This window comes from Rhinoderma darwinii, chromosome 4 (genome assembly GCF_050947455.1).
Source record: "Rhinoderma darwinii isolate aRhiDar2 chromosome 4, aRhiDar2.hap1, whole genome shotgun sequence".
In the NCBI taxonomy this organism is placed as follows: Eukaryota; Metazoa; Chordata; class Amphibia; order Anura; family Rhinodermatidae; genus Rhinoderma; species Rhinoderma darwinii.
Window position 1 is genome coordinate 120,985,572 of NC_134690.1, and position 288,358 is coordinate 121,273,929.

At 42.6% G+C, this 288,358-nt stretch overlaps 2 protein-coding genes across 2 annotated transcripts; one reads left to right on the forward strand and one right to left on the reverse strand.

The window, feature by feature from the left end:
* Positions 1–26,023: 26,023 nt before the first annotated feature.
* ARHGEF26 (Rho guanine nucleotide exchange factor 26) lies at positions 26,024–184,868 on the forward strand. Its single transcript, XM_075861522.1, has 15 exons — positions 26,024–26,382; positions 31,136–32,281; positions 35,465–35,504; positions 40,422–40,564; positions 62,760–62,816; positions 63,698–63,858; positions 96,383–96,535; positions 96,883–97,012; positions 98,453–98,527; positions 104,402–104,491; positions 123,060–123,214; positions 155,582–155,788; positions 169,994–170,061; positions 178,229–178,333; positions 184,107–184,868. The coding sequence occupies exons 2-15, from the start codon at positions 31,211–31,213 to the stop codon at positions 184,247–184,249; spliced, it is 2,598 nt and encodes an 865-aa protein (XP_075717637.1). The 5' UTR covers positions 26,024–26,382; positions 31,136–31,210; the 3' UTR covers positions 184,250–184,868.
* A 3,653-nt stretch (positions 184,869–188,521) lies between these two features.
* DHX36 (DEAH-box helicase 36) lies at positions 188,522–241,064 on the reverse strand. Its single transcript, XM_075861523.1, is given in 26 exon segments — positions 188,522–190,310; positions 190,312–190,470; positions 192,053–192,205; positions 193,987–194,107; positions 199,969–200,059; positions 200,137–200,236; positions 200,340–200,423; positions 202,041–202,127; positions 204,306–204,479; positions 208,920–209,018; positions 209,095–209,212; positions 210,481–210,624; positions 212,124–212,188; positions 214,356–214,411; positions 214,493–214,580; positions 217,167–217,269; positions 219,531–219,671; positions 220,212–220,293; positions 222,515–222,681; positions 222,756–222,830; positions 223,777–223,856; positions 226,142–226,312; positions 234,440–234,478; positions 236,019–236,205; positions 238,714–238,847; positions 240,348–241,064. Coding segments are annotated over 26 exon segments (3,147 nt in total). The 5' UTR covers positions 240,750–241,064; the 3' UTR covers positions 188,522–190,283.
* Positions 241,065–288,358: the final 47,294 nt, after the last annotated feature.

Genomic DNA, 288,358 nt, shown 5'->3' on the forward strand with positions numbered 1-288,358 from the left:
GCTATTGCTGGATTGTTTTTCAAAAGTGAACAACCACTTTAATCTAAAAATATATATTTTCAAAAAAATCTAAGTTCATGTGTCACATAAAATAAGTCTTCTCTACTCGTTCTTTCAGTGTAAAATTGTATTTAGTCCCCCTTGACTACAGTGTTTTCTGACTTTCATCAACAGGTTGCTTCCTCCCTCATTTTCTAGCCTCCTACTCTTAAACAGGTTGAAAGCCTCTACATACCATCATGGGTAATCTAAATCCTGGACATTTCACTACCCAGATGTTCTTAAGCGTCTTGATAAGGTATCATTTTCGAAGAGCAGGATACGCATTTTAATCGCTCACTTAATTCATCTTTACTGATAATGGTTGCTGGAAAATGTTCGAGAGAAATGAGGATTTCCCCCTACAGTATTATCCTACTGCAAGTATCTGGAATATTTCAAACATCTCCATAGATTCTTCATTGCCTGTCCCAGATCACAGGAAACAGATGTTTCTTTCACGTTAGTTCTCTTATTACTGAACTTGTAACATACGAGACTGAATGAAACATACCTGTCTGTGGTAAAAGTTACTATTATGACAGTGTGCTATGGCGGGAATGTCTGTTTTGCTATGTTTTAATTTGCAAGTACCAATAGAAGGTGCCATAACACTAAAATGATTATTTCACATAAAAAGTAGCCTCTTAGGGACCTGTAAGGGCGGCAAAAACCACGGCAAAAAACTCTGTGTGAAAGTGTTATTATTGTTAAAGAGGCTCTGTCTCCAGATTTTCAAACCCCTATCTCCTATTGCAGCAGATCGGCGCTGAAATGTAATCTACATTTTGTTTTTCAAAAACGAGCATTTTTGGCCAAGCTATGAGCTATTTTATATATATATGCAAATGAGCCTTTCTTAAGTACAACTGGGCGTGTTTAAAGTTATGTCCAAGTGGGCGTGTATTGGGTGTGTACATCTGGGCGTTTTTACTTGTTTTACTAGCTGGGTGTTGTGAATAGGAGTGTATGATGCTGACGAATCAGCATCATCCACTTCTCTTCGTTACCACCCAGCTTCTGGCAGTGCACAGACACACAGCGTGTCTTTCGCGAGATCACGCTGTGACGTCACTCACTTCCTCCCACAGGAACTTCATCGCGTCAGATGAGCGAGGACACGCTGTGTGTCTGAACTGCCAGGAGCTGGGTGGTAACGAAGAGAAGTGGATGATGCTGATTCGTCAGCATCATACACTTCGATTCACAACGCCCAGCTAGTAAAACAAGTAAAAACGCCCAGATACACACAATACACGCCCACTTGGACATAACTTTAAACACGCCCAGTTGTACTTAAGAAAGGCTCATTTGCATAAATATAAAAATGGTCATAACTTGGCCAAAAATGCTCGTTTTTAAAAAAAAAAAAAAAACTTTACTGTAATCTACATTGCAGCGCCGATCTGCTGCAATAGGAGATAGGGATTGAAAATCTGGTGACAGAGCCTCTTTAAAGAGGCTCTGTCACCAGATTTTGCAACCCCTATCTGCTATTGCAGCAGATAGGCGCTGCAATGTAGATTACAGTAACGTTTATATTTTTAAAAAACGAGCATTTTTGGCCAAGTTATGACCATTTTTGTAGTTATGCAAATGAGGCTTGCAAAAGTCCAAGTGGGTGTGTTTAAAAGTAAAAGTCCAAGTGGGCGTGTATTATGTGCGTACATCGGGGCGTGTTTACAACTTTTACTAGCTGGGCTTTCTGACGAGAAGTATCAGCCACTTCTCTTCAGAACGCCCAGCTTCTGGCAGTGCAGATCTGTGACGTCACTCACAGGTCCTGCATCGTGTCGGCACCAGAGGCTACAGTTGATTCTGCAGCAGCATCAGCGTTTGCAGGTAAGTAGCTACATCGACTTACCTGCAAACGCCGATGCTGCTGCAGAATCATCTGTAGCCTCTGGTGCCGATGTGTCCTCGCTCGTCTGACACGATGCAAGACCTGTGAGTGACGTCACAGCGTGATCTCTCGAGAACACGCTGTGTCTGCACTGCCAGAAGCTGGGCGTTGTGAAGAGAAGTGGATGATACTTCTATACACAACGCCCAGCTTGTAAAAGTAGTAAACACGCCCCGATGTACGCACATAATACACGCCCAGTTGTACTTTTACTTTTCAACACGCCCAGTTGTACTTTTGCAAGCCTCATTTGCATAAATACGAAAATGGTCATAACTTGGCCAAAAATGCTCGTTTTTTAAAAATAAAAACGTTACTGTAATCTACATTGCAGCGCCTATCTGCTGCAATAGCAGATAGGGGTTGCAAAATCTGGTGACAGAGCCTCTTTAAGTAGAAGCATCTAGGAGTAACAATAGCCTAGCTATAAAGCAGTAGACCATGCAAAATCACAGAGCGGGGCTGTCTCCAATAGGCATCCATGCGGTATACGTTTGATTTTTTTGCAGGAATCTGTCATGATGGAGAAGCGTAGTCGTCTAGCTCTACTCAGCCCCGTGAGCCTGCTCCACACTTCTCCTTCTCCGCTATGGCATAGCCCTACGCTAAGGATTTGTTCGCTTTGGTTTATTCTAATGGTTCCGTGGCAAGGGAACTGATAGGACCCCTATTGATTAGCTGTAATGGTAGTGAAAACCAGGTAATACGTGTTCATTATGTCCTCAGTACCGTCAGAGTGGAAATGAAGCATTACACTGTATCCATTTAAATAATTTTTAGCACGGGACAGTTTTCCCGCAGCGAGGCAGGGACTCCTGTCATCGTACATAACTATGATGCTAGTAGCGTTCCCCTCTGCACTGTGTTCGGTCCGGGAAATACTGCCGACATACAGTCCAAATATCACGGACCGAACACGCTCGTGTCTTCCATACAAGAGGTTTCTATTTCAAATATGTGGTGAGGGATAATCTGGACTGTACACCTCAGGGGCTAATAATTCCAGGAAAATGCAGTGTAGTATTCGATCTAACTAGTTATAAAATGTCTGATGTTTTGTTTGTCTGATGATCCAAGAATGTATACCATACCCGGCCTGACACAGACAAGGTTTTTATCTCACTGTAGAAAAACACTGAAAAACTGGTTCATGTCATAGTTATATTACTAATAACACGGTTTCCAATAATATCAGTTATATAATATTCATTTCCTGGCAGAGTTATGCGTTCTATAAAAAACAGACATCTCATGACTTATAGCCACGTGGCTCCGTGTGAATTTAAATGTCCATATCATTAAAATCATTGAAGTCATTACTGAATATTACACTGCAATGACAATGTGTTAGTGTTAAGTGTTTGGGAATTTATGCAATGTGTTAAAGACTGAAGCTTATAAAGAGTCACGTGTCTTTTTATAACTTCTAGTATCCAGGTAGCAACAACAGAGATATACTCGTCTTTATCAATTCTGCATTTTCTTATACCATTAACCCCTTCAGGACCAAGCTCATTTTGGCCTTCAGGACCAGACCTATTTTTTCAAATCTGACATATTTCACTTTATGTGGTAATAACTCCGGAACGCTTTTACCTATCAAAGCGATTCTGAGATTGTTTTCTCGTGACACATTGAACTTTATGATAGTGGAAAAATGTGGTCGATATATTCAATATTTACCAGTGAAAAACACCAAAATTTGGTGAAAAATTGCAAAAATGTGCATTTTTCTAAATGTAAATGTATCTGCTTGTAAGACAGGCAGTTATACCACTCAAAATTGTTGCTAATTAACATCCCCCATATGTCTACTTTAGATTGGCATCGTTTTTTGAACATCCATTTATTTTTCTAGGACGTTACAAGGCTTAGAACTTTAGCAGCAATTTCTCACATTTTCAAGAAAATTTTGCAGGCTATTTTTACAGGGGCCAGTTCAGTTGTGAAGCGGCTTTTAGTGCCTTATATATTAGAAACTGCCAAAAAGTCACCCAATTTTAAAATCTTCACCCCTCAAAGTATTCAAAACAGCATTTAGAAAGTTTCTTAACCCTTTAAACGTTTCACAGGAATTAAAGCAACGTAGAGGTGAAATTTTCAAATTTCATTTTTTTTTGCAGAAATTCATTTTTATTCTATTTTTTTTGTAACACAGAAGTTTTTACCAGAGAAACGCAACTCAATATTTATTGCCCAGATTCTGCAGTTTTTAGAAATACCCCACATGTGGCCCTAGTGTGATAATGGACTGAAGCACAGGCCTCAGAAGCAAAGGAGCACCCAGAGGATTTTGGGCCTCCTTTTTATTAGAAAATATTTTAGGCACCATGTCAGGTTTCAAGGGCTCTTTCGGTGCCAAAACAGTGGAAATCCACCAAAAGTGACCCCATTTTGGAAACTACACCCCTTGAGGAAATTATCTAGGGGTATAGTGAGCATTTTGACTCCGCAGGTTTTTTGCAGAAATTATTGGAAGTAGGCCGTGAAAATAAAAATCGTCATTCTTTCAAAGATTATGTAGGTTTAGCTCATTTTTTCTAATTTCCACGAGGACTAAAGGAGAAAAAGCACCACAACATTTGTAAAGCAATTTCTCCCGAGTAAAACAATACCCCACATGTGGTTATAAATGGATGTTTGGACACACGGCGGAGCTTAGAAGGGAAAGAGCGCCATTTGGCTTTTGGAGCTCAAATTTAGCAGGAATGGTTTGCGCAGGCCATGTCGCATTTGCAAAGCCCCTGAGGGACCAAAACAGTGAAAACGCCCAACAAGTGACTCCATTGAGAAAACTACACCCCTTGAGGAATCCATCTAGGGGTGTAGTGAGCATTTTGCCCCCACAGGTGTTTCATAGATTTTATTAGAATTGGGCAGTGAAAAGAAAAAAAATCCTTTTTCTTCAATAAGACGTAGCTTTAGCTCCAAATTTTTAATTTTCTCAACAAATAAAGGAAAAAAAGAACCCCAACGCTTGTAAAGCAACTTCTCTGGAGTACGGCAATACCCCACACGTGGTCGTAAAATGCTGTTTGGGCACACGGCAGGGCTCAGAAGGGAAGGACCGCCATTTGCTTTTGGTGTACAGATTTTGCTGCATTTGGTTTCTGGTCGCTATGTTGCATTTGCAAAGTCCCTGTGGGACCAAAACAGTGGATCCCCCCCAGAAGTGACCCCATTTTGGAAACAACACCCTCAAGGTATTCACCTAGGGGTGTAGTGAGCATGTTAACCCCACAGGTGTTTTGCAGAAATTCGTGTGCACACGATGTGGGAGAATGAAAATGGGAATTTTTCCATAGATACGCCAATATGTGGTGCCCAGCTTGTGCCACCATAACAAGACAGCTCTCAATTATTATGCGGTGTTTCCCTGTTTTAGAATCACCCGACATGTGGCCCTAATCTTTTGCCTGGACATTCGACAGGGCTCAGGAGTGAAAGAGTACCATGTAAAATTGAGGCCTAATTTGGCGACTTATAAAGTATTGGTTCACAATTGCAGAGGCTTTGATGTGAAATAATAAAAGAAACCCCTGAGAAGTGACCCCATTTTGGAAACTGCACCCCTCAAGGCATTTATTAAGAGGTGTAGTGAGCATTTTCACCCCACGTGTCTTTTCCATAAATGATTGCGCTGCGGAAGGTACAAATTAAAATGTTTCCCTAGATATGCCAATTCAGTGTCAAATATGTCATGACCAGCTTGTGCCGCTTTTTTTTTATATACACCGTTCACCGTACGTTATAAACTACATGTTACCTTTATTCTGCGGGTCAGTACGATTCCGGCGATACCAAATTTATAGAACTTTTTTATAACTTTTTGCACAATAAAATTACTTTTGGAAAGAGAATGTATTTTTTCTGTCGCCATGTTGTGAGAGCCATAACTTTTACATTTTTTCATCGATGGAGCTGTGTGAGGGCTTGTTTTTTTGCGAGACGAGGTATAGATTTTATCGGTACCATTTTTGGATACGTGCGACTTTTTGATCACTTTTTATTTCAATTTTTGGAAGACAGTGACCAAAAAAACAGTAATTATGGCAGTGTTTTTGAGGTTTTTGTTTACGGCGTTCACTGCGCTGGATAAATAACATAATATTTTTATAGTTCAGGTCGTTACGGTCGCTGCGATACCAAATATGTATGGCTTTATTATTTTTTTCAATAATAAATGACTTGATAAGGGAAAAAGGGCGATTGTGTTTTGTGTTATTATTTGAAACTTTTATTGAATGTTTTCCAACTTTTATTTTTACTTTTTTTACACTTTTCTTTAGTCCCACTAGGGGACTTGAATGTCCAACTGTTTGTTTGATGTTCTAATACATTGCACTACCTATGTAGTGCAATGTATTGGAACTGTCAGTTGTTCACTGACAGCAAGCCGATCAGGCTCCGCCTCTGGGCGGGGCCTAATCAGCTTACGTAATGGCAGACAGCAGTCCATTGTTAGGGCTCCTGTTGCCATGGTAGCAGTCGCCAGCCTTGCCATCGCATGGCAAGGCTGCCGATTTTCTACAAACCTCTAGGATGCAGCGATCACAATGGATCGCTGCATCGAAGGGGTTAATGCCAGGAATCAGAGCTAGCTCCGGTTCCTGGCGATAGATCGGGGTGTCCGCTGTAACATACAGCGGACACCCACTGCTGATGACGCCGGCTCAGCTTCTGAGCCGGAAGCTGAGCCGGCGCCATCTTGCCGATGTTACCGGAAGCCTCCTAGGCCCCGCCGACGACGGGGCATAGGAGGATTCCGTTACAGGCTGATCGGGAGGTAAGCATTAGCCCTCCGATCGCCTTTGCAGCCACCGGCAACCCAGCGATCACGTTGCTGGGGTGCCGGTGGCTATAAACTCCTCACATGCTGCGATCTCTATTGAACGCAGCATGTGAGGGGTTAATCGGTCGGATCGGAGGCTAGCTCCGGTCCTGGCCGATACCTTAGGGTGCCAGCTGTAACATACAGCTGTCACCCGGTGGTGATGTCGCTGGCTCAGCTCCTGAGCCAGCTTCATCTCCTTGACGTACATTTACGTGAAAAGGCGGTAAGCCACCGATTTTAATGACGTTTATATACGTGATCCGGCGGGAAGGGGTTAAGAAGAATCAAATCCCTTTTTTGTAATGCTCCACATTGGTGCTACTTACGTCAGAGTATTGAGTTAACAGCAATTCCCTAATAAATATCTATTACCAGAATCGCTGCCTTTATGAATGGTAGAAATCCAATTACAAGATCAGGGCTGTGATCCTGTCCTCCTGGTGCTAACAACTCAATGTAGGCATCATTTACAATGCTTCTCTATATGGAATGAATGGTGGACGTCATTTACAATGCTTCTCTATATGGAATCAATGGTGGGCATCTTTTACAATGCTTGTGTATACGGTATGAATGGTGGGCATCATTTACAATGCTTCTCTATATGGAATGAATGGTGGACGTCATTTACAATGCTTCTCTATATGGAATGAATAGTGGGCATCATTTACAATACTTCTCAATATGGAATGAATGGTGGACATCATTTACAATGTGTCACGTTGGGTTTGTGGACCCACTGGGCCGTACCACCTTGGCGGTATGGCAGCTGGCCAACAGGGCGCAGGTAACAGTCTATAGTTTGTATAGGGTACCTGTGGCAGCTCGGACAGTAGCAAGGCAGGCTCGGCTGGGACTAGGCAGCAGCCAGACGTCAGGCGTGGTGTAGCAGGACAGGCGTGGTATGCAGCACAGCACAACTACAGCTCAACACGGCACTTGACCAGGATAGCACGGGATACAGGTACGGTAAACACTGGGAACTGGAAGACACTAGGAGACCATTTGCAAAGACAAACTTCAGGTACGACAACAACGCTCAGGCATGGGAGGAAGGGGCTGGGCCCTTCTTATAGCCCAGGGTGCTCTGGGAGCAAACAGCTCAATCTCCTACCTGCGTGCGCTTTGGCTTCTTAAGTCTGGACTGAGCTTGTGAGTGCATCCTGGTGGTCACTGTGGAACAGGATGGGCGTATGTGCAGACATCTCTGGAGAGAAGGGTGTTGACTGGATGGAAGGAGTTCGTGGTCAGCGACCACAGACGTTACACAATGCTTCTCTATATGGAATGAATGGAGAACATCATTTACAATGCTTCTCTATATGAAATTAATGGTGGGCATCATTTACAATGCTTCTCTATATGGAATGAATGGTGGACATCATTTACAATGCTTCTCTATGTGGAATAAATGGTGGACATAATTTACAATGCTTCTCTATATGGAATGAATGGTGAACATAATTTACAATGCTTCTCCATATGGAATGTATGGCGGGCATCATTTACAATGCTTCTCTATATGGAATGAATGGTGGGCATCATTTACAATGCTTCTCTATATGGAATGAATGGTGGGTGTTAGGGATCTGCCAGGTACTTCATCTAGGTATACTCCTGGGATTAATCAATCCACACCTGAGGCCAGACCTGTTCGACTGACACCATCTCCCACCAACCAGGGTGGCAGGCTCAGGAGTGGGAGAGCCTATCGCGGCCTGGTCTGTCGGAGTTAGCTCCGCCCCCTGTCCTTTATTACCTGCCCTGTTCACTCCCTCAGCGCTTGTAATTCTTTTGGATTCCTGGCCCCACTGCTGCTTGCTCCAGCCTGCTTCTGCCGTGCTTCTGCCTTGCTGCAGTTCTGCTTGACCTGCTTTGCTTTGCCCCTGGCTTGCTTCTGTCTCCGTGCCCGCTCGGGTGTACTCACTTCGTCCTGGTCCTGACTGTTCGTTCGCCGCTCCGTTTCCTCGTGGCGTTCCGTGGCTACTGCCCCTTCCCTTGCGTGTTCCCTGTTTGTTTTCCTGTGCACTTAGACAGCGTAGGGACCGCCGCCCAGTTGTACCTCGTCGCCTAGGGCGGGTCGTTGCAAGTAGGCAGGGACAGGGCGGTGGGTAGATTAGGGCTCACTTTCCCTTCACCTCCTTCCTGCCATTACATAATTACAAGCCCTTACCTAGTCTACCATTTCTCCTACGCTGACGCTATCATGGACCCCCTTGAGACCCTGACCCAGCAGATGCAGGGCCTCTCCCTACAGGTCCAGGCCCTGGCCCAAAGGGTCAATCAGGGTGACGCTGCTTTAGTAGTACCCCTCACCTCACCTCTAGAACCCGACCTCAAGTTACCTGACCGGTTCTCAGGGGACCGTAAGACGTTTCTCTCCTTCCGGGAGAGTTTCAGACTGTATTTCCGCCTAAAGCCCCACTCCTCAGGTTCCGAGAACCAGCGGGTGGGTATCATCATATCCCGACTCCAGGAAGGGCCCCAAGAGTGGGCCTTCTCCTTGGCTCCTGACGCCCCTGAACTTTCCTCTGTTGATCGTTTTTTCTCTGCCCTCGGACTCATTTACGACGAGACTGACAGGACTGCTTTAGCTGAGAGTCAGCTGGTGACCTTACGTCAGGGTAGGAGACCGGTTGAGGAATACTGTTCTGATTTTAGGAAGTGGTGCGTAGCTTCTCAGTGGAACGATCCGGCCCTAAGGTGCCAGTTTAGGTTAGGATTATCTGACGCCCTGAAGGATCTGCTGGTTAGCTACCCCTCGTCTGACTCCCTTGACCAGGTTATGGCCCTAGCAGTACGACTTGACCGACGTCTCAGGGAACGTCAGCTAGAACGCTTCAGTGTGCTCCCCTCTGACTTTTCTGCGATCCCCCCCGAGGTCCCGTCTCCTCGCCCCTCCACGGAGGACTCGGAGGTACCTATGCAACTCGGGGCCTCCATGTCCCCTCGACAACGTAGGGAGTTTCGCAGAATGAATGGTCTCTGCTTCTACTGTGGGGACGACAAGCATCTACTGAACACCTGTCCCAGGCGCAAGAATAAGAAGCCGGAAAACTTCCGCGCCTAAGTGATCATCGGGGAGGTCACTTGGGCGCACAGGTATCTCCCGTTAATGTGAAACGCAATAAAATTTTGCTTCCCTTTCAGGTCTCGTTTGCTGGCCGGTCTGCCACGGGCAGTGCTTTCGTGGATTCTGGCTCATCTGCTAATATCATGTCTGTGGAATTTGCTATGTCTCTAAAGATGCCTTGTATTGATTTACCTTATCCTATCCCTGTAGTAGGAATCGACTCAACTCCCCTTGCTAATGGTTATTTTACTCAGAATACTCCTGTTTTTGAACTCCTGGTTGGCTCCATGCATGTGGAGCAGTGCTCTGTACTGGTGATGCAGGGATTATCGTCTGATCTGGTTTTAGGCCTTCCCTGGTTGCAGTTGCATAATCCCACGTTTGATTGGAATACTGGGGATCTCACCAAATGGGGTAATGAATGTCTTATGTCATGTCTTTCTGTTAACTCTATTTCTCCCCGGGAGGAGGTAAACACGCTTCCTGAGTTTGTTCAGGACTTCGCCGATGTGTTTTCTAAGGAGGCCTCCGAGGTGTTGCCCCCCCATAGAGATTACGATTGCGCTATCGATTTGGTGCCTGGTGCCAAGCTTCCTAAGGGTAGGATATTTAATCTTTCATGTCCTGAACGTGAAGCTATGAGGGTGTATATCCAAGAATGCCTGGCCAAGGGTTTCATTCGCCCCTCGACTTCTCCTGTAGGTGCTGGCTTCTTCTTCGTGGGGAAGAAGGATGGTGGTCTTAGGCCGTGCATTGATTATCGTAACCTGAATAAGGTCACCGTAAGGAACCAGTACCCACTTCCTTTGATTCCGGATCTTTTTAATCAGGTTCAGGGAGCCCAATGGTTTTCTAAGTTCGATCTACGGGGGGCATATAACCTTATCCGCATCAAAGAGGGGGATGAGTGGAAAACTGCGTTCAACACACCCGAGGGTCATTTCGAATACCTGGTCATGCCCTTTGGGTTGTGTAATGCCCCTGCTGTCTTCCAGAATTTTATTAATGAAATCCTGAGAGAGTACCTGGGTAATTTTCTTGTTGTGTACCTTGATGACATACTGGTGTTTTCCAAGGACTGGTCCTCCCACGTGGAGCATGTCAGGAAGGTGCTCCAGGTCCTTCGGGAGAATAATCTGTTTGCTAAGACTGAAAAATGTGTCTTTGGGGTACAGGAGATACCATTTTTAGGGCAAATCCTCACTCCTCATGAATTCCGCATGGACCCTGCCAAGGTTCAGGCTGTGGCGGAATGGGTCCAACCGGCCTCCCTTAAGGCGTTACAGTGTTTTTTAGGGTTCGCCAACTATTACAGGAGATTTATTGCCAACTTCTCGGTCGTCGCTAAGCCTCTTACGGACCTTACCCGCAAGGGTGCTGATGTCCTCCATTGGCCCCCTGAGGCCGTCCAGGCCTTTGAGACTCTCAAGAAGTGCTTTATCTCGGCCCCCGTGCTGATTCAGCCCAACCAAGAGGAGCCATTTATTGTGGAGGTTGACGCTTCCGAGGTGGGAGTGGGGGCCGTCTTGTCCCAGGGTACCAGCTCCCTCACCCATCTCCGCCCCTGTGCTTACTTCTCTAGGAAGTTTTCGCCCACGGAGAGTAACTATGATATTGGCAACCGCGAACTTCTAGCCATTAAATGGGCTTTTGAGGAGTGGCGGCACTTCCTGGAGGGGGCCAGACACCAGGTAACGGTCCTTACGGATCACAAGAATCTGGTTTTCCTAGAATCGGCCCGGAGGCTTAATCCTAGACAAGCTCGGTGGGCACTATTCTTTACCAGATTTAATTTCTTGGTTACCTATAGGGCTGGGTCCAAGAATATTAAGGCTGATGCTCTGTCACGTAGTTTCATGGCCAATCCTCCTTCCGAGAAGGATCCTGCTTGTATTTTACCCCCTGGTATAATCGTCTCTGCCACGGATTCTGATTTAGCTTCTGATATCGCGGCTGATCAGGGTGCAGCCCCCGGGAACGTCCCTGGGGACAAACTGTTTGTTCCCCTGCAATACCGGCTGAGGGTACTCAGGGAAAACCATGACTCCGCTCTATCTGGTCATCCTGGCATCTTGGGCACTAAACACCTCATTACCAGAAACTATTGGTGGCCTGGGTTGCCTAAAGACGTTAGGGCTTACGTCGCCGCTTGTGAGGTTTGCGCTAGGTCCAAAACCCCTAGGTCCCGACCTGCGGGCCTACTACGTTCCTTGCCCATTCCCCAGAGACCTTGGACCCATATCTCCATGGATTTTATCACCGATTTGCCTCCATCTCAGGGCAAGTCGGTGGTGTGGGTGGTAGTCGACCGCTTCAGCAAGATGTGCCACTTTGTGCCCCTTAAGAAGCTACCTAACGCCAAGACGTTAGCTTCTTTGTTTGTGAAACACATCCTGCGTCTCCATGGGGCCCCAGTCAATATCGTTTCTGACAGAGGGGTACAATTTGTTTCCTTATTTTGGAGAGCTTTTTGTAAAAAGTTGGAGATTGATCTGTCCTTCTCCTCCGCCTTCCATCCCGAAACTAATGGCCAAACGGAAAGGACCAACCAATCCCTGGAACAATATTTAAGGTGTTTCATCTCTGACTGTCAATTCGATTGGGTCTCATTCCTTCCCCTTGCTGAATTTTCCCTGAATAACCGGGTCAGTAACTCGTCAGGGGTCTCCCCGTTTTTCTGTAATTTCGGGTTTAACCCAAGGTTCTCCTCCGTCTCCCCTGGTTGTTCCAATAATCCTGAGGTAGAGGATGTTCATCGGGAACTGTGCACTGTCTGGGCCCAGGTTCAGAAGAACCTAGAGGCGTCCCAGAGCGCACAAAAGATTCAGGCGGATAGTAGACGTTCTGCTAACCCCCGGTTTGTTGTCGGGGATTTGGTCTGGTTGTCGTCCAGGAACTTGCGCCTTAAGGTCCCGTCCAGGAAGTTTGCTCCCCGATTTATTGGACCTTATAAGATCATTGAAGTCCTCAACCCTGTATCCTTCCGTCTGGAGCTCCCCCCATCCTTTCGCATACATGACGTCTTCCATGCCTCCCTCCTTAAACGCTGCTCCCCGTCCTGGTCCCCCTCGAGGATACCTCCTGTTCCCGTTCTCACCCCTGAGGGGGTGGAATTAGAGGTGGCCAAGATTATGGACAGTAGGATGGTCCAGGGCTCCCTCCAGTACCTGGTCCATTGGAGAGGATACGGGCCGGAGGAGAGGACTTGGGTACCTGCCCGTGATGTTCACGCTGGGGTATTGATCAGGAGGTTCCACCTTCTCTTCCCCACTAAACCGGGTCCCCTTAGTAAGGGTCCGGTGGCCCCTCATAAAAGGGGGAGTACTGTTAGGGATCTGCCAGGTACTTCATCTAGGTATACTCCTGGGATTAATCAATCCACACCTGAGGCCAGACCTGTTCGACTGACACCATCTCCCACCAACCAGGGTGGCAGGCTCAGGAGTGGGAGAGCCTATCGCGGCCTGGTCTGTCGGAGTTAGCTCCGCCCCCTGTCCTTTATTACCTGCCCTGTTCTCTCCCTCAGTGCTTGTAATTCTTTTGGATTCCTGGCCCCACTGCTGCTTGCTCCAGCCTGCTTCTGCCGTGCTTCTGCCTTGCTGCAGTTCTGCTTGACCTGCTTTGCTTTACCCCTGGCTTGCTTCTGTCTCCGTGCCCGCTCGGGTGTACTCACTTCGTCCTGGTCCTGACTGTTCGTTCGCCGCTCCGTTTCCTCGTGGCGTTCCGTGGCTACTGCCCCTTCCCTTGCGTGTTCCCTGTTTGTTTTCCTGTGCACTTAGACAGCGTAGGGACCGCCGCCCAGTTGTACCTCGTCGCCTAGGGCGGGTCGTTGCAAGTAGGCAGGGACAGGGCGGTGGGTAGATTAGGGCTCACTTTCCCTTCACCTCCTTCCTGCCATTACAGGTGGGCATCACTTACAATGCTTCTCTATATGGAATGAATGGTGGACATAATTTACAATGCTTCTCTATATGGAATGAATGGTGGGCATCACTTACAATGCTTCTCTATATGGAATGAATGGTGGGCATCACTTACAATGCTTCTCTATATGGAATGAATGGTGGGCATCTACTCACTAATTGAGCCATAAAAACTGCATACACGTTTTTAAAGTCTAATGTAGTATTCTTTTTACACATATCTGTCGAACTTGTTATTTTTGTTTTAGCTGTGCAGTCCACTGATAAATATTGCCAAGCAAATAAAAAAGTTGGCGTTTCCTCAAAACTGCAATGTATGAATAAGGCCTTAAAAAGAACCTGTCAGCAGTTTTGATGCCCCAAAACTGCTGACAGAGCAATATAGGAAGGGGGGAGACATTTGAGACTTAATTTTTCTCCAACCTTTGAATTCACCTGTGCGGCGGTCCCAAGTGCCACTCTCTGCTCTGAGTGACGGCTCTAGCGACCACTCAGGAGACCGTTAGAGCTGTCTCTCAGAGCAGAAGGACGGGGCTTGCAGCGTGCAGTGCAGGAGCTCTTGCACATCAAGTGCAATTGGCGCACCACGGGAATTAAATATTGTTTTCTCGGTCTTGCCTTACAGAGACAAATGGTATGTTTAACATACTCTTCCCCTCCCCTATATCGCCCTGTCAGCGGTTTTGAGGCATAAAAAACTGTTGACAGGTTCCATTTAAGAACCATTCTGACCACTATGATTCCCATGATCCCAAAAAAGATGGGTGCTTGGACCACATCTTAAGCTGATCAATGCCTGCCAAAAAGACGTTTGGTCATTTTGGATATTTCACTGATTGAAACTACCATTGTATGGCATGATCGGCCAATATCGATCAATCGCCACTTTGCTCAAAGAGACTGCCATTTCAGTCTGGAGTAAACAATCTGAGGTATGGTTGATTGGCAGAATAGTGGCTGATCCTAATCTAATGTATATAGCAAGCTTTAGTCAAGAGGTGCAAGGTCTTTTCAATTAATGGGGAATATAGTTAGGTGCTCTGACATGCCATAAAAGTATTAGCAGAAAACCCCTCTAAGTATAAGGCTGGGTTCACACGACCTATTTTCAGGCGTAAACGAGGCGTATTATGCCTCGATTTACGCCTGAAAATACGGCTCATATACGTCGGCAAACATCTGCCCATTCATTTGAATGGGTTTGCCGACGTACTGTGCCGACGACCTGTAATTTACGCGTCGTCGTTTGACAGCTGTCAAACGACGACGCATAAAATGACTGCCTCATCAAAGAAGTGCAGGACACTTCTTTGGACGTTTTTGGAGCCGTTTTCTCATAGACTCCAATGAAAACAGCTCCAAAAACGGACGTAAAAAACGCCGCGAAAAACGCGAGTTGCTCAAAAAACGTCTGAAAATCAGGGGCTGTTTTTCCTTGAAAACAGCTCCGTATTTTCAGACGTTTTTGGTCACTACGTTTGCACATACCCTAACAATCTTACCATTAACATCAATAGATGCAAGTCCTCACTGGTTCAAACAGCCCTACAAGATAAATCCTATGACCCAAGAATATATTCATTCCTGTGTGCTTAATATCAACAGCTTTTGTTTTTATTCCAAGGTTGGTGTTTTTTTTAATCATGGCTGCTTCAGTTTTAATATTAGAATATGTGATTTCTTTGTTTCCAGTTTAGGTGTGTGCCCGTTTGGCTCAGAGTTTAATTATTTTAAATCAATTAACCATTTTAGACTTTGTTACGTCTCAAGCATTGACATGTTTACTGAATACTTACAAAGTTTTCATTGTACACTAGGAATGTGATTGCTTAATGCAAAGTTTAAAATCCTACACTAAAGGATAATAAGTGAGGCAGGTATTTTATTTTTTCTATACGGTAAAATTGTGCAGCTCTTGCCTCATTAGTCGAATAATCTATAGACTAAGGACAGTTTTCCACAGCAGTAATGAAGTCGTATTTTTGCATCCTTTTTTGCAGCTGCAAAATACAAACTTTCAGAACGTTATAAATTTAGCTAATCATTGAAGTAGAACGCTTGGGGTTCAGGTGTTGTGGCTGTAGTAGGGACCTTTAAATGCGACCATATTACAACCGCGTTGAACGGGCTTATTGATGTGTTTACATACCTGGACAAACCTATGGTAACCTAAGTTTGAATTGAGTATACCCGCATCACAGTAATCACGGTGACAGTATGGTCACATCATGATCTCAATGCAAGGATGGTGCACAGTGATGTCACAATACAAAAATAATAGACATTGTGACGTCATAGGAAAGGGTTATTGCGCAAAGTGATATTAGAGTATGGGAATAAAGATCACAGTGATGTCACAGAACAGGCATAATAAACATTGTGATGTCAAAGAACAGGGATAACAAACCCAGCATCATACTAGGTTAACCCCTACCCGCTCCTTGACGGAATAGTAAGTCGCGGGAGGAACGGCCATTTCGGCCTTCCTCCTGGCACATACAGGAGCTGTGAGACCTGCTGTCTCATACAGCAGTTGCCGCAGCTCCTTCAGCGGGGACCAATCAAGGTGTCCCCACTGATTAACACCTTAGGTGCCGCGTTCAATAGCGATCGCGGCTTCTTTAAGGTAAAACCCCCTACATGAAAGCGGGCAGCGATGGTTGCTGTGGCAACCGGAGACTTACTAATGGCCTCCGGCTATGCCATCTACGGAAGCCTAGTGGGTCCTGACAAAGTCAGAACCCACTATGCTTGCTGTCAGCGAGTAGCTGACACCTCTAATATGCTGCACTACGCATGTAGTGCAGTGCATTAGAATTGCGTAGTAAAAAAGTTAAAAAAAGTTGTGAAAAAAAGTTGTAAAAGTAATAAAAAGTTAAAATCTCACTATTTCCCTAATCAGTCCTTTATTATTAATAAAAATAAACAAACTATACATAATTGGTATCGCCGCATCTGTAACGGCCTTAACTACAAACGTGTTTTGTTATCTATCCAACGCGGTGAACGCCATAAAATAAAGTAATAATAAACCATACCAGAATCACAATTTTTTGGTCACTTCACCTCCCCAAAAAAATGGAATAAAAAGAGATGAAAAAGTAGCATGTACCTAAAAATGGTCCTGATCAAAACTACAGTTTGTTACGCAAAAAAACAAGACCTCACACGGATTTCTTGATGGAAAAATAAAAAAGTTATGGCTCTTAGAATAAGGCAATACAAAAAGTAAATTATTTTTTTATAAAAAGTATTTTATTGTGCAAACGCCAGAAGACATAAAAAACACTATAAACATATGGTATCGCCGTAATCGTATCGCCCCGCGGAATGAAGTGAATATGTCATTTATAGCACAAGGTGAACGCTGTAAATAAATAAAAAGAAAGAACAATAGTAGAATTGCTGTTTTTTAGTCACCACGCCTCTTAAAAATATAATAAAAACTGATCAAAAAGTCGCATGCACCCCATGAAAACTACAATGAATTCCTCAAGTGGTCTAGTTTCCAAAATGGGGTCACTTTTAAGGGGTTTCCCCTGTACTGGCACCTCAGAAGCTCTGCAAATGCGACATGGCGCCCAGAAACCAATCCAGCAGAATCTACATGCCAAATAGCGCTCCTGACATTCTGAGCTCTGCCGTTTGTCCAACCAGCAGTTTATAACCACATGTGGGGTATTGCTGTAATTGGGAGAAATTGCTTTACAAATGTTGGGGTGCTTTTTCTCCATTATTTCTTGTCAAAATTTAAAATTCTTACCTTTTATCGGAAAAATTAGATTTTCAATTGCACATCCTAATACCACAAAATGCAGCAAACAACCTGTGGGGTCTAAATGGCCATTATACCCCTCGACAAGTTCCTTGAGGGGTGTAGTTTGCCAAATAGGGTCACTTTTGTGGGGTTTCCACTGTTTTGGCTCCACCTCTTCAAACCGGACATGGTGCCTAATAAAAAGGAGGCCTCAAAATCCACTAGGTGCTCCTTTGCTTCGGAGGCCGGTGCTTCAGTCTACTAGGGCCAGATGTAGGATATTTCTCAAAACAGAAGAATCTGGGCAATAAGTATTGAGTTGCGTTTCTCTGGTAAACCCTCCTGTTTTACAGAAAAAAATGGAATAAAAAGGATTTTCTGACAAAAAAATTAAATTTGTAAATTTCACTTCTACTTTGCTTTAAATTCCTGTGAAACACCTAAAGGGTTAATAAACTTTCTAAATGCTGTTTTGAATACTTTGAGGGGTCTAGTTTCTAAAATGGGGTGTTTGAAGGGGGTTTCTAATATATAGGCCCCTCAAAGCCACTTCAGAACTGAACTGGTACCTAAAAAAAGAGACTTTTGAAATTTTATTCAAAATTTGAGATTTTGCTGCTTATGTTCTAAGTCTTGTAACGTCCTAGAAAAAAAAAATGTTCAAAAAATAAGGCCAACATATAGGGATATGGGATATGTGAAATAGAAGCAGATACTTTAAATTTAGAAAAATACTATTTTTTTCAAATTTTCCCTAAATTTTGCTATTTTTCACAAATAAACACTTAATATATCGACCAAATTTTACCACTAACATAAAGCCCAATGTCTCACGAGAAAACAATCTCAGAATCGCATAGGTTTGAGCATTCCGAAGTTATCACCACATAAAGTGAAATATGTCAGATTTGAAAAATGGGCTCTGAGCCTTAAGGCCAAAACAAGGCTGCGTCTTTAAGGCTGGGTTCACACGACCTATTTTCAGGCGTAAACGAGGAGTATTCTGCCTCGATTTACGCCTGAAAATACGGCTCCAAAACGTCGGCAAACATCTGCCCATTCATTTGAATGGGTTTGCCAACGTACTGTGCCGACGACCTGTAATTTACACGTCGTCGTTTGACAGCTGTCAAACGACGATGCGTAAAATGTGTCAAAGAAGTGCAGGACACTTCTTTGGACGTAATTTGAGCCGTTTTTCATTGAATTCAATGAAGAACAGCTCTAAATTACGGCCGTCAATGACGCCTCGCAAAATGCGAGTACGAGCAATTACGTCTGAAATTACGGAGCTGTTTTCTCCTGAAAACAGCTCCGTCATTTCAGACGTAAATGCAGTTTACGTGTGCACATACCCTAAGGGGTTAAGGTACAGATGTAATAAGCACTGGTATTCCCTGATGCGGCAAAGTGGCCTCTGGATCCCTTCAGGCAATAGGGCCCAGGTGCGACTGCAACCTATGCCCACCGCCCTAGTTATGCCCCTGTCCCTCATCAATAGTTGCGAGACCAACTTCCACCGACTATGAACACTGACTGGCGGAATGAAGTGGCGCAGAAACGCTGTACATTATCACCTTGTTATAGCGCGACAAAGGAAACAAAATGGCATCCAGGCCGTACATCACAGTGCCTTTTAGATACAAGCCAGCCAAACATCGCCACTTTCCTGCAAACCAATAATAAACATTATATTGCAACATAATACACAGCCCAGACATAAGTGCCACATAACATAAGTACAGTATCCATACATTGGTTCGACAGATCCCTCCGTCTTCTGGAACACTCCCTATGGAGAAAATCAGCCAGTACCACATTGTTAAAAGCACATTGCATATCAATAAGCAAAATATGGGGACTGTAACATATTTACAATGCCACGATCGGCCAAAAATACAATAACTCCCCTTATAAGTGTTGGGGTACTCTCCCCACATATTATAAGCCAAACCCAAAGTAGGACAAACACAGATGCAAGTATAATGGACAGATTTACATGTTTTGGGCCCACTCCTGATTTTGTCTTAAAAATACTTACGCAAAGTACTGCGGTGTGACAGTGGCCCCAGAGAACCCGTACATCAATAGCTAGTAAACAATAGGAAAGAACACATTGCCCACATTACAGAACAGCTGGGGACGAACTGAGACATTGGTGGTAATTCAGGTTGAAAGCAGCTCAGTCCTTGTAGAATGAGGTGTTATGTTTTTTCTCTTTGAAGGCAGAAGAAATTAGTTTGACACCTCTGATAGCAGCTGCTTGGATCTTGAGATCGCTTTGATTTTAGAAATCACATTACACATATGCTGTGCAAGGACACATCTACGATGAGACGATCGTTCATTTCAATGTACAATTTGCTGTTTATACTATAGAAGAAATCCCATTGCCTGTATAATCACAATGAAATGCAGCGTATTACAACAATGTTTACTTTGGCTAATTGTCTATTTCCTTTTAGTTAGCTGGTGACAGACGAGATGTGAATGGCTGTAATGACTCCCTACATGCCTGAGCTTTTAGTGGCCCTGCGATGTGGCACAGGCCCATTCCAATTTGTCACCATCATTTTCCAGTAACGGTGCTTTACCGAAGCGCCCATTATAAACTGATGTGGTACGACCCTGTCTGCCAGCTACACTGTATGGACATGGGTTGTATGTGTCAGGAGTTAAATCTATAGTTTCTTCAATTGAAAATCAGATAGTCCAGAAATCTGTTACAGGATTCCTAGTCATTTAGATAATTCCTCTTGACTGCCAGAGCACATAACACAAACACAATGATGATGTTGTAATGTATTGTGCAATCACTTGAGTGTGTGTCATATTAAAGAACTGCCATGGGATGTTTGTTTCTAGAAAAAGATTCAGGGAAACGTAAAATTCCCCCGGAGGAGAATGAATGTCAAATTGCTCCTTCTCCATAGACTTGTCTGGATGTTTCAGCATTTTTATTTTAGGCCTCCTTCACACGCAGATTGTTTTTGGCCAATTTAAACTGCATCAAAAAACGCTTCTAAAAATGCCAGCGTTATTAAATTGTGACATGCCTTTTTTCAGGCTTTTTAAGTGGCATTATAGGTGGTGTTTTTCATTTGGTGTAATTTTGTACATGCTCTTTTTTGTGGAGTTTTCAAAGTCCTAAATAGAAGTCTTTTTGGAAAAACGCCTGAAAAAAACGCCATACCCAGAGCATGCTGTGTTTGGAAAAAAACGCCACTGTCTACAAAATTACAAACTAAAACACAGTTGTTGTGCATTTTATATTTTACTATAGACTTTAATGTTGAATGTGGCTGCACTAGAAATTTCATGAAAATACTGAGTTAAAAATTTTATGAAAAATGCCACGAAAAACGCACAAAAACTCAGCAAAACGCTGTGCCTAAGGGCACAAAAAACAGGGCGGATATGCTGCGTAAAGGTACACAGCGTATCTGTCCTGGAAGCCACAGGGAATTCCGGCTGAAAAACCCCACCAAATTGTAGTGCAGTTTTTCGGGCAGCATGTCCGATGCAGAAATTAAAAAAAAAGTTTATACCACCCACACACTGTTATGACGACCCGTCCCACTGTTCTGCGTGCAGTCCGGCCTTTTCGGATGACGCTGTAGTCCATGTGACTGGCTGCAGCCGTCACATCAGATGAAACGTCATCCCAGGAGGCCAGACTGCACTCAGAACACAGGATCGCATTGCTATGACTACTGCCGGGGGTAAGTATAAGCTTTTTTTTATTAATTTGACTTCCAAAAAACTTTTTCCTCATTTGTGATTTTTGGGGCAGAACCGCAGCGTTTCCGCTGCAAAAGTCGCAGCACATAGCTCTTTGAATTCAATGGGGAAGAGCTGTAACAGAAGAGCAGCTATTCTACAGAATAAATGTACATGCTGCGGCTTAAAAAAAAACGCACCACAGATCAATAAATGTTTTTTTGTTCAAATCTCAGCCACACTGCTGCTACTGTACTACACTGCAGATTTTCTGCAATTAAATCCATTGCAGAAATCCCGCAGTGTAAACGCCTAGTGTGCTCCTACCCTAAATCTTCATTAACTTTAGTTTGTGAAAATTATTTTGGCAGTTTGTTGTTAAAAGTTTCAACAAGAAAATGCTGTAAATAAATGCACAAAGACACAATTGTTTTCTGGTAATATCATAACACATGTGCTAGTCAGGACTTTTGCTGAAAATATTGGAAAATGTCTTGAATGGCAACAGGAGTATTGAGTGTTATTGTCAGAATATATCGCTTTAGAAGAAGGAGTGCTAACAAATACATATGCAAAGCTGCAGAGAATTATTATTTCCTATGGAGTTCTTGCCAGCCTGTAAGGGTGAGGGCCCAGGATGGTGCTCGGCCCTTGCAGGTTTGTCGCAGAAATGTTGGAATGGAGACCAGGAGCTCGTGGCAACCAAAACTTTACTAGGCCAGTGATAAATTCTATGTAAACCTTTGAAAGCAATCTTATTTTTAATAAAAAGGCCAATCAGTGTCTTTTGTGCAACTTTATACTTAAGTTTTTCATTAAAAATTATTTTTCAATTTTGAGATACAGCTGCTTTGTATTCTGTATACAGAGCAGCTGTATCTTGGGCTGAATCCTGTACCCGTCAGTTCCACGGGACTGACAGGCTCAGTGTAAGCGGGTCCTGCGTGTACCTGTTAGGCTTCGTTCATATCTGCGTCAGGGCTCCGTTCCGACTGAGCTTTTCGTCGGAACGGAGCCCTGACTGACAGAAACAAAAACCATAGGTTTCCGTTTCCATCACCATTGATTTCAATGATGACGAATCCAATGGTTTCAGTTTGTCTCCATTGTGCAAGGGTTCCGTCGTTTTGACGGGATGAATAGCGTAGTCGACTAAAAACGACGGAATACTTGCACAACGGAGACAAACTGAAATTATTGGCACCGGATCCGTCACCATTGAAATCAATTGAGATGGAAACGGAAACCTATGGTTTCAGTTTGTGTCAGTCAGGGCTCCGTTCCGACGGAAAGCTCAGACGGAATGTCAGAACGGAGCCCTGACGCAGATGTCAACATAGCCATATCATCACATCTAAGTTCATCTAAGAACAGAAGAAAGCATTGCTATGACAACAGCCGGGTGGTAAGTATAAGCTTTTTATTCCTTTTAAACCAAAAAAAGCTTCTTTTTTTCTGAGTTGTGATTTTTGCCGCGCAATTGCAGCGTCTTTGGCGCAAAAGTCGCAATACTTGGCTACTTGTTGCGTGTTGAACAGAAAAGCAATGAAAACGCAGAATAAATTGACGTGATGCGGATTTAAAAATCTGCACCGCAGGTCAATTTATGAAAGTTTTCGCAGCGTTTTTTCCCGCAGCGTGGGTGTGAGATTTTTGAAATCTCATTCACTTTGCTGCTACTGGAAATCCCGCAGCGTTTACACTATGTGGGAACCCGGCCTTAGGGTATGATCCCACAGGCAGGATATGCTGCAGATTTTCTGCAATAGAAAATCAACCTCAGAATCTCAAAAATAACGCAGGTAAATTAGTCACAGAAATCCACAGCAAAAATAGTGAGTATTTTTACCTGTAGATTTAGTGTCAAGCATTGATTATAGCAAACTTTATGAGCACCTGCGGATTTCCAGCGGTTTTTACAGCATTTCCGCTGCATAAACCCTGTACAAACCACAATGAAATTCAACTTGCGTATTTGAGCGCAGAATTTATGCTGGCCATTCATCTTCACGCAGAGTATGCAGCATAAATTGACATGCCGCACAGCAGAACTCATTCTGCAGGACTTTTCTGTATTTTTTTTCCGCATTGTGTGGCTGAAATTTACAGACATTTTATCCACTTTGCTGCTACTGTAAATGCTGCAGAATTTCCGCACAGAATTATTTTTCAGAAATTCTGTTGTGTTTACTCTGTGTGGGAATAAAGCCTAAAAGGGAACTCTGTGTTGCCTTATTGTAGAGTGTGTATATTTTGTATAAATACCAATATATGGGCTACTTATTTATGCACTGTACATTTGAGGTGTGCTATTTCTGCTGTGTTTTATTCCCCCTAGGTGGCAGGGGAGGAGTGGCCAGTATTTGTATAGTAATGTTACGCTACTAATGCTCATTGCGTTGTAACGTTATGGCTGTTTCTTTTACAGGCGTTTGATGGTTGGCTCCCTGGCTTGGTCTAAATTGCTTTGTGCTGGGTTGTACGGCCCAGGCACCATCTCTGATAAATTCCTGCTGTGCCACAAGGCCCTGTTCACATGGAAAAATCTGCCTCAAAATTCCTCCATTGAGCACCGCAGCCAAACAACGCTGCAAAAAACACTTTTTCTGCCTCCATTGATTTTAATGGGAGGTCAGAGGCGGAACTGCGGCAAGAAAGGGCAAGCCGCTTTTTTTCCCCCACGCAAGCTGCTAAAATCCGCCCGGGAGAAAATACACCTCCACCTCCCATTGAAATCAATGGGAGGCAGTTTCAGCCGTTTCTTGGTGCTGATTCCAACGCGGTTTCCGAGTCAAAATCAGCGCCAAAAAACTCAGTGTGAACTGGGCTTAACAGCGCCAGGACTTTGCAGCTTGGCTACACGGCGTCCTGGCACAGAAATGGCGGTGTTTATTCTCTAAACCGGCTGTGTTCAGGTGGAAGAGGAGGAACCTGGCTGTGTCAGAAAGAGAGAGAGCGAGCTGATGGGGAGAGCTGCTGCTAAGAGAAGCTGTGGAGCCATGAGGAATTCCTGAGAGGAGCTGTGGAAGCAACGGCACTTACATTGGGACTGAGTCTGTGGGTCCTGGAACGTGTTAAAGAGACAGGCAGGAGCCTCCCTGTGTGTAAAGTCGTGTGAGAAGTGGTCGGTTGTGGGCAGCAGCCTTTCTATGTGTGTCAGCTGAGGCAAGTGGAAGTCAATGCAGCCATTTGCAGTCTAGTAGGCCAAAATTGCCGGACCAACCCCTGTATCCGGCAGATGCGCCCTTGGCTTTGTCTGCGACAAAGTGTGAGCTAGCCATCATCCGCCTGCCTGAGCCGTGTCTTCGAACTGTGCCTCCAATATTAAGGGCTCATTCAGACGAGCGTAACACTCGTCTGTGTGCTTGAAATAAGTCATGGCACACAGACCCATTGATTTCAAAGGGGCTATTCACACATGCGTGAGTTTTCACGCAGCGAGTGTCATTTGCGTGAAACTCACTGCATGTCCTATATTGGTGCGTTTTTGCGCACCTAGTCGCCCTTTGAAGTCTATGGGTGTGTAAAAACCACGGACAGCACACGGACAACATCCGTTTGCTGTCCGTATTTCACGCATCAGTTACGTAGAAAAGCAGTGAAATAAATAGAAAAATAAGTACTTGCACGGACGTGAAAACCGTATGCCACACACAAAGCACACTGATGCCAATACGCAACGCATACGGACATAAAATGTAGAAAAAATGCTGCGTTTTTTACGCCCAAAAATTGGACACGCTCGTCTGAAGGTAGCCTGAGAAGTGTTGTTGTATTTCATGCTGTGGCTGGTTGTGAGTGTACACTGGCCTAGTAAAGTTGACTTGTCATAAGTCTCATGTCTATGTACTATCTGATGCAGGGGATGTCCGGTTAAGTCAGGCCTACTAGGCTACAACTGGCTGCACTGCTTGACTGTCTCATGTGGGAAGGCTCCTGCCTGTCACCCACCGACCGCAGCCTTCAAATCACAACACACGGGAAGGACCTTGCCCTTCACCCGCAATCAACTCCAGGACCCACAGACCGCGGTCCACCAGCTTGTGTTGTCGTACACTTGCAGTCTCAGCAGCTTTCTCAGCGCTCAGCAGTACAACAGAAGTATAGCAGACTGGGTAGGCTGGTCCCTCATCCTGTAGAACGCCACCTATGGGATGAAAACCACATAAAAAGCACACATGAAAGACACTGCACAATATTAGCCACCATCACTGGCCGCATAAACTATCAATAAAGCAAAGTCCCTTTGTACATGTAATATGTGTATTTCAGCAACAGTGAGATAGATGATAGAAAGATAAGATGGATAGGTAGGTAGATAGAGATACATACATTGATTGTGCTTGTGTTTTTTTAGGCTTATTATTTATTGGCATTTGATATATGCCTAATTATTTTTTATTAACAAATGATGTTTATCTGTTTTTCATTTTTTATGTTATACTAAGCATTAGCTAAGGTATTGTACATATATTAGCTACTTAACATTTTCCCTAGCCATATGCAATCTCGTCAGATAAAACCAGGGTCCCCTTTTCTCCCTTTTTACTACCTGTCCTAGGATCCCCCCTGCTGCGGGACATACTGGAAGACGCTGGGGTTGCACTTTATCCTTCATCAGTCGGAGTGTAAAAATCACCGCTAGGTGGCGCATTATAATAATAACGGTGGAGTAGTTTTCCTTTGTGCGTTTCCTCTGAGCCAGTTTCTTCCAGTACCACTAGGTGGCGCATGGTAGGAATGACTGAGGTGTTGTAGTGCCGGAGTTTATAGTAGAGTCCCGCAGACTGTAGCTTCGCTCCTGACACTGCTCACCTATCTACGTGTATTATTTATCCGTCTTTATATCTCCCACAGACACTGGACTCTGAGCCTGCCCCTCCCAGAGACACAGACAACGTTCCCTCCACCCTGTGCAGGTGGAGCTGTGCCTGGTAGTACTGACGGGACGAGCGGAACCAAGCAACGGGACACTTTACTTGTATCTCCCAGCCTTCTGCTTGTAGTTTTCAGCATGTCCTGTCTGGATGTACGCCGGTGGTGACTGCAGGGCGGCCTGGGGTTGTCAGAAGCTTGTACAGCGCGGGACGATGCTGTAATCCTGGAGAAGAAGAGGAGTCACCCGGGTCACAGGTGGGCAGCCTACAGATCGTACCCCGACTGCTCTACAGGTCCCAGCGCACCCCGACTGCACTACATGGTCCCAGCGCACCCCGACTGCACTACTCGTCCCAGCGCACCCCGACTGCACTACATGGTCCCAGCGCACCCCGACTGCACTACACGTCCCAGCGCACCCCGACTGCACTACATGGTCCCAGCGCACCCCGACTGCACTACTCGTCCCAGCGCACCCCGACTGCACTACATGGTCCCAGCGCACCCCGACTGCACTACACGTCCCAGCGCACCCCGACTGCACTACATGGTCCCAGCGCACCCCGACTGCACTACACGTCCCAGCGCACCCCGACTGCACTACACGTCCCAGCGCACCCCGACTGCACTACACGTCCCAGCGCACCCCGACTGCACTACATGGTCCCAGCGCACCCCGACTGCACTACACGTCCCAGCGCACCCCGACTGCACTACACGTCCCAGCGCACCCCGACTGCACTACATTGTCCCTTCGCACCCCGACTGCACTACATGGTCCCAGCGCACCCTGACTGCACTACACGTCCCAGCGCGCCCCGACTGCGCTACGTGGTCCCAGCGCACCCTGACTTCACTACCCGTCCCAGCGCACCCCGACTGCGCTACACGTCCCAGCGCACCCCGACTGCGCTACACGTCCCAGCGCGCCCCGACTGCGCTACACGTCCCAGCGCGCCCCGACTGCGCTACACGTCCCAGCGCGCCCCGACTGCGCTACACGTCCCAGCGCGCCCCGACTGCGCTACACGTCCCAGCGCGCCCCGACTGCGCTACACGTCCCAGCGCGCCCCGACTGCGCTACACGTCCCAGCGCGCCCCGACTGCGCTACACGTCCCAGCGCGCCCCGACTGCGCTACACGTCCCAGCGCGCCCCGACTGCGCTACACGTCCCAGCGCGCCCCGACTGCGCTACACGTCCCAGCGCGCCCCGACTGCGCTACACGTCCCAGCGCGCCCCGACTGCGCTACACGGTCCCAGCGCGCCCCGACTGCGCTACACGGTCCCAACGCGCCCCGACTGCGCTACAAGGTCCCAGCGCGCCCGACTGCGCTACACGGTCCCAGCGCGCCCCGACTGCGCTACACGGTCCCAGCGCGCCCCGACTGCGCTACACGGTCCCAGCGCGCCCCGGCTGCGCTACACGGTCCCAGCGCGCCCCGGCTGCGCTACACGTTCCCAGCGCGCCCCGGCTGCGCTACACGGTCCCAGCGCGCCCCGGCTGCGCTACACGGTCCCAGCGCGCCCCGGCTGCGCTACACGGTCCCAGCGCGCCCCGGCTGCGCTACACGGTCCCAGCGCGCCCCGGCTGCGCTACACGGTCCCAGCGCGCCCCGGCTGCGCTACACGGTCCCAGCGCGCCCCGGCTGCGCTACACGGTCCCAGCGCGCCCCGGCTGCGCTACACGGTCCCAGCGCGCCCCGGCTGCGCTACACGGTCCCAGCGCGCCCCGGCTGCGATACACTTTCCAGCATACGCTCACAGCACTGTGCTCTGTACTACAAATCCAGTTTACCCTGAAAGCCCTTATACATTGGTTCTGCGCTCTGTACTACAAATCCCAGTATTTACTCAGGCCTTTACCCAGTGGAGTCATACACTACTTTACAAATATTATAGCCTTTACTAGTCACTTTATTCACTACAAATCCCAGCTTCTCCTCACAGCCCTTTAGTGGTTCTATGTTACTCCCAGCACAGCCCTTACATAGTGGTACCGTGCACTGTACTACAAATCCCAGCATAACCGGACAGCCTTTACACAATGTTTCCATACATAATACGATAGATTCCAGCATATCTTCCCATCCCATGCACTACACGTCCCAGCATATGGCACTACAAGCTCCAGCTTACTTATACAGCCTTTCTATACTGCGTCTGTGCTCCGCACTACAAGTGTCAGTATTCTGATCCTCAGGCACTATTATTTTAAGGTTATATCGGACCTGACATTATCAGATTCCATGTGTGGGCGGCTTTCCCCTTTGTGGCAGGTGGGGTGTAAGGTGTCCCTGCAGGTGAGTGAATTTTCATTTCCACCTTCATTTCCACCTTCATGTCCGATCAGGATCTTTTATGGGTTTATGGCCTTAGGTTACTGATGATGTCTGACTACAGATGGGCTCATATGTCACTTCTGCCACCTCCCCAGCCTGGCAGACACCACCACATGTACTTTTCCCACTTTCATCTGTCACCCAGAAGGGATTGCCTTTCTTTCTTTTTATTGTTTTTAACACAGGCCTGAGAACAAACTTTCCTTTAAAGACAGATTGGTTTTCCTCGATCACACAGTGAGGAGGGATTAGATTGTGAAGAAAACGTCGGGAAACCACTGGTTTATAAAAAGCATTTCATGGGAGCTCTGCTGCCAGGGTGTACTTATTATCCTGGGTATCCTCATGGAGGGTTTAACCCCTTTATTCTGTCGCATTGTGTGACATTTCCTCTCCCTAATGGCTGTAATTGTGGTTATTTGAGCTGTCAATTACATAAAAGTGCTGCGGCTTTGTTGTGAAATAAGGTTTACACTCCGGGATTCAATCCAACTGAAAATGACAGATTTAGGGATGATTGTGATTTATAATCCGATGGGATCTGATCATTATCCTCCCTGCCGTTTTTTTTAATGCCATTACAGTAATCTCTATGATCATAGGGTGCAAACATTGATCATAATGCTAAGTTACCATTAGGTCATGTTCACATGTGTAGGTTTGCAGCGTTTGTTGTAAAAACACATTGACAATGCCTCAGAAAACTGGCTTTTTGTTTTTAAATATTAAGTCGTGACATGGGATGGACTCGCTTCAGATTTGGTACCTATAATATAGTGCATGAGAATGAGGTTTTACAAAACTCCATACGCATGGTTCAGGAAAATGGATGCAGAGTTGCAGCATGCCAAAGGCTGGGTTCACATGGTGCGTTTTTAGTTTTTTTTTGTTTTGGTAGATAAACTCCCACGTCTCTCAATGGGAGTTCATCAACCAAAAAAAAAAACTGCATAGTAAAAACGCACCATGTGAACCCAGCCTAAGACTGGGTTTACATCTGCACTAAGTTTTTCAATTCCATCGTAGAAACAGAAGAATGAAAAAAATGGAAGTGCCAGAGCCATTGCATCACCCACACTAACTGCGCCTGACTAAGGCTTTATTCACACGAACGTGTCCATTTTGCACGTGCAAAAAACGCTGCGTTTTGCGCTTGCAAAAGTTCAGTGTGACGTGTATATGGTGCGTGGCTGTGTGATTTTCGCGCAGCCGGCATCATTATGACACTCCCTTTTTATGTGACGACACAGTAAAGAAGGAGGGGATTTTATGTTTCCCTTCTCTCCTTTACCAGGTGTAGCGCGAATCACGCGCGTCACCCGGAAGTGCTTCCGTGTGCCGTGCGCCATTTGCACGCACCCATTGACTTCAATGGGTGCGTGCTGCGCGAAACACGGGCAAGTATAGGACGTGTCGTGAGTTTTACACAGCGCACATACGCTGCGTGAAAATCACTGACAGTCTGAACGGCCCCATTCACTAACAGGTCCGTGCGTATAACACGTTCGTGTGAATAAGGCCTAAGGGTATGTTCACACGCTTAGCAAAAAAACGTCTGAAAATACAAAGCTGGTTTCAAGAGAAAACCGCTCCTGATTTTCATCCGTTTTTTTAGCAACTCGTGTTTTTCGCTGCGTTTTTGGAGCTGTTTTTTTATAGAGTCAATGAAAAATGGCTCAAGAAGGGACATGCACTTCTTTTTCGCGGGTGTTTCGTTGATGTTTTGCCATTGAAAACGGACGAAAATAAGCCGTGTGAACATACCCTAAACCTATTGACTGTAATGGGTTCCGTCGTTATACCAGAAGAAACACCGTAGCATGCTGCGCTATTTCTTACGGCATTTTTCACAGGAACTACGACGGAGGCCCCTAACAGAGCCACCGATGCTGATCTGAACAGAGCCTTATCTGTCGCAGATTGACATCGGAGAGGGTAGTTGTGCCTAATTTATTAAAAGACCCACGCTTCTTAAAAAATCGGGTGCGTTTGTAACTTCTTGACTATTTGAATATCTTTTTACTCTTGCTACGAGCAGCCGTACGTTTGCGTGACTAATTTGCGCTTTTTTTCGGGATTTTGCCTCTGATAAACGAGTCTAAACGTAAGTTTACGGCTTGAGCATGGAAGCAAATTTAGATGCATTATTAACCTGTGCAAAAATAAGACCTGAACTCAATCATAAATGTGAGCCACGGACTTCAATGGTCAGAACGCATCAGTGAAAACCACATAAGAACTGCAGTCGTTCTGTGCCATTCTCCATACAAGCAGTCCTAGGAGGAACAAAAAGTGACCATGATAAGACAAAACCGAAAATATTTTGCCTTGGGTTTCCTTTTTTAGTGGTTCAGCTTTTTACCATTGATAAATGGGCGGTTGAGTTTGTTCCTACTATGAATTATCAGGCTCTCGATCTGCTCATTGGATAAGAACATCAGACTTTCTAGATTTGTTTCAATTATTACCAGATGCAGGAAACTTTACGTACAGTTTGAAATAGAAATGTCTTTGAAGTTCTAATTTGTGATAGCTGAAGTGGTTAATTCTGTGTCGTCTGATGTGGGTAGCATTATCGTTATCTTTAAAAGAAGTGATCTGGATGGACGTGTTCGGAATAGGATGTAATGTTTTTTAATCCAGTACCTGACGTTAACTCTTTTCTAGGAATGGCAGCGCGTTGGAGGTTTCATGACCTTCATTAGGATTTTGGTGGCTTTTGAAGAATGAACAAACGTTGCCATGGAGGCAGAAAGTGAGGTGGAGATTCCCAGTGATGTTAAGTTTGTTCCATTGTGGAGGAAAGCTAATTCTCATGTTCCGCACGGAGAGGCACTGTACTACAGCCCCAAACCAAGACCACAGTCTTATCAGAGCCCGAATGGATTGCTTATTACTGATTTCCCAGTGGAGGACAAGCTGAGTTTTACAGTGACTCAACCTGCTGAAAGGATTACAAGTTCTCCCGAGAACAGGATAAATCACCAAGAAGGAGCTTCCTTGCACCGTCCTAATGGGATATTGCACCCATCATCATCCCTATCATCTCTGGAATACAGGTCATTGTCCCCAAGCCACAAGCGTTCATCTCAGGTCTTAAAAGTGGTTTCTAATAATTCTATTACTTTTACTAACGGTGAAAATCGTTCTTCTCCAAGTCCTAAACCAATGCTTTCAAGGAGGACACACAACAGTCTTACACTTACGCCTGACCGGGAGAAGATTGTGTTTGGATCCAGTGCTGGATTGGTATCTAATGGGATGGTTACCGCTAGTAACTGCAGTCAATCTCCGCTAACACAGAACACAGATATTTTTATTTCAAATTCTTTACCTAATTCTCCAAAATCTCCTTCTTTAGAAGAAAAACATCCTCTACAAAGAGTCTCATCTAATCCAGAAAGACAGTCCATCATCCTGAGTACAAATAGTGCAGTGTCTCATAAAGTAGGGGAGCGACAAATCATTCCTAAAGACTTAGCCTCGGAAATAAAGGTGATGACCGCTAAAAATAGTGCACAGAACAATCAAAATATGGAGCCCAGCAAAAGGTTGCTTAAGACTCGTAGCATGGTGGAGACCAGTGCCGGTGGCCGGGTGGCCACTCCAGAAGATGGGGATGTAGAGGCAGAGACAGAAAGCCCAGGCACACTACGTAGAGGGCTTAGGTCCACCTCGTATCGAAGGGCGGTAGTGAGTGGTGTTGACTTCAACCATTCAGCGGATAGAAAAAAGAATAATAGAATGTCCCAACCAATCCTCAAAGCTGTTGTAGAAGACAAAGAACGCTTTTCTAGCCTAGGAAGGATAAGGGTAAGTGTTTTACCAATGTAGTAACTGGTGTTTGACTTCTGTTAATCAATAACTAATCTAATAAAAAACTGTAACCAATGTTTCATCCAGATAATCTTTATCCATTAATGAACTTCGGCTTCAGATCTGAACATTTGTAATTGTTGTTCTGAGTAATATTGCTGACGTTAGTTTTCTGTGTTGGTTAACTTTGTTATTGTAACCACTTTTCCCAAAAATGTTTCACTGTTCAAGTTGCTCACTGCAAACATAGTTTAAAGATAGATGAGAGCTAGATATTTCCTGGATGTGTGATAGACAATGCATCGAAACCGTTACATACGGTCCATCTGAATGTCATTCCTTTTGGGGAGGCAAAGTGTATGTATGTATGTATACGTATGTGTGTGTGTGTATATATATATATATATATATATATATATATATATATATATTTACTAAACCTGGAAAAAGAAAGGCTCTGCTTTTTTTTGCTTTTTTTCTAGCAACTGCAGCAATACTAGATACAGATGAGCTGCATCGCTAGGCACACCACATGGATTAGAGTGGTTCTGCTTCTGGAAAAGAGCACAACTGTTTTTCTTATCTTGGACAACCAGTTTAAAAAGTAACTGTCGGTTCCTAAAACTTTTGACATATCGGAAGTTTTGATCGGTGGGGGTCCAGGTGCTGAGCCCCCCACTGATTGCTACAATGAAGGGGCAGAAGCGATCAGCCAAGCGTAGCGCCCCATCGGCTGTAATAAGATCACTACGGCTCTTCACAAAGGCAGGGTTACCAGAAGACAGGCTCATTGCGCTCGGCTGAGCGCTTCTCTCTCTTCGTTTCAGCCATCCGTGGGGGACTCCGCACTCAGACCCCCCTCTGATCAAAACTTCTGTCATGTCACTATGACACGTCATAGGTTTTATGAAACAACAGTTACTCTTTATTATTGTGATCCATCAGTATTTGTCCATTTCTGATACAGATCAGTTTGTTTCTATGGGCTATACGGTTGTGTTGATTGTATGCTATTGTTGTTCTTTATTAGCAATCCCCTAGGTTTCCCATTCATTTTATAGTATTAATATGACGTTGTCAAGTACATTCCACCATAAAAATAAGTGTGTAATCATCTTGAAATATATTTTCTGGACGTCCCTTCCATCTATCTCAGTTGTTTCCATCCTTAAAGGTAACATGTCAGTAGAATTGGTGTCATTCTTAGGCCTCATGCACATGACCACATTGGCTTCACGGTCCGCAAATTCATGGGTCCATAGCGGTCCATCGGACCACAAAAAACCTTTGTTGTGCATCAGTAAGTCATCTGGACTCATGAATCCGCAACAATTCAGCAGTATTGGTGAGTCCGCAATAGCGGATCGTAAAATGACTTGTCCTGAGTTTTTGCCGTCGACAATTGCGGCCCCTGCACCGATCCGATCCGATCGTGTGCATGGGGCCATAGAAAAGAATGGATCAGCAAAAATACAATTGTGTGTATGAGGCCTTATTACTCATGCGCATGACAGTGTGCGCCGACCGGGTCCAGTCAGTGATCTGTGGAAAGATAGGACATGACCTATCTTTCCACAGATCGGAGAATCGGGTCAGTTTTCATGGGTCCGAGTCACCCGCTAAAGTGAATGGGTCCTTGGAAACTATCGGGTGCCACTCAAATGTCGTGAAAAACTTCCCGAGTGGCACTCGGTCGTGTTCAACTGGACTTCCAGTTTTTGTGCAGTAAGTACCAGCTCTAGGTGTTTCTCCTGACACACATAATTACTATGTATTGTAGAAACCTTTATACATCCCCTTCCATTAACCTCTATAGAACTCCAGAAAGCTTCTGGTAGAGGTAAACCTTATTTTCATTATTCAACAATTCCATTTACAGCTAGTAGGAATATTCAGAACAGGGTAATAAGGACCAGATTAACAAATCGGTGTTTTCCTCTACTTTTGGAAGACCGGAAACTGATAATAGCAGGAAAAACCAGACCACAAGTAAAATCTAAAAATACAGCTACAATATATTAAAAAAAGATTACAGCCCTCAGACGAGTTTCCAAGTATATCAAAATTGCTATATCCAGGATTTGTAGTTGGCGTCAACTGTGAATTATGTGAATTCGGAAGGTAGTGGAGGCCCCTAGATAGATCCTTGTCAAGGAAAGGTTGTCTTAAAGAGAGAACTAGTAACAGAAGGAGGCCCATTGCGATATTCTTGCGTGGCCTCTGTTCTGTATACACTCCTGTTCTTAAGAAACCCTTTTAATGGGGATGTGTTTAAAATGTACTTCTAGTTCTAGAAAACTCTCTATGACATCAGAAGTTTTCATCGTGGCTAGGGAGAAATGGATTCAGGACTACACTATTCTGTCAAAAAGCAACTGAAGCCTGATGGAAAGGTGTGAACAGAACCTTATACCTAAAATGCCCTTAATCTGTGCGTTACATTTTTGAATTATACAATATTACAAAAGAGATCATTTGACAGATATAAAGTTACATAAAACTCTACTTAGTTCACATCTTCATTGGGGTCTCCGTCGCAGATCCTGACGTTCTGGAGCGGAACTGACGCTTCAGTTTTTTCCGTTGTTCTGCTACTTTGACAGAGCAGAACAGAAAGCCGATGTGAACGAGGCCTTACTTACCCCTACTTTCACATGGGTTTATGTTTACCGTATTCCAATCATGTGTTTTTTGTATAGAAATAAGCTCGCCTTGCAATATCGATTTACCAAGAAGAGTGTGAGAGGTGCTGCATGTCCGTTTTCCCACTATCCCTGCCCTGTACATCTTTCTCAGCCTGAATTTCCACCATTCACTTACCCTACATCAGTAGTCTCCAAACTGCTGCTCTGCCACGGTTGCAAAACTATAACCTCCACCATACCCTGACAGCGACAGCTGTCCGGTCATGCTGGGAGTTGTAGTCTTGCAACAGCTGGAGAGCCACGGGTTTGAAGCCCACCGCTCCACAGTATATTGTGTCTTTAGTCCACAATGTCCTCATGCACGGTGACTGGAGGCCGGTGTAGCTCTTCCTGTAAAACATTCATGCAGCCTGGTGTTTACTTAGATATATAAATAGCACTTTATCTCTCAGTTTTCCATAGTTCGTTTTATACTACTATAAAACTCGCATTAATCGCTAGCTAATCAGTTGTTGTTTTTTCTTGTTTTCTGAAGCGCAAAATTCTACGAGGACAAGGAACATTCGATGGGGAAGGTATGTTGAAGGGATCAATTTAAGTAAAATTAGTAACTTGTATCATAAAATACCCTAATTTATTTTCATTCAAATGCAGATTTAATGTCCAGCTGGCTGGTGGTTCTCCATGTTCGGATAATAAATATTTCAGAACATTTCTTTTATGGTGGTATTTTCTTGTATTTCACAATAATATCTGACCTCAAACGTTTGCGTATGGCTGTGAAATGTTTTATCCATTTACTTTTTCTATGACTTTTTGATTAAATCTAGCGATTTTATTTTTGATTTACAAGAGATGATGGTCACTCATGGTAGAATCTATCGCAGCCTGTGATACCCAATGCTTGATTCTTGATCAGACTGCAGGGTATATACAACCTCTTTTTTTCCCCCAAACTCTAAGCCAGGTCCCCATTTATTATTTGAATGGGTGTGGGTCGAACCCCATTAACATCTGTGAATTGTTAAATAAAATCTAGAAGAAAACCACTGTCCTATGCCAGTAGCCTGGTTTCCCAATTCCTCTATTTCAGACATCTCCACCATCAGCTGTGGTGGAACTCAATTTTGCAAAAATAACCAGGGGCGGGATGCCAGAGGGAAAAAAAAACAGCCCACAAGGGGGGGTTACCTATAACGGGGAGAAGCCATCTGACCCCACCCCAGTCAATGATGCATGGGCCTCCTCTCTCCCGCTGATTAACCCCTGACTGCCTGTTCCCTCCTATACTGCATGAGCCCATCAGATTAAGTGAGGTGATCAAATGTGACTGCTGTTTGCCAGTAAGTGTTCCCATACACATTAGAGGGTCATCAGGATTAGACAGTTGGGTGTATGAACCGCTTTAACCTGACTCCTCATTGATCTGTGCCCAGATTACAAGGTGTGCTCATGTCATTATTATCTCACGAGTGCTTTCTTATCAGTCTGCTATAATAATGAGCAAACCCTGTGCAATATCTCTATCACACTACTAGAAAAGTGAACCCAAGCGAGTTCTCTGTTATATGCGCACATAAGAGAAGAGAATATAAAATGACTTTACGGTCCTGTCTGAATGCATCAGAATGTTTTCCTAGACTCCTGACTTCATGAGACTAGCGGGCATCTTTCTCTACTCGCTATGGTGGCAACACACAACTCCTACAGGCTGTTGGGTAAAAATGCCTGTCTCCACAGGAATAAAAAAATCGCTTGTTCAATAAAAATCCAATATTTGGAATAAAGTAATTTTGAAAAATCAATATTGAAATGTGTTCTTTGAGTGCTCAAGGTTTTTCTATGAATTCCACAGGAATAAGGACTCTGGTGTGGTCACCGGCTTCATTCAGCACCTGTTACCAGGCAACAGCCCAAACCTATTCAGGGGCGGCCTCACAAGCAGAAAATGTTTATTAGGGAATCCAAAGGAATCCTAACTGAATAGTTTAAATGGGAAACATTTTATTGGGGTTTCCATTTTATCGTGGTGGCAAAAGTTACTAAATTTATAGTATTTCATAGTGAAAAATATTTGCAGTTCGTGTTATTTCTTTGTTGGACTAGTTCATCCACCGGCAGTTCTACATGGAGAGAGCATGGGAGGCGTTCCTCCTTTAGTTTTGTTTTAGCTGAAGTCCATATTGTGTGAGAGCTTGGTTTACTATTAGAGACAGTGGCGCTGTGCCTGATCATGTCCAGTGCCCTAGCTGATACATGAATGTGAAACCACCTGGCAGACAATGGCGAAACTCACATAGACAAAGCAATGTCCTGGTTTACCGCTCCTTTTTCTGTATTCTGCATGTAAGAAAGGGATAAAGTCCCTTTTTTCAATGCCCAGACAGCTGTATACATGGCGCCAAACATGATTTGATCAACAGGATAGGGCCATATTTCCCATAAAATCCATCCAGAATTATCTGGCCTAACCAAAACTGGGAATGTGTAGCCGGCCAACTGGACAGTTGCAGCTGGTCTTGCGGCAAGCTTTGTCAGTGCGGCAGGCTGTCCAGACTGGCAACTAGACAGGCAATATCTCACTAACTTGCATATCAAAATTACAATTTTTTACACTTCACATTTTGTATTGCGCAGATAAAAAACATACCTGGAAATATAAGCCCATCAATTTTGCACTGTGCAAATTCTTTCAACATTCTGTCCAGCTTTTTCTGAGTTAAATACTCCGGTTTCTCCTACATTTGTAACAGATGCTGAGTGACAACCACCAAAGGCAGCCATTGCAAAATGCCCCCATATGGGTTTCCATTCTGCTTTCTGCATACCCGTAATGTCAGACTCTTTACATAAGTGTTGTAAGACTCCGTCCATTTCTGCTTTTGACGGCAAAAATAGCGAGTATTTCAGCGCTATTTTTGCGGACGGAACCCTAACTATTATATTTCGCCAATGAGATCTGTCATTTACCACTCGGATCCTTCATGTGACGGATCCAACACCGCATTGTGGCTTCCTTTTATAAGCCATTTTTCAGAGCAATATTTCCATTTCTACTTCTTTGAACAGTATCCCTGCAGCAACACAATATCCTAAAACAACACCACTGCAATCAGTCTAGAGGAAATGATACTGCCCCTTTAAGAGATCATAATCAATCTTTTTGTGTTGTAGATGTTGTTACTGTTTGCAGGTATGTTTATCTCTGCTTATTGTAGCGTTGCTCATGACATGATATAGTTCTCTTTACAGTTTGAGAAAAATGGCAAAAACCAAAATAGCATTCACCTACATAATACAGTGCTGCCTGCAATAGGTTTTTTTTCCGAGTGCAATTGAAGTGGTTGCTAAGCTATGACTGCTCCCATACAAACACTGCTGTGAATGTATGCCGTCGCCTAGATATTGGACGCTCGCCCAAAGTGTAAAGTACAAAAAAAGTGACAGTACAATTTGTCACAATGGTTTTGTTTCTGTTCAGTGTACATGTAGTGTCTGTGCGTTGTGTTCTTCTAGAATTACATTACACTGATTTGATGTATTAATGCAGTTGCTTAGTTATATGAAGATTCTCGCGTATCAAAACTGTTTAAGACAAAAAGTGGTGTTTTTACCCACAGCGACCAACCAGAAGTCATGATACGTTTTCCAGTACGGTTGAAGTCCGGTTGCTCTAGGAAACAAAAAAGCTTCGTCCAGAGTTTTTTTTGTTACATGAGGCCCTCTGTTTTCATTGTGTAACTAAGAGTATAGTCAAAAAATGCTTCTCCAGTAATTTCCTGTGACCTTGGGTGATGTTTAATAACCAGAAAAAATTTTAATTAAGAAAAAGTATATTTCCAGAAAACCCGTTTAAGGGTATGTTCACACAAGCTCAAAAATTAGACGCTGAATCTCCCTCCAAATTCAGCACGTTTTCCAGGCTGATTTTGAAACTGCAAGTTGATTGTGACGCAGATTTTCAGCGTTTTTTTAAAAAAGAACAACCCACTGGAAGTTTTGACTCTGAACATTAAAATCAGCGTGCTGTTTTGGCCGCTTTAGCCACACGAAAATCGTACAGAAAGCATTCGGTGATGTTTTCTCTGCTTCCCATTGATTTTAGTGGGAAGTTTCAGGCAGATTCTGCTCCTATATACAGTAGATCAGCAGGAAGTTTTTTTAACCCGGTTGATTTAGATTCAGGACGCTGGAAAATCGGCACCGTATGAACTACTGCACTGAGTCCAAGTGAAAACAATGGGAGGCAAAATTTAGCTGTTTTCAATTATGATTCTGAAACCGCGTCTAAATCCGCTTACAAAAAAGCTGTGTGAACCGAACCTTAAAATTCTCTTTACACATTAAAGTTCTTCTCTCATCACGATAACCCATTTTTGAAGTGACGCCTGCCCGATAAATAGCTTATCTCCATGGGTTCCAGCTTCTGAAACCCCCAGCAATATCAGCTGTTCTGCAACTGCACAAGGAATATCGTATTACATGCCAGCCATTGAAATAAATGCCTGACTATAGAATACAGTACATGGGTGTCTGAGTCCATCATAGTGGGAGCCGATCTTTGTTGGTGGTCTCTGTTCTGACTAATAGACCCATCTCTACGACGTCCATATATCCTAGTAAGGCAAGAGGTTGTCATCGTGAGACAACCTCTTTAAGGTACAAAGCCACGCGTTTCGTTCTTGCCAATTGTGTGGCAGAAAAGCTTCATACATACCACGGTTATGGTTTTTCAAAGTAGTTGCAGCGTGGTAGTGGTACCTGGAATAGCTACTGTTTGTATTTTCTTCCTGTGTTTTTGGAGGTTTGGGGCAGATTTATGGATTTGTGTCATGGAAAAGAAAAATTGGGCATGTTGGATGTCAAGATATTTATTTCCGAAGGAAATAAGGACTGCCTGAGTTGTATGACAGCGACTTCTACCCCTTTTGGGATCTGAACTTATATGGGGGATTCAATAAAGACTATTTATAGCGTATAGAGCATGTTCACACGTGCGTTTGCTCAACTAATTGGCATGTTCTGGGCAATATGTATGTGGGACATAAAGGGTTATAATAGTCATTAAATATTTTAGAAATAAATGTACAGTTAATCCCTTTAAAATTGACTCCCTTTTATTTCTGAAGATTTACCCACCATTAAATGGCAGACTATGCCTTCTGTGCCTGGTGTGTGCAGTTTCACCAATGGTGGATCTTGCGGCATAGACTGAAGTCCCGTCCCCCCCCCCCCACCAAAACTATATGTTAGACAATGTCCCTGCAATTATATCCGTTTATACAAACATAGGCACGGCATGCTATTTTTATCTTGGCATTGAGCCAGTGAAGTTTCCATAAAGGCTACAATATTGATACAGAAGGATATACAAAACATATGGTACATGCTGTCGATTTCCCAGTTTTTCCAGTATTGATGATGTTTGTACATTGTGATTCCATAATAGATCTTTGCCACTTATTAATATATGTTCCTCCATTTATATTCAGAAACGGCTGTCCTGTATCAAAACTACAAGGAGAAGGCTCTAGATATTGACTCAGATGAAGAAGCCGAATGCAAAGAGCCAAAAGAAGATCGGATTGTTGTTTTGTATAAACCTCCGAGGTCTACATGGAGTCAGTTGTCCGTGGTAAGACAATTTCAGATACACCAATGCTGTATTAGGTGATTCCACATTATGTGTCCATATTGCGCATTTTTTTAATATTAAACCATATAAATATCTTTTCTTTTATATTCATTAGACAACACCTTTAAAGGGAAAGCTTATCTTTGGTGAACCAAAATCGCTGTAGTAGTAATTTACTTATATTGTGCTATTATTGGATTTGCTCCCCATAAGGCCGAAACAACAGCCGTCACACGGACTCGTGTATTTCAATGGGGCCGTTCATATGACCGTTGTTTCAACGGAGCGTGTGAAGGGTCCGTGAAAAAATAAAACATGTCTTATTTTTTTACTTTACTCACCCCCCCCCCCCCCAGAGACTATAGTCTATGGGAGATGCGTGATGATGCGTCTCGTACGGGTGCACCTCGGACTTGAAAACCTGCCGTTTTTCACGTCAGAGGTTGGTCACGTTCATGTGAATGTAGCCTAACAGTCAGAGCACACTCCTTCAGCATTGCCGCCATGTGTACGGGCACCCTAACACTAATAACCTAATGGGTTAAAGAGAACTGGACTGGACCAGTCAGCAGACGTGAGTTTGTAGTGCAAAAGTTTGGGTATGCCAAATTAAATAAATACATCACTGGACAACCCCTTCTCTGAAGCAAGTCGCTCAAGCTGAAACCTGTGCAATAAACTGTCATTGCCAGGGGAAGTTCCATGCGGCTTCTGCAGGGGAAATGTAGGAGTAAGGGCCAGTTCACATCAGCGTTGGCTTTCTGTTCCGGGGTTCCGTCTGAGGTTTCCGTCTGGTGAACCCCACAACGGAAAGTTAAAGTGAAACCACAGCTTCCGTTTCCGTCACCATTGATATCAATGGTGATGGAAACATTGCTAATGGTTTCCATTCGTCATTATTCCGGTTTTAACTACGGAATCAATAGCGGAGTCGACTGCGCTGTTGATTCCGTCGGAAAACCGGAAACCTGCCGGAATGGTGACGAACGGAAACCATTAGCAATGTTTCCGTCACCATTGATATCAATGGTGACGGAAACGGAAGCTGTGGTTTCCGTTGCGGTGTTCACCCGACGGAAATCTCCGACGGAACCCCGGAACGGAAAGTGTACGCTGATGTGAACAGGCCCTTAATGAGCGTCCATATAATACAGGGTTGTGCTGAATGTGCCAGAGGATTTGGTGATCTTTGTATTAAATCTCTGTTCTGGCTAAAAGAGAAAAGTTCTACACAGGGGATCCTCTATAATATTCATATGCGCTGGCATAGATCCTTTAATTATTTTTATGACTCCTACCTAATCCACGCCATAGTACGCAAATTTCAATCAGTCACATTTGTTCCTGTCTCCATTGGGGCACATAGATGCTAGGAAGCTGTTTGACCTGTTAGTATGTTTTGGAGTGTGGGAAGAAACTAGAGTAAGTATCTATATAGTATTATTGGACTGCTCCATTAGCCAAGAGATACAACCTGTATTCTATTTTTCTGCGTTGTGTGAGTAATACATAGCATAGCACGTGGATTTCAACTACTTCTCCTTCTTATCATCTTTCCTATGTCCTCAGGATACACAGATTTCTTTTAACTGAACCTGTATTATCTCTGTGTTATCTTGTCTCCCAATATAGTGCGGCATCAATGCGCTCCTTCAGCTGGACAGGGAGAATATTTACATTAAAGTCAAGTGCATTATACATCTGCAGAGTTATATTTGTAACCATAAGCGGTTACCTAATATATACATATAGGAATTGTGTTTTGGTGTTACAAATTGTAGCAGTCCAACAATAGTCCCTGTTGGTTTACAAACCTATCGACAAAATACACATTTCTATTTAAGGCAGTCAATATTCTGCTTGTGGAGCATCAGACATTGGTTATCATAAAATAGCCCCTGCCTTCTGATAGGGTGACAGGGAAGCCACAAGGAATTCGGGTTCTTGCTTTATTATGACATCGTCAGAAGATAACCATATATTGGGAAATTTTTGTTTATGCAATTCTCTAATCTATTTCAATATATTGTATAAAAATATTGATGCCATAACTGTTAAATTCAGACAGAAGGCAAAAAAAAAATGGAAACACTTATATTACATTACTTTAATAAACTAACAAGCATGTGGCTTGTGGTCTGCAGTTCTACTTCAATAACTAGACTGGCGTTTCATACATCCGTCTTAAAAATGACCACCACGAGGCGCACACTTCTTAATAAATTTGTCAGTCTCTTTGACTTTCTCTGTACCAGAAAGGGAAATCTATGGCAGCTACGTGCTGGCATAGATTTCTGCTTTAATTTATGCAAGTTTATAGCTTAAACTATATTAAGTGTGTCGGGCCGCCGCTGGCTCTTCTGCTGAGCCCCATCTACTTTTTAAAAAGTGTCAGAGACCGTGGAAATAGCAGAAAGTCAACAAATTTTTGCGCAAAGACTTGGGACTATTCTGCGTCCGAAAACTGGCATAGATTGCTTAAAATATTCCCTCAATGAATTCTAGTGGATGACAGAGATTTAGAAAGTTTTAACCACTAGTGGAGCAGCATTTCAGCCTGAAACACTTGTCCCATAGTTGAATCAATAGGTTTGCACTAAGTTGAATGGCACCCATCCTTTGTCCCTCAGTACACCACAAAGTGAGTCTTTGTGGATAGAGGGGAGGGTGCAGCTACATGCTGGGGAGTGAAGCGAGAAACCTTGGGAAGTTCTGCGGTAGCAGAGAGAAGTTCTCGTGTACACCGCTCAGCGTGTGTGATGGTTTTTGTTAACGGGTTATTGAAATGCTGAGACCATTGGAAGAGGCTTGTGTTTTAGTTGAGATGGAGCCAGTGTTTTTATTCTGTGTGCTGGACATGGGAGGCAGGAGAACAGCAGCTACAGATGTGAGGCATATGTATCGTTCATTTCTTGTGTCCCTCATGTAATCCTCAATTATGTCATATGCTGTATAGTAGAGTATGATTTATTAATTTAGGTACAGCTTTAGATTTAGATATTAATAAAATAGAAATATATGTAGCAAACTTTTTTTTTTCCCTTGCTAGGGTTGGGTTTGGACCTCTGGGCCCTAAATCAGTCTTGTAACATTTGTAACCTAAGATGTTAATTTACAGGCTACGGTCAGTACTTTGGGGGCGGGTTATCCAAGTCGTGGTGGGACATGTCTGTGACCGATGACCTCAACAGCTACACTGGCAAGCCAAGCATAAACTAACTAAAGTGATAGTGGAGATAGTGTGCAATGCTGGTTATATTAAACATCAAGTCCTTTGCCTAATCATAATTATTGTTTTGGATGTATGTACCCTACAATTAGAAATTTACTAGTAAATAATTACATTACTGAAGAATAAAATAATCCTTTACGCGTCTTTTAACCCCTTCAGGACTGAGCCTGTTTTGGCCTTCAGGACGAAGCCGATTTTTCAAATCTGACATGTCATTTTATGTGGTAATAACTCCGTAATGCTTTTACCTATCCAAGTGATACTGAGACTGTTTTCTCGTGACCTATTGTACTTTATGTTAGGAAAAAAATTTGGTCAATAAATTCAATATTTATTTGTAAAAAACACCAGGATTTTGAGAAAATTAGCAAAAAATTGCATTTTTCTAAATTTAAATTTATCTACTTGTAAAACAGATAGCAATACCACACAAAATACTTACTATTTTATATTTCCCATATGTCTACTTTATGTTTGCATCGTTTTTTGAACATTCTTTTATTTTTCTAGGACGTTACAAGGCTTAGAACTTTAGCAGCAATTTCTTATATTTTCAAGAAAATGTCAAAAGCCTATTTTTTTCAGGGACCAGTTCAGTTCTGAAGTGGCTTTGAGGGCCTTGTATATTAGAAAGTCCCCATAAATCATTTTGAAAACTGCACCCCTCAAAGTATTCAAAACAACATTCAAAGTGTTTTAACCCTTTAGGCGTTTCACAGGAATTAAAGCAAAGTGGAGGTGAAATTTACAAATTTCATTTTTTTTTTGCGAAAATTCATTTGTAATACATTCTTTCTGTACCACAGAAGGTTTTACCCAAGAAATGCAATTCAATATTTATTGCCCAGATTCTGCAGTTTTTAGAAATATCCCACATGTGGTCCTAGTGCGTAATGGACTGAAACACAGGCCTCAGAAGCAAAGGAGCACCCAGTGGATTTTGGGGCCTCCTTTTTTTTAGAATATATTTTAGGCACCATGTTAGGTTTGAATAGGCCTTGTGGTACCAAAACAGTAAAGACCCCCCAAAAGTGACCCCATTTTGGAAACTACACCCCTTAAGGAATTTATCTATGGGTATAGTTAGCATTTTGAACCCACAGTTTTTTGATAAATTTATTTGAATTAGTATGTGAAGATGAAAATCTGCTTTTTTTGTGAAAAAAAAACATAAATGTTAAATTTTTACAACGAATAAAGTAGAAAAAACACCCCAACATATGTAAAGCAATTTCTTCCGATTATAGCAATACCCCATATGTAGTAATAAACTGCTGTTTGGACCCACAGCAGGGCTCAGAAGAGAAGGAGCACCATTTGGATTTTGGCTTTCTGATTTTGCTGGAATAGTTTTCAGTGCCGTGTCGCGTTTGCAATGCACTGGAGGGATGAAAATAGTGGAAACCCCTCAAAAGTGACCCCATTTTGGAAACTACACCCCTCAAAGAATTATTCTAGGGGTAAAGTTAGCATTTTGACTCCACCGTTGTTTTGCTGAATTCATTGGAATTAGTCTGTAAAGTTAAAAATCTACTCTTTTTCTGTAAAACCGTAGACCTTTTTAATTTTTACAAGGAATAAAGGAGAAAAAGCACCCCAACATTTGTCAAACAATTTCTCCCGATTACGTAAATACCCCATATGTGGTAATAAAGCGCTGTTTGGACTCACACCGGGGCTTAGAAGGAAAGGAGCGCTATTTGGATTTTGGAGCTCAAATTTAGCTGGAATAGTTTTTGGGTCTCATGTCGAATTTGCAAAGCCACTGAGAGACCGAAACAGTGGAAGCCCCCCAAAAGTGACCCCATTTTGGAAACTACACCACTTAAAGAGGCTCTGTCACCACATTATAAGTGCCCTATCTCCTACATAAGGATATCGGCGCTATAATGTAGGTGACAGTAATGCTTTTTATTTAAAATAAAAACGATCTATTTTTACCACTTTATTAGCGATTTTAGATTTATGCTAATGAGTTGCTTAATGCCCAAGTGGGCGTATTTTTACTTTAGACCAAGTGGGCGTTCTACAGGGGAGTGTATGACGCTGACCAATCAGCCTCATGCACTCCTCTCCATTCATTTACTCAGCGCATAGGGATCCTGCTAGATCCTTATGTGCTGTCTTATACTAATACATTAACAATACTGAAGTGTTTAGACAGTGAATAGACATTCCACGGGATGTCTATTCACGATCTCTGCACTTCGTTGCTTTGTCTGTGGTAGTTACAGCAGAGGACGCGTAATCTCGCAAGATCTCGCTGTAAATGACAGGTTACAACGAGATCACGCTTCCTCTGCTGTAACTACCATAGAAACGGTAACGAAGTGCAGAGATTGTGAATAGACCTCCCATGGAATGTCTATTCACTGTCTAAACACTTCAGTATTGTTAATGTGTTAGTATAAGAAAGCACATAAGTATCTAGAAGGATCCCTATGCGCTGAGTAAATTAATGGAGAGGAGTGCATGAGGCTGATTGGTCAGCGTCATACACTCCCCTGTACAACGCCCACTTGGTCTAAAGTAAAAATACGCCCACTTGGGGGCATTAAGCAACTCATTAGCATAAATCTAAAATTGCTAATAAAGTGGTAAAAATAGATCGTTTTTTTAAATAAAAAGAACTGCTGTCACCTACATTATAGCACCGATCTCCTTATGTAGGAGATAGGGCACTTATAATGTAGTGACAGAGCCTCTTTAAGGAATCTATCTAGGGGTATAGTGAGCATTTAGACCCCACACGTGTTTTTGGAGAATTTCTTAGAATTAGGCCGTGAAAATTAATATCAACATTATTTCCACTAAAAAGTTGCATTTTTTCAATTTCACAAAGGATAAAGGAGAAAATGCACCCCAACATTTGTAAAGCAATTTCTGCCGAGTACGGCTATACCCCACATGTGGTCATAAATGTTTTTTCATCAGAAAGTAATTAACCCTTTCCGAGCTGATCCATGTTTTGCTTTTTCTTTTTCGTTTTTGCTCCCCGCTTTCCGAGAGCCACAACTTTTTTATTTTTCCATCAATAGAGTGGTGGGAGGGCTTATTTTTTGCGGGACGAGCTGTAGTTTGTATTCGCACCATTTTTTGGTACATACGACTTTTTGAGCACTTTTTATTACATTTTTGGTAGAGCCAAGGTGACCAAAAAACAGCAATTTTGCAGTTTAAAATTCTTTATTTTTCACGGCGTTCACCGTGCGAGTTCAATAATGGTATATTGTAATAGTTTGGACTTTTACGGACGCATGGGATACCAATTTTGTGTATTTTTTAAAAAAAAAAAATTTACATTACTTTAGAGAAAAATTGTGAAAAGGGTTTCTTTTTGGACTTTAAATATTTTATTATTTTTTTTCCACTAATAATAACTATTTACTTTTGTGTTTACATATTTTATTAGTCCCCCTAGGAGACTTGAACCAGCAATCGTTAGATCACTGGTAGAATACATTGCAATACTAATGTATTGCAGTATATTGTGATTTTTACAGGCTCCTGTAACAGCGCGATCGCTGTTTCTGTCCGTTAGTCCCGGGTATCAGCTGTAATACACAGCTGACACCCGCAGCATATGGCGCGGGCTCAGCGCGTGAAACGCTCCATATATCACCCCCCACACACCACGACATGCTATTAAGTCATGGTGCGCGAAGTGTTTAATGCGCAGCGGATGGTGCAGAGTGAAAATTACAATTTTCCACTGATGTGCCATTTTAGTGCACTATATGTTGTGCCCAGTTTGTGCCACAATACCTCATAAAATATTAACCGGGTTCTCCCGGGTATGGCGATGCCATATCTGTGGACGTAAACTGCTGTTTGGGCACGCTGTAGGGCTCAGAAGGGAGGGAGCGCCATTTGGCTTTTGTAGCGCAGATTTTGCTTGGTAGTAGCTCTGGCGTTTTGCTGGTATTTCAGTTTATAATGTGGGGGCATATGTAGGCTGGGCAGAGTACATCAGGGGCATAATAAGAGGGTATAATAATGGGGTAAATAAATAATAATCCGCAGATATGTGGCCAGTGTCGCACTTGTAAATGGTGCCCGATCTTATCTGCTTTTGGAACACTGCACGTTTTGCATCGCCATAATCAGGGAGCCGGAACTTTTTTTTTTTCACCACCGGAGCTGCGTGAGGGCTTATTTGTTGCGGGACAATCTGTAGTTTTCATTGGTACCATTTTGGGGTACATGCGATTTTTGTTGATCACTTTTTATTCCATTTTTCGGCAAGCAAGGTGACCAAAAACCATCAATTCTGAGAATTATTATTATTTTTTTTTTTACGGCATTCACACTGGGCTATAAATGTCCATTATATTTGATTCTGCGGGTCGGTACGATTACGGCGATACCATATGTATATAGTTTTTTTTATGTTTTGCAGCGTTTGCGCAATAAAATCACTTATTTAGGAAATAAATTATTTTTTGTGTCACCATATTCTGAGAGCCATAACTTTTTTATTTTTCAGTCAAAAAAGCTGTGTAAGGGCTTGTTTTTTTGCGGGACGGGTTGTAGTTTGTATTGGTACTATTTTGGCGTACATACAACTTTTTGATCACTTTTTATTGTATATTTTGAGAGGGGTGGTGACCAAAAAATTGTGATTCTGGCATTGTTTTTAGTTTATTTTTTTGCAGTGTTCATCGTGCGGGAAAAATAATATTTTAGTTTTATAGTTGGGGTCGTTACGAACGCGGTGATACCAAATATGTGTACTTTTATTTTTACGTGTTCATTTTTTCCCTATAATAAAAGACTTACTATAGGAAAAAAAGCAGTTCTTGTTTATGTCACTTATAACTTTTATTTTTACACTTTTTTTAAAAACGTTTTTATTCTTTTTTTTTTTTTTTTTTTACTTTCTTGTTTCACTAGAGAACATTTAGACTTGCAGCTCTGATCGCTGCTGGAATACTTTACACTACCTACGTAGTGTAATGCATTCCAACTGTCATTGTGATGTGACAGTCACACTAACAGGAAGCCTACGACGACCACCCTCCGGCTGGTCCTAATAGGCTTCTGTACATGGCAGCCCGGACGCCATTGTCTGGCGTCCGGTTGCCATGGGTACCATCGCCAGCCCCCGTGATTTCACGTGGGGGCTGCCGATCTGCGCTAAACAACTTAAATGTGGCGATCAAAATCGAACGCCACAATTAAGGGGTTAACTGCCGACATCAGCGGTGATGGGCCGCTGATCGGCAACGGGGAATGCATGGCAGACACCCTGCCCAGTTAACCGCCGCTGCGGTGTAGCGCCGCGTGGCGGTTAACTGTCAAAGCACTGACGTAACAGCACGTCGAGGTGCGCGAAGTTACTGCACACATCGACGTGCAGTTACGTCAAGGTGCGGGAAGGGTTAAGATGTTCGGCATAAACATTTGGACACTGCCACCAATCATATAACATATGCCCAAGACGTATATAACTGAATGCCTATACAGTTGCATAACTCTGACAATGACTGTTGGTATACCAACTTATGCCAGCCAAATGTTTCCAAAAGTAAATTTTTGCCTTATATCTGGCCGTGGATTGTTTATGCGCACATTAGACATAAGCGTCCGTAGCGTTTACTGGTGTATTAGTCTAAAGTAGAGCCCAAACATGATGTGCATTGAGCCTTAGATCGAGTCTGATTTGACTTTGATAAAAAAACACATTTAAAAGAAATAAACAAACAATGTATATATTTAGTTACGACAGATGTTTCCATTATTAGCCGTATGGCCACCTGTGGGGCCCGAATGAAAGTTAACACTTGCAGGAAGACCTATGAGGTTTTTATTAAGTTGTATTAATAAATCTCTTGTTGTGTCGGTTTGATCTTTACTCATTTATAACTATTAAAACCTCAGTTGAAATAATAATAATAATTGCGGAACTCACTGAATGAATTGAGATGGTTTCCCAGCTCTGTGGAAGGCAATGTGGATGTGAGCCAAGACCTGGATTTCAGTATTCCGTTCACAAATCCAAGTTTGCATTCATCAGCATTACTGGCAAAGAGAGGGAGACCCGGCCCTAGGAATCTTGTCTATGAAGTTAGCCTGGTGTGCTGGATAAAAATGTTCAGAAGACATTTGCTTATGAGGTATAAAGAATCTTTGGACTATGATTATTTTTGTTGTGCATCTCATCTGTAGCTGTTATGAAGCCTCCAAACGTATCCATTTTTAACGAATTAACTTATTTAGTAGTAACTCCCCTTTGTTTTGTCGTACGTCCTCGTGCAATTATGGACAATCAAGGGGGTTTTGTTTCTTGGCTTGAGGAAACCTGAATAGTGATAGTTTCAGTAGGGATAACGCAATATATGCGGCTAGAACTGAAGTACGGATTCACTTACAGACGTTTTAAGACGTGCATCTCGGTGTGTAATTTCAACATTTCTAATCTAGCATTAAAAAAAAAATGACTGCTCTATTTGTTTAAAAAAAAAAAAAAAAAAAAATTGTTTTGTCGCCGTATTCTGAGACCCATAACTTTTTATTATTTTGTTGATGATGCTTTGTGAGAATTTTTTTTGTGAGGCAAGCTGTAGTATTTATTGGTATAAATAGGGTACATACGACTTTATGAACACTTTTTATTCCACTTTTTTGGGCGGCAGGGTGATGAAAAAACAGCAATCTGTGGTTAGAGATGATCTGTCACTAGTCTATTGAATCCCTATCTCCTAACTAATCTATAGTGTGTTTTTTTTATTTTTTTTTTCCAAAAACTTTTATTATCTGCAAAGTTATGAGCATTTTTCTAAATATGCTAATGTGGCTCTAATAGCCAAGTAGGAGGTGACTCTTTTCACTCTGGGCGGTGTAATGTTTCCTGTATGACGCTGTCCAATCAGCATATAGCTTCTCCCCCTCAGCGTGATCTTATAGTATACAGCTTCTATTCCCGACTGTGTTTTCAACTTGTGATACCTCCAGTTGTGTCACAGCTAGTACTGCGATCCTGGTCCACAGCCGGAGATATGGCTATTTGAAGTGATCTCCCTTCCCTCCAGCCTCAGTCTCTCACACTGTGTGAAGCAGCTTCATGCTGATAGGGCAGCGTCAGAGCCTGTCAGGTAGCTCCACCTCAGGAGAATTGCTGGTGTTCACACCCACTTGTCTGGTATAGCCTCATTTGCATATTTAGAAAAAACTCATAACTTTTAAAATAATAAACGTTTTGGGACACAAGCATTATCAGTGTGACAGCGCCTATTAGATTAGCTAGGAGATAGGACATTACTAAAAAAGTGACAGATCCTCTTTAAACGGCCAGGATCATATTTATCTCAAAACCCGGCCATTAGTTGTATATTAAAGCTGACACCTCACTCTGACACATGCTCTGTCTGCAGCAGGCACATCTTGTGAGCCTGTTCCATACCCCCCACCCCCAACTATGATGTACATGTACATTAAATGTCGGGAAGGGATAACTAATAGAACACTGAATGTAGAAAATGCATTGCAATCAAACCCATAAGAAATTATATGAGGACCTGCAGAAAATCCTTCAGACTGACAGACCCTGTGAGAAACTATTTCAAGATTTATTCTTCCTTGAAGACTCCTTTCCAGTTGTACTGAGGATAAGTCCAGAACCTCCCCTGACTCCCGCCATGATTGTTGTTGGCATGTAGCTTTAATAAAGTTGTGGCCAGAGGCATACCTAGGGGTCAGAGGACCCTATAGCAAAAGATAGTACTGGACCCCCATTATGGTGCCAAGGTTTGCTACGTTGGACAAAAGGAACCTGGTGTCTGTATTCTCCTCCACCCCCATGACACTTCGGGCAATTCCCCACCCATTTGTTTGCTAATAACACGCTTCTATGATATAGAGGAGTCCTGTACAGGTTCTCACAACCCAATAGAAATGAGATGGAGCCAACCAGGGTTTGGCCCCCTCTTTCCAAAGATCCCATAGCAGCCGCAATTCTCCCTTTTTAGGTACGCATGCCATTGGTTGTGACCTTTTAATATCCAAAATAAGTTCAATTCCATGTTTACTAGGACACTTGGCTTTTGGATATGGGATGGAGTCTTATTCCCAATTAAAGTCATATCCATTTATTCCCTACATTCCATAACAAGCTAACAATTCATGAAGTTTCCAAGAATATGAGGATGATGAGATTCCACATATAAACAGCTGTTTCATTGTAAGTGTCTGCTTTATGTGTATTGTGAATTTCTCATTGGCGTTTGGACTCTGGTACCATCTGAAGCAGATAAGAACATATTGGAATATCTCCAGGACTGTAGAGCTATTAAGAGAATGCAACTATGTTATGAGTTGGAAGCAAAATGAGACTGTCACTTGTGTTTATGTGACTGTTTTATCTTGCTTGCCCTTTAAATATTTTGACCTTATGTTTCAACTTGTTTTAAAGGAGCTACATCTTCTGTTATTTCTTCAATCCCTTGGGCCTTGAGAATACAGTGCTTTTTTTTTATATCACTTTTTTTATTTTTCTGTTGATGTAGGTGTATGGAGGCTTGTTTTTTATGGACAAGATGTATTTTTAATGGCACCATTGTGGGGGTACCTATAGCTCATTGAAAAACTTTTATACGTTATTCTGGGGGGGGGGGGGGGGTGAATGAAAACAAAACAGCAATTCTGGCATATGTTCTCATTTTCCCTGATTTAAACCACTAAAGAGCTAGTTGAATTCTTCATCTTATTGTTGGCATACAGTAGTTATACCATTATTTGTTCAAGCACATCAGTCATCATACTTCAATGCTCTGTTTAAGGACAACATTATATGGAGACAGGTCCATTGCACTATTGTCTCAAATGGCACAAAAAAGAATTGTGCCGTGTGTGGCTACTAGCAGCTAGCAAAGATTACAGCAGACTTCTAGTTATGACTGCGCTGTATTCAGCCTCCTCCACCCCCCTCTCCAGTGACTGATAGGCTGCCGTGTATCTGGCTGTGTACACCGCAACCATCACTGCTGATCCTCTCATGAATACAGCGGACTCCTAATTATGAGTCCGCTGTATTTATTGCTAGTATGTTTTTGTGCCGTTTTGGACTTTTAGTGCTGCGGACCTGTCTCCATAATATGCCGGCCTTAAACTGCGCACCGTAGTTTGACAGATCCACTTTAAAGAGGCTCTGTCACCAGATTTTGCAACCCCTATCTGCTATTGCAGCAGATAGGCGCTGCAATGTAGATTACAGTAACGTTTTTATTTTTAAAAAACGAGCATTTTTGGCCAAGTTATGACCATTTTTGTAGTTATGCAAATGAGGCTTGCAAAAGTCCAAGTGGGTGTGTTTAAAAGTAAAAGTCCAAGTGGGCGTGTATTATGTGCGTACATCGGGGCGTGTTTACTACTTTTACTAGCTGGGCGTTCTGATGAGAAGTATCATCCACTTCTCTTCAGAACGCCCAGCTTCTGGCAGTGCAGACACAGCCGTGTTCTCGAGAGATCACGCTGTGTCGTCACTCACAGGTCCTGCATCGTGTCAGACGAGTGAGGACACCGGCACCAGAGGCTACAGTTGATTCTGCAGCAGCATCGGCGTTTGCAGGTAAGATCGACTTACCTGCAAACGCTGATGCTGCTGCAGAATCAACTGTAGCCTCTGGTGCCGATGTGGCCGTCACGATGCAGGACCTGTGAGTGACGTCACAGATCTGCACTGCCAGAAGCTGGGCGTTCTGAAGAGAAGTGGATGATACTTCTCTTCAGAGCGCCCAGCTAGTAAAAGTATTAAAAACGCCCCGATGTACGCACATAATACACGCCCACTTGGACTTTTACTTTTAAACACACCCACTTGGACTTTTGCAAGCCTCATTTGCATAACTACAAAAATGGTCATAACTTGGCCAAAAATGCTTGTTTTTTAAAAATAAAAACGTTACTGTAATCTACATTGCAGCGCCGATCTGCTGCAATAGCAGATAGGGGTTGCAAAATCTGGTGACAGAGCCTCTTTAACAATATCAACAAATGTCGATTTGACATATTCTATATACATGTATTCATTTTCATTGGCAAGTAAAATGACTTTGCGTGTATATTGGGAAACGGATTACTGGCCACAAAACAATTAATATTTACTGTAACCATAGGCTTTCTAAAAATGCTGCATGATCGATTTAATATGAAGTGTTTCATGTCTTTGAGTGCAAACTGCGCACCAGGGACTCTTCAGGTATTTGGTTAAACAAGTTGAACAGGTGTATTGTATAGTATGACTTCCTTTTAGTTTCTACAATATACCAGATTGAGCTTTCTGTTTTCGAAAGAAAGCAAAAATAAGAAGGTGGTTAGTATGCGAAGATATTGTAACTTGAAATTAGTGGTAAAGTGACGGCATCTTTATAGTGTGAGTTACTTTATCAACTATAATGATCCTGATAGTTCTATTGGAGCCGCTGTCAGACACTGCACCTGCGATTCTGTATGTGATGAGAGGGACCCGTTGTCACACACAGAGCCACTTTCAGCAGATCGCGGTCTCCAACTGGGCGCCTACCGCTTTTTCTTTAGTCTTTGTAGCCTAGAAGAGTTTGGTTTGTGTGTGACAGGGGATGTGCCGAGAGCTATTAGGAGCTGGTCTTATAGTACAGAGATAGTTGTACTGCCAATATCCCATAGATCAAGAGCAGGCATTTTAATGTAAAGTAGCACGCACTATAAACATGAAATAAAAGGCGGAGAATTTAATATGTTTTTAAAGCGCTGGCGGGGGGCTGGAAGTCTAGTTACACAGTCTTCCTTCATGGCCACCCGACTCTTCGTCATGTTACCAGCCCCGCTGTACTCTATGTACAAGGAGTAGCAGTAGTTACTTCCGGTCCCCACCAGCGCTATAAAAAATCTATTCAAATCTCATAATCAGCGCGACGGGGGACCGGAATGTATATTAGCGAGTGTACTGACATACCCCAGTGAGCATACTTCTAAGGCTGTGTTCACACTGAGTTTTTTGACGCAGAAAAAACTCCTCAAAAACCGCCCGAAAATGCCTCCCATTGATTTCAATGGGAGTTGGACGAGTTTTTTACCGCGAGTAAAAAAAACGCATCGCGGTAAAAAAAAAACGTCATGACCCATCTTGAGGCGGTTTCCGCCTCCAAAACCCCATTTCAATCAGTCAGAAAGAGGAAAAAAAAAACCTCGACGAGTGTTTTGACAAGTTTTTGTCAAACCACTGAGCAAAAACCTACTGGAGCAGTTTATGCAGGAGGAATTTTCCTCCTGCAAAAAACTCAGTGTGAACACAGCCTTATACTTTTCGCAGATGAATTACTCTAGGGGTGTAGTTTCCCAAATGGAGTCACTTTTGGGGGGTTTCCTTTGTTTTTGCACCTCAAGACCTCTTCTAACCTGACATGATGCCTAAAATATAATTTCAGAAAAGGAAGGCTGAAAAATCTACTAGGTGCTCCTTTGCTACTGGGGCCTTTGTTTCAGGCCCGTAGCTCACTAGGGCCCCATGTGGGATATTTCTAAAAACTGCAGAATCGGCAATAAATATTCAGTTGTGTTTCTCTTGTAAAAACCTTCAGTATTACAGGAAAAATGGATTAAAATGGAATTTCTTCAAAAAAAAATGAAATTTGCAAATTTCCCTTCCACTTTGCTTTAATTCCTGTGAAACGCATAAAGGGTTAAGAAACTCTGAATGCTGTTTTGAATACGTTAAGGGGTGCAGTTTTTAAATTGGGGTGATTTGTAGGGGTTCCTAATATATAAGGCCCTCAAAGCTACTTCAGATCTGAACTGTTCCCTAAAAAATAGCCTTTTAAAATTTTCTTGAAAATATGAGAAATTGCTGCTAAACTTATAAGCCTTGTAACGTCCTAGAAAAATAAAAGGATGTTCAAAAAATTATGCAAACATAAAGTAGACATATGGGGGATGTTAACTAGTCACTATTTTGTGTGGTATTACTATCTGTTTTACAAGCAGATACATTTGAATTTAGAAAAATGCACATTTTTGCAAAGTTTCTCTAAATTTTTGGTGTTTTTCAAAAATAAATATTGAATTTATCGACCAAATTTTTTCACTAACATGAAGTACAATATGTCATGAGAAAACAATCTCCGAATCGCTTGGATAGGTAAAAGCATTCCGGAGTTATTACCACATAAAGTGACTCATGTCAGATTTAAAAAATGAGGCTGTCATATGGCCCAAAAGTGGCGGCATCCTTAAGGGGTTAAAGGTACATATTTCTTCTTTGGAAAGTCCTGCCATCTTGAGACTAGGGGGCACTTACGGCAATGGAATCGATTCCCACAGCTCGTGTCCACCTGTACCTCTGTTTTCTAATTTGTTCCCATTTTAGATCTCCAGATGGCTCAAGTACAGTGTAGTGCTCCTATATCTTTGCTGCCCGTATATGATATTAGTATGTCTGTTCTATAATAATGGCCAATGTATGGCCAGATAGCATTTGTAAACACACGATGATGGCCATTGGAACTTATGGAGACTAAATAATTATTTTGGCTCTTGGTTGGCTATTTTCATTCTTGGAGGCAGACAGTCTCAAGCTTAAATAAGGCATAGAATTTCTTTTAAATGGTCAATGTCATGGCAGTGGATGCCGAATATAATGCTTTGTCTTTTAAACAAAGAGCAGATTGTAGACTCTTATTCGGGTGTGACTGGTGAAATATGCTTTTGATTAACATTTTGGGAATTAAATCATACTTGGAGGTGCTGGGAGCAGAAATCTCTGATACTCCAGATCCCTGAAAGCCAAATAACTTGTTTTTCCTTCAGTCTATCTGTCTGTGAGAAACTTGTGCGCTGGTCCAGTAAGTATGCAAATGAAATAAACAAGGATTTCTAATGACTCAATTCATCACTTCGTCTGCAAACAACAAAATAACTGAACCGGCAATGCTGAGCTTGAACTTCCAGGTTCATATATACTAAGATTAAAAATCTGCAGGGATTGAACATCTGGATTTAGAAAGTCTGTGCGAGAGGTTGTTAATGACACTTAGACAGCCTGCCTTATATAAGGGTTATACATGATAACTAGCCAAACAATTCTCCGTTACAAATTGGGAGTCTGTAAGTATTTTCCAAAAATGTCCTAATAAGAGCCAATTTTGGTTCTCTTATGATCTAATGGTACAAACATTTTTGCAGATGATGTCCAGGATTTTATCTGCCTCATCCAATAATAACCTTTATATATAGCGCCAATATATTATACAGTGATTCACATTAAGAGTTTACACTTTAAAGGTCCGGGATTTGCACGTTTTTGAGAGAATATAGATCAACTGTGCCGTTGTTTTTTCCATCTGGCCACTTATATTCCGTTGCTGCAAAAATTGTCCACCATCTTGGTCTGCTTCCTCGCGGGCTAGTAATGGGCAATGCGACTCAGGAGGATAAGGTTCTCTTGTGCCCTCCTTCCTTCTCCTTCTCCTCCTACTGTCAGAGCTGCTGGGGTTGACATGCCTAAGGAGTCTGCTCGCTATGCTGATGGTGAGGTCAGGTCTCAGACATAGCACTGCACATTCCCACTCAAGACACCTCGGGCAACACTTATCTCCCATGGGAAAAAAGAAACAAAGGTTCTTTTCTCAGACATAGGAGGTTGGAACACCGTTACACTGCTTTCCACCCAATCCCATATTTATCCAGTAAGTATGGCCAGATTTAGGCTTGACTTCAATATGTAATTTAGTGTTAAGTTCCAGTTATTCGGTATACAGGACACAGCGCTGGCTCACTGGTTTTGTTAGCTTTGACTGCTTTTTATTTATTTTTTAGTTAGTACTCGAGCTCCCAAAATGAGAGAGAACACGGGTGTGTAGACTATTCAACAAGCAGGGTAAATCGGGAACAGTTCCAGCTTCCAGTCCACATGTTTTGTGTGTTCAGTTGTGATGCTAGCACAAAAAAATGTCTGTTTCTTCCTTTAGTGTTCTCAAAGTTGCACATACTACATACATATTGCATTTACATAGTGGATCTCTGCATAGTGTTCTTTCACAGTTCTCTCGAGATCTATTCTGTTTGGACTGCCTTTCACTTACAATCAGTGTCCTCTTAGAATTTTGTGTAAGGCTTCGTTCACATCTGCGTCAGGGTTCCGTCTGAGCTTTACGTTGGAACGGAGCCCTGACTGACACAAATGGAAACCATAGGTTTCAATGGTGACGGATCCGATGCAAGTGGTTTCCATTTGTCACCGTTGTTTAAGGGTTCCGTCTTTTTGACGGAATGAATAGCGCAGTATTGATTCCATCAAAACGACATAACCCTTGCACAAAAGAGACAAACAAAAACCATTGGCACCGGATCCGTCACCATTGAAATCAATGGTTTCCGTTTGTGTCAGTCGGGGCTCCATTCCGACAGAAAGCTCCGTCGGAACTGAGCCCTGACGCAGATGTGAACAAAGCCTTAGTTACCAGCTGGTTTCTCAGCTTTTTATATAGTTTCCCATGCGAATCTGTTAATCTGTATAAATGGCATGACTACAGTAATTTGGAATGTTTTGAAATAAATAATATAAATTGTTTTGCAAAATAAGATTAAATAAACATTCCCTTGGTTCTGGCTTTGCACTTGCAACTGTTACTAAGGCCCCATGCACACGACCGCAAAAACGGACCCATTCACTTTCATTGAACACTGACACCTTTCCGTAGCACTACGGAAGGGTGTCAGTGCCGTGGAAATGTTCCGGGAATTATGGATCATGTCCGTTCTTTCGCATTTTGCGGGCCGTGCTCCCATACTTTGTATGGGAGCACGGCCCGAAAATGCGGCTGTCAGTCAGCGGCCGGCCGTGCCCGCAATCGCGGGCCGTGATTGCGGGCACGGTCGTGTGCATGGGGCCTTAGTTAGTACAGTCGAAAAAAAGACATATGTCCATCAAGTTCAACCAAGGGTTGGGAAAAATGGAACGGATGGAAAAAATTCTAGAAATTTGTTTTACCCCTATTGATACAAACGAAGGTATAAAATAAAAATAATAAATGAATATAAAAATTACCCATAAAGCATTAACCAATGTTCCCTAAAAAACCAAAAACACTTGTTCTTAGATGTTTCATTAGATTTCTACAGAAAAAACTACCGAATGCTTGAAAACCTACTTCATTCTTTTTCAAAGTTAGTAATTACATGGAGTGTATGAAGTTTACCGTGTCCAATAAAATCTTTGCTGAAATGAACGGAAACATTCAGTGATTTTTTGTTCCGTGCTTGAATCCATAAACAGCTCATGTTTGTTTGTCTTGTATTTCCCAAGTTTATATATTTGATGAGCCAAAGGGATTCAACGTTTAACCTTACCCGGCAAGCACAGAGGTGTCTGCAGAGTGAAGGTGAACAGGTTGTATTTGCTATGTTCAATGTTTATGGAGATATTTGCGGCTCTTCATTCCACTCCACATATTCCACATTTTGTTGTACTTGTATATCAGAAATGTGTCCCCCTTTCCTTCCAGTGTCCAGCTGTGAAACCCTATCGCTGCACCACCAGTGGCGTACATAGAAAAGAGGGGGTCCCAGAGCAAAAATCAAAATATTACCAGGTTTTGCCACTCGGGACAGAATAGTGTGGTGTTTGTTTTGCCTTTTCTTGGTCCAAATTCCTCTGAACTGTAGAATCCCGTACAAGTTCCCACCACCCAGTAGCAAAGAGGATGGGGCTACTTTCTCCAAGGGCTCCATAGCCGCCATATGATCTGCATGTAATACGGACACCTTTGCGGTAAGGATATACAATATTTGGACAATGTAGAAATACAATATAGTTGTAGATCTTCTATGAAGGGGTGACTCGTATCGGGCTCTGATAAAATTGCAAGAAATTCATCCACGTTTGAGAACTATTTCTTAAGGCGCTTCAACGTGATTGTTTGCTGCGCACAAGATGTAGAATACACCCGCAGCCATATTGTGTATTGGAATACAACAAGGTTTTACAGGTTGTACTGATAGTAACAAAATTATATATATATTTTTTTTAAATGGATGGAGCATGTATCTGAAGTGCTTCGAAACTGGTTGCTGGTCGTTATTGGTTACTTATTATTAATGGAACCGTGTTGACCAAGAAGAAATACAAATATTCAATATTGATGTGAGTGAATGGAACTGTAAACTATTGGGAAAATTGTATTGATCATAGAAAATTGACTTTGCGTTCTGGTAATGAAAAAATATTTGAATGGTAATTTGCTCAGAACTTTTCTTTGTGTCTGTGACCAGCCGTTCTTGATGGCAAGAAATGTAATTTAATGGCAAGTTCACTGTAATGCCTTTTAATATCATATGTTTTTTTGGGGAGAGTATTTTTAAGCATCGATTTGTTTATAGACAAGTGTTGAAGTATGAAGTTTGTAACAAATGAACATGCGGATGTCTTCTAGCTTCAGTACTGCATTGAACAATATCTCAAACTACCGTCAAGTTTTAACAGTTTTACAAGTACCCCGATTCTCACTCATTTTCCAGTCCGGTGCAGACTATGCAGAGACCTTGGAAATTGAACAACTTTATAGTTTCTCCGTTCTAGATTTTCCTCATTTTGTATTCTGAATAATGTTTTGAGTGTTTATAGAATGTTTGTGTGTTTTTTGGATGTAAAGGGGGGGGGGGGGCGGAGATATCCCTGGTTATTGTCGCAACGGCATTGTGTGATTGTTTGATATAGTCACTGACTTATTGGGGAGTTTTTGATGAGCTTGTGAATCCAGCAGTCAATCGCTCTAAGGCGCCATTTACATAACTTTTCTGGCATAGGCTTATTACTTATACGTTAAACATGGCGTATATGTTAAACTGATGCTTCTCATAATGTATATGTTAAACAGATGCCATAATAGCCTGTGTGTGATGGATGCCACTGTTAGGCATCCGTCACAGGCAGAGCCTTTTTTAATTTTTATTTCGTATACTGTCCCAATGGAAGCCAAAAGGACCTTTTTTCGGCCTCCGTCACGCTAATGTAACCCTGTGTACATCACAAACATGATGTGAACATTGCCCATGCAGAGCTGCAGTGTAAATCATGGTAGAAGTACAGAGCAGTGGCTTGAGCCCCTGATGAGACAGGAGGTAGACTTCAAACTACGTCACTGGACTCTAACAGAGCAAAGATTAAAGCGGCCAACACTGAAGAAAACTAACATCAGGTAAACGCTAAAGTAATAAACTAGTGGTCGTGAGAAACACTATTGGTTTATTTGCCTTCTATTCAGGCATAATAACCACTTTTAGTACAAATTTGTTAAAGGCAAGAATCAAATGGGACTTTTGTTTTTTGATAATACTATAGTGTTGTCTTTATCGAAGGCTGATCATCTAGAGCTCAATTCTTGAGCTTGAAAACTGATATTATCCAGTTTGTACCATTACTTATGTGACAGAAGGAATTTTGCGGTGATCTGTTTGAGCATGCAGACAGTTTTTCACCTTTTATTTCTCTTGGTCACATTACGTATTGTAATTAATGACTGTCTGTACTTTTAGCTCCAGGGTTTATAGTGATGTATTGCTGCTCTGCATTAAAACTGCATCTTCGATTCTGGAAAATCTGTTGTCTTAAGATACAAAGCTTTCTACATTTTGGGTTAGCCGAAGGGCTCATGTGCACGGAGCCTGTGGTGGTAAATCTCTGCCCTGCAGAGCTGTGGGCACTCCACATGGCACTGTATTACAGAGGTATTCTCGATCTATGTAATCTATCTGATAAATCATGCCACAATTGTGTTTTTGTTGAATTTCACATTTTCTGTTTGCGTGTGTATGAAATCAAAGGCATATAAAAGTTCAGCAGGGCCCCATACACTGCTATGGTTGCTGTATATGGCTCTGAGCTTGTAGAGCGCCGTAATATGGCTGTGGGCATGACGTCTAATATACAATGAGGTCAGTGTTTCCTGAAGTTAATATCTTGATACAGCATTTCTTGCAGTTTTAGTCTTGTGTTTGAGGCTTAAACATTTCCAGACAACTGGGCAATTCCAGGCTGACTTTTTTGGATTATTAGGGCATATGCTGGGCTACTGAGATGGCTACAAGTACTGGTGCTAAAGGATATTACTGTGATCATTATAAATGTTTTTTTTTCTGCAGACGTATATATTGAAAAACAGGATGGAAAACCTACTGATAATGATTTACTGTATCTGGCTGAGATCTAATATTTTTTTTTTACCTAACTCCTGTATTGGCATTAGAAACTTCATTCATATTATGTTGTTTCCTCCTGCCATGTTACTGCATTGTTTTCTAACACTATCTGTATTTATGGCACTCTTATGCAACTTTTCCCTCCACAAAGCTCCTTTTTATCAGAATATTGATGCTTTTTGTGCCTATAAAATTTAATGTCAATTCTGATTAACTGGTTCATGGTCGGTAGAGAGTCACATGAAGCCGTACAAAGCAAACTACCTCCTACAGCAGCCAATACACACCAGTCTGAAATCCACCTACTCACCAGAACATTTGGTCTTGGAAAACTGATTTCAGTAAAGATTGAATTATATTAAGCTACAATCTAAACTTCAAATTGGAAAAATAAGATGTTTGTTGTAAGGAGGAATCTGGATTTCTGCTTTAATCTTCGGTTTGGGTCTTCAGGCTTCTTAATAGTGTGTTCCATGATTGTATGTTATTTCTGGTCATTCTCCTCCTCCTCCTTTCAGTCTCTTCTTCATCATCTTTTCTCTCTGTTAAATGTTCCTTATAATGGTCTTAAGATTTTTGGTTCATTTTTCAGTGTAGTATTCTCTGCCGAAGTGCCCAATCATGTATAATCCAACCCTATACTAGGTTCAGCAAACGCAAGGAAATAATAAAATGTTAAAACACGCAGACATGCTTCTGTCCTTGTAAATTTATTTGTTTCGGATTACATTGTGTCTCACAAAATAGTAACTTTTATATATAAAAATAAATGTAATATAACTTTATTTTTTCCAGGTGAGGAAGAATGGGTTGTCACATAGTATTGGTCAAGAAGAAAGAAAACGACAAGAGGTATATATCTAGAGTATAAGCAGATCGCTTTTTTTATTCGTCACATGATCTATAGTTGTCGGCAGCACGTCTCCCTGTATAAATACAGAATCGGCTGCGGACAATGATTCAAACTGGGGACATATGATCTCGTTCGTCCCCATACAGTACAATGATTTCTTCATGTTGATTGAGCTAAATGAGCACCATTCAACGTGCTATAGCCTCAATCGGTGCTCATTTACTATCCGGCATCTGCGCTACACTCGGCTGTCTCCGTCAACCCCATGGACATTGATGTGAGCGGCAGCAGATATGCGATGCCAGAGAGGAGTCCAGCGTATGCATGAGCTTCCGTTAGATCCATCCACTCTCCACTCATTGACAGATGTCTCTCTATGCACAGTAATGGGGAGACATCGGTCTATCTGTGGAGAGTGGGCAGAGCTAACAGCAGTTCATAAATACGCTGGACTCCCCTCTGGCAGGGCTGCCCGGGCTCTGCATGTAAGGTCTCAGAAATGGGTTAACTTAAGAAAATGAGTGTTAGACCGTAGAAATTGGTGTGTCTGTCACTACATTATGCTGCTGTCAGTGAGGGTAGTATAATGTCAATGGCAGATGTCCTGTAAGAGAGTGAGCAAATGGGTCAGTAAAATAACACATTACTGCAGGATCAGACTACGCAGGGTTTGTTTGTAGTCTGTTACCATGGAGGCACATAGATCTACATAGGAGCTGTATGCACAATAGGTTGGATATTTTTAGTCAATATTTTAACTACTTAAGTTACATTGGCTCAAAGGTGATACAAATGGTCTTATACCCTTTAAAAATAATTATTGTACTATTTTCCTTAATACTGTGTTAAATTTAACCTTATCTTGTTCTCGCCCACACAGTCGATGTTTGAGGTTATCTCTTCTGAACATTCTTACCTACTCAGTTTAGAGATTTTAATTCGAATGTTCAAGAATTCCAAGCAACTGAGTTCTACCATGACCAAAACCGAAAACCACCATCTCTTTTCAAATATTACAGATGTGTGTGAGGCCAGCAAAAAGTAAGACTTGTTTTTTTTACATTTGCTTTGTCATGAAAACATACTATATTTATTGTATTTCACTCATATCTAATCCATCTGGATTGTAAAACACGGGTTCAGAAAACAGATAAATGAGATGCAGGTATTTGGGGTCCTCACGATAGACAGATGTGCGTGACTAAAAAAAATAGTGGCTTTTCAGGGTAAAAAAAACTAAATTAAACTGGGATTTGCAGTATTCATATCTCCTAACATTCTTGATATGTCACCATAGCACATACTATCTAAGTAAGGGAAAACAAAGAGTCTCCGTAACAAGATATACCATCAGTAGTAATGATAATTATCTAAGTTTCATGTGTCTTTCTTTTCGTCAGTGTTGGCTGCTGGGATGCTTTTCAGCTTTCCTCTCTAAGGCCCCCTATACATCGCGTTAATTGCCTTACGGCTCCCAACGTATACCTCCGACGCAAGCTGTAATGTATCCCACTGTATATGCATACAATGGTATATGTCGCCAGAACAACCCCAACCCCCTCGCTCTGCAAGGGGACACCGGCCCTGGATTAGCTTCTGTTCTCACTGTTCATATATGGATAGAGACATCAGGAGGTTTTTTTAGGGCCAGAGTCCCCGGGCAGAGTGCTTCCTTAGGACGACGGTGCTTCTTGTGGCCCTGTGCAGGAAGCTTTAGTGCCATAACTCTCCATATATGGACAGTTACGTCACTTGAGTTACCGAATGTATAGGTTTAACGTATACCTGTGGCGGATGTCATACAGTGGCATTCCTTACCTGTAGTCTCCCATGTTAACAAAAACAAATACCGCGTGGTATATATTTTTTTGCAGTATCCCTCAGGATTGAAGAGCGTAGTTTACTATGCTACTCCATCCTTAAAAAAAAATGGTCCCAGCCTGACAGAGGCCAAAAGGACATTATTTTGGCCTCCATTGGGGCTTATGAAGCGCAGGGCAAAAACGTGCAGGGGGCCTAAGCTGCGATTTTGGCTGTTCTGTCTCTTCACCATGCTTTGGACTGCAGCTCTTCTTGTTCAGATTTGCTGCTGTGCATAATCATAAACGCATGCAATGTTAATTTTTATTACAGTAAGAATATAGTGATTCTCCATTATGGGGGTTCCGCTGTACTTCCCTAGTGTTGATGTTGATGTGAGTTTTATTTGAAACCTCTTTCAACATGTAGGGACAGAGTCTAATTGCGCTGTGTCTGGTATTCTCGCACGGTGTAATGTGCCTGCAGCGTCCTCTCCGGTACCATATATCCATTTTCAGGACAGATTGTTGTAGAACTCTGACCTCTTCAGAATTTAGAATTCTTTGTCAAGTTCAGGGCTAAGCTCCAGTTTACACAGCAGAGCATATTTTACGTGAAAGGTGACTTGTACTTGCTGATTGATAAATTAATAGATGAAAGAGATCCATTCACTGCTCTATAGGACATTTGCTTGCAAATCCAATTCCTTTGAAATGCAATGTTTTTCTTCTTGGGAAGGAATTTAATGCTGTTTTTTTCCCTTTTTTTCCTAATTTTTCTTTAAAAAAAACAACATTTTATAGCTGTTGTGCAGTAGGTTCAAGTCCATGTTCCTTACGCTGTACATCTTCAAGTATATTTAAAGGTTATGTGTGCCTTTAAACCTCTTCTGACATGTCATTTGTGGTGTTCAATAAAATAAGACTTCAGAAAGGGCTTGCGGCAATCCAGAGAATGCCATTCCCCTTTTCATAAGTATTTCCAAGAGATATAGTCACCATTTCTACTAATATTATTTGGGCTATAATGTGCCATCATCTTCCCACATTGAAGTTTCTAAGTAGAAGTCTGATTTACTAGAGTAAATGCATCTTTTTCATTCTACAGACTGGTGGGGATCTTGGCTCATAACACCCCACGGATAATATCTTATGACATGTCAGCAGATGTTCACAGATGCACAACATGCTACTGTCCAATGCCTCGTTACTTGTATCAACACACTGTACTGTGTATGCGAATCCAGGACGGGTAGATGGTTTGATGTATTGTTTATGTCAAATGGCTACATTAAAGGAGCATAATGAAGATGTAACCGCCACCATTTGGACAATGGAGAGCAGGGCAGAATGTATTTATTTCTTTCTTTTTATTTACACTTTTAAAAGTGCAATAATAAAAAAAAGCACAAATGCACAAACTCTGAAAAAAGGAAAACTAGAGAATAAGACCAAAGTATGAGAACAATAACCCAGTTGATACTATGAGAAAAAATTAAAGGGGATATCAAAGTGTGAAATGAACATTGATGTACAACAAATAAAAGTAGACAACCCAATATGTTTTTTAGAAGAATAAACAGGGCTCACAGTTTTGACTAACCCAGACAATTAAAAGGGTATTCCCAGAATTGACAGTTCTGACCTAACCACATGATAGGTGATAATTGTCTGATCGCTGAGACCCCTACTGATCGTGAGAACGAGGGTCCCGAACCCCCGTTCTTCCTCATTGCTTAACTGCAGTGGGGAGGATTTTAAATTGAGTGGCGGGAGCATGTTACACCGCCTGTCTATTTAAGCTCCTCCTCACTGCGGGGTGTGCAGTGAGGTGGAAAGGGGGACACGGGAACCCTGTTCTCGGTGGGGGGGTAAGAGAGCTCTCCTAATTGTTTTAAAGGAAGACTAAATGTGAGAGTCTCTATTAAGTACCAACATTGATTTGTAGACTACGAGGGATCTTAAATTTGATCTAAGGGGACCGAGGATTGTTGGAGTCCTTGGAGTTTCAACAGTGATGGGCCCTCCATCCTCATGATGTCGCCAGCCCTGCGCACTCACTGAACAATAGTCTGTGTCGAGTTTGTCTTCCTGAGGTCTTTGATGTTAGCCCTACCTGCTTTGACTAGATAGTTGGTAACAGATCATGTGCAATAGCTCTGAAAAAGGCCATTAATGTGCAAAAGAAAGCGTATCGGGGATCTGGCTAAGGAAAGTTTGGTAACCTGACAGATGGTTGTATAAACTCCAGACCTGAATACCAGGTACAGACTCCAGATCTGAAGGACAGAAGACCAGAATATGTATAAGAATGAGCCTATGGCAGATCCACAGTGCCAACACATAGGAGAGGAGGTGTAGCTTGAGTGCAGTCTCTCAGGCACATAATATCAGTGAGAGAGGGTCTTTATAACTGGCCTCTTGGTATTTGCTGGCGATACAGGACTTTTGAGTGTAAAGTAGTGTGCATTATTTCTGCTCTGAGGAAAATTTAAATCTGAATATCTGCTTCCCATTTGGACAGATAGAGTGGGGGTCATAGTCCCCCGGAGGTGCGGTCAGGAGGGAGTAGCAGGCCATAATAGTATGTCTACAATGGCCACAGGAGTTACAAGGGATCTCAAAGGGAGTCTAAGTGCAGGTAAAGTCACTATGTGGGAAGAAGTCGAGGAAATGTGATAATTGTATCTTATGCCTAATTGGAAGAGGTCCAGGTCAGAACCTATCACCCAGCGAACACTAAAAATAAAATGGCATGCCTGGGAAATGCCACGCGAGTGCCAGTCATGGGAAGAGCTATCTGTGCAACCCAAAGGAAAGGCTTAATCGCACAAGATGGGAAGCAAGGGGGCAGGTGAATTGAGGGCCCATCGTGGGGTGTGACATTAGGTGCGGAAGTGTAGAGTAGGCAACTTATGGAGGGAGTCCGGCAGTATTGGGGAGAGAGTATGTTCTCGGGTTACCTAACTATTATAGGAACTGTGTCTGTACCAATCTATTACCCTGTGTATGTGGAAAAAATCGTATCTATAGAGCTTCGGTGGGCCCACCCCACCCTTAAGCTTTGGGTGTGCGAGGATAGGGGACATGCGAATTGGTTTGTCAGCCCAGATAAATCTATTCAGGTTTCTCGACACTAGTTTAATGTAGGAGGCAGGTGCATGGATTGGGAGGGCCTGTAGGAAATGCAGAAATCGGGGGAGGACGTTTATCTAATTCATAGCACACCTACCAAACCAAGTGTAAAGGCCCTTAAGCCAACGATGCAGGCCTTCTCTGATCTGTGTCAGGAGGGTGAAAAAATTGTGTTTAAAGGTAGAGGTGAGGTCGCATGGTATCCAAACCCCCAAAAAATCCAGAATCATTCTAGCGAAATGTCAAAAACAAGGATAAGGTACTAAATTGGCATGTGGAAGGGAAGTATTACAGGGCCTCAGATGGTTTTAAAGTTAATTTTGAAATTCGACACCTCACTGAACTTCGCCATCTCCGAGAGCAGGTTAGGAAATAAAACAATCGGCTCATCAGTCACCATGAACAATAGTTTGTCAGTATATGCAGCAACCCCAAGCTCCGCCTAACTAGGTTGCTGCATATACTGACAAACTATTGTTCATAGTGACTGATATTTCAGATCACAAAGCACAAGCGACTTTTCCAACATAAAGTTCAATGTAAGGAGCGTTCGACTGGAACTTCGTTGCGATGTCAGCAATTTTTTTTGGGCTGTCTTTTGGATGTCCCATCCTAAATCACATGCGACTTGTGACGAATGACACCCTAAAATAGTCGTGCAACTTCAATGCGACAGCAAGTCACCTACAAATACAAAAGCTTTGTGCAAACCTAGAAGTTCTCTTTCACACCACATTGTTTTTTATCTTTTAAAAAAATGTTTGTCCAAAAAATTGGATAGTAACACATCCTTGGTTTGCAATAATTTTTCTTTCAATTTTTTCCATAGAAAATGTTGATGTTGCATAATCCAATAAATCGAACAAAACATCAGCATACATTATCATAACACAATACATGCAATATAACAAAAAACCGAATTAAAAAGATCTATACAAAAAAACACTCCGCTATCCCCCTCTCTCTCACAACATATTATGAAATTGTCCTTGAGTAATCCAACCATGGTTGCCAAACTTTAAGGAATAAGACTTCCCTATCTGAAACCATACAATATAAGCGACCATTGACCATCCAGTTTAATTTGGCTTTGCCTAGCTCTTATAGGACCACAGCTTTCCTCCATGTAGTGGTTATAGCTGTCTTGGCTGCTAAGAACAGATAAGAAACAAATTTATGGCCCTGATTTGATATCCCCTGTATGATCTCATTTAATATAGCTTGAGTGGGTGACCATCACAAATTGATTTAAAGTTATGGAATTCAGTCTATTATGTATTTGCAGCCAAAAGTGATGTATTCTAGGAACTACCATCTCGAAAACACATAATTAACTTCAAGGATGTTTATTTTGATATCTTAGCTGTTCTAGAAGTCATATCTTGCCACTCACGTATAGAAAAAGATCAAGACTTGTTCCCACATAGTCATATAAGTCATCTTATTCGCAGGAGGCACCAATATTGAACTGGAGAGGATATGATGACCATTAGGATTATGCAAACACAGACCTTCAAAAGCGTTATAAACCGTAACATCCACAGAACGAGTCTTTAATGAAAGTAAAAAGTAATGAATCTGATGAAAATGAAACACTTTGGAATCTGTCATTTTCTGTATGTCCTAAAAAACTTTCCCTAAACCGAATGCCCAGACGATCAAAAAGGTTCCCTTTTGGTACAGATTTTTATCTAACCACCATTTAACCCCTTAGCTTTTAATCTTTGGTCAAACAATTTATCTCCTAACCATAGGATAGGTGATAACATACTAATCGGTGAGGGTCCGACTGCTGTGACCCCAACCGATCACAAGAACAGGGGTCCCGTTCCCCCAAATTGAGCAGCAGGACGCGCTTGCGCCCTGCCACTCTTATCACTGTCTGTATAAATAGAAGCTGTATCTTGCCGTCAAAACCGAATCGGTCAGATCAGCAGGACTCGCTCCTTTGGTGAATACTGGTCCTTCGCGTCTGACACCCAGGATCCAGCTGTTATTGACCACATCTAAGATCATGAACTTGCCGTAGATGTGATAGACAACAGCTGGATCCTGCAGTACCAGCATTCACTGAAGCAGTCATTTCTGCTGAACTGACGGATTTGCCTTTGACCGCAAGATTCTTCTATTTCAAGAGAATACAGTGCAGCTGTATCTCAAAAAGTAAAAATAATTTTTAATAAAAAGTATTTAGAAAGTTGCACTAATCACATATATATATATATATATATATATATATATATATTGCCTTTCAAAGGTTTACCGTATTTTCCGGACTATAAGGCGCACCGGATTATAAGGCGCACTTTCTATGAGCGCCTTATAAGCAATCATGTTTCATATATAAGGCGCACTGGATTATAAGGCGCAGCACATTACCGTTAAATAAACCATTGCTCAGACTGCAAGTCAAAATTTATTACACTTTTTAACAATAACTTGCAACTGGTTCAGCTGTAATTGCAAATCAAAACGTTTAGGGTATGTGCACACACACTAATTACGTCCGTAATTGACGGACGTATTTCGGCCGCAAGTCCCGGACCGAACACAGTGCAAGGAGCCGGGCTCCTAGCATCATACTTATGTACGACGCTAGGAGTCCCTGCCTTGCTGCAGGACAACTGTCCCGTAGTATAATCATGTTTACAGTACGGGACAGTTGTCCTGCAGCGAGGCAGGGACTTCTAGCATCGTACATAAGTATGATGCTAGGAGCCCGGCTCCTTGCACTGTTCGGTCCGGGACTTGCGGCCGAAATACGTCCGTCAATTACGGACGTAATTAGTGTGTGTGCACATACCCTTACCGTACTTTTTCAGTTCATTCCTAGGCGCACGGGGGGGAGGAGCATGGTGTGTGCTGTGGTATGCCGCCGCCGACCCCTGCCGCCCACGATAGAGGTAAAGGATCCTGTATGAACCCCTCTCTTTACTGTCGGGTTCATATATAAGGCGCACCGGATTATAAGGCACACTTTCTATTTCTGAGAAATTCTCAGCATTTTATGTGCGCCTTATAGTCCGGAAAATACGGTACATAGTCTTTAAGTGGATTCCAAGGTATAGAATGTTGTCTTCCATCCACCGCAGCTTAATGTTTAACTGAATCAATTTAGACATATAATGTGAGATAATATCAAAGCTTCTGATTTGTCATGATTTATTTTGAGACCTGAAACTCCAGCGAGCTTGTCGGGAATATGATTAACATCTCCTGAATTTATGAGGGCAAGACTGGACCAATAAAATGTTATCAGCAAAAAGTGTGCAGTGATGGGATGTTTCCCTGAATATCATTCATCCTGATCAAGTCAGCCAAGAGTTGCTTAAATAAGCTATTAAAATAGGAGTAGAGAGGTAACCGTTAATATTTACTTGGGCTGATGGAGTGGAAAACCGTAACACATCCTTAAAGCCTCAAATTGTTTTTCTACGGGCCAAACAGAAGTTAAAATGTATCGTTTTAGTATATGGGTTTTTATAACGGATGGCAATGGTGTTATGTACATGCAAACGTATGGCATTCTTTTTTTCCCATATTTTTCATACACACCAATGATTCCCCTTTAGAATTTTTTTTTATATCTAGCTATTTCTGATGATAAAGGGCTGTTTTTATATAGGGTTGTTTGCCCAGAATGCAGGTTATTACGTTGCGGTTTACTTTAGTTTTGTTGTTCACGTCATTATATTTTAGTCATTTATTCTGAGTAGCACGGGTGCAACGGTCAAGTGAAAGTCGGCACTGACATGCAGAATATTATTCCTGAAGCTCATTGTAAATATCCTGGGCCATAAACACTTATCAGTTTGATCTCAGGCTTCGTGGATTGACAGCTGTTGCTATATACTGTTTGATAAGCGAGCAGTTTACAATTTTATGTTCCTGTTCATGATTTTAGCTCTTCTGAGTGACATTGCATAGATATTTCTGAATTGAATACAAGAAATATAATGGTAACTTGATACATGTTCCTGGATCCTATATACATGAATCCTGTGGAGTCAAATTTAATTTCATGTAGATACTACAATTTCTATAAGCAGTTTTCATTTTTTAAAGTGGTTTGCACCCTTGTTCACCTGCCTGTTCTTACATCAGAGAAGAAGAGACTCTAGTGCATGCTGGCCGGGGTAGGTGCCGACGCAACGTACGATGGTTGAGGAGTCTCATGTGAGAGTCCTATAAAATTAGGATAGGACACCTGCACAAGAGTCATTGGGCATGGTGCGGTTGCCTTGTCAAGTATGAACTAGTCTCTCTCCTTGCCTGATCGGGAAGGTTAACAAAGTGCAGTACCACTGCAGGACTCTGACAATAGAAACACATACGGCATGTTCAAGGCGGATACGCTGCGTGAAGCTGCACAGCGTATCCGCCCTGAACACCGCAAGGAATGCCGTCCGAAAATCTGCACCACATTGTTGTGCGCTTATTCGGACGGAAATTTCCGCTGTGGAAAGCAGCACCGGAAAAAAACAACAACGCGTTCATACTTAACCCCTCTCTCTCTTCTATACGTAGCATGGCCTCCTGGGGTGACGTTGCAGGCCATGTGACTGTTGCAGCCTGTGATTGGCTGCAGCGGTCACATGGGATGAATCCTTATCCCAGGAGGCCAGATTGGAGAAGAAGCAGGGAACTCTGGGTAAGTATAAAAAAAAATTTCTTGTGATTTTTGTGGCGGAATTGCTAGATTCTGCCGCAAATGTTGCAACACACACTATTTTGTTGCTGGTTTAAAGAGGCTCTGTCACCACATTATAAGTGCCCTATCTCCTACATAAGGAGATGGGCGCTATAATGTAGGCGACAGCAGTGCTTTTTATTTAGAAAAACTATCTATTTTTACCACGTTAGGAGCGATTTTAGCTTTATGCTAATTAGTTTCTTAATGCCCAAGTGGGCGTGTTTTTACTTTAGACCAAGTGGGCGTTGTACAGAGGAGTGCATGACGCTGACCAATCAGCGTCATGCACTTCTCTCCATTCATTTAGTCAGCGCATAGTGACACTGCGGTATTCACTATGTGCTGTCTTATTCTGACACATAAACGTTACTGAAGTGTTTAGACCGTGAATAGACATTCCTTCCAGACAGGATGGGATGTCTATTCACAATCCCTGCACTTCGTTAACGATTCTGTGGTACTTACAGCAGATCAAGCGTAATCTCGCGAGATCACGCTGTAAATGAGCGGATACAGCGAGATTATGCTTTGCTCTTCTGTAAGTACCACAGAAACGTTAATGAAGTGCAGGGATTGTGAATAGACATCCTATCCTGGCTGGAAGGAATGTCTATTCACGGTCTAAACACTTCAGTAACGTTAATATGTCAGTATAAGACAGCACATAGTGAATAATGCAGGATCCCTATGCGCTGAGTAAATGAATGGAGAGAAGTGCATGATGCTGATTGGTCAGCGTCATACACTCCTGTACAACGCCCACTTGGTCTAAAGTAAAAACACGCCCAGTTGGGCATTAAGAAACTAATTAGCATAAAGCTAAAATCGCTCCTAACGTGGTAAAAATAGATAGTTTTTCTACATAAAAAGCACTGCTGTCACCTACATTACAGCGCCGATCTCCTTATGTAGGAGATAGGGCACTTATAATGTGGTGACAGAGTCTCTTTAAACCAGCAACAAAATAGTGTGTGTTGCAACATTTGCAGCAGGATCGAGCGACAAAGTCTCTTTAAGCACCCCATTGAATTCAATGGGGAGAAACCCGCAACAGAAGATCAGCGATCCCACCGCATTAATTGACATGCTGCGGCTGAAGAAACTGCACCGCAGGTCAATTTATGTGTGATTTTTTTTGGCGGGCCTTTCTCTGCTGTGTGGTGACGAGATTTGTTGAAGTCTCACCCACACTGCTGCTACTGTAATACTTTGTGGATTTTCTGCAATGAATCTGTGGCGGAAAATCTGCAGTGTTTACGCCGTGTGTGTTCCTACCCTTAGGCAAGACCAAGAGTTCATTGTTTCACTAGAAAAGCTATTATAAATTTTTTGCACAATATAAACAAAGTTATAAATTGCTAACACAGTGTGTATGTGTATAATATATCATTTTATTTAAATATATCAGATTAGATTGTTTTGTAGTATATATTGCATTTTCCTTTAAAAAAATAAAAAATACAAATCATCTTGTACTTTTCCAAATAATTATTTGATATATTTTTTTAAAAAGAAAAAAAAATAATAATAAATCCTAATTTCTGGTACAGATGGACATTCAATCAGAATCTGGACACATGTAACCACTGTTTTAGCTCAAATTATTTGTCTCGTACAGAACATTACTGTGTATTAGAGGAATGCAGATATCTGCGGAAATATGGAGAAGGAATTGAACTGGCCTTCACTATGAAAGAGCACTTGGTATTAATAGTCCCTCTTGCATATGTCAGAGGGTCCCGAATGGAGCGGTCATCAATATATTTTGGGACAAAGAGATCTTTGTGAATCGTTGAATGCAGTCAGAATGCCTCATCTCCTCCAGGCTGCTCCTTGGAATCTGTCCCCCTTTAAAAAAAGGAAAGTGTTTCAAACAGTTGGCAGTTCCCAGCCATGTGTGTTTGTAGTGGCCTTCTTGTACAATATGTAGCTGTCGGGACGCATTCTTTCATGTACACAGAATTTCCTTGGCGGCTGCTTTTCATAACAGCAATGTCTGGTACATTGAGAATTTGTAGCCTTTATCTGTTAGTAAATAGGACCGTGGCATACAGTTCCCATTGTAGCAAGTGCCTCAAAAACCTGTTTTATGGGAATTATTTTCACAATCACAATTCACAACATTACATTTACATGTGGTTATTGAAGTAAATCCTATGAATGTTTCACTGACAAGCCACGAGAGGAGTAATTGTTTGGATCCGTTTACATCATTTTTGAGGCACACGTTTATGTACATAAATGAAAACTGTATACAATACCATATCTAGCTATACATTTCTAAAAGTCGCTTCACACAGGACACATTTTCAAACCACCATCAGGACAATACTCGCTGCTGGCAGGGAGGAACTTTCCTCCCGCCAGGTGAGGTGCGTCTTTGTTGCCTAGAGACGGCTCTTGCTTGTGTAAATGTCTCTACGAGCAGCATTGATATTTACCGATCGTCCTGCCAATAACGATAATTTTTACGGGGGCAAGATCAAAAAAGATAAATGGTAACTTAAAAAAAACACAACATAATAAAATAAATCCATCAGAGGTTGTTTGTTTCTCCATTTTTTTTTTGTTCCCTTCGCAATCTGTTGTGGGGTAATCTTGCTGGGGAGCGGAGGCCATTTCCTTCTACATAATATAGAGTTGACCACATAGCGTCTTGTACATACCATCCAGAAAGAGGCGACACCCATTCCAACACCAATTCCAAATAATTGTTTGTCGTAAAAAGTTGGCATGGCCAACCTGTGCAATTTCGCTTTCTGCCTAAGGTTTCTATGTTGGAGAATACAGCCCACACTACACAGGTTCTTCAGACTGGCACGCTGAGAGTCTTAAAGGGGTTGTTTGGTTTCAGAAAACAAATGTTTTGTTTTTTTGTATAATTAAGTTTATAAGACTTACATTTAAAGTGACAGCACAGTGATAGTGATACAAAGACCTACACTATTGAGCAAATTTATTGAAGGGGTTGTCCAGTTTCCGTAAATTAATGATACTTTCCGTATTCCTCACGATTTTCAAGATCTCTGCTTGTTGTTACTCAGGAGGAACATTTATTATTTACTTCCAGTGGATATAATTCTGTCCATGGTCATGTGATGAACACACAGGTGCTGGGATCATTATAATGTGTATCCGAGCTGTCATCTAATGAGCTGTGCACCTGTGTGTCCATCACATGACCACGGATAGAAATGTATCCACTACAAGTAAACAATGAATGTTCCTACTGAATAACAACAAGCAGAGATCTTGAAAACCGTGAGGGATTAATACAGAAAGTATATCGAAAAATATTATAACTTTTTTAATTATACCACAAAAAATCCATTAACTAAAACTGGACAACCCCTTCAATAAATTTTCTCAATAATGTAGATCTTTGTATCACTATGACTGTGCTATCACTTTAAATATAAGTCTTTGCTCTAAATTCCTTTGTAAACAACATTGGCTGGTATCATTGTGAAACTGGCATTACCAGTATTTTATGTTGGTATTACCATATAAATCATTACTATAGTTATAACCTGTGCGGGGTGTATACTTCTATATAACCAGTGGGGACCTAGGCCTAGAGAGAGAGAGACAGACCTATACATACATACATACATACATACATACATGCATACATGCATACATACATACATACATACATACATACATGGACATGTCTAACATCTGCCACTTACAGGTATATGCAGAATATTCTCCTGATGGGGTATGGTAAACATTTTTAGAACGTTATAAACATATCCTTGAATATGTCCAATACTGGCATTTGTAACCAGAAATGGTTTCCTGAATATTCTATTTTCTGTCATTTGGAACTTGATACCCAAAATTAATAATCTAAATTTATACTTCCACTATAGTGATTGCAAGATTTTTCTAAAAAGGTTTCCCCTCCCTGGTGACCATTCATGTTTAAAAGTTCCACACTTTCATTGTACAATATTCAGAGACTATAGGACATAGAGGTCTCATTTTCTGACTATAGATGGCCATAAATTACAGTCTATAGTTTGTTAATAAGTATTTAAAGGGTAAATAAACTTTTAAAAAAACGTTGACATGTCATAGTGACATTTCAGAAGTTTTGATTGGTGGAGGTCTGAGCACTGAGACCCCCACCGATTTTGCTAAAACAAAGTGTCAGAAACGCTCAGGTGAGCGATGTGCCGCATTGTTTCTGTTCGGCTTTTCTCAGAAAGCCGAACGAGCGGTGTGCAGACTCATAGACTGGTTTCCTTTATTTTAGACCCAAGGCTGAAGAATTCAAGGAGTCCTTGACTTAGGATACCGAACTTCCAGGAGCTGTATCTGTCAGTGACTACTTCTCTCCCATGAATAGTTAAAAAAAGTAATCTTACTCCGAACAGCCTAGCGCCTAATATCTACAATATTATTGATGTAAAGGTACTACTTTAGCCATTCAAGTAATTTTATTTTTTTTTGTTTTTTCTTAGACAGATACTTCGGTTTAATTTAGTGGACTGTTTGACAAGATGCCTATTAAATTCTGAAATGTCTTCTTAGCAGGATACTCTGCAAAGTGTTTGAGGGCAAAGGGGGCTGCAATGTCAACATTTGTATGATTTTTTTTTTCTTGCATGCCGATTCAACAGCCTTGTATTGGGCTGAGATGTGTTTTTTTTCTAAATTATATAGACAAAGCTTCAATGCCAAATTAAAAGCAATAGACCAGATTCCCACCAGTTGTCTTTATAACATTAACCTTATCCTACAGTTAATTTTTTCTATTAAGTTAGACATTTGGCACCCGTCCTTATGCAAGGAGGAGGTTATGATAAAAGCTAGAACGGGAATTCTTGTGATTATGAAGATATTAATGTTTGTGGTTTTTGACAAGAAGTCTCATGATTGTAATCTATAGCAGCCCATTACGTACTTCTTCTTAATGCTTTACATGTAGGTGCTATGATACACTATTCTCTTCTCGGCCACGTTTTAGAGACTTCATGCAGATAAGTCTTATTATTATGAGTATACTGTAGACTATCTGGGCACCACAGTCCCTGTGAGAAAGCTAGAGGTTATTTACTGGTAGATGGAAGAAGAGTATAAACATGCATGGTGGTTACCACAAGCAGGTCCATCATTGATTCAGCTCCAGATACATTGTTATCAATCGACCTGTGATCAGAACTAAAGTTCAGTTTGGGGCAACACCCGAGTGTTGCATTAGGAGATCAAAGCTTAGCCAATCTAACCCCACTATTACACACGATCTGATAGACTGTACCGCTGTATAGCTAGGTGAGCCTTTTAGCTTTGAGGAACTATTTCTGAGCTGCAAATTTGGTCAATGGATTCTTGCACTAGAGGCAGCCCTGAAATCCATGCTGCCTGTCTAACCAGATATGGCATCCATAGCAAATCTTCCTTCTTGCTAGATGTATATTATCTGCATTGACCAGTGCCCAATGTTGAAGGTTTAGGCTTGGGCTGATGTCCTTTTGATAATTTTTTGTCATTTCCTTGATCCTGGAAATTCTCAACCCAACCATAGGACAACGCTGTGGGATAAATATATGGATGCTAAACTAGTCCATCCTATGACAATACCCTCCTACGTGGCAATTTGCATGTTATTCTTTGAATTTAGTTGTATCTTATTTCCAATTAGCCATTTATCTAAGCCTATATATATAGTTTGTATCAGAATCTGCATTCTATATCCTTGCATAGTGTTTGGTTTATTTTCTAGTTCTTAGTGCGGATTTAGACGACGGGAGTTTAGTACGGATTGTAGGTAAAAACTGTGGCAGACAATCTGAGCTTGAAGGGGTTGTTCAATAGTTAAAAAAAAATAAAACTAGAAGCAGCAAATGTTGTTAATAAAAAAAAAAAAAAAAACAGTACTCACCGGTAAATCCTCCGCAGCTCTGGTGCCAATGCTTCAGCGGTCCCCTGCCCGGATTTATTTGTTTCGAGAAGCTTTGTCATGCTGAATCAGCAAGTGACTACTGCAGCCAATGACCATGTGCGATACCAGTCACATTATCGCTCCTGAATAGTAAACATAGACTTTTTGTTTTATAAGCATCTGATTGCGTGTATCACACTACCACACTATACATAGAGATATGCCTTGTTTACTAGCATTGAGGGGATGGGACAATGTTAGCTGGAGTCCTAATTGGGCCCCTATTGTAGCCACATCAACCTCTGTGGAAGACACACAGTGTCAAGGTCTGTAGCAGATTCGAAGTCCAGTGGCTAAAACGATCAGACGGGAGGTGATAATGGCTTAATAGCAAGAGTAGTCAAGTAATAATCCAGCTTCAGTACAAAGATAAGCGGCATCAGGTTGTAGAGTGAGGCAGCAAGGAACTACAGGCAGGAAGCTCAATAGTCTGGCAATACGGAAGTGCAAGGTCCAGACTTATACTGGAAGCCAAAAGGGTGAAACCGGTCAACCCAAGGAATCCAGAGAGGTAGGAATTATGAGATACTGGACTATAGATTCATCACTGGAGCTGTCCAACATCTCAGATTACTCAATAAAGAGAGCGACTACCTGGGACATAGGAGTTTCTGGGTTCAAATCCTGACACGCCGCTTACTACACAAGAACCAAAGTATTTTATGCCCTATCTTATAATGATCCCAGTAAGAATGATCTACAGGCTCTAGCATTCTGCAGGTTGAAGACCCTTCAATCCAAGCGCGATTGGTACCCGCGTTTCCAGACAAAATACTATGTAACCTATTTTTATCAACAAGTGAGTTTCCTATATTTTCCTTTTTAGGTCTCTTAAAAACATTGGATTGTATGGCACATGAATGACTATGAAAGTTTTTGAGGGGGACATGTGTATTAGTTATTGAAGTCCTGTAGTATAAAAGAGCAATATAATAGAGATTGTATGTGAGCTGCTATAGTAATGCATCATATTTACTAGAATATTTTCCAGTTGTACTGCCTGCGTTCATCTGCTTATTGAAAGTACTAGTAAGGTTTAGCGGAGTTTCTTGTCTTCATAATATAGCTAAGGAAAAAAACATTCTTGCCGTCACAGATAATTTGTTTACAGTCCTAAACTGTTTTGTTGTTATAGATACAATATAGAAAGTGTAATAAATGAGCACAAGTTCCCTAAAACCCTGGCAGGAAAGAGACCCTTGAGAACTGTATTGGAAATGTGTCCACCTACATTGTATATGTATATCGGTCCCATGGATTATTAACATAGTTTAGAGTTATGGTTCCTAATGTTCTTCTGTTATGTCCAATAGGGCTGGGATTTCGGGCTGTAGCGGCAGTACAGGATTTATGATCTTACTGCTGATGCTGACGAAATAATTACATAGCAGATTCCTGTATTCGTGCCAACAATAGACGGCAATCATTAGCTCACCGTTTGAGAGATTTCAAGTGTGGTCTCTTGATATTCTAAAACGGTCATGTCATCCTGCAAAGAATCGGAAACTTTTGTATAAATGTTGCAATGTGAGACACTTCAGCTGTTCTAAAACTACAAGTCCCAGCATGCCATGAGAAACGACAGACTGTCCTGGGATACTGGGACAGAATGGCTGGAATGTCTGCATCTATGTCTACAGTCCATCAACTACGGTCCCTTATTTATAGACTGTGTGAATGTGCTGGGCACAACGTACATTCAATCCCTGGGAAACCTAAAGGTAAATCACCTGCATTTCTGAGGCCCACACACATCCACCTTTAGGTTTAGTTAACGTACATGGTTCAGTCTTATTTTTGGAGATGTTATCCAACGCGTGTGGCACCAACAGCAAAGGTAATTTTATATGGACTACAGAATATATTACTCATATTATTTTTTTATTTTTTTTTATTTATGTCAGACCCTTTTGGTCCTGGTAGGCCCTGGGGCTGACTTCAGAAACCTTAAATTTCAATGAGCTTCGGAGGTGATCACAGAGCGAATGCTTCAGTCAGCGCACATTATAATTTGCCATCTCATGACATACATTCTCTACAGCCAAATATAAATGTATGATGGAGCTGGAGGACTCCTTTATATTGTTTTGTTTCCATGTATCCAGTGTCTATAAGCTTCCCCTCGGTTTACAAGAACATCAGTCACCTTAGTGTAACCAGGGGCATATCTATAGCCCAAAAGCCATAACGTTTTCATTTTTCTATCGACATAGTCTTCTGAGGGCTTGTTTTTTGTAGTAGTTCTTAATGGGCGCATTTCATTTATGTATTGGGAGGCATAAAAAAATTCTTTATGAGGTGTAATGGGAAAAAACTGAATCCGCCATTGATCTTTTGGTTTACTTTTTACGGCGTTCACCGTGCGCTATAAACGGCATGTTCACTTTATTCTGCAGTTCAATAAGATTAAGGCGATGCCAAATTTATACATTTATTTTCATGATGTACTACTTATACAAAGAAAAAACTATTTATTTAAAAAAAAAATGTGGGTGTCGCCGTATTCGGAGAGCCATAACTTTTTTTTATTTTTCAGTCGATGGAATGGTTTGGGGGCTTGTTTCTTGCGGGGCCAGCTGTATTTTATTGGTACCATTTTGAGGTACATATGACTTTCTGATCACTTTTTATTCTATTGTTTTGCAAGGTCTTGTGACCATAAAACAGCACTACTTGCATTGTGATCTTTTTTTCCTACAGTTTTCACCCGGTAGGTTCAATAATGGTGATATTTTACTAGTTCAGACTTTAACTGACGTGGCAATGCCAATTTTATGTTTTATTTTTTTTTATTGCTTTTTTATTTTTTTAATGAAATATGAGTAAATTAGTTTTGTTTCAAAACTTTTAGTTAGTTTACCTGTTTTTTATATTTTTAAAGATGTTATTGCAAAACACTGCAATACTTGTGTATCTGGCAAGGCTTAATAATAGGGCACTGATGGCAGACCTGGAGGGCTTCAAATAGACCTTTCTGCACAGCTGCCGTTATCGCCATTAACTGAAGCGTTAAAGGGGTTTTCCAGCCAGTAAAAAATGATGGCCTTATCTCCGGATCAGCCAAAAAAATAGCTGATCAGTCGGGGTCCGACTCCTGGGATCCCCGCCGATCAGCTGTTTTGAAGGCGGTGCGGCGCTCGTACAATTATGGGATTCACTTTTTATTTATTTTTGGGATTTAAGAGATTCACTTTAATGGGAGAAGAAGGCTTCAATACCTGTGAATCGCCGCAACATGCGTGTCGACGATTCACATTGAGCAAGTAGAAATGAAGGGGAAGCAACGCTCGTACGAGAGCTGCACCCCTTCAAAACAACTGATCGACGGGGGTCCCGGTAGTCGGAGGAGGATAGGCCATCAATTTTTACTGGCTGGAAAACTCCTCCTTTAAATAGCCGGGATCATAGTTCTCACCGGTCTTGGCCGTGGCAGGCAGGTGTCAACTGTTTGTAACAGCCGGCACCCGCCGCGTATCCGATGTAACTGTACGTCGGATTTTGCTAAGGGGTTTTACATTTTCTATAGCTGAAAGTTTTTCATTTCAAGTTAGTTTTTATTGCTTTAATTGATTACAGTACACAGTGAATATGTGAAGTCTAGGGTCCTTATAACGACCCTTTTACACTTGCCAATGAGCATTCATATGAACGCTTGTCCCTGATCATTGCCCTGAGTAAAATGTAGAAAATATTATCACGGCCCATTTCTGGCTGTGTTAGGGGACCCTTTAAGTCCGTGTTAATAATGAGCAAACAATGTTACCAATGGGATAAAGGGTATTGTAAAAATCTTTAATTCTTTATTAATTCGGTTTTTGACTTTTGGATTTGGATCAATTGTGGGATGACGGTAACTGATTCTACGCCATGTAAATGTACTAGAGGTGTAAACAATGGCTTTACAAATGACAACACTTCTTAGGGTATGTTCACACGTGCACGTCCGTTACGGCCGAAATTACGGGGCTGTTTTCAGGAGAAAACAGCCCCATCATTTCAGCCGTAACGGCATGTGCAGGCGCTTGAACGCCGCGTCCATTACGGACGTAATTGGCGCTGCTTTTCATTGGAGTCAAAGAATAACGGCTCCAATTAAGTCCAAAGAAGTGACAGGACACTTCTTTGGCGCGGGCATCTATTTACGCGTCGTCTTTTGACAGCGCCGCGTAAATATACACCTCGTGTGAACAGACAAACGTCAGCCCATTGCTTTCAATGGGCAGATGTTTGTCAACGCATTCAAGCCGTAATTTCGGACGTAATTCCAGGCGTAAAACACCCGAATTACGTCCGTAATTTGGCCGTGTGAACATACCCTTACTGTTAGGCTCTGCTCACATTCGTGTGAAGGCTTCGGCTTATAACTTCATGGCAGCTGTGCTGGATCCATTTCTTAACCGATCCTGGCAAATCCAGATGGATCCTATTCACTCATAATGGGGTCTTTCAGAGATTATTTTTTTTTTTTTTCTGTGTGTCCAGGTTTTGATATTCTTGACGGCAATATTTATACAAAAAAATATTTAACCATTTGGCTAATAGGAGTGATCAAATAATAAACCGGACTCCGTTATGAGGCCAGTGTATTCACGAGGAGAGCGCTTCTCATAATTTATTCATTTAGGTTTACCAAAGAAGGACCTACTGTATAATTTAAGTATTTTTAGGGCTTATAAACCCTCTCTAATTTAGATCCTTCTGCCTTGTACCATATTTCACAAAAGTAAATATATCAAAGTACTGTTTTGGCAGAAACACGAAAAGTTAGCTCTTGTGATGCCTTTTAAATTGTGGCGCATATTATTAGTGATCCAGTACTATAGACAATTCCTATTGTTCTCTGACGTAGTACAGGATGTTATACGGTTAAATGTAGTGTTTTTCCTCTCATGCAGTTTCTGGGTGGTTCGCTTAGTGTGGCAATGTTCCCATCTGCTATGATTTAAGTACAGACTTGTTCTCCTTTACTTCTGTTTTTACAGGGATTTATTTTTCCGTCTTGGGACTTGAACACCTCAGCATATTTTCTTCAAATAAAATCTAGGTTAGAGTAAAACTGGGGATGTGGTGCCAACCAGTAGTGTTTATGAAGTGTCACTTCATCATGTTTTGGTGTAGTACAAAATTCTATAGAATAAAAGCAAATGGAACTCTGGAAGAATTATTTTTATTCTTTTTCATGCATGAATTTATTCATACTTTACAACTAAAGATTTTAAAAGCAGCGTACTAATTTTATATCTTCTGTCCTGCTTATTTATATACGTGCCCCCACCTATGACATTTGAATCACAAATCGTTCATGTCCTCCTAAACTAATACAGATCCCAGACCAGATCCTCTAAAGCAGTGGTCCGTAACCACCGTGGATCATTTGGTACCGGGCTGCGGTAACCGGTATCCGCAGGGAATTCTGGGTGAAAAACCGCACCAAACTGTAATGCGGAAAACTGCAGCTAGCAGGCCGGCTTCCTGGGTTGACGTTTCATCCCAGGAGACCGCTGCAGCCTGTGATTGGCTGCAGCGGTGGTCACATGGCATGATCCATGATACCTCCCCCCTCTGGTCTGTGGAAAAATTGCATGAAAGTGGTCCTTGCTGCAAGAAGGTTGGGGACCACTGCTCTAAAGTAATAGACACCAGATCAGACCACCACTTCACTCCTAGGCACCAGCACAAACTACTTCCAGACGCAGTCCCCGGCGTCAGGCCCTGCTTTTTGCCTAAAAAGCAGCCTCCGGGGGAGGGATGAGTATTTTGTGAGGACGCGGGGCACCTAGTAGATTTGCCTGCTCACCTGGGAGGTCTCCCTTTTTTCTGGGAGTCTTCTGAACATTCTGGGAGAGTTGGCAACTATGAATTTATAATATACTGGTAGTTGGGTTGTACCAAACTGGTGCAGGAAGAAGCAGAAGTTTACTATAATAATATTTTACATGTTTTAATGTTACAGATGAGCAAAATTTGGAAAATTCACTTTGTTAGGGTTTCACCAAAGGGCACATTTTCTATTACGGAGCTACTGTATATTTCTATTGTGTAAGAACATGGAGGCTTAAATACTTTAATACGGCTGTGTTCACACAGAGTTTTTTGCAGGAGGAAAATTCAGCCTCAAAATTCTGTTTGGTATTTTGAGGCAGATTTTGTCCTTTCTGCACGGCGTTTGCCGCGTTTTTCACCGCGTTTTTTGCTCGCACCCAGTGAGTGCTACGGGCAAAAAACTCAGCGAAATACGCTCTCTGTGCCTCCCAATAATGTCAATGGGAGGTCAGAGGCGTAAACGCGCGAAGATAGGGCATGTCCCTTCTTTCTGAAATCAATGGGAGGCATTTTCGGCCGGTTTTTGACAAGTTTTGCGGAGCTGTTTCCCCTCCCAAAAGCTTGTCAAAATACTCTGTGTGAACAGGGCCTACAGATCCCAGTTTTACCCTCCATTGTTTGTAACAAGGAAAATACGGCTCTGTAAAAGGAAATTCGCCCACTTGGCAAAACACTTGAAAAAAACACATTTTATGAAGTATTCCGTTTTTTTCTACTGGCATTGCTGCCTGTAAAATGTAGAAAATGATAATAAATTTCTCTTGCACACCAGGATAAATGGCTGCACAGGTTCTGTTCTATGAACTAGCTCAGCTTTATTATAACATGTAGTTTCATCACATTTTCTCGCTTTCTCAACCTGCTCTTTTATCAGAGTGACCTTTGTACAGCGACATGACGTCACAGCCGCCTTTTTATATCTTACACCTGTTCATATTTATAGCCCTAAAATCGTGCATACATATTTATAGAGCATTGTGTAACAGAAAGAGTGGACAGATCTTGCTGCGCAGCAAGGTTACGTATTATCAAAATGAAACCTACAAGGTGTCATTTAGAATCTTATGTAGTAGGCATAGGGATTTCGCTGTAGTTTAGCATTGCTTTGTGTAACTATACAGCATGTATATTCAGCGGTAGCAGAGTTGTATTTGCTGTTTAACTCTTTATGCAGTATAAGGTAAATCGACTAATCTAAAACCACTTATCACCGCATTACATTCTGTTATCAAACTCCGCTCTGCTTTCTCTTTGTTTCGTTACTGTGTGTTGGATTATTAGGATATTTTTCCGTCAACCATATTTCAGCATATATCCGAAAATACAAAGAGCTCCCAGTACGGTTATATTTTCTTAGCGACACCCACAGTCACTTGCCAGTTTTTGAATTAGCGGTGTCCAAGTTTTAGAGCCAAACTGAAAGCGGTACAAAAGATCATTGTTGCTGTTATTCAAAGCAACCCTTATCTGCCAATAGGGGGCAATGCCAACTGCATAGTTCAGTTCCAACCATTTGTCAATTTCTGATCGACAATAATAAATGAAAATGAAGCAAACTGTTTTAGAGCAGTGTGCTCCCATCTATAGAGTTTTGCTTGAAGATCAATGAATCATACATTCTAGCCGTTCATTTAAGGCCGCTTTCACACGGTTTCCCCTGCAGGTCTGACATATGCGTCAGGAAAGCTCATGGCACATATTTACCCATTGGATCCCATTAAACTGATGGAGGCCTAAAGAGTGTCCTTTTGGCTTCTGTTGGGCGGTTTACATCAGGGATTTTTTGTTGGATGGAATAACTTAGTCTTCTACGCTATTCTATCCAGAGGCACCCAGTAAAAATTTTATATTTTCACGGTATATGTTTTTTTAACATGGGAACCTTTGGGTGCTATGTAGGAGCCATTGTAATGCATCCATCAGAGACATTCGTTTAATGTATACGTCATAGGCTTTTTAAGAGCTTTTGATGAAATATCTGTAAACAAATACAATAATGGCCTATGGGTGATAAATGCCTGAGACCGATGCCTAACTGTGGCATCCGTCATCCATTAACTATTATGGGATCTGTTTAAATGGAAACATCACAAATTCTCATGACCTTTTTATGACATATCCGTTATAGGATTGTAATAGTCTGTGGATGCCATTGTTAGGTATCCGTCACAGCCTATGTTTAACGTATATGTCAGGAGCTTTTCACAGTGTATATGTCAAACGGAGAACAAAAAGGCAGTGTGAAAGGGGCCTAAGTTTTAACCAACTATATTATAGACGGTAGCACCTTATATATGATTTTACAATTTATGGTGATGGGTCATAAGCTCACCCAGAAGTGTTCTTGGTTGTTTCCATAACTCTCATTGAAGTGAGTGGAGAGCCCTGTACCTATGAGACGTCTACTGCATATCATGTGGATATACCATACAAATCTCAAAATAGGGTGTTTGAAAATTGGTTTTCTTAACCAGACAACTCCTTTTAAGCAGCGGGGCACACCACTCGGTTGTATTTGACTGCTTCAGTCACGATAGGAGTTGACCTAATCCTGGCAACTAGGTCTCCACTGTAAATAAACCTAGTATCGATGCAGCAACATTACATATCCGTCCACATGTGCAGATGAGCACTACAGTTACAAAGAGATATATTGGCTTAACTCCGTACCACTAGGATATGCCATAACTTTCTGAGCACCCACTTCAGATTTTTTTTGCATGACTGTCACCACTTCCTATGCCTTCAGCAACTACATGTAGTATAGGAAACTCCAATTTATCCCACTTCTGAGCTCTTTAAATAGTGATTTTATTTTTTCCCTGCCAGATTTGAGATAAATACTAGGCACAAGAGGTAAATTTCCTTTGGTACAGCGATCATTAGGTGACAAGTTTAGTGCAATGTTTTGCTTCAAGGTTTCTTGTTATTTAGTTTGTATTAAAAAAAATTTTTTTATATATATATATATATATATATATATATATATATATATATGTATATATAGATATGTATATAGATATATCGATCGATCAATCGATCTATATGTGTGTGTACTGGAGAAAAAGGTGAAATACGCTTTTACAATCCCCTCTGTTCTCCTCATTACTGGAACCGAAAATTTCTGACCCCAACTACTGTACAACTACTTGTATGAAAGACCGTAAAAATGCTACATCTGATGATAGTGATTTATTAGCATGTAACTATTTCATTAGATATCCAATAATTTAAACAACTGAAAATACTTCTTTGTATCAATTTATCAAATCGGACAAACAAACATGTATTGATATGAACAGTTACGATCCCGGTTGACTTGCCTCTTATCCGGAAAACTGTAGCCAAACATGAAAATGTGTCTCTTCCTACCCACAAATCATACCCATGGGAATTCAACAATCATAGATATGCTGTGGACTGCTCACACTTTAAGGCTATGTTCTCATGTTTATATTGTGGAAAAATCGGGACCATCTCTGCAGTAGTGAACCCCATAATACACTGTAGAAAACCTCAGTGTTTATTACACACAGAATTCCTATGGTTTTACTGCAAAGGTAATGAATAAGGGAAGGATTTAAAAATTTGGAGAATCCTCACAGGGCTGTCCTGGTCCTCCTAGTTGAGTTTACGTCACTCCAATCCTGAAGTGATGTCACTTATCACTGTGGCTTTGTCAAGTTGCTATGTGATATCAGATCTGGAACAAGCAGGAAGTCTGTGGTTGTCCTGAAAGGATGTTTAGAAAAGACCTCATCGCCAGTATGTTTCATTACATGCAGTGTTTTCGGTTTTTTTGTTGTTTTTTTGTGGAATTGTCCAGCAAAAATGGACCTCGTAGGGGTGTAACTAATGCAAATGTGTCCCAAAATCAGCGTTTCAGTGAGGTTTTGACTGCGTTCCGGCACAAAATAAAATAAAATGTAGGGATAAGGAATAGGGATTCAAAATGTTCCACGAATAGGGATTTTCATTGCGGTTTAATTTTTCTCCAGTCAAGTCAATGGGATAATGTCAATATAAATTCACACACCATGTCCTAAAATCCATGCAGATTTTTCTGCAGAGTATGATTCCTATTATCTTGAATTGAAGGTATCTGCAGTAATCCACATTGAAATGATGCAGCAATTTCATCATGTCTGAACCAGACCTACAGCTGCTTTGGCCTAGATTGGAGTATGAGGGCATGCATCTTAACTCCTTCGTTCTGCAGAAACACACTCTTGTTAGTTGGGGTAAGATAGTTAACCAGTGACCACCTTATTCCTTCAATGTCAGTTATTCAGGTACCTAAAGTAATTCTGTATTGTGAAAACACTGCTTGAGAACCCAAGATCTCTGCTTCCCAGACTCCATATCCGCATTACCTTAGGGATTGGGGGGGTACTGATTTTCCTCCTTTTGATTGAGAAAGAAAAAAAGTTGTAATAAGTGTGCATAAAAATACTGTAGGTCTATATGTTAGATTATTGTATTTACATAATATAACTATACTTAGTCTGGTGTGTAATGCGAGAAGCCAGAAAACTCTTATGGGTGGATTGTAAGTGAATTTTGATGTCATTATTACCACTTCTCATGAGAACTTGATGTACTAAGTAGCCTGCAGCCCGTCCAGACACTGTTCTTTTTACTCCATTAGGGCAGGGATTAGCAAGAGTAAACATTTTATTTGGCAAACAATCATCTTCTTGCAACACTTTCTCATTCTTCCTGTTCAGAATTCACTCTAGTAACTAAATATTCTACCTAAACACGAGTAGCTGCTATTTGTAGAATGGGTGAAACATCAATGAAGTTCTTACTATAATGAGACGATCAGTTTTTTTTTTTCTTCGTGCATTTTATGGAATGTGATGTCGCGTGTAGCAGCGGTTTCTTCCATGTGCATCTCTGCGTATTTTTTCTACTTTCTGTTTTTATGTGTTCATGTATCATCAGAATGTGATTTTGTTTTCTGCACTACAGCTTTCAGATTCTTGATCATCTGTAAAAAATTAAAGACAAAAGCGCCTCATGGTGCAGAAATCCCAATGAAGTTTGGAAATGACACAATATAGGTGTAGGAGTGAACCTCACCAGGGCAAGTTGTGCGAGGTAGGGCACAACACTGATTGAAAGCATTAACCCCTTAGTGACCACCATTGCGGCGGTCACTAAGGGGCCTTAGGCTAAGCCGCCGCCGGCGGCCCAGTGTAAGTCCTGCACGGGCGTCCTGTGCAGGCTGGAGCCGGGGTTCAGCTGTCTGATGACAGCTATGCTCCTGCTGCAATGCCTGCGATCGAAGTTTACTTAGATCGCGGCCTTTTAACCTGTTAAATGCCGCAGTCAATAGCGACCACGGCATTTAACTTGTTTACAAAGGGAGGGAGCTCCCTCTGTCACCCATCGGCGGCCCGCAAATGCAATCGCAGGCCTCCGATGGGGTGTCATGGCAGCTGGTAGCCTGATAAAAGCCCCCAGGTTTGCCATAGGCACGTCCTAATAGATTGCCTGTCAGTTTTTCACTGACAGGCAATAATGCTCTGGTATACGAAGTATACCAAAGCATTATAGCAGCGATCTGGAGATTGCATAGTAAAGTACCCTAGTGGGACTAAAAAAAATAAGTAAGCGATGTGAAATAAAAAATATTAATAAAAAATTGCAGTAAAAAGTCGTTTTATTTAGTAAAAGTGTAAAAAAAATTAATAAAAGTACACATATATGGTATCGCCGTGACCGTAATGACTCAATCAATAAAGTTAGTATGTAATTTAAACCGCAAGGTGAACACCGTAAAAAAGAAAAGCAAAAAAACTATGGCGAAATTGCTATTTTTTTCCATTGCCCCCCCAAAAAAGTAATAATAAAAATTAATCAAGTCCCATGTACCCCAAAACAGTACCAATCAAAACTACGTCTCGTCCCGCAAAAAACAAGCCCAAAAAATCCCTACATTGATGGAAAAATAAAAAAATTACGGCTCTTGGAAAGAGACGATGCAAAAGCAAATAATTTTAGTTCAAAAGTATTTTTATTGTGCAAAAGTCGTAAAACATAAAAAAAACTCTACATATGTGGTATCGCCGTAATCGTATCGACCCGTAGAATAAAGGTAGGGTGTTATTTACGCCGCACAGTGAACGTTGTCAATTTAAAACGCATAGAACAATGATGGAATTTCAGGTTTTTTTTCTAATCCCCCCCCCCCCCCCCAAAAAAAAGTTAATAAAAGTTAATCAAAAAATTATATGTACCCTAAAATGGCGCCATTAAAAAGTACAACTAATCCCGCAAATAACAAGTTTTCATACAGCTCTGTGGATGGAAAAATAAAAAGTTATAGCTCTTTGAATGCGACTATAGAAAAAACGAAAAAAAAAAAAAAAATAGCTTGGTCATTAGGGCCTAAAATAGGCTGGTAACTAAGGAGTTAAATGATGTAGTTGCAGCTGCTTCCTAACCGATGGGGCAACAGGGTTCCATCACGTAGTTTTGCATTAAATCCAGGAAAAAGTGGAAGCCAAAAATCGCTAATTCATCACAAATTAAGGATGTACACCTTCAGTGCACAGTTTGCCATATGTATGCACGACTGGAGCCGGAGTTCCAGGGTGAATATCTCTGTGGCAGATGTGAGCATATTGTTCACCTGGAAGCTCGTATTAGAGATCTGGAGGAGCAGAATGCAACACTGAGGAGGATAGACAATTTTGAACGGAGCTTGCTGCTCACAGAGCATGCAGTTAGTGGGTTACAACTGGAGGGTGAAGACATGGGTGAGCAGGATCAGGTAAGTAGCTGGGTTAATGTAGTTAGGGGCAGTAGAAAGGGGTCAAAGACAAGGAAGGCCGATCCGGTTTCTGACATTCCAGGCAAAATTGCCAAGTTGGGTGATGATGCGAGGGTGTCAGTCTCAGAAATGGCAGCCCTAGTGGATACTGATCTCCCTAACAGCCGGGAGAACAGCCCAGCTAGTAGTCGGCGGGATGGTAATGCAGGTAAGCCAAGACAATTGATAGTCGTAGGGGATTCTATAATCAGGAAGACGGATAGAATTATTTGTCGCCAAGACCACCTCAACCGAATGGTTTGCTGTCTCCCTGGTGCCAGGGTTCGGCATGTGGTGGAACGGGTGGACAAATTGCTGGGAGGGGCTGGTGATGATCCAGCTGTCGTGGTCCATGTCGGTACCAACGACAGAATAAATGGTAGGTGGAGGAGCCTTAAGAATAATTTTAAAGAACTAGGCTACAAGCTGAAGGGAAGGACCTCCAAGGTTGTATTCTCAGGAATACTGCCTGTGCCATGCGCATCACAGGAAAGACAGCGGGAGCTTAGGGAGTTAAATGCATGGCTGAAGTCTTGGTGTAGAGGAGAAGGATTTGGGTTCCTAGAGCACTGGGCTGACTTTTCATTGGGGTACAAACTGTATTCTGCAGATGATTTGCACCTAAATGGAAGGGGGTCCGCTGTGCTGGGGGAGAGAATTCTAGCTGGGGTGGCGGAGTATTTAAACTAGGGCTGAGGAGGGAGGTCAATGTAGAAAAAAAAGGGGTAGCCAGGTTAGAGAGGGGTCAGACTATATTGGTGGGGGGAGAAACAGAATGTGGGGAGAGGACTGGACAACAGGATAAGGAGATCCTTTCGTTACAAAACATCAGTGTAAATAAAAAGGACCGATTAATGTCAAATCACATTTCTGATAATAAAAGTGAAAAACTGACAGGCAAGTTAAAGTGTATGTTCACAAATGCCAGAAGTCTAGCAAGTAAAATGGGGGAGCTGGAGGCCTTGATACTGGAAGAAAATATAGATATAGTTGGTGTTGCTGAAACATGGCTGGACTCTTCACATGACTGGGCTGTAAATCTACAGGGTTTTACACTTTTTCGTAAAGACAGGACAAATAGGAAAGTTGGTGGTGTATGTCTGTATGTGAGAAGTGATATGAAGGCGAGTGTGAAAGAGACAATAGTGGGTGAAGACTGTGAGGAGGTTGAAACCTTGTGGGTGGAACTAGAAAGGGAGGTAAACACTGAAAAAATTACTTTTGGTGTAATCTATAGACCCCCCAATATAACTGAGGAGATGGAAGTTCAGCTATATAAACAGATGGAGCGGGCTGCACAGGCGGGTACTGTAGTGATAATGGGAGATTTTAATTTCCGGGATATTAATTGGTGTCATGGTTCGGCTTCAACTGCAAAGGGGAGACATTTCCTCAACCTGTTGCAGGAAAATTTTATGGGCCAGTTTGTGGAAGACCCGACTAGAGGTGAAGCTCTGTTGGATCTGGTCATTTCTAATAATGCAGATCTTGTTGGGAATGTCAATGTTCGTGAAAACCTCGGTAACAGTGATCACAATATAGTTACATTTTACCTATACTGTAAAAAACAAACGCAGGCTGGGAGGGCAAAAACATTTAATTTTAAGAAAGCCAATTTCCCCAGGATGAGGGCTGCAATTCAGGATATGGACTGGGAAGAACTAATGTCAAATAATGGAACAAATGATAAATGGGAGATTTTCAAATCTACTTTGAGTTATTATAGTGCAAAATTTATTCCTACAGGTAATAAGTATAAACGACTCAAATTAAACCCCACATGGCTTACACCTTCTGTGAAAGGGGCAATACATGACAAAAAAAGGGCATTTAAAAAATACAAATCTGAGGGTACAGCTGTAGCCTTTGTAAAATATAAAGAGCTTAATAAAATCTGTAAAAATTTAATAAAATTAGCAAAAATACAAAATGAAAGGCAGGTGGCCAAGGATAGTAAAACAAATCCTAAAAAATTCTTCAAGCATATAAATGCAAAAAAGCCAAGGTCTGAACATGTAGGACCCCTAGATAATGGTAATGGGGAGTTGATCACAGGGGATCAAGAGAAGGCAGAGTTACTAAATGGGTTCTTTAGCTCTGTATATACAACTGAAGAAAGAGCAGCTGATGTAGCCGGTGCCAGTGCTGTTAATATATCGGCTGATATACTGAATTGGATGAATGTAGAGATGGTCCAAGCTAAATTAAATAAAATAAATGTGCACAAGGCTCCGGGACCAGATGGGTTACACCTTAGAATTCTTAAAGAGCTTAGTTCAGTTATTTCTGTCCCCCTTTTCATAATATTCAGAGAATCTCTAGTGACTGGTATAGTGCCAAGGGACTGGCGCAGGGCAAATGTGGTGCCTATTTTCAAAAAGGGCTCTAGGTCTTCCCCGGGTAATTATAGACCAGTAAGCTTAACATCCATCGTGGGGAAAATGTTTGAGGGGCTATTGAGGGACTATATACAGGATTATGTGACAATAAATAGCATTATAAGTGACAGCCAGCATGGTTTTACTAAGGACAGAAGTTGTCAAACTAACCTAATCTGTTTTTATGAAGAGGTAAGCAGAAGTCTAGACAGAGGGGCCGCTGTGGATTTAGTGTTTTTGGACTTTGCAAAGGCATTTGACACTGTCCCCCATAGACGCCTAATGGGTAAATTACGGACTATAGGTTTAGAAAATATAGTTTGTAATTGGATTGAGAATTGGCTCAAGGACCGTATCCAGAGAGTTGTGGTCAATGATTCCTTCTCTGAATGGTCACCGGTTATAAGTGGTGTACCCCAGGGTTCAGTGCTGGGACCACTATTATTCAACTTATTTATTAATGATATAGAGGATGGGATTAATAGCACTATTTCTATTTTTGCAGATGACACCAAGCTATGTAATATAGTTCAGACTATGGAAGATGTTTGTGAATTGCAGGCAGATTTAAACAAACTAAGTGTTTGGGCGTCCACTTGGCAAATGAAGTTTAATGTAGATAAATGTAAAGTTATGCATCTGGGTACCAACAACCTGCATGCATCATATGTCCTAGGGGGAGCTACACTGGCGGATTCACTTGTTGAGAAGGATCTGGGTGTTCTTGTAAATCATAAACTCAATAACAGCATGCAGTGTCAATCAGCTGCTTCAAAGGCCAGCAAGATATTGTCGTGTATTAAAAGAGGCATGGACTCGCGGGACAGAGATGTAATATTGCCACTTTACAAAGCATTAGTGAGGCCCCATCTAGAATATGCAGTTCAGTTCTGGGCTCCAGTTCATAGAAAGGATGCCCTGGAGTTGGAAAAAATACAAAGAAGAGCAACGAAGCTAATAAGGGGCATGGAGAATTTAAGTTATGAGGAAAGATTGAAAGAATTAAACCTATTTAGCCTTGAAAAAAGACGACTAAGGGGGGACATGATTAACTTATATAAATATATTAATGGCACATACAAAAAATATGGTGATATCCTGTTCCTTGTAAAACCCCCTCAAAAAACAAGGGGGCACTCCCTCCGTCTGGAGAAAAAAAGGTTCAAGCTGCAGAGGCGACAAGGCTTCTTTACAGTAAGAACGGTGAATTTATGGAATAGCCTACCGCAGGAGCTGGTCACAGCAGGGACAGTAGATGGCTTTAAAAAAGGGTTAGATAATTTCCTAGAACAAAAAAATATTAGCTCCTATGTGTAGAAATTTTTCCTTCCCTTTTCCCTTCCCTTGGTTGGACTTGATGGACATGTGTCTTTTTTCAGCCGTACTAACTATGTAACTATGTAACTATGTAACACCAGTAGGTAATACGTGATTCCGTTGCTTTAGGTTTGATAGGGTGACGCGTTTCGACACCGAACTGGCATCTTCATTAGACCATATACATGTATATGGTCTGATGAAGACGCCAGTTCGGTGTCGAAACACGACACCCTATCAAACCTTAATAAACTGAATCACGCATTACCTACTGGAGAACCTCTTTAATTTGTGATGAATTAGCGCTTTTTGGCTTCCACTTTTTTCTGGATTTAATGCACAGCTTTCAGATTGTCCTTGATGCAACTGTAAAATAAAAGAAAACCACTGTTTAGTAAATGTGTAAGAGCATAGGTTCATTTAAAATGTTGAACTCATAGGCTCATATTTTTAAGTCATTATTATTGTTTACTGTCAAAAAGCAGAACTGGCTTCTGATTGGCCACTCACATTTACATTGCTAATGGAGGCAAGCGTGTGGGCAGTGGTGCATATGAAGAATTTTGTTGTACCGGTTCCATTGGAAGTATGCCAAATAGCAGTTCATCGTGAACATGGTGGTTCAGCGTTATTATAAGATCATTGTGTAATTCAAATCCCGACCCACATCAATGTGTATATGCGTGTGTACTTGTATGGCTATATTATATATAAAATATACACACAAAACTGGATCTGAACTTTGATCTGGATCCCTACAATGTACCTTTGCTAATCCACCAGAGCATAAAACACAATGTGCCATTATAAGACAGAGCTACAGGCATCAAGCCAGTAACTTTAAAGGGGTTGTCCACTATTGGACAACTGATGACCTATCCACCGAATAGGAAATCAGTACATGATCTGTGGGGGTCCGACACCCGGAACCCACACCGATCATCCACTCCGGTGGCCTGCGGGCACTAGATGTTATTGCCCATTATGAGATGTATGGAGCCGGAAGCAGTTGGCTCCGTACATAGTGGCCGTTCTGCAGAACTGCAGCTCTGCTCCTCTTCACTATTCTGTGGCTGGAGCTGACTGTTTCTGGCATGTACATCCGGTGCCCGAAGCGGCTTAACCCTGCGGGGTCCAGGTGTCGAACCCCCACAGATCATGTACTGATGGCCTATCCGGTGAAGAGGTCATCAGTTGTCTGGTAGTGGACAACACTTAAGTTCTGGTAAGATGACGGCTATTAAATCAATGTTAAAACACTCTGTGCAAAGCTAATATACTGTGTTCTGCCCAGTGCAAGGCCTGATGGGGCGGTGCAAGACACAGAAATTGTTCTCACTTTGGTGCTCCTTAAATTCCTCCCCCGCTCTTCCCCCTCAGGCTTTGCACTAGATTTAACACAATTTATACCTTTTGCCCAGAGCTTTTACTTTAACGTTTCTGAAGTCCATTTATAAGAAATGCTACGTAAAAGACACTGTAGCCTTTCATGTAGCACTTCTGATAAATCTTTTCTAAGATTTGCACAGTTATAAAGTACGTTATGGTCTCTTATGGATACTGGTTGACAGGTTTGACTTGTTAGTGAATTATCATGTATTTTGTGCTTTGTAAACAATAATTCCAATTTTGATCGCTTGTGTCTTCTAGGTTTTTTAAAGAACTGGAAGGGAGACATCAAAGAAACATTCTCATTGAAGACATCAGTGACATTGTAGAGAAACATGCAAAGTCTACATTTGATCCCTATGTGAAATATTGCACTAATGAAGTCTATCAGCAAAGGACACTCCAGAAATTAATGTACAGTTTATACATTTATTCTGTTAATATACCTTCAATCGGCTATATACTTTATATCTTGGTGTGTATTACTAGAGGCATCTTTTATTAATCAGTGTATCCAATTATCCATTTAACTTCCCCCTGCTACCCTTCCCCTTTACCACCAATCCCTACTGCTCTTTCTTATAAATACTCCCCAGCTTGCCACCCTACCACATATCTACACTAGCACCCGACGCTCACAAACAATATTTTCTTTCATTTTATATGCTGTAGTCTTTTTTTTATTTTTTATTTCTATGTATGCTAGCTTTTTTACATCCTATACTGACCACTAAAATACCTTCCAAATGTTTGCATCGTAGATCTACAAATGCATCTTTCAGGGATGTTTTGATGAGAATTGAGGCCCAAGAAGAATGCAGAAATTTGCCCATGATCTCCTTCCTTATCCTTCCAATGCAAAGGGTTACTCGTCTCCCTCTCCTTATGGATGTAAGTTTTATGTTATTTGGTGCTGTTGAAGTGATATTAGGTATAATATAGAGTATATTTTTGCACACATTACGTACACATACTACGTGAATTTTTTCTCCTGAGAAAAACCAATGTATGTCAGATGTTTCAGCTTTTTATGTACTTTACCTTATACTCAACATTTTCAAAACTGTGTTCGTACATCTTCTTACTCACCTAAACTTGATGTTTCCAATACTGTGCGCAACCGCATTTATGGTCAGTCTATTGCCAAATATATCTCACAAGCATCCTTAAGGCACTGCTAAAACTAATCCGGGCTTTAGTCATTTCTCATCCGGATTATTGTATCTCATTACTATTTAGTATGCCATTAGCCAATTTATATTGTCCAAACATTCTAGTCAGGGGTGAACCATCCTTGAGGCGAGAATTTTACCACGCGGCACGCTTTCCCTGCCCCAGATACAGTTTCTTGCACTTTACCACATCCTATTTGTATGTATGTATGTATGGGATGGGGCCATGCCATATCACTTTCTCTCCTGAGGCACCAAAAAAGCTAGTAGCACCTCTGGCTAGGTTACTGTTCTTTGTCAGCATACCTGTTTTTTCTATAATAAAATTGAAACTCTCCTGTACTCTGGAATGTTATGCCTTAGACCACAATATTAACTCCCAACATTCACCATTATATATAGGACCTCAACAACTTATTTTTTCAAAGAAACTTTTATCACACAACTGTGTTACAGCTATGACAATAACTCTTGACTGCAATCCCTTTTGCATCGGCCAATTAAGGGGCAAATGTGCGTTCACAGAACGCTCATTCCCGATAATTGCCCTGTGTAAACAGGGCAACTATCAGCTGATAAAGGAGCAAACGTTCGTTCATTGGCCGTTTTTGAATAGTTTTAACTTCCTAAAATATTATCGTTGTTGGCATCACATCTCCCATGCTGCCGACACGATAGAAATGTATGGGGACGAGGGATCGGAGTAACGAGCGCTTGTTCCCATACCAGCTCCCTGTGAAAGACGCAAACGAGCACCGATCAACGAGCTGGCTCGTTGTACCGGCCAAAATGGGCTGGTGTAAAAGGACCGTTATTTACCTACACCTCCTCATTCAACTATGCTGTCGTTTTGACTTTACTCTATGCATTGCAGTGCCCTTTACATCTGTGTTAGAAGAGATACTGGCTGGGTGACGAGATCATGCAGCAATTTTCCCACATTTACTTTTTTTACTTGCTTAATATCAGGACTTTGTGCTTGTTTTGTCAGTCATCTCATTTAGATTGTAAGTTCTTACGAGAAGGGGCCACTCTCTTCTTGTCTTCATTATGATTTGATGTTTTTTATATTTTACTGCTGAATTTGTATAAATACTTTTTAAACATATTTATTTACTGTATATTTATTCATTCATTAACATTTTTTTATTTAATTTAGACAATTTGTCAAAAAACACCAAAAGATTCTGCTAAATATGAAGCCTGTAAAAGAGCCTTAACAGAAGTTAGTAAGGTCAGTCTGATATCTCATTCTTATATGGCTGTATTACTTGCATTGTATGCGATCAAATTATGCTGTATTCTAAGTCTGTGTCATGTCACATAGTGATGGCTAGCTGTGTTCTTGCCTTAAGCCAACTCAGAACGCACTTACCTTCAGTGGTTGTGCTAATAAGATAGGTACTATACTTTGTTAGAACAAATGCAAAAAACAGGACATGTCATGTACCACTGGCCAACCATATTTGGCTAAAGACCATCTGGTCTATTTTTTATTTTATTTTTTTATTTATTTTTTTAAGTCCACCATGACCTCACTTTCCACAGGATATCAAGTCAAGTCAGAGTAAAAGTTTGCTAAGCTTAAGTAAAAAGAATGAGGATTTTTTTTAATTTTTTTTTTAGTAATTGCTTGTTAGGTCTTCCTGCAATACAGAACATTTGAGGTTACAATGTGTGCGAGATGTTTGTTCAAATTATGGAAAGCAAAGTTCATGTTGGCTGGACGAAAGCCTAAATGTAATGGCCAATTACTTGAAATACTTACATGTGTTGCAATGCAAAATTAGATAAGTTGTATAAAGATTGCATATTTTAGGAGAGTATGTTGATTGAGGGTTAGTGAAGTATATCAGCATAGAGCTTTGCAATTAAAGGAAGTTTATTTTCCCTGGGGAGAACTGAGAAACATGGGTTTACAAAATGTGTTTGTATATGGGGCTCTGGGGGAATACTATTTTAGGATTAACTTTAAAATTCTCAATCATAGCTACATTAATACATTAATAAAAATGTAAATGTAGGATGGACTCTATCTCAGTGCTCACCTCCAGTGGTCCACTTAAAACCTTTTATATGTTGTCTTTTAGCTTTTACCACTTTAAAAAAAAATAAAAGTATGTGCTAAAAAAATATATTATGTTTTGTGTCCCCATATTCTGAGAGCCATAACTTTTTTATTTTTCCATCAATTTAGAGGTGTGAGGGCTTAAGTTTTGCAGGGAGAGCTGTAGTTTCCACCGATACCGTTTTGGGGGAAGGGGGACTTTTTGATCACTTTCTATTCCTTTTTTTTTGGAGCGCTAAGGTGACCAAAAAACAGCAATTTGCATGTTTTATATATTTATTTTTTTACGTCGTTCACCGAGCAACGCTATATTGTGATTGTTTGGTCTTTTATGGATGCGGTGATACCAGTTATGTTAACTTTTATTTTTTTAACATTGCTTTAAGGAAAAAATGGGAAAAGGGTTTTGTTTTTTTGACTTTTAATTATTTTTTTGTTCGTTTTTTTTGGAACATTATAAAAATCTTTATTTAACCATTTTTTACTTTTTTTTTATTAGTCCCCCTAGGGGACTTGAACCAACAATTGTTGAATCACTTGCATCATGTACTGCAATACTACTGTATTGCAGTATATCAAGATTTTGACAGTCTCCTTTGAGGCCCTGTTAGGGGCAGGGCTTCAAAGGAGTACAAAGATGGCAGACCTGGGGGGCCTTCATTAGGCCCCCAGGGTGCCATAACAACCATAGTCACCGGCAGTTCCAGTCGTGGGGGGGAGAGCGATGCCGTCTTCGAGGGGGCGCCCTCCTGATTCTAACAATTTAAATGCCGTGGTTGCGATTGACCGTGTCATTTAAGGTGTTAAACGGCCGGAATGAAAGTGATCTTTGATTCTGCCCGTTGCAGTGAGGTGTCGGCTGTGTAACACAGCCGTCAGCTGCTGAGTATGGAGCGAACTCAACCCGTGAGCCTGCTCCATACTTCCCCTTAACGGATACCGCGTACTAGTATGTGGTATGTCGTTAAGGGTTCCGTCGTTTTAACGGAATGAATAGCGCATTCGACTACGGCATCGATTCCCTCAAAACGACAGAACCCTTAAACAACGGTGACAAACGGAAACCATTTGCACCGAATCCGCCACCATTGAAATCAATGGTGATGCAAACGGAAACTTATGGTTTCCGTTTGGATTCAGTTCATGGGTTCCCCTGACAGAAAGGTCCAACGGAACTCATGAACGGAGTCCCAACACAGATGTGAACGAAGCCTAACAGTAGAGGGGAAGCAAAAAGTGTGACTGTGACGCGCTGCAGCTCCAATGTATCTGTAAGGGCCTGTTCACATAACCGTTCGCTTTCCGTTCCGGGGTTCTGTCTGAGGTTTCCGTCGGGTGAACCCCACAATGGAAAGTGAAACTGAAACCACAGCTTCCGTTTCAGTCACCATTGATATCAATGGTGACGGAAACATCGCTAATGGTTTCCGTTCGTCACCATTCCGGCAGATTTCCTTTTTTCCGACGGAATCAAGAGTGCACTCGACTCCGCTATGGATTCCGTCGTTAAAACGGAAACCTGCCGGAATGATGACAAACGGAAACCATTAGCAATGTTTCCGTCACCATTGATATCAATGGTGACTAAAACGGAAGCTGTGGTTTCAGTTTCATTTTCCGTTGCAGTGTTCACCCGACGGAACACCGGAACGGAAAGCGAACGGTGATGTGAACAGGCCCTCACATGAAAGACAATGATAACTTCTTGTTGGAATCAAAGTTTGTGTGCACTGAGACATTTGTCTCTTCCCCAAAGTCTATTATGAGCTGTATTTCCATATCAGAAAGGTAACACCACATCTACTCACTATCTTGGTATAGTTATTTATTTTTTGAAGTCCCTGTGGTCCATAAACAGTGCTATTTTCTTATGTGACTGGAATCCATATTGGACTATAAATTACATTTCTTCATTATGGTATAAAATTCATTTTATTTGTGAAGGCCAAATAGACCTAAATGTGTGAATTATCTCTATTTCTAACTCCAGCTTTTGCGCCCTGACCAGGATATATTGTAGATGGTTTACTGATATTAATGTATAAAAATGCTTAGCTAGAATATTACAGAAAATTAGTTTTTACTCCGATTATTGCCACATACAATACAGGACTTGCAATAATAAAACCTATGCGCTTCCCATATTATGGCCATCATAAAGAACCCTCTGTTATAGTTCATTTAGATTGAATGTATTCATTTTCATTTGAACACCATATTACAAATTAGTTATAATCTACAAATAAAGTTGAGTAACTTTGTAAATAGATTTATACTGAACCCCGGTACACCATTGTCATCAATAGCTACATTCATAATTCGCCATGCTGCTGAATCCCGCGTCCCGTTATCCATTTCTGGTTCAGTACAGGGCATGATCTGATGATCTATATTGTGAAAAGTATGGTCTTTACACCAGGCACTGTATAGTACGCCAGTGTGAGAAAAACGAGTTCTCTCAGAACATTACATGCCTTCAGCGCTTGTGTGTGTCTGTCAATTGATTCCAGTAGTAATCAGCAACAATGTAAATACAGCCCTTGTCTATAATACAGGTTGTAACTTTATTACCAAGATCATTACACTATTGTAATTCAGAGTATTAGTTTATTATTGGCCACCATTAGAGAAACTTTAACAGTTGTCATTCAGATTTCATAGTAACAGATATAACCAAGTAACAACTAAATTAAAATTTGAATACATTGAATGACCAAGGGAATTTGCCCTTAAAAGGCTTGTCTGGTTTAGAAAACCCATTTTCAAATAACCTGTTCGGGAATTCTGGGTTGAACGGGAAGTGGGTGTCTGACGTTCAGGAATTGTTTAGCCAGACCAGAGAGGAGCTACAATAAGTGTCCAATGCTCTGGAGAACTTGACATGCCTGTACGTTACACAGACAGACCATTCATTTCAATTAAAACTGTGGAATGCTTAATTTCCCCTGTGGGGGCGCTGCAGAAGAATTGAATACTTGCTGCTGGGTTTTCCCACAAATTACAGCTGATTGATAGGGCTACCAGCATCAGGACATTCTGTCATCAGCTTATCGTTAAAGGACACTTCTAACAAAAAGGGGTTGTCTAAAATCTATATTGTCACTCTAATTACAATATACAATGAGATGTACTGCCAAGTCACAATATTTTTTTTTATGTAGATTTGATATCCGTATATGAATTGTAAAAGGTGGTGAGCCTATGCTTTGAATATGTGTGTATATATGTGAAAACTGATGTGAATGGTGATGTGGGCTTAATGATAACACTGCACCTGACCGACGTCCGAAAGGGACATGTCATCACAATCTCTCAGTATTGCAGCTGAACGGCTCATGGGGACGGCTGTAATGTCTCCCAGCATGAGCCATATATTTAGGGCCATGGATAGGATCGAATACTATACTAGGAGATCAGGAACACCTTTACAAAAGCAGTGCTTTCCTAATCTCCCAGGATGAGGTCCAATCCCATTCTTTCCCTCTATATACAGCTCCTGTACTCCGCTGATAGGCTGGATTCTCGTGTGCAATCCATATGTTTTGCTCCAAGATTGGGATTGGATCGCATTAGGAGAAAGAGAAAGAAAACCTTTGGGAAAAATCTTTCCTATATTGCTTTAGGGTATGTGCACACGTAGTGACCAAAAACGTCTGAAAATACAGAGCTGTTTTCAAGGGAAAACAGCCCCTGATTTTCAGACGTTTTTTGAGCAACTCGCGTTTTTGCGGCGTTTTTTACGTCCGTTTTTGGAGCTGTTTTCATTGGAGTCTATGAGAAAACGGCTCCAAAAACGTCCAAAGAAGTGTCCTGCACTTCTTTGACGAGGCTGTATTTTTACGCGTCGGAATTTGACAGCTGTCAAATGACGACGCGTAAATTACAGGTCGTCGGCACAGTACGTCGGCAAACCCATTCAAATGAATGGGCAGATGTTTGCCGACGTATTGGAGCCGTATTTTCAGGCGTAAATCGAGGCATAATACGCCTCGTTTACGTCTGAAAATAGGTCGTGTGAACCCAGCCTTATAGGATCCGAGCATGGTTTTGTTGCTAAATACAAAGCTCCTGCACAGAGCTGTAATATGAGGGGTTGAGTCTGTAACTGGCTTCCCTAGAGGGCCTCATGTAAAGGTCTTCTAGTCGTGTTTACAATGCTCCGTATCTATAACATTTATACATTTTATGTTAGTTGTTAGCACTGAGCATTAAAATGATTAGATATTCTGGTAATGTGCCTTATGAATGTGGTTTAGCTCATGTTATGACTCAACACCACCCAAGGCGCTCGGCATTCCTGTCAGTGTTACCTTATACACCTGTGGAAAGTGACTGGACTAGTAAGATCTTAAACCTGCAGGCTTTTTTTTTTCTGCACGTTGCAGCCACAAAATCGTGCTGTGCCTTCACTTAGAAATGGTTCAGCTTTCACTTACCTGCTCTGCATTTTAGAACTTTGCATCACCTTTCCCAGGGGATTTAGGCTGAACTAATATAAATGACATTCTTCATTAAGCTCTTGTCTTGATTGAAAGTACCGAGCAATTCTAAACATGACACGTGACCAGATCTTCATTGATGGTTTAAAGAATAAGACATTGAATCCGTTTCAACATGTTGTTCAATGTTAATGTACTTGAGGTACAGAAGTGGTAAAAATGTGTAATTAAGAAGGAAATATATATATGAAGTAGCAGCATCTCAAAAGAAACCATATATATCGGATGGCAAGTGAACTGGACCCCGATCCCAGGTCCGCATATATAAACTGGAATCGCAGCACTCCAAAGTAAATTTAAATTTGCGACAAAAATTTCATTTTTACTTTTTTACCAGTGGATTTTGTAAAGAAGCAGCTTTGGAAAATAGGTCCCCATTTTTACATCTAGCTTCTAAGGGTGAATGTACTACATAGTATTACCATCGTAGTGCCATGTTTCTTCTGTCTCTATTGTAATATTCATTGTTATTCATTCATTTAATAAATCAATCAGTTATTCATTCAGTCATTTATTCATTGAAATATTCATTCCTTTGTAGCTGGTACGTCTGTGCAATGAAGGAGCACGGAAGATGGAAAGAACAGAAATGATGGTGACCATTAACTCTCAGTTGGAGTTTAAAATAAAGGTATTATAATTTAGCTTTTTATGCTTTAACTGGAATTAAACATGGATGCCAAACATATTCCCCCATAAAAGGGATGAAGAGGTTTTAGGTTCTCTGGAAATATATTGCTTCTTTTTTCAGTTTGTCTTCAAGTAATGTCACGTGACAGGAGTATATTGGAGAACATACATAAGAGCTAGTGTAGATTTTGTCATGTTACATGGAAAATTAAATAAAGTAACTAATCAGTAACGACTACAATTTTATATTTACAACCTTTATTTTACCTACAGAACAGTTTTTCAATGTTGTGTTTTAATATTATTTCCCTACAAATTATTGAGAATTATTTAAAAACAAAGTATAGTTTCCGTTTGCAATTCCATTGATTTCAATGATATTTTTTTGGTTTTAGTTTGCGTCCGTTTCGCTAGGTTTTAGTTTGTTTTCACGAAAACAATAGTGTAGTGTGCTGCGCTATTGTTTCTGTGAAAAAGACGGAATCCTAGCGGAATGGAGGCAAACTGAAACCCAGAAAATACCATTGAAATCAATGGAATTGCAAACGGAAAGATTATTTCCGTTTGTCTTTCCGTTCACCTGTTTCTCTGATGGAACAGATGAATAGAGAGCCAAAACGGAAGGCAAGCGCTGATGTGAACTGTAAGATTTACCGTAGCAACCAATCACATTATAGCTTTGTCTTCTACCTGCCTTAGAAAAAGTCAGCCGTTACTCAGATGCTGTCAACCGCAGCACTTTCATTATTTGATCTAGATTTTATACGTTTTCGTTTTGTCTACATAATACTGGATATTTTTGCACATTATTGTGTTTAGGCCAATTTTTTAATTCCCAGCTGAGCCTTAACCCCTTCCCGACCGCTTAACAAACCGAACAATGCCCCAATTTATACTAGTGGTCCTAGTGACTAATATAACAAAACCAGAAAAAGAAGCAAGTCACGACCAAGTATTTGAAAAGCTACAAACAGTCTTTATTAAAGTCAATTTAGACACACAAAAACATATAACAGTTATACACATTAAAATGACATGGACCCTCGAACAGAGATGGAATCCGAACATAAAAGCAGAATGGCCCCCCAGATGTAAAAATGGTCAAAAAGATCCCATATACGGCTAAAGTGCATAAATACATATTGTTGGGCAGGTGCTAGGCATGATACATTTGCACAGATGGACACATAAGTATAATAAATATAAAGTGCGGTCCTAGGTACATATAATATGCAGAGCAATATACCTACACCTACGTAGTAGAAGATGAGTAGGAGATCAGGACCGGGAGAGGGGACCTTCCCGACCGCCCAACGTCTTTTGACGTCAGGCGGTGCAGGTCCCCAGTCTACAATGACGTCTTTTGGCGTTGCTGTAGAAGAGGCTGATGAGCGCTACTGGGAGCGCTCATCCTCTAAGCAGGAGCTGTAACTAACAACTTCTGATCTCAGAGGAGCCTCCTGAACACAGCTGGGGTCGGAAAACATTCGGACCCCAGCTGTTTAACTCCTTTTGGACCGTGACCACGGCATGATCAAAGGGAATTCCCCTCTTTGATCGCATCACTGGGTCTCCAGTGATGCGATCAAAGACCGGGGAATCCCTGTTCAGTCAGCCCTGGGGACCTACAAAGGACCCCAGGGCTGTCTGTTCCGTTTGCCTGCTGTTCGGGCACACCATGTGCTGCCCTAACAGCAGCCTGTGTCAAAGTGACACAGTGTAATGTATTAGCATACAAGAGTATGCTAATACATTATTAGTAAAAAATAAAGTTATAAATAAAGTTATCCCTTAATGGGATTTTAAAAAAAAAGTAACAAAAAAAATAAATAATAAAAAAAGTCCCTAAAAAGTCATTATTTTGCATAAAATATATTTTATTGCCCCTACATTGTATAAAACCAAAAAACCTGCACATATTAGGTATCTACACGACTGTAATAACCTGAAGAATTAATGTAACAGGATATATAGCGTGAAACGTGAACGGGATAAAAAATAAACCAGAAATACAATGCCGAAAATCGCTTTTTCCTATATTCACGTCGGAAAAAAAACTAACTGCGGGGAAAAAAAATACTATTTCTCTCGCATAAAACAAGGCCTCATACAGCCACGTCAATGAAAAAATAAAAACGTTATGCTGCTGAAACGCAGAGAGGCAAAAACAGAAAAAATGAGCTTGTCATTAAGATGTTAAAGACATTTTAGCGCAGGTATATGCAGTGATTTATTCTACTTTTTTTTTTTTTTCTTGATGATGATGTCATTTCTGTATTTTGAGAATACGAAAGGTCCTAGCGGTTTTGTCAATGAAAGATATTTTTATTTTGTTCTGTTCAGTTTTCTGCAAGTACTTTCACCATAAGCTTTCTATTTGGTAGAAGATGCACTTTTGAAGCTGTTGTGTTGCTTTATCACCTGAAGCAAGCTGAATCAGATTGATTGTAATAAGTGAGGACAACCACTTCTGACATTACAGGTCCACCTTCCAGAAGCCAATCGTGGTGGTCTGGCTGCTGTGAGCCACTATGATCAACTGTACTATTGCAGGGGAAATCACATTACAGTTAATCAGCTGAAATGAGTCGACATCCAATGGTTTTAATAGGCACCTTAGGTCGTCCAGAGCTACAAGCAGTTTGGGGGATACTTACCAAAGAATTCTCCTCTATAAGCACCACAGGATATATGGAAAGAGCTTGTCTACAGTAGATGAATCCTGTAATTATAAAACAAATTGATTGCATTGTAATCTCGGATTAATTTATGACATCATTTGTAAAATTATATATATATTTATTTATTGTGTGTATGTATAGTATCTGCTGTATCAAATATTAGCTATAGTAATTGTAGGTATGGTAAGTATGTTCTCCACCCAGCCCAACTCCAGTTAAGTAAGGATGGACAAAATCCAACTCTTTAAATAGCTGATTCTCGAATGGAGATACTGATTTAAACATCTGGGACCTCAGAACCTCCCAAATTATCATGTTCTTATGATGCAGATGTTTTTGACTGTAGCTGTGATATGAACTTTTCAGAACCTTTTCTTAGTGATACTTTGCGTTCTAAAAGCCTCGGACATGTCATAGTGACCCCCACTGCTTACTACATCCAAAAGAGCAGTAGCTGAGCGCTGTGCCCCTTTAGCTGTGATCGGCTTTGTTAGGAGAAGCAGGGATAGTAGTGTTCGAGCCGTAGACTTTTTATGAGCTTGTACACCGCATGGTCCCAGTGTAAATAACTCTCCACCCTTAAAGTGGGCATGTTAGACAGATGTGAAGGCAATATTAGACTGCAGAAACCAGCTTTATACCTTAAAATTCGGATTTTGAATACCTTTGCCGAAGTTACAGGGATGTTTGCTATGGGGTGCTGGCGGGACGTGAAATTGTTTGGGGGGGGGGGGCATGGTATTTAGATGCAGATGTAGTACGGCTATGGATGTGATTCCTTGACCAAGGTTAGGAAAAGCCTTGCTACAACACTGCAGTATGTTCTCCTCATTTCTAGCATCCCTATCAAACTATATAACTTAACTTGCATTCATGTTTCTATTGATTGTTTATGTTCTAGCAGAGTGATTCACGGGCAAGCAATTTTTTAACTGTGTTACATGACCTTTTTTTTAGTGCAAGCACTTAGTATAGCTGAAGAACTGGTTTAGTCTCTCTGCACCTAGAAACATAAACGCTTATTATTATTTTGTATGTCAGTGATGCATTTATTTTCCAAATTGACATAAACAGAACAAAGAAAACAAGAACACTTTACCTGTGTAGAACATATACAAAGATACAAAAGTGGAACGAATAAGAGGGAATTGTCCCAAAAGGTGAAGTGCAATAAACAGCATAATTTTGAGGGTAGGCCCCAATTGCCATCGCAAGAAGTGACACACTAAGAGTCGGATGCGTTATCTGCAAGATGTAGATAAAAGCAAATGCTGGGGACACCAGGGCCAGCAGTGCTGACTTTGTAGGCTGGAAAATCAGGATGGTGAGGGAAGTAAATTCTAGGTAAAAAGGTGAGAAGTCAGACCGTGTCTTGATACCGAGGTACAGTAGGAGATGCTGCAATGCATTTTCACGCGATCATTTATGTGCAAACCAAAGTCTTGGTCATAGTGTTTGCCTATCGCCAATGGAGCCAGTGATTCTTCTGCCCCATTGTATGTCAAGTGGCAGAATAATCTGGTGGGTTCATTGTGGAACGTTGGTATTTTAATACCAAATCCTAAACAAACTAGAATTGCTTGAACCCTATTACAAGTGTTTTTTATTTTTAAATTTAATGTAAGTTACATCATCATTGTCATCATCATCATCCTACTGATCCATCCACCAAAGTCATGTAAGTGTAAGGCTTCGTTCACATCTGCATTGGGGTCCCGTTCTGACGTTCCGTCTGAGGTTTCCGTCAGAACGGGACCCTGAGCAGACACAAACTGACACCGACAGAAACCAGAGGTTTCCGTCACCACTGATTTCAATGGTGACGGAATCGGTGCCCATGGTTTCCGTTTGTGTCCATTGTGCACCGGACCTGGCATTTTACCGGAAGCAATAGCGTAGTCGACTTCTGGGAAGTAAAATATTACTGTGTGATAAACTGATGTATGAAAAACAAACTCTCCCAACATACAGTGCCCACCAAAAGCTCCGAAACACCCTCATAACTTTTGAACGGCTCAAGGTAGAGATTTGAAATTTGGTGGGATTTAATGGGGTCAAAAAATCTACTAGTTAACAAAAAAAAAACACCCCACCCCCTTGGGGGCGGTGGGGTAGGCTGGGTTCAGCAAAATCTTAAATGGCACGGGGGGGTCGAGTGGGGGCTCATCTGAAAGCCCTTTTCAATACAAAAACGATGCTGCAAACAATAACTGGTTCAATTAACTGGTTGCCGACACAGGACAAGAATGCTCGTCATGAGCGACGGGTACTTCGCGCATTAGGACGAGCGTTCTCGTCCTGTGTGACAGCCGTCTGTGCGCGCGATTGAGAGCGGGGCAATGGCTGTAATACACAGCCACGGCCCTGCTCTGACAGCGAGAGAAGAGAAACATCTGCTCTCCGCCGTTAACCCTTTAAATGCCGCGATGAAAGCTGATCGCGGCGTTCAAGGAGAGGGGACTGCACTTTGATCGCGATCAAAGCCCATAACTTGTATGGCCAGACAGCCCAGGGTCCATTGAAGGACCCCAGGGCTGTCTGAACATATTTCCTGTTGTTAGGGCATACTGAGGTGTGCCCTAACAACTGCCTGTGTACAATTAGTACACAGGCTAATCTACTGGCAAATAGATCTATGCCAGTACATTACAGTTAAAAAACTCAAAATGACAAATCCCTTTATGGGATTTAAAAAAAAAAGTTACATGTAAAAAAAAAGAATGGTATATAAATAGTAAAAAAAATACACAAGCACAATTTTTTTTATAATAAATAAACTTTTTCAAATATAAGTCCATATTTGGTATCGCCACGACCGTAACAACCTGTACAACAAATGTAGAACATTATTTATGATCGGTATATGGTGTAAAAAAATATTAAAACTGCAGCGGAACAGTTTTTTTTTAATGTATTTAATGTATTTGTACCAAAAAATGGTACCTACATAAAGTACAACTCGTCCCGCAAAAAACAAAGTCTCATACAACTACGTTGTACAAAAAATAAGAGTTATGAGCGTCGGGTTGTAAAGAGGAAAATATAAAAAAATGTTCTGTCCTCAAGGCCAAAATTGGCCGTGTCCTTAACCCCTTCCGGCTCCTGGACGTACTATTAGGTCATGGCAGCTGTATCCTGTTCGCGCTCCATAACCTAATAGTACGTCTCGGGAGTAACGGCCGTTTCGGCCGTCCTCCCGACACATACAGGAGCTGTGACACCTGCTGTCTCGTACAGCAGCTGTCACAGCTCCTACAGCGGGGACCGATCGCTGTGTCCCCGCTGATTAACCCCTTAAAAGTCGCGTTCTATAGAGATCGCGGCTTTTTAGGGGTTAAGCTGCCATCGCCGGCCTGCTACGCGATAGCGGCCGGCGATGGTGACTATGGCAACCGGACACCAAACAATGGCGTCCGGCTATGCCATAGACGGAAGCCTAGTGGGTCCTGACAACTTTTGAACTAAAATTATTTGCTTTTGCATCGTCGCTTTCCAAGAGCCGTAATTTTTTTATTCTTCCATCAATGTAGTGATTTTTTGGGCTTGTTTTCTGCGGGACAAGACGTAGTTTTGAATGGTACTGTTTTGGGGTGCATGGGACTTATTGATTGATTTTTATTATTACTTTTTTGGGGGGCAATGGAAAAAAATTGCAATTTCGCCATGGTTTTTTGCGTTTTTTTTTACGGTGTTCACTTTGCGGTTTAAATTACATATTAACTTTATTAACGGAGTCATTACGGTCGCGGCGATACCACATATGTGTACTTTTTTTTTTTTACACTTTTACTAAATAAAACCACTTTTTATGGAAAAAAATGGTTTTATTTATTTTTTTACTGTACTTTTTATTAATAATCTTTATTTCACTTTGATGACTGATTTTATTAGTCCCACTAGGGGACTTTACTGTGCGATATTCCGATCGCTGCTATAATGCTCTGGTATACTTCGTATACCAGAGCATTATTGCCTGTCAGTGTAAATCTGACAGGCAATCTGTTAGGACGTGCCTCCGGCGCGTCCTAACAGGCATATGTCCGAGGCAGACCTGGGGGCTTTTATCAGGCCCCCGGCTGCCATGACACCCCATCGGAGACCCGCGATTGCATTCGCGGGCCGCCGATGGGTGACAGAGGGAGCTCACTCCCTCTGTAAACAAAATTAAATGCCGCGGTCGCTATTTACGGCAGCATTTAACGGGTTAAACGGCCGCGATCGAAGTAAACTTCGATCGCGGGCGTTGGAGCAGGAGCTCAGCTGTCATCAGACAGCAGAGCCCCGGCTCCTGCCTGCACGGGAGACCCGTGCAGGACTTAGACTAGGCTGACGTGAAAAGGCGTCAGCCTAGCCTAAAGCCCATTAGTGACCGACGTAAAAAGGCGTATTAGTGGTCACTAAGGGGTTAAAATCGTTTGCAGCATCGTTTTTGTATTGAAAAGAGCTGTCAAATGAGCCCCCACCGCCGGGGGTGTTTGGTTTTTGTTTTTTGCAGTTAACTGGTAGATTTTATGACCTCATTAAATCCCACCAAATTTCAACCCTCTACCTCGAGCCGTTCAAAAGTTATGAGGGTGTTCCGGAACTTTTGGTGGGCACTGTATATCCACCACTTAGCATCGCATTATAAGAGATCAGGTAAATTATTAGGGATGGGTTGTTACACAAACTGACAAACCATTCCAAGAACAGGAAAAAGAAACGTGGACTATAATACAGACAGTAACTCAGAAATAGTAAAACAGAACTAAAGTGCATATGAAAACTTAGGAAAAGTGCTTTGTCTAACACAGTGCAACATACAGTGTTATATAGATAAACATAGAAGAAACGGGTCATGGCTGACATACCGGTATACACCATATGGTTTATTAACCCTTTCATAACTGCTCCACATTAAAGAAAAGTCAAATGATGGCGTAGATATTTGATACACATTCATTAGATGAATGTACAGCACCTATGAGTCCTGCGTTCAGCTGAGAAGTAACATCTCTGTGTGCGTATATAAAATATAAGATAAATGATCATCGAGGAGCCTGGACGTCATCCCTCCTGAACAATTACAGTGGAGATGATAAAGCATTTTGTCCGTTTACAACATACCAGCACAGTATAAATATTTTAAAGGAAACTTTCTTCATGCAAATCTTTCTTTGCTCTCGGGGATTACGGGAATGTAAAGGTGTCCGAACAATTAATCTGCTTTCTCCATACCAATTACTTTATTTGTTTTCACTTCTACATTTATACCCATTGTTAGTGTTTTCCAGTTATTTCAAAGAAAACACCATTACTCTTTTTCAATTCTTTAAAACACTAAAGTTGTCTCCTGCCTTTTCACTGTAATTATTCAATGTTTTTTTTTAAATGTACTTTCTGGCTTCTTGCTCTTTTTTTTTTTTTTTTTTTTTTTTGAGTGTAAGGCTGGGTTCACACACAGTTTTTTGCAGGCAGAAAATCTGCCTCAAAATTCAGCCTGCATGCCGTTTGTCGTGGCGTTTTTCGCCCATGGCCATTGAGCGCCGTCGGCAAAAAACGCAGCGAAATACGCTTTCTCTGCCTCCCATTGATGTCAATGGGGGTCAGAGACGTAAATGCCCAAAGATAGGGTATGCCGCTTTTTCCCGCGAGACGGTTTTTCCGCTCGCAGGAAAAAACGCCTCCGCCTCCCATTGAAATCAATGAAAGGCATTTTCAGCAGTTTTTGGCGTGTTTTCCGGCGCTGTTTCTGCATCAAAAAACTCAGTGTGAACTGACCCTAAGAAAGACCCAACTTTTCTGTACCGTAGGAGCTTTTGGGCACAATAACAGACTATATTTATAGTGGAATTGTGCTCTTCTATTAATTGAAGTACTTCATATATGGGTTTGGAGACCATCCCTTCCTGGCAAATTTATATCCTGTGGATCTTCTAGAGTCAGGCACTTATGGTGGCGCACCTCTAGCTCATGAGAGAACACACCTGCAGAGTTGCCAACATTTGATTTTTTTTTTTTTTAATGACATTTTCACTTTGACAGGGTGTGGTTTATCGGGGTATGGATTGTTATGATTCGGGGGTTTTGTCAGAATATAAATATATACATTTCTCCCGAATATTCCCTGTATATTGTCTCCACTTTAAAGGACCTTACAATGAGGGTAGTATAGAGGGAGAGGATTGCCTGTAACAGTGTTCTCAGATGCCATTTGCAATTATTATAAAGCCTACATAATCCCTTTAATCCACGGCAGACCCCATAATTCAGACTCCAATATTTGAACCCCAGACCAGACCCCAAGATTCAGACTTCAGACCATTCTCCAGACCACATTCCATAATTCAGACCCCAGACAAGAACCCATACATCAGATCCCAGTACCCAAAATTCAGACCCCCAGATTAGGCCCATTTAATTACTCAACTCTCCTCATGCCCAGCTCCTCTTCGGTTCCAGGTACTACCACAAATAATGTCCTGACTCGTGTCTAGCAACAGGATGTTGTGTGGCTGCTTCTGATGACGTTCTGATGGTAACCAGCGCTAAGACATTGTGTGCCACCACACACAACAACCAGACACTGGCCAGCTTCAGGACATCATGTTGGCAGCACCCAGAGCCAAAGGAAAAGCCTGGATCGAGTAGAGATGAGTAATTAATACTGGCCATTACTTATTGAAATAATACAATAGGTAATGGCCGACCTAAAAAAAAACAACAAAGCCTGCGTTTTTAGTACAGTGACCGGGATTACCCTTGAAAAAATAAATAAAACAATAGGGATGGTCAGTCAGTGATGCCATGTGGGTTTGAAAGACATCTACCACCATAGTTAATTTCACTACATCATGAAACTCACTGCTTTGTCTTGATTTGAAAGTCTATATGGAAGAATCATGTGTTGTCCCTTTAAAAACATTGCAGGCAACTAGGGCTCCATACAGGAACATCTGCTCTGTAGCTATAGTCTTGTTATCTAAGGTTTATCTTGAACTATTGTTTTTTTTATGGAAAAACCTATTTTCTTACTCATATATGTAAAATGTATTCTTGTTTTGTCTTTGATATAGTAGGTGCCTCTCTCCAATTACATTTCAGACAGTGTATAACCTGGGGGATGATCTGGCACGTACTTATTCTGCTTACTTCCTATCTTCCTATGAGTGTTGCCAAATGTACCATACAACGTGACGTTAATCCTATTGTTCACGTCTTTCCCAGATTGCAAACAATTTGCCTGGCCCTAAGGGATCAAAGTAATTATGAATCAGTAATGAGAAAATGAAGATTAAGATTTTAGGAATTTCATTTATTTTGATGTGTACATAGGTATTACAATAGCAGTTAAATATGGATGTGAATCCTGAATATTTTTCAGTTTTGAATAATTGGCTTTACAGAAAGTTGCCCCATGCATTAAGTACTTTTCTAAGTAGAAAAGACAGAGTTGCTTATAGCAACCAGTCAGATCATCTGTTTTATTTACCCAAGGAATTAAATCTGTAATCTAATTAGTTGCGAAGACATTTTGTGTCCTATTACATGGTCTGATATGGGCCACGGAAACGAGATCGCTCGTTTGCTTCATTCGCACGGAGCAATGATTTGGATATGTATGGGGATGAGCAGTCATTACTACGATCCTTCTTCCCCATACATTTCCATCATGTCGGCAGCACATCTCCCTCTTTACACAGGGAGATGTGCTGCCGACAACATATATGAGCAGATTAGCCATTGAACAAGCATTTTCTCGTTCGTCAGCTGATCGTTGCCCTGTTTCCACAGGGCAATTATCGGGAATGAGCATTCATATGAACGTTCATTTGTTTGTGTAATAGGGTCTTTTTTTATAGAACAGGTTTTTATCTATGTATGATGCCCAGTTCTTGTGGATAGAGAAGTAGATTTGGAGCCTCATTTGTGTTAGGGACTCGTCTTAGTTCACGGTCTGTACAGCTTCATGGAATAGGTGGGCATGATATGAGTAAAGTATAAATAGAGATATATATTCACTATGATATACTGGGAATAGGTTGACTATATAAAGTATATTTGGGTCTCCCAATTCAAACCCCCCCCCCCAAATGGCAGATATTGGGGACAGAAGAATCTGGCATGTTGGATTTCAACGTGCACGATCCTTTGTTCCCACGGGAGATAAACCTTATCCAGAGTTTTCTGGTAGCGGCTTATTCCAAGCTCCCCATTGAAAAAAACATGCACATTTAACCGAGCGTGCATTTTTAAGTCGGGAGGAATAGCTGTTGCCAGAATGAGCATGTATGGCCAGCTTAGAGGGGTTTTCCAGCCAATAAAAATTGATGTCCTATCCTCAGGATAGGCCTTCAATAGCTGATGGGTAGGGGTCCGATCAGCTGTTTTGAAGGCGATTCACCGGTATTGAAGCCTCTTCTCCCATTGAAGTGAATGGGAGAAAAGGCTGCAATACCTGTGAATCGCCGCTAAACGCGTGTCAGTGATTCACAGTGAGCAAGGAAAAATGAAGGCAAAGCAGCGCTCGTACAAACGCTGCGGCCCCTTCAAAACAGCTGATCGGCGGGAGGTCCCGGGAATCGGACCCCAACCCATCAATTTTTATTGGCTGAAAAACCCCTTTACATTTTTGAAGCTACACTAGAAAAAAACCAATATAAAAGCATATACTATAAGAATGAAACAACACTTTCAAAATGTGCTGTTTTCAAATTTAAACCACATCTAATGACATACACAGTATATATCTAGAGGATAGAATATACGTACAGATTCTTTGCTATTTTACCCAGGATTTACATGTTTTTCATATTTGGAATTCTTTGGCTTTGAGTAAAAGAAGAAAAAATGTAAACGTGATGCTCCTGACTCCACACACATACTCCTGTAATGGGCTTAGCAGAACTTGGATGTGTTTCTGCAGACTGCGTCATGTGCTTTGTTCCACAAAGGGCTAGACCAGTGTGTATTCAGTTGTATTTTCATTTGGGACATCTACATGTGGAGTAGCAGTGAGGATATCCAACAGTTTGTATTAGGGAGACCCACAAACTGAGCTTAACCAAGCCATAAAGCCCCTTTAACCCCTTAAGGACGCAGCCTAGTTTTGGCCTTAAGGCTCAGAGCCCATTTTTCAAATCTGACATATTTCACTTTGTGGTAATAACGTCGGAATGCTTAAACCTACCCAAGCGATTCTGAGATTGTTTTCTCGTGACACATTGGGCTTCATGTTCGTGGTAAAATTTGGTCGATACATTCAGTGTTTATTGGTGAAAAATTGCAAAATTTAGAGAAAATTTTGAAAAAATTGCATTTTTCAGAATTGAAATGCATCTGCTTGTAAAACATACAGTTATACCACCCAAAATAGTTACTAGTTCACATTTCCCATATGTCTACTTTAGATTGGCATCGTTTTTTGAACATTATTTTACTTTTCTTGGACGTTACAAGGCTTAGAACATAAACCGCAATTTCTCATATTTTTAAGAACATTTCAAAAGCCTTTTTTTTAAGGTACCTCTTGAGTTCTGAAGTGGCTTTGTGGGGCCTATGTATTAGAAACCCTGATAAAACACCCCATTTTAAAAACTAGACCCCTCGAAGTATTCAAAACAGCATTTAGAAAGTTTTTTAACCCTTCAGGCATTTCACAGGAATTAAAGCAATGTGGAGGTGAAATTTGCAAATTTCATTTTTCTTGCTGAATTTCAATTTTATTCATTTTTTTTCTGTAACACAGAAGGTTTTACCAGAGAAACACTACTAAATATGTATTGTCCAGATTCTGCAGTTTTTAGAAATGTCCCACATGTGGCCCTACTGCGCTCGTGGACTAAAACACAAGCCCTAGAATCAAAGAAGCACCTAGTGCATTTTAAGTCCTCTTTTTTATTAGAATATATTTTAGGCAGCATGCCAGGTTTGAAGAGGTGTTGAGGTGCCAAAACAGTAGGAATCCCCCAATAGTGACCCCATTTTGGAAACTACACCCCTCAAGGAATTCATTTATGGTTGTTGTTACCATTTTGACCGCACAGTTTTTTCACAGCACGTATTTGAATTGGGCTGTGAAATGAAAAAAATGTCATTTTTTCCAATAAAATGTCATTTGTGATCAAAATTTCTTATTTTCACAGGGAACAAAATACCCCATTTTGTTGCCCAATTTGTCCTTAGTGTGGCAATACCCCATTTGTGGTGATAAACTGCCGTTTGGGCCCATGGGAGGGCTCAGAAGGAAAGGAGCGCTATATGTTTGTTGGAGTACAGATTTTGCTGGATTGGTTTTCGGGTGCCATGTCGCATTTGCAGAGCTTCAGAGGTATCAAAGCAATGGAAACCCACCAAAAGTGACCCCATTTTTGAAACTACACCCCTCAAGGAATACATTTATGGTTGTTGTTAGCATTTTGACCACACAGTTTTTTCACAGCACCTATTTCAATTGGGCTGTGACATTAAAAAAATGACATTTTTTCCAATAAAATGTCATTTGTGATCAAAATTTCTTATTTTCACAGGGAACAAAATACTCCATTTTGTTGCCCAATTTCTCCTGAGTGCAGCAATACCCCATTTGTGGCAATAAACTGCCGTTTGGGCCCATGGGAGGCCTCAGAAGGGAAGGAGCGCTGTGTGTTCTTTGGAGTACAGATTTTGCTAGTTTGGTTTTCGGGTGCCATGTCGCATTTGCAGAGCCCCAGAGGTATCAAAGCAACGGAAACCCATCAGAAGTGACCCCATTTTGGAAACTATACCCCTCAAGGAATTCATTTATGGGTAATGTGACCTTTTTAGACCCCATAGTTTCTTCACAGAACTTATTTGAATTGGGCTGGGAATTAAAAAAATATATATTTTTTCCTATAATATGTAATTTTAGCTCAAAAATTCTTATTTTCACAAGAAATAAAATACTCCATTTTGTTGCCCAATTTGTCCTGAGTGCGGCAATACCCCATTTGTGGTGATAAACTGCCGTTTGGGCCCATGGGAGGCCTCAGAAGGGAAGGAGCGCTGTGTGTTCTTTGGAGTACAGATTTTGCTAGTTTGGTTTTCGGGTGCCATGTCGCATTTGCAGAGCCCCAGAGGTATCAAAGCAATAGAAACCAACCACAAATGACCCCATTTTGGAAACTACACCCCTCAAGGAATTCATTTATGGGTGTTGTGACCATTTTGACCCCATAGTTTTTTCACAGAACTTATTTGAATTGGGCTGGGAATGAAAACAAAATTATTTTTTTCAAATAATATGTAGTTTTGGCTGAAAATTTCTTATTTTCACAAGAAACAAAATACCCCATTCTGTTGCGCAATTTGTTCTGAGTGCCGCAATACCCCATTTGTTGTGATAAACTGCCGTTTGGGCCCATGGGAGGGCTCAGAAGGAAAGGACCACCATTTGGCCTACTGGGGATTTTCTAGTGCGAAGTCATGTATGCAGAAGCACCTGAGGTACCAGTACAGTTGAAACCCGCAAGAAGTGACCCCGTTTTAATAACTACACCCTTAAGGCATTCATCTAGAGGTGTAGTGAGCATTTTGACCAGAGACCTACACCCCATAACCTGTAATGTGGGTTCTCCCGGGTATGGCAATACCCTACATGTGGCTGTTATCAGCTGCCTGGACACACAGCAGGGTTCAGAGGGGAAAGACGAGGGGGGATAAGCTGTGCAGAGTGCATCAGGGTAAGTAAAATTGGGGTAAATTATAAACCAAGGGATGTATGATAAATTTTAAAACTGACTTTCATACAGAGCTCTGGTTATTCGGGACACGTGTCACATTGATATATTGTGTCATCCCTTATAGCAGACTTTGCACCTCTTTTGACTTTTTCCCTTCTTGCCAGTTTGGGGAACTTCTCCTGGAAAGTGTTGCCGCCTTGGTACGATGCGTGTGGCCCCGCTTCCAGAAGTACTGGGTGCCCCCCCTTCTTGGTCCCTAAAGATTAGGTTCTTGATAATCACCTCTTGAAATTCCAGGAAAGTTCCCGACTGGCCTGCACATCGACGTAGCACGTACGCATTGTACAATGCCATATGTATGATGTGCCCGGCCAGCTTCTTATACCACACCGCATGGCGCTGTAGGGCTTCAGGATTTGATCTGACAAGTCCACACCTCCCATGTACCTATTGTAGTCCAGGATGCAGTCTGGTTTGGGGGTGGCCTTTCCTTCATATAGCCTAAACCTGTAGGTATACCCGGATGCACTCTCGCAGCTTATACATCTTCACGCCATACCTTGCCCTCTTACCCGGCAGGTACTCGCGGAATTGAACCCTCCCTTTAAAATGTACCAGGGACTCATCAATAGAAATACACTTCTCGGGGGTGAATGCTTGGGAAAACCGGGCACTGGAACGGTCTAATAGGGGTCTCCGTTTATACAAACGGTCAAAACTGGGGTCATCTCGGGGTGGTCACGGCTCATTATCAGTATAATGTAAGAAGCGAAGTATTGCCTCATTTATTTATTTTTTAGGTTCCAGTTCAGTTCTGAAGTTGCTTTGAGGGGCCCATATATTAGACACCCCCACCAAACACCCCATTTAAGAAACTAGACCCCTCAAAGTATTCACAACAGCATTTAGAAAGTTTATGAACCCTTTAGGTGTTTCACAGAAATTTAGAGCAAAGTAGAGGTGAAATTTACATTTTTTTTTTTGTCAGAAAATCCTCTTTGTACCATTTTTTTTATAACACAAAAGGATTTATCACAGAAACGCAACTTAATACTTATTGCCCAGCTTCTGCAGTTTTGAGAAATATCCCACATGTGGCCCTAGTGCGGTAATGGACTGAAGCACCGGCCTCCGAAGCAAAGGAGCACCTAGTGGATTTTGAGGCCTCTTTTTTTATTAGGCACCATGTCCGGTTTGAAGAGGTCTTGTGGTGCCAAAACATTGGGAACCCCCCAAAAGTGACCCCAATTTGGAAACTAGACCCCTTGAGGAATCCATTGTAGTTTTCTTGGGGTGCATGCGGCTTTTTGATCAGTTTTTATTCTATTTTTAGGTGGCGTGGTGACTAATAAACAGCAATTCTACTATTGTTTTTTTATTCTTTTTTTTTTTTTTTACTGCGTGCATCGTGCGCTATAAATGACATATTCACTTTATTCTGCGGGGCGATACGATTACGTCGATACCAGATGTTTATAGTTTTTTTTATGTCTTATGGCGTTTGCACAATAAAATACGTTTTGTAAACAATCATTTACTTTTTGTGTTCCCTTATTCTAACGCATAACGTTTTTATTTTTCAATCAATAAAGCCGTGCGAGGACTTCTTTTTTGCGTAACGAACTGTAGTTTCGATCAGGACCATTTTTCGGTACATGCGACTTTTTGATCTCTTTTTATTCCATTTTTTGGGAGGTGAAGTGACCAAACAATTGTGATTGTGGTTCGGTTTATTATTATTTTCCTTTACGGCGTTCACCGTGCAGCATAAATAATGAAATAATTTTGTAGTTCAGGCCGTTACGGACGCGGCGATACCAATTATGTATAGTTTATTTGTTTGTTTATATATTTTTATTAATAATAAATGACTGATAAGGGAAAAAGGGGGATTTTTACTTTTAATACTTGTAAAACTTTTATTTTCTTATTTTTACACAACTTCTTTTAACTTTTTTTTTACTGTATTACTTTGTCCCACTAGGGGACTTGAGGGCAGGAGGCGCTGATCGCTATTCTAATCCACTGCACTACATGCGTAGTGCAGTGTATTAGAACTGTCAGCTACTCACTGACAGCAAGCATAGTGGGTCCTGACGTTGTCAGGACCCACTAGGCTTCCGTCTATGGCATAGCCGGACGCCATTGTTTGGTGTCCGGTTGCCATAGTCACCATCGCCGGCCGCTATCGCGTAGCAGGCCGGCGATGGCAGCTTAACCCCTAAAAAGCCGCGATCTCTATAGAACGCGGCTTTTAAGGGGTTAATCAGCGGGGACACAGCGATCGGTCCCCGCTGTAGGAGCTGTGACAGCTGCTGAACAAGACAGCAGCTGTCACAGCTCCTGTATGTGTCGGGAGGACGGCCGAAACGGCCGTTACTTCCGAGACGTACTATTCCGTCATGGAGCGCGAACGATACAGCTGCCATGACGTAATAGTACGTCCAGGAGCGGGAAGGGGTTTTAATAGGTAAAAAATAATAATTTACATTGTTAAAGAGAACCTCTCACCTCCCCATACATGTGCAGCATGTAATGGGCAGGGCTGCACCAACCCTGGGGCACTTTACTTTTTTTTTTCTACCCTCCTCCGTTATTTAGATAGCGGTGCCGTTATATTTGGCGCCTGATATTTAAATAACCCCCTGAACTGTAAATGGGCCGTGTAATGGCATGGGGGCGTGTTACCATGACCGTGACCCTGTCCAATCAGATACGGACAGCGTAAGGGCTTATTTAGACAAACGTGTAATACGTCCGTGCAACGCGCGTGATTTTCACGCGCCTCGCACGGACCTATGTTAGTCTATGGGGCTGTGCAGACTGTCCGTGAGTTTCACGCAGCGTGTGTCCGCTGCGTAAATCTCACAACATGTCCGTTATTTGTGCGTTGTTCGTGCATCACGCACCCATTGAAGTCAATGGGTGAGTGAAAATCACGCCCAGCACACGAAGCACTTCCGTGTGACGCGCGTGATTCGCGCAACAGCAGTAAAAAGTATGAATGAAAACAGAAAAGCACCACGTGCTTTTCTGTTTACAAACATACAAACAGAGTGTCGTAATGATGGCGGCTGCGCGAAAATCACGCAGCCACGCATCATACGCATCTGACACACGGAGCTGTTAAGTACCTTTTGCGCGCGCAAAACGCCGCATTTTTTGCGCGCTCAAAAGGCACTTAACAGCTCCGTGTGTCAGCTGCGTATGATGCGTGGCTGCGTGATATGATGCGAGGAGAGAGAGAGTGTGTGTGTGTCTGTGTGTGTGTGTGTGTGTGTGTGTGTGTGTGTGTGTGTGTGTGTGTGTGCGCGCGCACTCTCACTATTCAGCTGTCCAGATCAGTCTTCGGCCGAACTGGCAAGGGGGCGTGTCACTGCTACGGACAGTGTAAGAGCTGGAGAGAGGAGAGCGTGCATGGGGTTATTTAAATATCGGGCGCCAAATATAACGGCACCAATATCTAAAAAACGGAGGAGGGTAGAAAACAAATGTAAAGTGCACATGTATGGGGAGGTGAAAGGTTCTCTTTAAACAGATATTGTAACTGTTTGACCCCTGGGAAGTAACAATGCTAGTAAATACTGCTAATAGTACTTCTCTGAAAGTAAAACCTAGAGGTCCAATAGCTGAGTACAAGAAAATCTTGAGCTGCTGTATTACATCACAGTAATAGGCCATTGCTTCAGTAAGGACCTTTGGCTGTGGATGAGTTAAAACTGGCTGACCTATCTTGTTGTTTCCATCTGAACTGTCCTCTTTCGTTTACTCTTCGCAGGAAACAGACTACTTTAATTTAGGAAAGGAGTTACCAATGTTGGCACTCTGCCATATAGCATCTTGGCACAGACTAAAGACATTTGATCATGCATTCACCAGTCCCATGGTCTGGCCAAGGACCAAGAGACCCATTACTTTACTCTTTGTAGTCATTAACCCTTTGTTATAGTTTGAAACACCGATAATTGTAAACCGTATTAAAACAGAATATTTGTCAAATTTGCAATTTCCTTGTGGGTGTTTCTTTCAGGTTTCTCAACAAAATGATATATTGCTCTTATTATTGATCTTTACATTTATATTTTTATATGCTATAAATCTAATATTATGAAAATATTGGATGTTTATATGCATAATTTTTTAATAGATGGGTTTTTCCATTTAATGGTTAGCCATGTGTTGACATTATATGTTGTATCTTCTACAGCCCTTTCCCTTAGTTTCATCTTCTCGGTGGTTATTGAAGAGGGGTGAACTTGCATCCTTTGTAGAGGACACTGGCATCTTCTCCAAGAGGACAACCAAGCAACAGGTCTACTTCTTTCTGTTCAATGACGTGCTCATCATTACTAAGAAGAAGAGGTAATTTCTTATTTTTAATGTAGGGTACTAGATTAATCTATCTTCATACTAAACTCGCCTCAGTGTTCTGTCCACTGACTGTAATGCAACATTTACAGGACATCTCTTGTTTTTTTCTTCTAGGAAAAGCTTTTCTTTTGTCCATGTTCTGTGTCTGGTATTGCAGCTCAATCCCATTCAAGTGAAAGGGACTAAGCTGTGATACCAGATACAGCCCATGTTCAAAGTAACACTCTTCCTGGAAAAATTAAAAAAAATGATTTTTTTTTTTCTAATCTGAGACTAATGGTGTGTAAGTTCTCGGGGGGGCGTTGTTATTCTTAAAACCCACTGTCCCAGGATGGATATTACTTTTTACATTAAATTCAGTGCTACATAATATAAAGCAGAATCCATCACTGATCAGACAATCATTCACAGATGTTTTCTGCGATAGTAGTTCTCTTCATCTTCTCCAATCAGGCCAGACCGCCATGAAGGCTTCTTCTAGCCATAACTTGTCATCTTCAAATATTGCTGTTAATCAGTAATAGTGATAATGCCCACAAATTAATTCTACCCATTAGAGTGCCCCACATTCATACTTTTCATGAATGGAAATAGGGTTATATTTGGTGGTGTGTGCCACGCTCGGCTGCAATTTTTTTTTGATAAGTAAGCATGCCCCTAGCTGTGCCCAATCATGCCTAGCCTTTTTCAGCAGACCAGCGCCAAAAGAACTCTCTACAGCACCACGATCCTCCAATGTGGACGAACCTGAACTCAGAACTGCAGGTGTGGGCAGGAGCAGGCAGCTGGGAATACGTGCTGCACAGAGTGACATGCTCAGACTGGCGGCACAGTGAGAGGGGATGTAGGGATGGCAGTGAGACATGTGGCAGACAACCTAGGACAGCGCCTAAAATCCTGGATTGTCCTGCTGGATCTGGGATGGTTGGGAGGTATGCATGTCAGACAAGTTCATCCCTGTGACGTATACCTGGCATATATTCAGTGTGTTAGGCCTATTCACATATATACAACATAAGGACTACTGTAGGAATATATATTTTGTATTGTACCTCATTAGCCCTTACTATACAATCTCACCTGAATAAGGCAAACCGTGCCCCTTAAGCTATAGAGATATGGAAGTGATCTGCTCACGCTGGCAGCACAGTGATAGAATGGAAGGGGGTTTGGCAATGTGGCGGGGCACAGAGCCAATGGCTCCCGAGCTCTGCTGCAGTTTTCAACTTTATCCGCATCCCGACAGGTTGCCGACCACTGCATTAGGTGTTCTGTGATCTGCTGGCTCCAGCAGTTAATGTTATGGCATAATATTGTTGGTGTTCACAGTCAAGTGTTAAATGCACTGATATATAAACTAACAGAATCTGAATATGTGACTTTAACAACTCTGGGTGTGCTTTTGTCCATACATCTTCAGTGACCAAAACATAGCAGGAAGTTACAAACATCCGTTAGGAACGTGATTTCCTGTAATTGAACAAAAATGACATGGAAGGGCGCCTGCAATTAGACTGAACTTTGTGTGTGTTAAAAAAAAAAATGTTGCACTTTTCATTTTTTATGTTAATTCCTAAATTCAACGCGGGAGGTGGGCTGAATAATTTAAAGCGTAACTAAACGTTCGATCAACTTTTTTATTTTCTAGCAGCATGTATAATATAAATATACTTTATTAATGAATTTGGGGTCCTTTTTGTGTTATATGTGTTTTAAATGGCCACTCTGACACTTTTCTACCACATTTTATTTCTTGTATTTCTCCTGTTGCTAGCAGAAATCCATACACCGTTTTAATGTTTCGGTGTACGGATTCTGCTGCCTATGAGTACGGGTGGGTGGTGGCCCCATACTGACGTCAGATGTGCACGCCCCCATCGTGACGTCAGGAAGGTCTCTCCGCCTCTATACACTACACAGTTCTCTTCAGTGTAACCTGCAGCAGCAGAGCGCATGGAAGAGACTGTGCGCACTGGTCTCTGTGCCTAGATGATTCTCCCCCTTCCCTCCGGCAAAGAGTCTCAGGACGCTGCAATCTGAGCTGCTAATTAGCATCAGACAAGACTAGGCTGCTCCGTCCGTCGTCGTCACCCCCCACCCCCGCAATCACCCTTCCGTCCAGTCTTATATTCCCTGCACTTGCCAGGGAAAGTGAAAAGAAAAACTGATTCCTTTCTTCTGGACTGTGCAGAAATATTTCCATCTCTATATATGATGTGTTGTGCTGTGCATAGCTCAGTGCACGCTCACAGTATTGTAGTTATCACCTCAGAGTTCACTGTCCATGAAAGATACAGACAAATCGTAACATCACACAGAGTAAGACACACCCCTAGCAACTGCCAGAATCAGGAAGTGGAGAAAATAGATGTGGACGGTTTCACAAGAAAAAAAGCTGCAAAAAAGGTACTTTGAAGTGAAAAAAATTGGTAGGAGTAATGTATTCACATAGAGGGACATAATAGAAGTTTACATTTTTTTTTTTTTTTGCGAAAGTTTAGCTACGCTTTAAGGTTTTTTTCTCCAGGCAAAATCGAAAATTGTTCTTCTTGGTCATGCTTTATTATCACATCATTGTTTTATTCTTGATGTACTTCATGATGAACAGGTTTTTCCTCTGTATGCATATCTTTGGTGACCTAATAAACTAAGTTTAAAAAAAAAATAGTCCAGATTAACAAAATTAATAGAAGAAGCATATTACTATAAACCTGCATTCATAGTTTTTGTTTTTTCAGAAAAGGGAAATTAATCTTTTTTTTTTTGTTTTCATCTGCCTCTTGTTCGAGATAGTCTTTCGTAATATCCAATAATTGGAAGTTCTCAGGGCCCTGAAACAATAAGGTTTTGTCCTTCATTCCGTGACTGTGATGTTCAATTTAGGGTAAATGCACAAGAAATGGATGGAGAATGAATTTATTTGTGATCAATTGCTATATTTTGTTATCAGTACTTGGTTTTAAGTATAGGCCTGAAGCCTGCAAATGCCCCTACTGACTGCAAACTTACTCTGGCCTTGTTGAGTCTTGCCATAGGGAGACTTTTTCTGAATCCAAATCCCAGATTATTATTTGCTTTTATATTTGAAAATCTACATCGACAGATGTGAGTGGCATTTAATAAATGTTATATAATCTGATTATTTGATTTATCTATATTAAACTAACATGGTACATAGAATTCCTACAAATAATTAAAGTGTTGCAGGTAAAGAATTTAGAAAACTTAAATTGATGTAAAGGCTGATTCAGACCATTTTCTGCTGACTTTTGGCTCCTTTTTTTATGACACGAAAGAGCGTGACAGATGTTGAACAAAGATAAATAAAGGTGGAAAAATCAGTATACCTTGTTCAGTCATTGTGCGCGGCAGTCGTTGGCAGACTTGGAAAGTTATTCAGGAAAAACAACAGCATGTTCAACAATTGTAACATCATTTTAACTTTATGGTGTTATCATTCATCACAACAACCTTCAAAGACTAACCGTGAACGACAAGGGGTTCAGAAAGCCGTCGTGTAATATTTCTAGTGTACGGCCAGCATTTGATTGTAGTGATTTTAAGGGAAATAATATTGTTACATTTCTCTGTTCTTTTTCTTTTTTCCTTATAATAAATATAAATTAACTGAAAATATATGTAAGGCCCTATGCACACGACCGTAAAACTGCAGATCGTAACACAGTCCTCAGTTTTACAGACCCATTCAGTTCTATTGGCCGCAGACAACTTTCCGGCACGGATGGGTGTCTGTGCCGTAGAACTGTGCCGGGAATTATAGAACATGTCCTATGTTTCGTACTTTATGTATACATGTATGGGCTCCCATGTATGGGAGCACGGCCCAAAAATGCGGCCGGCCGTGAATTACGGACACGATCGTGTGCATAGGGCCTAAGTGTACTAGTATTGACCTTGTTTTATGGTTCATTTTTACTGACTATAATGTCCATTATAGACAGAAGAAAATATGGCATTTTCTGAAAATATTTCTTAAGACGGTGTATGTTTTTAGTTAAATGGCTTTTTTGATAGTGAAAATAAGAAAAAATATTTTACATAAAGCAATCTTTCAATGTGTCCTGCTAAATTGTAACTATCTGAGGCCTTTCAATGTGTCAGGACATGAAGTTCCAGATCTATAATGGAAAGAAATTACGTCCTAGCATTTTGTCTCATTGAAAACCGTTGTCATAAATACATATAGTCTATGCAGTATTTCCTCCCTTCTCTATACTTTCTATGCAGTAAACTGGCTTTTGCTCGTTGCTTGTGACAGCCTGCCTTCTTCTGCTAAGCTGAAGGCAATAAATGAAATCAAGATATCAGTTGGACACAAAAGAAATACGAGAAGAAGCAGGTTAGAAGTGTGATTAGAAATAAATATTAGGCTGGGTTCACACGACCTATTTTCAGACGTAAACGAGGCGTATTATGCCTCGTTTTACGTCTGAAAATAGGGCTACAATACGTCAATACTGTGCAGACGACCTGTTATTTACGCGTCGTCGTTTGACAGCTGTCAAACGACGACGAGTAAGTTGACTGCCTCGGCAAAGAAGTGCAGGACACTTCTTTGCAACGTAATTTGAGCCGTTCTTCATTGAAGTCAATGAAGAGCAGCTCAAGATTTACGAGCGTCACAGATGCCTCGCATAATGCGAGGAGGAGCTTTTACGTCTGAAACGACAAAGCTGTTTTCTCCTGAAAACAGTCTGTCTTTTCAGACGTAAAAGCCTCTCATCGTGTGCACATACCCTGATGTGGAGTAAGCCATGGAGATGTTGTGGAAAAGGCGTAGGACTACCAGGATTTTTTCCTTCCGATACAGTTTATTATCAAACGCATCAAGGCACAACATTAAGGCCTTGTTCACACAGGCGTGTATTTGACGCATCTTACGCGCCGAAAAACGCGTCAAACGCATGCTTTTATCTTTCCATTGACATCAATGGGAAAATGCATTGTAGTGCATATGACGCGTTTTTTTTACGCTTGCGTGTTTAAAAAACGCGTTGTGTAAAAAAAGAAGCGTCATGTCAATTCTTGGCGCATAAAATACGCCTAATTCACATAGTCAATGGGAGTCCTAATTACGCGCCAAAAAAAACGCTCTAGAAAACGCCTTTACTTTAAAAAGCGCTTTGCATAAACGCTAGCTTTTTTTACGCTTTTACACGTCGGTTTTTTTGAGCACCGTGTGAACAAGGCCTTACACCGTTTATATGTACAGACTCGCATATAGGGAAACCCCAGTGAAAACTAGAGCTTACCATTGTAATTATTCAGAAGGTAGTTCTTAAGACTCCCTCGTGAATAATTATATGGCTGCCATTTGCAAAGCAGCAAATATGTTTTGGCTGTTGCATAGAAAAGCAGAGCACGTTGGTACTAGAATTCATACATGCTGCCCGCAATTTGGGCCATAGATCAAGAGATCTGTCACCAAAAAAATCTCTTCAAAGGAGTTGTCTGCATTGGAAATTAATTTGCATAATGCAGGTCTCATAGTGAGTAGCTGATCACAGGGGGGGTCTTATTCTTAGGATTCCCCACGATCACATAATATTGCTGGGGAAGCCAGATGGTAAATACCAGTTTTCCCTTTTGCAAAATTGATAAACTCTTATCAGTTCCATATTCCCGAATAGTTTATGGATAGTGGTTTTCTATTCTTACAAAGACAACCCTTCCAATTGAAAATAAATGTTAACAAAAATACATTAAAGCTTATATTTTTTATTAACTGCACTCATCCCATTTGCTCAGTTATGTGTATTAGTTGTCCGGACTGTCCGGCGGGCACTGTATATTATATGCAGTGCCTGTTTTGCATACACTTTGTAAAAAGTAGTGGGTGAGGAATCTTCTTGGGTTCGTGAGAACTCCACTTCTGCCATGAAAGCGGCGGTAAGAGTTTGCTTTACCTCTGGAGTTGTTCATTTTATGAACTTTAGAGGAAAATTTGGGACACAATCTCTTTAAAAAGACTTGGAGAGATTCTGAAATATGACACCCAAGATCATAGAAATTGAATAGATTTATGAAGCTTTTCCCACTCTTGGCTTGTAATGTTGAATATGTCCATTTTCCACTTCCAGGAATGTGTACAAAGCCAAAAGCACATTTTGAGCATAAACAAATCAATCTTTCTCCACAAGTCTTATTGGAAATCTTTAAACAAGAGCTTGGTCCCGGACCTTCCTGGTTGCTGTTTACAGGAAGATGCCGTGAGCAGATCTCATCGTCTTTCCTCACTATCTCAATGTGTGAAAGGGAACTAAACATCTCTGAATAAGAAAACACCCTATACCCTTTAGCTTTGAACAATTCTGTCAATAATCTAAAACAGAGGCCCCAACCTTTTTTGCACCGAGGACCAGTTTGATGCAAGAAAAATTACAAAACACAGTAAAGTGCATATTATATAATTTAATTACTACATTTATAATGTAAATGTGACTCCACTCACCATAATGCAGAACCAGTGGAAGCACTGAGCTTGTTTCCCTGCCACGAGACGGTCCCATCTAGGGCTGATGGGAGACAGTGACACCCGAAGTGTGTTCCTTATGTCCAGTCGACTGCGTAATCTCGTTTTGGTTGCTGTCATTGCAGGAAAAACCCGCTTCACAAAGATAGGATGTTGGAAATGGAAGCAGGGTTTTCAGTGCTTTGATGGCGATCTCAGGATATTCAGCTTTGAATTTAATCTAGGAGACTGGGAGATCTGAAGTCTAAAACATACTTTTAAGGCCACCATCATTTGCGATCTCAAGCAGTTGGCCTTTTTTCAGCATGGACAAGGTCTATTCACCCAGCTTGTTCACAAATGGGTCGCGGATCCATTCCTTTCTAGTTCGCGGGTCTTTTGTGGTTGGAAAGTAATGCTCAAACTCTTTTAAAAGCTGAGATAGGTGATCGTGCAGCAGCTGGGAGAATGAAGGCCCAGGCTCGTTCTCTTCCAAAATCCCTGCTAATGTTTGAAACATGTCAAATATTCCTATTTTTACTCGCCGTCCCCACAATTCCAGTTTGGCTTTGAATGCAGCTACTTTATCTGCCAACTTGAAGACAGTTGTCATTCTACCCTGAAGTAACAGATTTGAGCTCGTTGAGCAAGTTGAATAGGTCACACAAGTAAGCAAGTTTTGCGACCCATTCTGTACTACTGAAATGTTCTGCAAGTGGTGACTGTTTTTCTAAAAAAAAATCTATGAAGCGGCTCTCGTAACTCAAAAACTCTGGCCATCGATCTACCTTTAGAAAGCCATCTCACTTCTTCGTATAAGAGAAGACGTTTGTACTCTGCGTCCATCACCCTCACAGAGCTGCTCAAACAGACGAGCGTTCAGGGCATGTACTTTGATGTGATAACTTTTAATCAATTCTTTCAAAAAGCTGTTAAGTTCAGGTGACATTTTTCGGCTAGCCACTATTTCTCTATGTATGACACAGTGCGTAGACTCACATTCAGACGCGACCTCTTTGACTCGAGTAGTGAAACCAGAAGGCCATCCAGTCATGGCAGCTGATCCCTCCGTGCATACACCAACACAAAATGACCAGTTTCGTTTCCCTGACATGTAGTCATTCAAAGACTTGAATAGTTCGGCAGCTGTGATGTTGGTTGGCAACAATAATGCACGTAACATATCCTCATGCACCTCCTTCTGAAAACTATATTGCACAAAAACAAGCATTATTGCCTTGTGTCAACGTCAGTAGACTCGTCAACCTGGATTGCGTACCACGGTGACGCATCAATCCTCTCTAACAATTGTTCCTCGATGTCCTCTACTATTTCATCAATTTATCTAGTTACATTGCTAGCCGAAATAGGAACATGTGCTACCTTTTTAGCTGCAGCCTCTCCCAAAAGGTCACGGCAAATGTCCTTAGCAGCAGGCAGGATCAAGTCTTCGCCAATAGTGAAGGGCTTCTTGGATTTGGCAATGTGGTTAGCCACTAAGAATGATTCTCTCAGTGCAGACACATTTGATGATGTGGTGGCCTTCAATAATTGATTCTGTCTTTCATGTCACATTTTTTTTCTTTCAAAAAACTCCAAAGGCTTGCTTTTTAATGCAGGTTGCTTGGTCTCCACGTGGCCAAGCAGTTTTGAAGGCTTCATGGCCTCGTTGTATAGCCGGTCGCTACATATTATACAAAGCCGGCTTGGGGCATGTGAATCACCTGTTGCGATGAACCTGTTATTTAAATAGGACTCTTGATATTTTCTTTTAAATGCAGCTTTCTTTTTTTTGCAGCCTTGGGGTCTCTCCAGCAATGTTTGTTTGGCACTCATTTTTGCTACCTTGGTTAGGTTGTGGGCTTAATCGGTGCATGTAATAAACTGCGACTGAGTGCGGAAAAGAGGCACAGACGGAAGTGGTCATCAAAATGAAACATTCTGCAGACTGCAAATATATGGATATAAAATAAAAATGAAAACGTTTTTAGGGTCAGTTCAGACGTGGCGTAAGTACAGTAGCAGCAAAGTGGATGAGTTAGAACAAATCTCATCCACACGCTGAGTAAATAGTGAGCAGAAAAAAACGTGCAGAAATTGACCTGTGGTGCAGTTTTATTCCACAGCATGACAACTGGATTTGCGTAAACGCTGCTCATTTGTTGCAGGTTTTCCACATTGAATTCAATGGGGAGGTAAAACCCGCAGCAAATAGCAGATGTTATATATGTGCATAATGATCATATCCGTAGCACTATGACCCTATAGCTATGGATATAGGGCCCAGCTGACTGACATTGCGGCTCCAGCGCTGGACCCAGGAAAGGTAAGTATAATAATTGTTTTGCTTTTTTATTTGTTACTGATTATTTATTTTATTGTTTTTTGTTTTTTTTACAGGTTCGGTTGTTTGACTACTTCAGGTTCTATTTTGATTTTTATTCTCAATAAAATGGTTAATGAGGGTTGTGTGGCTTTTTTCTTATTTCAATTAAATATTTTTTCTATATCCTTCTATTTTTTTAAAACTTTATTACTGTCACCTTAATAATGGCCGCTAGCTGTTTGACTGCGTCCATTACTAAGGCGGGGCTTAGTGTTAACTGGTGAAAAGCCGGCTCCATTATTACCCTGGTACCCACCGCCGCCGGGAAGAGCCGGGTACGATCCAGTACCTGACCATCTTTAGTGATAGCCGGCCACCGACTGGTATTATTAGGCTGGAAAATTCCAGAAACAGTAGCCCTTCCCACCCTGGTAATGCTAGCCAGCTGCTGCTATGTTGTATCTGGCTGGTTAGAAAAATGGACGGGACCCCACATAGTTTTTTCAATTATTTTTTTTTTTAAATGACATGGGGTTCCCCCCATTTTTCATAACTAGCCAGATACAACATAGCAACAGCAGCCTAGCATTACCAGGATGGGAAAGCCCACAGTTTTTGGGCGTTCCCAGCCTACGGCCGCCCAGTGCCCGACCATGACTACAGATGTTTGAGTGCTGGGATCGTACCCAACACTTCCCGGCACCCCTAGTGGCGGTGGGTACCAGGGTAATAATCTGGGTTAGTGTTCGCCTCTGCATCGGCTAAGCCCCGCTAAGTCATTACTAAGGCGGTAGTAATGAAGTTTAAAAATAATACAAAGTACTTTATTGAAATTAAAAAAAACACACAATCCTCGTTAACCATTTTATTGAAAATAAAAAAAAACGTCATCGAAGTAGTCCTCGAATCCGAAGTAGTCCAACATCCAAACCTATAAAAGAAAAAAAAAACACAAACAAAAAAAAACATTAGTAACACATGTGGTAGGCTTAGACCATGTGTGATACTGTCTGTTGGACCCTGTTTCTAAGCCTATGACATGTTCGGCTTAGATACAGGGCCCCAGCAGACAGTAATCTTATACTTATACAGTATAAGATTACGGTCGTCTGGGGCCCTGTATCTATGCTTACTATGTGGTAGGCTTAGGTACAGGGCCCATCAGACAGGATCACACATGGGCCATGTTTCTATGCCTACTATGTTGATAGGCTTAGATACAGGCCCAGCAGACAGGATCACACCATGATTGATACTGTCTGCTATGTCCCTGTATCTAAGCCTAGGTACACAAGGTCAGCTTAGATACAGGGACCCAGCAGACCGTACAAGGAGAGGTTATCACCGGAGAAACAAAGTAAAATGCAATATGATGGGTGCAAGCCTCAAAGGAGCCTGATCCAAAGTTCCATGGAATCCACAAACCGAGAGCAACAAGGCAGCACATCGAAAATGAATTGAATTTTATTCACCCACGGGTGCGACGTTTCGGAAGCATGACTTGAGAAAGGTCCAGTTGGACTGAAACGTCACACATGTGGGTGCTTAAAATTCCATTTATTTTGAATGTGCTGCCTTGTTGGTCTCTGTTTGTGGAGTAGAATTAAACTTACCCTCCTCTTCGGAGCAGTTGAGATCCTGACGCCATCTAGCGTCGCGGCATGGTGCGCATTGCACAGCGTCATGACGCGGGAAGACGTCGGGACCTCCACCGCGCTCAAGAATGGAGGGTAAGTATATTTCTACAATTATAGTTAAAGAGGCTCTGTCACCAGATTTTGCAACCCCTATCTGCTATTGCAGCAGATAGGCGCTGCAATGTAGATTACAGTAACGTTTTTATTTTTAAAAAAACGAGCATTTTTGGCCACGTTATGACCATTTTTGTATTTATGCAAATGAGGCTTGCAAAAGTACAACTGGGCGTGTTTACAGTAAAAGTCCAACTGGGCGTGTATTATGTGTGTACATCGGGGCGTTTTTACTTCTTTTACTACCTGGGCGTTAGGAATGGGAGTGTATGATGCTGACGAATCAGCATCATCCACTTCTGTTCGTTAACACCCAGCTTCTGGCAGTGCAGACACAGCTTGTTCTCGAGAGATCACGCTGTGACGTCACTCACTTCCTGCCCCAGGTCCTGCATCGTGTCGGCCACATCGGCACCAGAGGCTACAGTTGATTCTGCAGCAGCATCAGCGTTTGCAGGTAAGTAGCTACATCGACTTACCTGCAAACGCCGATGCTGCTGCAGAATCCACTGTAGCCTCTGGTGCCGATGTGTCCTCGCTCGTCCGACACGATGCAGGACCTGGGGCAGGAAGTGAGTGACGTCACAGCGTGATCTCTCGAGAACACGGCTGTGTCTGCACTGCCAGAAGCTGGGCGTTCTTAAGAGAAGCTAGTAAAACAAGTAAACACGCCCAGATGTAACACACATAATACACGCCCAGTTGGACTTTTACTTTAAACACGCCCAGTTGGACTTTATCAAGCCTCATTTGCATAAATACAAAAATGGTCATAACTTGGCCAAAAATGCTCGTTTTTTAAAAATAAAAACATTACTGTTATCTACATTGCAGCGCCGATCTGCTGCAATAGCAGATAGGGGTTGCAAAATCTGGTGACAGAGCCTCTTTAACTATAGTTAACGGGCCAGTGTATTTTATTACATAGGCCCCGGTTACAATAGTAACTTTTTATAGGAGGGGGGGGGGGAGGTCGCGGCCACGGCCTGGTATTAGTCCGCGGCCCGGCGGTTGGAGATTTTAGGGGAAACACTATATATTTTTATATTTAACATAAGGATATATATTTTCCTTGTCACGGTTGGCAGAGCCTATGTTGTTCCAAAATTCCAATATGCTTGAATCTTCAGGACTACCACGTAACCAGTCATTCCAATCCATCGGACATGCTTTTTTTTACTCCTTGGCAGTGGATTTACACAGGTTATCATACTATAGAAATCCAAACCGTTTTAAAATACTTACTAATAGTGTGGGCACTCAAGTATTGGAACTAGTGATGAGTGGCTGCCATTGTTAACATTAGCATTGTAACTTTGGAACAAACCAAAAGATATTGACTCCGCTGCCAGGGATGCCCAATGGACCTGCCACCATGGAACCCCTGCTAAGGACCTGAAATGTGCGACGACAAGGTAAAATACTGTTATTCTGGCATGGAACTATTGTTCAGGACTAGTTGGGTCTACTATATACTTCATGTAATTGGAGAACTTGCCTGCCTTTGATAGAGAGATGTTTTTTGTTAGTGTCGGTGGCATCTTGGGTACCAGATATCAGCAGGGGCTCCTGAGAAATGTTAATTATTCCAGGTTTTATCACAATAACCTTGAAGTCAATACTCCTATAGTCTGTTCATTTATATATGTTTGGAGTTGTTTGTGACCTTGTATGCTTATCTTATTTTTTCTGCACCAAGCAGCTCATACAATTAACTGCAACAACATTGTTACTGCTGTAATACAATTTTTTTTATACTGCTGTAATATTTAGTTCCTTAGTGGCTGATCTTTGTTGCCATTACATGTAATAACCGTTGTGGTGTTACCTATTACATAGAGCACAAAATGAAAATAATAGTGTTTGCTTAAGTTGTTTGGGTTATCATTTCTCATTGTTTGGATATATTTTGTATTACATATGAACAAATAAAACGTTGCAACACATTTATAAAGTAACTTTAAGAAAGATTAAAGTGTAGCTAAACGTTTGCCAAACTTCTGACATGTCATAATGACATGTCAGAAGTTTGGATTGGTGAGGGTCCCCACCAATCGCTAGAACTAAGCAGCTGAATCGCTCAGCCTCTTCGTGTCTGTTCGGCTTTTTCTGGAAATAAATGTATCGGTGTACGGACTCAATAGAAAGTCTATGAGCCCGTACTCCGATACATCGGCTTTCCGGAAAAAGCCAAACAGACACGAAGTGGCTGAGCGCTCACACGAGCACTTCTGCTGCTTTGTTCTAGTGATTGGTGGGGGTCTCAGTGCTCGGACCCCCACCAATCCAAACTTCTGACATGTCACTATGGCATGTCAGAAGTTTGTCAAACGTTTAGCTGCACTTTAAGGGTGTAATTTTGCACAGCTTTATTTGTTTTGTCCTGCGTTACATCCTGTTCTCTCCAATGAGGAAAGGGGAATCCAACGTTGGACTGCTACCATCTACATTAGATCATCGGCTAATACATTCAAAATTGATGGATTCAGCTGATATTATCATCTAATTACCATTTGGGAGTCACATTAAAGGGGATGTCACATGGAGCGTGGTCCAACTTTGAGCTTAAATGAAGGGCTGCTCTGTGTGACTTGAGCCGTCCATGTGTTAGGGTATGTGCACACGAGGGCATTACGTCCGTAATTGACAGGCGTATTTCGGCCGCAAGTACCGGACCGAACACAGTGCAGGGATCCGGGCTCCTAGCATCATACTTATGTACGACGCTAGGAGTCCCTGCCTCGCTGCAGGACAACTGTCCCATACTGTAATCATGTTTTCAGTACGGGACAGTTGTCCTGCAGCGAGGCAGGGACTTCTAGCGTCGTACATAAGTATGATGCTAGGAGCCCGGCTCCCTGCACTGTGTTCGGTCTGGTACTTGCGGCCGAAATACGTCCGTCAATTACGGACGTAATGCCCTCGTGTGCACATACCCTTACAGTGACCACTGCATAGGAAATATCTGGTTGGCCACAGTCTCCCTGGCAAAATCAGCTATTTGACAGGCTAATGACCCGCGAGTGATCAGCTGATCGCCGCCTTGGCTCCAATGTGAAAGGGATTGCCTCTGATTATGAAGAGTTTTTTCACCTGTAAGTACACCACCCAAGCCCCACTCATTGTTACCCTGGCGTCACCCCAATCCCTATTCTCTGTGGAACTCTTTTCAATAGTGCCTAGACATAGTGATGCTCTGGGATTTTTTTAAATTGAAGTACCCACAACAGAATGGTGCATCCTTGCAGATATTACATACTAGGATGTCTGTACAACTGTATAGACCAGGACATTAATAAAACCCACATGGAATTGCCCACACCATTGTGCCCACTGTGCAAAATTAATGTAATCACATAGTTCAAACACCCATCCAAAGAGTAGTTGCCGCTACAGAATTGCCCACATACATTCGACACAGTACCCCAATAATACAGTTAGTTTTTTCTGTAATCCTGCACTGCTCTCTACTCCACTAACAGAATTTGACATCTAAGAATCCAATTAGCAGCCATGCAAATATATTAATCTTTTCCTACATTAAACAACACTGGAGAATCCCCTTTGGCCAAAAGCGATCTATAATGTATTCCTTATATAAGGGTAGATGTATGTCATTCTTGTATAGTGCTGGAAGCCCTGCACTACCTCACTGAATCGTGGACACTTATTTGGTATGATGTTGTGGAGCCATGAGCCACAAACATGATACCTGGGAGCTCAATGTGGCTCACGCTTGTAATTTCCCTGTATATAACATTTAATGCAGTTCCTTAATAGACATTAGCTGAACCACTCCAGAGCCGGAGCCTAACCAGAGAAGTCATAGGAAATTGGCTATTCTGCAGAATACACACGATCTAGTTTGACAAGTTCCCCATCTGCAGGTTTAGCTAATGTATGTAAATTGGAGAGCTACATATGATGCAATTCTCTAATACCACATTGGTGTATAGGTGAAAGGTGAATGTTAACGTTTTCATCTACCTATGCAGCAATTCCTCCTAGTCATTCAGATTATATTCTTTGGGAATATTAAGAGATCACTTATTGCAATCTGATAAATAACGTCAAATGACTAGATCTTTTCATTAGATGGAGTATGTCCGCTTTCCCGGCGACCCAACACCATCCAACACCATAAAATAAGATTTGCCCTATAAACTATTTGTGAGCCAATTCCTCAGCGGAAACTGGAGATGACTGACTGATGTTTCTAAACCGGAGCCTCATCCAGTGGTTTTGCATGACAATGTTTATCTCAGACCATGCGAAGTAGACACAACACCCAGAAAACAGATTGCTCTATTATAATAGCGATCAGGCAATTTTACAACCGAGGAACCATTTCACCAGATGAAGTATCTTCTGGGTTGGGCCTTGTGGGTTAATGTTTATTCTGACTGCTCCTCAAGGACAAATAAAGCAAGCCTATTAAGATGAAGTGTGCAGCCTGGTGTACACTTTTTGGGGCATGCAGTGTGTTTTTACTATGGGATTCATACAGAATTTGCCATGCTCCATCGGACACGGCATTACAGATGTAGACTTTCCTAGAGCCACATGATGATGCACAGATACCGAGGCCTACTTCACTCTAGGTTGGAATGGCGCAGTACAAAGTTGTTTTATTATCGTGCCGCGAATAACAAATGTGTATGTAAACACAGAGCTGCAACACCTAACTCCATCATTTTTATGTAGCTACACCTGCTTAGCTGAGGTCTTACAGGGCACATGCTGGACAATATGGGATCAATGCATTATTACCACTTTTTCCACCGAAATATAAATATACCAGTAGTTCTACACCAACAGTATTTTTCGGTTTGGACTTTTTCACTGCACAGTTTTCTCTTCCTTGCCTCATTCCTATGGGATTCCAGTAAATTGCTTAGACTTTTGGCTTTGTGCCTTTTGGAGAACAGATATATTTGACAAAATGCAGCTGGACTATAAAGGTTGGAAAGGTTCCAGGACTTAGACAATGCAGTGGAATGCTACCTGTTTGCAGCTGGACGGAGAAAAGTATTTAGGTCATGATAGATCACGTACAAGGGAGGAACTGCTAAAATGTAAAAAGAATATTATCCTTGTTTATTGGCAATAGCTTATATAAGACCACATAATACATAAATGTACACATACTTTTCATTATTTGATGGAAAAGAAAATATATAGTAAATGATGTAATTGCATAATGTGGGAAATATTTACTGAAATATTTTGGTGGTATTAGATTAGAAAAAAAGTCTGCTTGTTTTCTAGAAACTGTCACTCCTGTCCTTGGGCTGTGTCTGTTATTGCAGCTGAACAAGGGAATGGGAATGTGCTGCAACACCTGACAGCCCGTGGACAGGCGTAGTGCTGATTCTGGAAAAAAAGGAGACCCTTAAAACTAATACAACATTTAAAGGGATATGAAGTATTTTTATCCCCTGTTTGTCATTGCAAAAGTGGCTGCTTGTTGCATCGGCTACAAGGGAGAGGTGGCTGTGGACAGTGGCGAGCAAGCTGTATTTATGTATATGACATCAATTCTTCAGATGGGAATACTTCTTTAAATGGACTTTGTCGATAGTCATGTAATCGCACAATGATTTAGAAGATACAATGCTTTATTAGATCTGTTTGTTTTTTATTTTTTGCTTTTTAAGCATTTGAGCTCCAGCTTAGACTTTTTTTCTGCATTATTTTTACTCAATTGGGGAAATACAGTAATGTTTTTAAAAACTCATTTAGAAACTATATATTCATTTTACATACACACTTTTAAGAGTGTTCAACTTATGGTTATGTGTGAAAGTTCTATTCACACTGGCGTTGTGGCTTCTGGTTTGAACAGAAGCCATGATGCAGGATCCATCATAGGTTGAGGTTTCCGATGTTTTGATGCCACAAATAGATCTGAAGGCTGTGCTATTCTATCCATCAAAAGTGACACTAATGCAAATAGAACCCCCGATGTAATTCCATAGCACCGATGTGAACATACACTAAGGACTTCTTTCCAGTTAGGCTATTTCGTAGATCGCGAGCCGTCTCTTCTTCTACTTCTGTGCTTGTCTGTCAATCAGTAAACATATGTTTATTGTACTTGTTTGCTTTTATCTTTTGTTTATATGTTATGTATGTAAACCCCTCTGTATTTCATTATTATAGTGCCATAGAAGTCAATAGCGCTATGAAATATAGAATAAATTTATAACGGCATCTAATGTCCCTCTGTAAGGCAAAAACGCATATAATAGTTGCCAACCTCCCTGCAAAGTCACTGACCTCTCCCGCTGAATGGAAAGCATTTTCCAGGGCTCAACTCTGCAGATAGGGGAAGTGATATGGGAGCAGCTCATGTTGGCTGCTCACATGCCACTTCCAGCTGGAGAGAGGAGAATGTAAGTGTTTATAATGGGTCATAATAGGGGTGCGGGTTCGTATTTGAAGGCAGGCCTAGGTGCTGCTTCTACCATCTCCCTGAGAGTGTTTCTTCAAAGTTGGCGCCTATTATCAATTCCGTTGTATCTTCCGGGTGACACGTGGAAATGATGCCTGACCTATAACATGATTATCCTGATTTCTTTACTGTATAGAAGGCATCAGGCTTTTGGGGAGTTGTGTCTTTACACTCACCTTGAGTAATGGGCACATAAGAATTTACCATATGACACACAATGGGAGGAAGTTTTTCTATAACGTGCTTCTCCGTTCCAGGAATGTTCTGTCTGTGAGCAATCCTCATTATTCTAATGTACACATTCCTCTTGGGAAGTTTGCTCATGAATATTTCTCATGTTTGGGCTGTGAATGGTTTTTACATTAGCAGATTCTGAATGTCCCATCAGTCATACTTTTCCCTGTAATACTGACAGATTGTCATTGGGCTGATTGAAGGATTCAGGTTTTCCAAATTCTATGGTCACATCTGTTGCTGTTACATATGGGAAAAGATACGTGAGGGTAATCTCAGGCTCTCCTGTTACCCGGTTTTGTTTAAAATGTACAACAGCTGGTAACTTTTGTATCATTAAGTGAACCTGTCTATCTGGTCATAGGCTACATGAGTGTTTTTGTGACCAGTAATATGTGTGGTTTCTATGAGTTCAGTTTACACAGATGACTTGTGAAATGACTGTTGACTATGGGATGTCGTATGCCATTTAACTACACGTGGGCCTTCTCAAAAAGTGTTGGACAGCTTCCTTCCATCACATATCCAAGAACACAAGGAAGTTAATACGAACTCTGGGAAACATGCAAATTCTTCATTTTTAATCTATATTTATTGAAAAGGGAAAAACTGGCAGATAAATCCCTGTGTGTTTATAGTGTGAACTATTTTATAACTGTATTTTATGGCATATTGACAGGATCTAAAGAACAGGGGTGCCTGGTCCCCCACTACTTTGTAAAAGGTGCATGCATGCAAGGTCACATGCCATTACAGTGAATAGGATTCTAGGACATAAGGAACAGCCACGTTTGTGCTCACCTGTTCCATACTGCCCGTTCTCAATAATAGATTTTAATATTTGGGGTCTGACAGTAAAATGTTGTATGTGTGGTCCGACCAGTTTCCAATAACTCCCCACATACACACGTAACATTACAGGCGCTCAATCTTTACAGACACTGTCAAACAATGTGTTTTCATGTGCTGTCAGACACAGGACCTGCTGTACTGTATGTGAGGAGTCATGGCTCCTTGTCACACACACAGCCGCCATTTCTGCGTCCTGTCTCGAAGTGTTTCTACAGCTTCTTACATGCAACCACACAAATACTAGAAGTATTCTGAGTGTATAGTGGGGAAGTGTCGGTGGTCTTACAAGGTGGTCAGTCAGAACACAGAACATTGTACTGCCTGGACTTCATCGAGAACAAGCAGGAATTTTAAAGGCAAAGTGTATCTCTTGTCACATAGAAATGCTAGACATTTTTATTGGTGTGGGTTCAGGCTTTGAGACCCCCACCTTTCACTAGAACTAAGCTGCTATAGTGCTTGTGAGTGCTTATTAGCGTCTTCTATCCGCTTATCCTAGATTTGTACAAAGCGAGACACAACCCCCCCTTGTACAAAGCGAGACACAACCCCCCCTTGTACAAAGCGAGACACAACCCCCCCTTGTACAAAGCGAGACACAACCCCCCCTTGTACAAAGCGAGACACAACCCCCCTTGTACATAGCGCCACACAACCCCCCCTCCCCTTGTACATAGTGCCACACAACCTCCCCTCCCCCCTTTTACATAGTGCCACACAACTCCCCTCCCCTTGTACATAGTGCCACACAACCTCCCCTCCCCCCTTGTACATAGTGCCACACAACCCCTCCAGCCTACTTCTTCCACTCTCAGCTCTGCCATCATGTCACTCACCGCTCGGGGAAGACAGACGGTCTGGCAGCAGCGTTTTGACTGTCGATGCCGGCCTGGGAGTGGTGAGGTCAGATGACTGGACTGGTCCACTCCCGGGCCGGCATCGACACCAGTCAGAACTCCGCTGCAAGACCGCCTGCCTCCTTCTGACGCTGATCGCTAATCGCTGCTGCAGTCGTCTGGCATGCAGGGTGCCTGTTAGCAGCAATTAGCTGTTTTGACACAGCTGAAACGCCCAGCGGGACATTTTTCATACCGCTCGGGATTGCGGGACAGCGGTGAGAAACCGGGACTGTCCCGCCGGATCCGGGATGGTAGGGAGCTATGCTACTGTTTTGCACTAATTATGGACATCAGTCACACCACTAGACCTGGGCATACAGGCTGAGAACACAGTATTGAAGATTACATCTCAGGAGTTTTTGAGGTGTATCAAGAGTAAGAAGGTGCCTCTGAATAATGTGCCACAGCAGGTGCTCCATAATTGAAGATCTTGAATGATTTACTAGCCATCACTGTGGTTCCTTTTGTGTGACATCACTGTGAATATTACTTCCCTGCTGTTATTGTGCCTTAACCCATTTGCTGTGACGTCACTGTTTTTATTATCCCCATGCAGGAATGTAAATGTTCATTATTGTCTTTATTATCTCTGTATTATGACTTCACTGTGGGGGGGGGGGGGGATACAATTGTGCCTATTATCCAGGCATATGTGATCTAATTATAGGAATTATTCCTGTGCCGTGACATCTCTGGGTATGTTTGTCGGTGTAATTATATGAGGTGCAGAGGTTGCAGTCACACTTGGAAACTAGTGCCTAAGGTGTCCCCCTGCCATATTATAGGATAGCAGTACTGTAAATTGAATGTGACGTTTGGGGTCCTTGTTACAGATTTTGCATCCGGGCCCAGGAACTTCAAGCTTCACCTCTAATACGAAACATAAATGGATTACATCCTTTGGCAGTAAAGATATGACCATGCTTATTACAGCGTTTTTGTTTTTTTAATCGGCAGCATAATAAATCATTAAAGGCTATTTACACCTCTTAAAACTTTGATTTATTTAAAAAAAATTGTTACAAGTGATTTAAAACAACTTTTAAGTAGACTTTTATTAAAATTTAAGTGGATGTTATTAGTTGGATGCTGCATGAGCTTTCACCGGAGCCGTCTGTTCAGATGACCTGACGGATCCGGCTTTGACTGAAGGAAACCGTTTATATGTATCTGGGATATGTTGAAGATTTTTTTTTTTTAATAAAAGTAAATTTAAACGTTGTTTTTAAATCACTTAAACATTGATCTATTAAGAAAAAAATATAATTCAGAGGTGTACGTAGCCGTGAATAATGTGTAATTTTGCTCTCACTTGAGTGGACACAAGGTCAGCACACTTTCCTGATCATGATCGTCGATGGCTTTTTCTGTCTTGTTTTCCCTTTCAAAGAGAGTAGTTCTACTATGGTTAAGTGCAGCTTTATGTAATAACAGCGCTCATCTCTATAATAGTTTCTGCCAATCAAGGGGTGCAAGCATCATTCCATTGTTGTTTCATTTTACTCAACCTTTTCAATGAATTTGGTAAGTATTGTGAAAATAAAATGTTACAAAGTCATGATGTATATAGAAAGAAAAGGAACAAAGAAAGTGTCTCTATGTTGTTACAACCCTGTCGGCAATGCCACCAATGCTTTGGTGCTTTTTAAATAAACCCAACAAACGGGTTCTCTAGAGGAGAATGGAGTGTAAGTGTTAAACAGGTTATTTAGTAAAAGGAAGAGTTTAATTCTGTGGAAGTCACCAATACCCCTTTGCAAAAGGGATGCTGTAAGTAGTGCGTTGGTGACTTTTATGCACTAGGTGACCCCGCTCTGTAACTTTACATGGTCTGTAACATCTTTAACTATTTTATTGTGTCCATTAAATAAAATCAAATTTAAAATCCAATTCAATACCAGGTAATAGTGCAACAAAACAGAAAAAAACAACATCAGTATAAGTATAAAGGGCAGGCTGTATATGGAAAATACACTAATCGGCCATTACATTAAACCACTGACAGGTGAAGTGAATAACATTGATTATCTCATTCCAATGGCACCTGACAAGGGGTGGGATATATTAGGCAGCAAGTAAACAGTCCGTTCTGTTTAGGGCTTTAGGGCAATGTTCTGCTGGAAAACCTTGGGTTCTGGCATTCATGTGGATTTTACTTTGAGACGTACCACCAAACTTAACATTGTTGCAGACTAAGTACACCCCTTCATGACAACGGTATTTCCTAATGGCAGTGGCCTCTTTCAGCAGGATAATGTACCCTGCCACACTGCAAAAATGATTCAGGAATGGTTTGAGGAACATGATAAAGAGTTCAAGGTGTTGACTTGGTCTTCAATTTTCCAGGATCTCAATCCGATCGATCATCTGTGGGATGCGCTAGAAATACAAGCCCTATCCATGGAGGCCCCAACACGCATTTTACAAAACTTAAGGGATCTGTTGCTAATGTCTTGGTTCAGATCCAGCAGGACAACTTCAGAGGTCTTGTAGAGCTCATGTCTCGACAAGGCAGAGTTGTTTTGGCAAGTGGTTTTAATGTTATGGCTGAAAGGTGTATTCTGCAATATTGTTTGTCAGGGGCCCTAGATATTTGGGTAATTTTGTGATAGCCAACAATGAAAATGTGTAATTTTCCATATCATGGAAACCCTGCAGAAAGGTTATTGTAAGTACATTGACGAATGTTGTAACTTACTTTACTGGCTATTGATCTTGAGTAAAAGAAAATAAAAAATGAAACGAGTAGTGAGCTGTAGAGGTTTTCTACATGGAACATATCAAGAATGGGTCACATGGTTTAGTATTGGGCTTTTGAATGTAATAATTTACAAGCTTGAACAAAATGTCAATGTTAACAGTCATCACTAAACTATGTAAGGTTTTTTCCACAGTGAAGTAATATAACACTACAGAGGTATTTAGGCAAATTTGGAAGCTTGGGTGGAGACATGAATTAGAAAAATGTAAGATTCAGCACTTAGGATGTGATACCAAATCTGCTAAATATACATATGGGACACAGACCTGAGCTGCAAAAGGACTTATAAATACTAGTCGACTGAAAAATAAAGTGCAGCCAGACAGACCGCTGCTGCCAAGGCTTATAAGATTGTGATTCATCAAAAAGGGACATAAATGCACATGAAGAAAACTGATTTACCTTGTATAAGTCATCAATTCCTTTACTTGTGTAATATTGTGTCCAGTTCTTAGCTTCTCTGTACAGAAAAGACGTGACAGGGGTTGATGGACTTAGATTCGGGAACCATATGATGCAGGATTACATCATCAAAAAAAGAATAACAAAATTGAGGTAGTTTTCTATAGAAAAAAAAACAAACCGCAAAGTAACCATACCCATAAACGTTATTTTTATAGGATAATACTGCCCTTAAAGAGGATCTGTCACTAGTTTAGTAATGTCCTATCTCCTAGCTAATCTAATAGGCGCTGTCACACTGATAATGCTTGTGTCCCAAAACGTTTATTATTTTAAGTTGAGCTTTTTTTCTAAATATGCAAATGAGGCTATACTTGACAAATGGGCGTCAACACCAGTGATTCTCCTCTCAGCCTCTAACGCTGCCCTATCAGCCTCTAACGCTGCCCTATCAGCATGAAGCTGCTTCACACAGTGTGAGAGACTGAGGCTGGAGGGAAGGGGGATCACTTCAAACAGTCATATCTCGGGCTGTGGACCAGCTAGAACAGATTCTAATCTTTCATATGACAATACTATATGATCACACGCTGTTCCTAGGCAGGGGAGGGGGAGAAACTATGCTGATTGGACAGCGTCCTACAGAAAACATTACACCGCCCAGAGTGAAAAGAAAGTCACCTCCTATTTTGCTATTAGAGCCACATTAGCATATATAAAAAAATGCTTATAACTTTGCAAATAATAAATGTTTTTTTTTTTAAGAAAACAAATCACACTTTAGTTATCAGCAGGAAAGCACCTATTAGATTAGTTGGGAGATAGGGAATTAAACTAGTGACAGAGTCTCTTTTAAGCAGCTGTATGGGATCAGGGATTGAACCACCTTTCAATAAATAAAAAAAGGTGTGTTTTTTTTCTAACTAAATGCTGCAAGGGGATGTGTGGGGGGATATAGGTGGTTTCCAGGCATAAGCAACAGCCTCCTCGTTATCATCGGGTGGACTCTGTTACAGATTTTGCAGCAGGGACCTGAAACATCTAGTCTCACATTTCCCATATAACCGATTCTATGCAAAAGCCTAGTAAAAGACCACGTCCCAATTTACATACAGCAAAATAATAATTCGAGAGGTATTGTCCCCAGAGCGATATTGTCACCAGCAATGACCATGTGTTGTCCCTATTCCTGCTGCCACTGTAAGCGCTGCATTTTACACACATCTCTAGAAGAGGCTGGACGCAGCCTGCAGGGCTTAAGGGGAAGCCTCCATGACCTCACTGGTAGGGAAAGGGTTAATAGGTAAGGGAGAGTTGGAGGGAGAGTTAGGAGGAGGTGGAGGAGGGACAAGGAGGAGTCAGGGGGCCGTTGCTGAGCTTCCCGCTGTTTGCGGCATTGAGCCGGGAGGAGTAACCCAGGGAGAGACAAGCTCCCCGTTGCCCGCGCTTATAACAATGTCGGAGGCCGTATTATTAGAGCGGCTGCGTGCCGCTGATGTGCACCACAGTCCCGGATGGCTTGAGGAGACCGTGGCTGCATTAACTAGGATCCCGGACGCCGTTTCGCCACGCCAGGCCCGGCGTTCGGGGTCTGTTGCAGGGGACAGGCTCCCCTCCCCCGGCCCCCTTACTAGCATTACTATGGCGGCGGGGGGGGAGTCGGCAACAACCGCTCCTGCTCGGAGCAGGCTGAGAGCGTTGCCGGGGGTGACGGCGACTCAGGCCGGGTCGACCCGTCCCTCCCGGCGGTCCCGACCTCCAGAGCGCCTCAGTCCTGAGGCAGTCCCGCGGACACGGCGTCGCAGAGGGAGCCCGATCTCGGACGCTGCAGGCCAGGCAGCTGGGAGGACCACCCCTTCCCAGGCCCTGCGTCCTGGCAGGAATCCCAAGCCGCGACGGGGTCCGGCGGTAAGCAGGGAGTCGCAGGCCGGGCTCCCTGTCACCCCTCCCCCATCGGATGGAAGATTCGGAGGACAAGGTACGGCCGCCCCGCCTGGTGATGTTCCGGCCAGGGGGCAGGCTTCTTCAGGATCAGCGAGACGGACGTCTAGATCTGCAGCGACGTCGAGGCAACAGGTCCGGTCGGAAGTCTGGGTCCCGGCGGTCGGGCGGCAGGTTGCCGGCCCATCGGTCAGCGCGTCCTCATCCCCGTTCCGAAGATGTCGTTTGGATGGACAGTCGTCGGCGAGAGAAGAGCTGGAGGAAGGTGAACTGGACGTGTATCGTCGAGGTCAGGATGGTCCGGCTGACGGGAACACAGCGCCTGTGCAGCCCGGTGAGTGTATAACTCCATCATTGTCATATCCAGCGATTTTTATGTCGGGTATCGGCGGGGGGGCTGCTAGCGTCGCATCGGTGGCCGGTAGTGGCGCGGGCGGGCGCGATGGCGCGGGTTTGGCAGACTTAGTGGGTTGCTTGAGAGAGCTGGTCGGGCACCTAGATAGGGCGGTGGCGCCGGTAGTCACGGAAGTGTCCCCGGCGGTAGTTGGGGAGGGTCCCAGGGAAGGGGGATTGTTACAAGCGCGGCCCGTAACGGCGGTTAGAGAGGCAGTCGCGGTGTCGGTACAGACCGAGGCGCAAAAAGATGGCGATCGGGTGCGTATTGATGATCGCGCTCGTGGGGAGGTGTATGTGTGTTTCGAAGGTCCGTTGGGGGCGCATTTAAAGCAGGAGGTGCGTGAGCGGATCTGGAAGGACGAATATGTAGAGATTTTTTCTCTCTTGCCGCTCGCTAAATTTTATTTGGATAAGAGCAAGCGGGACGAGAGTAAAAAGGACGAGGAGGAACGGCGGCGGTATAGGCTTATCCCGCAGACGTTCGTTAATTGGTCGCAGGCGTTCGCCATATTATCCAGTGTGATAGGGGAAAAGGCGCCGGAAAATTGTTCGGCGTTGTTTTGTTATTTTGATGCTATTGGGGAGGCTCATAGGGCGTATGGGGGCCAGGCGTGGCTGCGATACGACGAGCAATTCCGTCAGCGAAAAGCGGTTCGGCCGGCGATTCGGTGGGACCAGAAGGATATTGCTCTCTGGTTACGGGTTACGGCTCCGGTTAGGCAGTCCTTTCCCGGGAGCGCCGGCCAAGGAGGCCAGTCTAGTCAGGTTGGACAAGGCGGCGGGGGAAAGGCAGGGTTTTGCTGGCAATTTAATGAAGGCCAGTGCAAGTTCGGGGCCACGTGCAAGTTCAAGCACGTGTGTTCGGAGTGTAATGGTGCATCACACGGGGCGGCAAAATGTATGCGGAAAAGGAGGTCAGGGAACCAGTCCTCCGCGGCTGGTCAAGGGGGTGTCACCGGTGAGGGTGGAAAAGATGGCCCCTTATCTAAATGAGTATCCGGACAGGGCGGCGGCTAAGTTGCTTTACGAGGGTTTTCGTGTTGGTTTCGTTATTCCCCCGCCTCCTTATGAGGTTCCGGTTACGCGGAGGAATTTAAAATCGGCTTACTCGCATGCCAAGGTCGTGTCGGACAAATTGTTAAAAGAAGTTTCGTTGGGTCGCATGTCAGGGCCTTTTGTTGAGTCGCCAGTAAAAGATTTAGTTGTGTCCCCGTTGGGTATTGTTCCTAAGCGCGAGCCCGAAAAATTTCGTTTAATTCAACACTTATCGTATCCCAAGGGTTCGTCGGTAAACGACGGGATAGATCACGAGTTGTGCTTCGTAGCCTATACCTCATTCGATAAGGCGGTGGGGTTAGTGCGGGCTGCGGGTCCGGGCGCGCTGCTAGCAAAAACCGAAATCGAGGCGGCGTTCAGGTTGTTGCCAGTTCATCCAGAAAGCCAACGGCTGTTGGGCTGTTTTTGGAATGGGGCCTTTTATGTGGATCGGTGCCTTCCGATGGGGTGTTCCCTTTCTTGTGCGTACTTCGAGGCGTTTAGTAGCTTCGTGGAGTGGGTAGCGAGGGGAGTATCCGGGGTCGACTCGTTGATCCATTACTTAGATGATTTCTTGTGCGTTGGCCCGGGGGGTTCGCCGGTTTGCGGTAATTTGCTTTATGCACTACAGAAGGTTGCGAGGGATTTTGGGATCCCTTTGGCGCCAGAAAAAACGGAGGGCCCAGTAGCGACGATTTGTTTTTGGGAATTGAAATAGATTCGGTGGCAATGGAGTGTCGTCTCCCTGCGGATAAGCTGGGTGCTTTGAGGCTGGAGGTACGGCGGGCTTGTAGACTGAAGAAAATGACGCTGCGGGAGCTTCAGTCGCTGCTGGGGAAGTTGAATTTCGCCTGCCGGATTATGCCAATGGGGAGGGTGTTTGGTAGACGGTTGGCAGCGGCAACGGCGGGAGTGCGTGCACCGCATCATTTTGTGCGGCTCAAGGAGGAGCACCGAGCTGATCTTCAGGTTTGGGATGACTTCTTGGGCCAGTACAATGGTCGCTCGCTGTGGATGGCCCCAGCGCAGGATACGAGTGATTTGAATAATTTTACGGATGCGGCTGGGGCGGGCGGTTTTGGAGCTTACGGGGGAGGTCCGTGGTGCGCAGGTCAATGGCCGGCTAGTTGGGTGTCCAGCGGACTCACGCGGAATCTGGCCCTGCTCGAGCTGTTCCCCATCGTGGTGGCGGCAACCATTTGGGGGGACAGGCTCAGGGATAAGAAGGTTCGTTTTACTGCGACAACATGGGGGTGGTGCTGGCCATTAATAACATCACGGCGTCCTCTCCTCCTGTAGTTCAATTGTTGCGACATTTAGTGTTGGTATGTTTGTCGTGGAACGCGTGGGTGGTGGCAGTGCATGTGCCGGGGGTACGGAATTGCATCGCTGATGCTCTTTCTCGCTCGCAGTGGGACCGGTTTCGGCAATTGGCACCGGGAGAGGAACGTCTCGGTTTGGCTTGTCCGGAACATCTTTGGGATCTGGTCTCGGTCCCGTAGAACAACTGGTACAAAGGTCTTTGGCGCGCACGACGTGGAGTGCTTATTCTGCTTGTTGGAGGCAGTGGGAGGAGTGGGTAAGAGAGTTGGGTGACGTCAATACGGATAGAGACAGGTTGGTGGCACTTTTGTACTGGTTAGGGGACGCCTGGGAGGCGGGGTTTTCAGTGGCAAAGGTGAACCGGTTCATATCTGCGGTGGCGTTTGGTTTTAAGTTACGAGGCTTTCAAGATGTATCTAAGGAATTTTTGGGTTGGGCCGAGGTAGAGTGGAGGCGGATAGTAGAAGGCCTGTGTCGTTTGCTTTGCTTAGCCAAGTAGGGAAGGGTAAGCTGATAGTTTTGTTCGCCCTCCCGGGGTCGGTTATGTGCCCAGTAGAGTGCATGCGGGGTTTTTTAAGCCGCAAGCGGGGTCTCCAGATTTGCCTTTGTTACGTCATGTGGACGGGTCGTTTGGTCCAGGTTTCAGTTTGGAGATGTATTTAAGGAATGTCTGACGGCGGTTGGTGTCGCGGCGGGCTCATATTCATCTCATTCCTTCAGGTTTGGCGCAGCAACTGCAGCGGGGCGCTGGGGGTTGGATGATGAAGGGGTGCGGCGCATTGGTCGTTGGGAGTCCAACTGAGTTAAGTCCTATGTCCGCTCCATTTGTTATAATTGTTTTCCATTTCAGATTCGCCTCCGTGTTTGGTGTGGTTGCTGGGTCATTCGTACGTGCACTGGGTCATTCGTACGTGCCCGGACGGTCGCCAGTTGCGCATTCCGCGACAGGATGCGGTTGTGCATTGGCTGGGATTTAGAGGTATGTCATGGAGCAGGGGGTTGGCAGAATTCCAGACATAGGCCCGGCTTGATAGGGTTCCGGAGGTCTTAGTGTTGCACGTGGGTGGGGATGACTTAGGAGTCTGCCCCTTGCGTGAGTTGGTGCGGGATATCAAACACGATATGTTGGGTTTGTGGGTTTCTTATCCCAAGTTGGTGATAGTGTGGTCGGACATAGTCCCGAGGAAACATTGGCGGTTGGCTAGGTCAGTGAAAGAGTCAATAAGGCTCGCATTAAAGTTAATCGGGCGGTGTCCCGTTTCGTAGCAAAAATCGGGGGCATTTGTGTGCGGCACAGGGATTTGGAGTCAGGAGTGGGGAACTTCTGGAGGGGTGATGGGGTTCATCTGACCGAGGTTGGCATTGATCTTTGGAGCTTGGCGATAGCAGAAGGAATAGAAAGGGCGGTGGTGGTGTGACGGAACTCACAGGCTTAAGGTGGTCAAGGCCTGTTTCGCTGTGGCGGGGGGAGTCCTTGAGGCCAGTCAGTACAAAATGGTGGGGGGGTCGCATCGGGGGTATGCGTCCCCCCAAAAAGGTACATGGTTGAAGACTTCATCGGGTGTTATCCCTTTGAAGTGGTCTTCTGGTAGAAGGTATATCACTTGAAGGCTTCATCGGGTGTTATCCCTTTGAAGTGGACTTCTAGTGGTCGGTATATCACTTGAGGGCTTCATCGGGTGTTATCCCCTTGAAGTGGACTTCTAGTGGTCGGTATATCACTTGAGGGCTTCATCGGGTGTTATCCCCTTGAAGTGGACTTCTAGTGGTTGGAGCCATCTGCAGAGGTGAACGGTGCTTCCGAGCTGGTTTACGGCTGGAGGTAATTGGTGGTTTGCAGATGGCTAATTCGGTGTGTTCTTAAAAAGGAACATCTGAAGGGGCTTCAAGGACTTCCTCTGCTCGGGTTAATGTTAACGTTAAATTGTTATGTACGATTCTGACCCATGTTGGGTCATGTGAATTATTAGGAGGAATTCTCTGGTGGATTCCTAACTAGTTATCCGAATGTTTCGGATTTAAATTGTTTTGATAAAACTGTGAAATTAATAAACGGCTGCTGTGGCCATTTCACATCCAACCTCGGTGTCACGTGTCTTTCCTAAAGGTGGGGTGGAGGGATAAGATGGGTAAGGGAAGGTTCATTAACACACGACTCTACTTAGGAAGGTCAAGAAGAGGCTGGACGCAGCCTGCAGGGCTTAAGGGGAAGCCTCCATGACCTCACTGGTAGGGAAAGGGTTAATAGGTAAGGGAGAGTTGGAGGGAGAGTTAGGAGGAGGTGGAGGAGGGACAAGGAGGAGTCAGGGGGCCGTTGCTGAGCTTCCCGCTGTTTGCGGCATTGAGCCGGAAGCAGCGGGAGGAGTAACCCAGGGAGAGACAAGCTCCCACCCTCCCGCCCTTTGTTTGTTACCCCTGTGGGTCTTTATGTACGTCCGTTTATGAGTGTTGTCTTTGTTTTGTGTGCTTATTTAACATGTTTTTCCTTTTTTCCCGGAGTAGGTTCTGTTGTCATGGCAGCTGGCGGGGGGAGTCCTTGAGGCCAGTCAGTACAAAATGGTGGGGGGGTCGCATCGGGGGTATGCGTCCCCCAAAAAAGGTACATGGTTGAAGACTTCATCGGGTGTTATCCCTTTGAAGTGGTCTTCTGGTAGAAGGTATATCACTTGAAGGCTTCATCGGGTGTTATCCCTTTGAAGTGGACTTCTAGTGGTCGGTATATCACTTGAGGGCTTCATCGGGTGTTATCCCCTTGAAGTGGACTTCTAGTGGTCGGTATATCACTTGAGGGCTTCATCGGGTGTTATCCCCTTGAAGTGGACTTCTAGTGGTTGGAGCCATCTGCAGAGGTGAACGGTGCTTCCAAGCTGGTTTACGTCTGGAGGTAATTGGTGGTTTGCAGATGGCTAATTCGGTGTGTTCTTAAAAAGGAACATCTGAAGGGGCTTCAAGGACTTCCTCTGCTCGGGTTAATGTTAACGTTAAATTGTTATGTACGATTCTGACCCATGTTGGGTCATGTGAATTATTAGGAGGAATTCTCTGGTGGATTCCTAACTAGTTATCCGAATGTTTCGGATTTAAATTGTTTTGATAAAACTGTGAAATTAATAAACGGCTGCTGTGGCCATTTCACATCCAACCTCGGTGTCACGTGTCTTTCCTAAAGGTGGGGTGGAGGGATAAGATGGGTAAGGGAAGGTTCATTAACACACGACTCTACTTAGGAAGGTCATGTAACTCACATTCTTCCTCTGCGGCTTAGAAAGTTTATTTTACTAGTGAACATTTAGAAGTAGCAGTTGAGTTGCGTGTGCACATACTTCACAGAACGTGGTATTTTAGGTAATTATTTTCGATTTTGCTTTGAGTTGCTTTTTATTACATCCCCAACTTGGAGTGAAGTTTGACTGACAAGGGCCCCTGAGCTACAATGTCGGTCTCCTACACATTGTGTAGTGTTTATATGAAAGAGCACTCAACCTTTAGTAGTTGGCAGCGGATCAGGAATCACAGATGTTACAGTGAATTTCATGTTAGTGTTTTGATTTCCTTCCAATGTGTTTCCTATCTGTGCCTTAACCAGTAAACAGGTAGTGAGCGAATGTCAAAATGCTCCCAGAATAGCAAAAATAATCATTACCTTTTCTTTCTCTTTTGTATCCTGTCCTCATAGCTGCACTGTATTCCTGTTTTCTGACTTGGCGTATATAGTTTTATATTTTAACCCCTTAGCCTATTTCAGGTCTTAATGACCAAGCCATTTTTGACGTTTTTCCATAGTCGCATTCAAAGAGCTATAACTTTTTTTTTTTTTCCTGTCTACATAACTGTATACAGACTTTTTTATTTTTTTTGTGGTACAAGTTGTATATTTTAATAGCACCATTTAAGGGAAAATCTAATTTATTGATTAACTTTTTTGGTGGGGTGATAGAAAAAAAACAGCATTTTTGCAATTTTTTCATCTTAAATATATGCCATTTACCGTGTGATATAAATAACATAATAACTTTATTCAGCGGGTTGTTACGATTGCAGCGATACCAAATGTATATATTTTGTTTGTTTTACTACTTTTACACAGCAAAAACACTTTTTTTTTTTCAAAATTATTTGTTTTTGTGTCGCCATATTTTAAGAGCTGTAATTTTTTTATTTTTCTTCTAACATAGCTGTGAGGGCTTCTTTTTTTTGCAGGACGACTTTTAGTTTTTATTGGTATAATTTTTTGGAGTACATACGACTTTTTGATCACTGTTTATCAAATGTTTTTGAAGGTAGCATGAACAGAAAACCAATTCTGCCATTGTTTTTTATTTTTTATGACGTTCACCATGTGGATTAAATAAAGTAATAGTTTTATAGTGGAGGTCGTTACGGACGTGGTGATACCAAATGTGTGTAACTTTTTTTTATTTTTTTTCTTGTTTTTACAAAATAAAGCATTTTGTAAGAGGAAAAAGTAGGTTTTTTAATTTTTTTTTACTTGGGATATTTAGTTATTATAAACTTTTTATTAAACTTTTTTTTTTAGTCCCACTAGGGGACTTCACTATGCAATCATTTGATCGCTTTTATAATACGCTGCAATACTTTCTTTTACAGGCAATAATTCACTGTAATACAAAAGTGTTAAACTGACTCTGGCATGGCCTAACAGGCATTCACTAAAGATCGCATCGCGGGTGTGCCGATGGGTTGAGAGAGGGAGCCCTCTCTCTCTATAAAAACAATGAGATGCGGTGGTCGCTATTGACCGCCGCATCTGAGGGTTTAAACGGGCGGGATCGATGATTTCGAACCTGCCGCTCGAGCAGGTCTGCTGAGAGCAGGGAGCTTTTACTGTTCCTGGTGGCGCTGCTTTATTCTGATGCAGCGCCGTAAAAAGACTAATGCGTAAGAATAAAGCCCGTTAGTGACTGCCATAAAAACACCTATGGGCGACCACTAACTGGTAAATATAGCTTAATTTGGGTGATTTTTTTTTTCTGTTATTATTACGTTTTTATCTGTCATATAGTCCATCCTACAGATCACAATATAAGTAAATATAGAAACCCAGAAACCCCCCCCCCCACCACCACCTGGTCCGCACGGGAAAACAAAAGAAAAAATTATTTGGGTGATTTTACCTGTATTGCTTTAGTTATATAGACAATAGACATTTATGGCATACCTAGAGGATATGTCTTATAGGTTTGTTTCTCATTGCTGAGAACCCCACCAAACCGATATTAGAGGTCCCCTGGTCACAAAAATCAGTCTATGGGTGGTTATGAAAAATACTTGTATAAATATATATTATTAATTATTACCATCTAGTAGTAATAACGAAATTATTTTAGTGTAAAAAAGGCCAAAGTGGTAGTAATACTGTGCTGGACTATGGTAACAAGTATGCGTATCTGTTGCAAAAGTAGTTCATCATCATGTGCTTCTGTATTTACAGTGTGTTGTATATGTCATTGGATGGCACTCGGTCTAAAATAAATGTTCTCTTCATTTGCAGTGAGGAAAGTTATAATGTGACAGATTATTCCATGCTGGACCAGCTCCATGTTGAGCAGTATGACAATGAAGAACCATCTTCGCCTTTAAAGAACAGTACGCCCATCCTTTACTCGAGACAGAGCTCCGCAAACCACCTTTTCACACTCACCATCCGAAGCAATTATGCTGGAGACGAGGTGGAGATGCTGTTAGGAGCTGAGACCCTGTAAGTAAAGATCCATCATAGTGTTGCATGACTTCTATATTATTCTCTGTTCTGTGCCCGCCAATTCCACTGACGTCAGCAGTATATGTAATAATGGTCTTTTCAAATCTAGTATTAGGTTATCACTATTTTTATTGGTAAATGGGTTGTCCACTCAAGGGTTGTCTTTATCCCTGCAATTTCCGCATTTCCCCTGTAGCTTCCCCTGGTGATAACTGTTGATCCTTGAGGATTCCTGCTGATCGCCCTTTATAAACCGCTCACTATTGGGGGAGCAGCTTCAGAAAAGGAGGTTGTCCTAGGTAGTATAAGTGCTGTCGGGTATACATTTTAAACAAATCTCATCCACATGTTGCAGAAATTTTCTACGCAGTTAATTGACCTGTGGCTCTGTAGCATGTCAATTTCTGCTGCTTTAAGTGGGTAGGAAGAAATCGGGATGGAAATTGTATTGTTGCAGACTTTGCTGCGGATTACCTGCAGATCCACAACAGAAATGTAAAATAAAAAAAAATACTGTACTGAAATTTTTAAATAAACCGTATACTGGCCTCTTTTACTAAGCTTAATTTTATGAGGAATTTTTTAATTCAGCAGTGTAAAAATACGCCTCATATGAACTGCAATGGGTGCAAAATGTTTTTTGGTATGAGGGCCACATTCTCAGATTTTACCACTCACAAGGGCCGCAATACAACTTGAAGGGGTATTCCCATCTAAGCCATATCGATAGTATATGCCATAAATGTCTGATAAGTGGGGGTTTCACCTCTGGCACTTCCACTTTTTGGGAGAATGGGGATCTGCTGCTCCCCAGTTTGGCACTCCAGTGAGGAAGAGTCCAGATGGCCACACATAAGCAGGATTCTCTCCACTGTAGTTTATGGGAGATTCATGCACAACCACCTCTCTACCTCATCTCTTTATCTCTGGAGTGCTAAACAGAGGGGAGTCCCTAAATATAGAGGTGCCAGGGATGGCGGGGGCCGCACGGAACGGTATTGCAGGCAGTTTCTGAACTACCCAGTATATTTCCCATTGAAATTATAGAACACAATTCTGCACGTTCCCTCTTTTCTGAGAGTGGATACTAGTCGAGTGGGCTGGTCAAGGGGTATCTCCGGTATTGGCCAGTTGTGCCCTATCTTATTGGGGTCCAAGTCTTTCTCCCCTGTTTGGTGGGGCTTCCACCTGCAGGAAATAGCTGAATTAGGTTTATGAATCGGATCAATGACCAGATAGTTTATTTACATCTCTAAGTTTAGACACAGAGGTGTTTTATTATTATTATATTTTTTTTTTTTACAGGAAATATAGCTCCCAACTATGAAAAATAAAAACCCGCTGCTTCCTAGTCGTTCTTCTCGGAGATCCCCTTTACATTCTGCACTGGCAATGTCGTCCGATACATTTTTAACAGATTTCTATCACACATCATGTACAAAGTGACTAAAATTACAACCTGTCATTATCACTCCGATCACAACTATAGCTGCTGTGAGATTCCATACTTTTACTAGGTAATATGTATGGGGACTGACAGGAGGCACATTCTTTGTATCCTTGCACTTTTATAGGACTGAGATGTATTCCTCTCTTTCAGTTTTTGTTGCCGTGCACTTAACCCCCGAGGGTCCCTGGTGCAGATGGATTGTTAATGACAAAGTGTCAGTGAATTCTAAGTGTTGCAGAGTTTTCACCTCTGGTGTCATGACATGATAGGATTACCAACTGCAACTTTTGCTTTCTGAGCACGTTAGAGAGCTCGCTTTCTGCTTAATCCAGTTCTGTGTTTTTATTATCCTCACAACCCCCCCCCCCCCCACCCCCATCACATAATACATGTCTAGCGCGTCCACGTAAACCTTGTCTGTAGCGGTTATATACACAGAAGCGATGGAGGTGAATAAACTGTTCCTTTGAGATTATGTTTGTGTTTTCTGTAACACTTGTATAGTGAAGTAGCATAGGGAGCGTGCTCGACTGTTTCCATAATTCACATAGACTTTAATTGGGTTGTCACTTATACAAGAGGTTGTCCAGGATTAGAAAAAAGGGCCACCTTTATTACAGAAACAACACCGTTTTTCTCATTGAACTTTGATTTTAATAGAGGTAAGCTGCAATGCCAGACACAGCCCATGGACAAGAGTGGCGCTGTTTATATTACTAGACAAACTTTTTAATGGCGTGTATCCTCAGTCTGCTCTCTCCTGATCCTCCTCCCTTTCTCATCGGCCGTTGTGCTTGGCACAACAGGCATTACGGGATCCCCTGCCTCTTAATAGCTGTCAGACATTTATGGCATAAATGTCAATGGTTGGAATACCCCTTTAAATGCAATATTCTAATATAATACAGATTTTTCCAGTTGGTATTCCTGTAAATAATGTATAATAGTGCATTCTCATATCCTAATGTATCGATTATACAAAGATGATCGGTGCAACATAGGATGCCAATCATTTGTCACCAGGCAGAGGCAATATGTTACAGATTGCTTCTGCTGGGTGGAAAGTTTTGTGCGCAGATAGTTACATGTGTGCAAGGAGAGGGGAAGACCATAGAACTGTGGGAATAGGAGGCAGGTAGGTATTGCTGATGAGCTGTGCATTCTGACTGACAACTGGGAGCGTATTGTGGCTCTCGCTTTTAGGGGCACATTATGGCTGGCAATGTAATGCCCACTGCATCTGCTGCAGATCCTTATACAAGAGTAAACCATTCATGTTGATCAGTGATTGAGGTTTTATAGTAAAGTGTGTATCGTGCTTTATCCCTTTAACTGCAGGTGTAATCTGATAACTAGCGGAGAAGGGGTGCAGGGAATTTTAACCCTTTCGACTTTCTCCCTTCCCTGCAGATGCATCCACTGAGTAAAAGCTATTGTTTACACCAGTGTGTAGTATATGTGCATGGGATGCCAAAAACAGAGCACTGTGGTGACTACAGTGCATTTAACAAGAAGAATGATACAACTTACTGACTCATATGCAAAAGTCTCTTGGGGGGGAATGTATTAATACTGGCATTTCATATGCCAGTCTTAATACAAAGAAAGTGGGAGTAAAATGTGCCTAATTTATTAAGAGGAGCACGCCTTTTAGTAAATTAAGCACCGCTCTGGCCGTCCGTGCACCAGAATGGGAAATCTACGCCAGCCATGGGATGGTGTAGATTTTCACCATAATTTCTACTAGTTTCTGATGTAAATTCTGATATATTTATCTGGTGACGGGTGGCTCTGCCCTTTCTGTTAAGCTCTGCCCCCTTTCTAAAACGCCATGAGCGGCACAAACAGTGCAAAAGTTAAAATGTTAATCAAATTTGCGACTTTTCTATGCCAGAAAACTGGTGAAGAAAAGCTAATGAATTCCCCCCTTGGTTGAGGTCTGGCTTTTATGTATCAGGTGCCAAAAATCTACACTGACTGCTAAAGAGTTAAGATCCTTTAGTGATCCATATATTTAGAGCAAAAAATAGGACTGGATTCCACCATATGTAAACAGGGAAGCCCCCCCCCCCCCCCAATTAAAATAAAAATAAAAAAATAAGAAAGGTGTTAATCCTGACTACATATGATGGGATCTGAACCAGTTTTTAGCTGCTAATATACATCCCCATTACTGTCGTCTTAATGCAGCCTTCTGTATTCGTTCTTCTCTTCAAAAGACATTTAACCCCTTAATGACCGGGCATGTTTGTACCTTAATGACCAAGCCAGATTTGTCAAATCTGGTATGTCTGACTTTATCAGAGAATAACTCTGTGAAAGTTTTGAATATCCAAGTAATTCTGACATATTCTTTTTTCGTCACATGTTGTACTTTATTTTAGTGGTAAAAGTAGACTGATACGATTTGCGGAAATTAATTAAAAAATAGAAAAATGGAAGAAATTTTGTAAAAATTACAATTTTTCCCTATTTTTAACTGCAATATGTCACATATGTACACACATACTGTACAATTTTTTAAATTAAATATATATTTCTATCTCTTTACTCTATTTTGGCAGCACTTTTGAAAAAATAAAATAAATTTTCAGCAATTTAGAGGACTTACAAATTGAATAATAATTTTATACATTTTGAAGTACATTTTGTTTTCCTGCACCAAGCCAGGTTTTCAGAGGCTCATAGGTCTCAGAGTGATGGAAACCCCCACAAATGACCCCATTTAGAAAACTAGACCCCTTAAGGTATTTACCTAGGGGTATAGTAAGTATTTTGACCCCACAGTTTTTTGCTAAATTTAATACATAGCAGGTGAAAAAAAAAAAATCACTTTTTTTCATAAAAGTATCAGTTTGAAGACCAATTTCTTTGTAAAGCGAACATGAGAATGAAGAAACACACCACAAAATCTATCACCCTGTTTCTCCTGTTTTCAAAAATACCCACATTGTGGCCCTAATGCGTTGTTTGGACACACGGCAGGGCCCCAAAGGAAGGGAACACCCGGAGGCTTTCAGGACTCATATTTTACTTGAAAATGTTTTAGGCCCCACTGTACATTTGGAGAAGCTTTGAGCTGCCAGAACGATAGAAACTCCCCATAAACGACCCCATTTCGAAAACTAGACCCCTTAAGGTATTTATCTAGGGGTATAGTTAGCATTTTGACCACACAGGTTTTTCGCTAAATATATTGGAATTAGTCTGTAAAAATTAAAATGTACTTTTTTTCAGAAACAACATAGAAATTTTTATTATTTACAAGGAATAACGAAGAAAATGCACCCCAACATTTGTAAAGCAACTTCTCCCGATTACGACAATACCCCATATGTGGTAATAAACTGCTGTTTGGACCCACAACAGGGCTCAGAAGGGAAGGAGCGCCATTTGGATTTCTGATTTTGCTGGAATGGTTTTCGGTGCCATGTCGCATTTGCAATGCACTGGAGGGACCAAAACAGTGGAAACCCACCAAAAGTGACCCCATTTTGGAAAAACCTTCAAGGAATTTTTCTAGGGGTATAGTGAGCATTTACACCCCACGGGTCTTTTGCAGAGTTTATTGGAATTAGGGCGCGAAAATTAATATCAACATTTTTTCCACTAAAATGTTGCATTTTCTCATTTTCACAAGGGATAAAGGGGGAAAAAAACAACCATTTTTTATAAAGCAATTTCTTCAGAGTACGGAAATACCCCACATGTGGTCAAAAGTTTTTTTCATTAGAAATGAATTTAAAAAAAATAGCGATTTTGGCGGTTTCAATTATTACATTTTTTTAAGGTGTTCACTGTGCAAATTAAATATTGGTATATTGTAATAGTTCGGACTTTTACGGACGTAGCGATACCAATTTTGTTCATTTTTTTTTACATTACTTTAGAAGAAAAATGCGAAAAGGTGTTTTGTTTTTTTAACTTTAAAAAAAAAAAATCTCACTACTAATAACTATAATTCTTCTACACATTTTATTAATCAATCCCCTTAGGGGACTTGATCCAGCAATCATTGGATCACTGGTACAATATACTGCAATACTAATGTATTGCAGTATATTGTTATTCTTACAGGCTTCTGTAACAGAGCGATCGCTGTACCTGTCCGTTAGTACCGAGGGGGCCTGCTGTAATACACAGCCGACACCCGCAGCTTATGGAGCGGGCTCAGCACGTGAGCCGGCTCCATACATCAACCGCCGCACCATGACCGGCAATTAAGTCATAGTGCGCAAAGGGGTTAATGCGCAGTGGATGGTTCAAAGTGAAAATTGCAATTTTCCACTGATACACAATTTTAGGGCATAATATGTTGTGCCCAGTTTGTGCCACAGAAGACAAATACCTCATAAAACGTTAAGCGGGTTCTCTCAGGTATGGCGACGCCGTATGTGTGGGCGCAAACTGCTGCTTGGGCACGCTGCAGGGCTCAGAAGGGAGGGAACACCATTTTGCTTTTGGAGCGCAGATTTTGCTTGGTAGTTTTTCTGTTTTGGGTTCCACTGGTATTTCAGTTTATAATGTGGGGGCGTATCTAATCTGTGTGGAGTACATCAGGGCATAATAAGAGGGTATAATAATGGGGTAAATAAATAATATTTCATAGCTATGTGGCCGGTGTCGCACTGATAAATGGCGCCCGATCTTATCCGCTTTTGGACACTCTGCACATTTTGCATCGCCATATTCTGAAAGCCAGAACTTTTTTATTTTTTCACCACCGGAGCTGTGTGAGGGCTTATTTGTTGCGGGACAATCTGTAGTTTTCATTGGTACCATTTTGGGGTACATGCGATTTTTTTTTTGATCACTTTTTATTCAATTTTTTTGCAATCCTGAGCAAAAAACAGGAATTCTGACTGTAAAGGATCTGCCAGACACAGCTTCGGGGTTAACTCCCTTAATTAATCAGTCAGCACCTGAATCTACATCCCTGAGACTGACTCCAGCTTCCACCACTCAGGCTGGCAGGCTTAGGAGTGGGAGAGCCTATCGTAGCCTGGCCAGACTCAGCTAGCTCCCGCCCTCTGTCTATTTATACCTGCATTTCCTGTTCCTCCTTGCTTGTTATTCTTTTTCGTGTGGTTTCCTGGCCCAGCTACAGCTCCTTCTATTTTGTTCCTGCTCCATACAGACCCTGGCTTACTGACTACTCTTCTGCTCTTCGTTTGGTACCTCGCACACTCCTGGCTTGACTCGGCTCGTTCACCACTCTGGTTGCTCACGGTGTTGCCGTGGGCAACTGCCCCTTTCCCTTGCTTGTATTCCCTTGTATGTTTGTCGTGCACTTACTGAGTGCAGGGACCGCCGCCCAGTTGTACCCCGTCGCCTAGGGCGGGTCGTTGCAAGTAGGCAGGGACAGAGTGGTGGGTAAATTAGGGCTCACTTGTCCGTTTCCCTACCCCCCGGTCATTACACTGACACCGTTTTTTAGGTTTTCTTTTTGCGGCGCTCACCGTACGCTATAAATGACATTTTTACTTTATTCTGCGGGTTGGTACGGTTACGGCGATACCAGATGTATATAGGTTTGGTCCTTTTTTTTAGCGTTTGCACAATAAAATGACTTATTTATAAAATAAAAAAATTCTGTGTCACCATATTCTGAGAGCCATGATTTTGTAATTTTTTAGTCAAAAAAGCTATGTAAGGGCTTGTTTTTTGCGGGACGGATAGAAGTTTTTATTGGTACTATAGTTGTACCCCGTCGCCTAGGGCGGGTCGTTGCAAGTAGGCAGGGACAGAGTGGTGGGTAGATTAGGGCTCACTTGTCCGTTTCCCTACCCCCCGGTCATTACATAATAACAAGCCCATACCTAGTCTACCCTGGTCCCTGACACCACTATGGACCCCCGTGAGACCCTGGCTCAGCAAATGCAGGGTCTCTCCCTACAGGTCCAGGCCCTGGCTCAGAGGGTCAACCAGCCTGATGCTACCTTGGTAGTTCCCCTCACCGCACCTCTTGAACCCCACCTCAAGTTGCCCGACCGGTTCTCAGGGGACCGGAGGGCTTTTCTCTCCTTTCGGGAGAGTTGTAGGCTTTACTTTCTTTTAAAGCCTCATTCCTCAGGTTCTGAGAGCCAGCGGGTGGGTATAATTATGTCCTGGCTCCAGGAAGGGCCCCAAGAGTGGGCCTTCTCCTTGGCTCCTGACGCCCCTGAACTTTCCTCCGTTGATTGTTTCTTTTCCGCTCTCGGACTTATTTATGACGAGACTGACAGGACTGCCTTTGCCGAGAGTCAGCTGGTGACCTTACGTCAGGGTAAGAGACCTGTTGAGGAGTATTGCTCTGACTTTAGGAAGTGGTGCGTAGCTTCTCGATGGAATGACCCTGCCTTAAGGTGCCAGTTTAGGTTGGGTCTGTCGAATGCCCTGAAAGACCTGCTAGTTAGCTATCCCTCTTCTGACTCCCTAGACCAGGCTATGGCTTTAGCGGTACGACTTGACCGACGTCTCAGGGAACGACAACATGAACGTTTATGTGTTTTCTCCTCCGACTCCCCCATGATGCCTCCCGAAGTTCCGTTGCTTCGTTCCTCCAGGAAAGACTCAGAGATACCTATGCAACTCGGGGCCTCCGTGTCCCCCCAACAACGTAGAGAATTCCGCAGGAAGAATGGTCTCTTCTTCTACTGTGGGGATGACAAGCATCAAGTGAACAACTGTCCTAAGCGTAAGAATGCAGCCAGAGAACTTCCGCGCCTAAGTGATCATCGGGGAGGTCACTTGGGCGCACAGGTATTTCCAGTAAATAGGAAACGTACTAAGATCTTGCTTCCCTTTCAGGTCTCTTTTGGTGGTAGGTCTGCTACCGGCAGTGCCTTCGTGGATTCAGGGTCCTCTACTAATATTATGTCTGTGGAATTTGCTATGTCTCTTGCTATGCCTCTGATTGATTTGCCTAAACTTGTCCCGGTAGTGGGTATCGACTCCACTCCTCTTGCTAATGGTTATTTTACACAGCATACCCCTGTTTTTGAACTCCTTGTTGGCTCCATGCATTTGGAACAATGCTCTGTACTGTTGATGCAGGGATTATCGTACGATTTGGTTCTAGGCCTTCCCTGGTTGCAGTTGCATAATCCCACGTTTGACTGGAATACTGGGGAGCTAACCAAATGGGGTAATGAATGTTGTACGTCATGTTTTTCTGTTAATTCTATTTCTCCCCCTGAGGAGGCGAATACGCTACCCGAGTTTGTTCAGGACTTCGCTGATGTTTTCTCTAGGGAGGCCTCCGAAGTGTTACCTCCTCATAGAGAATACGATTGCACTATCGAATTGGTACCAGGAGCTAAGCTTCCTAAGGGTAGGATATTTAATCTTTCTTGTCCCGAACGTGAAGCCATGAGAGAGTATATCCAGGAATCCCTGGCCAAGGGTTACATTCGTCCCTCTTCTTCTCCGGTAGGTGCTGGCTTCTTCTTCGTGGGGAAGAAGGATGGTGGTCTTAGGCCATGCATTGACTACCGTAGCCTGAATAAGGTCACGGTAAGGAACCAGTATCCCCTTCCTTTGATTCCTGATCTCTTTAATCAGGTTCAGGGGGCCCAATGGTTCTCTAAATTGGATCTACGGGGGGCGTATAACCTTATTCGCATCAAAGAGGGGGATGAGTGGAAGACTGCGTTTAACACGCCCGAAGGCCATTTCGAATACCTCGTCATGCCCTTTGGGTTGTGTAATGCCCCTGCGGTCTTCCAGAATTTCATAAATGAGATTTTGAGAAATTACCTGGGGATATTTCTTGTAGTGTACCTTGATGACATACTGGTGTTTTCCAAGGACTGGTCCTCCCACATTGAGCATGTCAGGAAGGTGCTCCAGGTCCTTCGGGAAAACAAACTGTTTGCCAAAACCGAAAAATGTGTGTTTGGGGTACAGGAGATACCATTTTTGGGTCAAATCCTCACTCCTCATGAATTCCGCATGGACCCCGCCAAGGTTCAGGCTGTGGCGGAATGGGTCCAACCTGCCTCCCTGAAGGCGTTACAGTGTTTTTTGGGGTTCGCTAATTATTACAGGAGATTTATTGCTAACTTCTCGGTCATCGCTAAGCCTCTTACGGACCTCACTCGCAAAGGTGCTGATCTCCTCCACTGGCCTCCTGAGGCTGTCCAGGCTTTTGAGGTCCTTAAGAAGTGCTTTATCTCTGCCCCGGTGCTGGTTCAGCCCAACCAAAAGGAGCCATTTATCGTGGAAGTTGACGCATCTGAGGTGGGAGTGGGGGCTGTCTTGTCCCAGGGTACCAGGTCCCTCACCCATCTCCGCCCCTGTGCCTACTTCTCCAGGAAGTTTTCGCCAACTGAGAGTAACTATGATATTGGCAACCGCAAACTCTTAGCCATTAAATGGGCATTTGAAGAGTGGCGCCACTTCCTGGAGGGGGCTAGACACCAGGTAACGGTCCTTACCGACCACAAGAATCTGGTTTTCCTAGAATCTGCCCGGAGGCTAAACCCGAGACAAGCTCGATGGGCGTTATTTTTTACCAGATTCAATTTTTTGGTTACCTATAGGGCTGGGTCTAAAAATATTAAGGCTGATGCACTGTCGCGTAGCTTCATGGCCAGCCCTCCTTCGGAGGAAGATCCTGCTTGTATTTTGCCTCCAGGTATAATCATTCTGATTTAGTCTCTGAAATTGCTGCTGATCAAGGTTCAGCTCCCGGGAACCTTCCTGAGAACAAGCTGTTTGTTCCCCTGCAGTTCCGGCTAAGGGTACTTAGGGAAAATCATGACTCCGCACTATCTGGTCATCCAGGCATCCTGGGTACCAAACACCTCATTACCAGAAATTATTGGTGGCCTGGGTTGCCTAAAGACGTTAAGGCCTACGTCGCCGCTTGTGAGGTTTGTGCTAGGTCCAAGACTCCCAGGTCCCGACCAGCGGGCTTACTGCGTTCGTTGCCCATTCCCCAGAGACCTTGGACACATATCTCCATGGATTTTATCACCGATTTGCCTCCATCCCAAGGCAAGTCGGTGGTGTGGGTGGTGGTAGACCGCTTCAGTAAGATGTGCCCCTCAAGAAACTACCCAACGCCAAGACGTTGGCTACCTTGTTTGTCAAACACATCCTGCGTCTCCATGGGGTCCCTGTCAATATTGTTTCGGACAGAGGGGTACAATTTGTTTCATTGTTTTGGAGAGCCTTCTGTATGAAGTTGGGGATTGATCTGTCCTTCTCCTCTGCCTTCCATCCTGAAACCAATGGTCAAACGGAGAGGACTAATCAATCTCTAGAACAATACTTAAGGTGTTTTGTCTCTGACTGTCAATATGATTGGGTCTGATTCATTCCCCTCGCCGAATTTTCCCTTAATAACCGGGTCAGTAACTCGTCAGGGGTCTCCCCCTTTTTCTGTAATTTTGGGTTTAATCCACGGTTCTCCTCCGTTTCACCTGGTAGTTCCAACAATCCCGAGGTAGAGGTCGTTCATCGGGAACTGTGCACAGTCTGGGCCCAGGTTCAGAAGAACCTAGAGGCGTCCCAGAGCGTACAAAAAACTCAGGCTGATAGAAAACGTTCTGCTAACCCCCTGTTTATGGTCGGGGATCTGGTGTGGTTGTCGTCTAGGAACTTGCGTCTCAAGGTTCCGTCCAAGAAGTTTGTTCCCCAGTTTATTGGGCCGTATAAGGTCATTGAGGGCCTCAATCCTGTCTCCTTCCGGCTGGAGTTACCCCCGTCTTTTCGTATACACGACGTGTTTCATGCCTCCCTCCTTAAACGCTGCTCCCCGTCCTTGGCTCCCTCGAGGAGACCTCCTGTTCCCGTCCTCACCCCTGAGGGGGTGGAATTCGAGGTGGCCAGGATTGTGGACAGCAAGATGGTCCAAGGCTCCCTCCAGTACCTGGTCCATTGGAGAGGTTACGGGCCCGAGGAGAGGACTTGGGTACCCGCCCGGGATGTTCACGCTGGGGTATTGGTCAGGAGGTTCCACCTGCGTTTCCCCAGTAAGCCAGGTCCACTTAGAAAGGGTCCGGTGGCCCCTCATAAATGGGGGGGTACTGTAAAGGATCTGCCAGACACCGCTTCGGGGTTAACTCCCTTAATTAATCAGTCAGCACCTGAATCTACATCCCTGAGACTGACTCCAGCTTCCACCACTCAGGCTGGCAGGCTTAGGAGTGGGAGAGCCTATCGTAGCCTGGCCAGACTCAGCTAGCTCCCGCCCTCTGTCTATTTATACCTGCATTTCCTGTTCCTCCTTGCTTGTTATTCTTTTTCGTGTGGTTTCCTGGCCCAGCTACAGCTCCTTCTATTTTGTTCCTGCTCCATACAGACCCTGGCTTACTGACTACTCTTCTGCTCTTCGTTTGGTACCTCGCACACTCCTGGCTTGACTCGGCTCGTTCACCACTCTGGTTGCTCACGGTGTTGCCGTGGGCAACTGCCCCTTTCCCTTGCTTGTATTCCCTTGTATGTTTGTCGTGTTTGTCGTGCACTTACTGAGTGCAGGGACCGCCGCCCAGTTGTACCCCGTCGCCTAGGGCGGGTCGTTGCAAGTAGGCAGGGACAGAGTGGTGGGTAGATTAGGGCTCACTTGTCCGTTTCCCTACCCCCCGGTCATTACACTGACACCGTTTTTTAGGTTTTCTTTTTGCGGCGCTCACCGTACGCTATAAATGACATTTTTACTTTATTCTGCGGGTTGGTACGGTTACGGCGATACCAGATGTATATAGGTTTGGTCCTTTTTTTTAGCGTTTGCACAATAAAATGACTTATTTATAAAAAAAAAAAATTCTGTGTCACCATATTCTGAGAGCCATGATTTTTGTAATTTTTTAGTCAAAAAAGCTATGTAAGGGCTTGTTTTTTGCGGGACGGATAGAAGTTTTTATTGGTACTATTTTCGGGTACATGCGACTTTTTGATCACTTTTTATTCTTTATTTAGGGAGCGGTGGTGACCAAAAAAATTGCGATTCTGTTGTCGTTTTTTATTGATTTTTTTTTGGGGTGTACATCGTGCGGGAAAAATAACATTACAGTTTTATAGTTGGGGTCGTTACGAACGCGGTGATACCACATATGTGTACTTTTTTAACGTGTTTAATTTTTTTTCTATAATAAAAGTCTTATAGGGAAAAAAGCATTTTGTGTTTATATAACTTATAACTTTTACTTTTTAACACTTTTTTTAAAACATTTTTATTACTTTTTTTTACTTTTTTTAACTTGTCCCACTAGGGGACACTTAGTCTTGCAGCTTTGATCGCTGCTAGAGTACATTACACTACACACGTAGTGTAATGTACTCTAACTGTCATTGTGACGTGACTGTCACACTGACAGGAAGCAGAGGAGGAACGGCCGGAGGCTGTTCCTCCGAGGCTTCCGTACATGGCAACCCGGAGGTCATTATCTGACCTCCGATTGCCGTGACAAGCATCGGTAGCCCCCACGATCACTTCGTGGGGGCTGATGATGTGCTTCAAACCACTTAAATGCGGCGATGGCAATCCGTCGCTGCACTTAAGGGGTTAACTGCCGAAAGCAGCGACGATGGTCCGCTGTCCGGCGAGACTGATGTCTCAGCTGTCTAGGACAGCTGTCAGCGCGGGTCTGTCACTCTGTGTTTACACAGAGTGACAGTTTGAAATGCGGACGAAAATGAACGTCATGGTGCGGGAACTAGCAGCCGACCATGACGTTCATTTTCGTCTTTGGTCGTTAAGGGGTTAAGAAGAAGACCAAACCCTTCTGTGGATAGGGATTTGCCCACATGGGGCAGAAGGCTTCACCTCAGTGACATTCCTCTCTGATAACATCATTGCCATAAGAAGGGGGGGAAGAATCTTACTGTGAGTAGAAAGGAACCCATATGGGGCATCAACGTCCTGGGTCTCACATAAATGGAAATAATTTATTTCTGAGTAAAATACCTTATGTTTAGGTTCATGAACCATGAAAACAAAGTGGAACATAAAGTGTAAAACACAATGCAAGTGCAGGACAGGTTCTCGCCATTCTCTTAATGGATAATGTGTTTGTATATATGTGTGTATGATAGTATTATTAATATTACAACATATTATTTATTCAAGATTCTTTACTCTAAAAACAGATCATGAAACTGTTTTGTCTTTACAGTTTGGGCTTTTTCTTACTTTTTCCTGTAAAATAGCTTGTACACTTCTCTATTTAAAGTGGTTCTCTGCTTTGGACCCGATCTTTTTGTTTAGTGTGCCCTGAATATAGACTGATGGCAGGGTGTCCTTCTGCTGGGACCCCGAGCGATCCACTGTAATCTCCATTAGAATCTGACAGCAAGTGTTCAATTCCCCTGCAGCGCCAACTCTGGGGAAATAAAGCATTACACTATGCCATATACATTGTTATATATCTGTAATATGTGTTTCATAGCGGAGTCTGAATGCTGGGACCCCCAATGATCTGGAGAACAGAGGTGGCTGCAGATGCAGATTATAGCGACCGGGACATATGAAAACAGCTGAGTGTGTTAACTTGGCGGTGTCCGTATGTCTCAGAGACTATAATAGAGAGTGACTAGGCAAGTGCTGTCCAATATACTGCATACAAGGGACACATAACATTGTATGTAATGTACAACTCTTGGATGGCGTACCATATAGTAGAAGTATATTTTACATAAAGTAATTTGTTTAATAACTGTTTTCATAGGTATTTGTTTTCTTTGCTTTGTTTTTGCTTTAGTTGTGTAATATAAAAAGTGGATCTATGAGGAGAATAATTGTTTGATCACAAACTTGTGTCTTACAGGAGTGACCGAGCACGCTGGATCACTGCCCTGGGTCAGAGCAGAGAAAAAGCATGCACCGATAGAACCAGTAAGGAGTTAAACATTCATTTACTGTCTGACATTGCCCCCTGTTGGTTATTTGAAAAAGCAAAAAGGAGACCCCCTAGTGGCTGGCAGGGATAATTAGACAATGAAGAGAAATGTGCCGAGGCACAGAGTCCCAATTTCCCAGCCACCAGTCGACTAGTCGATAAGTGTCAGTAAAGGCAGTTAAAATATAACTTTTATTATGTATCAAACAGACAGACAACACTGAAGAGTTAAAATTATATCAAGAGACGGCCAGTATGTGTCGCAGAAGTCAGTGTGCATGCACCCAGTACAACGCTGGACGCAGTGAGAGAGACTGATTCGGCAGCTGCAGACTGCCGTGCATAGAAACAGTCCCCCACGGGTGGAAGCAATGACTGGACCGTCAGTGATAGATTAAAATGGCGATAGCCCCCCCGACATGTTTCGCTGCAGAAGCAGCGTCCTCAGGGGATAACACGGGGCTAATGAGCGCGCGTTTGAAAACCTGCTCCCTATATAGACTCGTGTGTCTGACGTCTGCATGACGTGTAGCGGCAACAACTCTCCTCAAGGCCAATCAGGTAATCGCAAATGACAAGCCCCCACGCCGAGAAGAGTGGCATGGCAACAGGCCAATAGAACACCGTGATCAGGCATCCAATCACCACGGGAGCTGGGCGCAAGCGCACACCAGTCAAAACGGGTGATAGTCATTCAGAAAGCTCTATGTGCGGGGAGATTGACAACAAGGGCAGCCAGTAAAGAATACAGAACGGCGCCCAATCGAAATACACAAATCCAAACAAGTGGATAACGCAGAGCCTCAATCAATGGTGACAGCAAATGCCAAGTAACACATAAAACATGCATTCAATACAATATACACGTCATGATAGCCGCAGAGAGAGCATAAATATACTTACACAACGTAACATGCAGAGTCAATATACACAAGTGCATAATAATATATTCACACAAACACGTCCAGTGGACAGAACTAAATAGTAGGAGAGAGCAGGGATCAGAGCAAGTCGTCTGTTGTATCGATAACAGCATCAATGGTAATACACATGCTTATCAAGCATTAATATAGTATAACTAGATATACATCAAGACTGCATATGTGGTGATCAGTGTATCACATACCTGTCATACCGACAGAAGTATCACAAGGAAAAGTATGTTCAGCAGGAAAGATTAATTCAGCAAAAAAGGTTTAGCAAAAAAGGTTTATGACAACAGGAGAAGAGGGTTCAGTACCTCCTATAGAAAAGCCATGAAGGTGAACCCCTCATTTAGGCCATTGGGACTCAGAGAACTGAGCCTATGTATCCATCGTGCCTCCTCCTGCAGTAGCCTCCTATCTAAGTTGCCGGCCCTAGGTCCAAGTTTCAACTGCGTAATGCCCCAAAATTGAAGGACCTTGGAGTCGCTCCCATGAAAAGATCTCACGTGTCTGGAAATAGAGGTGTCCTCTTTCATATTAATACTACTAACATGTCTAGAGATTCTTCTCCTGAGTTGCTGGGTGGTCTTGCCAACATACAATTTGGGGCAAGGGCATCTGGCGACATATACAACGCCAGTGGTTTGACCGTTAATAAAGTGTCTGATGGTAAATTGACAGCCATTTAGGGGGTTGGTAAAACACTTGGTCTTGGGCATATATGTACAGAAGGAGCACCTACCACAGGGGAAGGATCCCACCGTGGGGGCTGAAAGCCATGTATCACGAGGGATAAGTGGTCTGGAATAATGACTCCGCGTGAGAAATTCACGAAGGTTCCTACCACGTCGAAAAGTCACATTCGGAATGTCAGAAATAGCGTCCGCTAAGTCAGGATCAGACCGCAGAATAGCCCAATGCTTCCCCAAAATCTTAAGAGGGGGATACCTATCGGTCAGTACCTAAGGGCCAGAAGGAACTGTTCCGAGGAACACACTTTCAAATTAGAATGTGATGCCCTCTTCCATAAATTTCTGGCAAGAGGCTACCCCAAAAAAATCCTACATCGAGCTTATGCCAGAGCTAAGGCCACTCCTAGAGAGGAACTGCTCTATGGCAGAAAAACTAATGCTGAGGTAAGACCTGTAGGTTCCAATATTAGGTGTATTGGTAACTTTGACACCTGTTCCACTCAGATATCTAAGATTTTGGGGAAGCATTGGGCTATTCTGCTGTCTGATCCTGACTTAGCGGACGCTATTTCTGACATTCCGAATGTGACTTTTCGACGTGGTAGGAACCTTCGTGAATTTCTCACGCGGAGTCATTATTCCAGACCACTTATCCCTCGTGATACATGGCTTTCAGCCCCCACGGTGGGATCCTTCCCCTGTGGTAGGTGCTCCTTCTGTACATATATGCCCAAGACCAAGTGTTTTACCAACCCCCTAAATGGCTGTCAATTTACCATCAGACACTTTATTAACGGTCAAACCACTGGCGTTGTATATGTCGCCAGATGCCCTTGCCCCAAATTGTATGTTGGCAAGACCACCCAGCAACTCAGGAGAAGAATCTCTAGACATGTTAGTAGTATTAATATGAAAGAGGACACCTCTATTTCCAGACACGTGAGATCTTTTCATGGGAGCGACTCCAAGGTCCTTCAATTTTGGGGCATTACGCAGTTGAAACTTGGACCTAGGGCCGGCAACTTAGATAGGAGGCTACTGCAGGAGGAGGCACGATGGATACATAGGCTCAGTTCTCTGAGTCCCAATGGCCTAAATGAGGGGTTCACCTTCATGGCTTTTCTATAGGAGGTACTGAACCCTCTTCTCCTGTTGTCATAAACCTTTTTTGCTAAACCTTTTTTGCTGAATTAATCTTTCCTGCTGAACATACTTTTCCTTGTGATACTTCTGTCGGTATGACAGGTATGTGATACACTGATCACCACATATGCAGTCTTGATGTATATCTAGTTATACTATATTAATGCTTGATAAGCATGTGTATTACCATTGATGCTGTTATCGATACAACAGACGACTTGCTCTGATCCCTGCTCTCTCCTACTATTTAGTTCTGTCCACTGGACGTGTTTGTGTGAATATATTATTATGCACTTGTGTATATTGACTCTGCATGTTACGTTGTGTAAGTATATTTATGCTCTCTCTGCGGCTATCATGACGTGTATATTGTATTGAATGCATGTTTTATGTGTTACTTGGCATTTGCTGTCACCATTGATTGAGGCTCTCTGCGTTATCCACTTGTTTGGATTTGTGTATTTCGATTGGGCGCCGTTCTGTATTCTTTACTGGCTGCCCTTGTTGTCAATCTCCCCGCACATAGAGCTTTCTGAATGACTATCACCCGTTTTGACTGGTGTGCGCTTGCGCCCAGCTCCCGTGGTGATTGGATGCCTGATCACGGTGTTCTATTGGCCTGTTGCCATGCCACTCTTCTCGGCGTGGGGGCTTGTCATTTGCGATTACCTGATTGGCCTTGAGGAGAGTTGTTGCCGCTACACGTCATGCAGACGTCAGACACACGAGTCTATATAGGGAGCAGGTTTTCAAACGCGCGCTCATTAGCCCCGTGTTATCCCCTGAGGACGCTGCTTCTGCAGCGAAACATGTCGGGGGGGCTATCGCCATTTTAATCTATCACTGACGGTCCAGTCATTGCTTCCACCCGTGGGGGACTGTTTCTATGCACGGCAGTCTGCAGCTGCCGAATCAGTCTCTCTCACTGCGTCCAGCGTTGTACTGGGTGCATGCACACTGACTTCTGCGACACATACTGGCCGTCTCTTGATATAATTTTAACTCTTCAGTGTTGTCTGTCTGTTTGATACATAATAAAAGTTATATTTTAACTGCCTTTACTGACACTTATCGACTAGTCGACTGGTGGCTGGGAAATTGGGACTCTGTGCCTCGGCACATTTCTCTTCACTGTTGGTTATTTGGAGAGCTGTTGTTAACGCACACAAAAAGTGCTATGCACACTTAGAGCGCCACTGTCTTGTGTAAACAGGGCAACGATCAGCCGATGAACGAGCAAACACTCGTTCATCGGCGGAGTGTATCGTTTTATCTGCCTAAAATATTAGCGTTGTCGGCATTAGATCTCGCTGTAAAAACATGACATGATAGAAATGTATGGATATGAGCGATAGGCGTAACGAGCGCTCGTCCCCATACTAGCTCCTTGTGAAAGGAGCAAACGAGCGCCGATCAACGATGTCTCACTGATCGAAGCTTGTTTACACGGCCCACGTCAGGCCATGTTTGAGGACCTTAACTCAGAGATGGGCCACAAGCAGTGACTTCCTTCATGATGCCCTTCCAGGAACACCATTTTTGTTCAGTGTTTTTTTTTTTTTTTTTACTAAGCGTATGTTCACACGCAAAATCAAACACGTCTGAAAATACGGAGCTGTTTTCAAGGGAAAACATCTCCTGATTTTCAGACGTTTTTTATTCCAAGTCGCGTTTTTCACGGCCGTTTTTGGAGATGTTTTTCTATTGAGTCAATGAAAAACGGCTCAAGAGGTGACGTGCAATTCTTTTTCGCTGCCTTTTTTTCAAAACAGCCGTGTAAAAAAACGCCCCGTGGGAACAGAACACAGTTTTTCCCATTGAAATCAATGGGCAGATGTTTGGAGGTGTTCTGCTGCCGATTTTTTGTCCGTTTACGGCCAGAAAAATGGCCGAAAATAAGCTGTGTGAACATACCCTAAGGCTATGTTCACACGGGGTATTTTGCCGAGTTTTTTGACGCGGAAACCGCGTCGCAAAACTCGGCAGAAACGGCCCGAGAACGCCTCCCAATGATTTCAATGGGAGGCGTCGGCGTCTTTTTCCCGCGAGCAGTAAAACTGCCTCGTGGGAAAAAGAAGCGACATGCCCTATCTTCGGGCGCTTCCGCCTCTGACCTCCCATTGACTTCAATGGGAGGCAGGAGAAAGCGTATTTCTCGCTGTTTTATGCCCGCGGCGCTCAATGGCCGCGGGCGAAAAACGGCGCGATAATTGCCGCGAAAATCGGCGTGCAGGGAGAGGAATATCTGCCTCAAAGTTCCAAACGGAATTTTGAGGCAGATATTCCTCCCCCAAAATACTCTGTGTGAACATAGCCTAATAGTGGAGACATGAACAACAGTTTTTTCAGTGTCTTCAGGTCTTTTGTGGTTACTCTTGGGTTCTTTCTCCACTCTTTCAGGATTGCCCATGTGCTTTTAGGAGTGATCTTAACAGGTCACACATTCCTAAGGAGAGTAGCAACAGTCCTGGAAACTGCGGCAAAAAATGGCTGAAATTGCCTACAATTAATTTCAATGGGAGATGGAGTCGTCTTTTCCCGCGAGTGGAAAAAAAACGCTCGTGGGAAAAAGCAGCGACATGCCCTATCTTGAGGCGTTTTCTGCCTCAAACACCCCATTGAAATCAATGGGAGACGGAAAAAACTGCCACGAAGGGCCGCAGCGGTTTTTGGCGTGTTTTATGGCAAAAAAAAAGCTAGCCATTTTTGCTTTTGCATGTTGAAGAGGTAAAAACGCTGCAAAAATTGCCTGTGGTGCAAAACCACTTAAAAAAAACCGGAGCTGATTTTCCTAGGAAGAATTTTCTGCCTGCAAAAAAAACGCAGTGTGAACAGGGCCTTAGATGTGACGTCCAAGACTATTGGTAATTGCATCATTTTAATAGGGCTCTATGCCAGGGAGATCACTAAGTCTTTTTAAATCCAGCATATTTTCCGTACATATGAAATCCTTGTGATGACTTCACTGGGATTTCCTGTTATAGCGGCCGTCTTCCCGCCGCTACTTTCAGTGAAGAGGAAGGAGATTTCATTGTGATTGCTTTTTCCCTGTATTAAAGGGAAACCTCTGGAGAGAGCATATGCCCTGTGCAGGGTCTGACAGCTGGTGCAGGACACAGGGAATCTCTTGTTGTGTTCTTTGATTCCCGGTGTTGTGCACCATCTCCTCAGGCCTTGCACTAGGCATACTATAGTCTGGGGGATTTATTAAAACTGGTGCAAAGAAAAAGTGAAGCAGTTGACCATAGCAACCAATCAGGTTGCAGCTTTTATTTTTTTTTATTTATTTTTTTAAAAGTCTTTCAGAAATCGTAGCTAAAAGCTGATTGGTTTCTTTGGCCAACTTCTTCTCTTTTTTCTTTTGCACCAGCTTTGATAAATCATCCACAGTGTATGGCCTCATGCACACAAACGTGTTTTTGCGTCCGCAATTCAATGCAAATATGTGGATGAATTGCGGACCCACACGACCGTGGTTTACATAGTCCGTTCATTGGCCTGGAGCCTGGCCTGCAAAAAAGAAAAAAAAAATAAGCAAATGTAATCATACGGGCTGCATTTGCGGTCCGGGCTCACTGAAATCAATGTGTGCACGGTCCGTGATTTGAGGACGGCGCGCAGATGGCACTCTACGTCTGTCCCTGCCGTAATCATGGGCCGTGCACACGGCTTTGGTCATGTGCATCAGGACAATCAGTTTTGCCTGGAGTGTTCTTCTTGTAGTTTCCGCTGCAGCAGAACTCGGGCAAGACTGTTATGTGGTTAAAGAACAAGTAACTCAAATGTTGGATATAGAACAGAGAAGGAAAAACAAATTGAGTGATCAACTTAATTAGGAAAACTATGAAGAAGGTTTTTCTGGGTGTAAATGGCCAGAACGAGGAACTAATGCATTGTAATTGACAGGAGATGTTCATCTATCCAGCACCTGTCACAGTGAATGTGTAGGTTGATCTATTGCATACACAGCTAGTCTGGCAGGACCTCCGGTTATATCTTTTCAGAAAATGACACTATCTGACAGGACATATGCAAAATATCTACCAGGGTCCCCATACCATCATTGACCTTTATGGCAAAGGGGCGATTGGGCCCCCACAATCATTAGGGCCTAGGTGGGACTGCAACCTCTTCATCCTTAGTTATGCCACGGTATAGTGGGCACTCAAAACCCCTTGGTCAATCCTTTCTAGGCATTTTATTGATGCCCATGATTAAAGTGTACCTGTCTCACTAGCAGATGCAATTTAAAGAGGACCTGTGATCTCTCCTGATTGTTTAAGTAAATATTATCACTTATAAAATATAAATTTTTGAAGATCTTTTATTAAAACTCTTGTGCCCTTCCTCTGTTATTCCTCCTGGAAATGCATGCATAAATTTAGAACTGGGTACTACCATTCCCCTTGTCAATGCGCATGCACCTACATACAATGACTCTGTCCAATCGGTGCTGATAGTGTCAAACTGTGTAGGTTCACTCCCTGATTGACAAAGGCAATAGTAACATCTAGTTGTTATTTCCAGGAGAAATAACAGAGGAACAGCACATTGCAAAGTTCTAAGTAAAGAAGATCCCTTATTGTTATTTTATTGGGGAATACAAGTAATTCATAAAACAGAAATGTCAGGAGCACCGAAAGATTCTCTGTTACAAACAAGGAACCGAATTTGCAAAACATGTTGTTCCTTACGTAGCTTTTCAATGTGTAATGATATTTATACAGCTCCGGTTTGATTGAAATTCATGAATATATATTATATCGGCTCTGAAGCAGGGGAAATGAATAGTAAACCTGAATAATGTATAAATGAGTAGCAGAATTACACACTAAATGCCAAATGTGCTGTATACATGAAAACCTTGTGCGTTAGGCCTTATTCACACGAATGTGTGCGTTTTGCGCGTGCAAAAAATGCTGCGTTTTTTGCGCGTTGCAGTTCTGTGTGTCAACAGTGTTGGCTGCGTGATTTTCACGCATATGCCATGCTTATGACACGTGGTTTTGACGTTTAGAAAAAGAAATTAAGGAAGGGCTTTTATTTTTTCCTTCATTTTTTGATCTACTGTTGTGTGAATCACGCGCGACACACAGTGCGCGATTTTCACGCACCCATTGACTCTAACGGCGAAAAATGGCTAAAAACGGCCAAGTATAGGACATGTCGCGAGTTTTACGCAGCGGAAATACGCTGCGTGAAAATCACGGACTGTCTGAACGGTCTCATTCACTAACATAGGTCCGCGCGATGCGCGTGATTTTTACTTGCGTATCACGGACGTAAAACACGTTCGTGTGAATAAGGCCTTATTCTGTATGCCTGGGTTTCCGTTTTGCTAATATTATTCAAGTCATAGTTTTGTTCTATTGTTACTTATTGTATTGTTATCTTTATTTTAGCTTTAACACAAGTGGAGATTATCCGGACCTATACTGCCAAACAGCCAGACGAGCTATCCCTGCAAGTTGCTGATGTCGTCCTGATTTACCAGAAAGTCAATGACGGTAATATTGAAATAAAAACAAAAAAAACCTGTATTTAAATTTACATAAATTCCTAGCACTCCTTTTACTATCATCAATGACTGGTCCAAGCAGGGATGCAAACACTGCAAAGACAACGGGGCCATTATTGGATCTTCCTTATCATGTAATGCAATGTTTCTTTTCTTATAAATAGAGCCAGCCTTAGGATAAATGGCTTCCCTTGCAAAATTATCTTTCAGCGCCCCACACACACACACACACACACACACACACAATATAGTGCCCCCCATACAGTATAATAATAATATTTAATAATAATATATTATAACCCCTTCAAGGACACAGTATTTTGTCCTCTAATTGTGCCCACACAGTATTATGCCCCCTAAGTGCCACACACATTATATTGCACCCTATAGTGACCCTACACAGTATAATGTCCGCTTAGTGGCCCCCACACAGTATAATACCCCCCTCCCCTGGCCGCCACACACAGCCCACCTTGTAGATAGTGCCCCTCTGTAGATTGTGCCATACAGCCCCCACCCCCCCCCCCTTGTAGACAGTGCCATACAGACCCCACCCCCCTCCCTTGTAGACAGTGCCATAAAGCCCCCCACACCTCCCTTGTAGACAGTGCCATACAGCCCCCCCACACCCCCCTTGTAGACAGGGCCATACAGCCCCCCACCTCCCTTGTAGACAGGGCCATACCGCCCCCCCACCTCCCTTGTAGACAGTGCCATACAGCCCCCCACCTCCCTTGTAGACCGTGCCATACAGCCCCCGCACCTCCCTTGTAGACGGTGCCATACAGTCCCCCGCACCTCCCTTGTAGACAGTGCCATACAGTCCCCGCACCTCCCTTGTAGACAGTGCCATACAGTCCCCGCACCTCCCTTGTAGACAGTGCCATACAGTCCCCGCACCTCCCTTGTAGACAGTGCCATACAGTCCCCGCACCTCCCTTGTAGACAGTGCCATACAGTCCCCGCACCTCCCTTGTAGACAGTGCCATACAGCCCCCCAACTCCCTTGTAGACAGTGCCATACAGCCCCCCACCTCCCCCTTGTACATAGTGCCCCCAACCTTCCCTATGTAGACAATGTCATACAGCCCCCACCTCCCCCTTGTTGACAGTGCCATACAGCCACCCACCTCCCCCTTGTACACAGTGCAGGAAGGGGGGTAGGAGGTGCTATCTACAAGGCGGCTGCAAAAAATCTCCTCCTCACATACACTTTGCGCTATGAGGAGGAGAGACAGCATGGTCGTGGCAGTGGTTCAGAGGAGTGTCGCGGCACCCCCAGAGGATTTTCACGGCACCCCGGTTGGGAACCACTGGCCTAGTAAATACCAGAGCAGGGAGATACCTCCCTGCTCTGCTATAGTGTTCAATAGTATCTGTGTCCTTAGCAGGGCCGTATTTACAGCTCACGCTGCCCTAAGCACTAAGGCGGGATTCACACGACCGGGTCCCGCCCGAGCCCGAGTATCGGCCGGTAAAATCGGCCATTTTTCCCAGCCGGTTTGCATTCTTTTTGCATCCGGGCCGGGCAGATCTGGACAGTGACATCAGCGGCAACTCCTGAAGGGGAATCCCCATGTGTTCAGGGATTCCGCTTCAGGAGTTTCCCCTGATGTCACTGCCCAGATATGGACAGAGACATCAAGCGCTCTGTCCAGGAGCGGAATCCCTGAACACACGGGGATTCTGCTCCTTCAGGGAGCTAAAATGGAGCTAGCACATAGCAGAGCGGGGAGATACCTCCCTGCTCTGCTATAGTGGCATCGCTACAGTAGTAGCAGCCGCAGCTGCTAGCGGCGCCATGGAAGGTGTCGCCAGGCCAGGGCGCTTTTAAAACAAGCAGGCGAAGGGAGCCAGCGCAGCGCTCCCTTCCACCTGCTGTACACCCCGGCCCTGCCACACAGTGTACAGCCATTCGTCCAAATGGCATAAACTCCTCCTCCTCACATGCACTCTGCGCTGTGAGGAGGAGGAGATAGAGCGCAAGCCACGGAAAACCCGGCCATCACTCGGCACACATTCCGGTGATGGCCGTGTATTACCCGGCCCCATAGACTTCTATGGGGGCCGGGTACCCGGCCGAAAACAGAGCATGTCCTATTTTTTGACGGCCGGTTTTCCCGGCCGTCAAAAAATCGGTCGTGTCAATAGCCCCATTAGGGGTCTATTGTTCCTAATGCAGCCGGGTGCCGGCCGGGAAACCCTGTCGTGTGAATGAGGCCTAAGCCTGAATATGCCCCCATTAAAGGCCTATTTACTTTAGCCAATTCTGATCATGATTTGCTATTTTCTGACCAATTTATACTGATATTTGGTCAGTGTTAAAGGAGAAGATCAATGATAAAAGCTTTGATTATCGTTGCTCTGCAATTGTGATGTAAAAATAATTGTTATCAGTGACACGATTGATAAATGTGAATGCCGCTCATAGTGAAATTTCCACTCCGCATTGCTGCCTAGTGCACAGCCCGGTCCTGGTGTCAGGTGGTGCGGACTATGTTCCCCAAAACTCATGAGTTGTACTGGGAAATACAGGGCATACTACGCTGTACCATTATATGGAATCTGCATACATAGATTAGCCCTACGTGTATGGCGTGTTATCTAGTCACAGTATGGTGCTTTTATAAAGTCATAGTTGTAATATTTAGGCATATAATACAATGCCTAAATATTACCACTATGACTATATAAAACCACCATACCGTGACTAGATAACATGCCATACACTGACTGGCTAATACCACCACCATACACTGCATAATACCACCATATTGTGACTAGATAACACCGCCATACACTGACTGAATAATACCACCATACTGTGACTAGATAATACCACCATACACGAATAATACCACCATACACTGGTGGTATTATCTAGTCACAGTATGGTGGTATTATTCAGTGTTTAGTGGTATTATTTAGTCACAGTATGGTGGTATTATTCAGTGTATGGTGGCATCTAGTCACAATACGGTGGTATTATTCAGTGTATGGTGGTGTTATCTAGTCACAGTATGGTGGTATTATTCAGTGTATGGTGGTGTTATCTAGTCACAATATGGTGGTATTATTCAGTCAGTGTATGGTGGCATTATCTAGTCACAGTATGGTGGTATTATTCAAGCACTGAATAATACCACCATACAAGGACTAGATAACACTATGGGAAGAAAAAAGTTGTGCGCAACCTTGCGAACATTTCAAAATGTCTGATAGAGAAACCTTGAAATTGATGCACGCGTCGTCCTAATGCTAAAATTCTAGCCTTATAGCCAAGTCCCCTCCCCCCACACAAGCAGACTAGAACTAAACCTCACTCCGCAACATATGTTGTTTAGGATGTATTCACAAGTTGCGTTCATATTTTGATGCAATTTTCACAAAATTAAATAAAGCTGCAATATGGCTGCAACACGTGAATATACTCTTAGGGTAGGAATACACGTAGCGTAAACACTGCAGATTTTCCGCAACAGATTTAGCTGCGGAAAATCTGCAGCGTAATACAGTAGCAGCAGATTGGATGAGATTTTAACAAGTCTCATCTCTATACAGAAACTGTACATAAATTGACCTGCGTTGCGTTTTTTTTAATCTGCAGCATGTCAATTTATGCTGTGGAATCGCTGCTCTTGTGTTGTAGTAGTTACCCATTGAATTCAACGGGAGGTAGAAATGCTGCGATTCCGCCGCGAAAATCTCAAATGTGAAAAAAAAGCTTATTCTTACTCCCGGCCGTAGTCATAGCGATGAGTATTCTCTTCTGAGTACAGCCAGGCCTCCCAGGATGATGATTTATCCCATGTGACTACTGCAGCCAATCAAAGGCTGCAGCGGTCACATGGACTACAGCGTCATCCCAGGAGGCCGGACTGCGCTCAGAGGAGAATACTCATCGCTATGACTACGACCGGGAGTATTATATATATATATTTTTTCTATTTCTGCAGTCTTTCCGCAGTGGACATGCCGCCCGAAAAACTGCACTAAAATTTGGTGCGTTTTTTTTAGGTGGAATTCCACGACGGATACTCTGTGTAGTTTTATGCAGTGTATCTGCCCTGTGTGTCCCTACCCCTATAATCAAGTTGCTCTCCCCAACAAAAATGATCTCTAAAGAATCCTTTCACCCCATGTATAACATTTGCAGCCAACTACCCCTCCCCCACAGATCATTTATAATAAGCTCCTACACAACAAAATAAACTATACAGAAGTCCCCCTCCCCTACAAAATAATTTGTAAAGAATCCCCCCAAACTACTATAGCATTTAGACAATGTCCCCTCCCCCACAAAATCGATCTATGCAAAAAAAAAAAACAAGCATCCTGTTCCACATGATTTGTAGCTCACTTTTTCCTCCTCCCTCCTCCCTCACACAGCACATACATGGATTACACTAAAGCTGTTGCTCTTACCAGAGTCCTGAGCTCCGTGGAGGAGTCTTCACTGTGACAGCAGGAGAGCTGCGGGAGGCGCTGTGGCTGTGCAGTACAGGCTGTGCTGATTGGTGGAGCAGACAGAGGCCCCTGCTGCTCCACCAATCAGCGCTCACTTCACAATGCAAAGGAGAGGAAGGAACATTTCTCCTCCATGATGTGTGGACCCCCTCCCTTGCCCCATTTTTACTTAGTCCGGCGGGGAGCAAGGAAGGGGGTTGTAAAAAAAAATAACTAATTTGGCGTCGCCCCCAGCAAGAAGCCGACCTAGCACTGCTGAGTCACTGGCCCGCTGCTTCTGAAACACAAGCAGGGGAAGGGAGCCAGCGCAACGCCTCGTCTCCTTCCACCTGCTGGAGTGATGCGCCCTATGCAATGGCACAGGTCGCACACACCTAAGGCCGGCCCTGCTTATAAATGTAATAAATGCTTGTCTGAAATCACTCTAGTGACTATGGTCTAGACCAGAGGTTTTCAACCTACAACTCCCAGCATGGCATGAGAGCTACCTATCATCTTGTGGACAGTGTATCATCATAGGTGAACAGGAAGACTACAGCATATAATGTGATTGATGCCACAATACTCATGTGCTGTGACTTCCGTTCTCCTGAACCACTCAGTCTCTGCACTGCATTAACTGGCCACGGTGCAGAAGAATCATGTTTTATTGTCACACCTATAGTCCGAGTATTCATGCGCAGCTGGTGCTTTGGTGTGTTAGAGCGTAATCAAGCTGAGCACTTAGGTTGTGTGAACATACCCTATTTTCAGCCGTTTTTCAGGCCTTAGACACCCCGAAAAACAGCTAAAAATTTGGGGGCTGACAGTCTTCAAACATCTGCCCATTGATTTCAAAGGGGAAAAACGGTGTTCCGTTCCCACGGGGTGTTTTTTTTACGCGGCCGTTTTTAAAAATGCCTCGTTAAAAAAAAAGTGCATGTCACTTTTTGAGCTGTTTTTTGGAGCCGTTTTTCATTGACAATAGAAAAACAGCCGTAATAAACGACACAAAAAACCGTAAGTTGCTTAAAAAACGGCTGAAAATCAGGGGCTGTTTTCCCTTATAGCCGCTTCAAAATTTTAGCCGTTTTTTTTGTTAAGCGTGTGAACATAGCCTTACAACTCGCCCTGCTGGTTCCCTCATGAATGCCCGTTACTAGGGTCCTCCATCACTTTATCTAGTCAGTACAAGTCATGTTGTTGTATCCTCTCTTAGTATGTCATTTACTATATGGTATAAATTACTTTTTAATAATAAAAGGTTTGTTTTCTCTGCAGTTTAGTAATATTGTTTCTTTACTTTTGCTCCCCAGGATGGTATGAGGGTGAAAGACTGAGGGACGGAGAAAGAGGCTGGTTTCCCCTCGAATGTGGAAAAGAAATAACCTGCAAAGTTACAATAGAAAAGAACATGGAACGAATGGGACGTTTGCTGGCGCTGGAAACTAATGTGTAGCCCGAAGGTCATATTGTTAGCGATTTCTTGACTGCAGGATTTGCACTATAGTAGCAGCACTGTGTAGTGAAGTAAGACGGACCCGGTGTTTTCTCTGGCCTAGGACTTCTGCATGGAAGAAAGTAGACCCGTGACATGGCTGCATTGACTGACCAGACGAGTGCTGGACTGACTGCTCATCGGGCCACATGTTTTTAGCCTCCTTTTATCTTTGGTGTTCACTAGAAAAAGTTTATACTTCAGATCTAAAAACGTAACAGGAAAGAACATAAAGAAAACGGATTATATGGAGACATCACAGCTACTTGTACATGTTCCATGGGGTCATCCTGCATCATACAGTGAGCGGTCATAGAGATCACGCGGACTACGCTCTGTGGATATTAGGGGTGATTTTTATCTTTAGAGCTGTGACCATGTTATGAATGGTAATTGTATATTTTAACAGGTTTGAAAAGCACACGAGCCGTTTTACCACTAAAATGTGACGGATTTGGTGGAGAATGTTCATGCTTTGGAGCAATGTTAGGATTACTCTGGGTAGACAATGCCAAATCTATTATGTTTTTCTATAATGGAGCTATTGATTTATATTGGTTATTAAAGTAGAACTTCCAAAGGGTGATATAATTTTGTGGTGTTCTCTAAAATAGTAGAGGGGTTGGGTTAGATTAGAAAAAAAACAAAATCGATCTGCTCCCCCCGTCAGGAACAGCACCCCACTCTGGTCCATTGACTGTCTAGTATTGCACCTCAGGCAAATCAGGTGAATAGGGCTGAACTGCAATATCAGCAGCACATGGAAAAATGCGTGTTGCGACCTCTATTCCTGGATAAGGCATTAGGTATCACTTGTGTCCTGAGCGGTCAGGTTAATGCGACAATTCAATAGAGGTGTCATCAGAACCAGAAGGAAAGACCAGACTTGCAAAACAAGCTGAAGAGAAGAAACACTTTTTTTTCTATGGTCTTCTATGGGAGTTTTCTTAATCTGACTGCTTTTAGATGAAGTTATAGAAGAAAATATCAATGACATGTAAGTGTAAACAGCACATTACTGAGATTACGGAACATTGGCTAGAAATATATGAAATGAAAAATGCTTATAGAAACTAACGGGGCAAAACCTGCCCAAATAACAGACCTACCTGGATGTCTTTGTCCATTATACAACCTGCAGGATCAGAGGGATTTCCTGGATATGTTAGGACATCACTGACATAGACCTGTTTGTTAATGGGGGTGATACATCATGTTGCGGGGGGGCAACACAATTTTACGCCTCAACGTGTCCAATCAATGTATCTATTTATTTATATTGTATGGTTACAACCATTGACTTTTGAGTTACAATGTAATACAAATAATTAGCTCTGTTATACCAGGTACACATTGTGAAGTGCTGGTAATCTGCAATACACAATCTAACTAGACACTACTTCTCTTCTATGTATGACAACTCTTATCATATCTTGTCTGCTGGCATCAGGACATTGTAGGACTTGTAGTTCCACGAAGACTATATTGGAGTTACCATAAAGGAACATTGTTTACGACACCTTAAATTGCCTCTCGGTGGGGTTATAGTAGTGGATGTTCTAAAGCTCCTGCTCCATGTGCCCTATTGCTCTTGATAAACATATGTAAAGTTTTAAACTGGAGACCGGTCACTGTTTAATTCCTATTCCAGATTAATCCCATTGTATTCAAGGTCTAATACAGAATACTGTGATGATTGATCATTTTGGCAACTGTACATAAAAGATGTTCATGTAAATATCAGCGTGGTGGGGTTGTGACTTCTTATTGCCATAGATAGTAATGTGGATACACTTTGTTCACTGTAGACAAGTTTCATCCAACATTAAAAAAAAAAATAAATAAATCTTGTTACGTCGTTACACTCAATGGGATATTGGCTTTAATGGGTTCTCCAGGATTAAAGATCACATTCTAGTCCAAGAGGTGAGATTTTGATGTCCATACAGCACGGCCTATGCATCCCTGCGTACGTAGACTTTAATGAATGTAGCGTTTTCATATAGATGTATGGACAATCACGTTCGTTCATACGCCCAGAGAACTTCGCTCAATATACAAGTGATTTCTCAATCTGGAGAACCCCTTTAGTTGTGCATTTAAATTCATCTGTATAAGATTGAATACATTCTATTGTATAAGCATTACACTATGTTGTGGCTTTATAAACTATTCAGCAGCACAATGACAACTGACTGTCATCACACTGATCGGACTTTCCACACATTTCTAATGAATTGTGGACACAGGCAGAAATGGCCAAGAACTTCAATGTATGTGCGATAATAGGTACACAGTGTCTGATATATGGCTGGGTTCACACGACCTATTTTCAGACGTAAACGAGGCGTATTATGCCTTGTTTTACGTCTGAAAATAGGGCTACAATACGTCGGCAAACATCTGCCCATTCATTTGAATGGGTTTGCCGACGTATTGTGCAGACGACCTGTAATTTACGCGTCGTCGTTTGACAGCTGTCAAACGACGACGCGGCGTAAATTGACTGCCTCGGCAAAGAAGTGCAGGGCACTTCTTTGCCACGTAATTTGAGCCGTTCTTCATTGAACTCAATGAAGAGCAGCTCAAGATATACGAGCGTCACAGACGCCTCGTATATTACGAGGAGGAGCATTTACGGCTGAAACGACGCAGCAGTTTTCTTCTGAAAACAGTCTGTCTTTTCAGCCGTAAATGCCTGCTATCGTGTGAACATACACTATGAAGACTTGTCTGCCTGACCGGGGAAAGGAGCCACCGACTGGAATATTTCATGAAAATGTTACACGATGAGGAATATGTCACATATCCAGATTTGGCACCTGGGTTGTTTGTAACATCTATATGGACTAGTTAGAATTTGTTCACATGGTCAAGTAGTGGTTCTGCTTCGTGCTTCATATAATCTATAGCAAAAAATACACCGTGTTAAAGGGGTTTTCCGGTTTTTATGTAAATAAAGCTTAATCGCTGTATAAATGAAAAGTTCTACAACTTTAATATTTGTGTTTCAAGAAGTCTTCTTGCAGTCAGCGAGCGAGAACACTTGTTTACATTCATGGGCAGCAAACCCATATACCGTATACTTAGTCCTGCTGTCAGCTGAGATGTAGATAGAATTGTACGCAGTCTACCCAATGCTCTGTGAGCGTAACACATCTCTGTAGATCACGGTGACCAACCCTTAGGCCTAAGGCACACTTCCGCTGGCCGTCATTCAGCCGCTAACGATGAATACGTGAAACACGGACCGCACACGAATGGTTTCCGTGTGCAGTTCGTTGTTTCAACAGACCAAATGAACGAAAAGGCCGAGACTGTTCCATCAAATACGGACAGGAGTAGGACATGTCCTATTTTGCTGGAACGGCCACACAGTTCCGTTAAAACAGCGGAAGTGTGCATGGCCCCATAGCAATGTGTCAGAATGCTATTTGTTAAAAAAGCGGGCAGCACACTGAAGAAAATAACTGTTGTAGCCAAGACATAAGGCCTCATGCCCACTTCAATGTAACCATTTTACTGGCAGGTCTGATGGATGTCAGCCGTGTGTGAGTAGAGAAAAATTTTCAAACGAAGTATATAACAAAGTTGAGCTGCTGTAGTAAAGTTTTCAATCCGAAGACTGTAGGAACATATCCGAAAGCGTGAAGCGCACGGCCGAGCAATGTGAATAGAGGCATAGGTATGTAAAAAATGTTTCCAAAATGGGAAATAACTTCTGTACGAAATGCGGCATATGGAGGTCCAGTAAACCCCCCTAGACTTCTAATGGAGCCATAATTAGCGTGCATGAGCCCGTCAAGTAACTCCTGAAAATGAGCAGGTGCTGGTCCTGGCATCAGAGCGGTGTGGTAGTTGGCAATTGGAGTATTTTAAATAGAAACTCCTGGGTGGCTCATGACAATGCCACTCCGTTATCATATTGGCATTGTGTCAGGCAGCTGACTGGCTCTGTTCAGGTAAGTGAAACTTTAGGGGCAAACAAGCTGGGTTTCCATTTATTTGTCCAGACTCTAAACGATTATGATAACCTTTAAATGAAGCAGTCGAATAGGCACTTGCCAAGCCGGAGGTGCCACCTAACTGGTCGGCAAACCATGAGACAAGAGGTTATGTTGGCAACAGTGAATGTCAGAAATCAGATTAATACTGGTGGGGGGATTGGATTGTTCCCTCCTTTCACGTAGAACTGCATCAGCGATTAGTGGAATGAAAAAAACAGCCATAAAATCAGAAAATATGTATTTTTATTGAATACAGAAAACACGATGGTGAAGTGTAATATCTGCATTAACATATTAAGATAAAGTTCTGGAGTTTCCCATTTTATCCTCACTGCACCTCCTCCGCTTTCTCATGAAGCCATAACCATCTTTGAACATCTTTTCTTAAAGGGGTTGTGTCACTAAGGATCTTGCTGATGTATTTCTAGAATGGAGTGGCAGTGGTGCAAGGAAAGTGCTGGTCCACTTTGGCTCTTTAGTTTTAGGCTGCATGGTTGGCCATTTGGTATAATAGGCCATCAATAAGACCTCTGGCAAAAGCCAAGTAGAGCTGAAGTGACATGTCCCTTTCCTAGCACCACTGCCATGTTGTTCTAGCAATCTGCGGGTCGGGGGTCTGATCCCCACTAGTCACACATTGATGGCATATCCTAGCGATACACCACCGTCGTCTCACTATTATGCATCTTACAAGTAGCATGAGGATAGTCTTCTGTAGCTTGAATGGTGGAGGGAGGCATAGGTGGCCCTCTGAATGAAGGAAGCATTTTCAACTAGCTATTAGAGTTACTTGAGCAATCCCATAATAATACTGCAGGGAATTTGAAACGGTTACTGATTATCAAAAGAATATTAGAAAGAATTCAACTGATAGACTACAGTCTGGCTACCATAAGGTAAACTGAAATTTCTTGCAGAGCTATTTCTGGATTATACTCACCCATGAAGAGTGATCCCGATAACAATAAATTAGGGATTTGCCAATAAGCTATGTTCTAATATAATAGTTTAAGTGTTGTTATGGTGGACGTTTACTGACCAGCGCTCCTGATGTAAAGTTATCTTGACATGGTAAAAGTTTAATGTATTCTGCTGGTCACATCACATAAATTGCTGATGAATTTTTCTTAAGGGGAAATCCAGTCAAAATCTTCTTCTGATATTTCCTAGATAGATGTGACCATATTATTGAAGTCCGATCTCAACCGACCCAATGATTTACACAGTGAAAGAGCTCTACAAAACGCTCAACCCCTTTGTCACTGCTCAGAGATTCCCATTACTGGAAATCTGACCCAACATTCTAAGCAAAGCAATATTCAATCCAATGAACGCCGTGTCAGATTTCCAGGAGCAGCGACATAGTGGTTTGAGTTCTCCCTTTTGTTAAAAAAAATAAATATATAAGTGGTGGTCCGAGGTCCCAGACTTCACCAATGTGATCTCAAGTATCTAGGACTTATTTTAGAAGATCATTTTGACAAGATTTGTGCCTTAAAGGAAAGCGATCAAAGATGGTCTAATGTATTAACGTGCAGTTATTTACGGATGTGGAATACTTGCAAGGCATCAGAACAGGCAAAACATTCCATATGAACATAAATAGTATATTAGCTCAGAAACCTGAACTTACACATATTAAGGATCAGTGCCATTAGAACAATGCTTTTAAAAGCATCACAATCTATATAATATATTAACAAATAAACAATTAAAAACAACAAAAACATATCTAGCAGAGGATTGAACTCCTGCCCTGCCTTTCAACATTTAACAAAGACTCAATTGCTGCTGAAACTTGGACTATTCCATAGAGAAATACAAAACAATAATAAAAAGTGTAACCAACAATGGCTCAGCCTGTAACTGTACAGATTCATTGACAGTAGATGAATGGCTCAACAGCAGCCGCGATGTGCACTTACTTATTCATAAAAATGGAAACTAGACGTACAGGGCAAATGTACAGCAGTAAAGACGGCTCTGCATCACCTATAATAAGCGTCCCGGAAACGAAGGGTCAAAGTCCTTGGCTTCTCCACCTTCCTGTGTGGTTATTAGATCAATGATCGCTGAGAGAACAGCACAGTCTCTGGATTTGGTATCATTCCAGTCCACAGCTTGAGGCTTCTCAATCTTCTCTTTTAAAAGTGAATCCAACTCCGTCCTTAAATCCTTCAATACATAAAATCCATCTATTAGTAGTTATTGGCAAGTAATTGTGGTTTCCCTATCATAGAAAGGGATAGCATATTGCTAGCATACACCATCACTTTCTGACCAGTGGGGGTCCGACTAGCCCCATCACCGTTTCCATGCACAGCTCTGAGCCACGTGCTGTGCAGAGAACTACATCACAACCTACATAATACATTAATATTCACTTGAATATAGCGGTGCTGCAGTTCCCTGCAAAGAGACTATCTGGCAGCACCTCTGTGCAGGGAAAATGCAGAAGGGACCTCAGCTCCTTCATTCTCATGATTTGTGGGGATCTGGGACCCCTATCAATTCTAAGGATATAGCACATCCTAGCAATATCCTTCACTGTCCTGTACTAGGCCAGAACTAAAGCCTGTGCCGGCCAAGACAACATGACCACTGAGCTATCATAAGCTTCCTCACAGCATAGAAAATACCAGAACGGTCAACCACAGCAGTTGTAGTATTACCTAGGCTGCCTGCCACAGCACTTGTAGTATTACCTAGGCTGCCTGCCACAGCACTTGTAGTATTACCTAGGCTGCCAGCCACAGCACTTGTAGTATTACCTAGGCTGCCTGCCAAGTATGCCAGCATGTGATCACCACAGCACAGGCTTCCGCTGTGGCCTAGTAGAGGAGAGAATTTTACAGAGATGTAGAGCTCGACCGGACTGGTCAAAAGCTGAAGATTCATCTTTTACCTGGGGATTTTACTTTCAAGGGTATTCTCAAATAAAGCTTTTTCATTGTACATAGAAAAATTCTGCACGTTTCTGATATACTATCTGTGTCAATTCTGTAACAACAGCTTGTAGTTGTAGACTGGATAGGTCATCAGTATATGATCAGTGCGTGTCCGACACCCAGACCCCGCACTGATCAGCTGCCCCCGGGCACCGGACGTACATGCCGGAAGCAGTTGGCTCAGGTCACAGAATAGTGGCCGAGCTGCAGTACTGCAACTCTGCTGCTATTCATTTGCAATGTACGGAGCCAAGTATTTCCGGCTCTGTACTCTGCATAGTGTGCAATGACATCCGATGCCCGCAGGCAGCTGATGGGTGCAGGGTCCGGGTGTCGGACACGCACTGATCATATACTGATGACCTATCTGGTGGAAGGGTCATCAGTTGTCCGGTAGTGGAAAACCCCTTGAAAGGGTAACTAAACTTTCAGAAAACTTGTGACATGACAGTGACATGCCAGAAGTTTTGATCAGTGTGGGTCCAAGTAATAAAACAAACAGCAGAAGCGCTCGCTCGGGTGAGTCGCTTGGTCTCAGAAAGCCGAGTAGTTGGTGTTCGGACTCGGTGGGGGTCTCAGTGCTCGGCCTCACTATGACATGCCAAAACTTTTCTGAAAGTTTAGTTACCCTTTAAATGCTCCAAACATACTCCCTAGTGAAAAATGATATGTGTGCACCAGTCCTGCTTTTTTGCCTGCCCTAAGCCACATGGTTCTGTACCCATATCACATATTTTACCTGGGTGGTTAATAACTCCCCTATAGCAAAATAACATTATTACACAGTGTGGAATGCAAATAGCTATTACCTTAACTAAATGAGCAATGCGAGCAGGCGACTGGAAGACAATCCATTCATCAACGGCAATAGTGTCCTGGTCTTGGTCCTTCTGAATGGAAATATCTCCTCCAAAGAAAAGCAGTGAGTATGGAGAGACCTCTGTGCAGTCATACAGGTAAATCTGTACAGGGAGTGGAATAAGCAACAACAGGCAGTGAAGGAAACATCACAGAACAGAAATAGAGGTGTCAATCTGCTTGGCTCTTGATATGGTGCGTAGAACGACTGCATTCATGTGTGCACAGGTGTGTTCTTTATCTTTCCGCTTATCTGAACATATCCGAAGACGTGTGGTGTTAGATGACTAGCGCTGGGAAAAAACCCTATGATTTTGCGATACTTTTGCCATGAGATACCTGTGCTATACAGATGTGTCCTCCCTACTTCTCTCCAGACCTGAAATATCCTGAGTTGTGTGGCGCGAGATGCTAAACAAACATGTAAAAAAAAAACAACTTATACCTCAGACCGATGCCATTCCTCAGACACGTCACACAAAGACAATGCTATTATGTTTAAAAAAAAAAGTATATGTTTAACATATACTTTTTTTCTACTGGATGGCTGCGACCGTTGCCATCAGTCACCCATAGCCTCCCATGCAAAAAAAAGTGTATAGGTTAACGTATATGTTTTTTTACTGGATGGCGCAAGATTGTATTGTAATGGTATTATGACACATTGTAGAACTTAGTGCAATTCAAGTAAAGTTAAGGGTGAAAACATCTATGGGTGTCTAAGTGTGGCCACCCAGTGGTTGTGATGGGAGTTGCAAGCATGTTGTGCTATTGTATTGAATTTGTTTTTAGGAGAAGGGAGTGCCTAACCGAATTCAAGCAAATGTACGGGTGGCCACATCTGTATATTGAATTCCTGACAAGATATTACAGAACGTGAACTATTAAGTATATGTCTTCTTTCTGTTGCCCTCACCGTGGAAATACAGTTTTGAGCAGAATTTTCAACTCTAGACCAGTGGTCTCCAACCTGTGACTCTCCAGATGTCGGAAACTAGAAGCGAGCCATACCTTCCCTGGCCACCTTACAGATGGACGTTGGAGACTACTGCTCTAGACGGTGAAAGAGCATAATTTTTGGTGTAGGCATTATCTACAAAACCATATTAAAGGCAGTATAGAAATATGGCAGCATGTTCGTCGCAGCACCAAAAACAACAACATGCCTGAGCAGGAGAGGCACGTCCACCACGTTGAAGGGCCCAGATCGAGTCGCAAGAAGTCCCACAGGACCCGGTTAAGAGAAAAGGGTTGAAGGAGCGGGCAAAACTTGTTGCTTGAGGTAAATAAAGGTTCGGAAAACAGCATCGACCAGAGCGCAACAGAGCCACCTCAGATTGTAGGTCACAGGGGCAGATGAGGGAACTTAGACCTAGATATTACTTGTGCAACCATTCGGCAGCAGCCAGGTAGGTGCCAGGGGTAAAGGATGCTTGGTAGCCTGAATTTAGGGTGTATACATGGGGAACGGCATAATATGAAAAGCAGAAAGTCCAGGTCAGGCACAGATCTCTGCAGTCTCCACCCAAGCGCTGCGGTCCATGCCGCCCCCTCCCCCCTCCTATTGACATGTTTACTTCATATAGGCGATCTGTAAGATAAGACCCATAATTGCCAAAGTAAAGGAACGGTGACCTCACAAACTTCTAATCTTATCTTGGGGGTTAAAATAAGATTAGGGGTTGTACAAAGCCATTTGTGCCAAATAACGTAGCGACTACATTAATCCTTATGGTGCAAAAAAGAAAATTCGAAATGACAAATTCAGCTCTGCTACATCTATATACTCGCTACATAGCTCTATCATTTCATGCCATCAGGTATAAGTTACACATTATCTATTCAGTACATTGAACCATGTTAGATTCTGAATGAAGGAACTTACACTGCTGGTTTTCATCTTCAGGTGATAGACAAGCCAACTGTGGTGATATTCTCTCTCTTCTACGTTGACAGATTTGGGGTGAATGCAGACCTTGCCATCTGCTTTCGTAGAGATCTTCACCCTATAGCGAGACACATATTAGGAAAAGTGAGATTTACCTATAGAAATAAATCTGTTTACTCAATCAATAGCCCGCAGATATTTTCGGACTATTCCATGTCCCATTTTTTTCATTGTTTCTCATTGAAAATCTGCAGCGTGAAAAAGAAAAAAAAAAAAGCGACATCTCACTTCATGCTGCGGATTCCGTATAAAACCTGGGGAGCCGCACAAGTATTACTCATGTGAATCCGCAGCAGAAGAAACTGCAAATTGGCAGCAAAAATCTGAGTCAGCCTTGGATTTCTGCTGCGGATTCTCTAGCAAATCTACAATGGATTTTTCGGATGGAAAAAAAAAGCCCTTGAAGTCCTTCTCCCCTCTTCTTGTCAGATGGCTGCAGAGTCTCTTTCCTGTCAGCAGACCAAGAAGCGGCAGAAACTTCATCCTCCTGCTTCAGGATCAGCTCTGCTGCAGTATCTGAACATGCTCACTACAGTCCCTGGTCAATAGAAGGCTCCCTACGCTCAGCCATGGCCCTAGTAGAATGGGCTCTCAACCCCACAGGAACTGGTATCCCTGAATACAGATAGGCTAACTGAATAGCCTGCATGATGCACCTAGCCACGGAGTCTCTACTAGCCTTGGACCCAGTTAGGTCCAAAAATCTCTCTCCATTCTTTAGTACTAAATATATGGGAATACATCTTCTGAAATCTAAGTTGTGAAATTTCCTTTCTCTTTCTGAAGACGGGTTATTACAGAGCTAGGGCAGAATAATCTCTTAGGACCTATGGAAGTCTGAAACCACATTTGGCTGGAAAGCGGGGTCTGGCCTAAATATAACACGGTCCTCAAAAACCTGCATGTAATGTGGCTCACTAAATAGGGAGGATAGCTCCCCAACTTCCCTGGCAAATGGCCACTAGAAAGACAGGTTTGAGTGTAAGAATCCTTATAGGGATAGATTCAATTGGCTCAAAAGGTTCTCTGGTCATAGCATTTAAGACTATAGAAAGGTTCCAAGGTGGAGCTTTTGGCTCAATGTTAGGAACTAGTCTGGTAGTCGCTTTGATAAAGCTAGCCCACAGTCAGAGATTGCTCCAAGGGCAGATATCTGAACCTTTAACATAGCCGGCTTTAGACCCTTTTCTAGACCTTTAAGAAGGAAATCTAGAATTTAACAAATATCAGGACGAGCCATATCCAAATTTGGATTCCCCACAAACTTAATAAATATCTGACAAATTCCAAGATACATTTTTTAATAACCAACTTCCTTTTTGTTCCCCCTTGTCTGTTTATTTGGGCTACTGTCGTGGAGTGGTTGGGCAGGATCTTTACATCTGATCTTTCCAGATATGGGCCTGCTATCTGAAGAGCCTGGAAGACTGCCAATAACTCCCTAAAATTTGAGAAGTTTCCTCTAAAGCTTGGCTCCCAGGTGCCATGAAAATGTAACTCCTTTAAGTAAGCTCCCCACCCCAATGGCTGGCACCTGTTGGCAGAATCAAAGGAGCTTCCAACAGAGTCCCCATTCCAGACTTTCTGGTTTCGTCCACTATAACAGGGATTCTGGAGTCCTTGACGAAAGAATTCTTCTCTCTGACCCTAGACTTGACCCATCCCACGGACTTAAAATCTCTAGCTAAAACGGAAGTGCATGGATCTGAGACCAAAGAAACGCAGGAATACAGGCTGTATGTAGGGACATTGCTCTGCGAATGGATATCAGTGGCTGTTGTAGCACCTGATTGAGTGAATTATCTTCAACCTTTTTTCTTGCGTTAAAAAGGATTTCTGTACCCGGGCATTTTGCAGGATTTCCAAGACGACCCAGACCTGGTAAGGAATCGTATAAAACTTTTCCGCATTTACAAACCATTCTAGACCTTTTAAGATTTTTAGAGTAACTGGACTGCATCTGGTGAACTCCCTCCCAGAGGAAACTAGTCTAAGTATGGACTGAATATTCCTCCTTGCTCTTCAGTGGGCTGCCATCCCTGCGACCTCCTTCGCAAAGACCCAAGGCAATATGAAGTTCTCAAATGGCAGGGCACAGAATTAACCCCTTCCTTCCCTCAGCCATTTTTTGGATTTTGACTTTTGTTTTTTCCTCCCCACCTTCCAAAAGTTATAATTTTTTTATTTTTCCGTCGATATAGCCATATAAGGGCTTGTTTTCTGAGGGACAAGTTGTAGTTTTTTTTAGGGCACCATTTATTGTACCGAATAATGTACAGGGAAGCTTTTAGGGGTCTCGTTTTTAAGGTGTCCATCAGGCGGTAAAAACGACATTCACCATATTCTACATGTTGATACGATTACGGCGATACCAAATTCATATGTTATGTTTTACCACTAAAAAAATAAAAACTATTTGCTAAATTAAAACAATCTTGTGTCGCCATATTCTGAGAGCAATAACTTTTTCACTTTTCCATCAATTTAGAGATGTAAGGGCTTAAATTTTGCGGGGCGAGCTGTAGTTTTCACCGATACCATTTTGGGGTATATGTGACTTTGATCACTTTCTATTTAATTTTATTGTAGCGCTAAGGTGCCCAAAAAACAGCAATTTGCGTGTTATTTTATATATATATATATATATATATATATATATATATTTTTTTTTTTTTTATTTTTTTACGTCGTTCACCGAGCGAGTTAAACAACACTATATTGTGACAGTTCAGACTTTTACGGACGTGGCAATACCAGTTATGTTAACCATTTTTTTTTTAATATTGATTTAGGGGAAAATGTGAAAAGGTGGGTTTTTTGAACTTTTAATACTTTCATTTTTTTGGAACATAAAAAAAATCTTTAACAGTTTTTTACTTTTTTTTATTAGTCCCCCCTTGGGGACTTGAAGCAGCAACCGTTGGATCGCTTGCATGATATACTGTAATACTAACGTATTGCAGTATATCGTGATTCTGACAGTTTACTCTGAAGCCCTGCCGGAGGCAGAGCTTCTAAGGAGTACAAAGATGGAAGACCTGTGGGCCTTTAATAGGCCCCCAGGCTGCCATATCAATCGTTGTAACCGGCCAATCGAGCCGCAGGGGGGGACGGACTATGGCTTGTTGAAGGGGGCGTCCCCTGATTCTACCCCCTTAAATGCCATGGACGCGGCATTTAAGGTGTTAAACGGGCGGAATCAAAGTGATCTTTGATTCCGCCCATTGCAGCGAGGTGTCGGTTGTGTAACACAGCCGTCAGCTGCTGTGTATGGAGTGCGTTCAGCCTGTGAGCGCGCTCCATACTTCCCCTTAACCCATATCATGTACAGTTACGTGATATTGCGTTAAGGGGTTAAAGTTACCTTCTTTGGGAGTAATGCTACACCGCAACGCGAAGACATTTTTGGATGTCTTCGGGTTGCGGTTTCCCCTCCATCAGATGGAGATTTTTTTTTATTACTACACTTGGAATAAATATCTTCTTATCTGGCTTTTTCCATTCTTTACAAATTAATGACTAAATATATTTGTGAATGGCAAGGACATGCCTGGACCTAGACTCCAATCCCTCAAACAGGACGTCCTGAATGGACCCATCTTCCCGTGGTTCCTCCACTTTTATTGTACCGCTTACTGCTTTAAGCGGTTGTTCAGTTTCTTCAGGGGAAAACACAGGTTTACCAGAGTTGCCATCCGAAGATGAGGTGTCAGAATTGGATTCTAACTCACTGCTATCCTGCAAAACCCTTCCTCTTCTGAGCCAGAAGATACATTAAAAAGCAGAGGAAGTACTTGGTCGGTCTGAACGTCTGTGTAAGAACTTAAAGAGGCTCTGTCACCAGATTTTGCAACCCCTATCTGCTATTGCAGCAGATAGGCGCTGCAATGTAGATTACAGTAACGTTTTTATTTTTAAAAAAACGAGCATTTTTGGCCAAGTTATGACCATTTTTGTAGTTATGCAAATGAGGCTTGCAAAAGTCCAAGTGGGTGTGTTTAAAAGTAAAAGTCCAAGTGGGCGTGTATTATGTGCGAACATCGGGGCGTTTTTAATACTTTCACTAGCTGGGCGCTCTGAAGAGAAGTAACATCCTCTTCTCTTCAGAACGCCCAGCTTCTGACAGTGCTGATCTGTGACGTCACTCACAGGTCCTGCATCGTGACGGCCACATCGGCACCAGAGGCTACAGTTGATTCTGCAGCAGCATCAGCGTTTGCAGGTAAGTCGATCTTACCTGCAAACGCTGATGCAGAATCAACTGTAGCCTCTGGTGCCGATGTGGCCGTCACGATGCAGGACCTGTGAGTGACGTCACAGATCAGCACTGTCAGAAGCTGGGCGTTCTGAAGAGAAGTGGATGATACTTCTCATCAGAGCGCCCAGCTAGTAATAGTAGTAAAAACGCCCCGATGTATGCACATAATACACGCCCACTTGGACTTTTACTTTTAAACACACCCACTTGGACTTTTGCAAGCCTCATTTGCATAACTACAAAAATGGTCATAACTTGGCCAAAAATGCTCGTTTTTTAAAAATAAAAACGTTACTGTAATCTACATTGCAGCGCCTATCTGCTGCAATAGCAGATAGGGGTTGCAAAATCTGGTGACAGAGCCTCTTTAAGGGAGTTACGCACTTCTTCCTTTATCATAGATAGCAAAGAAGGAGGATTCTTCAGAAATAATTTTATCTATACAAGCCAAACGTGGGTTTTTCATAGGAAGGGGCTAGTTTCTTACTGCAAAGTTTGCATTCCTCATGGCAGCTTTTACGTAAAGATTATCTAGAGCCATCTTCCCTTATAACATAAATATGCAGAATACAAACATTCAATATGTAGACTAAAATATAGACCCACGGGGTACTATGCTTGGGGTATGCAGGTGAGAAGGTTCTCAATTGCTTCCCTTTCCAGAAGACTATGGTCTGGTGAGAATGTAGCTGCGGCTGCCTGACTTAAGATGACCAGCCGGCCAGGACTCCAGTAGAGGCAACGATTACTACATCCACCCCGGAAACACCTTGTGAACCACACGGGTATATTGAGAATCCCATCCGGATGGTGCTCCACCACTTCTGGTCGTACTGGAACGCAAGGCTGAACTTCCGCCCGGCTGCATCCGTTTAAAGCCGGCGATCTACCCTAACCTGAATCGAGGAGCGCTGCCAGCCCCTGGAGCCCAGGACTTAACCAAGAACACACGGCAACAGGGCTCCCTAGGCAGGGGAGTAAGATCAGCTGCCCAGTCAGCTTCATCTGGACTTTAAAGCCCCGCTCCAGGTCTCCTGCCAAGGACAGGAAACCACTGAGGCAATGTAGGAGGGCCTTTTTTTTTTTTTTTTTAAATCTCCAGGTTTATCATGTTTATTTTTTTTTGACATTACTTTAGGGCAAAACATTTTTTTTTAGGGAACTTTTAATATATTTTTTTGTTTAGTATATAACAAAAGACTAACTATTTTTTACGTTTTTTTATTAGTAGTAATAGGGGACTGGAACAAGCAATCATTGGCTCGCTTGCACAATAAATTGCAATACTTATGTATTGCTGTATGTGGTGTTTTTTACCAGCTACTTTTGATCCGGCTCTAATAAAGCAGGGCTTAATGGGAACACAATGATGGCAGACCTGGGGGCCTTCAGTAGGCCCCCAGCCTGCCATGACAACAATCTGCACCGCATGGGCCTAGATACCGCGGTCGCTATTGACCATGGCATCTAAGCGGTTCAACTGCCAGGATCAGAGATACCTCCATACCCGGCCGTTGTAGTGAGGAGTCTGCTGTAACATACGTCTCAGCCAGCTCCATACTTCCTCTTCCTGGCAATGCCGTAACTGTACGAAAAATGTCGGGTAGGGGTTAGAGCTATAAAAGGTTATATACTTTTCTTAGATAATATTCGCTACTCACGTTGGTCCCTTCCTTTTGTAGCTGGTACGAATCTTCGCCACTTTTGGATACAATCCAGCACACATTACAGCCTTAATGAGTTTCTCATTATCTAGAGAAAGAACAAATAGTGTAACAGCAAAGTAAGAGACCCCTAGAACAAGACGTCACCTGATATTCATATTCTACCTGAATTTATATTAGATTTAGGATCTTTTGGCCTTCTGCTGCTCACAAATCCAGCTCCTAGCAGATGCTCAGCAAACTGTCCTTTCATGTCTCCCAACATCTGAGGGAAAAAAGGGGTTTGTTAATGAAATTCATAAACAGCGCTGGGTATTGTTACAATGTATAATAAATCAGGGCCCAATTAACAAGAGTCTGCAGAATACCTTGAGAGTATTAGTAGACAGGAAGTATTCCCAGCAGTACTCCCTTTCTGCTCTTGGACCCCACTGCTTTGATTTCTCCCAGCCCTAAGAAAAAAAGTAGTCATGAGGTTAAAAGCATATATAAAATTATAAAAAGAAATTCCATATCAGAAAAATATAGCTAGAAATTAAGAAAACGAGTCAACACTTACTTTTTTGTTAGTTAGTCAGCATGACTTTCTGCAAGCTCTTAGAACAGGCTTTCAGAAAGCTGGCAGAGGAAATAGGTCCATCTCCCCTTAATCCTTAACAGGTGTAGGGTTTAAATGGACACTAGCTTTTGAAACAACGTATGCTAATCTACTAGTAATATAATTAGATATATATTTATTTAATATATTATTTTTTTATTTATTATTATTTTTTGCATAAAAACGTTGTAATTTACTGTTAAAATTTAGTTTTATCTATGCAAATAAGGTGTCTCCCTTCCTTTAATCTGCTGTCCACCCCCTATTAAGCAAAATCAGTCTCCTGTTACACTGTAGAGGAGACGGACTACAGGAAGTGGGGGTGTCTGTGTTCACAGTTTGCCCATAGAATTCTATGCATAGGGGAAAGAAGAGCAGGAGGAGGGAGCAGAGACACACAGACGCTGCCTATACAATTCTATGGAGAGGAGAGGGGGAGCAGGAGGAGAGACACACAGACATAGGGGTTAAAGCTTCCTCTCTGGATCTTTTTGAAAAATTTTTTATTCTGCCCTGATGTACACCACCATAGGTAAGTGGTAAATAGTAGGAAAAAGGGATGGGGATAAGAAAAAAAGAAGGGCAAAATTTACTTGGATCATTCGATCTCTTATAGAATAAAACTGGCACCAGATGGTAGATTATGCCTACCAAGGGGCTATATGGCGAACGGTCCCTCTGTTGTGAACACCAATAATAAATTTTCAAATCCCATTAATATTTATATTATTTTTACATTTTTTAAATATTTTTATGTGGTTATAAAATCAAATATTATTCACCTCCTGAGCTGCCTACTTCCAATAGCTAGCAGAGGTGAATACAGAAATAATTGGAATAGGAAGAAAGGCTTGGTTCCAAATTTAAGGCTGTATCCCGAATAATAAAAACTTTATAGATGGTAACATTGCTGTAATAATATCAGCAGCATTTATTGAGACCATACAGCTACTACTAAGATATAAACTGCTACATAGTTTCACTCTAACAAGCAGAGATCCAGTAGCAGCACACATGTAACCACAATGAATCTGTGCTTGGTTACACTATTGCACACACCTAGGGGGGGGAAGAGATCTAGGCTTTAATGATACTGTGCAAGGGAGGAAGCATGAATTCCCTAACCTTTCACTCAATTGTACGATCCCTAAACTGGTGCCGGGTTCGTCCCGACGTAGGTTTCGCTGACATCTAGAAGAAGCAGACTGAGTAATCTCCGAGAAGAGCCAGGGGGATACCGGATTTAGACTGTTACTATGCAATGGCCACGATATAATATTTAGTTTTGGAAGTAGCAATAAAAAGAGCAGTTAAGAGACTGACACGTGTAATTCCTTAATGGAAAACATGGCACATTTAAGTTTTGGATGGAGTTTTCCTATAAGTTTTTCCAGTTGTTGAGGGCAGCACTATATTAATTATCACAACCGTAGGCTCTCTAATATGCAAGTCAACGTGCTCGCTCACTCACCCGGAATGCATTCAGAACAGTCAAATGGTCACTTTTAGTATTCTGTGACAACTCCTTTCTTTTCACATCTGCCAATTTATCTTTTCCCTTAAAAAAACAAAAGTAAAGTGAGCATATACTGCAGTGAAACTCATAGTAATGACTCGCAGGCAGAGCAGTAGGAGACAGGGAACTAGAGTCAACATAACCCTGTATAACAATGCAAATGTATATGCCATTCAGTGTTTGTGGAAGACTGGGGGACAGAGACAGCCATTAGTGAATGTCACCCAGCATCAACCAGGGAGAAGAGTGAAAAGACACAGAGAATTAAATAGTTTTATATAATGTAAAAGTGAGGAGATAACTAAAAGGCAAAATTATTATAATTTTTTTTAAATAACAGCTATATTAAAGGATTTTTTCCGGGAATTTACTTTGATGGCTTTAACCCTAGGATAAGCCATCTACAGTGGATATAAAAAGTCTACACACCCCTGTTAAAATGCCAGGTTTTTGTCATGTCAAAAAATCAGTACAAGATGAATCTTTTCAGAACTTTTTCCACCTTTAATGTGACCCATAATCTGTACAATTCCACTGAAATACAAACTGAAATCATTTAGAGGGGGAAAAAAAAAAAATACCAAAACTACAATAATGTAGTTGCAAGAGTGTACCCTCTTATAGTTGGGGATGTGGTTGTGTTCAGAATTAGCCAATCACATTTAAACTCATGTTAAAAAGTAGTCAGTACATAGCTGCCATTATTTATTAGTGATTCTGAGTAGCCCCATATAAAAGTTCAGCTGTTCAATTAGGATTTTCCTGACATTTTATTTGTTGCATGTGACAGCAAAAGCCATTGTCCATAAAGAGCTTATAACACATCAAAGGGATCTGATTGTTGAAAGGCATCAGTCAGGAGAAGGATACCAAAGGATTTCCAAGGCATTAGATATACAATAGAAAACAGTGAAGCCAGTCATCAAGAAGTGGATTACACTTGGCACAACAGTGACATTACCAAGAACTGGACGTCCCTCAAAACTTGATGAAAAGACCAGACAAAAAAATGGTCTGGGAGGCTACCAAGAGGCCTACAGCAGCATTAAAGTAGCTGCAGAACTTTCTGGCAGGTAACGGTTGTGTAGTGCATGTGACAACAATCTCCCGTATTCTTCATACGTCCGGTCTGTGGGGTAGGGTGGCAAGACGGAAGACTTTCCTAACAAAGAAATACATTCAAGCCCGGCTATGTTTTGCAAAGACCTACATCAAGTCTGCCAATAGCATGTGGGAAAACGCATTATGGTCTGATGAGACCAAGGTTGAACTTTTTGGCTATAATTCCAAAAGGTATGTTTGTCGCAAAGCCAACACTGCACATCACCAAAAAAACACCATACCCACAGTGAAGCATGGTGGAGGCAGCATTATGCTTTTGGGCTGTTTTTCTGGAACTGGGGCTTTAGTCAAGGTGGAGGGAATTATGAAGAGTTCCAAATATCAGTCAATATTGGCACAAAACCTGCAGGCCTCCGCTAAAAAGCTGAAGATGAGGAATTTCACCTTTTATCACAATAATGACCCAAAGCATACCTCCAAATCAATAAAAGAATGGCTTCACCAGAAGAAGATCAAGGTTTTGGAATGGCCGAGCCAGAGCCCAGACCTGAACCCCAATGGAAATCTGTGGTGAGACCTGAAGAGGACTGTACACAGGCGATGCCCTCGGAATCTGACAGATTTGGAGCGTGTTTGCAAGGAAGAGTGAAGATGTGCCATGCTGATAGACTTCTACCCAAAAAGACTGAATGCTGTCAAAGTCAAAGGGTAATTCAACAAGGTATTCGTTTCAGGGTATGCATATTTATGCAACTATTTTTATTTTTCCACCCTAAAAGATTTGTTTGTTTTTCCATACAATTGTACAGATTATAGGGGACATTAAAGGTGGAAAAAGTTCTGAAATGATTCATCTTGGACGGATTTTGTAACATGACAAAAAGCTGGCATTTTAACAGGCTAGTGTAGACTTTTTATATCAACTGTATGTGTGAATATTGTGGGTCCTATCGCCAGAATGCCCACAGATCAGCAGAACGAGGTGGCAGAGGCCCTCACTGAAGTGCTGAAGCCCCCGATACAGCGACATCTATATGTGTGCACCTGTGTTTGGTACTTTAGCTCAGCCCATTTAGGTTAACAGGGCTTACCTGCACATCGGTGGGGGTCCTATTGGGGGATATTAAACAGCCTATTAATATGATAACGAGAACTTACCAAAGGAACGACAAATGGGTCTTTAAAGCTGAGACTTGCTGCAATTGTTAAAACTGGATCCAAACAGCAGAAGAGGGCTCCAAAAAGGATCATCTTTCCAATATGTGGCTCAACAGGCAAACGTGCCAAATGAAAGCCAAGTGGTGTCAATTCCTCACGCTTATCCAGAGCATTCTGAGAAGGGAACAGAATATGCAGAATTTATTTACTAGTGGCATTTTAAAAAGAAGTCCAGGAAAGGACTCATAAGTAAATCTATTAATTATATAATTGGGCAATTGGTTAAAAGACCTTAAAGGGGTTATCCGGCAACATAAAATAATCTTGCATTGGTTTTGTAATAGTATATATAGTAATTTACTAATATACTACTTCCTTTGGAACGGGCCCCTCTCTGATTCAGAACGCCGTCACATATACCCGGAAATCCTGTAGTTTCTTCAGATTTGATGACGCACCGAGACAGGCCCATGTGATCCAGAGAAGTTTCCCCGTTTCTTTCATCGATGCGTCATCAAATCACATGGCCACTAGGGGCCGGCATTGTGGCATTCGACATGAAAGAACAGTAACAAAGACTATGGGTGGGCGGGGCTAGTGGAGCAGAGGTGAAAGAGGGGGTTGCCGGGACTTGTAGTATTTCAGTGTATGCTGAAAATGCAAGTCCTGCCTCATAACCGGAACATGAAGAGCGGGTATGGCATTACATTGTGGTGCGGTGAGTAATTCCAAATGCAACTTTTTGGAGTGTAAATGACTAGTAGACATTAGGAAAGATGTGTAAAAGTGTGATTGGGGATTTAATTTATATTTTGGGTCCCCGTATAACCTCTTTAACCCCTTAGTGTCTAAGCCTGTTTTGGCCTTCAGGACCAGCCCCATTTTTGCAAATCTGACATGTGTCACTTTATGTGGTAATAACTCCAGAATGCTTTTTCCTATCCAAGCGATTCTGGGATTGTTTTCTCGTGACATGTTGTACTTTATGATACTGAAAAATTTTTGTCATTAAATTCAATATTTATTTGTAAGAAACACCAAGATTTAGAGAAAATTAGCAAAAATTAGCATTTTTCTAAATTTTAATGTATTTACTTGTAAAACAGATAGTAATACCACACAAAATACATACTAGTTTATATTTCCCATATGTCTACTTTATGTTTGCGTCGTTTTTTGAACATTCTTTTATTTTTCTAGGACGTTACAACGCTTAGAACTTTAGCAGCAATTTCTCATATTTTCAAGAAAATTTCAAAAGGCTATTTTTTCAGGGACCAATTCAGTTCTGAAATGGCTTTGAGGGCCTTATATATTAGAAAGTCACCATAAATCACCCCATTTTGAAAACTGCACCCATCAAAGTATTTTAGCCCTTTAGGCGTTTCACAGGAATTAAAGCAAAGTAGAGGTGAAATTTACAAATTTCATTTTTTTTCTTCAAAAATTCATTTGTAATAAATTTTTTCTGTACCACAGAAGGTTTTACCCAAGAAATGCAACTCAATATTTATTGCCCAGATTCTGCAGTTTTTAGAAATACCCCACATGTGGCCCTAGTGCGGTCATGGACTGAAACACAGGCCTCAGAAGCAAAGGAGCACATAGTGGATTTTGGGCCTCTATTTTATTAGAATATATTTTAGGTACCATGTCAGGTGTGAGGAGGCCTTGTGCTGCCAAAACAGTGGAAACACCCCAAAAGTGACCCCATTTTGGAAACTATACCCCTCAAGGAATTTATCTATGGGTATAGTTAGCATTTTGAACCCACAGTTTTTTTGCTAAATTTATTTGAATTAGTATGAGAAGATGAAAATCTACTTTTTTTCTGAAAAAAGGTAGCCATTTTTAATTTTTACAAGGAATAAAGGAGAAAAAGCACCCCAACATTTGTAAAACAATTTCTCCTGATTACGTAAATACCCCATATGTGGTAATAAACTACTGTTTGGACCCACACCGGGGCTTAGAAGGGAAGGAGCGCGATTTGGCTTTTGGAGCTCAAATTTAGCTGGAATGTTTTTGGGTGTCATGTCGAATTTGCAAAGCCCCTGAGAGACCGAAACAGTGGAAGCCCCCCAAAAGTAACCCCATTTGGGAAACTACACCACTTAAGGAATCTATCTAGGGGTATAGTGAGCATTTAGGCCCCACACGTCTTTTGCAGAATTTATTAGAATTAGGCCGTGAAAATTAATATCAACATTATTTCCACTAAAATGTTGAATTTTTTCAATTTCACAAAGGATAAAGGAGAAAATGCACCCCAACATTTGTAAAGCAATTTCTCCCGAGTATGGCAATACCCCACATGGGGTCATAAATGTTTTTTCATTAGAAAGTAATTAACCCTTTACGAACGGATTCATGTTTTGCTTTTTCGTTTTTCCTCCCCGCTTTCCAAGAGCCACTACTTTTTTATTTTTCTGTCAATAGAGCGGTGTGGGGGCTTATTTTTTGCGGGACGAGCTGTCGTTTTTATTGGTACCATTTTTTGGTACGATGCCATATCGGTGGACATAAACGGCTGTTTGGGCACGCTGTAGGGCTCAGAAGGGAGGGACGCCATTTGGCTTTTGGACCGCATATTTTGCTTGGTAGTAGCTCTGGCGTTTTGCTGGTATTTCAGTTTATAATGTTGGGGCACATGTAGGCTGGGCAGAGTACATCAGGGGCATAATAAGAGGGTATAATAATGCGGTAAATAAATAATAATCCGCAGATATGTGGCCAGTGTCGCACTGATAAATGGTGCCCGATCTTATCCACTTTTGGAACACTCTGCACATTTTGCATCGCCATAATCTGGGAGCCGGAACTTTTTTTATTTTTTCACCACCGGAGCCGTGTGAGGGCTTATTTGTTGCAGGACAATCTGTAATTTTCATTGGTACCATTTTGGGGTACATGCGATTTTGTTGATCAATTTTTATTCAATTTTTCGGCAAGCCAGGTGACCAAAAACCATCAATTCTGACAATGATTTTTATTTATTTTTGACGGCGTTTACCCTGGGCTATAAATGACTATTATACTTTATTCTGCGGGTCGGTCCGATTACGGCGATACCATTTGTATATACGTTTTTTTATGTTTTGCAGCGTTTGAGCAATAAAATAACTTATTTAGAAAATAATGTATTTTCTGTGTCACCGTATTCTGAGAGCCATAACTTTTTTATTTTTCAGTCAAAAAAGCTGTGTAAGGGCTTGTTTTTTGCGGGACGGGTTGTAGTTTGTATTGGTACTATTTTGGCGTACATGCGACTTTTTGATCACTTTTTATTACATATTTTGTGAGGGGTGGTGACCAAAAAATAGTGATTCTGGCATTGTTTTTCGTTTATTTTTTTTGCGGCGTTCACTGTGCGGGAAAAATAATATTATAGTTTTATAGTTGGGGTCGTTACGAACGCGGTGATACCAAATATGTGTACTTTTTTTTTACGTGTTCATTTTTTTTCCTATAATGAAAGACTTATTATAGGAAAAAAAGCAGTTCTTGTTTATATCACTTATAACTTTTATTTTTACACTTTTTTTAAAACATTTTTATTCTTTTTTTTACTTTTTTCACTTGTCCCACTAGGGGACACTTAGACTTGCAGCTCTGATCGCTGCTGGAATACATTACACTACACACGTAGTGTAATGCATTCCAACTGTCATTGTGACGTAACAGTCACACTGACAGGAAGCCTACGACGACCACCCTCGGGGTGGTCCTCATAGGCTTCTGTACATGGCAACCCGGAAGCCATTGTCTGGCGTCCGGTTGCCATGGGTACCATCGCCAGCCCCCGTGATTTCACATGGGGGCTGCCGATCGGCGCTAAAGACCTTAATTGTGGCGTTCAAAATCGAGCGCCGCAATTAAGGGGTTAACTGCCGATATTAGCGGCGACAGGCCGCTGATCGGCAACGGGGAGAGCAGGGCTGACACCCTGCACAGTTAACCGCCGCTGCGGTGTAGCGCCGCGCGGCGGTTAACTGTCAAAGCACTGACGTAACTGTACGTCAAGGTGCGCAAACTTACTGCTCACCATGACGTACAGTTACGTCATGGTGCGTTAAGGGGTTAATACTGCCAATTCTTTCTGGCCACAGGATTGGAACAAACCATTTACACAAAAAAAAGTTCATAACAATTAACTTAAAGCAGGTCTCACACATTAGATAGCTTGGGTGAGCGTGCATGTTTATTTCAATGAGAAGAGGTGAACACAACTCTGTCACAGTGGCTTATCACCTACGAGATCAAAGACCATTGAAATCCAACATGGCCGATCTTTTCCACAGGACATCGGAGGACTGTTGGACTGCCCCCATACACATTACACGTTCAGCTGAACCTGCTGCTCGGCCGGCATTGATCTAATGTGTATGGCCAGCTTAACTCACACTCTTCAGGTTTCTAATTATGGGTGTGGTGTAGAACGTTCCCGCCGAGCATGCACAAAACGCTATACCTCAGTAATGGATTAATAACAGGCGTACACAGATGTAAAGTTACTCGACCGCCTTCACAGAAAAAATGAACTTTTTACACAAGTCCCAGCATCTTCCTGCAGTACATGTATAAAATGATATAAAATTACATCGGAGTACGTACCAGTCCCATAAGATGAGTTATTGCTAGGATTATCGCTTCCCTTGATGGTGGATCCATTACTTTTTGAAGAAAAGAGGCAATACCTCCAAGTCCAAGGATCTAAAGTATATAGATGTCATTCAATTATGTTGCCAAAAAACGTAGGGAAAGAAACAAGTCTTAGTTAGACATATACCTTGATCTGAAGGCAGAGTTCCTCCAGAGGGGTCCTTACAATTTCTGGTAGCTGGTAATCATCCAGCAGAGTATCCCTTAGGCTATTATATAGATGATAGCAGTATCCTGGTTTTACTCTGTAGGAAAATATAAAGATATACTTGAAAATATAAAGCACAGCAAATATTTAAGGCTCTCAATATCACCTTATGACAGATTTTCTGCACGATTACATTGGTAACCTTTTCTTTCATATGTTCTACTCCCATAGGTGGGGGGGGGGGGGGGTAGTACACCAAAATATTGATGGTCACTTATGAAAGAAGTCGGTCTATAAGAAGTGGAATCATACATGCATATTATAAAGTGTGTTTGAATTTTAAGATCCGATTGGGAAAAATTTAATAAATGAGGAGAGTGCCAAGCCAATAATTGCTTGATAATTACTGGTCATGAGATCGCATGAACAGATTGGCCCCATTAGTAATGCCAAGTGTCAATAATATTTTTTTTATGGTTTTCTTGATGGTGTAATAGTAAAGTGACTTCATACATAAAGTTATTGGAGGAGCTATATCAAAACTTGTGAGTACTTGCCCATGGCAACCAATCAGATTCCACCTCATTTTTCAGAGGCCCTTTGGAAAATTAAAGCAGCAACCTGATTGGTTACCATGGGCAACCTCCACTTTTTCTTCTCACTAGTTTTGATATATCTCCCCCATTGTCGAGAATGGGCCTTAAAGAGGTTGTCCGGGCATGGGGCTGTTTTTCATGATCGGTGGGGATTCTGACACCCGGATCAGATGGCTACGGTCACAGTATAGCGGCTGTGCTGCAGTACTGCAGCTTTGCTCGTATTCAAGTGAATAGGAGCAAACTTGCAGTACTGCAGCACGGCCACTATAGAGTGTACAGAGCTATCTGCTTCCAACACCGGCCACTGCATAACATCCGGTGCCCAGAGGTAGCCGGAACAGCTGATCAGTGTGGGGTCTGGGTGTCAGACCCACACCGATAACATACTGATGACCTATCCTGTGGATAGAACATCAGTATGAAAAACCACCCTGTGCCCTGACAACCCCTTTAAGGTTAACAAAAAGGTAGGGCCGTGCTTTAAAGAAACCCACTATGCTCTCTGCAAATCAATGCATATTACACGTGTAATATGTACACTTAGCACAATGCAGTCAGGTATGTGTGTGGTGTCCGAAAATTTGTAGCACTTTGGTAGTCCCGAGGATCTTAAATTGTAGGACTTTATTGGCTGTAAGTGGCGGGGCATGTAAATACTAATACCACAAAACTAGGATATGAAGGGAGTGATGGTCCCTTAGTCACATTGGCCTAAGACACCATAAAAGGACCCTGCGTGAATCAGCACTACCCACAAAACCCTTACCTGCCAGCGCGTCCTTTCCTCTGCTTGGCACTTGCATGGCTAACCCACTCTGCAGTCATGGTACGGATATTATTTTGTGTGTCATAGTTTGTCTCCTTTAATTTGCCTCCATCTATGACATGTACCACATCATCTATGGTAATACTAAAATAGAAAGGGACAAATCATTATCACAAAGCTACAAATCAGTCTACAGAAAGACAAATTTCTTCCTGATGTACTGTCACAGCCGTGCTGTGTGCTCCGACCAATCAGAGGTCTCCCCCTGAGGCAGAGAGACAGTAATATGATGCTCTCTCACTGTGTGCAGTCTCACTCCTCCCCATCTAGTATTTACTGTTTCACTCTAGAAGGGTTTTCTGGTGACTGAGGAGGCTTCTGAACATTTACAGAGATCCTGCAGACAGGGAAAGGGAGTAACATGCTGCTGGACAATAAGGAAGATGCAACTTTCCCCTTAATGGTTGTCTCCGCATTTAATATCATATTCATTGTAAAGATCATAAAAAATGAACAACGTTACATGCTGTTAAAAAAATTATCCAGTAAGGCTGGGGCTAGACATTGCTTTGTAGCGAGTGGTAAACCGCTGTCCATAGGAATGCATTAAGTAACTTGAAAATCTCTACAAAATCGCTCCAGACAAGCGTCTAGATCTGAAATCCCAGCATTAAGCGATTAAAAAAAACAAAAAAAAACAATAAATCTCTAGCGAATTGCTTGACTGGAGCGATTTTCAAGTTACTTGATGCATTCCTATGGACAGCGATTTATCACAGCGATTTTTGTAGTGAGATAAATACGCAGGAACGCATTAGACTAGAGCTGCACACAATGTACAGCAATTTATCGCTCACTACAAAAAAAAAAGTCTAGGTCCAGCTTAGCCTAAATAGTTATGACATTTACTTACATGGTATACAATTCAAAAGAAGAGGCAGCACTCCAAATAGAAGGTCTCAAAAAGCGGTTTTTATTCACCCATGTGTGAAGAGGATGCAACGTTTCAGCTGCTCAGTGCAGCCTTGGTCACCCAACTCCCCCAACCATGCCATTATGGATCTTGTTTTGTGCACTGGGGCACAGTCATGCTTAAAAACGATGTAAACCTTTGAAGATCAAGGATGCATAGAAGCTGCATCATGCGCGGAGACCTGAAACCGTCAGGTCAGCGGGACTGCGGGCTTCGGTGACAGCGGGCCCTGCGTGTCTCTGACACGTAGGGTCAAACTGTTATTGATCACATCTAAGCACATCCTTTAAACAGAAAAGGGCCTTCCCAAACTGTACCCAAATAGTTGGAAGAATACAAAAAAATTTTTTTTAAAAAGCAGATGAGAAAGGGGTTTTCATATGCTAGAAACACTGCAAATTACATTAAAACCGCTATTAACAGCATTTCTGGACTTCTGTAATGAAAATGATTAATGGAATAAAACCTTTAAAGAATGGTGGAAATTAAAATTTTTTATTCTGCCTGGGAGATTATAGAAAAGAAAATAGGACAAACCCATGAAGGAATTAGGAAGGTGTGAGAAACGGCAACATACACGTGGTGGGTTTAATCTATAGATTGCTTTGACTCCAGGACAATCATGCTTTGAGAAATTTCCTTTCCACGTCTATTATTTTTTACTGGTTACCTTGTCTCTGCAATGTTGGTCGCTATTACAATTTTCCGGACTCCAGGCGGCGGAGTCTTGAAAACCTGAAAGAAAAAAAATTTCATCTTTTAGTTGTGCTTACACCACAATCACCCAGCCTAATGTACACCCAGGCAATCTTTCCTCAGTGTTCTACACCACCCCCAACTTCAGGGTACACTGCAACATTTCGGGGCAACGTCCCCCTTTCTTAAAAACAAAACAGGTAAAGATAAACCCTTGAGCCGCCTTCTAGCAAGTTCTATAGTGTTGTAAAGACTTCTGAATGTCAAAATGACCTAGCTACGCAACAATACAGAAGCGGGCGATAAAATACTTGGTCAGGTTCACATCACGCTAGGGCTTTACGCTCAAACTGTTAACTGTCCCATCTATACAGTTGCACATATATGGTCATTGATTCCCATTTTTAAAAAAAATACATATACAGTGGTATTGAAAAGCGTAGTCGCCTACACAAATCAATAAAAATGAGGTCATATACTGAAAAAATGTCTGGATAATGTTATCCTATCGGCACGCATCAGCTGAAGAATTTCTTGGGGCATACGCTGAACGTAGAGGGAAACCGTGATGCCAGAAGACGGCAACTTTTTTTTTAATTTAGTTTTTTGGGTAGGGGTGCGGTGTTCTACTCGCTCGGCTTGGAAGACTGGAAGTAACGCTTCGCTAACAGGTGCAAGCAATACATCAGCTAATGGCTATACCTAGATACAATTTCCTTCATTCCATGTGTTGCTCTACCCTGTGGAACTATGTTAATAAGGCAGAGAACAGAAAATTGAAAGTGTGAGTACTAGTTAACTGCCTTTTAACTCCTTGATGTCCCTTAGGCTTCGTTCACATCTGCGCTAGGGATCCGTTCCGTCAGAGCGGAGCCCCTGACAGACACAAACCTAAACCATGGGTTTCTGTTTCCATCGCCATTCTGACGTTTTCACAGAATCAATAACATTCAAAGAGCTATAACTTTTTTATTTTTCCGTCTACATAGCTGTATGAGGACTTGTTTTCTGCGGGATTAGTTGTACTTTTTAATGGCACCATTTTGGGTACATATAATTTTTTGATTGACTTTTATTAACTTTTTTTTGGGGGGGGGGGGGGGGAATAGAAAAAAAAAACCTGAAATTCCACCATTGTTCTATGTGTTTTAAAGTGACGCCGTTTACTGTGCGGCGTAAATAACACGTTACCTTTATTCTATGGGTCGGTACGATTACGACGATACAACATATGTCGAGGCTTTTTATGTTTTACCACTTTTGCACAATAAAAACACTTCAGAAATAAAATTATTTGTTTTTGCATCGTCTCCGTAATTTTTTTATTTTTCCATCAATGTAGTGATTTTTTGGGGCTTTTTTTTTTGCAGGACGAGAAGTAGTTGTGATTGGTACTGTTTTGGGGTACATGGAACTTCTTGATTAACTTTTATTATGACTTTTTTTGGGGCAATGGAAAAAATTAGCAATTTCGCCATTGTTGTTTGCGTTTTTTTTTTTACGGTGTACACCTTGCGGTTTAAATTACATATTAACTTTATTGTTTGAGTCATTACAGTCGCGGCGATACCATATATGTGTACTTTTATTTATTTTTTATACTTACTAAATAAAACCACTTTTTACTGTGCGATCTTTAGATCACTGCTATAATGCTTTGGTATACTTAGCATACCAGAGCATTATTGCCTGTCAGTGTAATTCTGACAGGCAATCTATTAGGACGTCCCTATGGCGCGTCCTAATAAGCATATGCCCAGGGCAGACCTGGGGGCTTTTATCAGGTCCCTGGCTGCCATGACACCCCATCGGAGGCCCGCGATTGCATTTGCGGGCCGCCGATGAATGAGAGAGGGAGTTCCCTCCCTGTGTAAAGTTAAATGCCGCGGTCGCTATTGATTGCGACATTTAACAGGTTAAACGGCCGCAATTGAAGTAAACTTCGATCGCGGGCGTTGGAGTGGGAGCCTGGCTGTCATCAGACAGCACAGCCCCGGCTCCAGCCTGCACGGGACACCTGTGAAGGACATAGACTGGGCTGCCGTGAAAAGGCGACGGCCTAGCCTAAGGCCCCTTAGTGACCGTCGTGAAAAGGCGCATTGGTGGTCACTAAGGGGTTAATATAATATGGTTTCTGCTATGTTACATACAGGTAATTGAAATAATATTCAAGTTATTGCACGGCCTTCTCTTTTCCATGACCTACCTGTGTTTGATTTACAGTTGGCATCAATGAATGTAAAGGGATTATAATAAACCGGTCTGTAAAATAGAATGTAGAATATTACAGAGAAAGACTGGCATAAAACTATTTCATGAAATGTAAACCAAATATACTCTTACCGGACTTAAACATGACTTGTGACAACAGTAAATCATTGAGCGTGCTAATATTATCCCAGCCTGGAAGGAAAACTAAGATTGCACCATCCTGGAACAGCAAAACAGAATACCAATAAACGTAAAAAATGATAAAGAAAACAACGGCACAGTAGCATTCTACAAATTAAGGGATTTTTTGGTTTTCATAAATACATTTGAATCACTATATAAATGAAGAGTTCTACAACTATCTTATATATTTTGTTTTAATTCTTCACTAAGATATTGTTTTGCGGTCAGTGAATGAGAACACTCGTTTTACATTCAAAGGCAGCAAACGTGTATATAGCTAGTCCTGCTCTCAGCTGAGTAGTGAATACAATTGTACACAGTCTACCCAATGCTCTGTGAGCTAAACAGCCTTGGCTCCTGACTGATACACTGTAGCAAACTTCATGAGAGATTTGTGCAGCTGCTGCTGATGTATTGGGGTGACAGAGCATTGGGTAGACCGTACAATTGTATCCACCTCTCAGCCGAGAGCAGGACCGGGTATTTTTATTTTAGGTATGGTTTTTCAGCCTCTGAATGTATAGCGCAGGGGTACTCAACTACTTTTAGCAAAGGTCCACTTACCGAGGTCTGTTGTCAGGTGAAGGTCCGAGCTGAACACCAATAGTAAAGACTTGTAGATCGTGCCACCCCCACCCGTAGATAGTGCCACCCAACCCCCCCCCCCCCCCCGTAGATAGTGCCACACACTCTCCCCCCCCTTGTAGATGGGACCCCCAAACAAATGTAAAAAAATAAGAAACGTACTCATCTAGCTCCGTTCCCGTGGTGAATGGAGCTGCTCTGCAGGCCTCTCCAGCCACGTTAGGCCAGCATCCTATGAGATGCAGAGACGGGACCCTTGCGTAGCCCAGCGCGATGCACGTCATCGCGCTGGCCTGCGCAGGGACCCTATCCCAGCTTCTTAAAGGCTGCAGGCTTAACACGGCCTGTAGGCATAGTATCGGCGTCCTGAGGAAATCCGGGGCTTCTGCCCTGGATGCCCAGTGCTAGTGGAGCCACTGGCCCGGACAATTGGCGACCACGGTCTGCCAGTTGAGAACGCCTGGTATTAAGTGTTCTCAGTCACTGATAGCAAAGATTTTGGAACTGCAAACCATTAAAAATGGTGAGGAATTGAAACACAAACAGAAATATGTATTAGAAAGTTGTAGAACTTTTCATTTATATAGTTATTAAACCATTTAAAAAAAGACACAGACTTGTAAAACACAAAGTGTAAAAACTGCCAGATACTGGCTGGCTACGCACAGAAATGGCACCTATAATTATTATAAACTAAAATACTGTACAGTTCATGAACACCCCATCTTTAAAATGACAAAGATTAAAAATGTATTTGCTACCAAAAAACAAGGCTTGGGCTCTAAAGGCAACACTATTGGATGCTGGCTTAGGGCCTGTTCAGATCAGCGTTGGGCTTCGGTTCATCGGCTCCGTTCGACCTTTCCGTCGGAGGAACCGATGAACGGAAACCATAGCTTCCGTTTGCATTCCCACTAATTTCAATGGTGATGCTTCCGTTGCAGTTGATTTCCGTTCCGTAAAGTTGTTTTTTTCGCGGAAACAATAGCATAGTCAACTATGCTATTGTTTCCGCAACAAAAACGGAAACTTTACAGAACGGAAACCAAATGCAACTGAAGCATTACCATTGAAATTAGTGGGAATGCAAACGGAAGCTATGGTTTCCGTTCATCGGTTCCTCCGACGGAAAGGTCGAACGGAACCCTTAGGCTATGCTTACAATGCGATGTTCAGCGGGTCGGTTTGAAACATTCTGCCTAACATGCCTCAGACATAGGCAATGTCTGCCATTCACTTCCATGGGGAAAAAAAAAAAATGTATATCGTGCTGTAGAGGTTTTCTTTCTCCAAAATGAATGCCAAAAGACACTCTTTTGGCATATTTTGGCTAATAATAGCCCGTTTATGTTATACATAAACGTTAGTAGAATTTCCGATGTATTTCAGTGTGAACCTAGCCTTAGCTGAAAAGTTCCTTCTGGTACCACTGCGGTCTAGTAGGTCGGGACTACTTACATCTGTTATAGAGCTCCAAACCCCCTGCAAAGACTTTAAATGAGAAAATTCTGCCTACATTCTGCCACCAAATAGGGGGGCTTAGGAGCTTGCAGTAAGCTCCCCCTAGTGGTTGTGGCAGGCAGCCAGAATCTTATCATTTAGCTCTATGTCTACAAATGGGTTCTGTAGCCCTGTCCCAGAAAAGCAGGCCGCTGTGATTAGAGATACATTTAGAAATGAATCAGTAAAGAATGTTCCACCTATTTAGGCCCCATGCACACGACCGTAATTACGGTCCGTAATTGCGGATCAAATACGTTTTCATTCATTTCTATGGCCCATATATTTACGGGAAGGTGTCTATGCCGTAGAAAGCATCTGTAAAAAGGAAAGGACACGTCCTACGTTTAGATTTAACGGACCGTGCTCCTATACTTTATAATGGGAGCACGGCCTGCAAATGCGGATGACTGTCCACGGCCGGCCGTACCACCATGATTACGGGCAGTGTCGTGTGCATGGGGCCTTAGATTAAAAAAGCAAAATGGTGTTCGAGGGACATTAACTTTACGTGTCCTAAAACAAAAAAAACACTCACCTCTCCCCTCAAAACAATATGTCTGATGAGCTCGGCAATCAGTTCGAGGTTAACCTTTTCATCATTCATATATTCTACGGCGCGTACTGTACTTTCAGAATATCTGCAGGAAATTAAAAACAGTTAACAGTCAACAAAACTAATGAATTTAAATGCATAAACATTATGAATATATAACAAACAGAAATACAGAGCTTATTTCCAACTCTGAAATCCCATTTGTTTTTTCTGAATCGCACCCAGTAACTGTTCACTGACTGCACATATCCGGAACCACAGGCTCAGCGAACCGTTGTACGATATGCCAGAAAGTCGCTGGTGCGCAATTCATGTGCAGTGTTTGTTTAACCCCCGTATGGACCAAGCCTACTTTGGCTTTAAGGACTGCAGGAATTTTCTAGTTTTTGCGTTGCCGCATCCTGAAAACTAACTTTTTTATGTCGATGTAGCTGTATGAGAGATTGTTTTTGCAAAATAAGTTGGAAATTATTGGACCCTTTTGGTTTACAATTAATTAATTGGTTAACTTTTATTAACTTTTTTTTTGAGGGGGGGTGAAAATAAACCAGCAATTCCGCTATTGTTTTTTTTTTGTTGTTTTTTAGTCTTAAATTCACACCGTTCACCATGCAGCATGACCAACAAGTTACTTTTATTCTATGGGTGGTTACAAATATGGTGATGCCAAATACGTATATATACACATCGTTTCCAGCCAGGACGCGATGCCTATTCACAATCCTGACACATCGGTATCGTAAAAACCTGCCTGACGAAGACGCCGGTCCAGCGTTGAAAAGCGTAGCAGCACTTCCATTTTTATTCTTTTATTTGTTTCTTGTATTTTACCTACGTAATGTTCAATAAAACATCTTTACTTTAAAAAATGGGTCTGTAATGAACAACGCACCAGCTACACGGAAGTGCCCGATACAAGGAGCTATTTTTCATACCAAAAAGCAAAATCAAGGTATAGATGTTATTGCCAGCAGCCCACCTAGTCACTTTTCATCTGTGTGGACTTTTATTATTCCTATTTTATGCTATTGTGTGTATCTTTTCAAATTATATTTCAATAAATACTATTCTATTCAAAAGGTTTGGTTATTTAGCATTGGGTGCTTGTATTGGAGCTTAGTCATGACTTTGGTGTTTTGACCATTTATACATTGGGGCATATCCTCTTTGGTGTTAGAGCTGCAAAGAGGTGGCTGGGTCGGGAGCTATCGTGATCCCGACTATGCTCTACACTAAAGGAATGGGAGAACACTGTGCAAGCGTGGCTACCGATGCAGAACGGGAGCGGTGGATGTAACCATAGACAACGAGCTACCAACAAAGAGGGGGAACTTTGCTGCATGTAGAGAAAGATCTGCGGAGAGTTACACTTTGGAAAAATCAAGGTATTTAGGAAAGTATATAAATTTAGGTTGGCAGTCATAAGAATGGATTAAAGAGATGGGAATACCCCTTTAAGTAAATCAATGACGTACATGTGAATCATTTTACTTTAAGGGGTTAAAGAGCAGTTCAGACAAATGTCCTAATAACCAGTGCAGGAGGACTGCAAAGAGCATCTCTAGCTCTGGAGGACTTGGTACATCCACTGATTTCAATGGGATGGAGTGTATTGCTAAAGAAGAAAATGAGTGATGGGTTTTCTCCAGTATTAAAGAGGCTCTGTCACCAGATTATAAGTGCCCTATCGCCTACATAATGTGATCGGCGCTGTAATGTAGATCACATCAGTGGTTTATATTTAGAAAAACTATCAATTTTGACGGGTATGACCTATTTTAGATTTATGCTAATGACTTAATAGACAACTGGGCGTGTTTTTACTTTTTGACCAAGTGGGCGTTGTAAAGAAATGTATGACGCTGACCAATCAGCGTCATACACTTCTCTCCATTCATGTACTCCGACATCGTGGTCTTGCCAGATCACGTTGTGCCGTCACTTACTCACACATTAACGGTACTGAAGTGCCTTGAGAGTGAATAGACATTGCCTCCAGCCAGGACGCGATGTCTATTCACACTCCCGACACTTCTGTACCGTTTGTGTGGGACTTAATGACAGCACAGCGTGATCTCTATGTGCTGTGCTGTAAGTCCCACACAAACGATACCGAAGTGTCGGGATTGTGAATAGACATCGCGTCCTGGCTGGAAGCGATGTCTATTCACTCTCAAGGCACTTCAGTAATGCTTCTCTGTGTGCCATCACACCCTCCGTGATCAGCTAGTCGCTGGAGAACCTAGCAAAGGAAAAGGGGCTGCCTAAGCCAACTGCAAATCATGGCAACATTGACAAAGCCCTATACAAGGTCTTAAAAATTTGGAAAAAGAGACTCTCACTCACTTTTCTTGAAGATGCCGTAAATAATTTGGGAATCGTTCCCTGTAGATTTCTTCTTTTTCAGCTTTTTCCGGACGAGTCGTACGTCCCTGCATAAAACGTCTATTCGAGTGTGGTCTGCAATCATTATCCTTGGGAGAATATCTAATAAAAGTTTAAGAAAACAATAAAGCTTTAAATATGCATACATTACAACTGTAATTTGCGTCAGTGCAACAGCGTCACACTCATAATCAACACCAATATACGTCATTGCCATTCATTTCTAGGATTGGTGGCCACCTTGGTCTTTCTAACCCACTCAATGAGTTTTCCAGGTCTTACTATTACTTTGGGTGTTACATTTGCCTCTCCTCATAATGGTCACTAGTGAACGGTCATATTTTATCCATAGCACGAGTGCGGAGTATGTTTTCATTTCTCCTTAATTTGACCCATTGATTGGCGCATGGGGTAGAAAGAGAATGAGGTAGGGGGCATTTAGTGGGTGCAATTGTGCCCACTAGGACTTGACAAATAATACTAAAAGTGTGTCTATATCTAAAGGGAGCATTTTATGGGGACAAATTCTATGTTCCAAAGACTTACAAATGAACTGAAATAGGAGCAATGTGTACTTTGAGTTATAGGCTTATAATGTTAAAAATACTTTTATACCAAAAACATTGACCAAAGCATACTTACTGTACCATTTCGAGCACATCCTCCAAGAGATACTCTTTAACAGGGAATGTTAAACCAGGGATATGAAGCATCGGACAGTTGTCTGTATGGAGAAGGGTCATGATTTTTTTATTTGTTTTTATAAAGACAGTATCAGATGAGATGATAGGCTACTTATAGCAAGTATGCGATGCCAGCAAGATTAAATATCACTTATGAAACACTGATCATCATGTTGGAGGGAGTTTCAGTCATTTGCTCTATAAGACTATGATGGATACCTCGGCAGACCCTATTATAAAAGTCAGATCTGGATACGGCACATCGCTAAAGCAATATCAAGTAAAAAATATAACCTAAGTGCCCATTGTATAAGTAAAGTGACCCTCTGGTCTCAAGATAAAACTTCAAATGTGATGGGGTATATGGAGTAATATTACCTGGTGCCCTCCAGTTGTCCACCTCTGCCGTGGATCCTCCGTTTTAGGGTCCCCTCTAGTAGTCTCAAAATGGCTGCAGCGATTCTCAAACTGAGTCTAAGGCACTCCCTGTGTTCACCGATTGGATGTAACTGCTCACATGAGCAGCTCTGGCCAATCTGAGAAAGTGGGTGTGTCTTAGACTCGTAGACGAAGAAGCTCTGTAGTCATTTTTAGAAAGCACAGAGGGGACCCTAAAACGGCGGGTCTATGGCAGAGGGGGACAACTAGAGGGCATCAGATATTACTCCATATACACCATCATATTTAAAAAGTTGTCCCAGGACCAGAGGGTCGCTTTAACGTAGAAGGGAAATTAACATCCTTAATTTTTAAGCTGGCCTTTAAGATGCAATACCCCCTTATGACCACATGTCCTAATAGCGGCAGATACGCTTGCGTATGTGCGTGGGCATTGATCTAATGGGTGACGTTGATCCATACAATATCTCTAAAAGAACACAGAACCAGCAGAACACAGAATAGGAAGTATAGACAAAAAGGTAAGAAATGGATCCAGCGCTGAGTTTTGTGCATCTGTTAAAACGGGAAGCTTCTTCCAAGTTTTATTACAAAAAGTTAAACCAGTGAAAAGATGTGTACGAGTATTTCCAGAGTACAGCAGGTGATTACTAGTATGGGCGGTGCCTACGCGTTTCAGACGCTGACTGCGTCCTTAGTCATGGCTAATAATTAGCTTCATCATGCTATATCTATATTAGATACCTTCTCACAATATCCTGGTTTAAAGTTCAATTGGCAAAAATCACCCATGCAGTACACGGCCTTAAACCAGCCCTCTGACGCTTTAGTCACACAATACGGCTTAGTAGTAGTTAACAAATTTAAATACTTGGGCATTACTATGGTTCTTAGCCATGTTGATACTAAGTCTGAAACCATCGTTCCACTACTGTCCTCAATAGGGTTAAAATTAAAACTATGGTCCGAACTGCCTTTAATCAGTGGCAGGACACATTAATTTGATTAAAATGGTCGTACAACCTAAATGCCTATATATATTGCAACATATGTCCTTTTTTCGCTCACTTAATTCTTTACTTATTACATTTGTTTGGGGTTCCTCAAGTTCAAAACTCAAATTCACTGCATTACAACGATCCAAATTGGATGGTGACATGGCTTTCAGACATACGTACGTACCACCTAGCAGGCCAGCTTCGTGGTAGGAGAGACTGGTTGATGGAACCCCCAGCGTCTGTTACCAATTATTATTTGGCTTCTCTGGCGGCAGGTAGGAGCTTTATTCGTTTTTTGGAATATCCTGCCTTTACAAGTAGGTCAGTGTTACTTCCCATACATGTTGTGGCCTTAGAGGTTTGGCAAACATCAACAAGTGACGTGTCATATACCCGGAAAAGAATTGAAGATCAACAAAGTGGCCAGAGCAAGTGCAGAGAGTGACATCACTCGTCAAGTACCCCACGGAAGGATCTGGAAACGGGCCACTTTGGAAAATGCAAGTATATTACAAATGTATTTACATTTATAAAATTACAAGCATTAACAGAAAGCCATTTAATCCTGGACAACCCTTTTCATTTCGATTTTGTACATTCGCAATGGTAATGCTGACAATATATTCAAATTTATAGCGGTGAGTTCAGACCCCTAATGCTACTTTGCAACATGGTAAATAAAATCAATAAAAAAAAAAAAAAGAACATAATGGACTAATGGAATACGGGTTGTGAATGAGCCCATATGCCACGATTGTCTCAGAATTAGGATCCTATTCTAGATGGAAGGTATATGGCTCTTGAACCCGTGCATACTACACAGTATATGAAAGAGGGTTGTCAAGGGTAAAAATGAAGAACTAACCAAAATACTGAGAGAACTTTTCGGCATTCAGTGTGGCGCTCATCAATATGACCTTCAGATCTGGACGACACTTCAGTAGATCTTTTACTATTGCCATAAGCATATCAGATTGCAGGTTCCTCTCATGGACTTCATCGATCACAACATGGCTGACGCTGGCCAACTGCCTGAAACACAAAAATAAAGTCTGAAAGTGCCTAAATGAACAAGTTAATTCTCCAGAATCATAGAGAGCACTTACTGATCTGACTGAAGCCATTGCAGAACGATGCCGGTTGTACAGTACAAAATAGAGCCTTGTTTCCGTGGCAACTGACTAAAAAGAAAAAAAGGCAAGAAAAAAAAATTATAAAAATGTCTGAAATGCATTGAACTGTGAAGCAACATAGCAACTATACGCTCCGAGTATGAAGAAAATGTCACGGTTAGTGGGGACACGGTGACTCATGCTTGACATGAAAGTGATAGTACGTTTTGCTGCTTTCTATCACTATAGTTTCGTCCTTTTACAACAAAAATAATTTGTTAACAATTGTAGAATGATCGTCATAGATATAAAACAGTGGTTTACTCAAATCTTAGACTGCCTGATGCGGAGGGTCCTCATTATTTGGTTGCACAATCACTAAATACTAATAAAATGTTAAAGGGTAACTAAACTTTGAGAAAACTTCTGACATGTCAAAGTGACATGTAGTTTTAATCGGTGGGGGTCCGAGCACTGAGAGCCCCAGCGATTGCTAAACGAAGCGGCAGAAGTGCTCGGGTGAGCTGCTTAGTTTCTGATCGGCTTTTCTCGGAAAGCCGAGTAGTTGATGTACGGGCCCATAGACTTTCTATTGAGTCCGTACACCGCTACATCAGCTTTCTGAGAATAGCCAATTAGAAACCAAGCGCCTCAGCGCTCACCCGAGCGCTTCTGCCACTTCGTTTTCGTGATCGGTGGGGGTCTCAGTGCTCGGACCCCCATCGATCAAAACTTCTGACATGTCACTGACATATCAGAAGTTGTCTGAAAGTTTAGTTACCCTTTAAACTCCTGTTGTACAACTACATGTATTCTGCACTTATAAGATCTGCCCAAATGTGCATATTCAAAGTGCATCTGTCAATGGGCGTGGACGCAGCAAAGTAATCAACACTGGCACCCACATATTTACCATCGTGGAAGAAAATATGGAAAACCACCACCAATCTCAATTACCGTACATCTCCATAAGACAATGACTGGGATAGTCTGCCTATTGGTTTACACCACATACCTTTCAAGACGTATTTGGTAACCAATACTGTTTCCCCTGCCGCACGGTTCAGATCGCTCTGCAGCCACACGTTCTGCTACCTATAAGAAAGAGAAGATGAGGATGGGGGGGGGGGGGGGTTAATAACCGACTAATAATTAAATAAAAGCCTCTACAGACAATAAAGGATAAATACACGTTTGCAACATTTTTGTATTGGTCCAATGCATCTAGATCAAAAATAAAAATGAAGTAACTTTGAAAAAATTCTTGATTACAACTATCCAACTATTTTGTGTCTACAGCCCTTCTGCAGACCTATGCGAGTGCATTGTGACAGACTACAAGCAAATCCTGTGTGCAGTCTAATCCTGCTGCCAAGTGCAAAGCTGGCTATACAATAGGGATTTCAGATGGCCTATTTCTGAACAACTTGTCGTTCATAGTCAGTCTGTGAAGGTTGTCAATGTGGATGACAACTGCCCTATTAAAATGAGAAAAATCACAGATCGATCTCGGTCTTAATCTGTGGCCTGATCTGGGCTTCCATTGATAGGATGCAGATCTGTTTGGCATATACAACTTTACAAGACTGCACCAGAGAACGACCGGAAAAATTCCTACACGGAAGATCAGCTTTTCTACAGATATCTGTCTTTGGTCGGCATCCATCACATTCATTGACGTCACAAAAAGGTGCTGATGGTCGGCCAAAAACCATCTAAATTGTCCTTTTCGGCCAACCAACAGCTGTGGTGTATAGCCAGCTTTACTCCATCTTCCGCATGCTAAATCGGCAAACAGTATTGGAGTGGGCAAATGGAAGAGAGTAACATGACTGCAATGCCGCTGCCCCTTTGTGCAACCATCCCCCAAGGGAGGGGATAGAAATAAAAGGATTCTACAGAAGAGACGACGATAGATTTACAGGTTTAGATCTTTAAACCCCTATGGTCTCAATAAAACGTTATTATTTTGTATGTTATCTTTGACTTATGACCATATTTCGGATATTAACTTTAGCTGTATGTTTATTACATGTGCTGAGAATCTGACCCTGCCTTCAATTGCATCTAATGATGCGGTGGATTACATGTGACAGCTGTGTCATTTACCTCGGGGTATACATCGTATTTTTAGCTTTATTGTTGGTCCTCATCTATATTGATTTGGTCTCCTTTATTATTTTTAGTTTCAATTATCATATGTTTTTATATTCATGTGTGTGGAGCATAATTGTATGGAAAGTGATGAGACTAGTCTCTCAGCTTTGGGCGATCATACTGGATCTAGGAGCGTTTTAGGTCACTGCAGATACCTCTGCACATACTCAAATAAGGTCAACATACTTATAAAGGGGGAGTAGGGAGACAAAACAGAATACAGCCTATAACTAAAATTATCTGTTGGAAAGTCATCCCGGTGTATGTTAACTTTAATGGAAACATTCTAAATATGTATCGAATAGCATGGCCTATAGGATTGACTTGTCCTCTGCTGAAATGTGACGTGTATGGGAATAGTGGAGACGATCTCTCCCACTGCGTTGTAGTACTCCTGGGCCTATCCTCTGATGTGATAGAAGCAATTACACTGCAGGGGACTCCCCTTTTGAGACATGCGAAGTGCAGCGTGCTGTGGCCCCTTTAGCACGCATGCGAACAGTGACGGAGGCTGGTGATGGCGTGGAAACATGAGTTCCCCGGGACCCTATAGGTAGGTGAACCCCTCTGCCACTCCTTGTACCGATAACCTGGGTAAAATAGGACAGTCTGCCGCACATGTGGGACATTGATCACATTGTGGCGTGCTCCACAGGACCATACTGGGAACCTGGGAGTAGTAACCCTCAGACTCATTATCTGTTGCTGCCCAACTTATTGTTCAAATTTACGTATACGAGTTGTACATAAGTTCCGGTCTCCTGATGAACCAGCTGCTCTGGGGAAACGTATCAGGATTTAGTGATCATAAATACTATGAATTTTAGAACTTGGATATTGTAAATATTACGAATACTTTGCTGCTGTTGTATACAGATTCATTACGTTTATAATGAATTTGGGACGTTTTGATATGACAATTACTATGAACCATCAGATGATTGATATCAATTGTGGTAACCAGAGTGAGCCGCTCTTTTTTGGGGCGCTCACTCTGCTTTTTCTTTAGGGTATCTTGTATAGGATGACAACTAGTGGCACCAACAGATAACATTCAACTGCAAAGATTTAGCTCCCCTTTAAATCAAAACTGTTAAAAACTTATAAAACAGAATACGTCCTGCACGGATAAGGAAAACTACAACTAGACTATCAAAGCAAGCATGGTAAAATCAGTGGCAGACTCTGCAGCGACAGCAGTGGCTTTCACTAAATTATCTCACCGAAATTGCGCTGATTCTTCTGGGCTGAGTACACACAATGTGACAAGAAGAACCTTTTCCTTTGTTAATATAGTCGTCCAGAAGAAACTGCGTTACTTGTGTAGTCTTCCCGCAGCCGGTCTCTCCACTAATGACGGTCACTTGATTCCCATGTATCACTTTAATGATCTCCTGAAATTCAATTATAAAAACAATGAATATAAGGCCTCAGTACAGATCGGTGCTGTACGGACTCATAATAGACGGATCCATAATAGACTACTATGGGCTCATACTGCACCTCCGTGTGCCTCTACACAATTATATAAAAAATGTTGCATGGCTCACGATTAAGGATATGAACACCCATGACTGTTCTGAAGCAGGCACCATTTCTGTGCCAGGTGTCACTTAGCGCAATCAGATTTCGTTTTTCAGCAGTGTACCGCAGATTCATGTTACAAATTCAGAATATCAATGCTTTTTATAACAAACAATTGAAATCAACGGGAATGACTGGATAAAAACCAACCCGCTTGGAAGTAAAAGTTCAAAAATCAAGTAGGAAAAACGGCCACTGAATAATTTTTCAAACGCACTAGTACAAAAAATATAAAATCATAAGAAGCTGATGAGTAAAACAATTACATACTTAAGTGTAAACACATTCTATAGATAAAAAAAAACCCCAGCCGATCCTGAATACATATATACATGTACAATTAATAATGATTCTGTATGCATAAACCATAAGATTATTTATTTTTCTAATCGTGTGCTTATATGAAGGCTCCCGTTGGAATCACTGTAACCTTGGTAACCGTGTATGCCTATGGAGGTCTGAAGGGTCCAAACAGATTTAAATAGACAAGGGACGCGTAATGCTAGATGGCCTCATCATTGACTGCAAATTACAGTGGCCGACGGAGAGATAAACTTTTGCCAGCAGCGAGAATATTGAAAAACATATGTCCACTTTTTCTAAAATAAAATAAAAGCAATGCAAAAAGTCCTATCGTTTTGTTTACAGCTCCTATATACACCTATATTTTTAAATGGTAACAAACAAACCCTGTTTAGCCTGATCCTTCAGTCATTTTGACATTCATTTCTAGCCTAATTCTTAATAACATATATTTGATAAGTAAGGAAGAAGTAGGGGAGAGACTGAAGGCAATATGACTAAGATCAGACTACACAGGGTTGCTTTGTTGTGTCTTACCATGGAGACACATAGGTCTTAATAGGAGATTTTTGTATTCACTGTAAAATCTCTCTCTTCTAGTCTTCATTGCGTGGAGGGGGGGGGGGGGGTCACAGAAAACCACGGGTCTAGGCAGCTGCCACTAGGGGGTGTGAAACTAAGAAAAAAAATTGGCTCCTCCCACACTGGCTATACCTAGCCTACTGGTACTGGACTAATCAGTTTGTACCCCAGCAGTAGGAAGTAGGAGAAGGGATAAGGAACAGGTAAAAGACAACCAAAAAAAACAGAGCAAATACTGCCCGGGTCAACAAAACCTCAAAACAATGAGAGTGTTCCCTAATGAAGACTGAGAAAGAAATTTTACAGTGAGAACCAAAATCTTCTTTTCTCATCTGTTTGATTGGGGGACACAGGAAATCATGGGATGTCCTAAAGCAGTCCCTGGGGCGGAAAAAAGAAGGTAATCTAGGAGAATGGCTGAGCCAACGCAGACTGAAATACAAGAGATGAAGACTCGCATCTACTGATGTAAAACCTTGTATTATTAGAGAAGACGAGGATGAAGGACCAGGTAGCAGCCCTGCGCACCTGAGGAGGGACAACAGATGATGACGTCTTGGTCTGGTATGGAAAGTAAAGCTCTGCAGAAACTGGATAGACAAGGGAGCACAGGACTGGAGGAACTGGTTACTAGGGATAGAGAACTCCATATTCTACCCAGTAAAGACATTGTTCCTGACCCCAGCGAATTCAAGCAGAGAGCTCAAACTTCTGGATTGTGGGACAAAAGCAAAATTGCTGCAGTAAGCCTGAGCGATGATCACATAAAGTCTGGAATCAAACAAACAGTCTGGTTCTGAAAGAAGGAAGCCAGCCGAAGATTTCTTAGAGGCTATAACAGGGTCCCATGTCTGCAAGTATAGACCTTAAAGGAAAGGCCACGTTTTCAGATGCTTTAATGACTGAATTTCAGAGACGCTGAATATTAGAAACATGCCAGTGGGAAAAATCAGGTTAGCAAGATCCGCTAGGTCTTCTACCGGAGCCCCAGTCAGGAAACAGTGTCAGCTGTCATATAACTCACTCAAGCTAGCTGTATGAATTCATAGTGAAGAAGCTCCTCATAGGGGCTGAATGAGGTAAATGGCATAAAAAGGATTCATGGTGTCAATAAGTATTGCAGTATAATGTGCAAGCGATCCAACAATCTATATTTTAAGCCACCTAAGCGGAATTAAAAAAAAAAAAATAAAAAAAAAAAGTAAAAAAAGGATTTTTATATACAAATATTAAAAAGATATAAAAATCCTCCTTTTCCCATCTTATCCCCAAAAGTAATGTTTAAAAATATTTACTTTACGCCGAATTCAAAGAAGTCTTAACTATTACAATATAACAGTCAACTTGCACGGTAAATGCTGTAAAAAAAAATTTTTAGAAACATAATCCGATTTTTGTACTCACCGTAAAACCCCTTTCTCGTTGAAATCATTGGGGGACACAGCACCATCGGTATATGCCCCTGCCACTAGGAAAAAAAAAAACTAAAAAAGTATTGCCTCTGCCCAATGGGCTATATCCTCTCCTGTTACAAACGGAGTGGATTAGTGTAAAAAGAGAAGGAGAGCCTAAAAAAAAAAATAACCAAAATACCAACACGTCCTGGACCTGAGGTGGGATCTGCGTCCCCCAATTAATTCAACGAGAAAGGGATTTTACGGTGAGTTTCCTAAAATCCGATTTTCTTGTTAAATCATTCATTGGGGACACAGCACCATGGGTTGTCCTAGAGCAGTCCCTGAGGGTGGGCAGAAAAACATAGCCATGAGAACAGTCTAACTCACAGCTGCCTGCAACACCATATGACCCAGACTGGCATCGGTGGAAGCCAATGAATGGATCTGATATAACCTTGTAAAGGTATGACCCTAAACCCAGATAGCGGCCTTACAAACCTGAGAAACAAAAGCCTGATGCTAGGCTGCCCAGAATGCACCAACCACGCACGTAGAGGGCAGTGACCCGGACAGGAGGACCTTGGAAAAGGAGGTTGTGCCACTGAGGGAGAGGCCAAGGCGCATATGCGAGCAGGAAGATGAGATCCGTTTACCATGCCCTGTGCGGCCAATCTGGAGCCACTAGAATAGCTGGAAACCACGCATCCTGGACTTTTAGTGGTGTACCCCAGGGTTCCATGCTGGGACCACTATTGTTCAACTTATTTATTAATGATATTGGGGATGGGATTAATAGCACTATTTCTATTTTTGCAGAGGACATAAAGCTATGTAGTAATGGTCAGTTTATGGAAGATGTTTGTAAATTGCAAGCGGATTTAAACAAACTACCATATTTTTCGGACTATAAGACGCACCTGACCATAAGATGCACCCAGGTTTTAGACAACAGAACATAGGAAAAAAATTATTTGTTAAAAAATAATTTATTCTATTTTACCACATTCTGAGAGCCAACATTTTTTTATATTTTTATCGATTGAGCGGCGTGAGGGCTTATTTTTTGCGGGACGAGCTGTAGTTGTATTGGCACCATTTTTTATCACTTTTTTCTTTATTTCATATTTTAAGCACTAAGGTGCCCAAAAAACTAGCGGCTACTTGGTTACACGTGGAGTCACTGAAACAGCGTAACTACGCTGTTTCCCGAACTCCCATAGTAGTGAATGGCAGATACAGAAGCAGCGTAGCATACGAGCTACGATGTTTCCGTAACTACTGTTCAGTTCTATGGGAGTTACGGAAACAGCGTAGCTCAGCGAGTTAAGCTGTTTCAGTAACTCCACATGTAATCAAGTGGCCGGGAGAGCACAGAAATCTAGAATGGGGTTTAGGGGGCCCCATTCTAGAGATAGGTGTGGGTCCCAGAGGTGGGACGTGCATCTACCTGACATATCCTGTGGATATGTCATAAATGTCCTTCATAGAAAAACCCCTATAAATTCTGGGGTCACTATTGATCACGGCATTTAACTAGTTAAAGAGGTTTGCCATAAAACACATATCCCCTATCCACAGGATAGGGGCTACATGTGAGATCATTGGGGGTCCGACTGCTGGGACCCCCAGCGATAAGGAGAACAGTGGACCGAAAGTCACCCAAAGCGCTACATGAGAAGCCTGAACTTCCAGGTTCTGTGTCCGGCTTATCTGTTCCGCAGCTCCATAGTGATCAATGGAGAGCCGCTCGCGCATGCGCAGAAGAATCCCATTGATTTCTATGAAGCTGCCGGACACAGAACGGGGAAGTCACAGCTTCTCGTGCAGCGCTCCTGGTAACTTTCGGTCCCCGTTCTCCTTATGGATCACACATGTATCCCCTACCCTGTGGATAGGGGATGCATGTGTTTTATGGGCCAAGCCCTTTAAACTGCCAGGAGCAGCGAAATTGCTGTGCCTGGCCATTAGAGTAGCGTGTCAGAAGCGGACTCCCGATCCATACATCACCCCCCTCCAGCTCCATGATTAACTTTTAACAACTTTTTTGGGGGGGGGGGGGGGGATTATATAAAAAAAACTGAAATTCCACCAATGCTCTATGCATTTTTAAATTGACGCCGTTCACTGTGCGACGTAATTAACATGTGACCTTTATTCTATGCGTCGGTACGTTTACTGCGATACCACATATGTAGAGGTTTTTTATGTTTTACGACTTTTGCACAATAAAAACACTTTTGAACTAAAATAATTTGTTTTTGCATTGTTGCTTTCCAAGAGCCGTAACTTTTTTATTTTTCCAACAATGTAGTGATTTTTTGGGCTTGTTTTTTGCGGGGTGAAACGTAGTTTTGATTGGTACTGTTTTGGGGTGCATGGGACTTCTTGATTCATTTTTATTACGACTTTTGGGGGGCAATGGAAAAAAATTGCAATTTCGCCATTTTTTTTTTTGCGTTTTTTTTTTTTACGGTGTTCACCTTGCGGTTTAAATTACATATTAACTTTATTAATGGAGTCATCACGGTCGCGGCAATACCATATATGTGTACTTTTATTTATTTTTTACACTTTTACTAAATGAAACCATTTTTTATGGAAAAAAATGGTTTTATTTACTGTAATTTTTATTAATAATCTTTATTTCACATTTATTATTTATTTCATTAGTCCCACTAGGGGACTTTACTGTGAAATCTTCAGATCGCTGCTATAATGCTTTGGTATACTTCATATACCAGAGCATTATTGCCTGTCAGTGTAAATCTGACAGGCAATCTATTAGGACGTGCCTCCAGCGCGTCCTAATAGGCATACGTCCAGGGCACACCTGGGGGCTTTTATCAAGCCCCCGGCTGCCATGACAAGCCATCGGAGACCCGCGATTGTATTTGCGGGCCGCCGATGGGTGACAGAGGGAGCTACCTCCCTCTGTAAACAAGTTAAATGCCGCGGTCGCGGTTGACGGCGGCATTTAACGGGTTAAACGGCCGCGATCGAAGTAAACTTCGATCGCGGGCTTTGGAGCAGGAGCTCAACTGTCATCAGACAGCTGAGCCCCGGCTCCAGCCTGCACGGGAGACCCGTGCAGGACTTAGACTAGGCTCACGTGAAAAGGCGTCAGCCTAGCCTAAGGCCCCTTAGTGACGAACGTGAAAAGGCGTATTGTTGGTCACTAAGGGGTTAAGTAGCATGGAGAATCTAAGTTACGAGGAAAGAGTAAAAGAATTAAACCTATTTATCCTTGAAAAAAAGACGACTAAGGGGGGACATGATTAACTTATATAAATATATTAATGGCACATACAAAAAATATGGTGAAATCCTGTTCCATGTAAAACCCCCTCAAAAAACAAGGGGGCACTCCCTCCGTCTGGAGAAAAAAAGGTTCAATCTGCAGAGGCGACAAGCCTTCTTTACTGTGAAAACTGTGAATCTATGGAATAGTCTACCGCAGGAGCTGGTCACAGCAGGGACAGTAGATGGCTTTAAAAAAGTCTTAGATAAATTCCTAGAACAAAAAAATATTAGCTCCTATGTGTAGAAATGTTTCCCTTCCCTTTTCCCATCCCTTGGTTGAACTTGATGGACATGTGTCATTTTTCAGTGCGTCGGCCCCTAGGGCGCAAGGGTCCCTGGCCCTGGAGAATTTAGTTGGGCACATGTGGTTGAGGTGGGAGGCAAAGAGGTCCATGAGTGGAGTGCCCCAGCGAAGGCAGAGTCTGTGAATTATGGACGGATGAAGGGACCATTCTCCTGGGTCTAAGTGTCCCCGACTCAAATAGTCTGCCTCCCAGTTGTCCACTCCTGGAATGTGAATTGCCAAGAGGGTAGGAACGTGAAGCTACCCCAATAAATGGAGCGGGAGGCTTCCTGCCATATTGGCTTGCTCCTGGTGCCCCCTTGGTGATTCAAGTACGCAACTGTCGTAGAGTTGTCTGTCTGGACTCTAACCGGAAGGCCCGAGAGGAGGGATGACAAATGGGAGAGTGCCAGAATAGATAGCCCTCAGTTCCAGGATGTTTATTTGGAGACAGTCTCCGAACTGGACTAATGGCCCTGGACCATGAAGCGGCTGAAGACCGCCCCACGACAGTCTGGCATCGTTCGTAGCAAAAAAACTTGAGGACAGCATCCATATGGCAAAAGTAAAAAAGTGTTTATTAACACATCCCAATATCAATAGTGCTACGTTTCGACCCCGCAGGAGTCTTTATCAAGCATCCTTCGTGACCACCTGCCAATGGGCTTCCCCAGGGATATTGCTCAGGGAAGCTGGATCAGAAGGTCCAAGGAGTCTGGAGACCTGTCCCAGCGAGCAAAAAATCGTCAACTTTAGGGGGCAAGTGTGAAAATGGGCAAACAAAATTTGCCTTGAACGAGGAAAAAAACGAATGGGGCAGGAAGAATTCCTACGCAGCACGGATACACCCTTCCAAAGAGAGTTGATCTTTGGTTCTGGAAGATCCCACCCACCTGGGTGTCTAGGATCATGCCCAGAAACTCCATCCTTTGAGAAAGAATGAGGGAGGACTTGTCCTCGTTGATTATCCACCCAAAACTGCGAAGGAAGTCCAAGGTGATCTGAAAGTTGGCCAAATTGTCCTATTTGGAGGGGGCCTTTACCAATAGGTCATCCAAGTACGGGATTGCGGCGACCCCCCTGGATCGAAAAAGGGCCAAGTGAACCACCATGACTTTGGTGAAGACCTGTCTGGCGTCTTCGGGCCCATACCTGGTCACCCCTTCGGTGGTCTCACACTGAATAGTGGGTTCACCGGCATTCCTCCCGCCGTTGCGGCCACTAAGGACCGGGTGACCTAAAAGGCAGGGAAACACAAAAATTCCACCGAGTGCACGCAAGGGGGTGCGACTAATGTGGCTTACACGCTGACAACCTCCCTGCAACCTGAAAGGAAAAAAACAAAAACAAATAATAAAAAGCAGACGACCTGTATGCAGGTAATGTCTGACTCCTACATACACTAGGCTAAAACTGAGTAGCTTAGTGTAACAGGAGAGGATATAGCCAACTGGGTGGAGCCAATACTTTTTTAGGTTTTTTTCCTAGTGTCAGTCTCCTAGTGGCATAGGCATACACGCATGGTGCCGTGTCCCCAAATACATGATTTAACGAGAAATAAGAATGCCAGAATTGCTATTTTTTTGGACACCTTGTCTCCCACAAAAAAAAAAATCTTATGTACCCCAAAACGGTATCAATAAAAACAACAGCTTGCCCCGCAAAAAAACAAACCCTCACATGGCTTAACGGAAAAATTATAAACAAAAAAAATAAAAATAAAAAAAAGAAGTACTGGGCCTCAGAATATGGCGACACAAAACATTTTCTTTTTAACAAATTTTTTTTTAAGTGGTAAAACATAAACAAAAACTATATAAATTTGGTATCGCCGTAATCGTATTGACCCACAGAATAAAGTTAACATGTAATTTTTATTGCAAAACCCCAAAAACAATGGGGAAGTTGATTCTTTTCCATTTCACCCCATAAAATAATTTTATGTTTTCCAGTACATTATTTGGTCTCAATGAAAAAATAAAGTTATGGCTCTTGAAAGGGGAAGACGGTAAAACAAAAGTGAAAGGATGAGGGTAAGAGCGCAACAACGATCCATTATAATTATTCCTTACCTCTTTCATATTGTACGAAGGTAACATTTCACGGAATCTCTAATGAAAACAAACAAAAAAAATTATTGAGAAAAGGCACTGGAATAGCAATGTAACTGATGGTAAAACTATCAATAGGTCATGGATTGGAGATGCTCCCAATAGCGGATTATTAGTTAATGAAAATCTAATTCCAAAGTGAAAAACCAATGGAGCAGCACTTTGTTGACTCTTACAAAAACGGCCACAACTAAAAAAAAAAGTGCCAATATCGGTTAGTAAAACAAACATGATTTCCTATTTAATGTACTAGTATAGGCACCTATCAAGCAATAGGGCTCAAAAATTATCCATCTTAACGGTGAGCACCTACCTACAAAAATTGTGCACAAGGCACCGATCGTATAGTAAAGCTCAATTTTTTTAATTTAAGTAGTACTAATAAAGCAGGACCTTACACATATAAATCGGAAGCCCACATTTGGTAAATAGTTATATATAGAGGCCCTCAGGACATGGCTGTAGCCGTAATCCCGGTCCAAGAACTGAGGAATAGCATGAAAGCAAAGGAAATGATGCCGGCATTGAAGCATAAGCAGAGAATAAACAGCGTGGGCATTGATAAATCTGTGGACCAATAGGATGCCTCAAACCCAGGACTTCTGACATAGACCCGGGATTGAAGCATCCTATTGGTCCACTGCCGCCTCAATGCCCGCCCCGTTCATTCTTTGATTATGCTTCAATGCCCACCCAATTTTATTCATATAACTCAGTGCTCTTGCACTGCCAGCCACAAAAATTGTGTCTACCTGGAAAACCCTTTAAGACTTCTCTTCACTGGAACTAAGGGGCCTAGACCAACCCTTGAAAACCAACTCCATAGCATTATCCCTCCTCCACCAAACTTTACAGTTGGTGCAATGGAGTCAGGCAGGTAACGTTCTCCTGGCATTCTCCAAACCCAGACTCGTCCATCAGACTGCCAGATAGTGCAGCGTGATTCATCACTCCACAGAACACGTTTCCACTGTCCAGAGGCGACGGCTTTACACCACTCCATCTGACGCTTGGCATTGTGCTTGGTGATGTAAGGCCGGCATGCAGCTGCTCGTCATGGAAACCCTTCCTATGAAGCTCCCGGGGGCACTGTTTTTGTGCGGATGTTAATGCCAGAAGAGGTTTGGACCTCTGCAGTTATTGAGTCAGCAGAGCATTGGCGACTTTAGTGCACTCAGCCATTCCGCTGTGTAACTTTATGTGGTATATATAGTGTATGTCTTCCTAATTTCCGTTTATATTCACTTAACCCTTGGATACCTATATGTTCATTACTGATTACCAAATATGGCTTCCGATTTATACGTCTGAGGTCCTACCTTTTTATCATCTTTAATTATTTTACTATATCAATACAAATACTTGAGCTTTACTATACTTTGTGTCTTGTGCATCATTTTTGTAGGTTTCATGTACCACTATAATGGTCAATTTTACATTTTGGGTGCAAATCCTCTTTAAGTTAGCAAATTGGGTTTTCTTAAAAAAAAAAAATAAATAAAAAAAAAAAAAAAAAAAAAAATCGGCATAAAACAGGCACCTGCATTTCAAGGTATCTATAATCGTTCCTTTTTTCCTGTAGCTCTTCCTTAAGCCGGCGATTCAGGACTGCATTTACTCTATTTTCTCCAAGACAGCACTCAGACACTTTCTCATCCTCGTCGTCATCATCCCAGGCATCTCTCACGGTGTCTGATTCCAGTTTGATTTGAGGGGCGGCACTATTTCTGAAATGAGCATAGACATTATAAAACAATTTTAACCCCATGTAAAACCGGATGTCTTATGGCACATAACACATCACGATCAGGTAAGCAAACATTTTTTTCCTGTGACTGTAACCTATATCAGAGCACATTTACCGTCCGGCTCTACAATTTAGCCACGGTACATGTGTAACTGGATTCTAATCTGGCGTCATCTTCTGACTTTACGTTCTGCTGCTGGCAAGTGATTAGACATAGGAGAGGAGTTTTTTGTAAGTTTGGGCCCACGAGAGCAGAAAGATCTCACCTCAGTGTTGATATTTTCATGGGTAACATCAAATGCTTAGCATCACATACGGCTAAAGCTTTAAAGGGTTAATCCCATCGAAGACATTTATCGCATATCCGAGGGATATGCCATAAATATATGATAGGTGCGGGTCCCAGCTCTAGGACTCGCACCTGTATCCCGAAACGGGGTCACCTGACCCTCGTCCCGCCTGGGGAGGTAGTTGCCGCATGCATGTGTAGATACAATGGAGAGGTTGCCGCTCCTGTGTGCTTCTCTCTCAATTGATTCCTATGGGAGGTCCTGAAATAGCTGAACAAGCGGCCACTCCTTTATTGATTTTCCGCCTGGGCGAAGCAGCCATAAAGGTCTTAGATGGGAATAACCCTTTAAAGGATGGACATTGGTGGCGTATCACTAGCATATGGCCCAATGTCTAATTGGCAAGTCCAACAAATGAGACCCTTGCCATTCACTAGAACAAGGTGGCAGTGGAACTAGGAAAGTCACTTCATTCTTGCTTCAGTTATGGGTTACAACTGTTAGACCCAACTGAGCAGACATTAGTGGCATATTACTAGGATATATGATACATAGACAACTCCTTAAGACGAGCTGTGGCAATCAAATAATTTAAATTCACATAAGGCCAGATTAATGTCTATAATGAAATTTCCACTGCTGAAATGGCCTGTAAATCCAGAACAAAATCGACGATTAATGTGCAGATTTAGCCACGTATTGAAGCCTTTGCATTGCAACAGTATAAAGCCCCATTCACTTGCATTGTACTGTACTTTGCTGTAGATTCTTGCTGCAGATTCCAAACGAAAAAAAATCCAGCTGAAGATTGATTACTTACCGGTAATAGTTTTTTTATGAACCTACGACAGCACCCCTGGTAGAGATCCTATTCACTGGACAGGAAGCCCGATATATAACACACCTCTCCACACACCCAGTCTTTAGGAAGAACTCAGGATGAGAGAGAGAGATTATATATATATATATGCCAAGACTTTATCTAAACATGGCTAGCATAAACGTTTCCGATATGAAGCCGCCAGTTCCTTGCTACACAAAGCATATTCTCTGTTACGTGTTCTGTCCAACTTTTTCCTGGGACCCTCTCTGACCTAAGAAACGCGTAATATACAAAGGAAGGACAAGATTAATAATGAAAAAGAGGTTGCTTGTCCTACCATATTTCCTAGAAGATCCCATGCCGTTTCAAAATACCGGACTAGAGGATCTTGCTTGGTCCGATCGTTCAACGCGTCCTGCTTCCATGCTGGTTGCTTAGTGGGGAAGGAGCCATCTTTGTTCAGGCCCAAAATAGGCCTAGGATTGGCTGGGGAGGCCCCCTGGCTATGACGTGCTGTAGCCCCTCCTCCCCGATGTGGGCCGCCAGAACCGCTTCCTGGGATGTAGACGCGTCACCTCCACCGGAAGTGATGCAGACCCATGACCGGATGTTGTCACTGTAGAGCGCCGGAAGCAGCCAAACGCTAATCCACGAGTTCTAGCTCCCACAGTTGCAACATGCAGCCGGGCCAGACCACAGGAGAAGCATCTCCCTCCAGAGGAGACCCCACCCACGGCAGGACCTTACCACCTCCGTAGAGGAAAGTGGTGACCGGGAGAGGAGGAAGTGACCACACCCAGGCTTAAAGTTGCTCCCTAAGAAGAGTTTTACAGATTACCCCTAGGAACACACCTGCTAGAGGGTCTGTAATCCTGGAGAGAGGGTCTTGAACACAGGGCAATCCTATCCGGAGGACAGGAAACCTGACTGCGTGTGTGGAGAGGTGTGTCCTTTTTATATCATCAGGTTTCCTGTCCAGCGAACGGGATGTTTCCCCAGGGGTGCTGTCATAGGTAAGAGGGTAAAAGATCACATATTAACCTGGCCTAGGAGTGCCATCAATACAGCACGGAGATCTCTAAACCAATCGGCGGGGCTCCCTGTACACAGAACTGCGCCAGTGAAAACGTCTGCCACATTTCAATGACAATGCCTATATGTTTGATGATTGTTCTGGAGGACAGATTTACTGCAAGATTTTGGACCATGTGAACAAACTCCATGCTTGGATGTAATAGACCCCTGGTCCGAATACTGCACAGCTGTATCAACGAGGTATCTAATGATGAGTCTTCTAGAAGTACACCGATGTAAATGGTGGCCATGTCAAACACTGTCAAACACTATCTCACATAGCCATTCATAACAAGAGCACCTTTCGTTTTCAGTAGCCCACCAGGACTCCTCTGCGCATGGCTCCTGCTTAACATCATTGCTTTGTGCTTGCACGGAATTTAAAAGTCGCGTAATCTGCTTCTCTCTGGATTCATCCATCCGCACTACAGGTCTCTAGAAGATAACAGGGGTAATAGTAGGTTATTACATACCATATTTCCAATCAAGTAGAGTCGCATGGCAAAAAGTTACCACCAATGCTACAGCTTAAATTAATGAAAAAAAAGTCATTTAAATTTTTTTCTATAGTACTAAGTTTGTTAAAAAGCAATTAACATTCAAGTTATACTTCTTAAAGAGATATTTCCACTATTAGTAGTGATGGCATATGTCTAGGACATTATAAAAATGTGAATACCCCTTTAATTTTTCCCTATGAAGGTGGCCTGCTGACCGGCAAGTAGTAAAACGTCAGTGTTTGTTTGATATCCTAATGAACAGGGGTGGAAGAATCCAAACAGTCAAGTAGCCAGTGTGTAAATAGACATTTTTGGGATGTTTTCTATTGTCGTCTATGGAAACACCCAGTTCCAGAAAACTGGAATGGCCTTACAATCCCACAATATTTAATTCACCTCTGCTAATAAAGTTAAATTCGTCCGTATCTCTATGTACAGAAAGTACCAATTAGGAAGGACGACCCAGGATCAGAACATTAGAGGTGGATTTGCACCCACTAGTCATTAGGGAGCTTTGCTTACATTCTTCAGCCAGAAATAACGTCATGCTGGACGAGGTTATGACATTTTTCCCATCAATAAGGCCAGGCTGACATGGGGAGATGACAAGCTGTTATACGCAGAGATCCAAAATTACTTTGTGGCAACAAAGTCAGCCATATAGATCTAGCGTAAAGCCGGACACTATTTATTTTTTGAGCGTTCCTATTGCTATGATCTGAACAACGTTCCTATGTAATACCACTCCAACCACTATAAAAGCATAGAAATGACAGCTGGACAATGGCCACAATCGTGGACTGCTGGTATGACTGTATTCATCACTGCGTTTTATTGCCAACACCAGAATATATACCCGTCCTCATAGGAGTGATTGTTAGGGTATGTTCACACGTCTTAACAAATTACGTCTGAAATTACGGAGCTGTTTTCAGGCGAAAACGGCTTCTGAATTTCAGACGTTTTTGCAAGTGCACGCGTTTTTTGCGGCGTCCATTACGGACGTAATTGGAGCTGTTTTTTCAATGGAGTCAATGAAAAACGGCTCCAATTACGTCCCAAGAAGTGACATGCACTTCTTTGAGGTGGGCGTCTTTTTACGCGCCGTCTTTTGAGAGCGACGCGTAAAAGTACACCTCGTCTGCACAGATCGTAAAGCCCATTGAAATTAATGGGCAGATGTTTGCAGACATAATGGAGCTGTCATTTCAAGCGTAATTCGAGGCGTAAAACGCCTGAATTACGTGCGTAAATAGGCCATGTGAACATACCCTTATAGACAACACGCAGCGATTTATCAGCGTGCCTACAGATGGATGGGTCAGGTAACGCAAGCGTTGTGTTTATCTGGTGGATAGTGACCAGATGCATCAAAGGGTGGTACTCCAGAGCTGCCAATGACTGCAGTGACCAGACAAGTCGCAGACAGGATTACCTCCATCCTTTCTTTGTCTTTACTCTTCTGGCCCTGTCTTCGTGCATACCACAATCCTATTTCCCGGCCTCTCAGGTGCGGCGGTGGTCTTTCTTTTGCAACTCCGCCAGACTCCCTGGAAGAGCCAGCCTCGTAGTGGGACGAGAATCCACGACCTCGTCCCCCGCGACCCCGGCCCCATTCTTTGCGATGCTCATAACTCATGACGCTGGATAATGGCGTAGAAAAAAATAACAGCGGAGACAACCTTAACCCAACCGTCAACGGTACTGATCCACGAGACTCAAAGCAGCCGAAAAGTGGACCAGTGCGGCCACCGTATGAATTAGGATGGCGCATGCGCAAAGTCTGCATTAAGGAAAACCATTGGGGTCCATTATCTCGGAGACACCTATTCCACATTATACTACATATGTCAAAAAGAAAATGATTCCTTAGAATGCGACAAAATCATACCAACGTATGTTCTTTACATGTGGCAGATACGAACTGTTAACAATGACGTCGCACGCTTTACGGAACTGTCGCCAGTAATGATGAGCCGGCCATTTTGTTGGTTGGAAGAATTGTTTGGTGAATAAGCAACCTTTCAACTGACATTTATTAGTAAATGTGTGTTCAGATCATTGAACGCTGAACATTGCGTGAAACTAATTACAAATATCACATTATTATGAGTAAAGCCGTGAAAAATCTGTACCACATGACCTAGACTGCGTCATATGTCCGCCATATTTGACCAGGGAATCATATACAGGTGTACAGCGAAGAGCGCGTTGTCAGCGTGGAGCCAATCACATCGCTTCTCATAGGAGAGAAATGATTGGTAGATTTTCTTTCAGGCTTTTTAGGTGGTACAACGTTACTGGGTGAGCTGGGTTTCCGGAGTGGGGAAATGGGAGAGAAAGTGAACGAGTTCTGCGCGGTCGTGTGTGTCTATATAATACATTACTTCTAGCCGAAACAGGCTCTTTCCTGCTACAGTATGTCACGGTTATCCCGTGCACTCTCTTATATAACTGCAGGGCAAAGGTTTCTAAAGTACTGCAAGAGAAATTATGCTAGTGGTGTAAATAGAAACGTGCGTACCCATGTGTGACCACAGCATGTGTAACAACATTGGTGCAGCTGGCTTTACATGTTGCGTTTTTGGGACGAAAAGCGCATCTGAAAATGCATTTATTTTTTTAACCTAATGATACGACCAACTTTTGTTTTTTCATCTTCCTCCTTCCAATAGCCGTATGAGGACTTGTTTTTTTACAGGACATGTAGTTTTTCATGGCTTTATGTAATAAATCATATAATGTACCGGGAAGAGGAAAAAAAATATTTGTGGGGTGAAATCGGCAAAAAACTGATTTTTGTTCTTACAGAGTTCATTGTGCGGTAAAAACTACATGTAGACTTTATTCTATGGGTTGATACGATTACGGTGATACCAAATGTATTTATTTTTTTAATGTATTACCACTGTTATAAATAAAAAAAACTTAAAAAAAAAAAAAAAAAATTGTGTTGCCACAATGCTGAGAGATTTCAGTGGTATGAGGGCTTATTTTTTTGCGGAAGAGCGTCAGTCTTTACCGTTTTGGGGTACATTGATCACGTTTTAATTCCATTTTTTGAGGGAGATGAGGTGACCAAAAAACAGCAATTTGGGTGTTTTTTTTTTCTTTCTTACGACGTTTAGCGAGCAGGCTAAATAATGTTATATTGTAATATTTTGGACTTTTACGGACCACTTAGGCCTCATGCACACGACCGTATTTTTTCCCACCCGTAAATACTGGCGTAAATACGGGTCCGGTGTCACACGTATTCCACCCGTTTTGCACCAGTATTTACGAACCCGTGCTCGTAAATATGGGTCCGGTGTCACCCGTATTCCACCCGTATTTATGAGCACGTTTTTGGCGGCAAAATAGCACTGCACTAATCGGCAGCCCCTTCTCTCTATCAGTGCAGGATAGAGAGAAGGGACAGCCTTTTCTGTAATAAAAGTTAAAGAAATTCATACTTACCCGGCCGTTGTCTTGGTGACGCGTCCCTCTCTTCACATCCAGCCCGACATCCCTGGATGACGCGGCAGTCCATGTGACCGCTGCAGCCTGTGATTGACCTGTGATTGGCTGCAGCGGTCACATGGCCTGAAACGTCATCCAGGACGTCGGGCCGGATGTCGAGAGAGACGCGTCACCAAGGCAACGGGCGGGAGACCGGACTGGAGGAAGCAGGAAGTTGTCGGTAAGTATGAACGTCTTTTATTTTTATTTTTTACAGGTTTATACTGATCGGTAGTCACTGTCCAGGGTGCTGAAAGAGTTACTGCCGATCAGTTAACTCTTTCAGCTCCCTGGCCAGTGACTATTTACTGACGTCGCTTAGCAACGCTGCCGTAATGACGGGTGCACACATGTAGCCAACCGTCATTACGAGAGCTCCATAGACTTCTATGGACTGTCCGTGCCGTTATTACGGCCTGAAATAGGACATGTTCTATCTTTTTCAACGGCACGGGCACCTTCCCGTGAGAAAACGGGAAGGCACCCGTCGCCAATAGAAGTCTATGAGCCCGTTATTAGGGGTCGTAATTACGACCCGTAATAACGGGAGTTTTTACGGTCGTGTGCATCTTTTATGTTTTTTGTCACATTTGTTTAGGCAAAAAATGGGAAACGTTTTTGTTTTTTTTATAGATATATATATAATTCTATTTATTTTTTTTGGTACACTACAGAAAACGTTATTTGTTTATTTTTTACGCTTTTCATTAGACCCCTTATGGGATTTTAACCAGCGATCAGCAGATCGCTGGTACAATGCACTGCAATACTAATGTGTCGCAGTGCATTGCCGTTTTTTTCAGGCTCATGTAAGGGTATGTTCACGCGCTAGACTAAAAACGTCTGAAAATACGGAGCTGTTTTCAGAGAAAACAGCCTCTGATTTTCAGGCGTTTTTGAAGCTGAAAATTAAGCTTCTTTTTATTTGGAGTTTCTTTTCAGGCGTTTTTCATAGGGTTCAGTGGTAAATCAGCTCCAAAAAAACGCCTAAAGAAGTGACATGCTACTTCTTTTTACAGAGCGTCTTTTTATGCTCCGTTTTTTAAAACCGAGGCGTAAAAAAACGCCCGATATGAACTAAATGCTGTTTTTCCAATTGATTTCAATGGGCAGATGTTTGTAGGCGTTCAGCTTCTGTTTTTTCAGGTGTTTTTTTCGAGGCGTAAACGCCCCAAAATACGCCTGAAAACACTGTGTGTGAACATACCCTTAGGCTGTGTTCACACAGAGTTTTTTGACGCGGAAACCGTGCCAAAAAACTCAAAAACCGCCCGAAAATGCCTCCCATTGATTTCAATGGGAGTTGGACGAGTTTTTTTACCGCGAGTAAAAAAAACGCGTTGCGGTAAATAGAAGCATCATGACACATCTTGATGCGGTTTCCGCCTCCAAAACCCCATTTCAATCAGTCAGAAAGAGGAAAAAAAAACCTCGAGTGTTTTGACGAGTTTTTGTCAAACCACTGTGCAAAAACCTACTGGAGCAGTTTTTGCAGGAGGAATTTTCCTCCTGCAAAAAACTCAGTGTGAACACAGCCTTAAAAGGGTTTTCTAGTCTTGGGGCAGTTTTTTATACTGATGAATTATCCACAGGATACGTCATCAGTTCATGATCGGTGGGGGTCCGACATCCGGACCCTGCACCGATCAGCTGTTCCAGTTTCCTCCGTCATCGGCAGTTATACAGTGTTCGGAGCCGGAAGAAGGCTCCGACCACTGTGTAGTGGCCGTACTGCAGTAATGCAGCACTGCCGCTATACGCAGGGCCGGCCTTAGGATAGATAGCGCCCACAGTATAATGCCCCTTTAGTGCCCCCCATACAGTATAATAATATATTATAACCCCTTCAAGGACACAGTAATTTGTCCTCTGATTGTGCCCACACAGTATTATGACCCCTAAGTGCCACACACATTATATTGCCTCATGTAATACTCCTACACAGTATAATGTCCGCTTAGTGGCTTCCACACAGTATAATGCCCCATTCCCCTGGCTGCCACACCTTGTAGATAGTGCCCCCTGTAGATTGTGCCATACAGCCTTCCTGTAGACCGTACCATAATCCCCCACCTTGTAGGTCGTGCCATTAGCCCCACAACTCCCCCTTGTAGACCGTGTCATTCAGCCCCTCCACCTCCCCCTTGTAGACAGTGCCCCCAAACAAAAAATAAATTGTACTCACCTAGGCCCCGTTCCTACGACGAACTGAGCTGCTCCACGACGGGATCCTTGCGTAGGCCGGCGTGATCCGGTAGCCTAGTACATAGTTGCCCAACCTTTTCGGACTCAAGTTACCAATGGAAAAATAAACATTTTCAGGGCACCCCTCCCAAAAATTGTTTTGAGAAAACGGCTAAAAACAAGCACTACACTTGTAGGGTATGTTCACACAGCATTTTTTGTAAGGCAAAAAAAAAACTGCCTCAAAATTACTTTTTGAAGCAGATTTTGAATTGACAGCGTTTTGTCCTTTTCTTTTGCATTTTTTTTTTTTTAAAGGGAAGGTGTCACGAAAAAAATATTTTTTATGTTTTTGCTTTTAGTATGTTATTAAAATAAATTTTATTTATTTCTGTTTTTGTGTTTTACTTTTTTCTTTCTTTTACATCTCTATGGGGGCTGCCATTTTTTTTTTTTTCATCTCTGTATGTGTCGATTAACGACACATACAGAGATGGAATACGGCACATACATCCCGATAGTGAATGCGAACGGGAGCCGTTCCATTCACTATAGCGTACGCCATCTGTGTGGGAACGGCGAATGCGCCGCTCCCACACAGTCCAAAAGGAAGGTCTTCGGACGAGCGACATCCGGCGCCATTTTCATGTGGACCGGAAGCCGCGGCCGGACAGTAAGATGACTACTTCCGGTCGCGGCTTCCGTCCATATGTTCAGAAGCAAGGACTAGGAGCGGAGGCGGCGGCAGGAGCAGGTAAGTTATGTTTGTGTATGTTCGTGTTATACTGTGTGATTACCACTGTATCTAATCCTCCTACACTGTGCATTCGCTCAAAAAATGGCGGCACACAGTGTTGGAGGTCTGAACATTCAACCCCCTCCTTTCTCCTGGCACTAGCCAGGATAAAGGAGGGGGGGATTGTTTGAGTACACTAGAGCGAGTGTGTCTTCTCAAATTTTGCAGCATAAAGCAATGAGGTTGCTTTTTCCACATGCCAATGCTGCAATTTTGGGAAATTCTCCCTCTAGTGACCAGCACATGGAAATGTTATAAATTAGAATCTAATTTATAATATTTCCTGACTTGTGAAAAAATTAGAACAATGTGTAATTGTTTATACACTAACAATTTAACTAAAAAAAAATATATATATTTCTAGCGACACATTACCTTTAAGCCGATGAAGCCAATGCAAAAGACGAAGGCAAAAAAGCACCAAACGAGCGCCACAGGTATTTTCTGCCTCTTATTCATTTCAATTGGAGCTCAGAGGTGGAAACCACTTGAAGACCATCAGCCCCCCACTCACAGTAAAATAACCATCAGCCCCCCACTCACAGTAAAATAACCATCAGCCCCCCACTCACAGTAAAATAACCATCAGCCCCCCACTCACAGTAAAATAACCATCAGCCCCCCACTCACAGTAAAATAACCATCAGCCCCCCACTCACAGTAAAATAACCATCAGCCCTCCGCTCACAGTAAAATAACCATCAGCCCCCCGCTCACAGTAAAATAACCATCAGCCCCCCGCTCACAGTAAAATAAGCATCAGCCCCCCGCTCACAGTAAAATAAGCATCAGCCCCCCGCTCACAGTAAAATAACCATCAGCCCCCCGCTCACAGTAAAATAACCATATGTTAATATATGGAGAGAGACCTCAAGCTCTCCGTCCAGGAGTGGAATCCCTGACCACATGGGAATTTTGCTCCTTCAGGGAGCTACAGTGGCGCTAGTAGATAGCAGAGCAAGAAGATACCTCCCTGCTTTGCTATAGTGGCGTCGCTACCGCTGTAGCAGCCACGGCGGTTGCTAGCGGCTACGCCGGCCATGGGGGGGCCCATTCTGACGGGCGCCATCATGCCTGGTGTCGCTGCTAGCAGCTGCTACGGCTTCTACAGCGGTAGCAACGTCACTGAGTGAAGAAGCCCCGGCCGGAAAGGCGGCTGCTGAGTCGTCAGGCCCGGGCGCTTCTGAAACAAGCAGGGGAAGGGAGCCAGCACAGCGCCCCCTTTCACCTGCTGGAGTGATTGCGTCCTTTGCAATGGCACATTGTCGCACATCCCTAAGGCCGCCCCTGGCTATACGGTGTACGGAGCCTTCTGCTTCCGACTCCGAACACTATAACTACTGGTGCTGATCAGTGCAGGGTCCGGGTATCGGCCCCCACCTGATCATATACTAATGACCTATCCACAGGATAGGTCATCAGTATAATAAAACGCCCCAAGACCAGAAAAACCCTTTAAGCCCTGCCAGAGGCAGAGAGAAGGCAGACCTGGAGGCCCTCATTAGGCCCCCGGGCTGCCATAGCAACCATCGGCATCCCGGGATTGCGTCATGGGGGGGCCGCCCCCTTCTTTTTCACAGCTTAGAAGCCACATTTGCTATTGTATCTACTAAACGGCCAGAATCATCTGTTCCTGGCCATTAGTGTGAGGTGTCAGCTGTAATACCCAGCTGACACCCGCAGCGTATGAAGCTGGCTCAGCGCGTGAGCCCGCTCCATACTTCAACCTCTGCAACAGGACGTATGGGCAAGTCCTGGTGCGCTAAGGGGTTAATTACCTATGCATTTTAGAAAGCATTGCATCTGTACTCTGGCTTTAAATTTTCTAGTCGTAAGCTTACAATTGAAACTTTGTAAAACGCATGGTGATTAAAAAAATATGTGTGACTTTTTCTAATTAATAGTTCAAAAACACAATGTGAACCAAGCCTAACCATGGGCTGGGGTATTTCCAACAAGCTTTTATGTATATATTTTTTTCTCTTAGGCTATCCACAGTTGTTTTTATTTTTCGAAAAAGATAGGACTGTTTTTGTGTGTTCATTTTTCAATGTTATTAGGGACAAAATGTGCCAAACTGGAGAAAAAAAATAATCAGTTTTTACTCCGAAGGTTACTTTATTTTAAAGTCTTCGAATAGATTCCCTTTTATGATTCGGTCTCTGATATATGAAGAGTAGTCTTTGGTGGATGGTGACATTTTGAATCTTTTTTTCTTTACTGGACATTTTTTCATTTTTACTTCTTACATTTTTGTTAATTTTTTATTAGAATTATGTTGCCTTAAAAAGTTGACACTTCTTCACCATTGTCACTGTAAGGGTGTAGTTACACGTACCGGTGGTCTGCTCGGTGCAGAAGTATGCAATATGATTTTGATAAATCGTTCAGCATCCTGCTCTGCCTCCTAGGCTACCATCTTCAGTACGCGAGCCAGAGCTGTGAGATCCAGTCCTGTGCTAATACAATGATTTCGAAAATTGATTATATTGCAAACTTCTGCACTATAATATATTTTTTATAACTAGAGGTAGACTTTGACTTCAGCATTTGACGAAGATGTACGTGATAATCAGCGGGTGAAGTATGGATCCGGGATCAGTATCTGAACTAACGGCCATGATTACTCCGATGATAAATAGTGACCCTGGCATCTAAGCTGCTTCACCCCATAGTCCCGCGCAAGGCATCAATGGGGTGTTATGGCAGCCGGGGGCCTACTGAAGTAGTGCACTCTGTGCATAGGTAGAGAGTGTACTATGTGCAGGAAAGACCGCAGCTGCTAGAGCGCAGAGAAAAGTGACAGGCTATACTGTAATAAGCTGGGCAACTGACTGAGGCGCCGCACTAATAAGCAGTGGCTGGAGTGCACAGACCAGTAATAGTCTATACTGTGTGCAGCTGGAGAACTGACTGAGACGCTGCACTGATAGGCACAGGACCTGCTAAATGTCAATCGTTTAGTTCATCATTAGATATCTATCCATGGATTGTTGGCAGTATTTTTTTTTCAATAAATCCATCGCCTAGGGTCAATATTGTACTTGTGTGTGTAACGTCCGTGGTCGCTGACCACGAACTCCTTCCATCCAGTCGACGCCCTTCTCTCCAGAGATGTCTGCACATACGGCCGTCCTGTTCCACAATGACCACCAGGGTGCGCTCGCGAGCTCAGTCCAGACATAAGCCAAAGCGCACGCAGGTGGGAGATTGAGCTGATTGCTCCCAGAGCACCCTGGCCTATAAGAAGGGCCCAGCCCCTTCCTCCCATGCCTGAGCGTTGTTTGTCATATCCTAGTCTGTCTATGCAAATTGTCTCCTAGTGTTTTCCAGTTCCCAGTGTTCCCCGTACTTGTATCCCGTTTTATCCTGGTCAAGTGCCGTGCTATGCTGTATTCCACACCTGTCCTGCTACTCCACGCCTGACGTTTACCTGCTGCCTAGTCCCAGCCGAGCCCGTCTTGCTACTGTCCGAGCTGCCACAGGTACCCTATATGAACTATAGACTGTGAACTGCGCCCTGTTGGCCGGCTGCCATACAGTCAAGGCGATATGCCCCAGTGGATCCAAGACCTTATAACAGGAGTGGAATCAGTGCGCCAATAGATCCTAGTTTGTCTATGCAAATTGTCCCCTAGTGTTTTCCAGTTCTCAGTGTTCACCGTACCGTTATCCCGTGCTATCCTGGTCAAGTGCTGTGCTGTAGTCGTGCTGTATTCCACGCCTGTCCTGCTACTCCACGCCTGACGTCTACCTGCTGCCTAGTCCCAGCCGAGCCCGTCTTGCTACTGTCCGAGCTGCCACAGGTACCCTATACGAACAATAGACTGTGACCAGCGCCCTGTTGGCCAGCTGCCATACCGTCAAGGCGGTACGGGCCACTGGGTCCACGAACCCAACGTGACAGTACGCTCAGGCAACTCCTCTAGGCCTTGAACATTCTCGCACGTCGGCAGGAGACACAAGCTGCCATTCCTCCTACTACACCTCCTGGCAGTACTGATCCTCAGACTACACCTACTGGCAGTGTTGATCCTCGTTTTTCTTTGCCACTTCCTGACCACTGTGATGGAGACGCAGGTACCTGTCGTGGATTTTTGAACCAGTGCCAGATCCTCTTCAGCCTGTATTCTAGGGCATTTTCGTCTGATGGCGCAAGGGTCGCTTTCATCATCTCTCTTCTTACTGTCAAGGCCCTTGCATGGGCGAACCCTATCTGGGAAAGACCAGGACCAGAGACCCGTGACTTCCAGGTGTTCCTCCGGACATTTCGCATGCTGTTTGAGGAGCCTGGACGAGTCTCCTCTGCATCGGCTTCCTTGCTGAACCTACGCCAAGGAGACGTCTCCGTGGGCGAGTACGCCATCCACTTCCGCACCCTGGCGGGAGAACTGTTGTGGAACAATGAGGCCCTGGTGGCTACATTCTGGCATGGACTGTCTTCTAAAATTAAGGAGGGACTTGCCGCTCGAGATCTGCCGTCTACCCTGGATGACCATCCTTCTGGCCGCCTGGATTGATAGAAGGCTCCGGGAACGGCTCCAAGAGGCTCGTCGGGAAGGAGGGCTTTCTAGTACGGTCCCTACCTTAAAGCAACCCCTGCTGTCCTCAGAAGCCAATCCTCCTCCTAAGGAGTCTGTGAGGATGGACGAATGTAAGCTATCTACCCAAGAGAGACAGCGCAGATGCAATTCGGCACTCTGTCTATATTGCGGCCTCGGAGGCCATCTTGTGCGTCTGTGTCCCCAAATGCCCCAAAGCCTAGGGTTGCTAGGAGAGACAATCTTGGGCAAAGAGGGACTCCTGTCTAAATTGTCCATACCCCTAACCATAGTGTCCGTCGAGAAAACGCATCAGGTCTCTGCATTTTTGGACTCTGGATCCGCTGCTAATTTCATTTGTAGAGACCTGGTGGACCTTCTTCAATTACCCACTACCCCTCTGGAGAGACTGCTGATGGTTGCATTGTTAAATTGCCTACCTCTGCCAGACCCAGTTATAGCTGTGACCAAGCCGCTGAGGCTCCAAGTAGGGGCTCTCCACTCTGAGCTTCTATCGTTCTATGTCTTGTCCAAGGCCGTTAACCCAGTGCTACTGGGCCTGCCTTGGCTCTGACTACATGCCCCAGTCCTGGACTGGAACTCTAGGGAGATTCTCCAGTGGGACCCCGAGTGTCAAGGCTGTTGCCTGGTGAAGATTTGTTGGCTCAGCCTCCTCTGCCTCGTTAATTGGCAGGATTGCCTGGTCATTATGCTGCATTTTTGGACGTCTTCAGCAAAAGGGAGGCAGAGACACTGCCTCCACACCGGGCGTATACCCTATACGAACTATAGACTGTGAACTGTGCCCTGTTGGCCAGCTGCCATACTGTCAAGGCGATATGCCCCAGTGGGTCCATGAACCCAACCTCACAGCTCGATACTATTTGCATTTTCCTGGCTCTCCTGTGCATTCTCTGCCTTCTCGGCAGTGGAACAGCCGTGTACAAGAGGTAACCTTATAACAGGAGTGGAGTCAGTATGCCAATAGATCTGGCGACGCAGTGTGTTTTACCGCACATGCGTGTCCTTTTGAAAGCATCACTAGAATGATGTGCAAAGACCCACATAAAGAAAGAGCAGGGGGTGCCATTCGGAGCTTAACTCGGGATGCATACATAACATATTTTTTATCCAAAAAAGAGAACGTGAAGCAGCACCCAAATAAAGTGAATTTATTCATCCAACATGGAACCCCAACGTTTCACCTCCTCTATAGAGGAGATGAAACGTTGTGGTTCCATGTTGGATGAATAAATTCACTTTATTTGAGTGCTGCTTCACGTTCTCTTTTTTGGATATCTAACACATAAGGAGAGGTCACTCCTTTATTTTTGAAGCTTTGCACCAGCCTAGTCAGGCATTTGTTCACAGTGCTGCTCCAATCCTCTGCTTTTTTTTTAACATATTTTTTAAATACTTCCAATGGGAAAAAGCATTAGCTTCAAATGAGTACTTTTAAAGGGAAGGTGTCGCTAAAAAAAATGTTTTAATATAAATTTGCTTTTAGTATGTTATTAAAATAAATTTTTATTTATTTGTGTTTTTGTGTTTTACTTTTTTTTTACTTCACTATGGGGGCTGCTATTTTTTTTTTCACCTCTGTATGTGTCGATTAACGACACATACAGAGATGGAATACGGCATATACATCCCCATAGAGAATACGAACGGGAGCCGTTCCATTCACTATAGTGTACGCCATCTGTGTGGGAATGGCGCATGCGCCGCTCCCACACAGTTCAAAAGGAAGGTCTTTGGCAGAGCCACATCCGGCGCCATTTTCATGTGGACTGGAAGCCGTGGCCGGACAGTAAGATAACTACTTCCGGTCGCGGCTTCTGGACATATGTTCCAGGCAGCGAAGACGCGAGGAGTAGGATAGGAGGCAGCAGCGGCGGCAGGAGCGGGTAAGTTATGTTGGTGTATGTGATGTGTGTATTATGTTCGTGTTATGCTGTCTGATTACCACTGTATCTAATCCTCCTACACTGTGTGCCGCCATTTTCAGAGCGAATGCACAGTGTAGGAGGATTAGAAGATTCAACCACCTCCTTCTCCTGGCACTAGCCAGGATAAGGGAGGGGGGATTGTGTGAGCTCACTAGAGCGTGTGTGTCTACACCAAATTTGCAGCATAAAGCAATGAGGTTGCTTTACCACATTGCAATTCTGCAATTTTGGGAATTGCTCCCTCTAGTGACCAGCACATGGAAATGTTATAAATTAGAATCTAATTTATAATATTTCCTGACTTGTGAAAAAATTAAAACAATGTTTCATCACTTAAATACTAACTGTTTAACTGAAAGAATTTTTTTTTTCTAGCGACACATTCCCTTTAAGTGCACTTTAGTTCGTGGCACAACCCCTTTAATGACGTGATTGGACCGGTTACGTCACTAGAGCTACCCCGGGTAAGCTTCAGTGACATTGCAGCCAGAGTCTGGCTGCTTTGAAAGCAGGAAATGCAGTGACAATTGAGGAGCTCCAGATCTTGCCACAATTGACTTCAACCCCTTGCCAGTAAAGTCACTGGGGCAACCCCAGGGAAGCTGCAGTGACATTGTTTCCCCGAGCCGAGATAGCAGCTTGGGACTCCGGAGGCTCGGAAGGTGTGATAGGGCTGCTGTGGGGGTGGTGCGTTCTCTGTTTTGATCTCCGAGGATCACACTCGTGCGGAGACAGAGCGAGGAGTCTGTGGGCAGGGCGGCCTCTGTTATGCAGGGACCCTTCTGTGTAACTGTTCATATATGGACGGTTACGTCAGTAGAGCTTCCTTTAGGTATCCATTAAACGGAGGCCAGTGACGGATGCCTAACATTGGCTGCCATCAGTCATAGGCTATAGTGGTATTCTTTCAACGAGTACATCATGAACATGGTCATGATAGTTCATTACGTATCTGTTAAACAGATACCATTCTAGCCTATGGTTGATGCCAGCCACAGTTGGGTATCTGTCACAGCCTACTTTTATAGTATATGTCCCGAGCGTAAGTTAAATGTAGCCAAAAAACGTATTGTGAACATAGCCTGAGGCACACTGTCAACTTTATTATTGTGTTAGTAGGAAGGTCACTGGCAACCTTGTTTCCTATAGGTAAACATTGCGGTCACAGTAATGCTACAACTTTACTGCAACACAAGGCAGAAATGGAAAATAAACGTTATAAACAGGTTAGTCTCCTCTACAATACCATGTCACTAGTTTAATACGGACATTCTGTTGACAGACTCCCTTTAAACTATACATATAACTATTAATTTCTATTCACTTGGCCTGAGAGTTGTGAAATATATGGGTGTACATTTTACCATATTATATTCTTGTATTTTTGTAATCATGTGCAAAATCACCAGATAAAATATGTTACTATTTTTCTATTTGATTAAATAAAATATGAATAACTTATTATTATATCCCTGACCGTGTGCATACCTGCTATTTTCCATTTGTTTCCCTGTTCCTAGTTTTCCCTTAGTTATTATTTATATATTGTGAGGGGTGGCATGTCAGTAGGCTCTCTTTGGAGATCAATTGAACCCTGTATATAGGTTTAAGAATTTGTTGCACTATACTCATGTTATCATGTGGTTGTCAGACTAGAGCTATGTGGAAACATTTTTAGAAGGTAGATCTTAAGAGATATATTAAAATTACACAAAAAAATGCACGGATGTGAAATGCTGGATTTTTTTTATGGAGTGTAAGTACTATACCAGTCCACGCATGGCACTCGTACCTGCATGTACAGTATCCATATAATAAAGAGATGGAAATGTGGATACTTATCCACCAGCAGTGACTGACCAATACAGGAATACATGGCAAAGCTCCAATCTCAATCAAGCAATGCAGGCCATTATAGCAGTAACACAGTTAGTGGCAGACAAGTATGGCATAGGGATGTCCCATCTGACTTTGACTATCTAGTACAGATATTTAGCAGGCCGCATGGAAAAAGCAATTGGGGAAAGACACCCCTCCTTGAGATAATCGGAAGTGTATGGGCATAGTAGCCGCAGTCCACTGACACCACCAGCAGCAATGACACCGAGCAGTTCATCATGGGCCATTGTGGACAGGACAGGATGACGTCTGACGTAAGCTTACGCATTTTATTACGATTACGTGACTTCTTCAGGGCAAGTCATACCAAGGACATAGAAGGAGACTATTTAAGAATACAAGCAACCAATCCGGTATAGTAACATAAATTAGCGAAATACCAGTGTTAAAGAGATTACGAACAACCTCCCATAAATGAGTGGACAATTTCCCCTCTGGCTGACAAAAGGAAAAGAAAAACAAGTAAAGAAAGAAAATACATGATTTCTATTGATGAGATGAGCATAATAAGAGCTAATTCTACAATATTTATATGTCTCCTATAAAACATATGTCTGATATTGGTGTCTTACTATATTGACGTGGTGCAGCAGGGAGTGCTACTGCTCTATTATGATTACAAAACTTCAGAGCACAATTACAAGCCTGCCTAACCCACAGTTATGTGGCTGTTCCAAATAGTAACTGAACATTTCTGTGCAAGGGCCCATAATAAAATCAGAAATGTCATATATTATACTGTCACGATCTGTGGGTATGTGAACCCACTGGGCCGTACCGCCGTAGCAGTATAGCAGCTGGCCAAACAGGGTACAAAGTCAATGTCTATAGTTCGGATAAAGGTACCTGTGGCAATTCAGACAGTAGCGATGGTTTAGGCTCAGATGGAACTCTGGCAGCCGGCAGACAACAGGTGCAGTGAAACACAGCGGGTGTAGCAGGCGACACAACATGACTCCAACTCTACAGCACAGGAGCACGGGATACAGGTAACAGGAACTGGAACACTGGGAACTGGAGAACACTCAAGGGACCATTTTCACAGACTGACACGGGTAGGTACAAACAACGCTCTGGCATTGAAGGAAGGGGCAGGGCACATCTTATAGTCCAGGGTGATCTGGGAGCAATCAGCTCAATCTCACACATGTGTGCGCTATGGCTCTTTAAGGCTGGACTGAGCTCGCACGCGCACCCTAGTGGTCACTGCGGGACAGGACAGCCGCATGTGCTGGCATCTCTGGAGAGAAGGGCGTCGGCAGGATGAGAAGAGTTTGCGGTCAGCGACCGCGGACGTTACATATGCTAAGCATCAGTGCTAAAAAAAGTTCTTGCTTCCTAGTAATTATTCATAAAATATTAAGCATTAGTATAATTCAGCATATTAGAAATGTGATACTCGATCACTCACTCACTCACTCACTCACTCACTCACTCACTCACTCACTCTTCCAGGATAATCATTGTATGTTTAAACCATAACTATGGAAAACTGGTAGTTGGTTCCAAAGCCCCTGAAGCAAGAAAAATTGAGCATTGATGAAAATGAAGCACAGAAATAATACAGATAGGTGCTATGGCTGTGGCTGCTGCATGACCTGGCAAAGGGACAGTCCTGTGGTGTGGGGTGTACACTGAGCATTATATGGGGTGCATTGGTAGCTGGCGCTACAATGGGAATGCTGTGGCTGGCACGTTTGGTTGCATGTGTGGTTGACACTATGAAAAGCTTGTGTGGCTGGCCCTTTAATTGAGGCACTCATTGACACTGCTATGGGGGCATTGTGGCTGACACTGTACTGGAGGGTATTGGCTGGAAATCTTAAGGGAGCACTTTTATTTCATAGTCATTACTCACTCTTTATCCCTTGGTGTTACAACAGCAGGTCTACTGTATATTGCATAGATCAATAGTACAAGCAAATATAAGAAACTTTGTAATATATCTTATTAGTAGGATTACCCGGCTTCGAACGGGTATGTTGTTTGTGTGTGTGGCTAAAAACTTTGTTTGCTACTGATATGAAGCCAACATATCCAATAAAGTAAACCTTTTAATACAAAATACCATTTTTTTTAATTCTAAAATATTTATTTAATTATACAGAAAACATGAAATTATTAAACCTGTTCAACAATTTTTATAATAGTGTAACATTCGTAATGAAAGGGCACAAAACATTCTAATTTCTTTGAAATCTAAGGCAGCTCTCCTGGGTAGACTACATTTGCTGTCTTGTTCTTCGTTGCAGGTATGTAAAGGTTTCTGCCTGAGCCAATTCTAGAGCAGGCAATTATCATCGCAAAAGAAACTCAGACAGGAAACTGTAGCCTCTTAAAATGCAATGGTGAATTCTTGTCATCGTAGATTAGAAGGATCCTAGGAAAAAAGACATCTTCATTCTGAGGACAGCCAGTCAGTATTGTAGCCTCAATCACACGAGGCATGCATTGTTTGATACAGTCGGGTTCCATTGCATAGTCTCAGTGCATCTTAATTTCTCGAAAAACAAAAAGAAAACAGAAAAGAAAAATATTCCAGAAATATGACTAGGCACTCTTGGGTTAATAGAAAATTATCAAAAGTATTTTATTTTAAACTCCAGATATAATCGGAAGTATAAATATACATATACACAAATTTTAAAAGAAAATCTCCTGGCCAGGAAAACCATACAATTTGAACTTCTGTACATATATCAAATTCCCTAGGATAAATAACATTCACAATGTATATATATTTTTTCAATGGAATTTCAATAAAACCGCTGGGTTTTATTTACACTTGCGGTTTTTCACAATATATATTTTTTATCCTTGGAATGGCCAGAGTTCCCATTTCATGTAGTTGGAAATAATTTTTTGAAAAGAATCTTGTTATAAAGTATGGTACTTATCACAAGAGGATGACCCTCGTATCTTGGGGAACCAGATTTTGCAGCAGGTTTTTTTTCCCCTCCATTTCAATAAAGAGATCCTTGATTTTTGTAAGGATCTATAGTGGTAAGCAGTCTATTCATAGACCCATAGGTCAATATATAGCCTTCCAGATTTTATATTCGGCAAGCCCAATTTTTATTCCTTTATATAGGTTTTACCTCCAAACATTCAGCAAGCCCCAGGGAACCATGCGGGGAGGCAGCCAGCCAGGCAGGTGGAGTAGAGGGCCTTCAACAGGTAAGTACCGACATGTATGGCCATATATTTCCTTTAAAGCCTCCAAAACTTCCACCATCACCTCAGATAAAGCTTTTCTTTCCAGTGTGCCTAGGCATTCCACATCGTACGCCGGAAAGTGCAAGATCCAAAAGGACAAGGGCGCATGCCGGTAATCTGGTAAGATCCGAAAAAGTATGGTATCCTCTTTCCATGTGATGTCTCCAACATTGGACAGGGATTTGCAAGGCAGGGATTAGACGTCACTACCTGCCCTGTTTGATTAGATCAGCTGACGCGTTTCATCCCGGAACGGGATTTCCTCAGAGCTGTTTGACAAATGCAACTGAATCCGTTGTATTTATAATGTCCCAAAAATTTCCTTATTGGTTCCAAATAATATGATATTTCATCAAGATAATTTTAACTTGTTGCAAAGAATATATATAAATCTTTTATGAAATGCAATAATTATGATTTCTATTTTAACAGTAAATAATGCACTTTATAAACATCGACAGTTAACTCATGTTTCAATTAATCCGTATCCATAAAGCATTAATTCAAATATCCATATAGGAAAAAAGGATCCATCAGTGGCGTGTCTCACCTGGATTTAATGTAATTTCCAAGTCGTAGTAATAGTATTGTGAAAGAAAAATGGTCATTCAGAAAAACCTCCTTGCTATATAATTATCAATTTGTATATTTATTTGTACATAGATGAAGTTAGTAGGAAATATTATTAGCATCCAAATATGACAATGATATTATAGAAAAATATAATTCTTCCCATGGTACCCATTGCGATACAATTTTAGTTATTGAATATATGAAAATCATGGAACACTCCAGTGGAGGCAGGGAGGGGGTTCCACGCTTACTCAAGCATCAGAACCCGGGTCCCCACCTACCCCGGGGATTGTCCCAAGAACCCCACAACCCAATATAAAAACAAGAAAGTCTCATAAATATAGTTTTAATAATCAGATTCATTGCAACTTATATATGCAAAGATTGTGTATGAGAAGAGTTATCAAGGCACCACAGGGGAGGCAGGGAACACGGTCTCATGCCAAAAGGCAATGGGTCCGGGGTCCCCACCACCCATACACAATCTTTGCATATATAAGTTGCAATGAATCTGATTATTAAAACTATATTTATGAGACTTTCTTGTTTTTATATTGGGTTGTGGGGTTCTTGGGACAATCCCTGGGGTAGGTGGGGACCCGGGTTCTGATGCTTGAGTAAGCATGGAACCCCCTCCCTGCCTCCACTGGAGTGTTCCATGATTTTCATATATTCAATAACTAAAATTGTATCGCAATGGGTACCATGGGAAGAATTATATTTTTCTATAATATCATTGTCATATTTGGATGCTAATAATATTTCCTACTAACTTCATCTATGTACAAATAAATATACAAATTGATAATTGATAATTATATAGCAAGGAGGTTTTTCTGAATGACCATTTTTCTTTCACAATACTATTACTACAACTTGGAAATTACATTAAATCCAGGTGAGACACGCCACTGATGGATCCTTTTTTCCTATATGGATATTTGAATTAATGCTTTATGGATACGGATTAATTGAAACATGAGTTAACTGTCGATGTTTATAAAGTGCATTATTTACTGTTAAAATAGAAATCATAATTATTGCATTTCATAAAAGATTTATATATATTCTTTGCAACAAGTTAAAATTATCTTGATGGAATATCATATTATTTGGAACCAATAAGGAAATTTTTGGGACATTATAAATACAACGGATTCAGTTGCATTTGTCAAACAGCTCTGAGGAAATCCCGTTCCGGGATGAAACGCATCAGCTGATCTAATCAAACAGGGCGGGTAGTGACGTCTAATCCCTGCCTTTCAAATCCCTGTCCAATGTTGGAGACATCACATGGAAAGAGGATACCATACTTTTTCGGATCTTACCTGATTACCGGCATGCGCCCTTATCCTTTTGGATCTTGCACTTTCCGGCGTACGATGTGGAATGCCTAGGCACACTGGAAAGAAAAGCTTTATCTGAGGTGACGGTGGAAGTTTTGGAGGCTTTAAAGGAAATATATGGCCATACATGTCGGTACTTACCTGTTGAAGGCCCTCTACTCCACCTGCCTGGCTGGCTGCCTCCCCGCATGGTTCCCTGGGGCTTGCTGAATGTATGGAGTTAAAACCTATATAAAGGAATAAAAATTGGGCTTGCCGAATATAAAATCTGGAAGGCTATATATTTACCTATGGGTCTATGAATAGACTGCTTACCACTATAGATCCTTACAAAAATCAAGGATCTCTTTATTGAAATGGAGGGGAAAAAAAACCTGCTGCAAAATCTGGTTCCCCAAGATACGAGGGTCATCCTCTTGTGATAAGTACCATACTTTATAACAAGATTCTTTTCAAAAAATTATTTCCAACTACATGAAATGGGAACTCTGGCCATTCCAAGGATAAAAAATATATATTGTGAAAAACCGCAAGTGTAAATACAACCCAGCGGTTTTATTGAAATTCCATTGAAAAAATATATATACATTGTGAATGTTATTTATCCTAGGGAATTTGATATATGTACAGAAGTTCAAATTGTATGGTTTTCCTGGCCAGGAGATTTTCTTTTAAAATTTGTGTATATGTATATTTATACTTCCGATTATATCTGGAGTTTAAAATAAAATACTTTTGATAATTTTCTATTAACCCAAGAGTGCCTAGTCATATTTCTGGAATATTTTTGTTTTCTGTTTTCTTTTTGTTTTTCATAATTTCCTATCAGAAATGGCACCGTGCTATATTATCATTGCATTTTTGGGTTTTCATATTGGGTATGGTTTAGTTATAACCACATCTTTTTCTATACATCTTAATTTCTCAACAGTATTATCGGAGCTCCAACTTTCAGTTCTAAGCGATGTGGCGGCATTCCAGTCAGTTCCAAGGAATTATAAAACTCATCAGGGTATTCTACGCTATCCTCAACACAGTGGTGTCAACAGTAGTGTATGTGAAAATTTGTCCTGGTATCTCTCAAAATTTGAGCATTGATCGCAAGCACTGCATAGTTCCTGGCAGCCAAAATTGCTCGTTCACAAAGCCAAAGATAGTAAACATCCCTCCCTAATGCAAATATCACAGGAAAAGACACGTTTTAACTGGCATAATTGACTTGGCCGCTTCCAAGCTGTAGCAGCATCTGCGAAAATTGCCGTGCAGTATCATAGTCAGAAGTCAGTGCACGCATGTTTGTACTGAGTGTGAGCCTCTTAACAAAACCCCAAAGTGGAGAAGCTTTCAAGCAAGCATTCAGCTCATCAGCTACCGTGCCAGTTGGCACGATCGCCAACATCTGCCTAAAGTCTCCAGCTAGTAAGAGCAATATTCCTCCCATCGGTCTCCGATCTTGTCTGAAGTCTTGAAGTGTTTTGTTGACTGCTTCTAAGCCATGCTTGTCTGCCATGGTGCATTCATCTTAAACCAGTGGTCTCAAGCACACGGGCCGCATGCGGCCCCTGAGGCTGTCATCTGCGGCCCACGAACCCCGGGGAGAGGAGAGAGCGTTTGGAAGGAGGATCGCTCCTTCATGACGTCAGTCCTCCGGCGATGCGAACGCATTGGTGAGCAGTGGCCCGACAGTCCCATGTACTGAAAACCCCCTGTAGTAGCGCCCCACACACCACACTTTTGACAGCGCTACGCACCCCGGTCGAGGAGGGAGTCTCAATGGAGCTACATACATGGAGGGGGAGTGTGGCGCTGTCAGCAGGGTGGGGTGTGTTGGGCCCATTGTACAGCAATGGAATCCCAGGCCAGTGCATCGGTATGCTCTGGCTTGGGATTCCACTCCTATAGGGGGGATGTGGTACTATCTTTAGGGGGAGGTGTGATGATCTACAGTGGTTTGTGGCACTATACAGAGGGTACTGTGGCACTATCTACAGAGGGCACTGTGGCACTATCTACAGAGGGCAATGTGACTATCTACAGAGGGCAGTGTGTAGCATCTACAGAGGGCACTGTGACACTGCAGAGGGCAGTGTGTGGCAGTATCTACACGGCATTGTGTGGCATTATCTACAGAGGGCAGGGTGTGGCATCTACAGAGGGCAGTGTGGCATTATCTACAGAGGGCAGTGTGTGGCACTATCTACAAAGGGCAGTGTGTGGCAGTATCTACAGAGGGCAGTGTGTGGCAGTATCAACAGAGGGCAGTATCTACAGAGGGCACTGTGGCAGCATCTACAGAGGGCAGTGTGTGGCATTATCTACAGAGGGCACTGTGACCGCATCTACAGAGGGCACTGTGGCAGCATCTACAGAGGGCACTGTGGCAGAATCTACAGAGGGCACTGTGGCAGAATCTACAGAGGGCACTTTGGCAGCATCTACAGAGGGCACTGTGGCAACATCTACAGAAGGCACTGTGGCAACATCTACAGAAGGCACTGTGGCAGCATCTACAGAGTGCACTGTGGCAGCATCTACAGAGTGCACTGTGGCAGTATCTACAGAGGGCACTGTGGCAGTATCTACAGAGGACTTTGTGGCACTATGTAAAAAGGGGCTGCCCAATCTTGACATGTGTGTCTGCCAACTGAGCCGCTGGACTGCATTTAGTGACACAAACTAAAAGCTGGTTTGTTGAAATAAGCACGTGGGGAATTCTCTCAAATTTTAAACCTAGCGGTATTATTATAGTAATGTAATATTGTTATAGTAATGTAGTATTGTTATAGTAATGTAGTATTGTTATAGTAGTTCAAATAACTAATTGATTAACAATAATTTTGTATTGTATCAAATTTGAAAGTAATGCGGCCCGTCAACTTTCCATTTTTTCTATATGTGGCCCACTTACCCGGCCGAGTTTGAGACCCCTGTCTTAGAAAATAAATTGGCACCGTCTGAGAACATCGCCCATGGCTGATTCTGCATTCAAATTGCAAATAGGTGCTTCCTCCCTTGTCAGATCAAGTGGCAACTTGAAAGCCAAGTGGGCAGTTCTGCCACCATTCACTAGAGTAGCAGCTATGCCAGATGAAGCAATTGCAAGAGCAATTTCACTGGCACTTCGCATCTTGGCAAGAAGCAGATTAATCAGAAACATTTTTCCTGTTCCCCCAGGAGCATCCAGGAAGTAGATGCCTCCGGTGTTGCTTTGAAAATAATAATAAGTGTTTCATCTTTCTTTTGTTATGGCACATTGATAAACTCATAGCTCACTTGTTGATGGCCATGTCGTTGTGGTGATTGCAATTCAAACTTTGAAAATCATAAACCGGTCATTTGCAGGACTTTGTCTTTCAAAATAATCAGTGCCTGATTCTCCATTTGAGGAGTCAAGTGCAGCGAGTTATCATTTGCTTGCTTCTGGGCAAGGTGCAGGGCATCCTCAGCCATTTATTGTTAGGGTATTTTCACACGAGGTCATTACGTCCGTAATTGACAGACGTATTTCGGCCACAAGTACCGGACCGAACACAGTGCAGGGAGCCGGGCTCCTAGCATCATAGTTATGTACGACGCTAGGAGTCCCTGCCTCGCTGCCGGACAACTGTCCCGTACTGAAAACATGATTAAAGTATGGGACAGTTGTCCGGCAGCGAGGCAGGGACTCCTAGCGTCGTACATAACTATGATGCTAGGAGACCGGCTCCTTGCACTGTGTTCGGTCCGGTACTTGCGGTCGAAATACGTCCGTCAATTACGGACGTAATGACCTCGTGTGAACATACCCTTAGTATCGTTCCCAGAGCTTCTGAGGTTTGGAAGGGTGGCAGCATGTGAGAATGATCGCAAACAGCTCTCTGATTTTGACAGGCGATCTGCTTATCACTGCCTCCTGAAGGCAATCATGCCATTGTTGGTCATTCTCGAGCAAGCCAAGTTTCAAACATGCTTGTTTGTATGAGCGACAAAGAGTACCTTTGACCATCATGAGTGCTTCAAAGGATGCTGGACCTTGAACAACATGTAGCAGCATACGAAGCTAAAAGCACTCTTCAAAGTTCAGATGAACAGTGTACACTCTGTCGAGCGCATTAGTAGCAATAGCATCTTCTTCGCCTGGAATGTGTGTGCCATGTTTGCGAGATTGCCATGTCTTTGCAGTAGTCCTCGTGTAATAAGTCGGAACCTCAACATAGAGCAGCGTCCTTGCAAATTCGTCTCTCTAACACAGTTCAAAAAATACTGTCAGTGTTGTTCAAGGCGGATTCTGGGCACTTTGTGCTGCACTGTCAGCAGTAAAATACACTCTCTGGCCATTTTCCAAGTGAAAACAGAGATGGTGAACCATTGGATGTCGCTTGTGAATGGGGAATCCAAGAATTTGCCAGACATCTCCGTTGCTACTTATGTAGCGGCCATGTTGATACTGTTTAACTTTATCTGCAACAGATTCATCATTTGTAATTGCAAAAATGGTCTGATTAGAACCCTTGTAAATGTATTTGCAGATGTACTTCATCGCAGAGACTGAACTGCAGGACTCCACATTGATGTGGGCATTAAATACCTTGCACAGAAGTGGCGAATATGGGACAACGAATCTGTTGTCAGTTTCAACATCGGCCATGCACACAACCTGCTGACCATTCTCGACGGTGAGCACTTTGACCCTTTTGACTAATGAAAAACCACCTTCGCCAGGCTTTCTACACTGGTACAATGGGTAGCCATCACCATCGGTCTGCGTTTCAGCTAACAGCTGCCTTGGGTATCTCGTTTGGCATTTGTCCTGGTCCATGCAGCCTGGATTCAGGTAACCTGGTCCACAGGGGCCATGAATCATGTGCTTAGTGATCGTCTGAAAGAGTGCAGGATCCACTTCTTTGTTGGGTGTTTCAGCACTAATGATTGAATTAACCTGCTTTGGCCGAATCTTTTCCTTGAGCCGCAATAAGATTCTATCATGTAACACCAACACTGGGGTTCTCCAAATACGCAACCCTTGGTGAGAAAGTCCATTAGCTTGGTCACTTTTAGCTTAAAGACTCGTGCAACCAAGTAATGTCACACAATGTTGCCCTGTCTGGGGAATTGCATGATCTTAATTTACGACCAATCTGGATTGCACGTGAAAGTAATGAAGAGGTCTGGCTGACCATATTTGCGGACATATGTCATGCAATCTTGGGCATACTCATGCATGTGCCTTGGGCTACTGATAAAGGAAGAAGGCAGGATGACCTGACGGCCAACAATGTCAGGTCTCCTGTCAACACAAATTGCATCCAGCAGGTTGATGTATTGAGGAGTCTCTGCTGTTCGTCTGTTTAGCTGAGATTGCAGTCGTGTCTCAGTCTGCTGGGGAGTTTCAGCAGCTTGCTGTTGGCTGTGATGCATCTTGTCAGCTTGGAGACGGGCTTGGGTCTGCTGAGAGGTTTCAGCAACTCGGGCAGCAGCCATTCGCTTTGCCACAGAAGTCTTTTGTCCAAGTGCAGGGTTCCTTTTTGGAGGCATGACTGGTATGAAAAGGTTTAAATTTATGAGAATACTCACCGTGTACCTGTACTGGATTTGAGCATAGAAAAATGGCTAGGTTCTTATGGAAACCTGGTGTAAAACAAAAATGGCTGGGTTGTTTTAAAAGCCTGGTCTAAAACTGTGTGTATATGAGTGAGGCTAAGGCTGGGTTCACACAACCTATTTTCAGACGTAAACGAGGCGTATTATGCCTCGTTTTACGTCTGAAGATACGGCTACAATACGTCGGCAAACATCTGCCCATTCATTTGAATGGGTTTGCCGATGTACTGTGCCGACGACCTGTCATTTATGCGGCATCGTTTGACAGCTGTCAACCGACGACACGTAAATTTACTGCCTCGGCAAAGAAGTGCAGGACACTTCTTTGCAACGTAATTTGAGCCGTTCTTCATTGATTTTCTCCTGAAAACAGTCTGTCTTTTCAGACGTAAAAGTCACTTCTCGTGTGCACATACCCAATGAATGAAGGACCTGCGAGCTTCTATTGGCTAATCTGGGTCATCTGATGTGATATGGAGGAAGGTCCTTGAGGTGGAAGCCAGTGGTGCCATATTTTCTTTTCTGACTATGTCGAAAACAGTAGGTCCTACAGAGCTGAAACCTGGCCTAAGACCTTCGGAAGCGCCTGATTTACTAATGTTCTAAATTTGGTGCAGATTGGTCCAGTTGTTTGGCTATACATAAAGAACATGCAACATACAACAGAAATTCATTTATATATATATATATATATATATATATATATATATATATATATATATATATACATATATATATATATATATATATATATATAGAGAGAGAGAGAGAGAGAGAGAGAGAGAGAGAGAGAGATATTAAGAAAAACTGCTCTTTTTCCACTTCATCCAGCTCCTTCCACTTCCCCATTTGTTTTCTTAACTGTTAAATCACTTTGAATTCACTTATAGAATCCGTATTCAGTGAGGCATAGAGATATGGTTTCTAAGCTCCACTGAGATATCAGGTTACAGCTGCCAATACAAGTTTATGGAGGGGGAAGGGAGGAGAAGGGAGCTAAAGAGTGAGAGAACGACACAGACATGTTACAGCTTCCAGGTGAGAGTTTTATCTCACCTATGTGCTGGATTCTCAGCTACACTGCTCATTACTGCTGTTTAATCGCCTCCATTTTGCTTCTATTAAGAGTTATATCTACCCCCAGTGCTGGATTTACTACTACACAGCTGTTTAATTTTCTCCATGTTTCTTCTAGTAAGTGTTATATCTCATCCAGTGCTGGATTCTCAGCTACAATGCTCTTTACTGCTGTATAATGTATCTTGTCTGTATGCTATGGTTGAGTATATGAGTATATGAGGATGTGACCTCTGCAGACATAGTATTTGTGGTGACTTAATTTATATTTAGCATCTCCGATAATACTCTAGTTTTTGTAGCTCCCCTTCGTACTGTTTTATACTTACCACATTTTTGTAACTGTTGCCCAAGTGCTCCCTGATCTCCACAAATGATATTGTATCTGGTCTGTTAGAGAAGACCTGATCCAGCAGAGCTTCTCCTCTGGTTGTTTTTTCAACCAACTGAGTGAAATAATAGTTCTGTAAAACGTATTATATAATGTCACATTACTTAGATTCAATTCTGGAATAAGAATTTCTAAGGAAAAAAGAACATATTGCAATAAAAGTATTCTAACACAATCGTGAAATAATAAACCATCATAACACAGATGTTTCCTTCACTTCACATCAAATGTATATGTTTGTATACCAAAAAATATACAAATGTATACTGTGACGTATCCATAGGTTTGACAGATTTTCAACTTAGATGTGATCGTTATTAGCAACTCACATGTGATAGTTATTAGCTGGATCCTGCGTGTCAGAGGCATGCAAAGCCAGGTTTCACCTAACCCGTCAGTGCAGCTGACCTGGAATCGGTTTTGACGGAACAAAACAGTTTCTATGTATACTGGAAACATAGAAGCTGTATCTTTAAAAGTAAAACATTTTTTTTCTAAAAATCAATTTAAATGTTTTAAAAAATTAAATAAAACATTGAATATTAAAAAAAAATCACTTCAAAGCTGTACATGTCCTTTAATGTTTCTCAATGTTTTTAAGTTAAGTACACCCTGCTCAAATAAATTACACTCATCTACCACCAAGGCTTTGATCATACACTGTGCAGAACCTATTAAAAGCACTGCATGAGAACTTGCACTATGCACAATACACTATACGGACTAAAGTATTGGGACACCTACACATTACAACTAGAGGAGCTTTTATGACATCCCATTCTAAATCTATAGGCATTAATATGGCGTTGGTCCCCCCTTATACAGCTATAACAGCACCTACTATTATGGGAAGGCTTTCTATAAGATTTTAGAGTGTGTCTGTGGGAATTTTGCCCATTCATCCAGAAGAGCATTTGTGAGGTCAGACAATGATGTTGGATGAGAGGGCCTGGCTTGCAATCTCCATTTTAGTTAATCTCAAAGGTGTTCGATGAGGTGGAGGTCAGGGCTCTGTGCGGGCTAGTCAAGTTCTTCCACACCAAAATCATCCAACGTGGCACTGCCACAGTAGGCCACCTTTACCAGAAGTCACTTCATCAAATATCTTATCTGCCCTTGTCAATTGTAAATGTTATTATTGTGGAATCATCTAGGAGACATAACAGCTCTCCAAGAAAGCAGTAGACCATGGAAACTCACAGTGAGGCCATGCACGTGGTGCATAAATATAATCTATCCTCTGTTGCATCACTCACTACAGAGTTCCAAACTGCTTCTAGAAGTGACAAGGACTGTGTGTGTCGAGAACTTCATAAAATGAGCTTCCATGGTCGAGCAGCTACACACAAGCCTAAGATTACCATGCACAATGCCAAGCGTCAGCTGGAGTGGTGTAAATCACACCGCCACTGGACTCTGAAGCTTCGAAAACGTGTTCTCTGGAGTGATGAATCATCTTTACTATCTGGCAGCCTGATGAAGAAATCTCACTTTGGCAAATATCAGGAGAACGCTACCTACTGTAAAATTACCTACTGAAAACGCTACCTACTGTAAAATTCGGTAAAGAAATAAGGATCTAGGACTATTTTTCAGGGTATACTAACAACATTGTGGCAACAGTTTGGGGTAGGCTCTTTCCTGTTTCAACATGACTGCACAAAGCGAGATCCATAAACACATGTTTGACGAGTTTGGTGTGGAGAAACTCTAGTGGCCTGCACTGATCCCGGACCTCAAACCCAAATTTCAAATGAGTTGTCATGCCGATTGCGAGCCAAACCTCCTTGTCCAACATCATTGCCTGATCTGACAAACACCCTTTTGACTAATTAGGCATGAAGTCCCACAGACACCCTCCAAAAACTTGTCCATGGTTTTCGAATAGGATATCAAACATGCTCATATAGGTGTGATGGTCAGGTGTCCTTGTACTTTTGGCCATATATAGTATCACTGGATGAGAGCCTAGGCTCTACACATCTAAAGCCGATGGTTGGAAATGTGCATGGGGATCTTGCCATGGTAACCTTGCCCACAAAACTCACAATAAATGGTTAATTTGATGATTTTGCTTTCAGAAATAATGTGGGATAACAGCGCTTACAGTTTCCTGGGGTAGCTCTTGATGACCTAACTTGGAAAGGCGGCATCATATGACGGTGCCATGTTGAAAGTCACTCAGCACTTTAGTATGACCCTTTCTACTGCTAATGTTGTGTATGGAGATTGTATAACTGCATGCTTGAGTTTATAGAACTGTTACCATTGAGTCTCTTACACCAAACATAGGTAATTTTACTTTTTGCCGCTTCTGTAGATATGTTTATTGACACTGAACTGTAATTCATATAGAAAGGCAATTGAAAATTCCATCACTTCATCCAGTGAGATTATAAACATCTTTATTTATTTCAATACATTAAAAATGTATTTAATAGCACATCCTAAGAGAAAAAATCATCTTACGCGTTTCAAGCCAATGTAGCGTGACTCTTACTCATAGTGACTAAGCAATGAATGCAAACTTGTTTATTATATACACCTGTAGAGCCAGACCACTTGAAAAAAACACCCATTATGATGTTTAACCCTTGTATGTTGTATTAGAATAGATGAAGAGAGACGAGCAGGAATTTTATTCACCCAAATTTCCAACGTTTCAGTCCAACAGGACCTTTCTCAAGCTTGAGAAAGGTCCTGTTGGACTGAAATGTTGCATATTTGGGTGAATATAATTCCCTTTCTTTTTTGGATGTGCTGCCTTGTCTCTCTTCTTCTGGATTACACCAAGGGACTTTGGATCAGGTTCTGTTGAGGCTTGCACCCATACCATTTTTATATCTGGTGCTGTGATACCTTGTCATATTAGAATAGATAATAGTATCTGTGTGAATGGAGATAAACAGAATATGCAATATATATCACTATTAATAGTACAAGAAATAACCGTATCTGTAGCCAAAATTAAATATTATGGCTAGTTGGTGTTATAAGTACTCCTGTATTTTTACGAAATTTATATACAATTTATATATTTATGCATTCATTCCTTAGTCACGATGAGTGAGAGCCATGCTACATTGGCGTGAAACGCGTAAGATTATTTTTTTCTTAGGATGTGGAATTATATACATTTTTTTAATGTATTGAAATAAATGAAGATGTTTTTCATTTCACTGGATGAAGTGCTGGATTTTTCAATTGCCTTTCTGCATGGATTATACCGTCTGCTGGTGTGGATTTATCCGAGCACCATCTGAATGAACCCCTGATACTATAAGAAGTACGGTGAGCGGAATATTTTTTCTTTGTAACTCTGAACTGTAATTTCTGCAAATGGAGAATTAGATAAATGTAACAGGTTTTTTTTAAGAAAAGTTTATTGACAAGAACAGTTATGTGCTTATACATTTAGGGTTTTTTGTGTTCTTCCTAAATCCAAGGCCTCTTCAATTCATCTGGAGGTATGCATCTCCCATGATCAATAAAGCTATACTTTTCCAAGAAATTCCCCAACTTTATTTAATATTATCAACCAGCTTTCCCTATACCACGCCACAACAGAACACCCACTTTGGTTGAGCATGAAAGCCCTTGACCATACCCCCTTCACTTTAGTTTCCTTATACTGGATCATCCTACACAGAGGTCACATATGCATGAACCTATCTTAAAACACTTTAAGTGTGGGACTGTGTCAAATATTATGGCTTAAAGAAATTTCCCTATGTAGACAACACCTTTTTAAATAGAATATAACTATCACCACTCAAGCCAGCCATTGAAATGAATGGACGGGCCAGTTCCGCCAGGGTAGTTCTCTATTCTGGCTTATAGAGGAGGGACTCCTCATTATATCTATATATCCCTTTTAATTTCTCTGCATGTACTCTGAACATACATCCTATTCCACCATGGTAATGCAGATCCTATAAGGCTTAGACTAAAGTTTACCACTATTTAACTTTCACTTAACTTTACAGAACATCAGTTATCTCTGTCCTTAAAAACTCTACTCATTCCCTCACTTTAACATCCTGCAAGAGTTCATCCTGGCACGGTCCTCTTGCAATAGGTTTAAGTTCACACCTATACTGGAATTTACTCTCTGCTCCTTCGAACGCAGCCTGCAATGCAGATGTGAACATAGCCTAAAGTTATGTATGCTTCGAAATACAAGTGCTGTATGTATATTTAATCCTTCAGCTAAAATTAAACATTTTTCTCGTAAAAAATTCAAACTGCCAATTGGGCAGCATCAACAGCTAATTTTCCCTTTGACGAAATTCAGAGACTTTCTACAGCAATATGTCATACAAATTAGATAATGCATGATAACATCTAATGCTTTTAAGATTCTCCTGTAGGCAAATCCATTTGAGCATATGTCAAAAAGAAGAGGCTTTGAGGGGCCCATACTTTGCAAACCCCCTTAAATCACCCCATTTTAAAAACTGCACCCCTCAAAGTATTCAAAACAGCATTTGGAACGTTTCTTTACCCTTTAGGTGTTTCACAGGGATTAAAGCAAAGTAGAGGTGAAATTTTCAAATTTCATTTTTTTTGCAGAAATTCATTTTTAATCCATTTTTTTTTTCTGTGACACAGAAGGTTTTACCAAAGAAATACAACTAAAAATGTTTTTTCCAGGGGGGCGTGGCTTGGCGCGCAACGGGAGCAGTCGCATGACTTGAGAGCTCCGCTGTGGTTCCGTGCTATATTGATCCTGTGACTATCCTGATCGTTCCTTACCTTCATCATTACGTCCCGGAGATCCAGGCAGCAGTCGGGTGGTAAGAGTGGAGTTATGGGCCCCACGAGAGGTCAAACGGCCGCGGAAAAGCTACAGAGTTATGTCCGGGAAGAAATCAAAGATGGCGGCCGTGCTTCCCTGCAGCAGCGCTCAAAGGGCAATGAGACGCCTGGTGGGTCGACATCTTCCTCAGCGGTGGTGGAGGAGACAGAACCGGAACCTACTCCGACAGAGGTGATGAACAAACTCCTGGCAGCCATATCAGCATGCAAGACCTCGCTGACCGGTAAGATGGAGGAGGTGAAAATTGATATAGGCCTCATAAGGCAGGATATGCAGACCCTGAGAGAAAGAGTGACACATGTGGAAGACAGAGTGTCTGGGGTGGAAGACAGGATGGCGGCCATACCGCGTGCGATTACAGATCTGGAATCCATGACGGAGTTATTAAAACAAAAAAATGATGATCTGGAAAATAGGCTGCGTCGGAATAATATCCGGATAATAGGAATGCCTGAGAAATCGGAGGGCCAAGATCCGGGCGAATTCATATCTAAGTGGTTGAAAGAGATAATGCCAGATGCACCTTACTCGCAGGCCTTTGCAGTAGAAAGGGCGCACAGAGTGCCGGCAAGACCGCCTCCACCGGGGGCCCCTCCGAGGCCGATGTTGGCCAGGTTGCTTAATTGTAACGACAGGGACATGATCCTGCGTCAAGCCCGCCGACTGCAAGGTATTAAATATAATGGCGTTGCTATATCCATATTCCCGGATTTCTCGGCTGATCTGCAAAAGCGCAGAGCTACGTTTATGGCGGTGAAAAGGCGGCTGAGGGATCTCAATATCCCATATTCTATGGCGTATCCTGCAAGGCTGCGGGTAGTGGATAACGACCGTTCTATCTTTTTTAACTCTCCGCTGGAAGCCGACGATTGGGTGAGAGGGAGGAGATCGCCCCGCCGCGTGTGACCCCTTTGGAGGGTGAAGATGGAAAGTGCTGGAATTTAAGATGATGCTGGAGTTTCTTCTGCGCCTGATGCAGGCTAAAAGGTTTCTTTTTGCTGGTTGATCTCCTGTGTTTAAGGAGGGATTCCAATGTTATGGTACACCCAATTTGAAGTCTTATCCGGCGGGTGAGGCCCTGAAAAAGTGGCATTCTTCTCCGCCCCATTTCATTTGAATGGACTGTCGGGACTTTCAATCTGTTACCATTCGGTTCATGGAGCTTGGCCTATAGTGGGAAGGAGTGATCCGGCCGAAGTAAGAAGGGGCCCCAGTTGAAGGACTGCAGGAGTGATCCGGGTATATGCGCAGGACGCATATTACGTTTAAATATTGCTGATATATTGTTTACACTGCTGCTGGATTTATTATCCTCCTGTACGAAGTTATGGAAAGGGCTTAAGATGCATTATGGTGTTTGAAGGTGTAGATAGGGAAGGATACGTTAATGCTGCCTAATAGCACGGGGCCTTCCCCGTTACTCTTTGGTGCCACGAGGAGGGCATGATTCGGCAATGGCCTATGTGTCATCTCGCATTGTCGATACAATTTACTGTTTATATGTTAGTTTTGTTGTTTATGTTTTTAATGCCGTATTTAGGCGAAATTATACTCATTTATGAATGCAAATGTCTAAAAAGTCATACAGTACACAGAAGGTGGGGAAAGGTCACTAGGGAAAGTATATGGATAATATGCAGGAGTAGGGAGCCATCTTCCCTCCGAGGCAGACATAGCTTCCGGACTCATTAATGGCGTCTATATCGATTGTGTCTTGGAATGTACGGGGGCTGGGTACTCCGAGGAAAAGGGCAGCCATTTTTGCATGTATCCGTAAATTTAATCCCTCTATAATATGTCTGCAAGAGACGCATTTAATCCCAGACAAAGCGAGATTATTGCGTAGACCTTGGATCCAATGGTCTTCACACTCTTTCCATACGTCCTACTCCCGGGGGGTATCGGTATTAATCCACAAATCCCTGAGGTGGGAAGCGGTTAAAGTTAAAGTGGATAAGGAAGGTAGATATGTGTTTATACATGCTTACATCGACACTATACCATTTGTATTGTTGGGCCTATATGTTCCTCCTCCGGCAAATATACGAATTTTACATGAGGCTGCCGCATTTGCTGCCGCTTACCCACAAGCTACGGTACTGGGCATGGGGGACCTTAACATGGTCATGGATCCCAAATGTGATAGATTTAGAGGAGTGTTGGACGGTGGGGATACATCGGTGTCTCCAACAGAGTTGAATTTGCTATTTCAAGAAATGGGTTGGTTAGATATATTTAGGTGCAAACATCCGAATGTAAAGGTGTACTCATGTCATTCTATCGGTAGGAATTCCCTGTCTCGTATAGATTATATCTTTGGGAACGCTCTAATGGTCCCGATGGTAACGGATGTGTCTTATGAAGTAAGGGGAGTGTCAGATCACTCTCCGATGTTGCACGTTTCATTCACCCAGGGCCTGTGAGGACTGGTAGCTGGAAAATTCATCCATTCTGGCTTACCCTGATAGGGCCGCAGGATCGCATACCAGATCAACTGGAGGTTTTTCAGGATACTAATAACTCGTGCGATAATCTTAATATTTTATGGGATACCCTGAAGGCCTACCTTAGAGGCTGCTTGAGATCTACAATCTCCTACATAAAAAGGGAAGCGGCAAAGGAAGAGGGTCAGTTGGCACAGCAATGTGAAACATTGGAGGGCGAGTATATAGGAAACCCATCTGAAGCGAATAAACATGCATGGCTGACGATGGGCCGTAAATACTTATTATTATTACAAGAAAAAGCTGATAGGAAATTGTTTTTTGCTCGGCAGACCTATTTTGAATTGGGAAACCAATCAAGTAAATTGCTGGCTCATTTAATACACCACAGTTCTCAGAGCTCAGCAATATTAAAGGTTAAAGACAGTCAAGGCCGTGAGCTGACTGATACTCCTAGTATAGCGGCTCGATTCACTCAATTCTATAGGGACTTATATTCCTCACAGTCTTCGTATGATTGGTCCGAGTGTGTATCATACTTGGAGGACTTGGAATTCCCGCAGTTAGATGAGGCAGGCAGGGATATGTTAGAACTCGATATCACGGAAGATGAGGTTACGCAGGCATTAAGGGATATGTCAAAGGGTAAGGCATCGGGACCAGACGGGATTCCATTGGAGGTGTATCTTCGTTACTCTGACCAGCTCATTCCCCCAGTATGCTCTATGTATTCTTATGCCCGGAGGGAGGGGAAACTACCGGACAGTTTCTATGATGCCACAATTGTAGTGTTACTAAAACCTGACAAAGACCCTAGTGAATGTAGTTCTTACCGCCCTATTTCATTACTGAATCTAGACTACAAGATACTTGCAAAGGTACTGGCAAATAGATTGAACAAGGTGATATTACAACTCATTCATTCGGATCAGGCAGGCTTTATGCCGGGGAGATCCACATCTGATAATATACGCAAGGTTCAAATTTTGACTCAAATAGGAGAGGCACTAAAGGAGGACTGAGCAATGGCATCTCTTGATGCGGCCAAGGCCTTCGATTCTGTTGAATGGGCATATCTGTTTGAAGTATTACAGAGGTTTGGTTTTGGCCCGATATTCATTAAATGGGTAAAAATCTTGTATAAGGATCCGAGGGCACAAATTTTGATTAATGGTATAATGTCCCCTTATTTTCACCTCCGTAGAGGTACCAGGCAGGGGTGCCCTCTCTCCCCGCTTTTGTTTGCAATAGCTATTGAGCCTTTAGCGATACGTGTAAGAACGCACTCAGAATATAGGGGAATAGTAGTGGGAGGACGAGAGGAGAGGATTAGTTTGTACGCCGATGATGTGATATTGTATATGTCATACCCGAAAGACAACTTGGGGTTAGCTATTGCAATCCTGAACCAATTCGGTAGATTTTCTGGCCTACACGTTAATTGGAATAAATCATTTTTCATGCCTTTGAAGGAAGTGGGGTGGGCGGAAGCTGAGCATGGCCTGCAGGTAGTGTCGTCCTTTAAATATCTGGGTATTATCATAAACAGAGATCATAGGTATGATCGAATCACCAACATACTGCCTCTGTTAGACTATATCAAGCTCAAATTCAAGGTGTGGGGGGCACTTCCACTGGCAGTGACGGGTCGTGTAAATTTAATTAAAATGGTTATTCTCCCAAAATGTCTGTATGTTCTGGAGCACGCAGCCATACCGGTATATAAGGCCTTTTTTAAAACCCTACATGCATTATTCCCGGCTTTTATATGGGGATCCAATAGATCCAAACTTAGTTTGGCTACTCTGCAGAGACCCAAACAGGAGGGGGGAATGGCACTACCGGATTTGTTTATGTACTATCTAGCTGGGCAGTTGAGATATTTACAGCTATGGACTGGGTCGGACCCGTTACCAATGAGGGAACAGCACCTCGCTACATATTTGCATCTAGTGCACCTTTGGCCAGTGATAGAAAGCTCCCCGGGAACTTATAAAAGAATGCTCCCAATCCACAAAGTGGCCGTGCAGGCATGGACGGCGGCCAAACAAATTTATGCATATGCGGATGTACAAGTGGACATGCCATTATGGGATAACCCCCTTCTTTCACATCTAATGGAGGGGCAGGCCCCATCTTTTTGGGATGGATTTGAGGTACGTAGAATTGGGGATGTGTATAAGGATAATGTCCTTAAATCCTTTGCGCAAATGCAAGAGGACTTCCAAATTCCTAGGGAAAGTTTTTATAGATATCTGCAGCTGCGACATGCTCTCGCAAGTCAATACCCTAGGTTAGATCACGAATTCTCACGATTCCCTTTGATTGGAGTTTTTAAATCGCAGGGCCCCCGGGGGCTGATTTCTGCGGTCTACACGGCCCTTATACATGCTAAATTGGCCAATGTCAAATTACCGGTAAAAGATAAATGGGAGAGCCTGATATCAGATCTGACAGAGGAGGAATGGGAGGATGTACTTTCATCTCCTGTGTCTGTGTCACCGGCGGCAAATAACAAAATGATCCAATTAGCTATAGTTCATCAGAGTTACCTCACGCCGGTGAGGCTGCATAGAATGGGCAGATATCCTAGCACTGAATGCCACAGGTGCCGTTTTCCCAGATCTGATTTCTGGCATATGATCTGGGATTGTCCAGTGGTGGCTGCCTTTTGGGGGGAGGTGTTGAAAGTGGTTGAGGAAGTGGTGAAGCAGCCGATCCCCTTTTCACCTAAGATTTGTCTATTTGGGGTGCTGCCTGAAGATCAGTGGCCATTTCACATGCGTATTTTATTGCACGAAGTGTTGTTTATGGCAAGGAAGACCATCGCACTTCGGTGGATGGATCAGAGACCTCCTAGGGTGACGAAATGGAAATCGCTGATCAATTCCATTATACCATATGAGCGAGTATTATATAAGAAAAGAGGGTGTGTTGGTAAATTTTATAAAATATGGCAGATTTGGTGTGATTCATCATGTACCCTGTATACTCCGCATAGATTTACAGACCTGAGGGACCAGTTGCTGCAACATTGAGGAGGACAAGTGTTGCATGATTGGTTACTTATAAGATCTCTATATTTTGTATGGAATAAATCAAACTGGCCTGGGAAAGTATTGTGCCCGTTCGGATGTTATTGTGTTGTTTCCGAGGGCTAACTATGTGATCTATTGGGTTATGACATGTTAAAAACCATCATAGCTACTATGCATCTGTGTTAAATGTGTATGAATACATAAATGTGTTTATTTCCTGTCATGTACTATGGACGTTTGTATTGTACAATTCTTTCAATAAAACGAGTTTAAAAAAAAAATAAAAATGTTTTTTCCAGATTCTGCAGTTTTTAGAAATATCCCACATGTGGCCCTAGTGTTGTAAGGAACTGAATGACTGGCCTTAGAATCAAGTGGATTTTGGGGCCTTCTTTTTATTAGATTAAATTATATGCACCATGTCAGATTTGAAGAGGTCTTGTAGTGGTACCAAAACAAAGGAAACACCCCAAAAAATACCCCATTTTGGAAACTACACCCACAAGGAACTTATCTAGGTATGTAGTAAGCATTTTGATCCAAAAGGTGTTTCATAGATTTTATTAGAATGAGACTGTGAAAATTAAAAATGATTTTTTTTCCAATAAAGCGTAGATTTTTTAAATTTCCACAAGACTAAAGAAGAAAAAGAACCCCCCTCCCCCCCAACATTTGTAAAAAATTTCTCCCGAGCACAGCAATAACCCATATGTGGTCATAAACGGCTGTTTGGACACACGACAGGGCTCAGAATGGAAGGAGCGCCATTTGGCTTTTGGAGCTCATATTTAACAGGAATGGTTTGCGGAGGTCATGTCGCATTTGCAACGCTCCTAAGGGGCCAAAACAGTGGAAACCCCCCCACAAGTGGCCCCATTTGGGAAACTACACCCCTCAAGGAAATTATCTAGGGGTATAGTGAGCATTTTGACCCCACAGATTTTTTTACAGAATTTTTTGTAATTAGGTTGTGAAAATAAAAAAATATATTTTTTCCAATAAAATGTAGGTTTAACTAAATTTGTTTAATTTCCACAAGAAATAAAGCAGAAAAAGCACCCCAACGTTTGTAAAACAATGTCTCCCGAGCACGGCAATACCCCATATGCGTTCATAAACTGCTGTTTGGATACACCGCAGGGTTCAGAATGGAATTAGCGCCATTTGGCTTTTGGGGTAGTTTCTGGGCGCCATGTCAAATTTGCTGAGCCCCTGTAGTACTAGTACAGTGGGAACTCCCCAAAAGTGACACCATTTGGTAAACTACACCCCTTGAGGAATCATCCTATTCACAAAGCTCCAAAGCTGGCACCTCAACATTTGTAAAGCAATGTCTCTAGGGTATAGTAATACCCCACATGTGTTAATAAACTGCTGTTTGGACTTATGGGAGGGTTCAGAAGAAAAAAAAGTGGTATTTGACTTTTGGAGCGTAGATTTTGATGGAATGGTTTACGGACGCCATGTCGCATTTGCAAAACCCCTGATGTACCCCAAAAAGTTACCCCATTTTAGAAACGACACCCCTAAAGACATTTTTCAGAAATTAATATGTAGTGGATAATGCAAAGTGAAAATTGCAATTTTTACACTGATATGCCATTTCACCGCTGAATATGTTGTGCCACAGGAGAATCTTACCCCATAAATTGTTAAGCGGGTTCTCCTGGGTATGACAATGCCTTACATGTGGATGTGACTGCTATTTGGGCACATCGTAGGGCTTAGAAGGGATGGAGCGCCATTTGGAGCGTGGATTTTGCTTGGTAGTAGTTTTGTTTGGAGTTTTACTGGTACAATAATGTACATATGTAATCTGTGCGGAGTACATCAAAGCATAATAAGAGGATATAATAATTGGGTAAATAATAAAACTATCCATAGATGTGTGGTACGCTGTAAGGAATCTGTTATTCACAGGCCAGTGTCACACTGATAAACGGTATCCTTTCTTATCCCTCTTTTGTAACACTCTGCACCTTTTGGGGACTTTTCCTCCTTTGTAGTTTGGGAAATTATGCTGGGAAAGTGTTGCGTAGGTATAACTCGGGCGCCCTCGCTTCCAGCAGATTTTCTATGTCCCTTCCCTTCATAGTTCCTAAATGCTATGGCCCTGAAACTGAAGGAAAGTTCCCCTTCGCACATCGGGATGGTTTTTCATCACCGCATTACTAGTGCCATTTTTTTTTGTTATTCGGTTGATGGAGCTGTGTGAGGGCTTGTTTTTTTGCGAGACAAGCTGTAGATTTTATTGATATCAGTTTGGGACTTTTTTTTATCCCTTTTATTTAATTTTAGGAAGAGGAAATGACCAAAAGCAAGCAATTCTGTAATTGCTTTTATTGTTTTGTTTTTTTTCGTCATTCACCGTGCGCCATAAATTACATGTTAACTTTATTCTGCTGTATTATTACGGTAATATAACATTCATATAGTTTTTTCATATATTGCAGCTTTTGCACAATAAAATCACTTTTTAAAAAAAATTATTTGTTTTCTGTGTTGCCACATTCTAAGACCCATAACTTTTTTTATTTTTGCAAAGACAAAGCTGTGTCAGGGATTTTTTTTTATTTGCGGGACGGGCTGTTTTTTTTATTGGTACTATTTTGGGGTGAATGTGACTTTGATCACTTTTTATTCCATTGTCTGGGAGGAGATGGGACCTAAATGTGATTCTTGCGTTGTTGTTCATTTTTTTTTACGGCGTTCACCGTGCTGGATAAATTGCATAATAGTTTTATAGTTTGGGTTGTAACGGACGTGGCGATACCAATTATGTATAGTTTTGTGGGTTTTTTTCTTCCAATAATAAAAGACTTATTATGAGAAAAAGGCAATTTTGTGTTTTTTAACTTAAAACTTTAATTTTTTGACAACATTTTTATTAACTTTATTTAACTTTTTTTTAGAGGACTTTAAGGCCTGTAACATTGTATATTCGGCAGATGTCATGTAGGGGTTAATCTCAGCGACTGACACAAAATGTGTCAGTCATATAATGCTTCGTGAATTCTGCATGCCAGTTCAACTGTGTTGAGATAAGATGCTCAACATTATACATGAAATACCTAAATAGGAACTGGGTGTTATTTTTTTCTGTATTTTGCAGCATTACACTAATACTTCTAAGAAAAAAAAATTATACACGCAAGCAAGGTTTTGTCTCCGTGTAAAATGCATAAACAAATAAAAAATTTTTAGTGCGAGGCCTTTAAAACATACAGAATTATTATTTTAAAGGGACCTAGCAAATCAACTTGGTCACACAATATATCACTAACATGGTAACCCTAAGCTATTAAATACCTGAGCATAACTATACCAAGATATCCCTCAAAACTGTATTCAATGAGCATGACTCTCTACATTGAAAAATTGAAAAATATTACTTGATTGACATTCCTAAATTGCTTAACCTTTTTCAGGCTTTTCCCATCTACCTGACCCCAAAAGATGAATGCAGCATAAACTTCTTATTTTATAGTTTTATTTGGGGAGGGGAAAAAATAAAAAATTGCACTAGATATCTTGCACCAACCTTGTCCACATGGTGAACTAAATTTCCCATCAAAGCTCCAAACCTGGCTGCTTTGACCCAACATATTGGCGGATTGGTTGAAGGGTACTTCACTTTATGCAGATTATGCAGTGGAATAGAACCTTTTCCCAGATGTTACTCTCTCTTCCATATGAAAGCTTAAAGAGGCTCTGTCACCACATTATAAGTGGCCTATATTTTACATGATGTGATCGGCGCTGTAATGTAGATTACAGCAGTTATGACCTATTGTAACTATGGGGGTAAGGAAACAGACAAGTGAGCCCTAATCTACCCGCCACTCAGTCCCTGCCTACTTGCAACGACCCGCCCTGGGCGACGGGGTACAACTGGGCGATAGTCCCTATGCTCAATAAGTGCACGACAGACAAACAGACAAGGGTACACAGAAGCAAGGGAAAAGGGGCAGTTGCCCACGGCAACACCGAGAGCAACAAGACTGGTGAACGAGCCGAGTCAAACCAGGAGTGTACGAGGTACCAAACGCAGAGCAGGAGAGTAGTGAACAAGCCGAGTCAAACCAGGAGTGTACGAGGTACCAAACGCAGAGCAGGAGAGTAGTCAGTAAGCCAAGGTCAATATGAAGCAGGGTCAAATAGCTCAAGAAGCTGCGTCAGGGCCAGGAAACCAAACGAGAAGAATCACAAGCAAGGAGGAACAGGAAAGGCAGGTATAAATAGACAGAGGGCGGGAGCTAGCTCCGTCTGGCCAGGCTGTGATAGGCTCTCCCACTCCTAAGCCTGCCATCCTGAGTGGTGGAAGATGGAGTCAGTCTCACAGACATAGAAGCAGGTGCAGACTGATTACCTATGGGCGTAGATACAGAAGCTGTGCCTGGCAGATCCTTAACAGTACCCCCCCTTTTATGAGGGGCCACCGGACCCTTTCTATATGGACCTGGTTTATTGGGGAAACGAAGGTGGAACCTCCTGACCAATACCCCAGCGTGAACATCCCGGGCGGGTACCCAAGTCCTCTCCTCAGGCCCGTATCCTCTCCAATGGACCAGGTACTGGAGGGAGCCTTGGACCATCTTGCTGTCAACAATCTTGGCCACCTCGAATTCTACCCCCTCAGGGGTGAGAACGGGGACAGGAGGTTTCCTCGAGGGAGCCAAGGACGGGGAGCAGCGTTTAAGGAGGGAGGCATTAAACACGTCGTGTACTCGAAAAGATGGGGGCAACTCAAGTCGGAAGGAGACAGGATTGAGGACTTCAATGACCTTGTACGGCCCTATAAACCGGGGAGCAAACTTCTTGGACGGGACTTTAAGGCGCAAGTTCTTTGACGATAGCCACACCAGATCCCCGACCATAAACAAGGGGTTAGCAGAACGTCTTCTATCTGCCTGAGTTTTTTGTATGCTCTGCGACGCCTCTAGGTTCTTCTGAACCTGGGCCCAGACTGTGCACAGTTCCCGATGAACGACCTCTACCTCGGGATTGTTGGAACTACCAGGTGAAACGGAGGAGAACCGTGGATTAAACCCAAAATTACAGAAAAGGGGGAGACCCCTGACGAGTTACTGACCCAGTTATTAAGGGAAGATTCGGCGAGGGGAATGAATGAGACCCAATCATATTGACAGTCAGAGATAAAACACCTTAAATATTGTTCTAGAGACTGATTAGTCCTCTCAGTTTGGCCATTAGTTTCAGGATGGAAGGCAGAGGAGGACAGATCAATCTCCAACTTTTTACAGAAGGCTCTCCAAAACAAAGAAACAAATTGTACCCCTCTGTCAGAAACAATATTGACAGGGACCCCATGGAGACACAGGATGTGTTTGACAAACAAGGTAGCTATCGTCTTAGCATTGGGTAGATTTTTGAGGGGCACAAAGTGGCACATCTTACTGAAGCGGTCTACTACAACCCACACCACCGACTTGCCTTGAGATGGAGGCAAATCGGTGATAAAATCCATGGAGATATGGGTCCAAGGTCTCTGGGGAATGGGCAAAGAACGTAGTAAGCCCGCTGGTCGGGACCTGGGAGTCTTGGACCTAGCACAAACCTAACAAGCGGCGACGTAGGCCTTAACGTCTTTAGGCAACCCAGGCCACCAATAGTTTCTGGCAATGAGGTGCTTGGTACCCAGGATGCCTGGATGACCAGATAGTGCGGAGTCATGATTTTCCCTAAGTACCCTTAGCCGGAATTGCAGGGGAACAAACAGCTTGTTCTCAGGAAGGTTCCCGGGAGCTGAACCTTGATCAGCAGCAAAATCAGAATCAATAGAGGAAATGATTATACCTGGAGGCAAAATATAAGCAGGATCTTCCTCCGAAGGAGGGCTGGCCATGAAGCTACGCGACAGTGCATCAGCCTTAATATTTTTAGACCCAGCCCTATAGGTAACCAAAAAGTTGAATCTGGTAAAAAATAACGCCCATCGAGCTTGTCTCGGGTTTAGCCTCCGGGCAGATTCTAGGAAAACCAGATTCTTGTGGTCGGTAAGGACCGTTACCTGGTGCCTAGCCCCCTCCAGGAAGTGGCGCCACTCTTCAAATGTTCATTTAATGGCTAAGAGTTCGCGGTTGCCAATATCATAGTTACTCTCAGTGGGCGAAAACTTCCTGGAGAAGTAGGCACAGGGACGGAGATGGGTGAGGGACCTGGTACCCTGGGACAAGACAGCCCCCACTCCCACCTCGGACGCGTCAACCTCCACGATAAATGGCTCCATTTGGTTGGGCTGAACCAACACCGGGGCCGAGATAAAGCACTACTTAAGGACCTCAAAAGCCTGGACAGCCTCAGGAGGCCAGCGGAGGAGGTCAGCACCCTTGCGAGTGAGATCCGTAAGAGGCTTAGCGATGACCAAGAAGTTAGCAATAAATCTCCTGTAATAATTAGTGAACCCCAAGAAGCACTGTAACGCCTTCAGGGAGGCAGGTTGGACCCATTCCGCCACAGCCTGGACCTTGGCGGGGTCCATGCGTAATTCATAAGGAGTGAGGATTTGACCCAAAAATGGTTTCTCCTGCACCCCAAACACACATTTTTCGGTCTTCGCAAACAGTTTGTTTTCCCGAAGGACCTGGAGCACCTTCCTGACATGCTCAATGTGGGAGGACCAGTCCTTGGAAAACACAAGTATGTCATCAAGGTACACTACAAGAAATACCCCCAGGTAATCTCTTAAAATCTCATTTATGAAATTCTGGAAGACCGCGGGAGCATTACACAACCCAAAGGGCATGTCGAGGTATTCAAAATGACTTTCGGGCGTGTTAAACGCAGTCTTCCACTCATCCCCCTCTTTGATGCGGATAAGGTTATACGCCCCCCGTAGATTAAACTTAGAGAACCATTGGGCCCCCTGAACCTGATTAAAGAGATCAGGAATCAAAGGAAGGGGATACTGGTTCCTTACAGTGACCTTATTCAAGTTACGGTAGTCAATGCATGGCCTAAGACCACCATCCTTCTTCCCTACGAAGAAGCCAGCACCTACCGGAGAAGTAGAGGGGCGAATGTAACCCTTGGCCAGGCATTCCTGGATATACTCTCTCATGGCTTCACGTTCGGGACAAGAGAGATTAAATATCCTACCCTTAGGGAGCTTAGCTCCTGGTACCAAATCGATAGCGCGATCGTATTCTCTATGAGGAGGTAAAACTTCGGAGGCCTCCTTAGAGAAAACATCAGCGAAGTCTTGAACAAACTCAGGTAGCGTGTTCACCTCCTCAGGGGGAGAAATAGAATTAACAGACAAACATGACGTCAAGCATTCATTACCCCATTTGGTAAAATCCCCAGTATTCCAGTCAAACGTGGGATTATTCAACTGCAACCAGGGAAGGCCTAAAACCAAATCGGACGATAATCCCTGCATCAACAGTACAGAGCACTGCTCCAAATGCATGGAGCCAACAAGGAGTTCAAAAACAGGGGTATGCTGTGTAAAATAACCATTAGCAAGAGGAGTGGAGTCGATACCCACTACCGGGACAGGTTTAGGCAAATCAATCAAAGGCATAGCTAGAGACATAGCAAATTCCACAGACATGATATTAGCAGACGACCCTGAATCCACGAAGGCACTGCCGGTAGCAGACCTACCACCAAAAGAGACCTGAAAGGGAAGCAAGATTTTATTAAGTTTCATATTTACGGGAAATACCTGTGCGCCCAAGTGACCTCCCCGATGATCACTTAGGCGCGGAAGTTTTCCGGCTGCTTATTCTTACGCCTAGGACAGGTGTTCACTTGATGCTTGTCATCCCCACAATAGAAGCAGAGACCATTCTTCCTGCGGAACTCTCTACGTTGTTGGGGGGACACGGAGGCCCCCAGTTGCATAGGTACCTCCGAGTCTTCTGTGGAAGAACGAAGCAACGGAACCTCGGGAAGCACCATGGGGGAGTCAGAGGTGAAAACACAAAAACGTTCACGTTGTCGTTCCCTGAGACGTCGGTCAAGTCGTACCGCTAAAGCCATAACCTGGTCTAGGGAGTCAGAAGAGGGATAGCTAACTAGCAGGTCTTTCAGGGCGTTCGACAGACCCAACCTAAACTGGCACCTTAAGGCAGGGTCATTCCACCGAGAAGCTACGCACCACTTCCTAAAGTCAGAGCAATACTCCTCAACACGTCTCTTACCCTGACGTAAGGTCACCAGCTGACTCTCGGCAAAGGCAGTCCTGTCAGTCTCGTCATAAATGAGTCCGAGAGCAGAAAATAAAAGATCAACGGAGGAAAGTTCAGGGGCGTCAGGAGCCAAGGAGAAGGCCCATTCTTGGGGCCCTTCCTGTAGCCGGGACATAATTATACCCACCCGCTGGCTCTCAGAACCTGAGGAGTGGGGCTTTAAGCGAAAATAGAGCCTACAACTCTCCCGAAAGGAGAGAAAAGTCTTCCGGTCCCCTGAGAACCGGTCAGGCAACTTGAGGTGGGGTTTAAGAGGTGAGGTGAGGGGCACTACCATGGTAGCATCAGTCTGGTTGACCCTCTGAGCCAGGGCCTGGACCTGTAAGGAGAGACCCTGCATTTGCTGAGCCAGGGTCTCAAGGGGGTCCATAGTAGTGTGAGGGACCAGGGCAGACTAGGTATATGGGCTTGTGATTATGTAACTATGGGGGTAAGGAAACAGACAAATGAACCCTAATCTACCTGCCACTCAGTCCCTGCCTACTTGCAACGACCCGCCCTAGGCGACGGGGTACAACTGGGCGACGGTCCCTACGCTCAATAAGTGCACGACAGACAAACAGACAAGGGTACACAGAAGCAAGGGAAAAGGGGCAGTTGCCCACGGCAACACCGAGAGCAAATAGAGTGGTGAACGAGCCGAGTCAAACCAGGAGTGTACGAGGTACCAAACGCAGAGCAGGAGAGTGGTGAACAAGCCGAGTCAAACCAGGAGTGTACGAGGTACCAAACGCAGAGCAGGAGAGTAGTCAGTAAGCCAGGGTCAATATGAAGCAGGGTCAAAAAGTTCAAGAAGCTGCAGCAGGGCCAGGACACCAAATGAGAAGAATCACAAGCAAGGAGGAACAGGAAAGACAGGTATAAATAGACAGAGGGCGGGAGCTAGCTCTGTCTGGCCAGGCTGTGATAGGCTCTCCCACTCCTAAGCCTGCCATCCTGAGTGGTGGAAGATGGAGTCAGTCTCACAGACATAGAAGCAGGTGCAGACTGATTACCTATGGGCGTAGATACAGAAGCTGTGCCTGGCAGATCCTTAACACCTATATTAGCTTTATGCTAATGAGTTTCTTAATGAACAACTGGGCGTGTTTTAGTTTTTGGCCAAGTGGGCGTTGTGGAGAGAAGTGTATGACGCTGACCAATCAGCTTCATACACTTCTCCCCATTCATTTACACAGCACTAGCGATATAGCTATTGCGCTATGTGCAGCCACATAAACACACTATAACGTTACTGCAGTGTCCTGACAATAAATATACATTACCTCCAACCAGGACGTGATGTTTATTCATAATTCTGACACTTCGTTAACACAATCCCGACACTACAGCACAGCAAGCGTAATCTCGTTTGAAATGACAGTTTACAGCGTAATCTCGCGAGATTACGCTTGCTGTGCTGTAGTGTCGGGATTGTGTTAGCGAAGTGTCAGAATTCTGAATAAACATCACGTCCTGGCTGGAGGTAATATATATTCATTGTCAGGACACTGCAGTAACGCTATAGTGTGTTTATGTGCTATGTAAATGAATGGAGAGAAGTGTATGACGCTGATTGGTCAGTGTCATACACTCCTCTGTACAACGCCCACTTGGCCAAAAAGTAAAACACGCCCAGTTGTTCATTAAGAAACTCCTTAGCATAAAGCTAAAATAGGTCATAACTCATTGTCAAAAATGACCGTTTTTCGAAATAAAAAACACTGATGTAATCTACATTACAGCGCCGATCACATCATGTAAAATATAGGCCACTTATAATGTGGTGACAGAGCCTCTTTAACACCTTCTTGGGAGACATGGCGTAACCGTAAATTAAAGAATTTAATTGCTGCACCTATTCTTAATAGGGAAAACCATCAGATGCCTATACGTTAGATTTAGAGAACACTGCAAATCTATAATAACAAATGAGGGAGCTCCAAGACTAGTCAATCATATGAATAAAGTCCATGGTGGAGATTCTAGTCTACTGAGGTTTGCAGGTTTTGAACATGTCCCAATTCCAAAAAATTGAGGAGATAGACACAGGATATTACTGAGGAAAGAATCAGGATGGATTATACGTGCCAATGCAATGGGACCTGCCGGTCTAAATGATAAAAATTACATGGCAGTCTTCTTATAATGATTTTCCCATTTGTGCTTACAGTTTTTGTTTTTAATTTGTTACACATTGAATATGTGTTACATTTTATCTTCACAAGCAGAAAAAATGGGACATAGATATCAAAACCACAAAAAAGGCCATACTTACTAGGTAGGTGGGTGGGTGAAAACCCATTCCCAGCAGGACGCAGACAGATCAAAAAATGCTGCAGAAGGAGGGTGCATTAAATAGTGATAGCCACTCCCACTAGTCTTGAGGGGAGTGGCAAACTAAGTGCTCAAAGGTGTGCGACAAATGAGTGTTAGTGTAGTGCTTGGGCAGGGGTCTCAAACTCGGCCGGGTAAGTGGGCCGCATATAGAAAAAATGGGAAGTTGACGGGCCGCATTACTTTCAAATTTGATACAATACAAAATTATTGTTAATCAATTAGTTATTTGAACTACTATAACACTATATTACTAGACTAATAATACTACATTACTATAATAATAGCGCTAGGTTTAAAATTTGAGATATTTCTCCACGTGCTTATTTCAACAATCCAGCTTTCCAGTTTAAGTGTCGCTAAATGCAGTCCGGCGGCTCAGTTAGCACACATGTCAAGATTGACAGCCCCTTTTTAGATAGTGCCGCAGTGCCCTTTGTGGATGCTGCCGCAGTGCCCCCTGTGGATGCTGCCATAGTGCCCTCTGTAGATAATGCAACACACCCCTAGATAATGCCAGTGTCCTCTTCAGATACTGCCACACACCCACTTGTAGATAATGCCACAGTGCCCTCTGTAGAGGCTGCCACAGTGCCCTCTGTAGAGGCTGCCACAGTGCCCTCTGTAGAGGCTGCCACAGTGCCATCTGTAGAGGCTGCCACAGTGCCCTCTGTAGAGGCTGCCACAGTGCCCTCTCTACATACTGCCACTGTGCCCTCTGTACATTCTGCCACAGTGCCCTCTGCAGATGCTGCCACAGTGATGTCAGGGGCTTGCCCAGAGCTGGAGTCCCGGAGCAGAGCCGCTTCTGGCACTCTGCCTGGGATTTTAGCTCTGCTCCTGACATCACTGTCCATATATGGACAGAGATGTCAGGGGCAACCCCAGAGCTGGAGTCCCAGGCAGAGCGCTAGTAGGCTCTTCCTGGGACTCCAGCTGTGCTCCTGACATCACTGGGACTCCTGCTCTGGGGAAGCCCCTGACATCATTGTCGATGTATGAACAGCGATGTCAGAGGCTCCCCAGAGTCCCGGAGCAGAGCCGATAATAGCGCTCTGCCCGGGACTCCGCTCTGGGGAAGACCCTGACACACTGTCCATATATGGGCAGCGATGTCAGGGAATTCCACAGAGTCCAGGAGCAGAGCCGACACCAGCCCTCTGCTCCGCTCTGGGCAAGACCCTGACACACTGTCCATATATGGGCAGCGATGTCAGGGAATTCCACAGAGTCCCGGAGCAGAGCCGACACCAGCGCTCTGCTCGGGACTCTGGCTCTGGGAAAGCCCCAGACATCGCTGTTCATATGTGGACAGCGATGTCAGGGAATTCCACAGAGTCCCGGAGCAGAGCCTGTACTAGCGCTCTGCCCGGGACTCCGGCTCTGGGGAATCCCCAGACATCGCTGTTCATATGTGGACAGCGATGTCAGGGAATTCCACAGAGTCCCGGAGCAGAGCCTGTACTAGAGCTCTGCCCGGGACTCCGGCTCTGGGGAAGCCCCAGACATCGCTGTTCATATGTGGACAGCGATGTCAGGGAATTCCAGAGTCTCGGAGCA

Bases quoted from the DNA above. Each gene is read 5' to 3' on its own strand.
- ARHGEF26 (XM_075861522.1), top strand. From the start codon at position 31,211: ATGGAGGCAGAAAGTGAGGTGGAGATTCCCAGTGATGTTAAGTTTGTT. The intron at 96,536-96,882 runs GTACAGTTTATA...TTTGCATCGTAG, and splicing joins AGGACACTCCAGAAATTAAT to ATCTACAAATGCATCTTTCA. The intron at 155,789-169,993 runs GTAAGTAAAGAT...TGTGTCTTACAG, and splicing joins CTGTTAGGAGCTGAGACCCT to GAGTGACCGAGCACGCTGGA.